Raw genomic sequence first — 254,246 nt, 5'->3', positions numbered from 1 at the left:
TCCAGTGCATGTCTTCATGGTTTTTATGTCTTTATTACGTGCTAGAAGAGACCCATACTTTTCAGCTTCCATGTCAGGGTGGGACAGTGAATGATACTTAGTTTTGTCATCACCACAAATTGCTTCCACATGTATATACATGACTGTTGTACAAACATTTAAACTTGCATCAAAGAGTGTGTTCAGAGTATTAGTTTTCTTCCTCCAGAGTTGGTGGTTGTACTGAATAGGGCTATAATAGCAGGAGATAGGCTATCACATTGCAATAATAGGGAATCCTGCAATTATGGTCAATATAATGGAGAGAGCCTGTGGCTCTTTTTAACTGCCTTTTTCAGTTTGTGCTATTAGCAATTACTGTTCAGGAGACTGAAAGTATTGAGACAAGTACATTTAGATAGCATTTAGTAGTATATGTAACAAAAAAATCTGTGGTTTTCAGAATGAAAGATTATTTTTTTTACTTGCGAAGAATTGAAAAATAGTGGATAAGCAGAACAACATTCAAATTCTGTATCTATACTTGTTGGTGTGCTTTCAATCCAGTATCAAACATACGCTCCTGAGATGATTTTGGTCACATAAAGGTCATGCAGCATTGCCTCTATCCTCAGATGGCTTAACTACACTGCTTGCTAAGCAATCAAGTCTCTGTAGCTAGTATTCATGGGAGGATAAATTAAAAATAATTTTCTGTGCACACTGAGCTCTGTAAGCTTAGTGTTTTCTTTCCTGTTTTTCATATAGACCTCTGAAGAATTTATGCAAATATACATGGTCATCCTTAAATTAAAAATATTGTGTCTTGGTTTTTTGTTCCCCCTAAGCATATAGGAAAAGCTGTTAATCAGATATATCTTGGACAAAAAATAAAAAAGTAAAAATCTTTTATTTTAATCTCTTAATAAAATGGCTGTCAGATTCTTTCTTTTTATTTCTCTGTCATTTTGTGCCCACTGAAGAATACAAACATCTAAGCGAACCAATAGAGTGAACTTCAGTAGCTCACTGGTAGTCAAGAAAGTTAATGGTAGTACTGGTTTTGTTCATCATAAATGTATTTGCCACAGGCCAAGCCATTGTAAGTTCTGTAAAGCACTGTTGCAGTGGCATTGGGGTATTTGCCCCAGTACTCCAAGGGAACAGCAGCACTTGCCGTCTTACTGCAGAGAAAATCTACAGATTGTTGTTTACCATGTAACAAGTATCCTGTGCTAAAAAAGTGAAACTTTATGAGTTAATGTCAATGGGCAGAGTTTCTATCAGTAAATGTGTATTTACACACCCTGTGTACCCCTATGTCAGGTGTATCTCAGGTGAATACACATTTCACCAATGCGAAAGCCTATATTTGGAAAAAAACCTTTCTGTCAAAAGAAGAGTGGGTGGCATTTTTTCAGGCATATTCTTTCATTTTGTTGGTTGAAGATATCTGAGTCCTCACTATATGTAAAAATTTTCCAGGAGAGTGTATATAAATTTTTTGTTTATTTTTATACTAGAGTAATGTGGATTCACTGTAACATGTTAACTCTCTTAATTCCTTTCTCAGTTGTTTATTGGGGCCTTTTAAGAAGTGAAAAGCTTGCAACCTTGGCGTGTTCCCTTTTCCTCACTGTACTTGGTGATCTGATGTGTCAGTACTATTGCTAGGAATGCAGAACATTATGACATTAGCTGTAAAACTAGCTAGAGCTCTGTTCCCTTTGAATAACTCTTTACACATAAAGAGTAAGATCATCCAGTGCATGCAGAAATGTACAGTGAACAAAAAGGAAGTAAGAGAAAATGAACAAGGAATACAGAAGAAAACAGCAAACATTGATGGCATTTGATGTATAGAAGAGAACAAACGAGTATTTTTGCATTTATGTATGCATTGCCCTGGGCAGGTGCTTCTCCTGGTAAGCATCTCCTCCTGGAAGTTAGTTAAATGTAGATAATTCCAAAATAAAATGGTTTATTTTGGAAATATTTATATTTAATGTTTCAAAATTTTTAGTCCCCAACATCTTTTTCATTTAAAATTATTTCCCAAATCCATCCTAATTTCTGGATCTTTCAAAAAAAAATATGTTTGGCAATCTTGATAACTTTACTTGTTTTTTTCCACCTCTTCTTTGGAGGAGTTCTTGGAGATTGCCTAAAACCAAACCTGTTATTTAGTGCAAATTACCATTTCCACAGAGCAGATTACTATATAAACTTGACTAATGCGCTGCAAAGCCAAAGGTCTAGGAAGAGGGAAGGGCAGATATTCTCTGAACTATAGCTAGAGAAAACAGGAGTAGTCAGCAGGTATCAATTATCATTCTGGGACATGCTTGGAAAGAAAGTAATCATTAGATACATGCTCCTTCTGAATTACTGAGAGAATTAGTAGTGGACGAGTGCAATTATTTTCTTCCTTCTTCAGAGCAGTCAGCACTGTGGAAAGAATAGAAAGAGAAATAAAATAAAAATATGTAACTGTAAAGTTCATAATGATTTTCAAGAGATTTCTTTTCTGGCAGGCAGTACAGTACAAAAATCAGATAGTAGAAGTACAGTTTGAGTGCCATTGAGTGTAAGAGCTCCCAAGGAGGAGTGGAGGAAACTGGAAATTACTCACAGTTGCCACTGATCATTGTTGCTTTTTTTGTTCTGTTCAATAATGGCATCTGTGGCTGTTAAGATAATTTGTTCAATTATATTTTTTTCACTGTCACCTTAGCTGATTTTTTTCAGCAGCAGGAACGACAATGTATGGTTTATCTTCATGGAGGGGAAGGAACTATTTCAATCAGCTGCATTTCTTGGCATTTACACAGTATGATTGCTATTCTGTAAGCTATCTGCCTGGGGCTGCTCTGCGGGGCAGGAAAGGGGAAACCCTTTCTTGCAGCTCCTATGAATTATTAAGGACTCATTTACATGCCTTACTTGATGGATATTATTCTTCCTTGACTTCTACTTTTCCCCAGAACAAAAATTACCTCCAGTGCACATAACCGTGTCAGAGGGGATGGACTAGTATTAGTGCACTGGGACTGTATCATACATACCTATATTTATAGTTATATGAGTGATATATTATTTCTATAAAATATATTCATGTTCTGTATTTATATAAACACGATATATATAAAACAAACATTATTCAGCCTGTGCTTGTCTTATCTTGTTCTGACATGCTAGTGCTGTGTCTGCCCCTCTCAATTTGCTTATACTAGTATGTTCAAAGCTGAATGATCTGAAATGCAACAATTCTTTTAGTTATGGGAGAAAAACCTTGCAACACAAGTTTTTAAACTCTTTCAATTTGTCAGAGTCACAGATATAAAACAGGTTGGGTTGGAAGCAACCTTTAAAGGCCATCCAGTCCATTTCCCCTGCAATGAGCAGGGGCATGTTCAACTGGATCAGGTTGCTCAGAGCGCAATCCAACCTGACCTTGAATGTTTCTAGGGATGGGGCATCTACCACCTCTCTGGACAACCTGTGCTTCACCACCCTCATCATAAAACATTTCTTCCTAATATCTAGTCTAAATCTACTCTCTTTTAGTTCAACGTTACCCCTTGTCCTATCACAACAGGCCCTGCTAAAATGTTTGTCCCCACCATTCTTGTAGGCCCCCTTTACGTATTGAAAGGCTGCAACAGGTCTTCTGGAGCCTTCTTTTCTTCATGCTGAACAATCCTAACTCTCTCAGCCTTTCCTCACAAGGAGAGGTGTTCCAGCCCGCTGATAATTTTTGTGGCCCTCCTCTGGGCCCACTCCAAAAGGTCCATGTCTTTCCTGTGCTGAGGGCTCCAGAGGTGGGTGCTGGACTCCAGGTGGAATCTCACCAGAGTGGAGCACAGGGAAAGAATCACCTCTGTTGACCTGCTGGCCATGCTTCTTTTGATGCAGCCCAGAAAATGGTTGGCATTCTGGGCTGTAAGTGCATATTATTGGCTTATATCCAGCTTTTCCTCAATCAGCACCCCACATCCTTCTCTCCAGGGCTGTTCTCAATCCCTTCATCTCCTAGCCTGTACTGATACCAGGGGTTGTCCTGACCCAGGTGTAGGACCTTGCACTTGGCCTCGTTGAACTTCATGAGGTTCACACAGGCCAACTTCTCCAGCTTGTCCAGGTCCCACTGGATGGCATCCCATCCCTCAGGTGTGTCAACTGCACTGCTCAACTTGGTGTTGTCTGCAAATTTGCTGAGACTGCCCTCAATCCCACTGTCTATGTCACTGGTGAAGATGTTAAACAGTATTTGTCCCAACACAGACCCAAGAGGGACACCGCTTGTCACTGATCTCCATTGGGATATTGAACCATTGACCACCACCCTCTGGATAAGACTTTCCAAACAGTTTCTGATCCACTGAGCAGTGCTCCTATCCAATCCATATCTCTCCAATTAAGAGGGAAGGAAGTTGTGGGGTCTTTTTTTTTCATTTCGTTTTTTTTTTTTTAAGTGAAGTCCTTCATTACTCCAGGAGTTGCAATCAGAACAGCATTCCTTATTATAGAAAAAGACTCTGCTGTAGCCGTGCATGCAGAATGTACATATTCTAGGCATTTTTCTGTCCACAGGAATACTTCCTTAAGGCAGGAAGAATGGTTTCTTCTCCCTCCTTGTTGGAGGCTGAGAAGGTATCCTGTTAAATCATTGTGCAGTATTTCTCTGCTTTTTAATAACCACTGCTTCTGGCCAAGCAGGCAGGATGCCGTAGCACACATAACCTGGTCTAACTCCGAATGGTTATTTTTATGTCCCTGTAACCTCAGCTAGCTCTGATCCTGCTAACAGTGCCAGTGTGGCAGCCCCTCAGGAATGGGCTGACCAAGCTTTTGCAGAGTGTGCTGATCTCTGCAATCTGTTCCTGGCTCCCTTGCAAGAGGACACTAAGTGAGCTTGGGTTTGATGACACATGCAAGCTGATTGCTCCCTCTGAAATACCAACAAAACTGGGAACGTTCTGAAATGCAAGAGCTGGCATCATCAAGGCCCTGCTGAGTTGTCCTGGTCCCTGGGAGGAGTGCGTCTGGTCTGTGGCTGTACTTGAGGGAAGTTGTCGGTGTTGAGACACCCATAGAGCTTGTTCCCTTCCTCCAAGGGCAGCTTCTGGGCTGTCATGTCTTGTGCAGGCATGAGGTCTACAAGGGACCTCATGTCTGTCCCTGTCAGACAGGGAAACAGAACTTCGCTATTTACTGCTTTAAGAGAGCTCTGGTTGTATGCAGTCATATCACTTTAGCAGAGTTTATTTGTAATAGTCTTGCCAGGTATGCTTTATGGTTCATGCCTTTGAATTAATTGATTGTTTTGCAATTTTACCTACTTCCATTTATGCATACTTTCAGACAACCACCCCACTAGTAGGAATTTCTGATAAGCAGTTGTAATTAGCTTCCTTTTTTTTTTTATTCTTAGATCCGTTGATACTGTTACTGCTCTCAAAATAACTTCACAGAAATTCTGAAATGAGTTCTAAGTGTGAAACAAACATTCATTTCCTATTTGGTTTAAGCTAATGCAATATGATTATCATACTGCTGTTGCAGTTTGATGGACTCCAGAGCCCTGTTGAGAAGGGCAGACCTTTCCTAGTGTCTACTTTTTCTTAGGCTCAGCCTGGAAGTGAGTTGAATTTGAAGCAGTTATTGTTATCTTAAATAATTCTAAGGACAAGTTAGAGACAGGGTTTAAGACTGGACTAATGCCAGTGCATATGGATTATTTAAAAGCAGTGGATTTTTACTGGTGTTTGCAGTTTATAATCCCAGTAGGTAATGCCTTCAAATGTAAACATTAAAAGGATGTTCTCTTTTCAGTAGTGTTCTATATCTCAGAAAATTTAGACATCCACAGGTGCAATTAAACTTTCCAAAACCAAACAGATTTCTTGACCCTAAACTATTGTTTCTGTTCCAGCTTTGTTCTTTTTCTTCCTTTATTTTGCACCCTGGAGCAACATATTTACTGGAGTTTTTCCTGGATGGGCAGTATCATTCTGTTATACTACATGGAGGACAAAAAGGAGCAGGACAGGTTTTTCAAAGTTCACAGTTATTTGGAAATAGTCAAATTTGGGTTTTTTTATTTCTTTGTTTATTTGTTTTTTTCCAGAAATGATGATCCATTCTTGTATTTTAGAAATTCCTCCCTCACTGGATGATGTCATTACCTGGTTAATCACAAGGTACTTTGCAACAAATATTTCTACAGCTCTAATATTCAGCTCTTAATAAGAAGTTTATAAAAAACTGAGTTCTGTTCTTCCCAAGGGAGTCTGTGTCTGTCAGGATGTACATAGCTGAAGCCAGTTGTAACTGTGCAATTATATTTGCAAGCGCTTGTAAATAATTTGCCAAAATTGCCTAATTGTTGGCACTCTGCAACTATGTGTTGCTGGTATCTTCTGGAGTTTTTCAGTGTCCATATTCTCATAATTCTAAATGCTTCTGAACAGCTAATTCATATGTACATCTTATATATATTTTTTTGCGAATCTCAGCGACGAAGTTAAGCTAATTTCTGAGCAGTGTGTCTCAAGGAAGTGTCACACTGGAGCACATTCATTATCATGCTGCTCGCCTGGCCTCTTGTCTAAAATGGCTGCAGCCACATGCTTCCGACAGAAGCGCAAAGAATCTGCTCTTCCTTAATAATTAGAAATTATTTTAAGTACTAGAAGAAGAGAAATACAATTCTTATGTATTTTTTCCATTTTTGACTGTTTTCCGTATGCCATGTTCTTGATCTCAACAACTGCCAATTGCATGAATGCCACAGTTTAATTTGCAGGGGAAAATATGGGTTATGGCTTGCTGTTAGCTGAAGTATCATCTGGTTCGACACCTTCAATGTGTTTTAACACATTTCTCCGAGTCTCTAAGCAGACTGCAGTGTGTTTTTTCAGATGGTGACATCAGTACTACACGCAGTATCTCAAATAAGGCAACACCTTTGATTTGCCATAATCTGTAGTGGTGTGTTCTCCCTGCTGCCCCCCACATGTTGTAACATTATTTGCTTTTTCCTGTAGCTGTGTATTGAGATCATGGTCTTGCTAAGTTGTCACAACAGTGTCAACTTGCCTTTCTTTACTGCTAATTTTAAACCTTACAAGCCCTTCTTTCCTAAAGATAGTATTTTTCGTATCTGGACCCTGAACTTCCCTAGTCAGCCTGTCCCGTTTGTTTAGTTACCTACTTTCTCCTGAAATTTTGCACTTCCATTTTCAATTACCATTTCAGATATTCAACCAACTATAAATGCGGATGTTACTGGTCTGAAACTGCTGATTATCCCATGAACTTTTTATAAAAATAGAGAAGATATTTGTTACTTCCAGTTCTTTAGCACATAAATGGCTTTTAATGAAAGACTTTGTATTCTTAGCAGATCAGCCTGTTTATTCTGAAGTGCTTTCAGCATTCTTGGATAATCACCGTCTGGGCAGGTTGACAACTTGCTAACATACTGCTGTCGCTATCCAGGCCTTCAAACAGGAAGTGAGAACAGGTCGGAAAGTCCTTTTTCAATTGAAATGATTCAGTAGGAAGCATAAAGTAAGGCTGAGTTGAGAACAACTTTTGAGAATTCAGAAATTGATTTGATGAATGGAAGATTTGGAACAGTAACATAATTACAGTAACATAACATAACAGTAACATAGGCTCCCACAGCCTAGAATCCTTCCCTAGGCTGCACCATCCTCAGAAAAAGATAAAAACATCCTCCATTGAGAAGAAGAGGAGGGTGATTGTTGTAGGGGACTAAAGGAATGGAGGGACCCATTTGCAGACCGTACCCGCTCCACAGAGAGGTCTGCTGCTTACTGGGGGCATCAGTGAAGGAGGTAGCTAGAAAACTTCCTTCCCTGGTCCTCGAGACAGACTACTATCCTCTGATAGTAGTCCAAACTGGTAATGATGATCTAGTAAACAAAAAGACCAAAACCATCAAGAATGACTTCAGGGCCATTGGGAAAACGATGGAGGGCTCTGGGGCACAAATAGTATTCTGCTCCATCCCATGGCTAAATAGAGAGGAGCAGGAAGTCAGGAAGAAGAATTCAATTAATGCCTGGTTCGGAGCCTGGTGTGAGGAGAGGGGCTTTGGCTTCTTTGATCATGGGGTGGCTCACGCACCCCCAGGCTTTCTTGCTAAGGATGGGACACGTGTGTCTCCTAGGGGGACTAAAGCCCTTGCTAAAAACCTAGCTAAGCCCATAAATCGAGCTTTAAACTAGATGTGAAGGGGGAGGGGGTTGAGCCCAGGCTAGACAGGAACAAGCCTGGATGTGGGGCAATGGTTATTCGGAGAGGGTGTGCTGGTGTGGACCACCAGTACCTCACCACACAGAAAGTGGGGGAGAACACACCTGAGGGTGCTAAGGGAGATACGGGCACTCTGGAGCTAGCTACTCCAGTTACCAGGCAATTGGGAATGAACTCTATTCCCTCTAAGAGGACTGAAGGCTCGGCAGCTCAGCTGAAGTGCATTTACACCAATGCATGCAGCATGGGGAATAAGAAGGAAGAGCTGGAAGCTGTCGTAGGGCAAGGAGCCTATGATGCTGTTGCCATCACGGAAACGTGGTGGGACGACTCATATAACTGGAGTACAGCTATGGTGGGGTACAAACTCTTCAGGCGGGATAGGAAGGGTAGGAGAGGAGGCGGGGTAGCCCTCTTTGTAAGGGAGAACTTGGACACCGTTGAGATGGATTGTGGCGATGAGGAGATTGAGTGCCTGTGGGTTAAAATCAGAGGAGCCCACCAGAAGGTAGATTTTGTGATGGGAGTCTGTTACAGACCACCCAGCCAAGGAGAAGCAGCTGATGAGCTCTTCTATAAACAGCTGGGGTTAATCTCTAGATAAATGCCTCTCATTCTTGTGGGAGACTTCAAACTTCCTGATATCTGCTGGAAGTACAATAGAGCAGAAAGGAAGCAGTCTAGGAGGCTCCTGGAGTGCGTGGAAGACAGCTTCCTTGCACAGCTGGTGAATGAACATTGAGTGATCTTGAGTGCTATCATGAAGCACATGCAAGAGAACCGGGTGATCAGGCCCAGTCAACATGGGTTCACAAAAGGCACGTCTTGCCAAACTAACCTGATCGCCTTCTATGACAAAGTGACTCGGCTGCTGGATGAGGGAAAGGCTGTGGATGTGGTCTTCCTGGACTTCAGTAAAGCCTTTGACACAGTTTCTCACAGCATTCTGCTTGAGAAACTGTCAGCCTCTGGCCTGGACAAGCGCACACTCTCCTGGGTGGAAAACTGGTTGGATGGCCGGGCCCAGAGAGTGGTGGGAAATGGTGTGAAATCCAGCTGGAGGCCAGTGACAAGTGGGGTTCCCCAGGGCTCAGTGCTGGGTCCAGCCCCGTTCAATGTCTTTATCAATGACCTGGATGAAGGCATTGAGAGCACCCTTAGCAAGTTTCCGGACGACACTAAGCTGGGTGGAAGTGTTGATCTGCTGGAGCGTAGGGAGGCTCTGCAAAGGGATCTGAACAGGCTGGACCACTGGGCAGAGTCCAATGGCATGAGGTTTAACAAGGCCAAATGCCGGGTCCTGCACTTGGGGCACAACAACCCTATGCAGTGCTACAGACTAGGAGAAGTCTGTCTAGAAAGCTGCCTGGAGGAGAGGGACCTGGGGGTGTTGGTTGACAGCCGACTGAACAGGAGCCAGCAGTGTGCCCAGGTGGCCAAGAAGGCCAATGGCATCTTGGCTTGCATCAGAAACGGCGTGACCAGCAGGTCCAGGGAGGTTATTCTCCCTCTGTACTCGGCACTGGTGAGACCGCTCCTCGAATCCTGTGTTCAGTTCTGGGCCCCTCACCACAAGAAGGATGTTGAGGCTCTAGAACGAGTCCAGAGAAGAGCAACAAAGCTGGTGAAGGGGCTGGAGAACAAGTCTTATGAGGAGCGGCTGAGAGAGCTGGGGTTGTTTAGCCTGGAGAAGAGGAGGCTGAGGGGAGACCTCATTGCTCTCTACAACTACCTGAAAGGAGGTTGTAGAGAGGAGGGTGATGGCCTCTTCTCCCAAGTGACAGGGGACAGGACAAGAGGGAATGGTCTTAAGCTCCACCAGGGGAGATTTAGGCTGGACATTAGGAAAAAATTCTTCACAGAAAGGGTCATTGGGCACTGGAACAGGCTGCCCAGGGAGGTGGTTGAGTCACCTTCCCTGGAGGTGTTTAAGGCACGGGTGGATGAGGTGCTAAGGGGCATGGTTTAGTGTTTGATAGAAATGGTTGGACTCGATGATCCAGTGGGTCTCTTCCAACCTGGTTATTCTATGATTCTATAATTATTGCCATCATCCACTTCAGTTTACTGGAGAATAAATAAACAATTATATGAATAGAAATATGCATATTTGGGGGTAGATTGCTTTTTATTGTAACAAATTTGAAGACAGAAGTATTACAGTAGCATAACTAATCGAGGAAATTCAAAGTCTCAAAGCACAAATACAACACCACTTATGTGTAGCACACTGGAGGTCTTTGTAGCTATAGTTCACTTCAGAAAAATTCCTGAATAGGAATAGGGTTAGCTTGGCCTCTGAGCACTTTGTTTAAGTGAACTATAAACAGAGACGTGGCTGTTACGCCAGCCATTAGAATTCAGTCATCGATAATGAAGAAAAGTTGCCATTTGCAGTAATTCAGGCGATGCACTGCAGCATGGTCTTGAGGAACCAGACTCTGCAAGACCTCAGCAGTTATTGGTCAGTCCCCAACCACAAAACCAGGTTTAGCCATTCTCAAAAACGGGAGTCTAAATAACATCTTTATTACTGTGCTCAGGGCTCCAGATGAGCAAGCGTGAGAGCAGAAAACTTGCAGGCATATGAAGGGTGGCTGGGAATGTTTGCAATGCATATGAATACATCGGAGAGGAAGACTGCTAGGCAGCGGGAGAGGCATTAATGGCTGAGGGCACTGAGTGTTTGCCTTTGGATTTTCCAGCTGCTGAACCTGGCTTAACTTCTGCCCTGCTTTGGCAGGACTCTGGCCTTTTTCCTGGACAGCGGCCTGCTTGCCGCTCCATTCACGTCACCACTGCTGAGACTCATGTTAAAAGCAAAAATTTCCACAAACTGGGATTATGGATGTAGTGCCTCTATAGGTTTGTAAGCCTCTTGCTATATTTTGCAAGAACTGAGTAATCATCTGGATTTTCAGGGGTCCCCATTGAGGAGGAACAAATTATTTCTTTCATGGTAAGGAAAACATTTCCATGAAAGAGAATAATCCTGGAATCTTGAGGCTTACTGTGGGTTTACATTCTGTCCCAACTTGTAACAGTTTGGGCATGCTGACTTCTCTGCTTTCTCTTGGTGTTGTTATCAGTAGTGTTCAACAGCAGTCTAAGGACTGTTTGTTACTTCTATGGTTTAAATAATCTTTATTTTCCATTCCATGCTAACGCAATCTATTGTAATGCTCCTATACATAAAAACAGCTGTTAGACATTTAGCTTCCTACTAGAACACATCAAAGCATATCGCACATATTATTAACTATGCTAATAATTGTTCCATATCCTCAAGAGTACTTTGAATGGCTGTTATTGCCCCTTTAAATAAAGTTTAAAAAAGGGAGGGTATTAAGAGAAGTCGTAATTAAAATGCAACACCAAACCAGTAATGCTATTTGTCCCTATTTCTTCTGTTACCTTACAGAAGGTTTTTCCTTACTGAATTTTCTTCTTAGTAGGCAGAATGCATTTCGGAATATTTTTTTCAGTGGAAAATAAGCAGAAAAAAATCCCTGCACGTCTAGACATTACAACAGACAAAGAGAAAAAAAGCTACACATGGTATAGTATCAGATATTCTGAATGTATTTTATATATCCCTTCCTGTGTAGAGAAGTGTATGCTTTTTATATTTGTGCTCCATTAAAAACATAATATAGTGGTTGTAGGAATACAATACAATTCCATTAACAGGTTTTTCTGACTAAGCAGCATCAAGTATCAGCATTATCCATTAAAAACCTTCAATAGTGTCTTCTATAATACCTTTAGTACTTTACATACTCTGTCAGTCATAAACAAAATGATTAGGGAGTTTAGCAAATCCATTACAACCGCAGGAGACAACCAGTCAGCTGCAAGTAAGTAGATCTTGTTGAAGAAACCTTTAAAAAAGTATCAATGTATCTATGATAAAAGGTTCTATTTTAGTCTTTGTTTGGGACTTACACAGGAGGAATTCTGAGCAGAGAACCAGGATGGAATATGGCCTTTTGCTCAGAGGAGCTGTTAAAATACCCAGTCTCTGAAATTAGGAAGAAACAGCATAGGGAGCCACCTAATGAGCCTTTACACTCTTCTACATTAAGGATTATGAGTTCTGTTCTAAAAATATCCCAGTTCCTTATGCGGCGCAATACTTGCACAACAAAAAACCAACTGTAGTCCCTGTGAATCTTCACCTGATATAAACTGACTAGAGAAGGGGATTTTCAAAAGAGAACAGGTTTAGATTCAGAATTTTGTAGTCATTAGTTGACCTTCCAAAAGTGACACAGGCATTAAGTACTTCCTAAATCGTTAGTGCTTGACTACCAATAAAATCTCCTGAGTAAAACCAAATAGCAGATTAATGCAGCAGATTAATCCCTTATCATCCTCCACTGTACAATGGCTAGTTTTACAGGTACTGAGAATGTAAACTTTTAGTGACTAAGTAAGTGCAGGTTTTAAACTCTTCCTTTAAAGCCACAGTTTAGAGTGAATTCCCATAAGTCCATCATATTGTTCAGAATAAATTAATTCAGGAAAACAATCACAGCACTACTATAGCATGGGGCCTGTAGCAGTCTGTAATGGAATTCCACGAAACACCTTCTCAAGGTACAATTGCGAAGCAATATATTAGGGTACAGTGTTTGTAAATACACGTTGGTAGCTGATTAGCCAGGTTATCTAACTCCACTTAAACACAGCCAGATGTCCATAAAATGTTCATAATGAGAAGGATACATAGCCATTATCTAGATAATTTGATAGAGAATGCATGTAAGCAAGTATAATGTAAGAAATCAGATCAAAATCAGTGTACGTAATTTAATAGGATTGTAAGTAAAAGACTCAAACAAAAGACAAGGTAAAGTAGAGAACACTTCATATTGTGCTGGTAGTTTGGAGATTGGTTCATGACTTTCCATTTCATTCTTCTGCAGAAGTGATGGACAAACTGAGTTACGAATCACAGTTCTGCAGCCAACATTGAGAAATAATAAAAAAGATTATTTGGGTTCATCTGAGGTTTGAAATCATGCTCATATAAAACTAAAGATTTATAAAGGAAATCTCTCAAATGAGTGATGATTTATCAAGATGGTTTTTGAAATGTATTTGTTAAGAAAAAATTGGAGGCTTCAACTGTGAAGCATAGTTTAAAATCTTTCTAATCGTCTTGTAAATATTTATGGAATAGATAAGCCAAATGCTCACCAGAGCACAGGCAGCTATGGATAAAAATGCATCAGAAAAATGAAGTTCTTAGAGTAACATTGTTCACATGGGATTTTTTTCCTTTTCAAATAACATTTACTATAAAAAACTTTATTACAGAAGCATGCTGTTTAGGATTGCCTTCTTAAATATATATGGCTTTTTTCTTAATGATTACTTTTTTGCTTTACTAACAGATGCTCTCAGCAGCACCATAAACAAAGGAAAAGTGACTGAGGCTGAAACTGCCCTGCCTTTTTGGGGTCTGTGTGAGTACAGGGAGCAGCCAGCTTGCAGAATCAGCTTGTGTGATTATATGACGTGCATAGTATGATGAGTCTCATTTGCCAGCCAGTGCCCATGAATATTAGAAATGTTAGAAATGTGTATAAACATGTACAGTATTGATGTGCATATTTTAAAGATGGCAATGAAGCACAAGGCTTGGTGACAAAGGTGTCTAAAATCACCTTATGCTCTCTTCCTTGTGTGCAGAAATGATCTTCAGCAGCAGTACTGGTTTCTCACAAGTGATCCACTACACGTATGGAAACAAAAGATTATTTAACTTTTGAGTTTGTAACAGATTTTCATGTCAAATTCAGTCTTGGCATAATTTGATAGATCTAGATAGCTTCCCTGGAGTTGCATATGCTACACCAATGGAATTTGTCCTGATACATTCAAAGTTCCCTGAATTTCAGAAGTATCTGTTACTAAACTTAATTACAGGATAGTGGAAAAAAAACGACTTCACATTCACTAGCTTCATTCAGAATAATGACAAAACTAATTGAAGATTAAATAACTGCAGTTACAGTGGAAAGACTTGACAGGACACAGAGCATTCATGCAAGTGATGTGTGACAATTCAGATATAGAAATAATGCTAGCTGAAAAATAAGCTGTGCTTCTAATTTTCAGCATCGTAACAGCCCCAGTGTCATACCAGAGATTTGTTTTGTGCTGCTTCAGCATGAGGTGGAGAAAGACTGACCTTTACCTGGTCTTTTATTCTGTTGATTTCTTGTAAATATCTAGAAAATCAGATGCTTGCAGCACAGTACAAAGCCCTATCCTACAACCGGATCTGTGTGAGAATGCTCTTTTCTGGGTGAAGCCCTATTTAAATCATTGAAGCTTTACATAAATGCAAGGATATGTCCAAGTGATAATTTATAGGACTGGGGTTCAATGCTGTATTTTTATCAAGAACTTCTTGTTTTATGTAAAACTCACCTGATCTTCAATATTGTGCATCTTCCATGCAGTACAACACTGCATTGGGCAATATGCCTTCTTGGGTTAATTTAATACGTGTATAGTATGTACACAAATAAAAAGTATCACCTGCAAATAATATTTGGAATGTGAAAGACACAAAATGTAAACATTTTATTTGGCAGTTGTTTCAAACAGGTGAATAAATAAATGGAAAAGTACATCTTAATATTCTTTATAGCAACAGATGCAGTTGCACACATATTTACATACTGTGGATGCAAAGAACAGTTAATTTAATTTCTTTTTGTTAAAAAATGCAACTTCCAACACCACTAGACTTGACAATTAATGATGAAGATACTAGTAATAATTTGTTCTAGCAATCTCAACTTTTAAAGGCATTCATTTGGAAGTAAGATAAGAGAGTCATCATGCATTTAGTTCATTTTGTCCACTTATGGTAGAAAGTCTGATGTAATCTCAGAGTTATGAGTGTCATGCGCTTAAGTCAACTATGACATGTTTATAAATCAATGTAGTTCCCTTAAAACTTGAAGCAAAGAGAAAATCTCGTTTATCGATGGAGACATGTATGAACGATCTTGGAGCCTGTACATTTAATTCTTGAAACTTCACAAATTTTGCCTCTTCAGCATCCCAATAATAAACTTGAGTGAAAGAATAATCACTTCCAAGAATGGCATATTGATAATTTTTTATCTGAAGTGGTTGGAATACCATTGACCCTCGAGATGGCATCCTTTGTAAATCCAGAAATGCTGAACCACCCCACCTCATTACTTTAGAGTCCCCAATAAATCTTGTTAAGCAAATGTATACATCCTCTTTCACTTTGAAATGTTTCACTGCATACGCGTCTTCCATATCTTGGATATCAAAACGCTTAACAAATTCATTTGTTCCTTTGTTCCATTGATATATTACTGGTCTTTGGGAACTACTTGACAAAATTAAATGTGGTTTGCCGGATATTTCAAGATACTCTACATCAGTATCTCTGTACCAGGCATGCAGAGACTGATGGGAATAAAATCCATTCCCATTCCATTTGTAAACAGTGGTGAAACCAGCCTTTGAACTGTCTGCCACAACAAAATACCAGTCTTCAGCAATCCTGAAAGTTTCAATGTCATTGGGTTTTCGGATTTTAAGGATTTCAATATCTTGAATTTTTATAAACTTATTAGCAAAAATATCTCTTTTATATATGTGGGAGCCTCCAAACAGCTGTGCGACAATGACATACAGCTGACTCTCAATAACCATAGGTTTACACACAACAGTTGAAGTACCTATAAAAAGAAAAGTAAAAGACAGGGTTAGCACCACTTTTGGGATTGGCTTTTGTAATGCTATTTGCTGAGCAGTGTTGATACCTGTAATGTTGTCGTAATTCCTGAACATTACTTCTACATGGTCCCATTCAAGAAAGATGCATTTTCCGGTAAAGGGCTGAGCAATAACCACATGTTCATCATTCATGTATGAGAAAGTATCTACTGACAGAGATTGGTACGGCAGGGTCTGATAAACTTCGAATTCTGTAAAAGTACACACAGCAGGTGATAATTACAGAGATATTTTCCATAATGTACTGAAAAATATCTGCTTAGCAGATCCCCTTTTATTGAAAATTACAGTATTTTATCACTAGTCTAATATTTCTCTTGATAAAGGAGCACTGCAACCTGTTGTTCAATCTTTCTTGATTAAAACACGTTTTATGTCCCAGTTCTCCAACTCCTTATATAACATAGAAAATCTGAGTAGAAGCTACAATATGAGACCCCACTCCCAAATGACTCCCATGTCAGACTTAAACCTGCAGAGAATACATATTCACTTTAGTGGAAGTTCCATCTGGAACTAGAATAAAAAAAATATACAACTTTGACTTTAATTTTACAAGATTAAATAAATTGAAGCACTCTACCTGTAATAACGCAATCAAAATCTTTCGTAGAGAGGCTATTGATTTTTTTATTATAATATTCTGGTGGGCTTTCACAGACTATGTCTTCAACTGTTGCATTGGTGCTGCCCAGCCATTCCACTAGCCATTTCAGTTTGCAGTCACAATTAAATGCATTGCCTCTAAGATCTCTACAACAAATAAATCATGCATTGAAAATTAATAGTCAGTTGAGGTATTCCTCCTTGCAGTATAACAACAAACTGGGCTCTTGTTAAATACATGCCCCCTTGCTTACTCTCAGTTGATGCCTTCCTGGCTTAATTTGTCCTGACCCACAGTTAAATCTACATACCAGAATCCACACAGAATTAATTGTATAATATTAAGGAAATCAAGTAGACCTTAACTTGATAATCACTATGAAATTTTTATTGATTGCCCCAAGTTTAGAGGCACACAGAAGTCTACCTAACTATTGGCCCCATATTTGGAAGGTTGTTCTTTTTGGATTACCCTTTTTCAATAAGAGTATATTACATAACAAAAACAGAATTAATGTAACCTGGTGGGCAGCCAGTCATTTGCTGTCTTCTATAGATATACTCATTTAGAGCTTCAGAATGCACAAGCAAAAGAGTTCTGTTGAAGTCTTCTACAGCTGTCTTGGGTCAGATTTAAGGTCATATGTACAGGAACAGACAAGTGCCAGGACCAGACTGTGTAACCACCTGGCTGTGATCAGCCATGCCAAATAATGCTGCCAGATCCACTGACCATCTCTACATCTTACTACCACAGCTCTGCACTAGGAATTCAGCCTCTGTTGTTAATACAGGCTCATTATTCTGTGCTTGTTATCCCAGATCAGATAAGCCAGAATTTGTTGTGTTGTAAACAGGCCATATTTCAGTGAAGCAACTATAGGAGTAATCTGTTTATCTATATTTTGCATTTTTACTGGGTTTTAGTTATATATTCAAACAAGTTCATGGTTTGGTTTGATTGCAGTTAGATTTAGTGTGGGATATGGTACTTGCTGAGACAAATGCTTTTGTGATAAAAAACTAGCCTTCCCAGAAATTACTTGCCCATAGAAATGTCCCTCCATTAAGTATCTTTCACCCTTCCTTCATGCCAGGCTCTCTCATGCATCCCTAGGGATACTTCCTCCCCGTTCACTAAGTCTTAATGAATATGCAGCTCTCTTACATAACTACTAACAACATTACTTATCTTCATAACTGGTGGAATATTTAAAACTAAAGTAAATTATCAACAACAGTATACAAAAAACAAGCCTACCAAGTCTTTACCCAGGAATAAAATCTCATTCCTGGCTATTGGTTTGAAATGTTACTCAGAATGTCCTCTAAAATAATCTCTTTATATTTTTAGTATAATTAATAGATTGTTTTCTTACACATTCGTTAAAGAATCCAAGCCTTTGAATATGTCTTTCGGAAGCGATTGGAGATTGTTATTTGCAAGACTCCTGTAAAAGAAGACACTTCAGTATCAGTGCTAGTTCATGAAATTACACATTTTTGCAAGGTGTAATACTGTGGGTTTGTTGGTTTTTTTCCCTTAAGGTAAAGAACCCTGCTACTTTCCAGCACTGAATTCTAAGACTGCTTTTAAGAATACCTCACTTACTTTGTGACTCTCTCCCACTGAAATGCTATGTCTCCATCTGCTTTCTGACTCCTTAGCAGCCTTGCAGCATTTACAATACTTCACTCAGCAGGGTAAAAAAGTGCAATCACCTCTAGTGTTTTGCCAACACCATTATTTTAAAACAATTGGTTGTGACTGGATCTACTGATGTTTTCCTTGTAAAATACCAATACTATTGGTAATACTATTGGTTCATACTATTGCAATTTCCCCACTTTCTTGTTTCTCTTCTGGAAGGAAAATTTTAATACTAGGTTTCATTCTATTGGACTTAGACTCAGCTTATAGGTTTTGGAAATATACAGTGATAGACAAGAAACTGCTGATCAGCATAACTTTCTTCCCTGAAAGCTGTGCCTGTGTGTGTGAGTATGTGTGCGTGAGACCAGCAAAAACCTGCCAGCAATTCCCAATTCTTAATGTCGGGAAAATATGTTTAAATTCAGTGAGTGCTCTAGTACTGTACATGGTCCTACATGGTACTCTAGTAAAAGTGACGAGGAAATGTGAGCAGGCTTTGAACAAGCAATGTATTATATTTCATTCAGACATGCCTGTGAGTCCATCAAAGGTCTGGGTTCTCTGAGAGGTCACTGAGGCCGTGACAGGAAAAGAATAATGTCATAGGATAAAGCTTACACTTCTTTCGATTAATAAAATTATTTATTACTTATAAGAAGAAATGAAAATAGAAAGAAATCATTCTAGTTTAATATTCCAGTTATAATCTGTAGCTGATAAGTCTTGGAACCTGTGCTACTTTCGCTTGTAAATATAAAAGTTATTCATTAACTACAATTTCTCTAGTCAAGCAAAGCCACTTAGGCATATAGTTAAACTGAAGAACAGGCCCAGACATACTGCTGCCTCATTTAAAATTGAGTGTTTACCTTATCAGGAATAGTAAATATGGCATGTTATTAGCCCATTCTGACTTTACCACTTTCAAAGTACATCTGATTATAACACTGTTTGGTTTGTGTATCATGTGCTTCACTTCTGCTTAATTTTACACTGAACAGCAAGTCAGGTAACTAAGTCACATGGAGAAAGCTAAATAGACTTGCAAGCTGAGGCTGGTTTAATGCCCTGTATATTCTTACAACCTGGATTATAGCAAACTGAAAGGGATGACGTGCTCAGAAGTACCAGTAGATCATCACTGCCATGGGAACATGATTGACAGAAAAATTTACATAAAATTTATGCATTTGGATTTTTGGTATGTTTGGATGAAAATTATGAATTTTATATTCCACTGTTAAAAGAATACTTCTTTATTACAAAACATGGGCTTGCCTAGATGGTGCCATACATGGCATTTGGTTGATAATAAGAGAGTAAAGGTTAAATCAAACATGCAGTTAAAGTTATAGATGCAGTTCTGAAAGAAATGAAATCAAAATTATATATTGTAAACAAAATTATTTCCCAATCGTAACTGTAAGACTTTGACATTAAATTAGCAAAGTAGTAAAATGTTATTTTTCTTTAGTTTTCCTTTTCTTAAATGTGTTCTGAGCAGAATGTGAATTGTTTTGCGTAAGTACTAGAAGACTTGACTTCACAACAAGGACACACTGTAATTATCGAAGTTCATCACATTATAAAACTACAAATGTTTGGCTAGCTTCCTGCATTGCAAGAGTTATGTTGTGAAGCAAACAGAAAAAATAGAACAAAGTTCATCTTCTCCGTTAACTTCATGGAACTTATTTGTATGCATATTTATTATGGTTCTTTTTAATATATTTTATGTACACAAGTACTCTCTTGTTTCTTAAATGAGAAAAGCCTCAGGGTGCCAAATGATTATTATTAACGTGTATGTGCAATTTTTCCCAAAGGGTGGGGAGTGTTTCTGCAAGCAGATCAAACCAGTCACATTCTGTGGTTAATGGATCTGCCTTTACAGTTATTTTCTGCAAATTTCTCATTGTCTTCCTGAATAGCTCCCCATACACAACAGCAGCAAGATGCACAAATCTGTGTCCCAAAAATGTGTATGCAACCTGCATACACATGTAAACTGCAGTGGTTCCTAAATGTGTTTCTATCTTTTGCATATGTTTTCTCTTAGAGAACTGCTGAAGCATCCCCAGAAACCAATGTAACAGGCAAGGCAAGATGTTGCTCTTCGCCTGTATGCTCTGTGGAGAAGAAACCGTGCCTTCCTCTGTGTTAAAAAAGCTATTTGCTCACTAGCAGCAACAGCTACTAAATAAGTAAATGAATATGATAAATAATGTAGTAGAGCCATTTGTAAATGTAAAGCTATTCATGTGCATAAATATTTTGAAGACAGTGTCCCAATTACCAGCCTTATCCAATTATCTGCCTTTTTAAATGATACTAAAATTATGCCTATACCTCTAATATGTATTTTTACAGGTTATGCACAGCCTGTTGGAGGTTTTTATGCAAAGGCCAAAAAGTCAGAATCCAGTCTCCTGCCCAAGACACACTCCCCCAAGATGCATCCTTCAGAATGCAAATGCTCAGAGCCGGATATAAACCCATTTCAGCCACAGCCCAGATATTTTAGCCTCCTTCTCTTATAGTATTTCTGTATTTTTTATGTTCTTACAGTACATGTTGTATTTTCAATAAATTTATTGCTTGCTAAAATAAAATGATTGCTAAAGATAAACTTGATGTAGGATAAGAGACAAAAGCCTGTCTAAAAACTGTCTTGCTAGCTCAGAGCATGAGGACGCTACGCTTGTGTTTGCAATGAAATGTTCCTGGTATTTTTTGCCAGTGTGCATTTCACCTGCTGAGCACAGTGTGAGAAATGTCTGTGCTGGTGTGAGCACAGGAAGCATTACTCCTAACAGCCACATTAACATCCAGAGAGCCTTTGACTAATTTCCCCTCTCGGCTAAGACAGGGAGGGGGCTGCATTATGGCAGAGGGCAGGGGTCTGGCTGTGTTTCCCGGACAGCTGAAGGGCTGAGCAACAACACAAGGAATGTCAAGCAGACCCTGGTGTCAGTACATGACAGATCCCGACCGTGAGATGCTCTGGCTTGTGTGGAGGAGAGAACAGCATGCAGTGCAGGGGTTCAAAGTTGATCCTGCTGAAGTCTAAAGGTTGATATGCCCTACACGTAAATGGTAGAAGTGAATCAGTAAGTCATAATAAATGCATCTTATTGCAACCCTTCTATTTAAAATTGATCTAGGTGAGAATTTTCAAATTCAATTTGGTCAAATACTACTGAATACAGGTAGTGGCTGAAGTGGACATGGGTACAGACAGTGATGGCTGGTCGTAGGAATGGCTGTAATACTCTCCTGGATCCACACCAGACTGGGGTGCCTGGGAAGGGGCATGTGTCCACCCCTCAACCTCTCACCACCGTGGAACCGCAGTGCTGAGCACAGCTCCCACCTTCCTCTTCTCCAGGTCCCAAACTGGGACTCACCTTGTTAGTGCCAAGCTTCCCAACCCATCCTGCTTTCTCCCTGCTCCTACATGTTCAGCTGGAAATCCCTAGTACTCTGAGCAGAGAAAGCCAGGGAGCTACTGCCAAACATGCACCACGTGGAAGCTGTTTGGGTCCTCACCTTCTGCACATACCACAGTTTGGAAGTCTTTGGTGGAAACACAAAGATTAACATACTAATTAAATAACTATTAATAACACTTAAAAAAATATGAACAGCTATATATAAAAATGCAAAATTCAACAACACAGTGGTTCAGTTACTATATTAGATATGCCAAGTAATATATTCAAACACTTTACTTACAGGTGAATTAAAGATTTCAGTCCTCTGAAAGTATTTCTTGAAATTGACTTTATGTTGTTGTTCTCTATGAACCTGTAACGGGTTGTAAAGTCATTCTGGTCAAAGCAATGCCTGGAACTTGGAAGCCCACCCACTCTATTCAATAATGCCAGGAAATATACTTTTGCCCACTCACAAATATTCTAGATGAGGAAGGCCCATGAAAGCATCATCACTAATAACATCAAAAGTGTTGGATGTAAACAACCTGTGTAAAGAGATGTAAAACAGAAGACCATTAAGTTATTAGCATCTTTAGAAAGCAGTTCAGCAAGCCATGATAGGCCAAATTTCCACTGCCTGGTTTCATGGTTTTCTCTATGCAAGCACGACAGGATTGCAAGGCTGATAGATCACACCATAGTCTTGTGCAAATGGAAGGACCCAGCAAGTCAGTGCTTTGCGTACTGGAGCCATCTGATAAAATTCCATTGACTTCTGCGGGAGGTAAACGTGGGTTTATCATGCCAGTAAAACAATGGGATCTTTACAGGCGCCACTGGAGAAATACTTGGACAACAATGAAATGGTCAAGTACTACAGAGGTCTAAATTGTGTTAAAGAACACTTACTTTTGACAACATGAGCTGGTTAGCCAAATATAGCCCAAATTTGCACTGAAAGAAAGGAAAATCCCTTTACTTATGAGTTAAACTTGTGAGAATATTTGACCTGAGGGTATTGAGAAATTACTGAGAAAAAATTGGGAAATCTCTTAATTTAGTCAGTATTGAAATCTGAACTATTTTTGAGACCACATTATACCTGTTGGTGAGAGCTCTTAGAGTGTGCATGTATTTTTCATGAATCTAGCGGTAAAAATACCAGCAGTACATTTAATTGCATGTAATTTTGTAAGCATTAAAAGTGGACTAGCATTCATTTTTCCAGCTTTGTTTATGCTTATCAGCATGTTTGCATTTGTCCATTTCAATTCAGCTCTGGAGTGCCACACCCTTAATATGGTGAGGAATTGTCGAGCACAATGAACTTTACCCCTGTGAAGTAATAGATGCAAAATTATATTTTATTGAGTTGGACCTGATGGATAAACAGATTTACATCTTTAGGCATTCAGGAATTCAGGATTTCCAAGTAGGAATTAATACAGTTCACGAGTTAATCTCATGTTTTGAAGTCTGTACTAAGAATAAATTGCAGCTGATTTATTTTCTCACTTGGCTTTTGCAGACTGTGCTTCTTCCACTTCCAATATCTCACTATATATGTATAAAAAAGTAGGAAAAACTTCCTTTTTTGTTAGAAACAATGAATACTTCTCTTTTTTTTCGAGAAAAAATATTTTTGTAAAATCTCTGAACCACAAGATCAATCTAGTAAATCTGCTGCCTGCAACTGATTTTACTTTTCTGACATGATTTCACTGGATAATTTTTCCTTTTCTGCACTCTACCCTCCATGTGATTTAAAGAACAGGGTGGTATCTCTTTACATAGTATAGCTATGTTAGATACTGCAAGGGTTATAGCATAGGTCTTGCACTTGGTGAGCTCATTTGCCTCCCGATCTCATACGTCCCTCCAATGGCTGTATTGTGTGTATTTGATGCACAGTGGCTTTTCTCCCACTCCCTGACCTCAAACACTAGATTTGCTAGATCTGTGACCCACCAGCTAGCTGTTTTGATGGCGGCTGAAGATGCTGCATTGTGGCTGTGGCTAGGAGCTACATTGCTTAGCAGAACTGCGCTGCCAACAGGTATGGGTCCTGGTGCCACCATCACCCTCCTTCTTTCTATGAGCTTTTATGTCATTGGTGTGTACGGGCAGCACATTGCTGATACACAGAGTTATGATGCTGTAGGTGAGAGTAGGAAGACCTTCTCAACATTTAGGGAACACTCCTGCTGGCACTTCCCTGCAGCTGTGTAGCTCTGTCACACTTTGTTGTCACATGAAGAGCACAGAGCATGCCACCCATACTATTCAAGAAGAAAAGCTGTCCTAGCCTGGAACTTATGAGTAGTGTTTAGCACAATGAGACCATAATTTTTTTCCAGAGACCATTGCCGCTACTACAGTAAAAACAGTAGTAAATAATAATAACGGCAGATGTATTCCACACTCAGAAATGTGTGACTGGCATACTGGAAATACCAAGTTACATTTGGACTTTAAAAATGTAATGCTGTAGACTATTACATAAAAATACATATAGGCTGCTAAATTTTGCCATCGGCTAAATTAAACCTACCAGCTATAATCATGCAAAGCTAAAACTTACTGTAATTTTTAATTAACCTGAGGTTTCCGTATTCTTATTTCCCTTACTATCTTCTGCCAAAGATGAAAATTTTTCATTCCCATGTACAAACTGGAGTACTGGCCCCACAGATACAATCCTGCTTCTGTGGTCTGTGTTTAAGGAGTCATTTGCCTCAGATCAGCAGCCTGACTCTCCAAAGATGGCAAGTAGTTCAGCTCCATGTTAGAAATACATCTAGAAAACAAATTACTCGTCAAAGCCCACAACAGAACAAAACCTGCTTTTCTGGGGTCAGAGCTTTTGTTGCAGCATGTACGGCACATCATCCAAATTACTACCATTACCAAAACACCATCAGTCATTGCCAGACCCTGCGTGCCAGGTGCTAGAATCACTCAAAATAAGACGACTGTGTCTGTCCCACTCCACCCTACCTAATTCTGCCTTCCTGGCACTGGGACTGCTAAGTGTAGGTGGTGCATCGTAGCCAAGAGAGATTATGTCTTACTCACTCTCATCAGATACAAGCTCCACCAATGCTGCAATTTCCTTTTTTTTCCTTTGAAAGGCCTATTGCAGAAATTATATGCAATATGTCCCTTTTGTGATCTGTGACCACCTGGGAAAAGCTTCTCAGGAATAAAGCACCATGGAAAAGCATTTAGGTTTCCATAGTAACTGCATTTACCTATTTACCCTGTCTCCAAAATTGTACAGTATGTCTGCACCTCCTTATCAGCTCCACTTGAGGAAGCAGAGTACAACTAGGGTCAGGGCTTCAGCTATCGGTGCACCAGCAGCTTAATCTAACAGTTGTAGGGCTCCAATTCATCAACATTGCACCTCTGACCATGCTGACAGTGCAGGGGAAGTCCGTCTGGGACAGATGTCCAATTTGGATTTTAATCACATCGGGAAGTCTTTCTTGCCAGATTTTTGAGACAAATCTGGGTGTGTGTCAGGCTGGCAGCACATCCACTATAAACAGTTCAGGTTACACCCCCTCTACCTCCGTATAGCTCGCAATTATATAATCGCATGCCCACATTTCTAGGAAAACCTGTGAGCCTGTAAAATTCCTATACAGAAATTGATCTAATATTTAAACATCCCAAAACATTCTCTTTCTGCATTTACCTCATTGCAGTATTTGAATGTAAAAAAACTGATTGATTTTTTTTTTTAAATTGTAGGCAAATCTTCATTACTTTTTTTGGTTTGGTTTGGTTTTTTTTCAAAGAACATGAAATAACAAATAGGGTCAAATACAAGGGCTGTGAAGGCAAAACTCCCACTGAAGTGACAAAACTTCCATTGAAGTCAATGTCAATTTTATATCAAAAGGGACTTCAGGTCCTGTCCCACTGCAATGAAGTGCTGGATCTGAGAGGTTCTGAGGACTGTGAGTCCATGGGAGTTGCAAATGGGCAGCTTTACGTTGGCATCAGGCCCCAGGACTGCAGAAAAGAAACTAGAATAGTTGTTGCAATGCTCAAATCTCTACTGTCATGTTACTTAAAGTATAATAAAGATAACATACGTTCTGTCAACAAAAGCTTCAGCATGAAATCATTCAAAGTAGCACTGACGACAGCCTTGCAAATACTAACTAGATACACTTTGAAAAAAATTAAACATGCACTATCTTTCCAATTGCTAAAAACTCTTGTCTTTTGTCATCTAATGAATCTTCCCTTGCTGTTTCTTATAAAATAAATACTGAAACCCTTGCTATAATATTTACAGATACATATACATATCATAACAAAAATTGTATCATATAAATATTTCTCACAGAAGCTGCAGAGATGGTGTGAGCAAAAAACTCCCTTCTGGGATTTTAGTAAAAGCAGATCTCACAAAGGATCTGGAAAGAAGAAAAAAACAACCTTATATTAATGTAGTCTCATATATCCATGGTTATAATACTGATCTGGTTATCACAGAGAAATTTATTTAAAATAAGTAAAAAAACAGAAACAAAAAAATTAATGTTACAGGTTTCATGTAGTATAGAGGAAGGTATAAAATGGAATGTGTGCACATACACAGACAGACAGATGAAAGAGATGTAAAAATCAGGATTCAAGGATGCAGTACAATTTTAACACATTAGCTGATGATTCTGAATGCTGAAGGTACTCCCTGCAGCAAGCATCCTTCTGTATGCACTGAAAACACCACAGATTCTAGTTCATTTTAAATCATAAATTAAATAACCAAATGCTTACAGCCCTTACAGTGAGATAACATCAGGCGGAACGCTGCGAGGAATAGATCTGGCATTTTCACATAAAGCATTATCTTTGGTACAAGTACACCAGGCAGGACATTTTGGCTTCACTGGTTTCTTCCCTTCAGTCAGCAAAAGCACAGATAAAAGGCATAAGAAACAAGCAATTCTTCTAAAGGGTCTGCTGGCATTTCCCATTCTTTTGATCCGCTCTTGTTCCAGCCAGTTGAAAGAATATCCCAAAACATGAACTGGAGTTCTTTATTCAGCCATTGGATGTCTTTCAGTAAGTCCAGGTCAATATTTGTCTCTGCTTTCCCAACCCTTTTCTTTCTCTTTCACTCTGTTTTTGTAGACAGAAACCTGCAGCTGCTCTGTATGTTTCCACTCACTCAGGCAACGGTACTGCTCAGAGAAGAGACCTGCGAGGTGCTGTAAGATGGGGAAAATCCAACCGGCTGAGGGAGGGGAAAAAAAAAAAAAAGAAATAAAAAAGACTTGCATCACCACAAAAACACTGAGCACAACACAGCATTAGATTGCAAAGTGATGTAACTGCGAAATACGCTGCTTTCTGTTTTCACAGGGAGGCCCTTTCCCTGTTACCAAAAATAGTGCAGCATTATGTTTTGCTGGTGGGTGGGTGAGTGGGTGTGGGGTGGAGTGTATGCGTGTGGGGGAGAAATCAGTCATCTCTTACTGGATCCCTACAACCTCATGAACCTTAGAGAATTATGCTTCACATACTGCAAGCAGCAGAACTAACGATAGTATCCCCAGGAAAATTAAATCGAGTGAGACCATCAAAAGCATTGCTGCAAAAGCTGTTAGATTGATTTTTATCCTTAGCCCTTATTGCGCATATTTGCACCACTGAAAAACAAGCTGCCACACATGGAAAATATTACAATGTATGAGAGAACGTGTACAACTGTCATTCCTAAACAAAATATTTTCTTATGCAAAACAGACTCTAACTGCTTTTTTTTGTTTGCTTTAAGAAAAAAGAACCATTCTTATTTGTTACACGTTCCACGTTTTCTGAGCTAGTTAAACCAATGCACCATTCAAAAGGGACAACATTAATTAAAAGCTCAAATTAAAATATTTATTTGCTTGGAGACTGGTTTGATCCTTTTAGATGGAAAAAAAGATGTTATTTAAACACCAGCTATGTTAACACGTAGTTAAGAATGGACGTTCTTGAGATGTGACAGGTAGGGGCGGACCTTGATGGCAATAATGAATCTTTCCAATATCGCCTGGAGGCCGCAATTGAAATTAGTCCTAGGTGCAATACAAATATTCTGTAAGAAACAGTTCTTAGCCGGAGGACTTTACAGTAAACCGCATTAAATATTTTATGGGGAACTGAAGCAGCTAAGAGTTATTATATAAAGAATGTTAAGACAAAGCTAATGAATGCCAAATAGTTAGAAAGCCATATGGGATGATTTTTTTTTCAATATAGGATTGCTATTAGAAGAGTTTTTCAAACTGTAATAGGTCTTGACACTTCCCCATCAGACTGGCAGCCTTGTTTGCATTACACAGATCACAAAGTCTACTAGTGTTGACACAGTGGTACAGGAGTTTAACACAGTCATGCTCACTATTGGCTCCTTCATGCAAGTGCTGTCGCCTCACCGGGAGACGTCTGTAAGCCGGGAGGTCTCTCCTCACTGCTGGTTACTCCTCCTTTGATTCCATTTGGCCACTTGGCTGCAGCCCATTCCTCCTGCTCTACAGGCCATGAAATATCAAGACCAACTCCCTCAGGAAAGACACCAGCAAGGCCAAGCGCACACCCAGATACAGGTGCCGAGTGGGAATTTTAGATGCTACGTGTGGAAGACAGCAAAGTGGAACAACAGCCTGCAAAATGGCAAGAAACTCAAGTGTACAGAAACCAAGCAGGACCCCAGCATTGCTGAGTCATTGACTGGGCAGTGGCTGAGGTCTTGCCACCTGGGGCTGACAGAAGACCCAGGGAGCTTGCCTCAGTGGTAGGGCTGCATCATGTGAGGGACTGGGGACAGCCAGAAACGCCCAGAAAGCTTTCAGAAGCAGAGGGCTGCCACTGGAGGCCCTGCTGGGAGAAGAGTCTGGTGCCTGCCCATCACCACACTCCCCACCTGGCACCCGTGCCTGCAGAAAAGGGCAGCTCACGCTTTCTCAGCTTCCTTGCTCCCAGCAATGCATTTTTTTAAAAAGCTCTTTATTAATTTAGGTGTGGGACCATGTTTTTACTCATAAGGAAATTTTCCCTGTCAGCAGTCTCTCCTGAAGCAGGATTGACTTCATGTAGGAGTGACACAGAGCTGTGTTACTTCTGAGCCCTTCTGCCTTCTGTAAGAAAATGGTGCATACTTAAAGTTACCAAAGCACTGAAATCATTATAGAGCAAAAGCCGATACCTTTCCCTGGGTATCAAGGTTACTTCTTGCTCTCAAAATGATTTAATCGTATGACTTGAGAAGGGAGCTGGAATTGCGAGACTTGCATAAGTAGGGTACACTATCTTCTCTCCTCCAAGATGTCCAAAAGCACAGTGAGATGGGAACAGAAAATTCTCTTATTTTTTTTGCTAAAAGAGGCCTGTTGTTGTTTGTTTGTTTATTCCTGGCAAAGCTACCCATTGCCATGGCAATATTTTGCCATTGATGGTGTAACCCCATGTTTCATTTCCTTCGGCTCATTCACTGAAACCCACCATCAATTACTTAGGCATTTCTTTTTAGTTAATACTCCAGCCACATTGTGAATCCCCTGAAAACTTTGCAGTGTGGTGGTTTTTCAGTAACAAAAGCACATTCTGCAGCAGGGCAGTAACCTGGCTTCAGTTTTGTCTGCGCAGAGAACTGCCTGGAACTTAGTTTTCTATTCCAAACTGCATGCCAAAACAATGGGGTTTTTTCTAAAATTGCAAACATTATGAATATTTATAACAGTTCTGTCAAAAGAGAGGCATAAATCACATTTTCCGGGGTCCTTTTGTGCCAAGCTCAGTATCATGTTCCTTGCTGTGTGGTTTAAAAACAAATTGGTTTGTGGATTTTCAGTGGCATAGCTGCTCCCCAGCTTGGTTCACCCTCTCCCTGTGCCGTCCCTGTTTGTTTCCCAGCTGACAGAGGGGCGATTGCCCTCTCCCTGTGCCTTCCCTGTCTGTTCCCTAGTTAACAGAGTGGGTGATTGACTGCTGTGCCCACACCTGAGTGTCTGCCTCTGCATCCTTGATACCTTGTTTTCACAGGTGTTCCAGGTACCAATCAGGCACAACGTGATCCAGCATTCATTTATTTTTCTTTTGGCCAGGTTGCAGCTGGAGGGATGTGGGAGCCGCTTCCCATCACTTGACCACGCTCTGGCTGCGGATCCTCACCTTGTGGTGCCAGTGGACATCTTCCAGCGTGGGCAGGGAGGAGCCGCACCTCCACTGGGTGCTTGGTTTTGGTACCCACACCCAACAGGGACCTGAGAGGGACCAGTTGGGGTTGCAGCTGTGGGGGACCTAGCTCCCTGCACCCCCGCCCGTCCAACACCTGCTGGTCCCTGAGTGTTTCCCACATGTACACTCTATGTGGCAAGGATCAAATAGCCTATTTCTTCCAATGCATCCACGTTGTTCAGTAGCAAAAATAATCAACCGCCTAATAACAAGCGTGGTGTGGGTAGACGATGGTCAAAAATAAAGACACGTGTGCTTGTTGCCATCGGAGATACCCACCACCAGCATTGCTCAGGTCCTTTGGTCAGGCTTAGCACAACTCCTGTGCCGTGCTTTCTAATGCAAACATATGCATTTATTAATATGTACTAAAAATACATTTTTAGCAAGTATTCTTGAATATCTGGTTACAATGTGAATACTTCTATGAGTAAACCTGTTTGCTAAAAGATCTGAGGAAAGCAAACAAAAAATTATTTAAAAAAAAAATTAATAATTATTTTTAGGAATTAACTCTGCTCCGATGATTATATTTGCATATTTGCATTAGCCCAATATGTTTTCATTATCAACATATGACAAACTTTTAATAAGCTTCCCATGACTTCATGCTACCTACATTTTCCTTTGAAGATCCACGTACTGTCACCTATTGCATCCTGATTTTAGAAAATTATGTTGCCTTTTCTATGCTCAGGATGAGCTGCCTGCACACACGTGGCCTAATCTAAAATGGTGAGGGTGACACTCGAGTGAACTTTACTGCAGTTGGTGTAAAACCCATAATATTTCACCACGTATGTATGCAATGGTACAAACACCCCAATATTCATGAGTCTCCTAAAAACCAAAACATGCTATGTTACCACTGTGCTTGGAGCAGAAGGATTTTGAGATCAAAGACTCCTACAAATGTCTCATGAGTCTGAATTTTGCTCTCCCAGTGCCACGCTTTTAACATATTCTGCAGCAAATGGCAAATTTAAAGCAGCTGAGACCAAGGCTGTGCTTTCAACAAACAAAACTAAGTCTTGTGAATTCTAAACAGTTCTGAAAAGACTATGCTTCCTGGTGGATCTGGCACCAAGAGCCATTGCCAGCAAGAGGCCTTCTGCAGGTTAGGCATAATAAAACTTGAGATGCCTTTCCAAAAGCTCACAGCACAGACTAGCTTGGGAACGATCACAGGGCTGCCCAGAACTTCTTATTCGCAAAGTCCTTCTGACTTTGCCCTGTCCTGTCTATACAGGTCCATATTACGGATATCCTTCTTTATTACACCACAAGAGTTTTAATTAAAGTGTACCAACCAGGCCAGTCCCTGTGTCCAAAAGCTGAGGAAATGGCTACTTAATTGCTGCCATTGTTGCCAACTTCAGAGGAAAGAAAAACTTGGAGGGTGGCCTCCTTTCCCTTGCATAAAGTAGCCAGTTCACAGTCCACTGTGGAGTTAGAAGGGATCACCTCGGAAGAGAGTCAGGTCTTAGCTCTGATGGCCAAAACTGCATGGTGATGCAGAACACTTGCTCCACTGAGCACATCCTGGTGAGTGGGCAGGTGGCTCTAAGGCTGCTCGCTGGCTAAGGTACACCAGAATTTGACCAATGACAAAATGAGTATCAGGAGAGATGTGCTGTATCCTGAACTGTCATTCTGTAAGGAAAACACCCAAAGAGAAGCTAGACAAGATTCATCCATGTCTAGGTTTTATTTTGTTACAATCAAGGACTTCCAACATCTTTGTGATCCTTGATGCATTATTTCAATTGCAGGTTTTAAATAGCAGAAAATATTAAAAATTACCTCAGAAGACACTTTAAAGCTATAGGATTGAGATTTTTTTAAAGGCTCTCTCAGGCTAGGAGGGACCTAAGAAGGCCACGTCATCCAACCTCCTGGATAACCAAGAGAGATAAAAGCTCAGAAATAAGATATGAAGTATCAAAAATGTACTATGTTTTCATATCACATGACTTTTAAAACAGTATCACAAAATTTTAAAGGCCTAATCCATCATCTTTGAACAGTCGATACTGGCAATACTGCTAATGTTGTGTGTCCTATTGGATGCCCATTCATGCTGGTCTGACTCTCTTTCAAGGCAGGCAGGTAAGTGCCACAGCTTGGTAGCTCTACCTTATGTAAGTAAAGACAAAGAACGGAACACAGTATCAAACGGAAAAATCCATTAACTGTCCTTCAGTTCAGACATGGACATAACCTCAGCTACTGGATTGGCCCTTCAGTACAAGAAAGACCCCATGAATCCTACTGATCCTGTTATGAATTGATCCCCAGTTTCCTCTGGGCTTGTCTATTCCTGCTTCTCTGAATGGGATTGAACGCCTGTAGAAATCCCACAGCTGGGACTCTTCAGCTCTTCCCTTCTACCTCCTGCCTTCTGTTTTCCAGCAGAGTGGGACCAGTTGCTTTATCAGGTTTTTAGAAGGCTCACAAGCTCCCTGAGAAAGCAGTATGCTTTGCAGAACACAATCCAATAGCATGAAGTTAACTGCTCTTCTGAATACTAGATGGGTGAAGCTGTGCTACTTCATGGTTCATAGCGGGACCTGAGACCACACCTAATCCAAAGGCAGGCATTAGGAGAGGAAACAATGAGCAAGAACACCAGGTTTGCTTTCTCAGTCTTTCAAGAAACCTTTCAAGAAAAATTGCCAGTAGTTAATTTAGACTCTGGGAGGTTTAGCACCTCATCTGTGCAAGGTTGGAAATGGGGACACTTTTCAGCCAGACAAACATGCCTGTCCACTTCAGTGGAACAGAATCAGACTCATCATCCAAAGAAGACCCTAAACAAGCCCAAATTCATCCAAAACAAAACAAGAACTGATAGACCCAGAACAAGCAGCTGAGGACACAAGCAAGCAGGGAGCATTTGTTTTGCTATTAGAGAAAACATATAGCAAGCCACACATTTGAGGGGCAGTTTCATATTACAAATACTCAAAAACATTTAAATGAGCCATAGGATAGAACTGGTGACAAACTACCTCAGTCTGGACCAAAGAGGACAAAATATGAATCTCATAAAATGCCCTAGTATTTAGCTAGCATTGTTTAAAATTTACCATCTAACTGGAGGGCAGACCTTCTAGAGGTGTAGACAAACTGGCACTTCAGAATTATGGTCTCTTCTCTGCCAGCCCCTTGCACTATTAATTTAGCAGGTGTTCATAGGAGGTATCCTTCATGCCTACAGTAAAAAATACAGACGGATAGAAAATACAGCCCAGTAAGAATCCTGTATCTGAAACAAAATGTCCCAGCTATTCTAGCATGAGCAAGTGCTTTCTACAGACCCAAAACAACACACCACTCTCACTGTAGCTAAATGCCATTTAATTGGCAGCTAGAATAGACTGTAATACATTTCTTCATGGAAAAATGTTTGAGCTCTTCCAGTTTGCCAAGATGCTAATTAAAAACAGACAGCATGTTGTAAAATCCTTTCCTTGACCTGTACTATCTTACATTGCCCTTCTGTACTTTTTTCATGGCATTGGCTCACTGCAGAATTATTCTAATCTTTATAAACTTGCATTTAATTTCCTTTGTCATTTTGCAGGCAAGAAGCAGCTTAATGTCATTTATTTAAATGTACATAGGAAATTTATTTATTACATGGCAGAGGTAACAGGCTTTTGAGGAGAGAATCTTTACTCATTAAAAACAGAAGGTTTCTACATCCTGGATAATTGACAGCGAAAGAAATCTTAGCACCACAGAAGTCACTGAAATAGTTCCAGTAAAAGCCTCGCTGGAGTGCCCCTGACATAATGAATTGCACAGTGAGACAGATGTGCCTCATCAAACCCATATTACTGTTCCATCATAGCTAATCAGAATGCTTTACAAAGCTGGGATTTGGATCAGCGCGGAAAAATTTTTAGGGGTCGTTGGTGATAGCTCCACAAGTGTATTTTACTGATGTTTTTATTGTTCTTAACAACCCAAGAAATTTGGAAAAACGCCTTATTTCAGTTGAGAGTTAATCTCTTTTACCTCAAGCAAATACTAGATCTGTCTGACATCCCAGCCCACTTTATGGTTGACACACTGCCACTGCACAAGCCCAGCACTGATTCTCCATCTAATAGGAAAGTGCACCAAGCTGAATTCCCCAGTCTTTTTTCCTTATGAACCACATCTCCCTGCACAGGAGACTTCGGAGGGCTGAAGAAGTCCACTGCATTTGCTCATATGCCAACATGCTGTTTTACTCAGTACAGCTTTAAGAAAGGATTTGCTCTTTTGGCTGCTGGCTCTCTCCCTCTGCAGTGGGAGAGCAAAATGAACACATCATCTAAGAACTGGCTGTAGTTTCAAATGTAATTTTTGTGGCAACAGAGAGACCCATGCTTTAGTTATGACTGTTCAGAAGCTAAAGGATTTTCCCTACCTTGAGCAAACTAACATTCACATTTTGAGCTTACGATGCTTCCTATATACCACTTTACTAAGACAACAATCCAAATTCCACGCAGCTGACTTTTTTCTAGACGCCAATCACTTGTCTGATCTGCAAGTTTCCACTTTTGCTGCCCTTGTGATTTAGGCAGAGTCATTAAAACTGGAAAGCTTAATTCCCAGCCTCAATATAATACATCAGTAAGAAGTAATAAGCTCCTTCATAAAGCAATATAGCTCCCCAGCTAAACAAATGGCACACACTACTGATTAAACAAAGGCACACGTGGCTTTCTTTCCTAAGCATTTTTTTGAAGCAAAAGGATGAATATATAAGAGAAAAAGAGAAAGACAAGAAACCAGGAGTGGGAACTCAGGAAGTGGTACAGACATCACAAAACCCAAGGTGTTAGACCCCAGGCACTGGAAAGGGGGACCTGAGAAACGTCTCAAAACAACTTCTTGGAGGAAATATTGGCTGAAAAGAATTTGGAGCTGCCAATAGTTTCCTGCTGTTCCATTTGCTCTTCATTCAGGGAACACTATACTTTGCAAATAAAGACTGAATCAAAGATACCCAATTTCATTAACAATTTATTTTCCTAAACAGAACATCTGAAAAAAAAAACTTTTTAGGTAAGTGCTCAGGTCAGAAGTAGTAGTAATGCTCTACTCTATGTTTCTGACACCTCTGCCTCCCCTCAGGGAGAAGGCCAATCTCCCTTCATACACACATTATACATATACAAAGATCTCTTTCTTTCAAGAATTATATATAGCTCCTATTCACAGGCAAGCACCACAACCACTTATTCATTCCTTTCATGCTTTACCTGCTGTTTTCAAGGCTGCCCTGATGCTAAAAATAGCTTCACATATTACAGGAGGGTTGCTATAGGTTCAGAATGGGTGATGTTCGGAAGACAGCTAAATCCCTTTTGCTGAGGACATGGAGGATCCGTGTGGATGTGGCTGGCAGGCAGCTGTACTATTATCTGTGACCTGGCTGTGCTGCCCTTTTATAAAGACTCTCAGGTTCCAAGGTCAAGGTATTCGTATTTTTCTAAGACTGCACTGAATTGCTAATCAACAGAAATCATGGATGTCACCATAAGTTTAAGGCTTTGCTTTTCATACTGTAATGTTAGTTGACAGTACAACAGTACCTTCATACATTAATAGCATATTAGCTTCTTTTTAACTGAGAAAACAATTTAATATCCCCTTGTACTGGCATATTTTTCTGCAGGCACTGATGTCTCCAAGTAACACGGTATCAAAATGCTTCCCTAGTTGTTCTTACTATAGAGTTGAAAGGATGACAATTCATCATCTATGTGATTACTTTCAAGACAGCAATGAAGCTACATTAAAAAAAATTGTACTATATAGTGTGGTTTTGAATTTCTGGCAGTGTGTCTTCCAACAATGCTGACAAAACTAATGTGAATTTTGGAAGTTACCTCCCTGTTTACAATTTGATGGATAGCGCAAGTGAAAAACTGCTTATACATGGCTTTCCAACTCTCATACTCCATAAAACAGTGAAGTGTACTATAGGTAAGTGTCATTTGATTGTTAAGGTTATGAAACCTATATTTTCAAAATCTGTCTGACAAAAACTTTGGTATGATAGGAAAGATTTTATTCTGTCAGGTTTGAACATGTGGAAGTTTTGGGGGCTGTCTCTAGAACATAGTCATCTCTACAGTTTGCAATTAGAAGCATCTTAAAATATTTTCCAGCTTTAGGAAATCACTTTTCTACGTTAGGAGAATATCAGTGGTTGGATCCTTTCAGGATGAAAGATCAGATTAATGGAGATAAGCAAGTGTTTGAATAAGACTTACTTTTCCTTCTTAATCTAGTAAAAGCCTTCCAAGTGGTAACAATCTGATCTTGAATTTGAAGGCAAAATACATGAGTTTATCGGCCAGTTGCAAGAAAGAAAGGATAACGAAATACTGGTCATTAAAGTAACTCCTACCTAGAAACACAGGAGTTTTATTCCACAGTATACATTAACTCCAAGACACATCATAGAATGAGTTAATTTCTGTATACAGAAAACCTTAAACTTACCTTCTAAAAAATTAGGTGATTATAGAAAATTACAAGTAAAAGTTAAGCTCAACAGAAAAATTATATGAGAAAGATTATGCTTCAGGAGTCCTATAGTAGGAACTGAATTTAATGTTTCATCTCTAAATACCAGTTTTCCTATTCTTAAAATCTGTGGATGGATTATGAACATATCTGAGATAAATGAGGTTGTCAGAATATTTTCCTTTTGTTAACAGACTCAGATTATAGAAACCTGACAAATACTGACTCTGTTAAGGCTGAGGTTCAAATAAAAGTCAGTTGTACAGGGAAAGATGATTGACTAAAACAGGATTATTAAAATATATATAAAACCAGATCATAATATAACTTTAAATAATATAATCCGTCTTTTAAGAACTGTATATATGAGGACATCATAATGCAAACATGAGAGAAAATTCTGTGATATGCTAAAGGAAATGTTTTTCCGCTCAAATCTCACTTCACGTCCTGACCCTTATCTTTTATGTGGTTATGTTTTATTTCCATTTGAGAAAGACAGTCATCTAGATACATTAACTGTTAACATTTTAATGCATCACTTGCAAATTGAATGTGGTTTCAGCAAGTAGCAGGATCTCCTCCAGTGTACAAGCTGGAATATTTATTTTTATTTGCTGTAGATATTTTTCTCTGCAGTTTTTTGAGTCTGCTGTTTTTACTTCTAGAGTTGTGAATATTGCATGGCTCAGTGTTGCTGCCTATAAGTGATATAACTTGATGTCTGAAACTAAGTTAGAATAATTGTTCCTATTTAGGATAGTTATCCTTCCCATTCCACTTAGATGTCACTGAATGTATAGTATATCCTGGCAATACTTTCAATAGAAAGGTAGACAATGTTTCAGTAATTTATGTCTGAATGATTTTGGTGATTAAATAACACAAAATTGTATTTAATTTGAAACATAACTCCTATTATTCCCCAAATTTTGCAATCTGTTGTAGTCTTTTACTAATGGAAGGTCAGTTCTAGCAGAATGGGTAATGGCATAATTAATTAAAAGAGGTCTTACAGTAGGACTCTATAAACATGTTCATTAAAAAAAAGTGAAATAGGATTTTTTACTGATTCATCCTACTTCACTGTCCAGAGCAGTCTCTTTATATCCCTATACCCCTCAGTTCCCAGTGAATGATCAGCTACTGATCCTCTCAACTCCTGTCAGTCTCTACACGTAGTTACTGTACTACAGAAGCAATCCCACTGAAATCATAAGGTAGAATGAGGGCTGATTCTGTCATCATTATGCCCTACTGTGACCTTATACATTGTTTTTTAAAATCTATCTGTGAGATTCCAAACACTTGACTATACCACTGTGTATTACAAAGAACTCCTGCTATGAAATATTTTCTTAGCCTTAGGACAACCAGTGGAAAACGCTGTGATGAACACACCTGCCCAGCTGTATAGTATGGTTTGCAGGACTGACTTTCCTGATTCCTTTTTGTTAAGCAATGCATCTCTAAAACTGCAAGTGTTTCCTGGAATGTGCATGGAATAAGACCTTATTTTTCAATTGCATTATGTCTTAGACTCTGAGGCACCTTTTTTTTCCAGGTTTTCTATGCCAGGTATGACAGCAGTGCTTAACTGCTTCTATGAATCAAGATAGAGACCTGTCACTCACCTTTTTATAGAGAAGACTTTAGATTACATACATTAAACTGTCAATTTTTTGTGCCTTGCCTCGATTCTCATCACAAGTGAATTATTAAGAATATATATAGATGGCAAATGCCCACGAGGAAACAAGGAAATGCATACCTTTTTTACTATGATTTGAAAGTGCAATGGACTGCAATTTTGCTTGATATTCCTTTTATTTTCACAAAACAAATCCAGCATGGCACAACGATGGGGGATGACAAGATTGAGAGCTGCCCTGCAGAGAAGGGCTTGGGGGTGTTGGTCGATGAGAAGCTCGACATGAGCCGGATACGTGCACTCGCAACCCAGAAGGCCAACCATATCCTGGGCTGCATCCAAAGAAGCATGGCCAGCAGATCATGGGAGGTGATTCTGCCCCTCTATTTCTCTCTTGTGAGACCTCATCTGGATTATTGTGTCTGGTTCTGGAATCCTCAACATAAAAAGGATACAGATGGGGCCTTGGGCAGCCTGAGCTAGTGGAATGTCCCTGCCCATGCCAGGGGGTTGGAACTAGATGATCTTTAATGTCCCTTCCAACCCAAACTATTCTATGATTCTATTAATATAATTTAAAGAAGACAAGTACATTGCTTGTTTGCTGGTTGGTTGTTTATTTCCACTTTACTATATTTACCTTGTCTCTTGCTTATAATTTTCTTTCCTTTTTCCCTCATATAACTACACTCATAACAAACTGGAAAAAAATAGATTTCTGTTTCTTTGGAATTTATGTACTTGCATGCCATCAGTTACTTTCCACCATAACAGATCCAGAAATAAAAGTAGGATTATGCATTCTTTGCTGTCTTAGGAAAATGTTCATACTTGAGGGAATTTAAGAATAAAGCACTTCTAAAATCTCCTCAAATGAAAACTGGAACACACTGGAGGAGTTAGTTCCTGTATTCCATTTATTTCAAGGCAGGCTGATAAAACTGAGAAGTACTACTTTGCGTATACTGATAATTACTTTTTAATTAAATTCTTGGTGGGCTGAAGTCATTCCAATTGTTTATGCATGCTTACATGCATGTGTAATCTTTTAGTGAGCTTTGTTTTCAGCAGAGCTGCCAGACTATAAGCTCTGGAGACCAAAATTACCTGCCACACAACTGTGGCAGTAGTAGTGACAATTAAAGGACAATAGACAAGAGACTACATAATATATCTCTAGGGGATTTATTAAGTAAAATTCTTTAGGTTTTCTCACACACACACCCCAAGCTCAACTGTAGAGATATTATGGGAGGTTGCTCCCATGAATTATTTTTGGATGCCAGTCTGCTTTATTTCCATCACTGAGTCAATTAGTCTTTATAAGGTCATACTGACTTTATTTACAATACATATTTTAATGGGCCTAGTTTATTTTAATGCTATTTTTTGGAGTTTGCAGAAATTTTAGGACTTAGGTTGTTGCTATGAGTGCAACAGAATGAATGAATGAAAAAATCTGGTTTTCAAGGTATTATGATAAGATTCTTACATAACTGTACTTGTAGTCAAAAAAACTAAAATAGATGTTAGAAATTGAAACAGTTATAACTCTTCATTTATCTGTGATTCATTAGCATGTTAAGAGTGTAAGTGATGTTACCATCAAATAAAGTGTTGAGTGTGACTCAACTCAAATAGCTCAGTTCATGACAATTAAGCAATTTTGTCATATTTTTTTTCATGGAGATTTTGACATCAATGGAAATCCATTTTTAATAAAAACCTTTGATTATTTTTTTCTCCTACCAGCAGACAGGAAAACAAGCTTAACCAGGAATTTGAGATGTCTTCTTCTTGAGCTTTCAATCAGTGTTTATAAAACTAACTCCCAAAATTTGGTCTCAAAGTGCTCTGTAGACTGTCAACAGAACCACTGCCTTCAGATAAAAGTCTGATGCTGCATTAGGCAGTAGCTGTGGAGGTTTGGAATGATGTGCTCACCCTAGAAGTACAGGGGTCTGGAATAAGTAAGGTCCATGGGTCAAATACTATTTCATGCAGGCTTCTAAAATTCCATCATCTGTCAGCTCTGCCTCACCTCAGGGTGAGGTTTTCATAAGAACAAAGTTTTCCAAATTGTTTATCATGCAGAAAGCCTCACTGTTCTAGAAAATCTGCCTCTACGTGGTATCTTTGACATTTATCTCCAATGGTGTAAAACAGGAATAATTAAAAGGAAGATTTCCATTGATAATTGGAATATAGGAAATTCTATACTCTTGTAACAGGATTAGATATCATATTATTATCTCTATGTTATCATATTAACAAACACAATGCAATACAATGATTGCAGTTACTCAGACAAAGATCTGGGATTTTGGAACAAGGGAGGAAACGGATGAACAATCAGATGCTATTTTTTCAATGGCACTTTTGTGACAATGATTACACACTGAAATGGTAATTGCAACTCCAAAATAAAACAGCTGCTCTTGAAATAATGGACACAGCACAGGCTTGTCTATGATATTTTTTGTAACTGACCCTACACAGGGAAAAAAATAAAATCCAGAAGTGCTTTTATTTAATTTTATCAGCCAAATAAATTAAATTGCATTTGCCTTTTAACACAACAACATTGACATCTAGTGGCTAGTTAAACTCTACATCTGATATCCTTTGTATGGCAAATAAACATGGAGCACCTACTGAATTTGACAAAATAGATACGCATTTCAATAGCCTGCTCTCTTTATGTAACCTCTAGATGATTACAGAATGTTGGTAGACTTCAATGACTAGTCTGGAGTGACCCATCCCAGTAATGGGAACTGGTGAGCATGAGCCATTGCCCCCCAGCACAATCCCACTGGTTTTCCCTGACTGTCACGAAGTCTTAGGCTTGGAAGTCAGCTGCCTGACTGAAGTACATACCTTGCTTGGGGCTTGTTGGGAGACACAGTGCATCCCTAATGTTGTACACAGGTATGTTTAAAAGAAGAAATACACTTACTGAATGTAATGTTATATTACAATATATGTGTAATATATTACAATATGTGAATATTGTGAATATGTGAATACCCATTTTTAGTTCTACTTGCTTTTCTACAAATTACTAGGGGACTTCAGATAGAGGGAGATAAAAATCAGGAACATGACAGATGCCATAAGACTCTTCGTACTATGAAGACACAAAAATAAATGATTTGGCAACTTATTTCATAGACAAGTACAAGAAGCTGCCAATATCAAATAAAGTCTAGTTTCTGCATTTTTCAACAAAATAACTAACTTAATGGAGAACAAGGAAAGATTAAACATGATAAACCTCAATTTTAATAGCATTCTTCATGTTTCCATATTACTTTCTCATATGCAAACTCAAAGGCAGTGATACATGTCCTCTGCAAACAGCTTTTATAATGAATATGCTTGTCAGTGACCACCTTGCCCTTGCTCTCCATACCAGTGGTAGCTGCCTCTTCTGGCCTGCTGGCAAAGCTGCCTGACTTGCTTCATTAAAAATAGGGCCGATTTTTTAATCAACTAACCAAACTAATTTTGACCAAGCAAACCAGAGGCTGTTGAGTTTAAACAGCCTTACTAGATGTTAGTAGGCCTTGATCGCCTCCAGGAAGGTCCAGGTATTTCTTCCTAGCTAAATACTTACAAGGACTAAATGGCCGCTCTTAGTATTTCTGAAAAAAACACAGAAAGAAATCGATGACTGAAGAACAGGGATCTTCTCTGAATATTCTCTGCATAACAGCTCTCAAAAATGTAACTTATATGGAAAGGATTAAGTATTTTTATGTAATTACCTTCAAAAAGGGAAGAGTATGGACATGTGTCTTCCAGTATTTAAAGATTTGCTATTAAATAATGATCAATTCTTGTCTTCTGTATCAACTATCTCAAGTAGCAGCAAAGGAGATTTATCTTGGGTGTTAGGACACACTCCCCCTCCTTATATATCTAAGAGGTTAACAGATTAGGCTATTTATTCTGTGAAATGTCTTATACTGTAAGCTTTTAGGAACATCCTCATTCCTGGAGTTACTCAAGGTCAGGCTGGCTGGGGCTGCGAGCAACCTGATCTAGTGGAACAAGTCCCCGCTTATTGCAGCGGGGTTGGACTAGCTAACCTTTAAAGGACCCTTCTAACCCAAACTATTCTATGATTCTAAGCGTACTGAGTATGTTCCTTTGAATTCTGCATCTTCAGGATTTAATACCTTCTTTTGTTACTTACACATTGATAGAAGTATCTGAAGGTGGCATACAAGAAAGCTGGGGAGGGACTTTCTACAAAGACATGTAGTGATAGGACTAAGGGGAATGGCTATAAATCAGAGAGGGAAGGTTTAGACTAGACATAAGGAGGAATTTCTTCACAATGAGGGTGGTGAGGTACTGGAACAGGTTGCCCAGGGAAGTTGTGGATGCCCCATCCGTGGAGGTGTGCAAGGGCCTTGAGCAGCCTGATCTAGTAAGAGGTAGGTTGGAATTAGATTATCTTTAAGGTTCCTTCCAACCTAAGCCATTCTATGATTCTGTGAAAATTATGGGGGAATTAAATAACAAGTTATTTAAGTAAATACTACCCCCAAATCATACGAAAGGTCAGAGGTCTGTCCTGAACACACATCCCAGATGTTAAAATGCACATTTCCCTCTTCAGTACAAACTCCATGAGTCAATATGCATTCATAACAACATCAGCAAGTGTTACCACCCATTTAATGAATATGAATAGCTGAGAAGTACCAAATTCAACAGAAGTACCCTTTTTTGACTAGTTTTTTTTGTATACTGAGACTATCTTGGGGATCTACATAATATGATCTGTGATTACATAATGTAAGAAGATAGTATGAATGTATAAACAGAGAAGCTGATAAACTCTTGGGAGTATGTAAGAATCATGGACTTCATCAAGAAGATGCCTGGAAAGAATTTTGGGTGAAAGAAATTTTCATTTCTTCTCAAAACTTTCTATGGAAATGTTACACTGAATCATGAGAAAAACTGAGTGATTAAAGTTGAGTAAAGAGTATGTCAACAATTTGAAAACCTGAGAGAGAAAACATTTACTCTTCTTGAAGGCTAAAATGATCTAATAAGAGAGCTGCTGCTGAAAATGCCATCCTTATTTCTCACCTCCCTCTTCCTTTCTGTCCCATCCCTCCATCCTTAACCTTTTTTCACACCAGCACTGTTACTCATCAGACACCACAGCAAGGTAGTCAGAGGAGCTAGACTAGCAGAAAATTAAATACTGCAGTTCAGCAGAAGTGGTCAGACTAGTAGTGCTAGTTCAAGAAGAATGCTCACTTTAGCAGCAGCCACCCCATGGACCAATTTACCTCTAATGGAATACTGTGCTCCTAAGGTTTGATTACACAACCACTGAAATCTGACATAAACTGCAGCACCTCCTGCCCTGCAAAGAGTTACGCCCACCTCTTTTTTCCTTATCTTACAGTCTCGTGAGTTTCAGATGAGAGAAGTGTCCTTTCTGGTGTCAAAGCAGATTTAAATGACAGAGATACTCCCATAGGATCAAGTTATAATCCATATACCAGGGGCTAAGGACAGGTGCAGTTTCAACTTCCAATTTATTTGGGAGGCCATTTCTGATCCACTTCCCCAGCTGGAGCTTACAGTTGCTCATATATAAGAAACAGTCAGGTGATGTTTGAGAGCAATACAGTCAGACATCAGAAAAGTATAACATAGTAAAATGAAATTAACTAGCTGCTGAAAAGCTGTTTATAAAATAACTTCAGCATCTACAACAGTTGCTGTAGTTGGACTCACTGCCAAATTTTCCTCTGTCCCAGAAACTTTAATTTTTCTATACGCAGGATTTTGCAGCCACAGCACAGTGCCAAGACATTCGAGAACTGCAAATCTTCCCTTTACCTTTCCCACTCTTCTTCAAAGTGCATAATCAATGATACGTTGGCCCAGTTTCCAGAATCATGTCAGGATTCATTCACACTAAAGCAGTCTGCCATTTCCGAAAGAGAGGAACAACAAAAAGATGCCTGCTATTACAGCTTCATGGGTATACATTATTCATTTTGAGATGTTTAAATTATTAATTTGGATCGTTCCATTTTTGCAGCAGAGCCTCTGCCCTTTAGAGGAAATGGGCTGCATTCAGTAGGACTTCAGCAGAATACTGTGTATACTCATATACGCATAATGCCACTGAGTTCCTTTCCACAGGACATTTTAGCAACACCTTCACATCCCTTCAGAGTGACAGTAAAATAACGAGTGGCGCAAACGAGCCAGGAGAAAAAATACTTTCGCTTTTAGAACTGAGATTCGGTGGCCAAAGTAAGGAGGTTCACTGTCACCCGCAGCGTGCGACTGCTTCACTGCACAACAGCGACCAGCTACAAATTGTATTTTAAAACTTACATATTACAGCGACATCAGCAGTGTTTCAGTTTTGAAAATTTCCCCTGTATTAAGTGTATTTGCAGTTTAAAACTCCAGAAATCTGGCTGAGGGAACTGGGGTTGTTTAGCCTGGGGGAGAGGAGGCTGAGGGGAAACCTCGCTCTCTACAACTACCTCAAAGGAGGTTGCAGAGAGGAGGGAGCTGGGCTTTTCTCCCAAGTGACAGGACAAGGGGGGATGGCGTCAAGCTGCGCCACGAGAGGATCAGATTGGATATCAGGATAAAATTATTCACAGAAGGGGTCATCGGGGACTGGCAGAGGCTGCCCAGGGAGGTGTTTAAAAGACAGGTGGATGAGGTGCTCAAGGACATGGTTTAGTGGCAGGTGGGGATGGTCGGACTCGATGATCCCAGAGGTCTTTTCCAACCTAGTGATTCTATGAATCGATAACATGGCTGGAAACTGATACAGTCCAGAAGAAAATCCCTGTGACGGATTAAAGCGTTTCGGCAGCCGAAGCGCTGGGCGAGGCGCTGCGCGCCCTAACGCTCGCTGGAGAACACGCCCGGCTCCTTGACAGCTGCTCGCCGGTGACTGAGCGCCGCAGACCGGCATTTCCCAGCCGGCTTACGAGACGGAGCGTTCGCAGAGCTCCTCTCCCGGCTGCGGCTCAGCCCGCCTCGTTCTCTCGTCCAGCCGCGACCGGGAAGAGCCGAACCCGCTCGGACACGTGCGGGCGGGGGGTTCCGCGTTCCCTCGACCCCTCCTGCCAGCCCCGCTCCCCGCGGCCGGCCGAGGCCTCTCCGGGAGCCGCCGCGGCCGAGTCCTACCTTCCCGGCGCTCCCGGACAGGAAAGCTCCCCTCGCCCCTCACCATGCTGAGCGCTCTGCCCTCCCCTCCCTCCCCTCCCTTCGCCCGCCCGCCGGCCCCGCTCCGCCCCGCCTTCCGTCACGGCCCGCGCCGCGCCTGCTCCTGCCGCCGCCGCCATGGGGCCCGGGGAGCGCCGTGCCGCCGCCGTGAGTGAGGGGGAGTGGGGGGGCCCTGCGGGCCTCGCTGGGGTGGGGGAGCGCGCATTAAGTGCATTTGCGGTTTAAGACTCCAGAAATCTGGCTGAGAGAGCTGCGGCTGTTTAGCCTGGGGAAGAGGAGGCTGAGGGGAGACCTTGTTGCTCTCTGCAACTACCTGAAAGGAGGTTGTGGAGAGGGGGGAGCTGGCCTCTTCTCCCAAGTGACAAGGGACAGGACGAGAGGGAATGGCCTCACGCTGCGCGAGGGGAGGTTCAGGCTGGACATCAGGATAAAATTTTTGACAGGAAGGGTCATCAGGCACTGTCAGAGGCTGCCCAGGGAGGTGGAGGAGTCCCATCTTTAGAGGTGTTTAAAATACAGGCAGACGAGGTGCTCAGGGGCATAGTTTAGTGGCACACGGGAATGGTTTGATTCAATGATCTATGAGGTCTTTTCCAACCTGGTGATTCCATGATTCTGTGACCCTCTGCACCCGTAACGCGGCCGGGCGGCTCCTCAGCCCCCTGCTCCCTTCAGACCCTCCTAGAGGCGCTTGTTTGTACAGAATGAGCGCTTGGGGCTGTTCACGTTGTAGCAGCCGCGAGCGCAGCCCTGTGTGCGGGGCAGATAAAGGGGAGGGCGGGGCGGCCTGGGGAGGAGGGCAGGAGCCACAAGTTGGGGGTTTTTAGGTAGGAATGTTTTGCCTTTTTTTTTTTTTTAAAGTGTCTTTTTGTAGTCAGCTACACCTTACCATCGGGAGTCAACATGACCACACGAGGACAGGCTGATAGAGTTGGAGTTATTCAGCCTGGAGAAGAGAAAGCTCTGAGAAGACCTTATAGTGACCTTCCAGTATCTGAAGGGGCTGCAAGAAAGCTGAGGAGGGACTGTTCACAAAAGCTTGTAGTGATAGGACTAGGGGCAATGGGTATAAACTGGAAAGGGGCAGATTTAAGCTAGACATAAGGAAGAATTTTTTCGCCATGAGATTGGTGAGGCACTGGCACAGGTTGGTCAGGGAAGGAGTGGTTGCCCCATCCCTGGAGGTGTTCAGGGCCAGGTCTGATGGGGCCTTGGGCAGCCTGGTCTGGTGGGAGGTGTCCCTGCCCGTGGCATGGGGGTTGAAACTAGATGATCTTTAAGGTCTCTTCCAACCTAAACTTTCTATGATTTTGTGAGCTGTGATGTGTCCTCTTCTCTAGTGTGTGGTTATCCCCATGGAGAGGGTTAAAGGAGGTGCCTTTTCTGGTTGCAAACAGCTCCTATAACTGCTGGGGAGTCCACGGTGTCCTTTCTTGGCACTAACAGTGTCAGTTGCCTAAAGTGTTAGTGCAGTTACTGTATCACAGCTGCAGTTGTTTAGGAGCCTGAAGTTAGTGGGCTTGGTTCTGTCTTCAGTTGCTTCACTATTTTTATTTATGTTTGGGTTACTTAAATGCCAGTGATTTAAATGTATTACAAAGCATATTGTTATTGTTTTAATTTCATAGTTTCCGTTTGTTTCATTGTTTGGGGGGAAAGAATTCAAAGCTGGTGCAACAGAAAGGTTCACTGTGCTGTTTAAGTTACGTAAATTTCAGGTTCCTGTTTTGATGTTTGGTATTTACTTTACTAATTTAGTAAAAGCGTTTTGAGCTTCTGACAAGTTCCATCAAGGCAAAGGTTATATTAAAGGGTTTATCAAACAGTGAAAGTAGTTATTTTGGATTTTCTTGACAATTTTGCCTGTCCGTGTCTACGTATGCCTCTTTTAAAATCTCCTAGCTTGGACACAAAGCTTCGGTGTCTGTCCCTCTTTTACTCCCATTAAATATTAAATACATTTTCCTTATCTGGGATTGTTGTTTGGTTTTTTTTGGGGGGGAAGGGGAGAAATTAGCCTTGAAATTTCACAACATGGAGCAGGTGTTTGTTTACACTGCCCTTCCAAAACAGAAAGATTCATTTGTGGATGAGATTCTTTGGTGAAGTTCATTTTTATGTTTTACTTAAAAGTAAAGTCATCTTGGTATCATCGTAAGGCATCAGGTCAGCAGTTGTTCAGTCCTGGTCCCTGAGAGTGTAGTCCAGCACTGCTGCAGCTGCTGTTCGCTTCGAAGGAGGGGTGACCTACAGTGTCGGGACATCCTTTGCAGGTTATACTCTTTTTCGCTCTGAATTTGCATTTGAGTGATTGTAGTGATTCAGAGGGAGCACTGAAGCTGTGAAGAGTTTTCCTGTCAGAAGAGTAGCCTCTTGGTACCTAGTCCTTAGCTATGCCCGCCCTTATATTCGCAGTCACACCTTTCCAAAAGGCAGTCATCAACTTCTGGGAGCCCTACAATATGATTCTTTTAGAGCAGCTTTTCTTGCCTTTTTCTTTTTTTTTTCATTTGAGTCATTCCCAAAATCAATTTGGAGCTGTTTTACCAAGTATGTCTGCTTCCTTCCTGGGGCCAATCATCCTAGGGCAATTGTTTTGGGAGAATCCTTTGATTTAAGCTTTTCTTGCCTGTTTTTCTAATTAATCTCTCTCATGTTGACTATTGCGCATCATGTTGGCTTGGATTTTCTCCTCTTTTGAGTGTGAGGGAAACTCATTGTTCATCTGGGAAGCATTACTTTTGCCATTTAAAACATTCCTGGGTTGCCATGGTACTTTTAAAATTTTAGAGAACAAACATGAATGTATTTGCTGCACACTCATGACATGTTTGGCAGTTTTTAAAGACCACACAAGCTTCATTAATAGAAGTAGTGATAGGCTCACTAGTAGAACCCCCTCAGTTGGGAGACCTGCACCTGTAGTGTGATTATCATGGGATTGTGCTGGGAGAATTCACACCATTGCTGCTCTTTTGCTAGTGTGTGAGGCCCACTTACACCAGACACTGCAGGCATCTTTTTGTGTGTGTTTGTGGAACTGATAATATTTATGTCTCCTGGGAAATAGAAAACATAAAGACAAACCAGAAAGTTATGATTTGCTTTTGTTCAAATACATGTGTATATGAGAGCTATGTCTTCTTAAGAAGAGTTAAAGAGTGGAAGGAACATTGCAGTATTAAAGCAAGGAAAAAAGGTGCAGTTATATTATTAATAATATAAATAACTTAAAAAATCACAAAAAACACTCTTTCACCATTACTGTGAGAAAATAGTGTGTGACATATTCTGTACAATGCAGACCAGTTGTTGATGTAGAGATGCATCTGTTTTTCAGAATCCATTTTTCTCAAGTTTTTGTCTGAGGAGAAGTATGATTGTAAGTAATGTAGGAATCAGTAAAGCTGAATCCAGTACACTGGTTTCCTAACCCAATTTCTTCTCTCATCCACAGTCTGAATTACTGAGATACTTAGGAAGTATGTGTCAAACCTTTCCCTGTGCAGATAATAACCATACCCCTTGTTTTTAGCTCAGTTGAGTAAATGTTCCAGTTGTGTAAATGCTTTTTTGGTGTTGGTGCCAGTTTATGCAGTATCCATCTCTGGCCGTTCTCTTCCAATGCTACCTCTCCAGCTGGCTGGCATGGCTGGTTGGAGAACCCTGGATGAACTGTCAGGAAACTTACCTGGGCAGAATAGTCTTTTTTGGATAAAATCCTTTGTAACTTGAGTGAGTTGTTTAATCTTGTCTGTGCGTAGTTTCACAGCTGTAACTGATCAACTGGGAGGAAGGTACCAGAGCAAACATGAGGGAGAGGAGAAGGGGCCTGCGTAAGTGTTACTTCATTGACATCATTGCACGTGTAACTGTGCCTTGAAAAATGGAAGTGATAGGTCTGGCCATCAGTCAGTGCTTGAGTGTTTGGCGGCATTAAAGATATGGAATATTTTGATTTGCTTATATGCATTAGTTTGACATAGCCCCAAAATGTGTTTGAAAAAAACATTTCATTTCATGGTAGGAATGTTGTGCTGATTAGATCATAAGTTTTTGCAGGCATATTGTTGTTTGATATTTTAATTATAGTTTCAATGAACTTTCCAGCTACCAATGTAAGATCTTATGATGCAAATGCTATACCACAGCCCAAGAAAAGTTTGTTCTTGTCTGTCTTTGTTTATAATGTGGGCACATCTGTTGCTATCTTCTGGCCCTCTGAAAGAGTAACTCCTCAGGGAAATACTCACCTTTTTTTTGTATAAGGGAGATTGTTCTAAAGTAAAGACCAAAGATGTTTATCCTGCTTTTGGTTCTCTGGGACGTCTGCATATAAATTATTTATAAAGTGATCTTTTGACAGACTGACGATGGCTTACTTTGCTCTGTATTATTTGGAATGTACTCTGCCTTGAGTCTGGTTTGGCTAAGACATATGTGAGAATTTGCGCTTGCTCGCTTGCTCTGTCTTTCTTCTGATGGACAATACTGATTTCTAGTCATGCCGTGTGCATATTACGTTAGCAGATATATTGACCGTGTTGTCAATTATTTTCAGGCACGTGGCAATGAAGACTGTGATTCTGATTTTAGTGATGAGGAGAAAGGAGAGAAATCTTTGCAAAAGACTAAAAGGTAACATATTACAGAATTAACACTCTGCATTATGTTGTTTGTGCAATTGGCCAATTACTGTCTATAGGAGATTATGCCATGGTATCTAAAGTCCAATGTTGAAATGTTTCTTTGAAAAATCAATCTCTTCAGTTCCTGCATCTCCTCATGTTAAGCTTGCCAAAGCATGTCATCTCCCAGGGGCAGCTGATTAAGATCTGATCCGTCGTGTCCATCTGGTGTCTATATGTCCCTTGGTTCTCCAAGCAGAGTGTTTCATTTTTCCAAGCATTAGTATCAGCTGCTGGGGTTTGGCTGCACTGTTCACTTTGCTGTGATCTATCAGGATGCATGGAACTTCTAAGAAAGCAAGGCAGAAAAGGCCAAGTGGCAGCAGGCTTTGTAGATGTGAAACACCTGATTGGACAAAGTGAAGAACTGATGCTGCTTCGTCATTACTTAATTTGTGAAGAGAACTTGGAATTGATGAATTGTGGTGTGCTCAGTCCTTGATTTCATAGAATCACAGAATGTCCTGAGTCAGAAGGGACCCACAAGGATCATCAAGTCCGACTCCCATCCCTACATAGGAAAACCCCAGAATTCACACCATGCGTCTGAGGGCATTGTCTAAATGCTTCCTGAATATTGTCAGGCTTGCCTCCATTACTGCCTCTCAGGGGAGCCTGTTCAGTGCTCCCACCACCCTCTGGGGGAAGACATCTTTTATTTGAGATCACCTTTGCCATTTCTTTCAGTGGTTCGCACAATTAGTGACCTTGAATTTTGTAGTCTGATCTCATTATATTGTTAAGATTTTTATTTATGTATGTATTTATATTGCTTTGCTTTCCTAGGACTCATGCATGTTTTCCTTTGTAGTAGGACTGGAAGTAAAAACTGGAAGGTTTTGTAGTGTCTGGCTGTGTTCTGGGAAAAAAAAATAAAATCATGTTTTAATCACTGGAATAATAGCAGACATTGTACTGTTCCATTTATTTTATAAATATAGTAACCGTTTTAAAACAGTAACTGATTTTGTTTTCTTTCAAAGGCCATTGCATATTATACCATTCCACTTCCTAGGTGGAATATTAACTGCTGTCAGGAGCCTTTCAAAAATACCATCATTATCCTTGTTCTGGCGCACTACTGCTGATTCCTAGTAGGGCTTTTATGTGGGTTCACTGTATATGTATATGTATATATCCTTTTCTTGCTCTATGATGATATTTATTTTCACTTTAAGGAAAATAGTTGTCTTAGGTTTTCTCCATATTGCTGTTTTATGGAGTCTTCTTATGGGAATTTTGTGCCTACAGATCCTTTTGAGCAAACAATTCCCTTAGTTTCTGGAACCCTATATACCATACCTTGAAATATAAATTCCCTGGCTTGTTTTCTACAGGTTTCTGACTTCCATTCTTTCTGCCAGCTGGTAATCGTGGAAAAACCTTTTCTTCACATCTATTGAGGAATCAAACGAACTAAATAGTTTGATTTTACTAGCTGGAGTGCAACACAACTTTTTATTACTTTGTTGAATTCTCAAAGTATTTTTATCTGCCCACTGACAAATACAGTTCACAACATACTACTTAAATTCAAATGAGCTATCTTTGTGATTACACTAAGAGAGGCAGAGTTGTTTAATGAAGTGTTGCAACATTAGCATGAAAGGATGGGTAGAGTTACTGGCAGTCACTCTTATTCAATGAACATGCCGTCCTTCCTGTTCCTACTTGGCCACAGCTGAGATTTATAGAGAGCTTCAAATGTAGAGTAAAACTGAGGAATCTTAAGGAATTTTTCATTGTAGCTCTATAGTTATAATATTGATAAAAATAAACATTAAAAATTGCTGGTTTAAGAAATTTTCCTTAAATGCTAACTATAAGCAAATGAATTTGTTTTGCAAATGAAGTAGTCTAAAGTGATGTTGGTTCTGAAGTTTGGTTTTATTCTCGTAGAAATTAGCAGTATAACAGTTTTTCTTACTCAAGTTTGAGGAAAGTTTGATATATGGAAATTTTATTGCTTGTGAAAAGTTCTTGACTAACTTTTCTTCCTTTCTCCCCTTACCTTTAGTATAAAGGAAGATGACCTTCTGGTAAAGCCATTCCAAAAAGCAAAAGAAGTCCATGTGGCTCACAGACGGTTTGCAGCTGAAGAATGGGATAGGTATCTTTTATCTATTGCTTTTGTGGGATATTTTTCCCTTAATGCAAAGATAGCTTTCACTGAAATGTACTTGTTATTAACAGGGAAGAAGCAAGAAAAAGACGATTTCACTTGATATCGATGGATGCTGTATCCTTCTGTTGCATTTTATTGGGGTTTGAAGATGAGGCACAGGTTGTTATTCATTTTGGTGAAAACTGGGATTTCACAGTTACTATAGCAGTTGACAGTGCAGCACCAGATACTGAGTTATTCTTCAGACTGGCTTCTTTTTGTTCATGAGATGTCTCTGAGAATGCTTCTATGCAGTAGCACCATTCCTAGATTCTTCCTATATGCTCATTTGTCCTGTTTGGGACTGAATTATACAGTGAATTTTATTTAGACCGGTACAAATAGAGTTTGATCTTTCAGTTGAGTTTATACAGAACAGAATTCTGAGTAAGGCTGCTATTGTCTGTGGAGAAATAGATTTCCACTGGAAAATTAAGAATACATTAGTTAATTCAGAAGCCTATTCAAAATAGCCTTATCTTCAGTAGTATCTTCTACAGATGCTCTAATGTAAGCTTGTTTAATATCATGTGCAGTTTTATTTTATTTTTTAATCTGTTAATCATATTTCATGCATAATTTTAAGCTATTTTTTACTACCATATTTAGACTACTACAACCTTTCTCCTTTTATTTAATTTCCACCTGGGGTAGTCATTGCATGTTTTGACTGAGTGTATCTGAAATACCATTATTTCCTTATTTGTTTAAGTAGCTGTTCTTCAGCAGTAACAGTTAGTAAGTAGGAAAGTAAAGGCTAATTAAATATGGAAAGACTTACTTAAATCTAAAAATCCCAGTAAACAGAAAGTAACTTTTAACCTGCTTAGAATTTGGACAGGCACTGCATAAACCATTGTATGCCTGTAAAGGGGACATATCTTAATCAATGCCACTGATATGGCAGATATGATGCAGCCACAGAAATCCCATATATTCCGATACGACTGCAAAACTCATTATATAGAGACTATTGTGAGTTTCCACCATTGTTTTTGAGTAGTTCCTATTTGAAACCTTTACTGTTATTCAGTTTTAGCTTCAGTAACTCAAATGCCATTACAAAATAGTATGTTGTGTTAAATGTATTTAATAGTGCCAGTTAAACCTGGGCTTGCTTTTCTGTTTGTGGTGGGAAGAAAAAAACAAAAGGCACATACTGAGGTTAAATTAACTTTTGGGGAGCCTTTGGAAAATAAAATGTTTTCTCAATAAAATTTATGCATGTCAGGATAGTAGATTGATAGAAATTATTCACACTGATGCAGTAGTTGCCAGGACATGTACCAGGAGATAACTTCTTTCCTAATTTGCTGCTTCAGAAACACCATACTAGTTAAATGAAAATATTTTTAAGTAGCCATATATAATGTTTTGTCAAGATGCTTATTTTCTGATTAAGTACTTACATATTTTTGCTCAAATTATGGTAGAAAATGTGTTTCAAATCATCTCTCTGGGCTGAAGTGTTCTAAAAAAAACATTGCATATTTTCCCATGACTTTCATCTCCAAAGTAAACCAGATAACTTTTATTTGTATGTTGATGGTAAAATGTAATAAATCATTCCCTTTTAGTAGCCATAGTATTTTTATAATACAAAAATACAAACCTGATCCCAGTTTCTATGTATATGAGTACAGAATGTCCTTGATAAAGGAAGACGATTTTATAAAGGTCTTGCCAGACCTACTGAATGATGATTTAAAGATGAAATTGCTTTGAATTCCCCTGTTTGTAAAGTCGCTTTTATGAGAGGTTATTGAGTAAAAAATCCTAATTACTTCCTCTCTTTCTGTAAATTACTTAACTGTATTTGAGAAAATAACTTATTTCTGTTAAGTATATAGAAATTTGTATTAGTTTTAGGTTTGAACGTAGTTAAAATAAGTTCAGCAACAATCCTTAATTGCTTTATTCAGTATGCAAGACACAAAAAGTTTGTGAGTGACTACATTTTATACTATGGTGGCAAAATAGAGGATTTCCGACGTTCTCGGTAAGAGCTATTAGCAATCTTTCCCCTCATGCCTGCAAAGCTTCCCTATTATATAAAGCTGTTAAATGTATATTATAGCTCTGGGGGCAGAGGAGGATGTGGCTATGTATTAAATTACTAATTCTTTTGGCCACAAATAGTAACTACATTAATTGTAAATATCCAAAACACAGAATTGCCTTGTTTCACTTTGCACCATTGTTTTTATATAAGAACTTACCACGAGCTGAATTATTCTTGTTTTGTTATGTAAAAGGAAAGATGACAGGTGAGCATTAATTAAGGGTATGTTGGGAAATGTCTGGCAGTACCTTCAAAATAACAATCTGAAATAGTTTTGAAATGTGCAGAATTGCTATGCATTGTCCAGAATACTGATAATTTTCTTTAGAGCTATATGTAACTGCCTTCTAAAATTACTGTCTTGAACAAAAAGTATTTTCAGAAAGGCTCAACTTATCCACCATTTCAGTGGCTATTTTTCCATTGTAAATTTTTAATTTGTGAAAAGATATGCCACTTTTTCAGTTTTATTCCGTAGGAGTATGTTCCTTTATGTGGTGAGGTGGAGATCACAACTATGAAGTACTGTTGTTTACCAAAATGTTATTTGACTGCGTTTTAATTTAGTGTTGCATTGTACTAAAAAAATGTGTCCTTTTATAGAGCCAATGACAAGACCGATCTTGATGTTATTAGAGAAAACCATAGATTCCTGTGGAATGAAGATGATGAAGCAGACATGAATTGGTACCCAGGACTATTATAGAACCTAGTATTTTTAGATTCCTTGTGCTAAATTTGTGGGGTCCCCTACTAATTAAGAATTACTGTGCATACTTAGTGATCATTCTTTGATCTTTAATGCATTTAAAAATTGAAGATCTTTAGGAGGTCTTTCATATTGTAATATTGCTCAGTGTCAAAATTAATTGATGACAGAAAGAACTAAGAAATATTTGTGCCTTCTTGAGATCCACATGACTGTTCTTGAAACTCTAAAGGAAGTCTAGTTTGAAAAAATAGAGTTTAGTTTGTGTTATAGATGCATGTTAGATGTATTTTTCCAGTTTTACGGAAATGACCCCTTAGCTCAGTGCGTACATTGCTGTTGCATATCTAGCTCTGCAACTTGTGTTCTTCAGATAAAACAACATGTCTTTGACTTGCTAATGTCATTACAATGTAAAATTAATTGTGTCATGTTCTGTATTTAATAAAAAATAATACTTTTTGTAATAGGGAGAAGAGGCTTGCAAAGAAGTATTATGATAAATTGTTCAAAGAATACTGTATAGCAGATCTCAGTAGATACAAAGAGAATAAGGTATGTTCTATTATTGTCAATCGTCTTGATATTAAAGTATTTCCCTTTCTAAAACTTACTTATGATTGTGGTCAGGTTATGAAGACAGAATGTTAGAACCTCTTCCCTAGAAAGCGAGATGTGAGAACTTGTCACGTTATTTAATAAGCAGCAGTTTGAATCCAAGCATTGTCACTGCCCCAGAAATGTGCTTCTGTGGGAGCAGGAGTATTTCTGTCAGATGGTGTTTTATGAAGAGGTGCATTAGTTAGAAAACGTAGAGGGTTTACGGGGAGAAGTCTAGAGAGGTTTGTTTGGGGTGAAGCAATAGATGAATGGAAAAAAATGCCCTGGGAATGTTACTGTTTTCAAAAAAAGGGTCTAAAAAAAAGAGAGTTTTATACTTAAATGCTGGCGGAAACAATTTTGGAAATATCTGTTTTACAGCACTGTCTTTTGCTGTTTGTTCTTTTCTGTTTATGGAAACAAGGTTTATGTGTTCCTTGTAACTAAATAGAATTTCTTAAGAGAAACAGCCTGGTTCCAGCACCAGTTTTTCTTCTAAACTGAAACAGCCTTTGTCATTTACAAGTTTTTGACTGAGTGACCTCTTAGTCAAGAAGAATATGTGAATTTTTTGTTGTAATTTTGTATGTAGTGTTGTTGAACTTAGGATGTGCCTTAAGGTTGTTAGCACATAGAAACAACCCAGCTCTGCAATGTCTGTGTGAAGTTCTTTGAGACTATTTATAGTATTGAAAATTACACTCACTGGTAAATATTTCCAAAAACTGGGCTTAAACTCTAATATTAGGCAGAAAAAATATAACAGCCTTCTAATGAAAATTGGAGGAGAAAAATGAAAATTAACAAAAAATAAAATGTTGAAGTTGTCTTCCCTTTTCTTTTTGAGTAAATGTAATTTTATTTTCCTATAGCTGTTTCATATCCCTTAGTCTCCCAGCCACCACCCTAACTGATCTTCCCTTGAGCACACTTAGAGATTTTGTTTCTTTCACTACTGTGCCAAGTTTCCATATGTTTGTTATCTTTTGTGGGAAACTGCTCTGCTCCAGTTTCCTTATTTTGTGTGTGTTATGTAAACAGTCATAGAATCATAGAATAACCAGGTTGGAAGAGAGCCACGGGATCATCGAGTCCAACCATTCCTATCAAACACTAAACCATGCCCCTTAGCACCTCGTCCACCCATGCCTTAAACACCACCAGGGAAGGTGACTCAACCACCTCCCTGGGCAGCCTGTTCCAATGCCTAATGACCCTTTCTGTGAAGAATTTTTTCCTAATGTCCAGCCTAAACCTCCCCTGGCGGAGCTTGAGGCTATTCCCTCTTGTCCTGTCCCCTGTCACTTGGGAGAAGAGGCCATCACCCTCCTCTCTACAACCTCCTTTCAGGTAGTTGCAGAGAGCAATGAGGTCTCCCCTCAGCCTCCTCTTCTCCAGGCTAAACAACTCTCTCAGCCACTCCTTGTAAGACCTGCTCTCCAGCCCCCTCACCAGCTTTGTTGCTCTTCTCTGGACTCACTCCAGAGCCTCAACATCCTTCTTGTGGTGAGGGGCCCAGAACTGAACACAGGATTTGAGGAGCGGTCTCACTAGTGTTTCCCTGTCGGACTTCAAATGTAGCTGTCCTAACTTTGAGGTCACTTTGAATTCTTATTTGTGCTCATAAGTCATCACCTATATTTTTTTAATTACCATGTCAGCATAACTCTGCTATACCATGTAATTTGTTCTCTTATATTAGGTTATGCTTTCTGTTCTCAAATAAGTTCTAACTATGTGACAGTCCTTTCTTAGAAATTCTTAGGAAAAAAAGCCATTTTTATCTCAGTTATTGATTTACCCATGCCCAAGTTTGGTACAGACTTGCATTTTCAGAAACTGGAAGTTGAATATCTTTAGCCACTTGTGCCTTCTGTTTTGTGGTGGTGCTGCTACAAGATGTGCAGGGTGGGTAACAAGCTTCTCAGCTGGCCAGCCTGTTGTCTGATGGTTGTTGATGAGAACATTCATTTACTGGTACAACCTCCCCAGTGACATGGCAGAATTCTTATCTCTGGAGGTCTTCAAAATGTGTCTGCATAGGGTGCTAGATGATCTCATCTAGGCTCCCTTTCCCACAGAAGGTTGAACTAGGTGATCTTGTGAGGTCCCTTCCAACTTGGGCTGTTCTGTGATTCTATATCCTGCTAAATGGTGGCAAAGTAAAGTTGAAGATCGGTTTTCTGTGATGTTTTTAATATATGTGTGTTGCATTGACTGAGACTTGCACATACACAGTTGTCTTTTCACAACTATAATTGTTTCCTTGTTAGCTAAAATCTTCTAGGGAAGTAATTCTTCTAAAGATCTTTGCATAGAGATTGTAGCTCAGATCTCATTTAGAACTTCTCTGAGAAAAAGCGCTGTTTTCCTGAGTTCCTCGATAATTACAAGGATCAGTTTCATGAGAGAGGCTCTCCTGAGGTCTGAAAAATAAGTAGAACACCTTGACAAAGACCAGAGCTCAAAAGAAAACAGTAAGAAGCCCCAAGACATATGAACCCCCATGGCCACAACTGCAGTCCAGTTGCTGGTTCAGACTTTCACTCACATATGCACATGGATATACACATACGCGCAGTGAGAGATGGCTAGGACTCCCCTGATCCCCTAGCAGACCCTCCTGTTCTCTCATCCTTAGAGATACACAGGTGCTCTCAAGCCCAGAGCTGGCAGGTAGAGACCCACTCACACTCCTTGCTTCCAGGCCACTTCATCTAGCAGATGTCTAATCTGGCTTGGTCTTCACTGGTGTTCACACCTGCACTCTCCTTGGTTGTTGACACTGCAGGCAAATGGAATCCTGTGACCCACGATGCCACTCTTCTTTGTGTAGCTAGGATGCGTATTGCTCTGACAGCTCTTGCTTGTGATGGGTCTGTTAATCCTTACATTTTGCCTAGATCAGATTTTTTTTAGGTCAAGGTTCTCTTTGAACCTTCCGTGCCTCTTGTCTGCAAGCTTTGAGGCTGATAAATGTCTGTATTGTCAGATAATTTAGTTCTATTGTCAGTTCGGCAATGCAGTAAAGGAGAGTGCTCTGCATGTAAGTTTTACTTCTATACGCATTGGACTAGAAATGTTCCTGTCTTTGTTGTCTTATTTCCCTAGAAAGGTTCTTATTTACTGTCTCTGTGCTTTCTTTTGTAGCTTAACAGATTGGAAATGTCTGCTATTTGCTAAGAAATGAAATCTGTCTGACACCTGGTCATTAAAGAGAATACATTTTATTCTTTTGTCTTTATTTCCAGATTATTTTCAGATTTCTAGGCCAATTTGTCTTCCGCTTGGCAATTTTGTCATTGGTTTTTCAGTGTGGAGGCTTTCTTGTGAAAATAAAAATATTTAAAACATCTATGGTATTTTTCCAGAGTTGTCTAAATTCATATATTTATATTTTTCTGAAAAAGGTGACTGTAGACGTGTTAGTCGTTGCTGCAGCCAATATATATTAACAAGTGGTCCATATTTAATTTGGGATTTTTGCCGTTCATGGATATTAAACGGTTTTTCATATTTGTAAAACTACCATTTCTTATTAAGTTAGCTATTTGATACTGTTGTAAAGCATCTGGTTTGTAATTGTTCTGGCTGATCTTGGTCTGTCTTGTAGAAATAGCTCATTTAGGATCTTGCTGAACTCATTTAACAAAGAAGATGGAGTGGAATAAATGGGGTCTAATGATGATGTTTTTGCATACCTTAATATTGCAGATTGACTACTCAAGAGCCTACCCTAATGTTTGTTGTTGCTATACAGTTTGATCTGTTCCTGATGTTTTATCTTAGTTAGAAGAATTAAACTGTATTTACTTTTTATTTTATTGTTTCTTCTTAGTCTTGTTCACTCTGTCATTTTCCACTAGTTGGTGGAAGAATGATTGGCAAAAAATGAATACAGATGTACTACAGGTGGTTCTGGCTCCCTCCTTTCTTTTATTTTGCATATTTTTCTTGATAACATTACAGAAGTACTCTGTAAGAATATAATTTGGTTTATAACTTACTGAGTCAGGTTTGAACTTTGAGGGAAAAATTGTGTAAAAGATAGTTCAGTAGTAAAAGGGAGCATAGATAACTTGGTGATTGGTGAAGCACTAGGTGGACTATGAAAAAACAAATGTGCAGATAAGGTCGATTTGGTTTTTAATCTTTATTGCCAGCAGCACACACGTGGAAAATTTATGTCAAATTATTGCTTATGTTTGATCATAAATTTGAAGTATTCTCCAATTGCATGACAAGCTTTTCAGAATTAGAGTACCCTGTAAAACAGCAAATACCTTTTAAAAGGGCAAAACTAATAATCATCGCTCTTTGGATCAACTGGTTTCCATTATTAATGCTACATTTACAGATGCAGTTTACATTCTGTTTTCACTCAACTGTTCAACACAGTTCTTGGTTTCAAAAGTCAATTAATTTTTGTTTGCCTGAAGCATGAGTGGTGTAGTGGTACTTTAGGTGATACATTTATGGAGTAAGCCAAGCACAACCTGATCCAGCCTTAGCCAAACTGTCATCATGCCCAGCATGGTAGCAGAACCTGATCTTCTCCTATAATTTTTTTTACCACTGAAACCATTAAATGTGAAAATATTGTTTGTTATGATACCAATTTCAAAATCAGTGGACTAATCTAAAGAGTCAAATATTTTGTCAGTGTACAAATTTTTAGGTTTTTTAGATACCTTCTATGTAGTGTATTGACTTGGGGAAAATGGGTGCTGTTAAAACATCTGACTACTGATGTTTTTCTGCTCAGTTTTTTCCAGCTTTGTTACTAAGGAGCAAAGCATTTCTATGAGCGTATGGCATGTTCTTAAAAGCCAGAACTTCTGTTTCCCTGGTTTTTCTGATGTTCTTTGAACCGCATACCATTTCATGCATGAGAACTCTGTGCTGTTGCACTTCAGGTAAAGAATTATCATGGTTTATTAAAAAAATCAACATTAAAGACCACACAGATACCTGTACTTCTGTACAGTGTTTTAAATTAGATTAAAAACATTGAAAATCAATCCAGTATATTACAGAAATCATGCCACTGCATCTGCAAGATGCACACTTGTGTGGGTTCAATCTGAGAGTGCACCAAGAGAAGGTTCATATTCCAAATGCTTTGGAACATAGGTGCCAAAGATGGGCTTTGCAGCCGTTTTTGTACCTCTATGATTTTGTTACGCTTCTTCCCCCTCTCCCCTCCCCATCTTTTAACATGGAGTTCAGAATCTTCTGTGCTTTGCTTATGGAGCAGCAATTTTATTTTTTTGCCATCCTGTGTTGATGAATTTTAAATGAAAATACAAGATAGACCTTTTTGAAGAAGCTGTATGCCTCTGAGTTTTATCCACTCGTTCTACCTGTTAGTGAAAATAACATTGTTTTTTCCCCGGTCTATTCTCTCTCCCTTCTGTCTTCAATCTTTTTCTCTAGGCTACTTGCCTTTTTGAGAGCATGAAGCAGATTCTACTGGAAAACAAAACCAGTAGGGGTTTCTACATGTGAAGTTTCTAGGCAATGTAAAGAGAAGTGAAACTTAGTTGTTGGAGTAGGGTTTTTTGTCTTAGTATTTAGAGTGTAAGAGGTGGGCCATTGATAATATGCTGATATGATGGTTCAGTATTCTAGTGGTCTTCTCAGTTTTTAGTGTGGACAAAATTACAGTGCAGTATCTAGTAAAATCAGTCTAGCCTAATTTCCTATTTGTTCTTCTGCCTGTTATGAAGCCTTTTAGAAAGTTGCTGTTCAGTACTGGAATTTGAGTTGCTTGTGTATTTGGAATCCTCCTGTTGAGCAAAGGCGGAGAGATATTTTTAATTAAGAAAGAAAGAAAATAAATTTTGTTAATCAGAATTGAGTGGATGAACAATGTACAGGACATCAATCAACTGAAATTACATTGACTCTTCACAACTTAATTTTCATTCTTATCTTAACAGTTTGGATTTAGATGGCGACACGAGAAAGAAGTAATTTCAGGAGAAGGTAATGCTGCTTTTTTTGTATTGCATCTCTCTTTGATGCTTTTTTTTGCTGCCTTTTGACTAAATTTTATTAGCATTTGACAATACTGTTAAGTTTATGAGTTAACAATAGACAACAAATGGATCCAACTTTGGCGGTTTATGCTACGTAGCTCTAGGGTGCACACTTATCTGCATATATTAAAATTAAGAGAACATATGGTTTATTTTCACAAGGTCAGATTTGTAGTGAACACCAACATAATGCATTTGATAGTGCAGGATGGATATGTTTTTTTAACTGCTTTTCTTCCATAGTTCTGTGTTAGTTGCCTCATTAGTTTTTGGTACCTTTAATTGAAGTCTCTCAATACTTTTCCTCAGGAAATAATTTTTTTAGCAGATTTTCTAGCACTGTTTTGCAAAATTTTAACTTTTAATTTAAAATTTCCACTTGTAATAGCTCTTCTAGGGTAAATTGGTTTTGAAAGCTTTAGTGGGAATGCTGGTCATATCTCCCAATCCTGTTACTTAATCAGTTGCTTATTCTGGTTGCTCCTGCCCTGTGAGTTCTTACTGATGTGTGTGAGTTCCTACCGATGTATTTTGGGGACTTTGCACAGTGGTGCCTGTTCTGTGGCCCACGTGTGTGGATTTTTTCAAGCAGCTGAATGAGGAAGAAAATGATATGAATGTATTGCTGTTCCTGTGGGCAGATCTTCATGCACGTGTACAGTTTTCAGAAATACACAGGAGGGTGTGTGAACATTAATGGTGGAGTTTTCCTAAGCCATAGAGATAACAGTTCCTAAAGGTCATATGCTATGTCTACCTATAAAGGTAGTCTTAAGCTGCATTCCACACTACAGATTATATTAACAGGTAGTTATGTTTGATATAGCTATATGCTTTATTGAATGCATCAAAAAGATAATTAAAGTTAAATGAAGAGTAAGTAATTTATGGACAATTGTCCTCATGGGGAAAAAGTATTTAAAGCTGCATTGTACTTTTAGTATCCAGTACTTGATATTTAAAATATGGGAGAAAGTGCAGAATTACGTGTTTTAAGCTTCTTAATGAAATCCTAATGGAAACTATACAATCGGAATATAAGAATTGAGCAGTAATATCTTTCACCACTAAGGGGCACAAGAATTCAACCTTACCGAGTTTTAGATGCGCTTTTGAAGTGCAGTTTCAAATGATTATTTTAAAAAGACGTGGATCTTTAATGCCTTTCTTTTGCTGTTTTTAGCTATAGATCAGTCATTTAAATTGCTTTCATTAAATGTAATAAAGCTTTGATACCTACCTGTCTGATAATTCACATTAAAAAAGGGGGAGTGTATGCTTATTTTAGCATAAATAATAGTGATGGGAACGACTCTGACTTGCACTGTGGCTTGCGGTATGTTAAGAAAGGAATGTAGGAATGGGTTACTCACATTTGGTTGCTTTGTTTTCAGTGCTTGTCTTTCTAAAGTCATGGAGAAGAAGGATTAGGTATCGCTTATATTATTAATGGTAAACACCAGATTATTTCTTTCTCTTCTTTTCTTTCCCACTCCGGGCTTTTGCCGTGGATCTTTTGAAAAGAGGTCATACTAGAGATTGATCTCCTTAAATTAAAATGTAACCTTAATGGCACTTAATGATGTAATACATTGCCAGTTTCAATAAAAATAGTTCCACAAAATGAGCATTTTCTTAATTAAAATCTCAAGTTAAGGCAGAAACCCTACTTACAATTTTATAAATCAGTGAATAGTAGGCACACGAATTAGTTGGTCTCAGAATAAATCTTTGAAATTAAATGCTTTTCAGCTGTTTAAAAAATATACTTGACATGCCTTCTGAAGTACTTTTTCTCTACTTTGAAAGCATGAATAGAAGATATGGCATACAATTTTAAAATAAAAGGTATTTTAGGCAAAAGACATTAGTGGTAATTTTTTCTGTAGGAAAATAGGTAACGTTCATTGCATAGAGGTAACATAGGACTTTTTCAGCACGAAAGAGCAAAGCTGAACATGTGGGTATATTTGCTGGTTTCTACCTATTTATATTTCTAGGTTAAGTAGTAAAATACTCGAGCTAAACCTATTTGGCAAAACAGATTTAATACCTGCAAATTGATCTCTTTCACAGTTTCATTGAACTAATGTTTCACTTTTAGTGTGTCTTTTTTAGCCTATTTTTTTGTATGTATAAATGTAGACACGATATGCTTTGCCTTATTTAAACAAATGTTCTTCCAACCCTGTTTCTGTTTATTTTTTCCTCAGTAATTTCCTCTGTGGAAAATAGGCAGGGTGTCAATACTTGAATAGCACACCATGGTGTGTACATGGTAATGTACAGATCTGCTGCATCTGAGTTTTGATTAAAATGCATTAAAATCAGACTTTTGGCTCTATAAATTTCCTTCATATATCTAATTTTCAGGACTTCGTTTAGCTTGTAGTACTTACTTTCCACCTATTGTACTCTTCTGCAAGAAGCAGAACGTGCTAATAGTTTTTGAAGGCACACATTTAACAGCCAGACTGTAGGAGTTAATATTCTGAACATGAAGGCAGTAATTTCCTTGAACCTCATATGAAGGTGATGGAACTTAAGATTAAGTTTGCTGATTAAGTTTGGTAACTGTCCACTTGGCACACTGGCTTCTGTGTATTTCTTGGACAATTTACTGTGGGAAAAAGTCATGTCTCAAATGCTGAATAATCTGATCTGTAGTTTCCTGTGATTTGGGTTTCCATATACATGATGGGAATTATAATGGTCTCCTACTTTGCAAAAATGTACTTTTTAATGCTTTTGTGATTTTCAGTTGTGCTAGAGTGATTAGTACTACTGAAAAAAACTTCAAGGTGATTGGAATTATGTATTCAAGTCAAGGTTTGAGTATGTGTTGTAAGGATTGCAGTGTGGAAGGAGGGTAAGAGAAGCCTGGCTGTTTATGTATGTGTATGACACGGTGCAGGGATACACTAAAAAAAAACCAAACCACCATGATTTCAAATACTTAGATGATCATAAATGCAAGTAAATTTGTAAGAACACAGAATTATGGTGGTTTACACAGTCAAATTCTGGTTTACCTAAGAATTCTTTGCTTGCCTTAGCAGTCTGAAGAAATTGTTCCAACTATATTCTAGTGAACATAGCCAGTTTCACATCCAAAGACTAGACTATCCAAAATGGATTTTCCATACTGTATAGAGCTGCTAATCTTATATAAAACTGATGTATCTCTCTTCTCTCTGTCTGTTCTTCTGTGTTTGTTTTGGGATTTTTTTTCAGAAGATGTGAAATAGGAGTCTGGCTAAGTTCCAAAAAGTTTTATGTAGTAGAAGTTTTTCCTTGTAGATTTTTCTTGCTTATAATAGATATAAGTAATTACTGATGATGCAGAGTACTGATAGCCATGCTTTACATAGGGTTAAACATATTTAATGCATATTAATTTGAAATTTTTTTTAAATGGGAGTCCCGGGGACTTTTTTTTGTTCAAGTGTTAGCATTGCAGGTGGTTTTAAATTGCAGAACTGAAATATCTAAGGACACTGCCAATCCATCAGTTAGAAGCTTAAGCAGAATGTTCTGAGGTTAATCGTTCACTGACAGTCCTGCTTGTGAGCCTATTAATACATGTCCCTACCGCCAGCTCTGCATACAAATCAGTCTTTTGCAAAAGGAATATATGTATCTTTATTACTGCAATATTGGGAGCCCAGTGGTGTAAACAACATTGATCGTGTGCAAATTGCTTTACAATTACTGTTATATTTAACATAATAAACCCAAGGAAGCTTTTAAAGTTGCAGAACAGTTTCTCATAGAGTTGGATTTCCTTTTCTTAAAAGTAAAGTGATTATGAAAAGTCATTAGAATACAAATTATATGTCCAGTGTATCAAGTAAACCAGTAAGGTACTAAGAATACATGCGTCTTAATTTTGTACATACATGATACTTTGAAAAAATTGATGTTAAAGATGAATGTCTGATTCACATCTCCTGATCTTAGCCCCTGCTAAGTAAGGAATGTGTCCTAATGACATTAATTTCTTCAGAGTTCAGTGTGAGGCTTATTTCATAACATTTGCCTTCATTGTAAAACACAGTGCAAGTGATGTTCTTTTTTTGCAAATATGGAATATTAGACAAGTATGATTGATTCCTTTATCATTGTCTGTTGTTGTTTCCTTAATCTGGATGTTAATTTTATATCTGGGCTTTTTTATTTTAAAGAAGTGGAAATCAAAAAGCAAACACTGGACACAATGCTTGTTAATCACTGAACTATGTTTTGTTGGTTTTGATGTCTTTATAGGTCAGTTTTCCTGTGGAAATAAGCACTGTGATGAGAAAGAAGGGCTGAAGAGCTGGGAGGTGAATTTTGGTTATGTTGAACATGGTGAAAAGAAGAATGCACTTGTAAAATTGAGTAAGTCAGCCTTTCTTCAAGGGTATATACACTTAAAAGGCCAGTATCTTGTGCTTTAAAAGCAGTTGAGTGAAACTCAATGATAATGGTATTAGTTCAAGCAAAATGGAAAATGCTGAATAGAACATAATTCTGTTCATTAATTGCAGGCAGTATAGCGGTCTTGATTTAGAGAGAATGCTATTATCATTATATATGACAAGGTTGTGACAAGTTGAGCACTTCATAATGCATAATAGGTAGTGTCAAAAAATTAGAATAACTTACTAAAAGCTGTTTTGTATACAAACATGTCTGGTTTTAACAGATAATACTGTCTTGCAAGGAGGGTTTCATCATTGTACTTGCTTAATTAGTTATGTGGCTTAGGAGTCTTCAAGGCTTTGGACTAGACAACTTCTTGCACACCTCCAGAGGTACTAATTTACTGGTTTTTTAATACTTATGTTTTCTTCCAAAAAATTGTAATTTTAATTAATTCACTTCCTTTCCCATTCTTTTCTCTTGAGTGGGATTTCTCTTATTCAATATTGTGTACATTTTAATACATTCATCGGATAATTAAACTTACCATAGTTTATGCGGTTACTTTGCATAAAACAAGCCAATGGTGTTTTTTCTTTTGTGCACAAGACTCCTCATGTGGCAGCACTTAGTCGCTGGCAATGCTCTTAAGAGACCTTTGGGTCTTCAGTATAATTGCACAACAATTTGATCTGTCCCCAAAGATTGCTAAAATGGGATATCTGTACATGAGAAGTACTGATACTTTTTTTTATGAAGAGTTGCCAGTGCTAAACCTGTGACCTTTCTCCAGGTTTAGTAAAATCTTGGTCTGGAGTTTGATAGACTTTTATCAGGGTATTTTTCTCAATTACACTGTAACTTTAGTTTTGAAGAAAAAGCTGAAATTGGAAGACAGTGTTTTATTTAGTTTTATATAGGTATTAGTAAGTTTTGTTACTTGTGCTTACCAAATATATGAGTGTAATGTTCTCATTCTCTCTTTTTCAGGACTGTGTCCAGATTGTTCCTACAAACTAAACTTTCATCACCGGTAATGAAATATTTTGAAAATATGGGAGCTGAACTGTTGATAGATTACAGTTATGATGAATAACAAATAGGGGGAAAACTTCAGCTAGAGGATTAGGAACTTCACTTCTGCTGAAATAGATTCTGGTTTGGAATTCTTATGAAGTCACTGGCTGTGTAGAGTTGGATATTGTTGTGCCAATGAAAGTACAGAACCCCTCAAACTGGGAGAATCGCATCCCCACTGATGTGAAGGTTTCCTTTGCCTGATTTCAGCCTAGCAATTATTTTTCTTTTCCAACAGTCTATTCAAAACACTTTCTCTTGTATTTTCCCTCTTGCTGTGTTTTAAGAGCTGGAGCGCTTTTCTTCTTCTTAAAAATAGTGGGTTTATTGTGTCAAGTGACCGTGCTTTGTAATTTTGAATTTAAGTATTAGTTCTTTGAGAATCACTTATTTATAGCAGAGAAAAAAAACATGAGTTTTGAACCTGTAGAATGTGTCCATTAAGATTTGATTTGGGGTTTTTTTTTTGTCTATAATCTTAATGAATTCCACATCTATTGATACTCAGTTTCTGTGATTTTCAGAATCTTGATGTGGCATTAACTTAGTTACACAGCTCATTAATTAAGCCAGACAATTAACTAGAAAGCATATGAAGGGGAAACCTTTGGGATAGGAAATTTTTCCTTTTTAAGGTAACACAGATCAGAGGTGTGTCTAGGTGAATAATTAATCCATTGTAAAAGTTAATTCATATTCAGTTTCATTAAAGCACTGTGTAGGCACATGTTAAGAAGGAGAGTTAACTAACTGGGGTTAGTTTGATTGGTCTTGCTTGATTTTTAAACTAAAATTGTAAATCCACTTGAATTCAGAATAAGCATGGTCAAACGTTTTCTCTTTGTGAGCTGCAGAGTCATAGTTACTTTGAAACAATTTTAGTGATGACTTGGTGCAAAGAAGCTGGAAAAAAACAGCCTATGTTGATACAGTGAACCTATATAAGTAATGCTGAAAATAAAATATATGGATCTTTGGTCTGCAGCAGATTCCTAGGCCTGAGATTCTTCTGCCTTAAGTTTTGTCGCTGTCAAGTGGCAAAATATATTTCAAAACCTGTATTGACTCTGTTTTTCTCATTGCATGTATAATATATACAAAATTGTCTGCTAAAAGAAAAAAAATTAAGTATAAATAAGAATTCAGAATGTTATAAAATTTTCTGTATTTTGTCTTTTACTCCCACTTCACTGGGTTTGTTGCCTGCATCAGTGTCATTTTAGCAGCTTTAGCATTTAAACTTTTAATTTTAACTTTAACTATTTTATTTTTTTTCAGTTTAACTAGTGACAGGTTTCAGAAAAAATTACAATTATTTGACTGAATTGAATACTTAAGATTTCCTGTTGCTTGAGGACTGCCTGTAATAGGGAAGGTGTACATTATTGGGTTTTTTAGGAGGAAAGAAGTCAAAGCACATAAAAAGGGAGGCATGCATGTACAAAACTCTGAGGAGCCAAAAATTAAGAAGACAAAGTTATCTTCTTCAGAAAAAAAGAAGTCCAAAAAAAAGGCCTGTAAAGGTAAATTTAAACTTTGAACTTTCAGGTTTTAAAATATTCAGATATGTTAGTTGAATCTTGGTTTTGCTAACGCTACATGTGTATAGATATGTTATTATGTATAAATATAGATATGTAACTTAATTGACTCTGTAATACAGGGAGTCAAAAAGATACATGTCTTAGGTAAAATTCCTTAGGTGAACAAAAAAGATAAAATGTGGGACAAGATAAATTTCTTCCATTCTACAGAGGTGAAGAACTTTTTGAAAAATACGCATTGCAAGGTATATTTGTCCAAGAATTGGATATTGCATACCAGAAAGCATTGTGATGTATTTTATTCCTTGAGGCTTTGGGGTTGAAAGCCTTCTGAAAATGTTAGATAACCGTTTTACACCACAGTTCTCAGGATAATACATTTGAGCTTGAATTGATGTCCTTTGAACACATGCAAAAAATCTTTTTACTTCAGTGTTTGCTAGCTTGCTTTGAGTATGTGGTATGTGCATGCATGTGCATGTGTTTGTGTGTAATATATTGTAATAGGAATTTCCTTGTAAACATTTTAAGATACGGATAAACCAAGATAAGATTACTATTTTTTTAAATTGTGGGTTTTTTCCAGATCAGGTTTCTTCAGAAGATTCAGATAGTTCTGATAAAGGTAAGGTATTTGAATATGTTCTGCATTTTATGTTATTGTAATAAGTTATATTACTTCATGGTGATTTGCCATTGCTCTTAGCTTTATTTGCTGGCAGTTTTAATATTTTATGAGGTGATAGGAATGCTATGTGAAAACAAGCAGTGTTATGAAGATCTGAAATGCATATTTACAGATGTTTGGAGAAAAACTGTAAGGAATGTTATGAAAGAAGTCTTTTAAGTTTATTTGAGGAATAAAAATGTGGGCAGATAGCAGAATGGGAATAATCGGAAAAATGAGAGGTCATATTGGTCCAGACAAGAGTAGAGTGTGCAAAAATAGGTACATCATTAATAACTGCATGGATCCTGGTATGCAAATATGTGCTATGTAAAGAAAGTACTTTCCCACTATAACAACTACTACATTTCTTTTCAGTGAATTATACTGTAATAATATGTACTCTACTCAATTAATAGATTTTAAGTAAATCCCGGGCTTTAACTAAAGTCTTTCCTAGGTACCACCTGTAGTACCTGAGAGACCTACTTGTTGCGAGTGGATACATTCAGAGTCTCCATGACTACTTAGGCGCTGGTTGTATCTATCTCAGTAATTCCAGTTGCCAGTTTCTTTTTAAGATGAAACAAGCCCCCTCTTCTGGTCATACCGATTCTTGCTGCACACTTTCTGGAAGGGATTGTGTGCTTCTCCAATTGCTCTGCTGTGCTATACAGTTTTAGGAATGTCCTCAGCACTTACTTTTTCCCTAACTAGATACAGGAATACCTGAAGCTGTTTTCTTTTGCCTCAGACCATGCCTGAGGTCTCTTTTTTGTCAGGAAGGCTCTATTGGAAGATTGGGGTTTTTAGGTCAGGGCATATTTGTTAAAAGGAATAGGTTTTTTGGTTTACGCTCCTTCTGTACATGCACATGAAGCAGTTATGCTGTAATCTACTGATAAGTTGCTATCAAAAGTTGTCATCCAAATAGTAGTAAAGTAACTGATTAATATCATGTGTTGAAATGGTATTGTAGTTCTGTGTTTCTTATTATAAACCATTAATTTTAGGAACTAAGCAGTATGCTGCTGTTGTGTCAAGATCAGTGTTTTGATGTGATTGGCCAAATTACTAGTTCATGATATCTAAGAGTCTTTTTGATGCTGTATTGAATAACAGTGGAAAATTGTTTTGGCTTTGCTTTATACAAAGCAAAGTGTTCTCTTTATTCTCATGGTTACAATTAAACATTGCTCCTAGCATTATACCTTCAAAATAAACAAAAAACATTAATTCTTTTGCAATTAATTTCATAAGCACTTCAAATTTTTAACAGATTCAGATAACGGCGGTACACAAGAAGGTCCTTCAGATGCTGACTATTGGAAAGGTCCTCTACAAGAAGCAGATGAAAAATCACGGTTAGTTTGATCTAATGAACTTGTAGCTAATAAAACATACTGTGTCCATTCAGAACTGAAAGGGCAGAAATGTTTTCCTAAGTGCTTTTATGAATATTCTGACATTTAAAATTATGTCAGATCTCCTTCCATGTAGTGAACCTAAGTATGTTTTTTAAAGAGGAAACACGCATCCTGACAGTCAGCTCACCGGTGTTCTGGTGTTGCACAGATGGGGGAACGTGAAGGGGTATTAAAATGTATTGAATAAGTCAAAATAGTCTATACTGGCTAGAAATTCTAATCAAAGGTCTTCCTTTCTTTTTTTTTCGTTAATACAGAGAGGAGGAGTTTGATGAGTATTTTCAAGACTTGTTTCTGTGAAACTTTAATGTAGGCTGATTTTCTTTATGAAATGTCAAGGTGGAAGTCTGGAAATCCCACCATGACTGGGAACTGGAGACCTCTTTCTGCCAACACAGCTTTTCTACAGTCACTCAAATGGACCATCTGTGTAGATTATCATTGTAGAAGGCTTCATTTCTAAAAACTTTTTCTTGTGGTAGGTTGTATGCTCATGAATGGAGTGAAATAATTTTTTTAGTTCAGTGCAGAAGATATATGGCATCCAAACTTAAATGCAGGAAGGATATAAGCAAACAAGAATGTAGTTTATTGACATTACATTAAGGAAGCTTGACTGCTCTTTATTTTACCCCAAACTTCATTTACTGCCAGATTTTTGTAAATGGGCATTTTGGAAGATTCTGTTATTAGTTTAAAGCCATGCACTTTTAGTATATTCTTATTTCTAATTTATTAAACGAGATTTTATTAGTCATGTAGACTTCAATATTCAGGTACTAGTTTCTGTAAATATTTTCAAATGCTATTGGAGAAGCTCAGTTTTAACGAATATGTATTTTGCTTGCATTAGGTAAACCATATCTGAACTGTCTCCTACTCCTTAAAAAAGTTTAGTTCATTGTGACTTTTTATTTTTTGTCGATATAATATGATGTCACTGATAATTCCACTTACAAAGATCTGCTTCTTGGTGAAATTTTTCATATGAAAAATAAAGTGCATGGCTTTCTACTGGAGATGTGCATGTGACTTGTATGTGTTCTGTGGTTTCTGATCTCCTTAACATTGACTGAATGTTAATCCTTCTTTAAAGTGTAATCCTAAATATATAAGTAAAGAATGTATATTGCTTGAGGAACTGACTGGATTCATCTTCCTTTTCACATTGCAGCACAAAATTAAATATTCTTTATTTCATGTTTCCAAAGAAACAGTTTGCACATGCGTAGTTACAGTAGCTATTTTCTTTGTCAGATGAAAATTACTTTGGATGTAAAGGACGGACTTATTTTAACTAGATGCTCGTGTTAACCTGAGGACAGTTATTGTATAAAATATATTTTTTGTAAGTACTTTCCACTGTAGAGACATTTATAGAAAGTGTTTATATTAAGTATGTGGAAATGCAACAGCAGAGATGGTTGCAGTGTACTTATGAACATTCTACGTGCACGTGTATGTGTAGAACTCTGTTCACAAGCATTAGTAACTATTTGAAGTATTAGTTAAAATAATTACATTTTTAAAAGTTTGTGCTTGCATAATAGATGATATTACAAGGACATGTTTAGGGTGTCCTTGAGTAAGAAATAAATGCAGCCTTGCATGAAGGCTTCTTTAGGTAAGAAGGTGGATTTAAAGGTTAATTCTCTGTCATCTTGCAAGCTTGGTTGAGAGTTAAATCCAATCTGCAGCAATCTGCTTACGTGTATGCAACTTGCCCAAAGGGGCTTTTATTGCACATGTTGCTATATTTGTTTCTTCGAGTATTGTTTATTATGTGTTCTGGGTAACTAGCTCCTCTTTGGGTCTTCAGAATACAGTTATGAAGTGGTACAGCACACATATTAAATACATCATTTAATATCATTTGAATAAAATTACATGATCAAACAACCTTGAAATAGCTTTCTTTAGTCTCTGCATTTAATACAGAAAATAATACGTGATACCCAGTTTTATGTCATCAGTAAGTTTACATAAAATATTTGGCCCATTTATAAATACAGATGTAATAAGTGGGAATTATTTTTATAGATTCCTTTAGCTTGCGGTGATAGTTTTGCACAATATCTGTGTTTGTAGAGCATTCTTATAAAGATATATAATATGACAAATCATTCAGTCATTCTCCCTTCTCTGTGAATACTGAAGGTCCTTCAGAGGGGAAAACAAGATAGTATGGGTCTGCTTTTCTTTAACCAGGGAAGAAAAGTGGTAGGATTGAGTCTGTGTGTCAAACTTGTTTGTTGCAGAAAGTGTTTGGCATCCATCTCTTAGATTTGGAACTGGTTCTAGTGAATACTTGGATCCAGACTAGACTTCTTCCTTCCTTTATCTGCAGGAGGAGCCAGCCTTATGAGACCTGAGTAGAAGGTATGGAGTGGCCTCTGACATCCTTCAAGAACAGAAGGTTTTGGAAGGGATATTGTTGTTTAGGAAGAGCGAATTTGTGTGCAATCTGTATTCATGTAGAAAGGGAGTTAATTCTGATATGCTCTACTTCTGCTGACCTCTCCCTCCCAGGATTAAATTGGTGCCAGGTTTTCAGATACCTTAATTTGCTGCATTTTAGAAAAGGTGCACTGGGAGTACATGAACTATTTAAAAGGCTTTTGAACGTAGATCCTGCTGTAGATAAATATATATATATACTGGCCTATAGGTATCCTAGTAAAGTCTTGTATGCAAAGTATGATGTTTACAGTCTCCCTTTTTTGATACATGTGATAAAAGGTGGTGAGTTTAGTAACAGTGAGCAGAGCCGGTCGCATATGAGCAGGAAAGTGGTTTCTCTGAGCAGTGGCTACAATTTATAGATTTATTGTTGGTAGTTTTGAGAAAATACTGTATACCATGTATGTGCTTTTAATAGATATGAGGCAGGGAATTGTGATCATCATTCCTAAAGTGAAGAAGTTTGCTCTAGAACTTCATATAGCTTTGAGATTGAAGGAAAGGGACAATTCCAGAAGTACACATCATATAAAAATCTAAATATACAAGTTACAAAAAAGTTGCACATTTTTTGTTTGAATTGTACCTATTACATTTCTTTGAGTAGTTTTATATAAGTCCTGTCAAAATTACCTGTATTTTTTGTGGACAGTGTGCAGAAGTTGCATATTTCAAGAAAAATACTGTATGTATATAATATAGAGCACATAGTTAACTCATTTTGAATGGTTATTTTTTTTCTTTTAATTTTCCAGTTTTAAATTGTAACTGTTTACTCCATTAAAAATTATTTCCAACAAATGGCAAGTGTTTAAGAGGATGTTTAAGAGATCAGGCTATACTATTCTATGCAAAGCAGAAATCCACTGGGGCTTGAAGTTCTTTCTAGGTGTCTTTTCTGTAGCAGAAACAGTGTCTGAGACAAAGAATTACAAAATTATACATGTTTTGGATTTTCCATCCTCTGCACCTCCTCCACTGCCACCACCACCTCCAGCTGCACTTTCAGCTAAAAAACAGAGAAGAAAAGTAAAGTGAGTACTTTCTGTTAATTTTAGCTGCTCTAATTTCTTGTTAAAACAGCATTGCTGTTGTGATATGCATATTCTGTGTGTTTGACCTTCTGAAAATTGAATGTGATTTCACCACTTGTCTGGGAAAATGGAATAAGAAACAATAACACATGCTATGTGTACCTGTGTGTATATAGTGTAGCAGTTGATACCAACTTTTCTCAAAGGACCAAACACACACTGAACCACTCTAACTGGAAAGTTTCAGTAGTTAAATATGTATAACTCTGTCCCACACATACAAAACTGAGGTATGCAAGCCATGCAAAAGAAATAAACTCTTGTATCAATATAATCTCTGAATCTATTTTTGAAACAGATGATACAAAAGCTTTAATTTCACCTAATTGTCTAAGCCTTTATCCGACCTGCATGGATCCCTTTGTAATTACCAATTAAGAGAGACGCTTTCTATGCTTTTTATCTATAGCTACTGATTCTGTTACTGTCTCTCAAATGATTCCACAGATGTTCATTGGTCAGAGTTAAGATTCTTTCTATGTAATAAATTGCCTTTCCAGGTTCATTTAAGGTAAGATACCAATATTAGAATTAAAACTTACATTTGAAAGCTGTGGATCACCATGTTACTAGGTCATTTTCGACCCTTTCCACCTGCATTGAAACATGTCACATGATCAGTGTCCTACCCTCTGCAATTTGTGGATATAATCAACACTATGCTACCAACTATGTATTTTATTTTCTTAGCTTAATACTGTATTCTGTTTTAATTTTGGTTCTGAACTTTCCACTGTAGTGGTTCAGCAAATATGTTTATTTTGTTTTCTGTATTGAATGGCTAAGAATAGCCAGGTCAGTGTGATCTAGAGAAACTACTGTGGTTCAACACATATGGAATTATTGTTGTATGGACTGACTCAACAAACCCATATATTTACATGGCTTTGATTTGACAGTGTCAGACCTGTTCTTCACACCTGTGCATGGCCTCACTCCAGTGCACATTTAAAAGGATGCAAAACAATTCACTTACATTTTGTGATACCAGTTACAATGTATATATACACAAAGGTCAGGTCCTTAGTTCCTGCAAATCAGTGTGTCCGTGCTTGCCTGTGTGACGTTCCTTGTGGGAAGATACTTCTTTTCTTAAGTTGATGACAAAGTGATTCAGAAATATCAGTGATGTAAGGTGGTCCTAACTTCAAGTGGGAGAAGAAATATCTGAGTCTTCTTAAATATAGAATTTAATTTTTGTTCAAGAGCCTTATGCTTAAGGGCATAGGCTCCGACTAGAGTAACTTTTTCTAAGGAAGCAAATTGTGTAAGTTTTGGTTTGGTTTGCTGGTATTTCTGTGAACTTCAGATACTTACATCAGGTGTACTGTGTTCATACTCACAACCAGCTGGTTCTCAGCAGTAAATTAAGCTTAAATAAGTAAGATATTAAGTTTAGTTACAAAAAGGTGTCTTTTAAAAATAAATTTAAGAGACAGTGGGGTGGGCATAATTCCTGTGAAAGTGTGTAAGTGGTATCACAGTGTGAGAAGGCCAAAATATTTCTTGTAACTTTATTACAGTAATAATATTTGACTCATTTTATTAAAATTCTCTTTCAAAAATCTGCTTTGATTAAATCATGTATCTTACAGTACTTCTCGCCCATCTTGCAACATTTTAAAAAAAAAATTAGCCTAGTGTCATTATTTTCAGAGGCAAATAACTCTGTAGTTCCACTTCACACTCTGACAGTAACTTGATGAGTGGCCTTGAGTAGCCTCTCTTTTGTGCGAAATGTGAAGAATACTCACCTATTTCCAACAGACACTATAAATAAATTACTCAGTATTGTTTTATGTTTCAAAAATGTGAAAAACACACTTAGATTAAATTAACTTTTCTTCTCCAAAGTATCTGGCAATAAATCATTCCATAATAATCAATGCATTTTGATTTTAATCTCTGAACCTGTTCAGTCATCTCAGCTGACTGGCAGAGCTGTTGACCTGCTATTCCACATGCAATACAGAATAAAAATAACTGACTCATTTCACTCTTACACCTGAGTGGTAGGTTCTTGGTTTCTGTAAAATCAGATTTTCTTCTAGGTTATCATATGCAGAACCATACTTTCAATTTTAGGACTTGGGCTGTCTTAGAACGTATAGTGTTAGATCTGTAATATGAGAGAGTGTCTTTCAGCCAAGAAACCGCTGGTAGGGAACTAGAACTAAAAGCTTTATCTAATACTGGGAAGAGAAGTGGAGATTTGCAGTATCCATTCCTATATCTTTTCCTTATGCTTTTCATATTCAGCTTAAACAAAACATCTGAATACATTTGGGTCTGATGCCATGAAGAATTTTGATGCATCTCTAGTATTTCAGGGGATTGCAGCATTCACAGGTAAATTTTAAATTACATTCAGATTTAAGTCTTAAGACAAAGGAAATTTTGCATTCCCTTTTGTGATTGTCATATTTTCTATAATTCTGCAGTTCAGAAAATTGGGTCAGTGTACTGGATTTGTGTGAGCTTTAAAGGCTACTCCTCTTCCATGTAAAGATAAATCTAATTTGGTTAATTCAGAACTCATGTATTAGTATAATGTTTAATAGAATATTGTACAACTGCACCGCATGTGTGAATTTTAGAAAGAGAAAATACATTGACTGCCTTACAAATATATATAAATGAAAACCTTAGAAGTTACTTAACCTTTTTTGGCAGCTTCTTCTTCTTCCTTTTTCTTTTGTTCCTCAATAGCTTTCATCTTCTCTTCATATTCATCAGCTCGTGTTTTCCATTCAACCCTGTTGTTTTGAAGACCATCAAACATAGGTGTAATTTCCTTGTGAAACCTTGAGAATTCCTATAGAAACAATTTAAATTTGTAAATTAGATATTTGTGAACACTGATGATTTGTAAAGTCTAACTTTGTGGCAATACTGCTGCTTTGCAGAGAAAACATTAGCTTTTGTTTTTCTATTAAATGTAATTAAGTATGTATGCTAGATTGTAATTTTATTTGATTTCACATTGTTTTTAAGCACTTGTTCTATCTCAGGTAGTGGGTTTTCTGTAGAAGATGAAAAACTTTAAAAGAAATAGTCTTAACTGCCTATTGGTGAAGATTTGAAAGCATGTTATTAGAAATACCATGTTGGGATAATAATGCCCTCTTGTGCACATAGTCAGTTAGAGAAGATCTGAATTATATACTGCACATTTTGATTTCTTCCCTGATCCCATATTTGGTAGTCTGATTAATAAAAATACAACTATGATTCCTGATATTTTATCATATGATTATTAGTATTGGGATATAATAAAAAGTCTGCTGTCCTACAGTATATTCCAGGCAGATGAGGATGTTTCTGAAGATGTTAAAGTATTGTATGTCACTTTTCTGCATGATGTGTTGAGATAAACTTAAAAGCTAGGCAGAGACTGGCATTTCAGTGCCTTACAGAAGATACAGGACATCTGTATCATCCAGAATATTGCAAGTTTCCTGTTCCCTTTGTTGTGCCATGAATTGCTTTCTGTAACCATCCACATGTTGCATACATATATTAAACGAGACTGTGAAGAATCAGACTGGGCTTACTAACTCGGTCTTTCGAGGTAGTAATAAAGCCTCAGTGCCCTCAATTTTCACTGAGATTTCACTTTTTTATGAATTTGCTTCACATCTGCTGAATTTGCTTGTGGAAGCAATACTTCTATGTAGTAAAAGACTGAAAAATTGTGATAGCGGTTTGTCCTGTGACCAAGAGTCCTGCTGCTGTCTAAGATTTTTTAACTGCAAGTTTGTCACTAATTGTGGCATGAGAACTGCTGCAACTGGAAAAAAATTATTCTTACCTTGTACACAAACGTACACACAAAATCTATGAAACCAACTTGGAGCTTTGGTAGTTCATCTCCTTTGTTTCTGTCCATCATAGGCTAGAACAAAATAACAGTAATTAGGATTGTGTAGGTGTGCTTTATGGTCTAAAGATCTAGTAAGCATCATGGGCCATTATCTTTTTAATGTTTTAGTAGCAGTTAGTATATCTTAACTCAGTTAAATTATTTGCTACTTACAATTGGTTGTTGCTGTAGCACAGTTCGTTCCAGGTCACCTTGCTCCCAGAATTCATTTGCAACCATGAGGGCAACCTGAATAATCACAATACAGTGGAAGTGTCAGCAGAAAGCAGTAAATGTAAATAAGTAAGTGAAATAATCAGGGTGTGAAGAGGAATAAGGCCAAGAAAATGTGAAAATGTGGAATAAGCAACAACTGGCATATTATTACTTACTACTTAAGAATTGCTATCTTCCCTTCCACAAGGAGAGGACTGATTTCGTGCTAGCTGTGTTATCTCTGAACAGTTTAAAAAGTTCTCTAGAAATAGGGAGTTTTGGTCAAGCACCATAGAATTTCACTCTAATGCTTGTAGAGATAATCAAGTGCTTCTTTCAAAACTTACAGACACTCTGGTGTACTAAAGGCTTTTTCCAGGAAATTATCTTTGCTGATATTCTGGTGCGTGCTAAGTAAATGATAATTATTGTCAATAGGAACAAGATGTTATTGGCAACATAGCAGCATCACTTGGTATCTCTTATGTGTATTACTTAGAATGCTCCACAAGTGTCTTACAGCTTTATTTTGATAATGCATTGTTAAAACCTCTTCCTGTAAGACCGGGTGATGAGATTCAGTGTGATGGTCAATCATTACTGAAGTACTTGAAGTGCTTATGTACAAACAGTGTCACACTGTATTACAGAATTTAATTTTAGCGTGTTTAAGCTATTTTGGCACCAAGATCTATAGAATAGACACAATTAATTCAAATCCTAGTATTGTTAAATCTGTACCTTAAATACCTGAAAAACAGCAGAAGTTGGATAATGTAAAAGTAACTGAATTATACTTAAGGGGAGCCAGAACAGCTGACAGATCAGGGGTGCCAGTTTTAGCTGAATGACAAGTAGAGAAGGATGAAACAACTATAGAGAGTCTGGGGAGACACATCATGGAACCTTTCCACTTACAGTGACAGAAAAATAGAAGTAGTTTTCTGGAAACATAGTTGGGTGCAAATACTTGAATATCTATAATAGGATAATAAGTTCTTTTTTAAAAAAATTACCATGCACCAACTAGGCAGTAAAAGAGATGGCAAATGCAGTATTGTCTGTCTGAAAGGTACGTACCTTACTTTGCACTTCCCAAGGCTTAGTTATAGCAGACAGGTCACATCCAGTCATCATCATAGCCCTTGAAAAGACAAAATGAAGCAGGAGTATAGTTAGGATGATGATAGGGGAAGAAAAAATTTAGATTCCTGAGATGCAGATGGGTACACATTTTGCGCATTTTGAGAAGATTGTAGACATCTGTTTCTAACTTAAAATCATTGGACAATAACTCCAAACATTAATTTACATATTTAGGTGCCCAAATTTTTTAAAATCCTATCCTGGATAAATTGAATATAGAGTGAAATATTAACCACCTACATGATGACTTCTTTTTTGGTTGGGTCAATAGATATATATTTAATTGCCTCCTCTTCTGTTTCCATTTTTTCGATTGCATCCACAATCTTTTGAAACATAGTTCGTTTCCTGTTAAAACATACCAATAAACCATATGTAGTTCTTGCATTAAAACTGAAATAAACCCCCATATTTCTGATACTTATACTCTTCCACAGTTGTATGCTAATCATAGTAGTATCAAAGTAACACCTTTTTCCTGTTGAACTCAAACATTTCAGGTAACCTAGCACATTTGGATTTTGCTATTTACAATTGACATGTAAAATATTACATCAGAATTTCTGACAAAGAAACAAATAACCCACTTCCTAACTCTTCATATTAAACTGTTTGGGATGACAGTCTTAATTCTTTGGTATTGTATGTTTGTTACTTCCCATAATGTAATTAATTTAGAAAAGTGAAGCCAATACTAATAAACATTCTTCAGTCCCTCTACTCAAAACTCCAAAGAAGCACTAAGACCTGACTGAGAAGAACTTTGAAAAGCATAAACATGTCTTGCTATTGCTTAATAAATCCTTTAATATGTATTTATAGGGAATGAAATAAAGGAATTACTGTTCACTAAAATTTAGTAACTGCTGTTGAACGACTTACTGTGTAGCTACCTATCTCCTGGCTTTAAATTGTCCCAGTTATAAGATATATGGACCAAAACAAAAGGCTCCATATGTCTTTAAGGAGAATACACATTATAAAAGCACATTAAGTCAATAACTTAGGAATAGGATGGATGACTTGACAATGTTTGCTGTAACCAAAAGCATAACTGAATGATGAATTAAACTAAACGTGTGCTAAGTATTATATACATTTATGTGCTCTTTAAATTGAAAGCTTGTAATGAATCTATCTCTTTTTTTACAAGAATTAGACTTAATAACATTTTTAAATATAGCGCTGTACTCTGCATAACAAATAAAAATTACAGTTATAAATCGTATAGAACTGACATTTTTTTCAGTATGAAGTTATAGAGAATTTAGTACTTACTTGAAATACAAAGCCAAGTCAGTTGCTATTATTGCAACTTCAAATAAGTGTAGAACAGTTTCAAATTGGCGCTTATTTAGGTTCTGGAAGATGTTTAAACTCTGCAGGATGGAAAGTTTATGAATTCAATTCGTTTTATAACACTGTCTGGTTTGTACTATCTAGGTTGCCTCAGAATAGTATGACAAAATTGGCCAACTACAGTCCCTAAAGTAAGATAATGCTACAAATGAAAAGTTATTCAGTTTGTAAAGATGGCCCTTATTCACGGCTAATAAATAGCTAAATAACTGGGAATGTGGGTGGATCTAGGAGGCTGCACAAATAACTAAATCCACAGACTTGCAAGTCCTACTATTGCCATACATAAATCAAACCCCCCCCCACCTGTATTCCACATAATTATTAAAGAAAGGGCACTTTTCATAAGTTCTTTACAGTTTACATTCTATAAATCTGATTTTCCTAGACTTTTTAAAGCTTCACAGTAGACACCTTTTCCTCCTGCTAACGTGGGTCAGTGCCATTGCCTGCAGCGCTGTTAGGGACCTACTGTGCAAGATCATAAATCTTACAGGGTTTTTATGGTCTTTGTGCTACTGGTTAGTGTAAGGATTTATTCTGTGACCTCAGGAGGTCAGGAAACAGCAGCACCACAGGGATCAGAAAATGATAAATGTGGATAGCAGTGGCTGCCTGCCAGGCTGCTGTGGGTACGTGGGATGGAAAGGGCACGAGTGCTCAGGCCTGGCCTGCTAAATCTTGTGTTTCCCTGGAAAATATGGAGGAAAGAGTTGTAAATAGTCTCTTCCCAGGTAGCCAGGACAGAGCCAGGCCCTGCTGAGGGGAGGATGGCTGATGCCCACTGGAGAAGCAGAGGTCTGTGGGGCAGAGGCTTTGGTGAGGGGCACTGGCAGCATTTCGTTGAGCCTGAGGACCTGTGGCAGGGAGCCTTGCTGCCTCAGCTGCTGGGGAAGGGCAGCTGAGGGCATCTGCCTGATTCAGGGGAGATCAGTAGTGGGAGCTGCAGCAGAGCCTCAAGATACTGCTGTCTCTGTTTTAGCAAGGTGTGGGTGGGGGCGTGCCCTCCATAAAGAGCTCCATCCCTTTGCTCCTCAGCTACCAGAGCCAGCAGCTTCATTACAACATTTTCTATGTATGCATTGTATTTTCTGCTTTGGCTTCAATGTTTGTGTTTTATGCAAATGGAGGAAAGCTGCGGAATGTGAATGAGGCTCAGAGGAAAAGCTTTTCTGTCTTGAGTGAGCCTATTTCTGGTGGAATTACTGATATTTCTCTAGAAATGAACAATGCATAAAAGTTTTGCTTAAGCTTCTGAATTTTACCATTATTTCTTATTCTGGACCTAGAGGAATGGATGAGACACAATCAAATTTGGAACATCATAACTTAATTGGATCATTTGTGTTGATGCGTGTGAGCAGAAGGTTCATGCAGACGTACCTCATCTTGCAGTAGGGTTTTACTGTACTCTAGGTGATGCCTTTCTAAAATGGAAGAGCCATGAAGTTTTGCCAGTGGAGCTGCTGACCTGTTGAAAAAGAAGCATTTCTTTATAACATTCTTTATAATACTCCTTAAAATGCTTCTGATTTGTAGATTCAATAGTTAGCTATGTATCTTAACCACTGGTATGATACAGAGCAAAACAAAAATTATGCTTGTTTGCCTTTACTCTTGTGACTGCATAATGATGGAAATTGGAGAGCTCTGAGTGTTTGGTGCCAACTAGAGTCAAAGGCATGGTTAGATGTCTCCGTATTCAAACCCATTTTTTTTAAAACATGCCTATGTTTTGTGTTGCTCATTTAGCGTTACTGTTTCTTTAATCTACACCTTCTGTGTACCTTAAAAATAGCTTTTATGCATCTTTTAATATTTATTGTGTGGCACAGCTTTTGAACTCTTGTCTCTCTGTAAGGACTGTGCACCATGTCCCCTGTGATTCTCATGTACTGCAAGTAAGTTAAATCTAAAGTATCAGTATAACGTCATTTAATTCCGCTAATGCCCTTGGATTCCTGCCCTTCCCCAAAATCACTGTTTTATGGACTGCACAAGTCATGGCAGCTGAGGAATGTTCAGTGTTATCACAGAGCTCAAAGCATTCCTTTGGGTTAGGCTAAGCTTCAAGCAGAGGAAATTCTGCATCAGACTATGGTAGCCATGAAGTGTCCTGTTTATGTGTCTACAAAGACTCCAGGTAGATCTGTGTGTTTGGAAGTGTATTTTCATCCTTTCTTCCCTTGGCTAATAACTCTGCTTCTCAAATAACCCGAGGTGGATTGCTACATGCTGCCTCTGTTTTCTGGCTTGTGATTAGGACTGTCATGGTAAAGCCTAATAACTTTTATAAATAGCTTTACTGCGTGTGACCTAACACAGAGGGCTTTCAGCTAGGGAAGACCACAGCAGGGAGATTTAAAACCTCCCTTAAACTTATTTGGATGAGAGGCAGCCTGCTGAATAAGAATCAGTGTTTGTCATTCTCTCTCTCCTACGTCATCTGAAGAATCCCTGAGAATAATCAGAAAATCCCCTTGCGTCACTGCTCCACCATGCAGTGCGTCTCCTGGAAGGAGTGTATCCAGGGTCAGAGGAGGAAGATGAATCATTCTGGAGATACAGGTGGTAAGAAACTTTCCTCAGAAAATTGTGGTTATAATCTTCTGGAACACATGACATTCTGAGAAACCTGTGTTCTCTGGTTCTCACACTGGTTCTCTGGTTCTCTGTGTTCTCACACTGAAACAAGCCCTAGCAGATCAGGTAAAAGACTAAATGGGAAGATCGTTCATTCTTCAGGAGAAGAACAGGTCTCACCATGATTTGTAATGTTGTCATAAAAGGGTTAGTTTAAACCAAAATTAATTGACATTATTTTATAACAAGCATCTGCTAATTAATATTATTTTGTGACAGACAAGGGAAAAATCACAAAGAAATCTTTCAAAACATTTTCTTAGAACAAAAAGGAGCAAAAGCTTAACCTCATGATTTGTAACTTACTGGCATATGGACCCAGTGGCAGAACACAAGCTCTTTAGCTCAGAATCCTGTGTAACACGAGGAGATTACACCTCAGGAAAGGACCTACATCAGTCAGTAAAATGAGTTAGGGGAGGAACAACTGAGCTAGTCAAATTGGACAGTAGAAAACAGAGAAAAGGAATGCGTCTTAAATCCTGTCACCTTCTGAACTGTCCCTTGTTTATGCTACATCCTCAATCCCTCTTCAGAAAAGTGCTTATGCCCTGTTTTGAAAAAAAGTAATCCCGTTAGGGTTTTATTTACTTTTCTCATTGTTTTGTTGTGTGAGAGACTGCTACGATCCAAGCACTGCAAGGGCTTAGTCTGTCTTAAAAAATGAACTGGAGCTCCAGGAGATCCTTTTAAGATTCTGCTTTTGTATTTTGGTTTTGTGTTTCAACTGCAATGACAAATGCTCTGAGGCAGAAATCTTCTGCAGCATAAGTGTTATTCATGCTACATGAATATGGAATGTATACCTTACATTTTTGCAAGTTTTGACTTTTTTTTCATTTGTCACTAAAAATACTACATATAAATATATTTGAGCATTCTACTTACTTCATCTGATACAAGTTATTGGTCCCTCTGTGATCAATGTCATGGCAGAAAGCAGCAGCGACCATGGCAAAGGCTTCTAGATCAGTATAGTATTTCTTTATTTTGCCTGTCTGTGGAAAAAAACAGACATATCTGAGTGTGAAACTTCCAGAATTTTCCAGATGGCATTGTAGTGAAAACTAAATAATGAATATTAGATTAATATTAGCAGCATTACCATCAGCAAAGTAAACATTGTTTGTCCCACATTGAAGCCATGTCGCCAGTTATGGTAAGTGATATCTCGATAACCCTTTCTGACTGTGTACATCCATCTTGTAAGGACCTATTATGAACAAAAGTGTTTAAGACTGAAACAAAATTATGACATTCCTATGAAACTACTGGAATATACTATGAAATTACTGTAATATTGTGCAAGTTCTAAGAAAATAGTTGTTTTTCATTGAATTAAATATACAAACAGCAAATTGTCCTTATCTAACTGCATGTTATTTTCATTTCTTCCATAGCTCCCATAATTTGAGAATTAATTTTAAGTTTTTATGACAAATATACAAGTGTTGAAATAAGAATGAGAGATTGTTATCAATACCACTAATATTTTAGTATTGCCTACTTCTATATTCAAGTACCTACAATCAGCTGGTTTTCTTCTGTCTTAAAATAAACATAAACAGGACAAAATAAGTCAGACCTCAGCTGGGACTTTGAACTTTTCAACAACATTTATCTCAAAGAATAGTCGTATTCCACAAGTTATCAGGCCGTGCTCTGTAACAGGAAAGTCACTGAAGCGGAATTCATACAGTTCTAAATCTTTTGGATCAGGTAATTCTTCCTTCTGTCAGGAAAAGTAAAAAAAGACAAGTTTTTTTTCCGGCAAGAACAAAGTTGGAAAAACTTTTTTATATTCTTTTCTGACTCCTGCATAAACATTGCCTAAGGACAGTGTGCTTACTGTATCCTCAAAGGCCTCAGGTTTTGGTACAAACTAAAATGTATTAAGTTATGAAACACAGTCATGATACTGCTGGCTTTGTTATCAAAGAGGATAGGTAAACCTCTTGGCCTGACTGTTTCTTCCTACTCTGCATTCCAGCACAATTTGTTGTGACAATCTCAACTTTTCTTAGTTCAGAAATCTCAGGCTTTGGAATTTCTCCTTCCTGGTATAAAATCCTGTGATTCTCCCACTTTGAGCTTGTTCTCAATGTTGCAGTTCATCTTTTTGACAACAAAAATTGTTCTTATTAAGTATTGTTCTTCCTTTTTGAATCTTATGAGTAATGATGAATATAGTGACCAAAACCAACCTGTCTAGAACAAAACTTTTTTTACATTTACAGTAGAATAAAATATAGCAACTTTTTTTTCAATATCAGAAGGCCTGCTTGCATGCCTAACTACCCATAGCCTTGTCTTCTTACAGAGAGACTATAGGCAATTGAAGATTCCTATACATTTTTTAACCTCTGGAGTGCTGCTGGTTTATTTCTGCTCCACAACCAACTCTCAAAATTAGTCTGTCTTACCCTGTCTCCCCTGATGGTCTCTCTTTGTCTGCTACAGCCTATCTACACTCAACAGACAAACCTGTAAAGTTGATTTGGCACATTGAAGGTGGACTGGAAAATCCTACAGTATCAGATGTAAATATTCACAGATCTGGTTTGTGTTCTCATTTGTCTGCTTGTAGTAGATTCTTGACTGCTTGGCTCTTGCATGATCTCAGTATACACATAAAGTAAAAATTGTTACAGAGCTTAAAGCTACAAAGCATGTGGTATTTGTAGTTATTATGGCTTACTTCAAATCCCTTCAAATCATTTACTTTCCAGTGCTGTAGTTGGTGGTGGTTCTGTCCTAGTCATTGCCTTTCTGTAGTTCACAACAGCCTGTTCTGAACAATCCTGAATACTGATGAAAATGAGGGATCATTCCAGAAGGAGTAGACTGTACACATGCATCATCCTTTCCCCAAGTACTAAAATTCATTAGAAGCTGTCTGGATGCCCTTCAGGGATTTTTCTCTCTCTGAAGGGCAGATACAGGGCTTAGGCCAACTCTTCTTGTACTGAAGAACTTTTACAAAACACGTACTAAATTCTAAAATGCAGAGGATGCAGAAGTATTCTACATCAAATTAAATTAATTTTTTTTTAAAAGAAGCCTGTATTAAATTGCCTATTTTGTATACGTTATGTGGATTCACATTGAATAGCCTAATTGGTATTGGCAATATTAGTGAACTGTTCTATAACACTTTTCATCTGTACACTGCAAAGCCTAGGGAGTATTAAATTTTATAGGATGTGCCCCAATCCACATAAGAATTAAATCAGGGAAGTCTGGTGCAACACAAAAAATAGATTATATGATCACAATTACTCCCCTCCTCCATAGCAGTCCATGAATGATCTTCTTTTTACAGATAAGGAAAAAAAGATGATTGAATGCATGCATAGATTTCAACATATAAGGCTGTACATCCATGTAAAGGGTATTTCCTTTTGCTTGGGATTTTCCTTTATATCTACTCTGCTCTGAGGTCAAGGACGAGGAAACCTGGAGCACTGATGTTTTAAAACCCATTACTTTGTGAATCATCAGATCTAGAAACACCTGCTTTATCCCATTAGCTATCTGGGATTCCAGGTCTTGTGACAGGATAAAGCATCTGCATGTAGCCTTGGCAGTGCAGAAGATGTTAGACCTTTGAATCTGTGAATCCATAGTGTAGAGAGAACTCATTTTAATTTGTTCTTGGAGATTTAAAAATTCATATTATTATCATGTTTTTACATTTGGAACCTGTACCACAATATTTACTGCTTGCTCTACCAGATTTTATAATATTTATCTATTAATTTTTGCAAATCTTCATGCAACTAAATTAAATTTACTTTAAAATGTATGTGAAGCTATGTTGGTCTGTTGATTTTATTTGATTTTTTGTTGTTGTTTCAACACTTGTAAGCTGTGTGAGCATCTGTTTTGTGGAAGCCAGTAAAACCTTAACACCATTGCATTCTGGCATGGACGTGTACATAACTAAAAATAGCTTAATGAGATCTTTTCCTTATGGATATACCTACATTAGAAAATGTGGTATAATAGGAAGTAATGCATTAAGTGATTGGTATTGGAAGTCAACAGATTATTGTGTATTTGACATCTTTTCTTCAGCATAGCTCTGTTTGATCCATTAACAGTGGGAGTTCATTCAGTGTTTGCTTGCAGCACATCTTTGAGTTTTGTTTCAGCCAAAGTAAGCCAATGCATGAGCCCCAGGACTGCTCCACACGTAAAACCAAAATGCACTAAGTGAGCACGAACAGGAATTTTCCTCCAAAAAGACACTAGGCTGAAAAGAAGCCCAGAGGACTGCACAGTCTGGGGGGAAAAAAGTGACTATTTGTTTTACTAGTAGCAAAGTTTTAACTGATTAGTTCAAATCTGTTTCATCACTGTGAAGTCACTGATCCAAAGATAGTATCTTTGGACTTCTCTGCCTAAGGAAATGGAGGAAAATTAAGTTAGTTCCACTGGATGCTCCTGCATGTATTCTCTTACTTCAGAAAGTGACCTTACATCAGTGTCCCTTCTTTTATTTTTCAAAATAAAATAACTTCTGTTATAGGTATAGCACTGTCCCTGTGGATATTTAGAGAACTTAAACAACGTAAATGTTACTTTATACAAATGTTTCTGTATAATTCTGACTATCCAAGCCTGTTGACACATATGGGTGACTGAATGTTTCCTTGTAGGTAACAGTAGGGTCTGCGCATAGAAGAACCAAAGAGATTGAAGATGTTTTATTAAATCAGCTCCATCTAGCTTGTAGAACTGATAGCTAAAATCAACTCTATTAATCAGGATTTGGTTATATATACCTTTTCCTGTAATGAGGACATCTGTTATAAACACGCTACCAGAATTTTGAGTTTAATGACTTACCAAAATCCTGATAAGATCCTTTTGTTCACATTCTTCTAAGCTATTTACATTTAATTTCTCCTTGTATTTCTGAAAATGAAAATGAGTAAGAAATTCAGCTTTTGTGTATCATATTTCCTGCTTTAACTTTGTGACTGTTGACAGAAACTTACCAGTATAGATTCAACTTCGGCAGGAGTGGCCTTTGTTTGATACATGAGCATTTCCTGGGCAATGTCTTTCCTGTTTTCAAGCTTGTTCATTTTGTCATACGTGTCAGTGTTTAAAACAGACCACCCCAGGAACTGTGTAAGGGTCTGTAACAAAGCCAAGCAAAGAGGCCATGACATCAAGACTGTTAAATACAGCTGACAATTTGAAGTTCCTTTTTTTAAACTCCAGTTTCTTGTAGTGCCCTTTGAAAAGCAATATGTAACTCTACTTGATAGAGACTTTTACCTTCCTTCAACAGGTTCTGTTACCATCTCACGGATTTTAATGACGTTGTTTGTCCTAATCTAGTACTTAAGGTCTCGTTTTCCCATTTTGTGTACAGGACTTTGAAGCTTATGAAGCTTGAGTTGTCTGAGTGGACTTGGATAAACTGCATAACACCTTATAATGTCCAAGTTCATGTGATCATGAGTGGTCTGGGAACTCACATGATCACAGGCATGATATCCATTGGCAAACAGCACACTGTACCTGCTTACCTAGTGCTGCTTAAGAGATGCTGACCATCACTAAAAATAAAATTATATCTGACTGTTGTTCATTATTGGAATGTGAATGATCTCATGAATTTTCAGGTTTATAAAGGGAAATAAAATGTATGATTCTTAAGAAACTGCATAGTGAAGAAGATAGACTGTTGGTTAGATGTTAATATGGCCTATTCAAAAAATTTTAAGCATTTTAAAATTGCCTTTTGCAATAATATTTTTATTACTATCATATGGCACCTTAGAGCCTCTAATCCTATTAAGCTTACTTCAATTATCTGTTCATCATACTCGTCAAAAGGTTTTCCATCTTTCCTATTGTAAAATGTTGCAACTCCCACAATTTCTTCTTTTTTGTTGACAATAGGCAATGACAGGACATTTTTGATAACCCATCCAGTCTCATCCACTGGTCCTTTCTGTAGGAAAGCCAAAGAACACAGAATGTTGTACACTTCTTTGGAAGTAGTAATACAACTATTGATGCAAGCAATGTAACGTTAACACAAACAAAGGAGAAATTATTTATGTAATCAACTGTATAATTGATTGGCAGAAAGCATTAGCATATTTTTGTACGATATCTAAAATTATTAACATTACTGGAATTACCTGAAATGTGAAATACTCATCTGCTGGTGCATTCATCATGTTACAAATCTGCAGCATAAAGAAAAGGAGACATTGTCTAAATGGAATATAATGTGCACCAAGACTTGGTTTGATATTTTAGACAACAGGGAGCCTCTAGCTAGCTATGACAATTAAATCTGTTCCTATTGAATTAGATGTGTTTATTCCTACAGATGTCAGTCTGCAGCACTTGTAGCAAAGTCCCTCATGTAAGATGTCTCACAGGGCATAAGAAAAATGGTTAAGAAAATCAATTCTAGTTTAAAATTACATGGGGGTTTACAGAAAGATATAACTGAGTAGTAAGGGCTCTGTCCTTACTGCTACTAAAAATGCCATAGGGTTAATAATAACCGTCAGACATCACAACTTTGAGTTACATATATGGTCTATGCAAGAAGAGATAAGAAAAAAATTAAAATTTGAAACTGTGCTTGTGATGATTTTCTGATTGGACATTTCATTGTGAGACTTAGTGCATCTGGAAAATGACATTTGATGCCCACATCATTCCTTCAATGTCACCACAATCAGAGGGCAATTTTCATGATGTTTTGGCCATTTGTGCTGAGGATTTGTCTCGATCCAAACTACAGATTCACATGATTTTGCTGGGAATCAATGACACTGGAAGCAGCATGGTATTTTTGTAGAGTTTTTTGGTCATGGGAAGGTTTGGGGCTCTGTTTTGATCAATCAGAACTGCATAAGCTAAAACTCTTAGGTTGTACTTTTGCTATGAACTTACAAATCCGTTTTCTGCAACATAGGTTGGCAGTCCACTGACAAGACACCAGTGATCTGCTGGAGGTGACCTTTAGAGAGAGAAGGAAATTAAATGATTTCTGTGATACAGAGGTTATTATTCTATCCCAGCAATATACATAATTATCACACGTTTGCAGGCTGCTGATGAATACTCACGGAATGACTTTGATTTCTTCTTTTCCATGTAAAATATAGTCAATAATCTTATAAAAGTTGACTTCCTAAATAAAAAAAAGAAAAACATATAGGTGGCTTGTACCTCAATATAAAAATAAACATTTGTAAAAAGAAAAATTAATATCCTCACTCGTCCATCTGGTGTCTTGGGCCCTTTGTAAGGCTCTGCCTCCCCCAGCCGGATTGGCCACTCATCATAGAATTCCTGAGAAAAAAATACACAGGGTTCAGCAAGAGGAAAAAAAACCAGTTCTGTGTTGGTAGTTAACATTTCCTTCTCCATATCTATGGTCACATTTCAGAAAATATTAAAAAACATTGTTAAAGATATGTCAGGCAAGAAATGTTTGCCAGTCAAGAGCAGGCTAATCTGAAGTTTATCTCTGGATGGCTTTAAATTTTTATTTCAGAAGGCAGTTAATTATAAAACAATAATCAGACCTGCACTTCTCTCATATACCCTTACTCACATGGAATTACTAATATGAAAAGTTATTTCAGAATAAGCCTTATGTTTATTGTGGTTGTATCCTTTGCATGCTTATATTTTGCATGTACTTTTTGTAATGTGGTTAAATTTTAAATAAACTATCCCAAAGGGTTAGAAAGCATGGTAACTTTGTGCCTTGGGGAGACATGCACAGGAAATATGCGGAACAAATTAATTAGAAGGATGGATTTTATAACTTAAAGTTAAGAGTAGTGTATTTCTATCAAGTTGGCAAAATGATTGTTACCTTCTCTTTAGTCATGTCCAGCAGACCAACAGAGTATCTTTCACAGTTCAAATACATTCGAATAGTATACAGTGCTTTGTGAAACTGCCGCTCTATATCTGTTAACTCTTCAAATACTTTGTTGGCAGACCACAAGAGCATCTATTTATAACAAAAGAGAAAGAGAGTAAATGTTCACAACAGTAAGAAAACATAAACATATGGATCCTAGACATTCCAGAATAAAATAATAAGGTGCTTTACTGTTATCAAATTAAAAAATCTAGAGCGATGTTATTGTTGCTTCAATAAGCTTGCAAGAACATAAGATAGTAGGAATGATAATGGTTTCATACAAAAAAGAAGCATTATCGTTAACAAATTCTTCTGTACCTGACTTCTTCGGGATTCAATATTGTAGAGGTATGCTGTATGATGGTTTCTTAGGACCAAAGATATAAAATTGAGGTATTTTTTGAACACCTAAAAATGACAAAGAGCAAAAATAAGACAAAAGTATCAAATCAAGGGGTAGATTCACTCAAACTGCTTGTTTAACTAACAACTGCACTGTTGTGTGATATTTCAGATTATTACCTCTTCATCCTCTTTTGAGAACTCAGTGGCATTTACTTTGTTGAGTGCCATCACAACAGCAAGCACCTCTTTACCCTGTACAATTGGGGTTGCCAACATATTGATTGTTGTATAACCAGTTTTTTTGTCCATAAAGTCAGAAAAATGGTTGTTCTGGAAGAAAAAAAAAAAAGGCACGAATGAAATGCATAACAACTAGTTACCACACCAAGAGCAAATGATAATTTCAGTTTTTAATATGTTTCCAATGCTGTAAGTGCAGTTTCACAGTGCAGTAGGTTTATACTTGAAAAAAAAAATCATTTTTTAACTAAGTATTTCAGAGTTACATGTACAAGCTTAACTTACACATGGGCTATGAATATACCTTCTGAAACCAAGTTCTATGCAGGTTTTTATTAGAATGATGAGGAATTAAAAATATGGGAAAATCTAGAATACTCTACGAAGACTTTCTGGCTACCTGAGAATATAATACATATGGTTTGCATGTAAGAAAATGACTTCATAGCCATGTTAATATTTATTATTTTTTAATTATTTCTATAGATAAATTTCATTATGCTGTCCTATTACGGAGTGTTTAAAACTACTGTCTCTTGTGAATGTATATGGACACAAATGCTTCTGGCAGAGAGGCATCCCCAGCAACTATTCATCAGGCTGAGCCGTTTATTACTCCCTCCTGTCTGACATACTCCCATTCTGCTCCTCCCAGCCCAACATGTTCTTGTGGTTAATCGCAGAGTGTAGGACCAGGGGGATCAGGACACAGAGCTGCTTTTGTTTGGTGTGTGATCCTGTGGGAATGAGACCATGTGACAAATGGATGAGCCTCAACTAACTACTCTCCTGGTTACATCCTTGAAACCGAGTGCCCAGGAGGGGTTTGTAAAAGCTATTGTTTTCATTCTTTTGTGTAAAAAAAAATTGGAAGCCAGTTAATGTTTCAAGGAAATCTGTTACATTTCCTCATATAAAAAATAATGTCTTGGGTTTTTTTCATTGAAATGCTTAAGTGTTCTCTCTAACTTAAAAAAAGGGATTTGAAATTTGTCAGAGAAATCTGTTTGTTAAGAGTTGTTGTGTTTCGTGATGTTTTTTGCAACAGTACATCAAAATGACCCGAGTTATGAGCTGGGGGACTGAAAACTGTCAATATCCGCATACAGAGAAGTGACATGGTTCTACTGAGCTGCTGAAATAGCCAGAGTCTGTCTTCACTGAGCCTTTTCCATCCCCTCACATCTGCCACTTCAACAAGTCAGTACTCAGCTTCTTCAGAGACGTGAGCCTGATCGTCTCTCAATGGCAGATTATCCCTGAATTTTCTTTAATAGGAGTGCTTCTGACTTCTCAAGTTGGTGAGTGAGTGCTGCTAAATGAGAACGTCAAGAGGTGGCAGGCAGCCTGGAAAGTTCCTGTTTTCTGTTTTCCTCAGAGAAAGGAATAGGGGTATCACACTTAACAGACATCCAAGGAAAATGCCAGTCAATCTGTCTCTGCTGTGTAAGAATCAAATACCATCCTGCAGTCTGCTAAACAAGAGTGTTATCATATGGAAATATTTTATTTTATTTTTCCTGAGATTTATTTCCTACTGACACAATCATTCTGTTTTGGGGTGTGTTTCTGAACTTGAGGAACAGTTTCTTAATCTCTGACTGTTTTAGCCATGCTAAATTAAGTGAATCAGATAGAGAGTTTGACCCTTTGGTAGTCCCTCTGCCTCACCAAGAGCATCTAGCATAGTGACGAGGCCCAAGTTCCTGGTTTTAGAGTGCTGCATGCTGCTATGAGGGAATAAACACAAATTTCAGACACTTCTGGATTTCTGAATATTTAAAAGAGATTTGTATACATCAGGTGAGCTGAATCAGTGGGACACAGCTGCTGAATCTTAATTTGTTTAATAACTCCAGACTGAAGGCACAAGCAGTGGTGTTCAGAAATGTTCAGAAGAAGCATTTGGTTGTACAATTTTTGCAAAGGATAGGAAAATTTTAAAGAATGCAAATCTGTGTTAATACGCAAAAAGTTCAGTAACCACAAGCCATCCTGAGTTGTACCTAGATTGTGCAATGCAGAATGATGTACATGCCTCGTGACACATTGGCAGCATTCCCACAGCTTATACAAAGACTCCTATTGTACATGACATGCACATATAAGCAAAAATTTGTGCTTAGATTTAGGCTTTTCATTATTCAACATTTATGCACATAATTGAGAGGAGTTTCAAAGCCTTTATTTCCGAATGTCTGGAAAACCAAGTTCATGGATAAATAAGCCAGAAATATGTTTTATAGCACCGGATGAGCATCTTTTTGCTGCCATGAATATTTGAATGAGGACACTTTCTATTTGAGCCTGATCTTTTGACTCCAACTACCTTTCAGAGCAAGGTTTGAACTTCAACTGCCAGGTAAATAATAAAATAGGTTTTTTAAATAAATGAGAGAAAGATGATTTGTTGATAACGCAATTGCAATTGCATTTGCAAGCATTTTCTACTATCCCCATTTAAAGCAAAGATACATAGCTGCTTACTGCATCCTAAGATGTGCAACATGCATTAAGCTAGCACCAGGGTACAGGAGTGGAAAATCAGGATGCCTCTTTGTGTTCATCTTTCTTTTACAGGTGACAGAAGGTAACCAGAGAGGGGTTTTTCAGGCTACTATGGATCTAGCATATACAGTTGAAACTAGTAGCTAATTCATGTTTCTTGATTCTCTAAACCGTGACATCAGTTTTATCTCACTGCAACTTACCAACACTTCTTAATATTATTATTATTATGAACTACTTACCAATGAAATAGCAATATAATGCTCTATGCTTCGATCATTTGGCCTCAAGTTTTCAATTCAATTAAGTTTTCAATTCAATTAAGTTTTATAAGCCTAATTTTCATCTCATTGCTATCAATGGTATTTATGAAATCAAAAGTTGCTCACTGTTGAGAAAATGGTGTGATTACAGTTCTGGGAAAGGGAAAAATAAGGCCATTCTTTCTAAATAATTTTTACTTTCCTCATATGGCAGTTGGAATTCAACTTTCTTACTGAGCTTATTCCACATCTGATTCTGAATTGTAGCTACACAACTGTAAGTTCATGTCTGTAATAAGGCAAGATAAATACAACTGAGAAAAACTCAGTCCCCTGGGAACCACAGGCATTTTGAGAAGAAAATTAATTCTAAAAGAATGTTCAAGCAAATAATACTTTACAGTTATGTAGGGCTTTAAAAAAAAAGAACAAAAAACTAACAACCTGTTACTTTATTGTTTCTGAAAAGTTCTGATTGATGGACTGCCCAGAAAAAGGAACCAACTTGTGTGTCTCTTTCTTGGAACTGAAGGTCCTTTCTTGGAACTGAAATCTTCTTCTGTGTTTCCTTTCACTAGTTTTTGAAGACCTTATTTCTTTTGTGATGAATTCTTCTCCATTGGCTGGTTTTAGATATCCTACAATTCACTAAGCAAACTATGAAAAAATGCTCCGAATTTCTAACCTTTCACAGGCTTTATTTCATGCTGAGCTTACAAAACAATGAAGGCCATCATTCTAATATTCACCTGTCCTATGTTATTTAATAAAGGATGTATGTCTCCCGGTTCATAATGTTATGTTAGTATTTGCAACACTGTGCTCTAGAGCACCAAGCTAAGCCTTGAGCATTTCTGATTGAATTAACAACAAAATGCAGCCTAAGACAAGTGAGTTTGACACTATTGGAAACTCCAGGTCAAAGTCTGTCGTGTGAATTATCCATTGATTGTAAATTTGATCAGAAAATGCAAAAAAGATTCTAAGTAATGAGACAGTGTAACCATTGCTAATGTAGTTGCCATTGCATGTGCAGAAGTATGTAATTTATATAAATGCAGGAAAGACAGGGAGAAGGAGGAGAGTGAAAAGCAACTCAAACCAAAGTATAAGGGAACAAGGATGTGTCTTCCCTGATCAGCTAGTCAGGGTGAAGATTCACTGCTCTGGTTCATTTGAGGTAATAGGAACACCTGCTCAAAGTTGTTGGTTCTGAGGCTTCTCACATCTCCACTTATTCCCATTCAGATCTTGCTTATTCCCAATTGCTTTAGTTCAGCACACCATCAGCATCTTCACTACACATGTAGTTTGAAATGTTAGGAAACAGCACTTTACCATAAGACTTTTGCTTCCTTGACTGGGACCCTTTTTTGGAAGCAGCATGATGTCATTTTGTTCATGTCCCAGAGATGACGTTTACAGCTTGGTTTTCATAGAATCATAGAATGGTTTGTGTTGCAAGGGACCTTAAAGATCATCCAGTGCCACGGATGGGGACACCTTCCACTGGATTGGATTGCTCAAAGCCCCATCCAACCTAGCCTTAAACATCTCCAGGGATGGGACATTCACAACTTCTCTAGGCAACCTGTTCCAGTGCCTCATCAACTTCACAGTAAAAAAATTCTACCTAATATCTAGTCTAAATCTCCCCTATTCCAGTTTAAAACTGTTACCCCTCATCCTATCACTGCAATCCCTAATAAAGAGCCCCTCCTTCTCCTTTCTGTAGACTTCCTTTAAAGCACTGGAAGGCTACTATAAGGTCTCCGTGGAGCCTTCTCTTCTCTAGGGTAAACAACCCCAACTCTTTTAGCCTGTCCTCGTATGGAAGGTGTTCCATGTCCTTCCTGAGCTGAGGACTCCAGAACTGAATGCAGGACTCCAGATGAGGTCTCACCAGAGCTGAGTAGAGGGGGAGAATCACCTCCGTTGACCTGGTGGTCACGTTTCTTTTGATGCAGCCCAGGATATGATTGGCTTTCTGGGCTGTGAGTGCACATTGCTGGCCCAAGTCCAGCTTTTCCTCCACCAATACCCCCAAGACTCTCTCAGCAGGACTGCTCTTAATCATTTAATCTCCAGCCAATATTGATACCAGGGGTTACCCTGAGCCAGGTGCAGGACCTCGCCCTGGGCCTTGTTGAACCTCATGAACTTCACACGAGCCCACTTGTCAAGCTTGTCTAGGTCTCTGTGGATGGCATCCTGGCCCTCAGGTGTGTCAACTGCACTGCTCAGCTTGGTGTTGTCTGCAGACCTGCTGAGAGTGCCCTCAACCCCACTGTCTATGTCACCGATGAAGATATTAACAGTACTAGTCCCACTACGGACCCTGGAGGGGCACCACTCATGACAAATCTCCATCTGTAGCCCTATCATAGAAGGCCACCAAATCTGTCAGGCATGATTTTCCCTTAGTGAGGCCTTGTTGGCTGTCACCAATCACCTCCTTATTTTCTGTGTGCCTCACCAGTGTTTCCAGGAGTATCTACTCCATGATCTTGCTAGGCACAGAGGTAAGACTGACCAGTCTGTAGTTCCCTAGGTCTTTCTTTTTCTCTTTTAGAAAAATAGGGATTATGTTTCCCCTTTTACAGTCAGCAGGGACTTCACTAGACTGTCAGAACTTCTCAAATAGGATGGATAGTATCTTAGCAGCTAGGCATTCCAGAGAGGCACTACTTCTGTAATGTTGTATATCTTTGCTATCCTTTCGTCTCATCTTAACTCTGAGTCTATTTCTCAAGAATTTCTCTCTAAAATTATGTTAACAATCTTCCTCTGGCTTTTGAAGCTCTTAAAAATATACTCTGCCCTGCCAATACGTTGGATATTTGAGTTTCTTCTCCAAGACAGCATTACTAGGGGCCTAGCTGAACATGAGTTAAGAACTGAGACATCTTATTAGCAAGTGACTGCCCTGCTACCAGCTCCGCCACAAAGTGACTCCATTCTTTCCATTTTCAGTGCAACGAGTTATGTCACAGACCATCTTCCTCTTCCTGTGCTTTTCCACAGCTTCATATTTTTGACATGGCTGAGCCTGATTCCAGCAATGTCATCTTGCCCTAGGAGGGAGCCTAGGACTACCGCCTGGTCCCAGGACCACTGCTGTGTGTTACCAGAGCAACAGTTTACACACAGCAGCTGCAAAACAGTTCAGTATTCAGATCTGCTTACTGACACATGGGAGTTTGAACCACTGAGCTGCAAAACTGTGCTCCTCTTCACATGTTTCTCTCCCCTCTTCACATAAGTTTTAATTCATTTTACAATATGGTGTAGATTCAAGAAAGGAATGGAGTGTCTCTTCTTCCTCGTTCCAGGCTCGCACAGCCTGGAGTTTGGGCACAGGCACATTTCCATGAATCTGAAACTCCTCTCACTTCAGATGGGCCTGGAACTGAAGTCTCTCCCACTCTTGTATTAAAGAGAAGTAGAGCTCCCAGAAAAAAAAAGACTTATGCAAACTGAAGCTGGATCAGCTTACAAAGGGATGATACAAGTGCTTGCAACTTGAAGATGTATTTAAGTTGTTTTGTATCGCAGGACTCCAGTGGTTAAATTAGGTCCCACAATGGTCACTGCTCTGGCTGCTTAATGAGTTGGAAGAACGAGAATGTCTTCACACTCTTGTTTCTTCTCTTCACTGGGGGTTGTGCATTCCAATGTAAGATGTCTAAAACTGAGGGCTTGTTATTTTAGCATCAGAACATCTGAATCCCTTTCGGGATCTAATCCAAAAGCCTTCACTTCTTTTGAAACATTTTTTTCAATATTTAAATAATTTAATGCTCTGCTATAGGCAGGAATTGAGTTTCCAGTCCTCTGTTAAATCTTTGCTTTAAATATCTCCGAATTAAAAGGAATAATGCAAGAATTTAAATACATGATGGATTAAAGCAAATTATATATTTATAGGTTTTATTATTTGTTCTTACGGGCTGAGAATGTGAGATTTCAATTCCCCAAAAGAAATGTTCCTTATTTAATTATTTCTTAGTTCTTAGTTTTATGTGGAAATAATGCCTTAGCAAAAGATGTAAGGTAATTGCACTCTTCTTTATCACGTTGTCCATGTCATCAGTCAATATTTCACAGAATCATAGAGTCATAGAATAACCAGGTTGGAAGAGACCCACCGGATCATTGAGTCCAACCATTCCTATCAAACACTAAACCATGCCCCTTAGCACCTCATCCACCCGTGCCTTAAACACCTCCAGGGAAGGTGAATCAACCACCTCCCTGGGCAGCCTGTTCCAGTGCCCAATGACCCTTTCTGTGAAGAATTTTTTCCTAAGGTCCAGCCTAAATCTCCCCTGGCAGAGCTTGAGGCTATTCCCTCTTGTTCTGTTCCCTGTCACTTGGGAGAAGAGGCCAGCACCCTCTTCTCTACAACCTCCTTTCAGGTAGTTGTAGAGAGCAATGAGGTCTCCCCTCAGCCTCCTCTTCTCCAGGCTAAACAACCCCAGCTCTCTCAGCCATTCCTCATAAGGCCGGTTCTGCAGCCCCTTCACCAGCTTTGTTGCTCTTCTCTGGACTCGCTCCAGAGCCTCAACATCCTTCTTGTGGTGAGGGGCCCAGAACTGAACACAGGATTCGGTCTCACCAGTGCTGAGTCCAGAGGGAGAATAACCTCCCTCGACCTGCTGGTCACGCCGTTTCTGATACAAGCCAAGATGCCATTGGCCGCCTTGGCCACCTGGGCACACTGCTGGCTCCTGTTCAGTTGGCTGTCAACCAACACCCCCAGGTCCCTCTCCTCCAGGCAGCTTTCTAGACAGGCTTCTCCTAGTCTGTAGCACTGCATAGGGTTGTTGTGCCCCAAGTGCAGGACCCGGCACTTGGCTTTGTTAAACCTCATGCCATTGGACTCTGCCCAGTGGTCCAGCCTGTTCAGATCCCTTTGCAGAGCCTCCCTACCCTCCAGCAGATCAACACTTCCACCCAGCTTAGTGTCATCCGCAAACTTGCTAAGGGTGCACTCGATGCCTTCATCCAGGTCCTTGATAAAGACATTGAACAGGGCTGGACCCAGCACTGAGCCCTGGGGAACCCCACTTGTTACTGGCCTCCAGCTGGATTTCACACCATTTCCCACCACTCTCTGGGCCCGGCCATCCAACCAGTTTTCCACCCAGGAGAGTGTGCGCCTGTCCAGGCCAGAGGCTGACAGTTTCTCAAGCAGAATGCTGTGAGAAACTGTGTCAAAGGCTTTACTGAAGTCCAGGAAGACCACATCCACAGCCTTTCCCTCATCCAGCAGCCGAGTCACTTTGTCATAGAAGGCGATCAGGTTAGTTTGGCAAGACCTGCCTTTTGTGAACCCATGTTGACTGGGCCTGATATCTTGCATGTGCTTCATGATAGCACTCAAGATGACCTGTTCCATGACTTTTCCTGGCACTGAGGTCAGACTGACAGGCCTGTAGTTTCCTGGGTCCTCCCTGCGACCCTTCTTGTAGATGGGCACAACATCAGCCAGCCTCCAGTCCAGTGGAACTTCCCCAGTCTTCCAGGACTGTTGGAAGATGATGGAAAGGGGTTTGGCCAGCACATCCGCCAGCTCCTTCAATACCCTTGGATGAATCCCATCCAGCCCCATAGACTTGTGGGTGTCTAGTTGGGCTAGCAAGGCTCTGACCACCTCCTCTTGGATCACAGGAGCCTCATTTTGCTCCTCTGTCTCCTGGGTTTGTACACAGATGCTACAACTTTCTTTACAATTAAAGACTGAGGCAAAGAAGGCATTAAGTACCTCAGCCTTATCCTCATCCCCTGTCACTGTTGTTCCTTCTGCGTCCAATAGGGACTGTATGGTCTCCCTAGTCCTCCTTTTATACATTTGTAGAAAGATTTTTTGTTATCTTTCACAGACTTTGCCAATCTGATTTCTAGTTGAGCCTTAGCCCTTCTGATTTTTTCTCTACACAATCTCACTTCCCTCCTGTAGTCCACCCAAGAGGCTTGTCCCCTCTTCCAGAGCCCCTAAACATTTCTCTTCTTCTTGATATCACTCAAGATCTCTCTGTTCAACCAAGCTGGTTTTCTCCCCTGCCGGCTTTTTTTCCAGAACACGGGGATGGCTTTCTCCTGAGCTGCTAGGATTTCGTTTTTGAAGAGCTCCCAGCCCTCATGGGCTCCCTTGCCCTTAAGTACTGTCTCCCATGAGACTTTGCCAACCAGCCTTCTGAAGAGTTCAAAGTCTGCCCTCTGGAAATTTAATGCTACTGTCCTGCTAACCACCCTCTTCACCTCACCTAGAACAGAAAACCCTATCATCTCATGATCACTTTGTCCTAGGCATCCACCTACTGCCACATCCACCACAAGGCCTATTTAAAGAATATTAATGAACATATTAAATTTTATGCAGTCTATTATTTTACTCTGACTCACATACACTGCCAGACCCTGGGAATAGTGTGGAGGCAAATTATTAGGGTTGTGGTCCTGTCTGGCCCCCTGTTTCTCACTACTATTAAATCCTGGATTAAATGCTATTAGCTCGTGCAGTCAACTGGTCCATAATCTTATGCGGGGGGGAGACTGTTCTGTCTACTAAGTTAATTATGGAAGGTCTGTATCTTTTCCTCTGCTTTTCTTTTCTGAAGCATTAGTCAGGATGAGGAGCTTCCTCACGTTTATTGGTACCTTTCCAGGTTGAAAAAGGAGATAATCCCTCCCCAAAGAACTGGCTACCAGGCACTAAAAGTGGAATCTCTTATTTTTCAATGATTTATTGCTGTTGTGATCTTTCATTACATTCGCTCTTGTTATAGAGGGCTGGTGATTGAAGCACGAAAACGTCTCACCATGAGTTTGTCAATGTTGCCATGCACTTAAGGCTTAAAAAACCCTATGCTGTTTGGACATGGATTGTGTCAACAGTAGAAAGTGGTTAGACATGACATGCTTACAAGTACTATAACCATCTAGAATTATTCATTGCACATTTTGTATTCTGACAGACAAAATTCCTCTCTGGCTTAACTCGTCATTTTTTGCTCAGGATTTTGGTGGCAGACAATCTAGTTTGATTGAAGTGCACGCAAAGTGAACTGAAAAACAATTATCCTTTCAGAAACATGCTAAAGCCTTCAGTGACTCCCTATTTCTGCTGCCATAGAATTATATATATATATATAATTATAAACTCTTTAAACCCCATCCCTGGGTGTGTTGGGGGCCTGGTTGGATGAGGCTTTGGGAGGCCTGGTCTGGTGGGGGGTGTCCCTGCCCATGGCGGGGGGTGTCCTTGCCCATGGCGGGGGGGGTTGGAATTGGATGATCGTTGGGGTCCCTTCCAACCCAAACCATTCTATGACTTTATGATTCTATGAAATGTTACAGACTAAAACTGCGGTTCTGGATTACTTACAGAGGTAAAGATGCAGGTGACATTAGTGGGAGCTTTGCCTGTGTGAGGAGTATGGATTTGGACATGACTTTTTTTACAAACAGAATAGAAATGCTGGCAGTTTTGAGACCCACAGGGTTGTTTTCAAATAACAAATTTTGGTCCCAGAGAAGTCTCTGGGATTTTTGTTATTAACATGTAAGATGTCAATGTTTTGATGATGTTTAGTTACCAAATGTGGATTAATAGCCTCATAGCTTAACTGCACATTAATAATAGCTGGACAGATATTCAGGCAACATCAATTAATTTATGAGTGCAAAATACATACCTAGGATTAGATGGACAGAAAGGTTCTCTTATTTAAGCATATTCAAATTATATTTGTCACAACATTTTGAACAAATATTATTACTAACACAGAAATGTTTGGGCAGCCCTGCACTGGGCACGTCTCACATGATGATATTAAGGAGCAGTGCAGTGTCTGATAGAAAGCACATCTTTCCTGATCCTCCTGATCTTTTCTCATGTAATCAGTCTTATGAATTTAGAAGGATTATCCTCCAATCTCCCCATGTGCTGGTAAGAGGCAGTAAGTCAGATTCTTCTTGTCAGAACAGCAGCCATTGAAGAAAGTATCTTAGTGGTCAGTTAAAAATCAACTGATTTGTTTTCTCAAATCAGTCATTCTTCTGTTTGATCCCATGATTCCTACTTACATCTGAGGTAGTTTACTATATATTGGAATGTTCTTTTCACACACACACACATACACATATATTCATTTGTTTCTGAGCTTTAAAAGTAGTCCTATGTTTCTTTATGCCTGCCAACTTTTAAGACGATAAAATATATCACTTTTTGTTAACCTCCTTGAAAACATAGATCATTTCAGTGTAAAAAAGTTATTATTATTTGCATTATACTTAGGACACTGAGATGGTTTCCATCTCTAAAATGCCCCAGAATTTTAAATTGACTGCCTAGGAAATACTAAGAAGCCATACTGTCATCTTTTATAACTATCTTAGCACCATTTGATTATGCTGAGCTTTTCCACATAAAACCAAACAGAGATGAAGGTGTCATCAATTGATAATATAAGGTTTGCTATTTTAAGGAAATCTACAACAATTAAAGCACATTTATGTTTCCCTGTGTATTTCAGAGCAGATTCTAAAGCAGTTCTTATTCATGCGTGTTTAATTTCTGTTAGATCAATCATCATTTTAATTAACATTTGTAATAACCCTTACCAGCACCATAACTAATGAACATGATTCTGTGCAAATTCAACAGGACCTTTGAAAATGTCAGAGCAGCTCTGACTCATTAATTCTCTTCTATAGATGGTTCCAAACAAAAACCTTGGACCTGGTCATCCTGCAACTTTGGAGCCAATTTAAATTCAAAGTCAGACTTGAAGCTGAACATATACGTTGCCATCATCTTCATCTGGTTTCATTCGCCTACTTCTAAGGAAGCATGTTCATTACAAAAGCTGCAAATTAATTATATTCAGAAGTGCATGTAAGGCAGCAGGGAATGATAAGGAAGAACACCTGAAAGCCCATACCAGAAACAGAATAGGAGCCTGCCTTGGTTCAACTGAAACATAAGTACTTCCTGGTCTCTATTTATCTAATATTCTTATCCCTTAGTACAGTAAATTATATTACAACTGTTTTGCAAAGATACTGGAAATACCTCACTTGGCTACATGATGTAGTTCTACTGGATTTTAAGCAAACTCTGCTGCGGCACTTCTCATGCTTTTGGTCTGGATTCTTGTCTCTGGAATGTTTTTGAAGAACAACTCCATACTGCAAGCCCTATGCAGGAAACTAAATAAGCAAATACTCAGAATTGCATTTCCCAAGAGAAGTCACTTACCTTTTTTACATCAGGTATATTAAAAAACTTCTTGGTATGAGCAACCCATCCCGCTATCCCAATATCCAAAGGAAAAACAGTCTCGTTGTCTGGATTCACCAAATTCTGCTCATAGCTGGAAGTTGGAGTGATATCAAGAAGTCTGGTTGCTACCTCTGGAATACCATTTCGGGCACGACAAACAAACATACTACACCGATCAGCTGCCAGCAGCTGTGCCATCCTCTGCAGGGCCTTGTGCACAATCTTTTCCATAGTGCCTCCTTCATCTTGAATTTCTGTTATCAGCTCAAAAAGTACGTTACATTCCTCAAGACGGGACATGTCTTTGAAGCTGACTCCTTCCTTCACATCTCCAGGGCTCACTTTAAAGATACTTCCCAGCACTTCTGCCCTCATTTTTCGGTCAAAATACTCCTTGGCAAACTGGGGGTTGTTCTCCAAGTATTTTTCAACGTCATCTTTATTTACCTCACCCATTTTTGCTGGATTGTTCTTAGGATTTCTTTTAGAACCGCATCACCATCTAAGCAAGAGTGGTAACTTGAAGTCCTAGCTTTATATTAGTAAGAAAACAGTACTTTGTACATATTGTATAGCTCACAAGCATAGTACATTCACCTTCCTCTATGGCTACCAAGCCTTCTAAAACTCTTGAAACATGACAGAAGGCACTGGCTTAGCATCTTCTTAGTGGGAGATCTTGGAGACTACTAATTAAAGAGATGTCAGGACACTAAACCCCTGAGCATTCTTAGCTCATAAATCCTGAGGGAATCATTTTAGCATTTTAAACTAACCAATTAATTCTTAGACCTTACAAAATTGTTAGATGTGTAGGCATGAATATATGCATGTTATCTCCTTCATTCACAGTTTGTATGTTGTACTATACACACAAATTTCCCATTGAAACTTAATATGAGGAATTCCACTTAGATGCTTAGCCCACATTATACATGTGCTCAGATATACACATGTGTATTTGTGAGAGGTACTTAAGGGGAGAAAAACAGAATGTTACAAAGAAAGTTTTAAAATTGCAAAACATAGATTTCCTCAGACTAGTCAGAATATCATCAAATATGTTACTAATAAAAGTCAATAGTTATGAAGCTATATATAAAATGGGTGAAATCCTAAAGACCTTACAAAAGCCTGAGCTTCCTCAAGTGATTTACCCAGGTGAAGATGGAGCAAAATAATTAGAATTTGACTCAGCACAGCCAAATATGGAATATATAATTTTTTTAAAGGAAATTGTAAAATCAGAAAGTGGCTTGAATTCAAATTAAGTACGGGAGACAGCAAAATTTTTACTCAGTGAGCAGAAATTACTGGACAGGGTCCTGCAAGTAATGTTGTTTCTTCTGTGAGTTCTTCAAAAAAAGTGGGATATCTCTGCTTTTTTAAATAGCAGGAAAAACGTAGTAACTGCCAGATGGTGGGCAAAGAGGGAACCTTGAGTCTGGTCCTGTTGTAACATGTTTGAAGTTTATTACCATTGGAAGTTTAACATTACTCATGCAAATGGAAAAGTAGTGTTGAAAACTCTGTTGAATTTTAGGAGCAAACATCACAGGGCTACATGAGTGAGAAGGCTGAGTTGGAGTGCCAACTATGACAGCGAATTATCTGTGTTCATTGAAACAGATCTGAATTCCAGCACAGTAGGAGAGCTGTAATATGACTAATTTCTATTTGTGACATCTACAGTGGTCAGAGAGCAGAAACAGCTTCCTGGTAGAAGGAGAACAGACCATATACCATTTAGCAATTCTTAATTTGAAAAGAGTAATTGTCAAAGTACAACTTTGTCTATCTGCCAGAGGCCACAGTGTGTCAACATCCATTTTTATCAACAGATCTAGAAGAATCAACATGGGCAACTGACACTGATCCTCTTGTGCACAAAGAACAGGTCATTGATTGGTCTGTAATGGTAGCTAACTCAGTACATTAGTTTTCCCTCTGGCTGTGACATGAAACACTCCGTGAGACACTGATTTTTGCCAGATTGCAGTTGCCATAAAGATTTAAAAATGCTTATGAAAACCAGCAGAGTATGGACAAATTCTGGCCTGGTTCCTTTTTTCTGGCTGGGTTACTTACCCCTAGCAGCCTGGGGGCAACATGTTTTCTGATGCTTCTTTCCATGCAATTTCACAAGCACTTTACAGAACAAGAATGCAATTCTAAGACTGAACTTAAGAAAAAAGTTGTTGTATGTTGTTTGTTATTTGTTGCATAAAGAATCATGATAGGGCATCCCAGCTACATCTGAAATACTTTGTTACAAAGAAATATATATCACCTTAGAGTAGCGCATAACTAAAATATTAACTTTATTTGTAATCTCAAATACAAATAATGTAATTTATCATTTGTAAAAACAGCTGGGCATGAGAGAGATTTAGTGGAACCATAATAGGCATTTCAGGTGGTCTTTCTTCATGAATCTTGTATTTGGAAGTTGGCTATTTTCAACAATTCCTCTAGCAGTAATGTTATGCTTCATTGTGGACTCTGTACAGATATTGATTAATCATGAATAATCAAGGCAAACTAAGAAGCTGAAGTGATTTGGTGGAAATTGAAACATAGTTTGGTACAGAAATGCACCATTTATGGCAGTCCTCAGTTTAGAGCTAGGAAAATACAGTGTCTTTGGATTGATGTTTTTTGGTATTCTCATATTAGTATTTTAATGAATTCTGTAAATTAAACATTTAAATATTTCAGAGCATTAGCATTGTAATTAATTCTGAAGTTTCTGTGCTGGAATAAGACATTAATTTTCTGTTACATCTCCTTTACTCTCATTTTCCACACTAGTGAACATTTTATCTTTAGTGATGTTAATTCCCATTTGCATTTAGGCTTATTGTAAGAAACTATAACAAAAAAATTGTTTCATTTTTCTGGCACTTTCAAACATGACTTTGATCTTTTTTTTTCCTAGCATTTTTTTAAATAAGATTACCTATTAAGAAAATACATTTTAATGTAGGATCCATTATATGCCTGGAGGTTTAACACTGGGGACTAACCTCATACAGTCATTTTCACTGCACTTCTAAAGGCAAAAATAATATTCTTTTTGCTTTGATTTTTTTTCCGTGCTTCTGTGGTGTGATTTAAAATCATGATGAGCTGAGTGCTATATTTTTCAAATTGTTTTAGTTCCAGAGAACATCAGAAATACATGTGCCTTGTGATTTTAATAGTTATGGTGTCGTTTGCCTTTGACATTCATAGCTACTACAAAACCCAAACTATTTATGGATTTGTTCTTAATAGTAGACTGTTCTTGAGCCGTTGCAATACGTGGAAACTCCTAAGAAGGATAACTGACAGACGTGGTTATTTAAATAGATTCAAGCACCACATAAATGTCAAAGGTATTTATAAGGTTTCCCAGTTCAGCTCAGTGTTTGTATCAGTGTCTCTGTCCATCTTGACAGCACTTAATGTGGTTCACTCAGATAAGATTTTCTGAAGAAACAAAGATCAAATGTATTTATTTCAATTGCATGGCTTTTAATGTGGATGGTTTTGTGGCCACTGTCTGGACACTGGAGATTCTTTTACATCACCTAAGAAATCAACATTCAGAAATACTACTGACTTTTTTTTGAGTGTTAGGTTGTGAGAATGGATTCTGTAGGTATTCACAGCAGGTATGGTGTGCCTCTAACAGACAGTTTTTGGCACCAAAATGTTTTGGTGTCACTGATATGGGATGTTGTAGGGACATTTGTAAACAACCTCAACATTATGTTTCTTTGAAAATAATTCTCTGTCCATTTTCTTGCAAACTTAATCTTAAAAATGCAAAGACTGGAGATAGTAAATTAACTGCTTTTCCACACGGTTGCAAATTTTCAAGGACCTTTAAAACTACCAACGATTAGCTCTGATTTTATCTTCCAGGGGAGAGTTTAGCTTCCAGGGGAGAGTTGTTGAAGTAAATGGCCAGTCTAGCATGAATCCTAATCTGGTTTGCCAGCTGTAATGTAGCTCTGATCACGAGCATGAGTTTCTTTGTATGAGTTTCTTTGTTTCTTTGCATGTATTTTAGTATACAGACTGAGCAAAGGACAGCAGCCTTTTAATCTCATCCACTCTCACATTCACTCCCCCGTGATCTTAGGCTACCTGACTGTTTTTTATTACTGAGAATATTACTGAGCACTGCTGAGAAGGGTCTGACTGCCCTCTTCATACCCTCCTGGCAGACATTTATACCTTGATAAAGTGATGCTGATCCCTCTTCAGGATGAACAGTACCAGCTCTCTCAGACCCTTCTTTTGTCAGATTCTTTTATTGCTCAGCGATCTTCATAGCTTTTTGCTGAACTCACTCCATTCTGTCTGTGTCTTTCATCATTCATAGTTTAAATCACAGGGCTAGCCAGTCTGTTGGCAAACAACAGCTTTTTTTCAAGTTGCTTCCATTTTAGTAATACATCTATAAAAAACATTTGAATTCAGAATCACAACCCTCACAAAGGTTTGCTAAAGAGAATAAGGTTACCATCTTAAACTAGGTTTGTTTAAATACTGTTTATAAAGGGTTCAGTGTAAATTTACTCCTTAAGCAGACCGTCACACCATTAAGTTGCAAAAACAGGTAGCACACAGGCTGGCATGGTGCAAAAGCAAATCTTTTCAATTCCATTCTGTCCTTGACCTCTATACTCAGAGTGCCACCAAGGGGAACAGTTGTGATGGTGACAGCCCTTACAAAGTACACGGAGCTCCTTGGCCCAGTTCATGCCATTTGTTGTCACTTGTTAAAACGAGTCTGGTTCCACAGGGCAGTGGCTACACTTGGATCTACTCCTCTGTGCACACAGCAGTCATTCATTCCCCTGCAAAATCTGCCTCCAAGAATTTAATGGAAACCCATGTTTGTGAACAGCACTCTATAAATAAATAACCATAAGTAGACAGCAAAAAGTCTTTGGAAATGGGTGCTCTATTTCCTATTGCCAATTCTGTGAGTCAGCTTTCTCCTAAGAGCTAGACTTATTCTTGTGACCATAAGAAAAATTTTAGTTCTTTGAATATTTAAAACTTCAATGTTTCAGTGTTAAAAATATTTTAAATAGTAATTTGACTCTGATTTCTTCCTTTTTAATACAAAGTCATAAAAAAGCTAAAATAACTCCTACAATGGAAGTGTTTTCCTGCCATTCCTTATGAAACCCTGACCTGTTCTGTGTAGTTTCTGTTTCTCTCCCTAATGGAAAATATTGCAGAATTTTACTGGCTGTTAATGTAAAAAATACTTCACAGAATCACTGCCTGGTGTTAGCTCATTTTTTGGACTTAGACAAAATTCAAAGGCAGAAGACTTTTCCCCCCTTCGATTAAATACAGTTCCAAAAAATACATACTGACTTTTAAGAAACTTTCTATAATACTCAAAATAAGCTGCCACCTTCAAGCACTGGAATGAGGAGTCATACGTGAAATTTGTCAAGCCTGGTGTTGAGTTTAGCAAAAGTTTTGTCAGTGTATGCTTTACGTTAGAAGTTATTTGCATGTTTATACTATGAATATTTAAATAATTCTTTTAAATTTAATTGTCTGAACTTTTCCAGAACCCAGCAATCATTTGATGCCATTGACTCGATCTATGCACGTTGCTCTCGAAATCAATTGAAACCCTGGCCCAGATTCTGTTCCTCTCTGTTTGCATGAAAAGTACAAATCTGCAAGCGGTATATCTAGGTTCCAAAGATCTGGATGAGAATCTTTTGCTGACATCATTTCTCAACCAAACCCATGGCCCAAGTCAATCCAAATTATGATTAACTGAGGCAAAGTTTACACTGTTTATGAGTTTACATAGTTCTGCTGGCATAGCTACATCTGTTAAGACTGAGAAAATATTCACCCTTGAATTGCCGTAATGATGTTAGTCTGCCAGCAACCTTCCATTGCTCCTCCAATTACACTCCTGATCGAGACATAATTGAAGACAGAGAGCCTTTTTGCCGGAAAAGCTTGTTGCATTGACACAAAGAAGTTCTTTAACTGTACTTGTGATAGGACTTCATTAACATAAGCTGTGTCTTGGGTAGAAGAGCTGGAAGAAAAGCTAAATAATAAAAGGCATAAAGCCAAGATTTTACTATATAGCCTTCAAATGGTACTGACTTGCTCCAGATGCTCTTCTCAGTTGTTGAAATCTGACTGGGAAATTCTGGTGTGACTCTACCATAGCTGTACTTCCAAAAATCTACTATGATAACACTTCAAAGGAGTCTCCTCAGGTTTTGCCTAAAGCTTGTAGAGATCCCAAACTTGAGGAGCTGAATGAATTAAGTTATAATTACTAAGTTTTTGCCAGGCATATCCACCAGATATGAGTTGCCAGATGTTGCAGATAGCAGTGGAGGCACACAAATAAAGAAACAGTGTGCCAACACTAATACAAAAATACATGTTTCTGACTTGTTTTTGTTGATGACCTCATCTTAACTTAAGAGATTGTAATGGCTCTTGCACATATTTAGAACTGATCTTATTAAAAATCACAAATAGAAGTATTTTTTTTTGTTTTTCAGTAAAAGCTGGATTCATCTCCTGTCTGTAAAACTGCTGAGGACAATGTGCTGAGGTATATCATGACTACTAACCTAGATTTTCAAAGATAGTCAAACCTCACCAGGTTTTGATTCATTTGGGTGAGTGACTGTAGACTTCTTTGAAAATTTCTGAATATAAATATACAAAAATACATAAATATACAAAAGTACTCCAGCACAAAGCACAAAGTAAAGAATGACAGATAAAACAGACTGTGCCACTGTTTGCTATACATCTGAAAAAGACTGTAAAGGGTAGCAACAGTAAAAAGTTTCATATTTTAATGAATATATGAAAGGAATAGGAAGCTGAATTACCTTTCTGGGAAAGGCCATGGTGATTAAATTGTTTTAATTCTGTACATCAGATAATATTAAGGCTTTTTTAATACTACGTTGTAAATCCATATTTAAATTACAATTTTGCTTAATTCTTAAACCAATGAACCTTTCAACTAAAAGGCTTCTGTCTTTATTCTTTCAAAATCTGGAGCTGAAAAAAATAGATGAATTAGTTATCTTGGTAACAATCATCCCTATCCTGTTCTGACTACATGTTTAGAAAATAATTAACAGGTTTTTTTCTAATGCTTCCTAAAGATGTTGAAACTATAGAACAAATATTGACTGAGAGGCAGCAAAACTTGCCTTGACAGGAGAAAACAACAATGGTTTATATAACTGAAAGCAGTCTGCCAAAAATGAAATAGAAGTTCTGGAAGCTCTGACTTAAGGTTGATGTCAAAAGGGACAGATGTGGTACATACGTGCACTCAGGTATTTTTAGGCCATATGTATATTCTGCTCCCTTTGCAGTACTGCACAAAAGCACTCCTTTCCCTGCCTGAAGATTTGCAGACCCTCAGTTCCTGTCCCTGTGAGCTGATCATGAAATGGGTTAGCATCCGATCTAGCCTTTAGGAAGCAAGAGGAAGCTAGTCGCAAGAACCTGAAGGTTCTGTCATGACCCGGCTTTCAGAAACATTAGCAGAAACGTACAAGTATGATGTTTGCCACAGTTTATCAGGGGAAGACAGGAAAGGAATTTGGAGAGGAGGTGAAGGATACAAGTCTGCACCTTGTAACTGGGTTGAGCACATTGGGTAAGATGGACTTTGGACTGCAGTGTGTAAAATCACAGAGGAGGTGGAAGGCCACCTACTCTCCTCTATGCAAAGCTGAAGTGCCTCCCTTTTCCTTTGTTCTCCCCTGATATGTGCATGCCCCTTCCCCCAGATGTGAGCTCTGCTTTTGGATTAGGAACATGAAAGAAAGGCATTTGGTCCTAGTGCCCACTTGGCGCCTGCTTGGTCGAGGTCAAAGACCACCTGAGCCCCTGGGTGTTACGCAAGAGGCTGTTGTGAAGGGCCACCAGCCTGCAGCAGGCATCAACCCGCCTCCTGGCTCCCCCTCCAGTGCTGGCTTTGTACCTCAAGAGGTTGCGAAAGCCCCAGAACTACATAAAGCATTCCCTGTCTGGATGCCCTGCCGCTGCCATCAACACTTGGGCTCTCGAGAGGCTACACGGACAGGCATTGTCTGTAAGGGATCCTGCTGTGGTGGGCTGGGGCAAACGGGTTCTTGCCTGCATCCCTCAGGGAAAGCTGCACCATTCTCTGGGGACCTGTCAGGGCAGCCTTCCTCCCTGCTCTGCTCATGTGGCAGAGCCTATTTCTGATGCTATTCTGTTTGCTGTCGCTGCAGGGACGGGATGGCCCACACCAAGAAAGCTTTGCCCTGGCTGCTGCTGCTGGCACTGGCCATGCTGGGCAGCAGCATGTCAGAGCGGGACTGCCGAGTAAGCAGCTTCAAAGTCAAGGAGAACTTCAACAAGAACAGGGTAAATCTTCCTTCTCATTTGGATCTGTGATGTCTTGCCTAACTCCTCCCAGCTACAAGACCTGGCATTCAGTAGCACCAGCGTGTTCGCACTTTTTAAGTCACAGAATGCAATACTGAGACACAGCAGAAGTGTGCGATGTCGCCCACACCTCTGCAGCTGCTGGATTATGATGCTTCTGATAAAGGAATACTGCAGAGACTTACATTTAGCAGGGTGGTCTCAACAGAATGGTAAAAGTATGGTCTAAACAGAAAAGAAGTGTAGCGACTTGCTTGTGTCTATGAAAAATGAATACTCTAGTGGTTTTCTCAGACATCATTGCAAGGAAAAAAACATTTATACATAGAGCTGTCAAGATCTGCTGGTTGTTATCCTCCTCCCACCAAATTTTGTATTCTGAATATCAGAAAACTGCAGATACAAATGATACCAGAAAACGTCAATTCTTTCACAAACCCTGGCTGCACCAGGACAGATTGATGGGTTTGTGCTGTTGGAACAGATAGATTTGTTTCTGAGGCATGTCCTCCCCTCTGTCACCTGTAATGTGTTTGTAATGTTTTCCATACTTCTAGGTTTAACAGCAACCTTTATTTCTTTGCAGTACAGTGGCACCTGGTATGCCATGGCAAAAAAAGATCCTGAGGGGCTGTTTCTGCAGGACAACGTGGTAGCCCAGTTCACTGTAGATGAGAATGGACAAATGAGTGCTACGGCAAAGGGCAGAGTTAGACTCTTCAAGTAAGTTGTTTGTAATCTTGCTCTTGTTCAATTTCATTAAGCTTCTGCTTTGCCTATTGATGCTCTAAGCCTACCTGCTGTCCCATGCTAGTCACACTGAATCTATGCTGTTAGGTTTGAAAGTTAAGTGTTCTTCCTCTCTGACTACAGTAACTGGGATGTCTGTGCTGACATGATCGGCTCTTTCACTGACACAGAGGATCCTGCCAAGTTCAAGATGAAGTACTGGGGTGTTGCATCTTTTCTGCAGAAAGGAAGTGAGTACTTAGCTATGGAAGATGCAGAACTACGTGAGAGCGAGAGCCTAGTTATGTTGTATGCCCGTGCTGGGGAAGGAAAAAGTAGCGTTGGATTTCTGAAACACACTTAAAACACATAATAACTATCATACTGGAAAGTCTTAATGTGAACATGTTAATCAGTATTTCCTGTATGGAACAGCTTTCTTTAAACAAGTGCAGATCAGGCTTTTGTATACATTTATATTTCTTTTGCCTGTAAACCAGCAAGGTAATCAATGGTCACAGCTTCAGAAAGAAATGAAAGGCATATGAAGTATTTTAAGTCTTGTTCAGAACTCAGATACCAGATACTTCTGTTCTTTCTGAAAAGCCTAACATCAAACTTGGTTGATCAGGGAAGAGATGTTTATTTCATTTGGTCTTATCTCTGCAAATGTAGGGATTTATCTGTTTCAAGAACAAGATATGATCCAGTATATATAAGTTCGCGTTTTCCTGTAATCTGTTGCACTCTATGCAAAATTAGTTTATTGAGCCAAGTAGAGATTCAGATTTTTGTGTTTGTTGTCACATTTTATAACTATGTTCAAGTTATAAAGGCATTTATTAGCATTTACAAGGCATTTATTAGCATTTCTTCATGTTGCTCTAGTTTAGTGCCCATGTTAGAGGACAAGCAGTGGTGCTTCTTCTCTCCATCACTGTCCTTGATAAAGATGCTTATTTTGGAAAAAAATCCCACACCTTCCCCTCATACCATGTCATTAGGAATAAACTAAAAGCTAATCTGTTATCATTTATATCAACTTTCATCATATTATTTTCTATACAGAGTTATGGCAGCAATCTCTTTAGATTTACTAGATCTACTCGTGTCTCTGACATTTTTGCTTCTTTGCTGTGTTTTTTTCCAGACGATGATCACTGGGTAGTGGACACAGATTATGATACGTATGCTCTGCATTACTCCTGCCGCCAACTAAATGAAGATGGCACTTGTGCTGATAGCTATTCCTTTGTGTTCTCCCGGGACCCCAAAGGATTGCCTCCAGAGGCACAGAAAATTGTCAGACAAAGGCAGATAGACCTCTGTTTGGACAGAAAATACAGAGTTATTGCTCATAATGGTAAGAACATCTTTTTTCTAAATAATTTTATTTCAAGGTTTAATGGCTAAAGTATTGGGAGTCTCTTGCTCATTAAATGTCAAATACATGAAGTCTTCTTAGTGGCTGTAATATTGTCTTCTGAAAATTTCCAGTTTTAGTAAGTAATTTCCAGCTTACCTTTATTGCAAGGAGAGCTAAGGTGTATAACTTTTTATGTGGCATATCGCATCAGCTGAGACAATAATTAGAGGAAGTTGTAAAACAATTAAATCAATGTAGTATAAGTAAACAAAGTAAGGATAAACTTCATGGTTGCTGTAAAGAGGAAATGTGTCTCCTTAATCAGAACCCTTTGCTTTTCTAAATAAAATAGTTTATGAAGGGAATGGAATATATTTTCAAAAACTTCTTTGAAAAATTATTCGTAGAAGTCTTTTAATAAGGATCAGAAGTTTTGGAAAGGATACCTTTATAGCAGGTCCTTTCTCGCAAGCGCTCATGCCAACCATTTCACAAAGGGTTGTGGAAAAGGGACATATCCTTCCTACTGGAAGTATAACCATATCTTGAGTCATGTAGTCAGGCTGAGTTTGCAACCCAGGAAAGGATACAGATTAACTCACTTGTGCTGGAGTACCTTGGAAAAAGCCAAATGGTAATTTACACTACTTTAGTCAATGATCTAGAAGAAAACATAATATACTTACTGATAAAGATTACACTCGGAGTGGGGAATAGTAGAGAATGAAAAAGATAGATCAGAATATTTAGGACAAATAAAATAGTAGTGTAGCTGTCCCTACCCCTCATCCACCTTGCATTCTGGGAGACATGGTGTCTGCAGAAGGCTTGACTGCTGGATCAGCTGAATGTGAACTCCCAGTGTAATGCTGTGGCCAAAATCTTTAATGCGATTCTTGGATGTATAAACCAAGTATGCAAAAGATGAATTTACAGACTCATATGAGACTGTTGTGCTTGGCGTAAGTATGCTTGCTATGTCACATTTGATGGTAATCATAACTGGAAAGGGTACTGAGGATTTGAAGTTTCAAAAAAGAACAGAGAAAACAGTTGAAAGTTTGTACAATGTGTCCTCTGGGGAGTGCTTCAAAGACATTTATCTTTTCTCATCAAAACGAAGTTAAAGGCTGATGTGAGCAAAGTCCGTGCTTGCCCACACAAGCAATGGGAATCGTATAATAAAGGACTTGCAAACATAGGAATAATAAATTAAAATTGATGGAACTTTAAACTGGACGCATTCAGAGCAGAAATAAATAGTCATTTGTTTAACTCCAAAGGTCATTATCCTTTGGAACAGTTTACCAAGAGCTATTGTATGCTTTTCATCACTGAAATCTGTAAATCAAGATTAAAGGCTTTTCTAAATGACATGTTAGAATAAACTGGGATTGACTGAAGGAACTGCTGTGTATTATGAAGAAAGTCAGGACAGATGAGCACAGTCAGCTCTTGCAGCCCTATTACCTGTTCATCTGATCTTCAAACAGAGAGTAATATACTGCCATGTTGTAAAGTAGGCGTGCTGATAACAGAGTACCTGAAAGATCTGCTAAGGTGGGTGGTGTTTAGAGTATTGATTAGTGACTGGGAAAAGTGTCTGACAACAATGAAAATAAAAAATTTGTCTTGAACGAGAATTTGGAGTAAACATAAAGCACAGTTGAGATGTAAGGCAGTCAGGACAAAGGGACATCATAAATGCAAATTAAATTGGCTTTTGTGAATTATGTGTACAACTGCATACAGGATAGTACAGAAAAGAAACAACATCATTATATAAATCCATGATACTTTGTTTTGAGTGCTGCCTTTGCTGCTCTTCAAATAAAGTATAGCAAGGATAAAAACTTCCAAAGATGAGAAAAGAAAACAATGAGATGATATGGGATGCTTTTTACTAAATCTAAGCTAAAGTCTAGATATACAGTTGTTGCGCTGTAATTTTGAGAGATGTTTTTTACCGTTCCTTGCATATCTGTCAAACCCAGAGAAAGTAATATCCCACCCTAAAAGCAAGATATTGGGCTAGTCCAAATACTGGTCTAATTAAAAATGGTGGAATCTGTATGTCTATTATTTATACACTATATGAGGCTTCCAAAGCAATGAATGTATTGTCAATCTTTTCAAGAAAGTATAAACCAAAAAGAAAAACTGAATATATTCATTACTTCATAATTTGTAATATAACTTTTTCAAATATCTCATAATATATATAATAGAAAGCTAGTGGTTTTCATAGAATATAGAACAAATAGTGTAATTTAAAAATAAAAGCTAAGAATGCCTTTTGAAAGTTCACCTAGTAGTGTACAAAACTTACCTTGATGGAAACAAAAAAAAATATCTAGAATTTGTGTACGCTAGCTCCTTAAGGCAAAAGAGAAGGCTAGGAAATGACAAGTTTTTTTCATTGCAAATTACATTTCATTTCTAATGGTAGCTCCTTTCAAAATATGGATCAGGCCATGATACATTTAGTCTCTCAGAGTAATAGCTCTAAGTTATGCAATGTGAGTGTTGGACTACTTTTAAATACAGCATCGTGTCATGTTAGTAGAGTTTAAAGCCGAATCTGCTGTTAGCATTTGCAAGAAGAAAAAATTGTGAAATAAAGAGGGCTATCTGCCTTCAGCGAATTTGCTATTGCCATTAGAGGTTTTGGAGGTCAGGAGATTTTTAATTTATTGAAAGAGATTCTTAAATTAATAATTTTTAAAAGGCAAATAATTTGAAGCTTGTTAAAAGTAAATAAATAACTCCTTTACCACTGATCAGTCCAGTACCCTGTTTGGCAAAGTATTAAAATGCTTAGGACAGGTGTAACAAATCGGGTGAATTCCTGTTTTGTTACAAGTTGAAAAGTCTTGGAAATATAACCTGCAGAACAATATATTGGTGTTATCATTAGAAGGAACTGACTGATGGTCTCAACAGAGAATTTTAAAGAAATTAGATATGCATGCATTGTAAATTTGTTAAGTCTGTATATTTTAATTTTTTCCACTGTGGTTGAAAAATGAAATTTTGGTTCTTGTATGTTTCAGGATTTTGCTCTTAAGAAGATCCAAAACTATGGAGAGAAACCATATAACAGCACCATGGATGTAAAGTCAACACATTAATCAGGTGTTCTCTTGAAAACCATTTAAATGGCTTCATTTAGATTTTGAATATATTTATCTGAGCTGTGTAGCTCACCTTGTTAATAAACCAATGAAACATATTAATAAAATTGGATTACAGGGGATGCAAATTGTTTGTATGCATATCTGTACATATGTAGACATTGGTTTTATTACTAAACCATTAGTTTAATGCACTGTTTTGAACTGGTCACAGATGGCAATAATTAAGAATTTAATCTTTCTTTTTTTTCTGTGTTTTTAATTTCTGACTAACAGAGGTTTAATTAAAAAAAACCCTTAAATATATGTATTCACTTTCTAAAACTTTTACTTTCTTTTCGAATACAATACCATCTTTTTCCTAGCAAATATGGAAATAATTCCCAATAGCATTTTAGAAAGGAGGAAGGAATCTTAATGACTCTATGTATCACTGATTAACTTTATTATATGACTACTGAAAACATTAAAACACATCTTTTTTGAAGAACTGTTTTACACACAACAAGTAAACATTTCTTTATTTATTCATTCTTTATTTATAAATTAACAGGCATTATATGTGTACTTTTTATTTGAGATGGAGCCAAATTGGCCATTCACTTGGTAAAACTACATGTTTCTCATCTTGTTTCCTACACAAATTTGGTAAGTCTCCCCAAACCTGTGTTCAGGCAGTCAGTTATCTACGTGTACAATCAAGTTCCTTTTGAGAATGGTATATAAAAAAAGAGCAGATAATTTCTGAGGATGCGTATTTTCACTAGAAATTTGATCTCTCTTATGCAGTAAAAGTAAAAGTAAAAATGGATCAGGTGCCCTTTTGATATAGTATCTCTATAACTTCATTAAAGTTAGTGACCTTTATGCCAACTGAAAATGTACCCTCATAGAAATTAATTCATCTGCTAAGTACTGATTTCAACTATTTTACATTCATTAAGTTCACTGCCATATTCCTATTTATTTTGGTGTAAGTGGAGAACTAAATCCATGGGATTAAATTGTCCAGATCTTACTGAGGCAAAGCAGTGATGTCAAGAGAATTTTATTTGCAGGAATTAAAAATAAAGATTTAGCTTTCCCCCCGCTCCTTCTCTGGCATATAATACTATAACATAGTGACCTATTCAACCTGAGAGAGTGCAGACTGACACCCAAAGTGTGGCACAGCTCAAACTTTAAACAATTATCTGGTAATGAAAAACAGTTTTTGTTGTTCACGGTTAGTTCTTCTTGCAGTGGATTCTGTAGCAGTCTGATGCCTTACAGGGTTACCTGTACAACAGAGAATTTCCTGACATTTACGTCTGAAATGGGCAACATTATACAGAATTGGATTGATGGCAGAGTTGGTAAAAGTGAATAACACTATCCAGAAGAAAACTGATGGCAAAATATTTAAATCGTGTTTGTTGTTCTGCAATAAAATTAGAAGAATAATTATTACAATTGGGCTCCACATGATGAAGAAAGAGATCATCAACACAAAGAGGGCTCGGAATAGTTTGTAGTCTTGCTGGGAAACACGAATCTGATTGTTTTCTGAGTAGGCTAAACCAGCATTTAAACTCCTTCTTGATGCTTTTGTAATCTGTAGTAAAAGAGAACAAAATAGCTTTCACTGAAACCTAGAAGGATTATTAACACATTTTTACAAGTGTGAACGTAAATCTTGGCACACGATGTATCTGTTTTGAAAACTGACTATAAAGAAGGCTTTGCACAATTTCATTTTTACATTTGTCAATGGTTCCATTTCAAACATTCCCATTTTAATAGCTTTTTTTTCTCTCTTGGCTGTGAGCTCATCTCAATATTAGTCAAGCTGGTTGTTCTCCTCATGGCTCTCTACCAGCCATAAATACTTCTCAGCATAAAACAGAGCCTTAATTACTCATGAAATCCCATTAACTTCAACTTATGACCTCATTCGTTCTATCTACATAAACTCATTGATGTTTTTTCACAAATGCAAACTGGAACATAGTTAACAATCCTGCTATGCACATGAAAACAACCAATCCAATTCTCTTACAGTTACACTGATGTTATTAAGTAGGTATTGGAAGTAGCATAAATTTATTACATTAACTAAATTGTGATAAGTTTTAAATTTGAATGGGATTTTACATTGTTTTGTGCAAACTGGAAGTTTTTCAGTCACTCATCAGTATTGCTTTCTATGAACTCACTTGAAACCTTAAAGATCCTTTTGTCACTACGAAGATCTGTGTCTTGTGAAAATACTGTCTGATGTAAAAAAAAAGACTATGGGTAGTTTGGGAATCTGGGAATTCATGGGTGTGAATCATATGTAAAATATTGAAACCCAACAGCTTGCAGAAACTCATACTCTACAACCCTGTCTTCACTTAAGCTGGCACAGAACAATAACTCTGTTACATTCACACATCTGATGGAAATAAAAGAAAATTGAAATATTTAGCAAACACTCAGGCTAAATAATTGAGATGCCATTTTGGCTCCTGTGCAGGGAAAGAAGGGGTATGTTCAGGTAAGGGTGAAAGTGGTTATATATACAGAGAGTAATTTGTCGTTCTTTCTGCAATTTTCTGGATCTGTCACAGAGATAGATGGCCTAGAATAAATACTCATTAAGAACCTAGACATCTACCAAATATTTCAACAGAATGTAGGTATATAAATCAAAACCTGTGATCCAAAAATGAGCTTCTCAGAAGCTGCTAAGCCTGAGAAGCGGACAGTCTCCTGCTTACCTGGTCTAAAAAAGGCAGAGAATTCTTATGTTTTGAACACATAAAACTCTTCCAACCTGATGATCTTCTGCTGTACCCATTTGGAACCCAGAAACTAGGCTAACTTACTCCTCCAAACAATCAAATCCAAAAGCTTGTCTTAGAGACCACCTAACCTGCCTTTGTAAGAATGAAGGCTTCATAAAATACGAAGGACTAATAACCACTTCTAATATAAAAGTAGGAAAACCAAGTTCTGTACCCTCATCCACCTCCACTGCTCAAAATGGCTACAGACTCTCCTTATTGGATACTTTCGTATCTGTGCCATACAAGTACCTCCATCTTTCCTGCAGGAGCCACATAGCGGAGAACTAAGGATGAAAGAACCACCAAGACTGCAGAAAATAAAATGCAACTGCATATTGAGGAAATGATCAACTGAAATGGAGTGGCAGTGATATGTGTTGGATCTCTTCTTGGCCTGCCTAGTATGAGGACTCTAGATACCTATAGTGAGCATCTGGACCAACTCGGAGATCCAGGTCATGCACACACAAATTCCAGAACACAAATTTCTTGACTAGTTCTAGCCTCTTGTCTAAGACTCGCTTGAGAAGGGGTATAATGCAAAAACAAATAACTACAAATCATGGCTTCTAATCCGAAATTTTTGCTGGTGTTCTGGGAAGTGTTATGTAAAAGTAATAACTCAGTTTCAAATTAAATTGTAAGGTGCACATTATTGTAGAATGTTTGTTAACAAATTTAAGGTCTCATATCTGTAACGAATCATCATCATGAGAGATGCTGTGTTATTTGAATACATGAATACTTTGAATTGCTTCCAGTAATGCTGGGCATTGTACTCTGTGTGCACTGGCATCATGGAGCAATCTCACAAAATGAGAATGGGAATGACTCCGGGATTAAGATATTCCCCAGCTGAATTCTGGTTGCTTCCTGGAGAACATTGTAGGAGGGAAGATTCAGTTATAACAGATGAGATCCTACTACGGACCTCATTCCTTTTTCAGGTCAGGAGAAATGGTAATGCATCTTATCATCTGCGTTATCAAGTTGGAAAAGAAACATGAGCATGGCAGCATGGAGCAGATTTGTAATCCAGTAATCCAAACACTTTGGGGGGCTTCTACCTCCCTATGTGCCATTGTGTTCTCTAAATTTTCCTGTTGTAATCTAGATTATGCAAGAACAAAAGCAACACCATTCCTGTCCTGATCTCCGACCAAGGACTGTGGCATTCCTTGGCCTGCAGTTTTTTGCAGGTCTTTCAAAGGGCCCAGACCCCCCATTGAGTTATTCCATATTCTTGCCTACAGCAAAAATCAGTTTCCAGACTGCAAGTGCTTTCCTTCACTAGAAGAGGTTTACCTAATGCATTTACTTCAAGGTTATAATGAGTTTATAGGGTGTACAGAAACTAGGAACTGATGATTTGGACCATGAGTTTAAGCCTGCTTAATAGGCAAGTACATGTAGAGCCCAGTTTCTAGGTCCTTGATTCATGGAAACATCTGCATGCAGCTCTGGTAACACAGTGAGTAAGTAAACACAGCCCCTTGGTGCTGAGCATTTAATTGGTTAATTCCCTGCTCAATAACCTGTGTACTTTGAGTTTCCTTTCCAAAAACTGTAATTTTGCTTACACAAAGTATGAGAAGTTTAATTACCTTTTATGGGAACCAAGAATCTTTTGGAGGCAGTTGCTAAAAACTAGGCACTTTAGCACCTAGCTTGAAGACTTCTAGCTCTTTCTCACTCTAGTTTTGGAAGAGGAAAGAGTATGTAATCAGATTATTAAAAGGAATTTAGGCAATTAATATCATGTCTGCTAGATATAGATTAAAAATTTATGGTGCCTGGTGTTTTGGCCCACATTTCAGCAGTCAAACAATATCAACTCAGAAAGAAAGTGGAAGCTGAGTGTTTAATTTAGTTTTCATTTGCAAAGTTTGAAATTGTGCAGGAGTAAGTGTATACTAACGAGATCTGTGTACTAAAAATACATGCAGAAAATCAGTAGATCTAAAAGGGGACGAATTTTTTATAGTCCTGCCTCTTTTTGCTTTTTACAAGTCCCTTGTGACTCTGGAGTTTAGGCTCAAGAAACCAAAATCTAGCTTTTATTTATTTCAAATGGTTGACTTTTTTAGCATTTAGGAGATTTACAGTCTTTAAATATGAAGAGTACATCAATGGAGAAGTGTATTTAATACTGCATATAAATAAAGGCAAACTTCGTGCTGGGCTTCTGGCAATGTGCTGCTCAAGCATGTTCTTAGTTGAAACATACAGGCTGTTGCTTACAGGCTGCAGTGCCTCAATTTATCTCACATACTTACCATTTACTGAGCAAGTGGTGTCTGTTCCCTTCAGGTGCATTTATACTTAGTGACAATATGTTGGTGCCTAGTGAAGTACCGTTAACTTCCCTTTGTTTTACAACAAAATATAAAGGAAAAATATACCTGTAAGATTTTGGAATAGCTGATGACAATGATTAATCCTGGTATTAGAAAGAAAACGATGGCAAAGGTCACATCCCAAAATGTTTCTCCTGCAGTGCTGGGCCAAATCAAGGTGCAAATCTTAATCTCCTGTTTACAAAGAAGAAAATTAATATTGTACGCTTATTTTTACTACAAAGTCCTTATCTCCCTCTTTGCCTACAGAGAAAACAGCTGCAGACTAAACTGAGCCTGTGAACCATTTCTGTTGAAACAGAGCAGCAAATTAATGTATTACTTAATGGTTTTAAAAACCCAAACAATTAAAACTAGGTCATAGAATCACAGAATCACTAGGTTGGAAAAGGATTTTCAGATCATCAAGCCCAACCGTACCTGTTCACTACTAAATCACATCACAGAATCATAGAATCATAGAATCACTAGGTTGGAAAAGACGTATTAGCTCATTGAGTCCAACCATATCCCTAAGCACTTCATCTACATTGGATTATCCACAACCTAAATATTGCTGTTAATCTTATAGCATAGCAGTTTTAGAGCCAAAACTTACAGACCTACGACTCAGCTGAGCCCCACACCGGGTGTCCTGCACACATTTTGGAGCCCTGGGCGTGGGATTCGACACAGAGAACTCCGTTAGGGGGAAGAAAAGGGGATTTTTCCTACCCGCAGTGGGGAGTGCCACAACAGTCCCAGCATGTTTAGCAGGAGGGGGTCTCAGGGTTGCAGCATCTCACCTGGCCGTCGGCACTGTGCAGCCGCACCACGGTAAAGAAGCAGCAGAGCGGGAGGGTAGCGAGGGCGGCGAATCCCCAGAGGAGAAGGAGGACGGCGGTCAGCGCACTGCAGCGGCAGAGGGCGTCACGGCGCAGCCGGGTGATGCTCAGCACGCGCTCCAGGCTGATGGCCGACAGCGAGAGGATGATGACGGTGCCGCTCAGGCTCATGGCGTAGAAGAGCAGGTGGCACACGGCGTCGCCCAGCACCCAGGACTCAGTCCAGCGCACGACAGCAACAAAGGGGATGGTGGCAATGAAGAGCAGGTCGGCGCAGAAGAGGTTGAGGCCGAGGCAGTTGGCAGCACACAGCCTGTGCTGCCGCCGCGCCAGCAAGCGGACGCCCCAGATGTTTCCCGCCAAGGCCAGCATGAAGACGGTGGCCAAGGCAACGGACTCGACGACACGTGCCGCTGTCGCATTGCAGCCCCTGAAGTCCGAGAAGAAGGGGAAATACGTCCTGTTGACCCCTGCCGTGCCCCCGTGCCCTGCCATGAGGGTGGCCGGAGGGCACGAGAGAGCCGCCACGGCAGCCCTAGGGCCCCGCCGCCAGCCGCCACGGTGGCACCTGGACTGCCCTCCCGGCATGGAGCGAGGCGCTGGCTCCCATCCCCGTGTTGCCGAGGGCTCGGCTGCGCCAGCCGGGGGTTTATGGCCCTTGTGCTGAACTGGAACAAGGAAATGGGAAGGTAAACACGGCGCGGCTCACACAAAGGCGAGGCTGCAGCGGTGATGGGCCAGGGGTGAGCTGGGCTGTGCGACAACTCCTGCGAGGGTGTGGGCCAGCTGGCACCTCCAGGTTAAGGTTCCTAATCCTGGCCACCTCCTCCAGGGCCGGCCCACCCTGCTGTGCACAAAGGGCTCGGGGATGCCCAGGCTGCTCCTCTCGGCTGGCAGGACACATGTGGCTTAAAACAGAGGGGTGGCTCTCAGACCACTCCAAGAGCTCTTCTCGGTAGCCCAGGATAACTAGGAGTATGCTAAGGTAAAAGAAGAGGAATTTAACCTATCGCCTCATATATTGACAGCAGCATTTGGAAGCAGCAGTCCTGTGTATTGCTTGTACTAACTGTGGTCCGATATGGAGAAGTGTCACAGTCCTGGGTTTTGGGATCCATTTACTAAACTGATCCAGTGTCTTGCCCGCCTGTGGTATGAGTTCTTGCTGAAGAAGCCTGGTAAATTAGGACATACCTAGAAAATACCAGCTTTTGTCTGGACTTCAGTTCCTGAAAACAGCTGCTTAAATTGTAAATGACAGTAGGCCACCAAGTGCTTACGCTCTTCATTCCAGATGATTCAGAAATGGAGTGGGAGTGAAACACATAAATCATTACAGAGAATCACATAATGTCTCATAAAAGAAGATAAAATGTTTTCATAAAGTATGCAAACAGTCGTATAACTTTAGACGTCTCTGGATGAATTCATTTGACTCTGTGCCAGTGTAGGTGGTTAAGGATGCAGTTACAGGCTTGGCCATGTGGAGCTGCACCTTTTGATTAGGTGAGAGCACTGCTTTGGCGGTACCCTGGCTGTGACCCTGCCATCAACCACTTACGCAATGGCATTAGTGGGGATTCCAGAAACCTGGTCCTTTTAAGGGTCGATCTCCTAATAAGGACTGACAAGAGTGAGATCTTTCCTGGACCACTTCCCACATCTTTGCCAGTGCAGAATCTACATTGATTTTAATTAGCATGTTTTCTCTTGAGCTATAAGTGGTTCTAACTATTAAATGAGGTTTGCAGGGCAGCTTAAACAGGTGCATGAGACACTCTTACTAATTCCTGTTGATTTCTTTGAGTTTATGAAACATGGGCAGATTTGTTGTTAAGTGGGTGGCTGCTATGAACTATGAACTTAAATGAAGACAGCAAGATTACTTGCAAAGATTTTTTTTTTTGGCAGCCAGCAATGCAAGTGACTGGCAAGTAACCCAAAACACATATTTTATTCTACATCATTTGCTGGGAGAAAAAACTGTGGCCATATTGCAAAAGTTTCAGAATTTATTAGAACTACTAAAGATGATTATTCATATTTATGATCGAAATTTGATGTATCTACCCACAATTTATGTTGGCTGTCCTATGGACTGATTCTGTAAAATGCCAAGTGGATCTTGAAATGTAGCAAATACTTTCTAGTTGCCACAGACTCACAGGTTTGGGGCTTTATTCAAGCTGACAAACTAGCCCCAAAGTTCTTGGCAGCTGGCAGTAGCAGTGATGTTGTTAGCTCTGATCAGAGAGTGGGATGTGGGAAAGAGCCATCATTAGAAGCCTGGTTATACTGATGTGAAAACTTGGATGGCATTAACAGAATGGGTGGTAGGCAGCTGGAAATGGTAGCGAAGATAAATACAAATCATGTTATAAGTGAAAGTCATCAGCTCCTTTGGAATTAGTGCAGAATGAAATCAGAAGCCGCTCATATTGATTCAGGGTAAAGCAAATATATTTGAAACAGAAGAGAGGGAGAAAAATAGGGAGAGAACCATCCAAAGCAGCATTATTGAAGAAATTAAAATATTTTCAGTCAGAGAAGAAAGGAATGCCATAAAGGAACAGAAGGTTAGAAAATAAGATCATATGTGGAAGTATCTGGATAGACCCTGGATTTTCTTTAGAAAGGATCACTTTTGGCTTTGGTCCTTAGGTGTGAATGGGACCCTTACTTATTTGGCATAAACCTATTGCTTGCTCACGAGACTTAAAGCAAAATTCTGCTTTTAATACGCTGTTAGTGAGCTTTTCACTGACCTGTGTACAAAATACCATGCCTGGGGACATCAGAGGTGTGAAGAGTCATGCACCTTTGCATGGGGTTTAATCAAATGAATGGGATGTCCTTTCAGGAACAAAACCAGTCTGATTACTCATGGTCTAATGGTTCCATTATCAAAAAAATATATATAGTTTTCCCTCCCATGAAGTACAAAAGCTGTATTTGCTGTTGGGTTGCTACAGTCTTAGCAACGATCCCAACGTGAAATCTGAGGAAGGGAGTAATCATAATCTTGATAGAGCTAGTCTGGCATTACTGTAATAGGTGGATGCTGTGTACAGTACGTACTCCGCGCGTGCTTAGGACAAGGAAGTGATTAACAGAATGCTTGGAAACCTGTAATGATTGCTTAACCTATACCATTTCTTCACCTTATGTGCTCTTTTATGCTCAGAAGTGGTGAAACATGGAGTCAATTCAGATTCCACTGTTACAGGTTAACTGAAAGCTGCGGGGACCTCTGTGGAGCTGGTTAGCTAGCCTAGCAGGGGCAAATCTTGTCTTTTTTTGTGTCTTTTTTATTTTGTCCTGAATGAAAGTCTGAGTTTTTGCCTTTCCTGTGGCAGATAAGGGCTGTATTAATTGGTACCATAAGTCAAGCTCTGTTTTTCAGATTGTTCCCCTGACAACCACAAACTATCACAACAGATGGGGATAGTTCAGCTTATTTATTTCTTGGGCATAAAAAATATTCCCAGATGGAAGGACCTCTTGGGCTAGGTGATTCTGGGAGATGGAGGTTCTTTTTCCATGTGGATGTGACCCACTAAAAGTTTTTGCCATATTTATCCATCCTCGTGCATGCAGATTGGTGTTTAAGTCTTTTGGTCTATTTTCATGCACCTATATCACAGTGAGTAAATAGTATCGACTTCTATAATAGATCTATTGCATATTTGATGTTTGCTTAGTGATTTAAATTCATTGCTTTAGAAGTGTTGAGTCATTTTCTTCACAAAAGATGTTCCAAGATTGTAGGTGACTCAACCTGGGTCTATATAATACAGATTTTAGCATAAATTGCCACCAAGGTCAGCTTTCTATTTTTATTTTTCCTTTTACATACCATGCTACAACTGTTCTGCTTCTAGACATTATTAATTCTGTGCTTAGAAGTTATGCCATTTTAAGTTTTGTTTCTACACTCCGATTGTATATTGCTCCCCCACTGCATACTTCTGTTATCAGTGAGCTGAAGCATTTCCACCAATGTCCAAGGGACAATGTTAAACTTGTAGTGCAAATGCAAATGCATCTGTTTGCCCTCATACAGTAGCAAGCTTGCCCACTACAGTGTCCACTAAAAATACCAGGTGGTTCTATGGATCTGTGTGATCATGTCAAGAACTAGCCCCTGTGTAAACTTTGGGTGGTTGCACCCCCCGTGTCTTTGTTATGTGCCCCGGTATCTTGGTGTGTTTATGCTTGCCAGGGCCAGAAATAAATACTGCTTTTGATATTCACCCTAGAAGTGACCTTATCGGCCTCTGGATCGCCACACAGACAAACGAATCCACTTTCCCCCCTGTCAGGGCCGGACACAAGCGTGTGGCTTGTGGGTCCGGGTTGTGACACACTGTTTTTTCTGGGAAGTGAGCATATCACTGTTTCTTCTGGGGAGTCCTATTTTCCTGTGGTCAGTATCCATCAGAAACTGGTACGCTTGCTGGGATATGTGCCAGTGATGCAGAATTACTAAGCAGTGCCTTGGTCAAAAGAAGAGCTGCTGCTAATACTGTCAATAGATACACTTTCTGATAAGAGCTGATCAGATTTTGTCATCAAGACCACCAGAATTCTTGCTAACAACATTTAACAATTTCCTTGTGACTTGCAGTAAGGGAGGGATTTCTTTCTGAACCAAGTGCAAATGTAAGTACATAATCCATGTAACAGAGAATTCGCCTGGAGGGTCATGATCTCTGCACATTAACCAAGCTTCACCAGGGTGACTCAGCTTCAGCTAGACTGTTCTAATGAAATGAGGTTGTTTCTTGACAGTTTTAGGTACTGTATTACACCTCTAGCACATGAATTTAAGGATTTTTTTGGTGAAGATAGGGTATCAGAGTGGTTCAGATGGACATGGCAGGATCTGGTAGAACATTCTCACCAACGAACTGAGACTCTGAGTGAGATTTATGTGGTGAAATTGTAGTCTGATATTTAGGTGCCACTGGACCTTTGCTAACTTTCAGAGGTGCTTTAAGTTATTTACATTCCTACGGATGAGCTTTGGTGACAACACTGTTGTGTTCCTCTGAAGGATTTACAAAAAAAACTTGTCACCAACCTCTCTGGCTCATGAGATATACTCAAACATTTCTTAAACACATTGGTCTGCTGGGTTGCACTCATGCGGAGATCACATATGTCATTATTTTCCCTCATATTGAAGAACCCAGTGATTAGAGCATGGTCTTATTCACAAGGCTTAAGGAGAATCGGATTGCTGTCTTTCCCTTATGTCTTGTTGGGAGCAACAGGGATTCTTTACATCAGTATCAGGATAAAAACTTTATCAGGATAAAAAAGTCAGGGATTTCTGAAATTATGTTTACAGGTGTGTGTTTGCTGCAAAGAAATTCTGTCCGTGTTGAAGGCAAGGTTTGGGCTTAGATGCCATAAACCTAGGGCTGGAGAAACAGAAAAAAACATTCTTGCTACACTGATGAGAGAAAATACAGATGTTTTAAATTCTGTTGTAAACCCTTCTGACTTCCCAAGTGTAATTCTATATCATGTTATTTCCTGCGCTGTTCATGTTTTTCATTACCAGTGGCTGGTCTGGCTGCATTATAACTTAATATGAGAAGATTAAGGAGATGTGACTTAGAGCTTCTCATAAACTGTGTCCAGAAAGCATGGATGTCTAAATTAGGCTGTACAGTTTCCATCTGGTTGAATGAGATAATACTGATCAGATCACACTTGTTACACTGATGAAGCTTGCCCTTTTGCTGATGCAGCGTGCTCATTCACCAGATTTGAGTTGATCAGGGAAATTAAACCTTGTTGCATTTGCTGAGAAGCCAGATGGATGTCACTATGATAAGGTCCCAGACTTGGTTTTTATAGCATATTCTGAAGCACCTTATCTTGCTCTCTCTTTTTGAGACTATTCAGTATGAAATACTTAAACTTCTGTTTGGTCCAAGAGCCAGCAAAATGAGTGTATGTCCCTGATTACTGGTGGGGAGCTCTGTTCCAGGTCTGAGGGGGGACTGGGTGTCTCACTTCATGGTAGTGTGTCCTGTTGCAAGTCAGCTTTTTTTGCAAGAGGAGACTTGGTTCATCATAGGCAGCCAATCCTAGAAGAGAATTGACATCTCTGAATCCTGAGCAGCACTTGCTTTCTGCACACCTAGCCTTTCTTGAGGAATCAAGTTTCTCACTGGCTGGCTTGGGTAGCTCCCACTCAATTCATTGGCTCCCTGAATCCTGTCCCTGGGCTCCCTGGAGGGGAGCTCAAACTCCCCAGTTGCCAGAGAACCAGACTGCACAGCACTATTCATTAAAACAATGTGGGAATGAGACACTTCCCACCATTAGGACATCAAGTTGTTTATCTTGTTTTCCAGAGAGGCTGATATGCATGAGTGTAAATATTGACTCCAAATTACTTTGTCTGCTCAGATTAGAAGTTTGTCTAGACATAGGAATGCCAGTAATTTCCATCTGAGAAACAAAGTCAAGTTAAACTGTTATATTGACGTCTGGTGTGGTAGCCACCAATTTTGCATAGAGCGAAATAACAGGAAAATTGTGTGCAGAACAACCACTGTTTCCCGCTTTTTGTTTAATTTAATCTTGTGGCGTGTTGTTTGCAGGTCTATGTGTCATTAGAAACAGTGCTTCAAGGGACTATAAGAAATCATCTGGCTGATGGCCCTGACCCAAGGCAGACTCATCTGTCAGGGCTGGTTTAGACAGTTACATAAGTGTCCTTGTAGATCTCCAGTGGTGGAGATTTTGCAGCCTTCATAAGCAACGTGTTTCACTGCTCATCTATTCCAACCACCAGGAAGATTGTCTTTGTGTCAAGATATCTTCTGTTGCGATTTTGAGGTTGTTGTTCTTCTCACTGAGCACAGCAAGACTTTATTTCCTTCCTCTGTATGAAATGTCATTTTTCTTCATGGTCTTTTCTAGGTTGCATAATCCTCATTCGTTCATGAATTTGATCAGAAATGTGAAAGACTTTAACTACACTCGCATTAGTCTAAATTGTACTTGACATACAATACTCAAAATTGGATGCCGCATTGCAGCTAAAATCACATCTTGTACTGACTAGAAATGAAAGTGTGCTTGTAAAACATAGAATAACCAGGTTGGAAGAGACCCACCGGATCATCGAGTCCAACCATTCCTATCAAACACTAAACCATGCCCCTTAGCACCTCCTCCACCCGTGCCTTAAACACCTCCAGGGAAGGTGAATCAACCACCTCCCTGGGCAGCCTGTTCCAGTGCCCAATGACCCTTTCTGTGAAGAATTTTTTCCTAAGGTCCAGCCTAAACCTCCCCTGGTGGAGCTTGAGGCCATTCCCTCTTGTCCTGTCCCTTGTCACTTGGGAGAAGAGGCCAGCACCCTCTTCTCTACAACCTCCTTTCAGGTAGTTGCAGAGAGCAATGAGGTCTCCCCTCAGCCTCCTCTTCTCCAGGCTAAACAATCCCAGCTCTCTCAGCCGCTCCTTGTAAGACCTGCTCTCCAGCCCCCTCACCAGCTTTGTTGCTCTTCTCTGGACTCACTCCAGAGCCTCAACATCCTTCTTGTGGTGAGGGGCCCAGAACTGAACACAGGATTCGAGGAGCAGTCTCACCAGTGCCGAGTCCAGAGGGAGAATAACCTCCCTGGACCTGCTGGTCACGCCGTTTCTGATGCAAGCCAAGATGCCATTGGCCTTCTTGGCCAGCTGGGCACACTGCTGGCTCCTGTTCAGTCGGCTGTCAACCAACACCCCCAGGTCCCTCTCCTCCAGGCAGCTTTCTAGACAGACTTCTGCTAGTCTGTAGCACTACATAGGGTTGTTGTGCCCCAAGTGCAGGACCTGGCATTTGGCCTTGTTAAACCTCATGCCATTGGACTCTGCCCAGTGGTCCAGCCTGTTCAGATCCCTTTGCAGAGCCTCCCTACGCTCCAGCAGATCAACACTTCCACCCAGCTTAGTGTCATCCGCAAACTTGCTAAGGGTGCACTCAATGCCTTCATCCAGGTCCTTGATAAAGACATTGAACAGGGCTGGACCCAGCACTGAGCCCTGGGGAACCCCACTTGTAACTGGCCTCCAGCTGGATTTCACACCATTTCCCACCACTCTCTGGGCCCGGCCATCCAACCAGTTTTCCACCCAGGAGAGTGTGCGCCTGTCCAGGCCAGAGGCTGACAGTTTCTCAAGCAGAATGCTGTGAGAAACTGTGTCAAAGGCTTTACTGAAGTCCAGGAAGACCACATCCACAGCCTTTCCCTCATCCAGCAGCCGAGTCACTTTGTCATAGAAGGCGATCAGGTTAGTTTGGCAAGACCTGCCTTTTGTGAACCCATGTTGACTGGGCCTGATCACCCGGTTCTCTTGCATGTGCTTCATGATAGCACTCAAGATCACCTGCTCCATGACTTTCCCTGGCACTGAGGTCAGACTGACAGGCCTGTAGTTTCCTGGGTCCTCCCTGCGACCCTTCTTGTAGATGGGCACAACATCAGCCAGCCTCCAGTCCAGTGGAACTTCCCCAGTCTTCCAGGACTGTTGGAAGATGATGGAAAGGGGTTTGGCCAGCACATCCGCCAGCTCCTTCAATACCCTTGGATGAATCCCATCCAGCCCCATAGACTTGTGGGTGTCTAGTTGGGCTAGCAAGGCTCTGACCACCTCCTCTTGGATCACAGGAGCCTCATTTTGCTCCTCTGTCTCCTGGGTTTGTACACAGATGCTACAACTTTCTTTACAATTAAAGACTGAGGCAAAGAAGGCATTAAGTACCTCAGCCTTATCCTCATCCCCTGTCACTGTTGTTCCTTCTGCGTCCATAGGGACTGTATGGTCTCCCTAGTCCTCCTTTTATTATTTATTATTTATAACATCTAAGAGTCTGTTTATTCATCATGTTGTAAAACTGTTGCAAAATCATTCAGGTGGGATATTGAGTCATGTTCAAGTTTCTGTTTACTGTAATCCCAAGAAACTTTCTGGAGAAGCTGATATACTGCCATACTATTTATTTTGGGGTTTGATAGTTGATTATTCCTACATGTAATACTTTGCCCAGTTTATTTTAGATCATTGGTGTTGATAAATTGAAAATTCTTGCTGTCCTCTAAAGAGATCTCATTTCCTACCTTAGAGAATCTTAGATTTTGTGTCCTCTTGTACCATCTGCATTGCCTATGAAAATATAAATAGTTTTGGAATTGGATAGACTACCATGGAATTGTCTAATAGGTTATTCTTAGTTAATCATTTCATGTTTTAAAGTGGGTTTGGGGGAAGGCTAGAAGAAAAATCCATTGAGAGGTACTAACACATGGGAACCATATATGGCTTTTAAAGCTTGAGATTAGAAGGTCCCATATATGCATCCGCTATCCTTAGGCTTTTCTCTAAGCACTCATTTCAGGCTGATTGTCAGGGACACTATGTATTTTGTCTCTGTGGACCAGAACAAAGATCTGGGTTTCACTGCTGTTATGTTCTTAGAGCTATAAATTATTGATACTTAATTACGTAATGCAGCTTTTCAGCCAGTTGTGCCACTCATTGCATAGATTAGAGGAAATAATTTTATTTCCAAACCTTCTTAAGAAACTAGCATTTGAATCAAAAGGTTGCACATTAGCATATCCTCTTCTTTTTCCCTGTCCAGAACTTTTGCTCAGTTAAAAAAATTGTGGATGTATGACGTAATTCCCACTGCTGGTTCTATGCCAGTGGGTTCTTCTCCAGGAATTGTTAGGGTGATTTGATCTAAAATTCTTTGGCCTCTCTTCTTCCTTGTTAGGCACCACACTTCTAATTTCTTACCCACCTTTCAAAATCCCACCTACAATGCCAAATTCTCCAACACAGTTGCTCACTGCACAGGTGGCTTCAGAGAGGTCCTGCACGTCCCTTCCCTGAGAGATGTGCAGCTGCCTTGCTCTGGATATTTGTCTTGAAAATAACCCAGACAGACACCCATACTGACAATGCAGCCATATTGTAAACACCTAGAGACTTTCAGCAGGACCATCCCTTACTACAGGGAGTACCACTTGGCTGCCTTCTGTCACATTTTCCAAATTCGAAAAAGGAAAATACTTAGAAATGCTGGGTTACACAGTCCCACTGTACATAATGTAGCTTATATAACAATATATACACTTTATCTTTCTTGTATGACAGAGATAAAACCATAGCCACAACTGTTGCTGTAACCGTAACAGTACGATCAGATTACAAGATACAGAAACAAGACAGGCTGAGTTCCTGATTGAAATTGAAATGCCTAGAGCTCCCTACTGCTACACACTCATTGCTTGTGAAGTCCAACCTATCTCTCTGCTTCATTATGGAGCTATCACAAGAGCAATATTCTCCTTAGATTTCCTGAAGACACTGCACCATTTACGTTAGTGTTCTTTGCCAGGTGAACACTGATGTCTCGTTGTCTCTAAATATTTGTGCTGTTCAGCATGATTCGTTTACAGCATCACCGCTCTGCCACTTTTTATCTGCATAGCTAAACACAGGTGGTTTATTGCACAGTTTGCCTAAACGCCTGCAGCAGTTATTGGCACATGGCAAAAATACGTGTCAAAGGTGGTTATCAAAACGAAGAGTAAGACAGAAGCTGCATAAGCACATTAGTGATTAGAAATTGATCCATATGGTACAAGAAAAATAACAGAGCCATAGTTTGATTGTTATTGTTTCACTAGAACTTCTCCTTGTGTAAAAAAGTAAGTTGTTCGGCACAGTTTAGCACCAAAACCACTTCATTTAGTTTCTGTTTACAAAGAACGCTGTTTAGGAAGCCTAGGATTTATAAATATACTAGTTGGTATTGGTGAACCCTTGAGCTACTCCAAAAGCTTCCCTAGACCAACATCTTCAAATGATGCAGACTTCATAGAAGATAGCTAGACTTCATCGCTCAGAAAAAAGACTACTGAAATTCTAAATATAAAGTGCTTGAAATAACAGCTTTTTAAAAAATTACTTCCTGCCTTGCAAGAACTAAACTTACAGTTAAATCTTGGCATTAAATGAACTCATTAGCCACAAACCTCTTTCCTACATAACTAGAGACAGAAGCAGCAGACCTCTTTCTTGCTAATTTTCTTTTTGAGATAAAAAGTACTTTTCAGTCATAGACTCCTTAGCTTCTGAAGGGTGAAAGAAAGCAGCGCTATGACCTTCATGTTTTGTGGAGTTGGAGTTTTGTAGTTGGTGTTAGTCAGATATAAGCGGCGATAATTCTATTTGTGGTTCTGTCTTCAAAACAGATTTTTTTATGCACTGGGGTATCATTTTGGTATTTTTCAACGTATGCCACATGGACATTGTGTATAAATTTATCAGTAAGGGTTTTTTTTGTACTTAGGTCTAATATTAGCAAGCAGGACTAAATGCATTGTTAAAGTTAAGAAGAGGTGCTGAAAGGAACAAAACTTTTTAAAGGTTATCAGAGTATTAACTTTATCAGTCTCCCTCTACAGTACCAGCTTCTAATGAGAAAGTGTTTCATGCCAGTTTCAGAAAGCATCAGAACTACAGCAGACTGACTTGTTTCATCTATAATACATAGAAGACCAGAATTTCCTTTTGCAGAAACTATGCTGAGTATGCATCTGGGAATAGAACACCAGCTGATTAATGTGTTGTTAAAAGACAACTTCCCAAAGTAGTTTAAATAGAGATTATAATTACTAGGTGGCAATGAAAAGTATAGTTATTATCCTGAATTTAAAACATATTTAGAAAGATGCGAAATCAAGAGTTTCCCTCGTAGCAAAACCTTGAGATTCCAAAGCATAATATCTGTTTTACTTGTTATTTCATGGTGTCTTTGGTCAGAAAATCTGCTGCAAAAAACAGTTGAGCAAATTGTCAGACATGAAGATTAGCCTGAGACATTGTCAGTAAAATTGAAAAGTGGATAAATAGTGGCTAATAGATTTGGCAAAGATATATCCAATATAAAGATGATCGCTCTTAACATTTTCTTTGTCTCACAAACACTGGATTTAATCAATAATAACATCACTTGATATTATAATAGTCATTGAAAAGAACTTTGAAAACATCCTCACATTTAAGAATAAAATGTAACAATCAGTGATTAGGGTGAACATTTTGAGGTAAATGTATGCAGTTTAGGTGTTATGGAGCAAGGTGTAATGGAAAAAGCTGTTAGTAGCCAGCAGTCAGAATCAGTACAGCACAGAAAGATGGACCTTGGGCTTTTCACTGTCCTCAGCAAACCACAAACTTGTTATAGAAGCAAATTTATCTTAACTAATATATCTTTGTATAATTCTCTCACTTTAAGTTTTGTAGAAGGAACTGCTTGTTGGACTTCAACTACAGGTGCAAGTAGTGAAGTGCTAGCAACAGATCCAGGTTTACAGTAGGTGCTAGAGGAAAAGACCACTGGGATTGGAAATCCATAAGGGATTTTTTTGTTAGTTTCTAATGTGTTTCAAGAGCTGATTGCTAACTTGCATGCTGTATTAATACAAAAATACAGCGACGCTTCAAATCATTTATTAAAAATAACACTTTTAAATCAGGGCATTGAGTCGCAGATTGAATAACTGACATTTCCCATCTTTAACCACTAAAATACAGAACTGCAAACAAGTTTACTTTAGGAAAATTCTATATCCAAACTTTGAAAATGGTCTTTGGCATTGTCTGAAATGTAAACTTTTTTCTGTTCCAAGAGTTTGTATTTGCTAGGAAGTTTGTCTTCCCACTGATGTTTTTTTGAGAACAAATTAAGCCTTGGTCAGCATTTTTATATGAGCTCTAAGTCACCCTTGACTGTGGTTCATGAAAACAAACTACTTATGATTGATGTTTCCAATATGAATCTTCAGCAGCAAAGACCTCTTAACATAACCTTCCTGAGTTTTAATGTATCAAGGTGGTGATACATTATACGTGTATGTGACACATATATATATATAATATGTGTATATATACACTATACATACAAACACCCCATGTAGATATAAATATATATATGTAGTGCACCTACTAGGGCCAAAAATCTTATGCAGCTGTTACTGTCAGTTATGGTACAAGCACAATCATCGGGATTCACCAGCCAAGAACTGGACAGGTCAAGCATTAAAATGAAGTCTGATACAATAGGTGTGCTTTTACTCTTCTCCTTCTTAAGACTGGAAAAAAAAGTCAGTAGTTTACTATTTTAAGATAGTCTTAATCCATTTGCAAACAAAAATGCAGTTGCTGTTTTCGGCAAGAACATCAGGTAAAATACTTGAGGTCAAATAAATTGTTGTATGGTTTTGTGGAACTGAATCATAAAACTAGTAGTCCTTTATACGGCCTGAAGAAAAAAAAGGCTTTAAAAATATCTCTTGTCTTTGTAGAAAAGCATATTGGCAGTGTGTATATATCAAATATAGTCAGCCCATTTGGAGCTCAAGCTGTACAAAAATCAATATGTGCTAGCAATTCTCTGTGCTGACTTGTTGGATACTGCACTTTACATTTGGGACACTCGAGAAAACTTTCATCAAGAAGGCCTGAATGTTTCAGGGAAGGACTTCTGTCATGGGTGGTCCGCTTCTCTTCTTGTGGTTCCAAACATCCATATTCCTGGAGTTTCTGGAAAAGGAGAAGCTTTAGTGTAAGTCTGCAACTTGTTAGCAGCTTTTACATTTAACTTCTCTGTAAAAAGCACAATGGCATCAGACATGATCTAATCAAGGGCACAGGTATTTGATTTCCATTTTGAACTTCATTTAAATAACTCCAGAAATTCAGTTTTGAAAATCCTATTCAGCCATCACCTGATCTTACAAGATCCTTAGTGTAGAGTTCCAGAAGCACCAAGGGTCAAAATACATTTCTGCTGAAGACCTGGCCAATCCGGGACATGACACAGCAGAACAGATCAATGGCTCACTTAATACTTAATCCTTCTTTACAAATTTCTCCATTAAATCTCGGGATCAAATCTAGATGGCTTTCTTTGGGCTTACATAATAAGCAAGAAACAGACCATGGCCCTCACAATACAACAAATTCCTTTCTCTCTGTAGTCGGGAGCTTGTCATTTCGGAAATGAAAAGCCCAGGTTTTAATGATCTACCCATCCTGTATCAGATGGAGGCAGGGGAGGAATTCAACATCTGTATTTAAGGATTGTGTCCTGTTCACTAGCAGCAAGTCTGCATGGAAGCATACTGCAGCTTTGTCACTGCGCAACCCACAAAAACAGATACACATCATGATACAAGATACAGGTAAGTTCCCTGCCTAGGCACCTGCCTATCCTGGATCTCCTTTTGCAGTACTAGTTCTCCATGTATGCTGAGGAGAAAAATGATGCCCAGCTAGTTGACATGGGAATCTGCACCTTGGGATCACATACCTAAAGGATGTAAGTGCCTACAATAAATATTTTATGGCATTAACAGAAGACTCACTATGCTTGAAATAAGATCCCAAAGTGAAAAATATGTACATTTATACAAAATCCCTGACTAAATTCACTGCATGTTTTTCAGTACATACCAGAGGTTCCAGACGAGTTATTTGCTCCCTGGCCTTCTGCAGCTCCTTAAGGACTTTGTTTAACTGATACTGCAAGTTCTGGCGATCAAGCTTTTCATTCTCAAAGTCTGTGGTGCATATCTGGATCTGGCAACCCCCCAAAGTGAAAATGAAAGAATTAAAGTCAGAAGTATTAAGAACTGGGGTTAGAGAAGGCAGGAGGGGAGAGACAGAGAGAGAGAGGTGTTTCCCCTTAACATATGTAAAGTAAGTTTTACTCTGCTATCATATCATAAAATGGGATAAAAAACACCCAAACACCTGTGCTTTCACTACAGAGAAATACCTCCATTATTATAGGTGGAGTTTGAAGTTATTTAATTTGGTGAGTATTTCAAGTTATCTTGCAATCTTACATGGAACATTTTACAGAAAAGCACATAGCGCAAGTTCTCATTAGAAATGCCAGTTTCTGCTCCAGGTTCTTTCTTAAAGCAAGACAGTTTGGACAGAAACTGTGTGTAACACTGGACACCCATGCTTACGAAATAAATGGTAACTTTTTTTTCAAATAACATCAACTAGATCTGTTAGAACGTGCTTGGAAAAAATAAAAAGATGGAAAAGATGGTAATGCAATTATTTGTATAGCTTTATCAAATGTGTATTACAAAAATTCAATGAACTGACCGGTTTTAGGATGTTTTTCATACTTAATCTGAGCTTGTACATTTGAGCAAGTGATTGTAGAGAAAATAGCATCAGGGCTGATCACATCTTCCTGTTACAGATTTTCCTCTGACATATTTGTCAAAATTTTTAGAAGCATCGAGAGATTATTTGCAGTTGAATATTCATGTGTAATACTACTTTATTTAATATACTACTCATTCTTAATCTGAAAAGTTAGTCTAGAAAGCTTTTGTGCATAATACAGATCTAGTATCAGCATGTAAGCATATAATTCGGTACCTGCTGTTCCAGCAAAGCTATCCTAGTGTGTTGCTCCTGTTGTTTAAGCAATGTTTTATGAAGAAGTTGCACCTACAAGGCAGAAAAAACAGTTGCAATAAAGAACTTCCATATACAACAGTTAACAAGCTTAACAAATAATGACTCTAAGAAGTAAACTTCCAACACTGAGAGAAAAACATACCTGTCATGTAACAGCCAAACCCAATTCAAATATCACCACTTCCCAGGGAAAACCCCAGGGAAATACTATCGTTGCATTGAGCAGAAGGAATGCAGGTTGATGTCATAGGTCAAAAAAAATCAAACTGAACTTTCCCAGATGATTGTTAGTCTGCAGACAAACTTCAGTTCTACCTCACTTTGTTAATGACTATGAACTTCTCAAAGTAGCAAGTCTATCCTATTCAGATGCCCTGGGGACAGTCCTTCAAGGAGGACTTTCCAGTTTCTCTTCAGTAGAAATGTGGTCCTGATTTCATGTCCAGAAGAAGAAAAAACAGGGGTTTTTTTGTTGTTGATAGTGTCACCATGCTGATAGGAATATACCAAGACACCACTGTAATTCTCCATGTAGGGGAAGTGGCAAACTCCTCATGAGTATTACAAACAAAAGGAGGTAAGCACTAAATATTTTTAAATACAAACACATAGCACATACATGTCTTCCCCCACCTTTGATCAGGCAGAGTGGCTAAAGTAATTGGAAAAAAAGACAAAAGATTTTTAGCTCAAAAAAAGAAGGAAGGCGAAATGAAGAACTTCACATATGAACAGAATTATTTCAACAAAGTCATCATGGTACTCTTTGGGAGATGGGAAATCCCTGTGAACTATTAGAGTCTAATACAAAAGCAACAGAACAGATCTAGCAACAGACTGCCTGACAGGCAATTCTTAGTTCTGCAATTTCCTATAGGCCTCTTCTCAGTGGTTTCTACCATAGCTGTTTTCAAGACAGTGACAGCTTAAGTTCCATCTCTTCCCTTTCTAATTTGACCATCATTTTTTAGTACTCAGGTGTGCCAGCATAATTCTTTTCCATGACATCAGATAGGGAACAAAATGCAGGAACTCGTCTGAATGGAAAAACAAACAAAAACATCCATCTGCATCACCACAAGGGTTGGCTGGAGGCACTGTCCAGGGACACAGATGCTTGTCCAGTGAGTATCAAACTGCAAGCCCATGGCTGTATTTGTAGCAACAGGTGACAGCAAATATCACTGGTATTCCATGTCAGGGCCATATGATAAAAAAGCCTTCACAGAAGTTTGAACAACTCAGTTTAACCTCAAGGACATGAGTCTAGATATACATAAAGTACAGTTACCAGAGCAAGTAGTGACGGCCAATTTGGATTAAGCGTGGACTCACCAGCTCTCTTCTGCTAATGATCTTAAACCTCCAAATGCATCCGCTTACCTGACATAAAAGATCTTCAGACTTTTTCTTTTCTTCTCTGAGCTGTTCTTTAATACTTTCATTTTCTTGTTTTAGTCTCTGCACTTTCTCTTCTTTCATTTTATTTTCGCTTTCTAGAGTCTTCATTTCAGCAACCTGTTGTGGTTGCAATAAGGCATTTAAACTTGACATTTCTCGTTGTGCTTCTTCATACTTCTTTTGCAATTCCTTCAGTTCAGATCTTAGCTTGGTTACAGTGTGTCTTTCAGCCTCAAGATCATCCTTAGCAGTCAGTAACAGTGGGTCGTAATATTTTTGCTTTTCGTCTTGTAGACACCCTTAATGAGTCAGAAATAGTAGAGATAGTAATGTAGGGGGGAAAATCATTTAAAAATCAGAACACTAAATCCTTGACAGCATTTTAAGGCATAACAATAGAAATTGACATCCTAAGCTAGTACACAGCTCAAACTGGCACCAAGCTTTCAGTACTTCTAATGCAGTAAAGTCTCTTTCCCAATATAGTTACTGGAACACTGCAATTGGGTTGCGTATATTAATCCGTGCTACAGACACTTCCTTCACTAACCCTTATAGCAATATTACACCCTTTGACTACATAGTTCTTATGTGGCCTCATGCATTATACTGACACATGAGAATCAAGGCCCAAAGACAACACCACTTCCAGATTTAGCATTACTAGCATTACTTTCTCCCTAAAGATACCCTGGGGATCCGACAGGCTCTGCTTCCATTGTTGACCAAAGTCAATCTATCCACTGCCTTTTGCCAAGTATCTTCAAATTCTGTACCTTCTAAACTGCAAGTAAAAGGGGCTACAATATATTTCTTCCACGCAAAATTTCTGCTTCTTGGCTAGTGGCTGCTACTTAAACCAGAGTTTGAAAGATTTGTACTTGTTGATCCAAGAAAAATTTAGCAAGTACGAAGAAAATGGGAGGCAAGCTGTAGAAATTCAGTAGCAATACAGAATATACCTAAAAGCAGAACAAGGAATGCAGAATTTCACAGGCTTTGCTGATTTTTGGCACTGTAAATTTCTTGACTTTAATACTTTTCCTATTGAAGGCTTTCCCTCATTCTTCAAGGTGTAATTTATTAGGGAAACTTTCTTGATTGACTCTTCTCCCTCCCCTCAATGATAAACTAAGCTACTTCTTGTTAGCAACCCTCCCTTATAGGGTGGTGAAATCTGCAGACAGATAACATGCATCGCCTTGGGAAAAATACTTCCATCTTGTAATGAAAATACAGTTCAGTGAAAAAAAAAATACTCAGTTGTATGGAGATTCTTGGAAACCTGGATTTCTGCTACTGTCTAGCTGTTCAAAGAGGGGAACTTTCATGTACCCTTACTCCTAGTCTCCTGGCTGCTCTGACAAATCGTTGACTGCAGTAACCCTGAGTTATATTTCCTGGTGAGCTACTTCAGCTTGCCTCCCTCTAAAATACTGTTCATAGATTTCTAAACAGCACCAAAACAAGATGATGGTATTTTACTGTTTTCCATAAAGATTCAAGCATTAAACAAACCAAGCTGCTGTACATGAAGTACTATGTGGTAAGTATCTATAGGCATCCTCTTACTCCAGATGATGTTAGTTCTACTTAGTGAATTTACCTCGTGGGTCAGTTGCAGCATATATGAAATTAATAATTTTATAATAAGAAAAGCAATTCAATTCCTTCTGGTTCTTCTGCTCAGCGTGATTTTACTTTTATTCCACGTGCTGTTCAAGCACAACTCAAGTCAATCTGAATGCACGGTACTGAAGGGGTGCTCATTATTCAGGAACTACATAGCATGGAAATGAGCTAGGTGGCTAGATCCATATTGCGAAATTCTGCTTTGGATAGGGGCCAAAACCTACCACAGGTGTTAATGCCCTATAAGAACTGTCCAGGTGAGTAAAGAACAAGGCAGTCTTGAGTAATTTTTATAATATTTATTTTGAAAAACAAAACATCTAAAGAGACCTGATCCACACCTAGCTAGTAAATCCTTAGTGCTTCCATTATGTACATTGAAAGTGTACTTTGAAGGATGGGAGACATACATACATTTGCCTCAACACTTTCTGCAAACAGAGAGGTTGCTAATAGAGTGTCAAGGCTGTTAAAAACTACCTTTCAAGTAGATAAGAACATGAAATATTGTCTATCAAGTAACATAGCTAGATAACAGGAAGCAAAGAAATTTTATTTAACCAAGTTTTACTGTTAAGAAACCAAAATGCCAGGAAAAAAGGTCTTGATTTTGTTTAATTGTGCTATAATTTGTTTTCAGAAAACTTATTCTATAGATAATTGTTTGGGTCACTTGTGGGGGAAAATAAAGTCGATACCTTGTAAACCAAATTCCTTAGATTCTTGTTGGCTGACTATTTGTGACTTCTGTTCAAGTTCAAAGATCCTTCCAAGCAGTCCCCTGACATATGCTTCACGTTGCTGGTCATACAGTAGCCACTGCTGGTTTTTCTCAAGTGCCTTCACGAAAAGGAACAAAGCACAACAGACAAGCCTCTCATAACTTATCAGATTTTTGAAGTATTACTTGTCTTAAAAATGTTAAAAGTTATATATTATACAGTTTAAAAATAAGCCAGTTAATTCTGCTGCAAGTTGTAGTAGTTTTCTCTGTACAGTAAATAAAATTGTTGACCATAACTTAAAATTGCAGCAATATTAAACACCAATTGGCTTATTTCTCAGAATTGGAAAATGACTTGAAAACAAAAGCTTTCCATGAGTTATGCCCTGATTATGAAGAATTAACCTTTCAATCTCAAATATAAAATAACAGATCTTTAAAATAGAATAACCTAAACCTGTATCATTGCAACTTAAAGTCTGTAAGAACAAGGACACTGTTCTGGTTTTGGCTGGGATAGAGTGAATTTTCTTGCAAGTAGCTGGTGTAATGCTACTGTTTGGATTTAGTATAAGACTGTTAAGACCCTGATATTTTAGTTGTAGCTGAGTAGTGCTTACACAGAGTCAAAGACTTCTTGGCTTCTCATCCTCTGCAAACGAGAACGCTATAGACACCAAGAAACTTGGAGGGGACACAGCCAGGACAGCTGACCCAAACTGGCCAAAGGGACACTCCATGCCATATAACATCATGCTCAGTGTATAAACTGGGGGATTGGACAGGGAGGTCAATAGCCGCTCAGGGACAGGCTGGGTATCAGTCACGGGGTGGTGAGCAACCGTATTTTGCAATGCTAGTTTTGTATATTCTATTATTGTTGTTATTATTCTCTCCTCTTTTTCCTGCCCTATTAAACTGGCTTTATGTCAACCCACAAGTTTTGCTGGGTTTTTTTTTTATTCCTCTCATTCTCCTCCCCTCCCCACTGTGGGGGAGGTGAGCAAGGGGCTGTGTGGTGCTTAGTTGCTGGCTGGGGTTAAACCATGACAGGCACGGATTTTATATCTGATTGAATCATAGAATTATACAGGTGGGAACAAACCTCAGAAGGTTTCTAATCCAAACTCGTGCCATCCCAGGCAGTGTCAGCTCTGAGGCCTGATCAGGTTACCTGGGACTCCTGTTTTGCCAGCAACCACTTCGTTCCGGCACTCCAAGTGAGGTTTTTCAATGATGATGGAAATATTGTCTTTTTTTTTCAACTTTTTTTTTTTTAAATTTAAATTATTATCTTGACACAAAATAATTTTAGATATTATATTTTGTAGGGAAACATACTCTGAGGTCCCATACTACACAAAACCATATATGGTGATAGTTTACATTTGCATGCATATTGATACAGATGGTTTGTATTTGCAATATTGTACATGAAACTTACATCTTTCAGTTGTTTTTCAACTTCATAAAGATTAGTTGGTGATCCAGTGCTGCTTGTTACAGCTTCCTGCAAAGAATAACCTGTTAGCATTCTTTACAATAGAAAAGTGACAGAGCAAAGCTAGTGCTTTGTAACTGCTAATCTCAAATAATTGGCATAAGAATATTTTAAAAATGAATAACAGGTGTACACACATGCCTTTTTTGGTTAAAGATCTTTATAGTCTTTTTTTTTTTAAGAAAAAAAAGGATCTAAGTTATGTAGAAAACCATTTCATAGATTTAAAATAAAATCTCCTGGAAGATAAAGAACAGAAGTTTCACATTTAATTTACTCTATAACTCTACAACTCATAGTTACATTAAAATATTTCCTAAGAAGAATATCACGTGTCTTCTGCTGAACTGCTATCTTGGAAGTCCTAAAGCGTACAGGAGAGCATTTGAAAAATTTAGATAGTTACGGTATTATTTAAATACACAAAAAAAGCTACGTATTTGGGGATGTTTTCATATCGTCATATGTTTGACAATATGCTAGACCTGTGAGAGAAAGCTACAGATCTTGACTACTTCATTGGGATAACAGAAGGATTATAAACATCCGAGTTTGCTGGTTTTGGCTGGGCCAGAGTCAGTTTTCTTCATAGTAGCTAGTATGGGGATGTGTTGTAGATTTGTGCTGGAAACAGTGTTGATTACACAGGGATGTTTTAGTTTTTGCTGAGCAGTTCCTACAGAGTCAAGGCCCTTTCTACTTCTCACCCTGCCCCACCGGCAAATCAGCTGGGGGTGCACAGGAAGTTGGGATGAGGCATGGCCAGGACAGGTGACTCCAACTGACCACAGGGATATTCCACACCAGATGGTGTCATATATGCTCAGCATATAAGCTGGGGCAGGAAGAAGGGGAAGACATTCAGAATTACGGCATTTGTCTTTGTAAAAAACAGTAATCCATGAGGGAGACCTGCTTTTCTGGGGATGGGCTGAACACCTGCCTGCCCATTGGAAGGAGTGAATTAATTCCTTGTTTTGCTTTGCTTGCACGTGCAGCTTTTGCTTTACCTATTAAACCACCTTTTTCTCAAACCATTAGCTTTCTCACTTTTACTCTTCTGATACTCTCCCCAACCCCAACAGAGGGGAGTGAGCAAGCATCAGCATGGTGCTCAGCTGCTGGCTGGGATTAAACCATGATGCTAGAAAACCATGCAAACCTGTCTGGAACCATAAGGACATACTGACTGGTTTTCTGAGATGTGATCCACAGTAGAGTGCTTAAAGCATGAGTTATAGAGTTCTTTAGACCCATCTAAAATTAAACAGCAGTTAAAAAGTTCTCCTTCTTTCATAATCTGACATGCTTATTCAGTGCATGATAGAAAGCTTTTTTAAATTATGTAAATGTAAGTCAGAAGGAACTTTAAGGGAAATAAAAATGTAGATTACTACCCAAATCCAAGCTACATTTTTCCTAAGTTTCCCGTGTTTTCTGAACACAATTTAAAACAAGCCTTAAAGCTGAATAAATACAGGATTACTTCTGAATGCAATTATTAAACTTCAGCACTTCCTAATAAAAATACGATTTAGATACACTACAACTGCCTGGATTCCTTTTTCTATAAACATGAGAACTCTGTCTCAGCAAAAACTTTTATCAAAATTGTGTTACACGGCTGTCATTTCCATTTTAGAGTACACCTGCTGCTCCTATGCCACCTAGCGGTTTCAAGCAGCATTGCTTGAATTGTTTTCAAGTTTTCCATGATATCCAGTCAAAACATCAGTCAAATTTTGGTGTCCTCTGTTGACAAATCAGCAAAAAAAGAAAAGAAAATTCTGGTTTTAAGCTAAAAGACATTTTGGTAGCTTACTGGCAAAAATATAATAGAAATCTGTTCCATTAACATACATTTTCAATTCTCTAACGGAGTTCAAAGTCTCTTGATATTGCATACAATATCAAACATACATTGCATTTAAAGTGGTATTTCCCAGGATACTGCATTGTTAGAAGTGGTACATTTATCTATTCTAACTGAACGTTAGTAGAGTAAGATATTTTGCTATGTGTTTGGCTAAAGTATTTCTAGATATTACGCAACTTCCCTGCAGAACATGGGGAACTAGCACCATCTTCAGGTTAAAAGCAGGAAAAGGCTCGCATGCACCTCCTTTTAGGCATGACTTCCCTATGTTTCTTACTGAGATACTGCTGCTGCATTTTCCATGGAACATTAGAACAGGCTGGGGTGGAAAAGAAATTCTTGAAAACTAAATTCACTTGTAAAAGCTGCCAAGTACCCAACACCATCTATTACAATTTTAACTGAGAGAAGCCAGTCATCATTTCTGTCCTATCTTCTGTCACACTGAAGTATTTACCATGTGTGATGTCATTTGAACTACAGGCAACAAGTTTTAACAACCAAGGAACAAATGAGGATTCATAACAACAGCAAGAAGAAAGATATTGTCATCAAATCATAAAACAGTTTAGGCTGAAGGGACTTTTAAAGGTCATCTACAGCCTCTCTGGGCAACCTGTGCCAGTGTTTCACCACCCTCATCATAAAAAATTTCTTCCTTATATCCAGTCTGAATCCACCTTCTTGTAGTTTAAAAGCATTACTCCTCGTCCTGTCACAACAGGCCTTGTAAACATGTCTGTCACCATCTTTCTTACAAGTCCCCTTTAAATAAATAAATAAAGGCCATAATAAAGTCACCCTGGAGTCTTCTCTTCTCTACCAGCACCCGGAGTCCTTCTCTGCAGGGCTGATCTCAATCCCTTCATCCCCCAGCCTCTATTAATACTGGGGGTTACCCCAGCCCATGTACAGGACCTTGCATATGGCCTTGCTGAACCTCTTGAGGTTCATGTGGACCCACTTCTCAAGCTTGTCCAGGTCCCTCTGGATGGCATCCTGTCCCTCAGGTATGTCAACCGCATCATTGAGCTTGATGTGGTCTGCAAACTTTCTGAGGGTGCACTCAATCTTGCTATGTCACTGATGAAGATGCTAAACAGTACTAGTTCAAAACAGACACTGGAGGGACACCACTCATCACCAGTCTCCTTCGGGACATTGAGCCATTGACCACTACCCTAGGGATGGAACCACCCAACCTGTTTCTGATCCATCGAATAGTTCACACATCAAATCCATTTCTTTCCAATTTAGAGAAAGGGATGTTGTAGGGAATCGTGTCAAAGGCCTTACAGAGTCCATATAGATGGCATCAGCAGCTCATTCCTTGTTCACCAATGTAGTCACTCCATCATAGAAGGCCATGAGGTTGGTCAGGCAGGATTTGCCCTTGGTGAAGCCATGCTGGCTGTCTTGAATCACCTCCCTGTCCTCCATGTGCCTTAGCATAGCTTCTAGCAGGATCTGTTCCATGATCTTCCTAGGCACAGAGGTGAGGCTGGTAGGCTGATAGTTCCCAGAGTCCTCCTTTCTACCCTTTTTAAAAATGGGTGCGATGCTTCCCTTTCTCCAGTCATCAGGGACTTCACTGACTGCTGTGACTTCTCAAATATGGTGGAGACTGGTATCTACATCAGCCAGTTCCCTCAGGACTCTGGGATGTATCTTGCCACGTCACATAGACTTAGGTATGTTCAGGTTCCACAGGTGGTCGCCAATCTGATCTTCTCTTCCAGTGAGAGAGGCTTTGCTCCCCCAGTCCATGCCTTGCAGTCCATCCACTCAAGAGGTGTGGGAAGAGAGTTTGTCAGTGAAGACTGAGGCAAAAAAAATTGAGTACCTTGACCTTCTCCTTGTCTGTTGCTACCAGTTTGGCAGTCTTGTTCATCAGGGTGGAATTTGCTTTCTTTGGCCTTCTTTTTCTGGCTGACATACCTGTAGAAGCCCTTACTATTCTTTGCATCCCTTGCCAAGTTCAGCACCAGCTATGAGTTGGCCTTCCCAAATCTCATTCCTGCACAACCAGGCAGCGTCTCTCTTCCTATCTTCTGAGGATACCTGACCCTGCTTTAATTGCCTGTGCATTGTCTTCTTGCCCTTCAGTTCGATCAGTAGGTCTCAACTCAGCCATGCTGGTCTCCTTGCCCCATTTCTTATATCTGGAGATTGAGAGCTCTTGCATCCTGAAAGATCTGCCAGCTCTGTTCTTCTCCCTTGTCCTTGAGGGCATTTTTCCTTTTGACTAACTCCTTAATGAGCTGGAAGTTTGCTTTCCTAAAATTCAGGGTCCTGACTGTACTCTGCACCGACCCATATCCCTCTGGACTGCAAACTCCACCCATGCGTGATCACTGCAGCCCAGGTTGCCTCCAGTCTTGACATGACCAGATCATGTCTGAAACTGAATAAGGGAGGAGCTTGCCTGGTTATTCTTAATGCCCCATGTCTCTTCCTGATACCTTCTCAGTCAGTTTAATCACTAGGCATGCAAACCCAAGAAGGGCATATTTGCTTGAGCAACAGTGGCTCATGACATGAGGAGGTACCAGCATTTCCCACCTGCATGGGAAAAAACTGTACAGCATTAGAGAATTCCCTCCCCAGCTGCACTGCCTGAAGTTTTGCTCCCCAACTGTTCTTCATTTACCATTCAATGTGGATAGCATCTCCCTTCATACAAGAATATTTCCGCATACAACGCAACTTGTAAGTTGATTTAAAACCTATCCTATTTTATAATATTTAGTGGTGCTTAATGGGCACAAATTCCAAATCTAGACTTGGAATTTGCAAACACAACGTTTGTTTGGTGCTTACCTGGAATGCTTGGGAAGCACCGGCTCTGCTTTCCAGCTCAGAACATTTTTCAGTAACAGTGGACAAACTACATTTTAACCTGTTAATTTCTTCTGATAAAGAACGAAGTAACTGTTCTCTCTTTTCTGCTTCCTTCGTTTTTTCTTCTAGCTGACTTTGTAATGAGGAGACTTCATTATTCTTCATTTTAGATCTAAGCTTGTCTTTCAGGTTTTGGATTTCCTTGTCCTTCTCTCCAAGATGATGGTTGTGTTTTTCTTTTTCAAGGGAAAGTATTTTCTAAATGAGACAGAATAAAAAAAGTGACACAAATCATTAAGTGACAGTCTATGCAACAAATGCATTAGCAAGTTTACAACAGTTTTTGAAGATACTTACTTGAAGACACTTACTTTAAAAGGCTTTTTCTTAGCCTTTAATTGACTGAGAATATTACTTCTTACTCAAAACAGACAATATTACAGCGATCATCTGAAATATTTCAAGTGATAGTAAAAACAGTCTGAAGGAGATGAAACGAGGCAGAAATGCAAAGAAGTGAATTTCACAGACTTGGTAGTTAACCAGTTTTGCATGTGAATACAGATCCCAGTCCTTCTTGGAAGCCTAACAATATCTGACTTGGTCACAAACTAAGTCCTGAACTTCCTTCTCTGCAACTGCAGGTTTCCCTTGAATGAACTATAAGGCACAGAAATTGCAGCATTTTAGTTTCTGGTTTTTGGTTGTAACAGAAGAATAATCTGGTGAACAGATTACAGTTTAATTTACCTGTTGCCCACTGAGAGCTTAAGAATACAGTTCAAGCTAATACTCAGCAATGCTTGGCATGTTCTGAGGGAACTGTTCACAAAGACAACGTTCTCTGCAGGAAATGCTCAAAATAATTCTCTGGGATCAACTGTTCCAAACAGTTGGCCATGTGAGGACAGGTCTTAATGGACTAATTGCCACCTGTGGCCTCAAGACTTTGTATTAAGCAACCACATCCAATGCTTGTGTTTTTATTAGTTCACACATCTTTGAAAAATATTTAAGAACAAAGTCAAACTAGAATAGCAGCTACATTGCGGTGAGTTAAGTTTTAAGAGAAAAGCCTGGGATGCTGCTTACAGCGTCGGGCACCCCCGCCTGGCCCTAACCGGGCACTACTTGGCCACTCCAGAGGTCGGTTCCAGCACCGCCCCCCTCACCTCTCGGAGCCCGCTCCGCTCCGCATCAGCCGTTCTGCTTTTCCCCTTCACGGCTTCCTCCGTGGGCTTTCCCAGCGCTGCGTCCTCCTGCTTTTGCTTCTCGAGACCACCCTCACCTCTGGCGCTACCCGACTTTAAGCCCCACTTCCCAATGATTATCCCTTTGGCGGTCTTGGCGTTCATCTTCAAGCACCTCTCAAACGCCAGCAGTACGAGCAGCGACCGCTTTCACCAGGCAGGACGTGGCTGCCAACGCCGTTTGAGCGAGACTCAGGGAGCAGAGGAGCCGAGTCTCAGCAGGGGAAGGGGAGACCCTGCCCGGCAGCGGCGGCTCCGGCCCCAGCTGCGCTTCCGGGAGTTTGAATCCCGCGGCTCTAGATCGTCACTTCCGCCCGAGCAGCCAAGCCGCTACGGCGTCTCTGAGGGGTCATAAAAGGCCGGGGAGGACGCTGGCTCGAGGGGGGCGGGGCGAGCCATGTGGGCGGGGCTGGGGCGCTGAGGGGCTCTTCTGAGAGAAGGCTCCTTATTGGCTGGCGGGAGACCACGTGACAATAACACGGGGCCTCCTTTCCCCCCCACCCCGGCCGTTTTCTTACCGTGCTGCACGTGCTCGAGGCTGGCGGGTCTTGCCGAGGGGCCCGTGCTTGACTCCCTTTTGCGAGGCCATAATTACTTTTCCCTCTGGGGGACTTTACGTTTCGTTGTTAAAGGGTGGCTGTAGGAGAAGGGGCAGTGGCAGATGACCTCTCTCATGACTCTCCTGCCCCATATAGGGCTTCAGTTCCCTCGCTACTTGTGCGGGATGGACTTTGCAGCTACCTGGGGCTGAGAGTCTGACCTGGGACACTGGCCCTGCACCTGCTGAGCCCTCTCTGAGACTGGAATGGACAAGGGTGATGCTTCAGGCAAGTTTTCTGGGTCTGCGCAGTGCTGTGTCTTGCATGTTCTTTCCTGAGCATGTTGGTTTTAGATTACTTTTTTTTCCCCAGAAATACTCGTCCTCAGCTAACCAAAATCTAATAATTTCAGAGAAGAAGCAAGGTCCATCTTGGCTTCAAAAGTGGTAACCTAGGATAGATCTTGTGTGGCCACGTAAAAACTGTGCTGGACCCCATCGATGTATGACTCCTGTTCTCCATTTTGCTGGTTTCCCTTCTCATCTGTACAGACTTGGCAGTGGTGCTGCATGACACTTGTTTTTTTTTACAGCTGGTCTGCAGCTAAGGAAAAGCTGCTGTAAAGCTGAACAGGGGGTACCTTAGAGCAAGGAATTCCTTTTACTTACCATGTTTTACCTAATTTTATTTTAGTGGTTTACTGCATGTGTTTATGTTAAAATATTTATATAACGTTTTACATAACACATAATTACTTCTCACATTTTTGCATGTATTTACTTAATCTTTATTTTTATTTATGCATGTATGTTTTAGTAATTTCTTAAGAGATGTACTAAGTTCGGTTAAATGTAAATATTTATTCTGTGTAAAATGTTGTTCCAGAGCATAACTGGAGGGGGAGCACTTAAACTTTTTTTGAAGACTGTAGGTATTTGGTGATTACAAACCGACGTGGCTGGTAAGCTAAAACTATTGACAAACAATGGAGTTAAAAAAATCAAGAGAAAAACAAATACGCTGTGTGAAATTTAGTACCTTGGTATAGCAAGAGGCAGATGTGATGTATCTTGAGTGCTGGAGTTGTGCTTAGTGTTCATGTAGCTTGTGCTTATTCTTGCCTTGGTTACTTAAATGAGATGTTTCATGCTGCTTCAGAATGCAAACTACAAAAAAATTCTGTGATTGTTCTCACACTGCGCCCTTTCTGTAACTGGATTTCACTAGCAAGAGCTCTTCGTGTGCAGCACAGAACTTGGTGTCAATTTACAGGTCCTTTTTTTTTTTTTTCCATAGTCAGCAGTAGTGAGTCCGTCATAGGTCCTCCTCCCATAGACCATCTTTACTTTAAAACAGCTATTCCCTGCCTCCTCTTCCTGCTAGCATTTCAGTCCAGAAGTCAAGGAGTTTGAAACTTAAGACTTCCTATAATTTCTTTGGTAACAGCAAACGTTCAGTCAAGACTGGAAGCAATGCTTCGTGTGATTGTAGAGTCTGCTACCAACATCCCAAAAACCAAATTTGGAAAACCAGATCCTATTGTTTCTGTTATTTTTAAAGGTAAGGAAAACTGTCATAAATGTACTTGGGGAGGAGGTTTTCTGAATGACCGTGCCCTATGAAAAATATTTTATAATCTCTGAAAACATGTTTTCCTGAAGTTACATGTGATGTAACTTTAGGGAAGACTTTGTAATTAGAGAAAAAAGAGTTACCTGAATGAAGTTTGAACTGGGTGGAGTGCATGTCCAGCAGTGCTTCTGTTTCAGGATCCACAGTTTACAAGCTTTTCTAAAGCTTTTCTTAGTCCTTTTCTTTAAAAACCTAAATCTAACTGTATGGATAATTCCACTTTTAATTCAGGTATTGAAGATTGCCTTGTTGGTTTCCATCTGGAAAAAATATTCCTCTGTTTTGATTACTTTGCACAGCCGCTGCTCAGTGTACATCAGGGTTTTTTTTTTGTGAATGGTTTATTGTTGTTATTACCAACATGCTGAAAAACAGTACTACCATTACTGAAGGTGTTTTGGATTGGTTTTTTTTTTACAAACTGAATTGTACTTTAAAAATTTGCCTGTTGAGATTATTCAATTTAAAATAAAGATTTAAGAAGGAAAACATTGTGCACTTTCATTGCTCATCCAATACATATGGGAGAAGGAGAAAATATTGTGTAAAATTAGCATTTATATGTAGAGTTAATTATATTTTCCAGTATATTTTACCTGTTACCATAACTTTCTTGTTTTGCTACACTGAAGGAACTTGATTTCAACTATTGGTTTATCTCTGAAGTGCAGAAACCTCCAAGCAAGTTTGGATCGTGTAATACATTACACTTAACTGTGACAAACATTAATCTTAATTCCTGATCACTTGGTTTCCTAGCTGTGCTCTGAAATGGAACTGATATTTCCTAAAGTATGAAATATCATTGCAGGGGTTTGTTTCCTTCAGAAATCATAACTTTGCAGGAATCTGGAAATGGACAAGGCAGTGCACCTCCAGCATCTTAACTTCCAAAATAAAAAGTTTTCAGACACTTTATTGCAGCATCAGAAAGATGTAATATCAGTTTCTTTTCTTTTCCTCCTTTTTTTTTTTTTTTAACCCCTTGTGTATTGGGACAAGTGGCTTAGCTTGTCTCAGTAGCTTTTGGAACTTCCTAATTCTTAAATATTATTTTATTTGCCCTAGAAAGTGCTGTTACTGGAATACAGTAATTTCTCTGGTTTGTTCCATTTGTTCCTGCTGCTTCTCATATGCTTTTTTCAATTTCCTTGTATTTCTCTTTGCTTTCCTGTTACAGTTTTGCCTTCCTGTGCTAATTCTGTTCCTACAGTTTAATATTCCAGAGTTGGTTTATATCATTGCTTCTTTGTGCCTTAAGTATCTGTTTAATTTCTCCTTGTAATCTTTTGTTCCTGTTGTGTGCTCTAATGCAATTCAGTTTTACCTTGTAAATATAAATTAAATATTTTTTTTCCTTTTGTGTTGCTGGATTTGCTTCTCCGTCCTTCAGTTATCCAAACAGGAATTGAACAACAGATGTGAAAGGAATGAGGTTTTATTTATTCTTTGTGCTATAGCTGGGATTTTTAATGTTCACAGACATGCTTGACCATTGTCTTAAACACTCTTTCATAAATATGACAGGTTTTTAGTAGGATATTTAATTTCTCATCATACTACCTCATCTTTTTATGTGGTTTTACAACATACCAACAGTCTGATATTTTTTGCTTTCTGTCCAGAGTGATTCAAGGGGGCCAAAAAATATCAGGCTTTCGCCAGCTACTGAGCGTCTGTGCTTTAATTTGTATGTGGATTATGTGGTTGCCAGGTTCAAGGGTGAAAGGATCATATGAGAAATAGGTTGAACTTCTGTCTGTTTATGTTTATAAATGGGTTTTATATAAAGTCCATTCCCCTCTCATTCTATTAGTGTGTAGAGATGTGAAACTGGGCTTAATTTTGGGAAGGCGTTATGTCAGAGGGCAGCAATCTTGGAACAGCAGTCCATGTCCACTCTGTCTCCTGGGGCACATGAGAAACCTAATTGGGAGTTCATTTAGCCAGACTTGGGAAAACTCAAGCATTTGCAGGACTTTCCCTGGAGCTGTGCAATACATGTTTGTGTTCTTTTTTGGCTCTGGATTGTTCTTGGAGAACTCCTAGAGAATAGCACTCATTTGAAAGAAAACTGCTGTGGAAGTTGACATTTCATTAAACAGTGTTTTGTTTGTTAGCTTTTCAATCTTTAACTTATGTAGCCTTTGCAGATGTCAGGTTCAGTCATTTTAAAGACTTCAATGAAAACACACAGTATCTCTCAGAATTAGACCTTTGTGGCTGTGCTGTGAAGTGAAAAGGCCACGATTCTGCAACTATTAATATGTAAGTGACTCTGCAAACACTTCATAGGTTAACACACATACGGTAGTATAATTTCACCTGTGTATAGAATAGATATTGTCAAATTGTTTAACTAAGCTAGTTATAGACCACATAGTCTTATGCCACATGGCATGTAAGAGTACGTATATAGCACATATTAAGAGGAAATAGGCAGCTGTTTCTGTTATGATATCTTCTTTATAATGGAGAGGATTTGTGCAAGCATCTGGCTTTTTAATACACGTTTATGTTCAGTACCCTGGCATGGAACTTAATGTTTGCTGTAAAAACAACTCACTCTTCAAAGAGAACTATGCCCTGAGAGTAAACAAGTACTGCTGTCTGGAACTGGCTGCTGATACTCCATAATTCCAAGTTGTTCTATGTGAAACAAATTCTTAGTCAAATTAATATGAAAAACTGTTGCCATTTGCTGAAGCGGCACAAAGTGGTAATGATAAACCAGTAAAATTCTTCTTGATTGTCAAATATACCAAGCTGGAAAAAAATGTGTTAGTTTTACACTCTTTGAGTGTAAAAATTGTAGAAAACAATTGCTTATATGTGTAGTCAATACTATGACTTTTAGTGCTTTGATCGTTCCTTTTGACTGCCTCTTTCAGCTTGGCGCATTGAAAACTGTTGTGAAATGGCACTCAGTTTGATAGGGCCAACTTGAGTAAGATTTCTTTTTCCATTTGTGCTTAATCTAAGAGATTTCCAGCAGGCCTGTATTAGTTCATAGCTATGTTAATTTACAATTTCAGTGTGTGAAAAATAATAATACTGGAGTGTAATTATTCACTAAATTTATACTCTCTGTTTTGCAGAGAACTGAATTACCCTAACTTTAATTTCCTGGTTTTTGAGGTCTGCCTGTTTGATCCTGCAGTTGTTGCCACCATGCAGTCCTCATTCTTCGTGAACTGAAATGTGATTCTCTCTTGAATCTTAGATTTAAGGCTGTTCTAAAAGACAATGTTAGCTTCTGCTATTCCCCACCTGATAATATTGATAAAAATGCTAGTTATGATAGAAGAAAAAAATGTAAGAAGTAAGCATTGGTTGTTTTTCAGTGTTGTAATTGTTTTTCTAATGGTGGAACAGTTCCTATTTAAACAGCTCATCTGGAATTAATTTTTTTAACACTTTCATCTCATTGACTAAGTTCTTGTTACATTCATTTCCAGTTGATAATATTAAATGTGTTTGCATAATGCCTCTATCTAATGATTTCTTCTACAGTACCGAGGATATTGTAGTTATTTCTTTAAAGAAACAAGTATATAGTGTTGTATCTATATCCATTATAATTTCTTACTCTTATTTCCTGGTAGGGCAAAACTAAAAATGATGACTGGCCCTATTTTGCCATTTATCCTAATATGGTTGACAGTCTAGGCTACTATAGATGGATTCATTACCTGTAAAGGAAGGCAGCCTGAGCTTTTATACAAATTCCTGGAATATATGGACAGTCTCTCTTACCCTGTTTGGCAAAGGTTTTCTTTTTTGGTGGGAAGAAGAAAGCTCTTTACTGACTTTTACACTTTTACTCATTCTTTTAATGCACACATGGTTTATTTGTTTGTTTTTTAAACTGTTGGCAAAGTGAAGAAAATAGATGTTTAGTGAAGGTGTATGTTACACTCAAAACTGACTAAATTACAACTAAAACCCAATGTAGGCTGTGTTTCCTGGTGGTTTTTATCCAACTTTCACAAAAATGTGAAACACACAAAAAGCTTTTTTCTTAGTATAATCTCAAATATGCATATTGTTAGTGGAATCATAAATTTTACTCTTTGTTTTTATGAAAATGAATAGTCCAGAATGGAAGATTTTAGTCCTTATCAAGAATTGTCCTGACTCAGGCCAGGGCTTTGCTTAATTTACAGGGTTACATTTGAGCTTAGATGGGGATCATAGGACTTTTATGCATTAATTCCATCAGGATCGGGCCTGTGATTCACTATCTCTGTTACAAAGTGCTGAAGCAGTTCCTTTTTTCACCAGCCCTGAGAACATATTTTCCCTGACTCTCAGCTCCTGCTTGTACGGGGACTTGGAGTACCTGTGCCAGACCCTAGGTATTCTGGGATATTTAGTCTTGAAAAGGCTTTGTCTCCTATTAGATAACATGAAGTTGAATTTCTCTTACTAGCATGTTAATTAGTTCTTTGTTCCGCAAAATGCAAGTTCACAGCATGGTATGTTATGAATGTTCTTTCCTTTGTGGTACAATGTGAGTCAATATCCTGTATAAATTGTAGAAAATTCCTGTTACATAAATGTGAGTCATTTCTCATAATCTCATCCAATAAAAAGAACTACCAGAGTCAGCTGCTTGAATAGTGGATATTGGAGCTTGTCCATGTGGCATATCTTTACTTTTGCTTTCCAGGTCTTTGCAGCATTTTCCTGGCAAAGTATAGCCATAAATTACAAATAATGAAAATGCTGTTACCTTTACTTAAATACAAGGAGCGTGTCTGAAGTAGCTGCCTTGTGATCACTGAGCATTTTATAGATATAATGCAGTTAGTTTACTAACTGTACTTAAATCCACTCATTTGTTATCATCAATATATGCAATTTCTGTTTAGAGCGCTGAGTGTCTGCCAATGTCACGTCAAGACTTGTTCTCTGTTGGAACTGTATACATATAATGCAACTAAAAAGTAAAAATAAAGCCAAGGCATGTTACTTGCTTTGAACCTGTGGTAAGAACAGAATTTTGTTTCCCTGTTCAATAGGTGAGGGGGATCTGCAGAGGGCCTTTGCAACACTGGAGTTGTATTATTACTCAGGAGAAGGAATTTGAATTCAAGTGCCCCACTATATATCATTTACCCCACAACTCATGATCTGTAGGTTGACCAAATGCAAATTTTACTATGACATATGGAAATCCTGTAATTTTCAGGCTACAGTGAACATCAGTAAAGCAACCCGCATAACATCAGGAAACATTTTTTTCAGGCAGGACGGCATTTCCTTTTCTATGCCTGTGTATTTCTGCTAATATTTGCTCATTTAAAGCAGAAAGCGCTAACACTGGAAGCATATCTTAAGATTATTTTTTTGCCAAGTGATTTTATTTCAGAGCTAAACACTTATAAGTATTTTGTAACTCTGTTACAGTAAACGTGTAACACATTTTCTTTACAAGTGAAGTATATCACTTTGAGGTTACTGTTTGGTTTGATGCCTCAAGTCGGTCTTCTTTCATCATTACTGAAGTTGCAATGAAGGGTCATAAAAGGTTGCGAAACCCAAACATTATTTTTGATTTTTGGGAATACATCTAGCTATGCTTAAACAAAACAGAATAAAAAGCCTCAACTACTAAAATTGCCCAAGGGACTTTTTGATTGTAAAAAAATTGCAGCTGCTGGAAGAGGCAAAAAGAATTGGAACATTTGGTTTTAAAGGTCAAACTTACTTTTGAAAAGTGAAAGGAAAAATTGTGGTATTTGTGTAGTGCCATAGCAAAAACAGATCATCACACTTCGTTTCCATTTGCAGATGAAAAAAAGAAAACAAAGAAAATTGACAGTGAACTTAATCCTGTTTGGAGTGAGGTAATTTTTTGTTTGTAATCAATTCTTGTTCTTCCTAAAGACAAAATTCTTGTAAAATTGGTAAGTCAATTGCTACAATTGTGAATATGAGAAACAGGAACTAGTGTTCTTTCAGGGTGTTAAATTCAGGTGAATGAGTTCTTCCTGCACCATGTACTACAATTCATTAAGTACTGATTTTATGTAAAAGTAGATGGAATGAGTTGATCGCTTGCTTTTGTTCCCTCTTACTTTGGACCAAATGATATTCAACCATTGCTTGGCTACACATATGGGAACATAGTTGGATCCTTTATTATATATTAGGAAAAAAGCCCTACAGAATTAGGATAAATCATGTATTGAAGTTCTTCATGATTTATTTGTAGGACTGGTCCTATTTTGCATTTTCAGTAATGTCTTTTGTGTGGAAAATGTTTTCTTATTATTGTGTTTTCACAACCAGACGTGAAAGCTAATTTTGTAATTAGAAATACAAAGAAAAGGAACATGCAAATATTTGTCTAAATTCAACAGCAACTAACTTCAACCAGTATTGCCAGGGAATAGTATCATATCTTACAAATTCTAAGAAAATACATACATTAGTATGAGGAAGCAGAACTGCTAAACAGGTTATGGCACAGTATCAAACAATTTAGTTCTTCTTCCATTGCTGTTACTTCTAACTAGCAAATAAAAAACGTGCTATGAGCATATATCAGATTACTAACTTTGGGTTTGCAAATGTAAGCTGGTCTGGTCTGTGTTTCACTAAATGCAAACTTTCTTTCTGAATAATTTTGTTGTATACACTACTCTGCTGTTAATTAATTTACACATAAATTATAATTTTGTTTTGCTCCGTTTTTTTTTTTGTTCAGATTCTTGAATTCGACTTGAAAGGAATTGCTCTGGATAATTCATCTTCCCTGACAATTATTGTGAAGGATTTTGAAACAATTGGACAAAACAAGTACGTTCCATTATTTTTTTTCCAGTATTAGACACAACTTTCAATACAGAAGCCTAGGGGAAAAGTGGAACTCAGTTGCTGGGTAGAAATGATCGATGCGATTAGATGGTTTCTGATGTAGTACCTACATATAGCCTATAAGCCACTGGGCTTTCCATCCCTCACCAGCAGGATTATTACTCTGAAGCAAAGTGTCAGCCTTTTCTCCCTAATTTTAGACCTGGTGAAGCTAAATTCAAGGAACGTTTTAGGCATTTAGGGCAGAATTTGGGTAGAATTTAGATCTTTTCACCTATTATTGTCATTTGAAAACCACAGCTACCTTATTTTGGTTGGTGCTTAGTTGTAATAAAGGTCCTTGTGTAGCTAGGTTTATGCCACTAGAAATACCTGGTGCAGGTTGTTGTCTTACAGAATGGTGCAAGGCAGTACCAAAGACTATTATACATAATAAGTGTCCAGAATGTAGTTTTGAAGAACTCTTAATGGACATTCTTAGACCACAGCTAACACAAACTACCAGAAGTTACAAAATGCAGTTAAGGCTCTTAACCATCTTTAAAAATCTCCCTGAGAGATTATATTTTACATCACTTATTTGAGTCTTGCCTAGGAAGAGCTGAAGCCTAAATTCAATTTCCTATCTTGTCTGAAGGCATTGAAGTGCTAGATGCATCTCCTGGGAGACTGACTTAGTCATCAGGATAAATATGTTGGATAAAATATAAATTGTCTTGGGAATGGAATCTATGGGGGTTTTGTTTTGGTTGGGTTTTTTTTTTGGGGGGGGGGGTTGGAGAGGATGTTCCTAGCTCGTGGGGTCTATGAAATGTCACGTTCCTACTGTACTCTTCCTGGCCCAATGTATCATGAGTTCTCAGTCATTACAAAGCTGAAACTTGAAAACAAAAGTAACTTCCCTAAGATCATCTTGCAGAACTCTTGTTCAGTGTCAGATGTGAGAGTAAATCCTTTCACACTGAGTAGGGAAAAAAGTCTGTCTCCAATTACTGGCCAAGTGTTACAAACCTCAGGCTCCTTGCATAGATGAAAGATGGGCAGTGCTGCTGTTATGCCCTCTTCTGGTTACATTTTTAAACCATTGTTCACGAACGGATTGAGGATTTTTTCTTTGACTGTTCTGTTTTTTAGTATTGTTTTGTTGAGGGTTTTTTTAAAGCAAATTTGTAGTTTGATATTAAGAGAGCCTTCTGTGAAAAGTAAATTGGATAACCTCAGCAGCACAAGAAAATGAATATCTAGCTTCCCAATTCTTGGGGGAGGACTACAGACTGTTACAAAAATGGAGTGGGGAATCCACTAAGAATTGTCTTTTCTGTTATTCATTTATTGGAAAAGAATGTCAGAGACTTTTACTATCAGCAAAGGATTTAGAGTTTAGGTCTACAGCAGATAGAAATATCCAATTTCATCATGCTGCTAACATGCAGGAATTTAAGGCTCTTCCCCTCCTGCACCGTTTCTGGGTTGCTTAGTGCTGTTAGTACATGTCAGTAGGCTTGAATCCTACTCTTAAAAGTCTAAACTCTTACCAGTGCAGTATGTACGGCACCTATATACCTAATATCGGGTTCTGCATTTTTCAAACATCTAAAAATCAAGTATCATGGGATCTAAGGCTGCAGATATTTGTGTGGTCCTTTTTTTTCATTTGTGAGAGGTTGAAGGAAAGTTTCATTTGAGCAGTTGTTTGTTGAGTCCTCAGTGTTGAGTTAAAAGCTAATTCATGTAGTAGTAAGATGCTTAAATTTTGACAAAATCAAATTTTAATATTAGTTTTAGAGAACTGAAGATAAACAAACAATAGCTGTATCATCCAGGAAGGTTATCACACAAAACACAAATAGTGTTCAACTAAAAAGTGAAAAACGTATCTACTTTTTTCTACACATTAAGTAATTACTGCAGGAAATATGCACAGTTCATGATTTTCTGGAAATTTTTTTCTTTAGTTTAATCATGCTGTTGAAGAAACTGAGAAAGCCACCTTGAATTGAGGCTTCTATCTTTATATCAAAGAAGATAACATGATAAAAAATTTTAGGGTACTGAAATGCTGTCAGGTGTCCATGTTGGCATTTAAACACTTTTTTTTGAGGTTCATACTTTTACAGAATGAGAATATGTATTAAGTAAACTTATAAATAATTTAAGTGTCTTGTTCACCTTCAACTAACTTCTAAGAATACTCTTTCTATTTTTCAGACTTTTTTTTTTACTAAGAATAGATTTGTTCCTGTTAATTGAGTTGATAGGACATTGTGACTGTGGCCAATGGAAAAAAATGATTGCCCTGAAAAATTAAACCGGAACATATGGGAACACTACAATTCAATTAATTTGTGTTCTGTTTAAAAGCATAATATGTATATACTTCATTAAAGCTCGAGGGTAGTTTTGGTCATTTTGACCTGGACTTCAAAGTTCCTGCTGCATTTGTGTTGAAACAAATACATAATGCAGACTAAAAAGTTTTATGTGTACAATGGTAGAGATTTTTTTTTAAAAAAAAAGCAACTGAGTTTTGTAGGATTTAAGCTGTAATTTAATATCAGAATTGGAGGTGTACAGCATACCTTAAAGCAGGGCATGCTGATAATTTTAATGAAACAAATTACTAGTTGAAATTCTTAGCTACCTCTTATGTTCTGCGTGCCATTTTTTAATGACTTTTGATAGAGAAAGAAACCTGGTCTCTAAAATCAATTGCAGGAAAAGGGTAAGGTCTTGGGTGGTGACAAGCTAATCAGAAATCTTTTAGCTAATCTACAGCAGGGATAGAGTGTCTTATTTTTTGTTGAAATATGCTTGTACTGAAATCTCTGGCAAAGTCTAAGAGTTCTTTCTTAACATGCATAACAAGATAAAGCTTCATCACTCTGTTTAATCTTTAGCTATCCCATAGTGGTCAAGATCTTCTGCCTATCTGTGCTTAAATCATAGGATTTTTGTCTAAAAGAGTAAATATATACATTTAGACAAGCGTGACTAAGACATGTTTTTTAAAATCTGTGCAGAAAAAAAGAACAGCTTATCAAAAATGAGACGCTAGTTCTCTGCTTCTTTGTGTAAAGTCCTAGATTTTAAACAAGGATCTGTTTGTCTGTTTTCTGTGCTCTCGCACTGTCTTGTCTATCAATGCCAAGTACTGTTGGCTGTTGTCATTTTCAAAGGGAACATGGCCGTCAGTTGTTTTTTTTTTTGGTGGAAAATTTGGGTATTTTATGGCACTGAGCTAGGCATACGTTCGTATTTATTGATATTAGTCCACTTCCACTATAAGCTTTTCTTTCCTACTTTCTGCCTCCTCCCAATATGTGAATTCAGGCTTTTACAATACTCCAGCAACTCTGTCATAAAATGTTATATATCATGTTATATATCTTGCTTTAAAGCAAATTGAATTGGGGTTTAGTTTTTTGAGCGTTAAGGGTACATCTAGGGGACTGTTGCCTGAGGAAGCACACTGAGAAGAAACTACATCATGTCTTTGGTTTTATTTTCTCTATTACGGGGGGGAAAAAGCAGTGGGGATTGCTATTGTTATTTTCAAGTCAGAGACTTTTGCTAAAAAGTTCTGGCACCATTCTTAGCTGCAATGTAAGCTCAAAGCAGAACAGTGTGTTTCTCAACCCAACTCCCTCTGTCTGGCTGCTCATTCACAAAGCTTCTAGCCAATACACAATTTGCTATTCCATGCCGTGTTACTCCTCTGGTTCTGGGTGCATGGTCCATTGCTGTACCTAAGAAGTGACTACAGAACCCATACTCCCCTCTACAAGGACACAGAAGAAGTTTGCAGTATATTGCAAGATTTGTTACAGCTCCTAGAAACTTACATAGCGATTCATCCAGCCCTTTTTTGTACTGACACAGGAGGGAGGAGCACGGTGGATGTTATTCTGTTTTTAGACTGGTCCAGAATACTTTACTCATTGCTTTGGCATGTTTCTTAAATCAAGCCTGAAAGAACATTTGAATATTTTTCCACTTCTTTTTTCCTGGAGATAGAATTTACTGCTTTGTGCTCTTCATGGTAAAAAGACCCCGTCAGTGGAAAAGATAAATAAAGCAAACCACACTGACATGTATGCAGACCATCACAGGAATAAACTAGAGAGTGCTCATATTGTCCATGCTTAGCGAGATGTTCCAGGATAAAGATATTTGAAAAGAGAACACATCTGTTTTCTATTGTGTCTAATACTGCTTGTAGAAAGATTTTAAACTCTCAGAACACAAATATTTATGCAGTTAAACAGAGAAAATCCAGTAGCTTCAGCTGTCTCCCTAAAGTTAAAGGGAAAAAAATGTTAACAGGAAGTTACAGTCGTGTCTGAATGAAGTGATTTTCATTCTGTTTGAGAGTTGGGATTATGTGTTACCCTGTGTTCTTTGCGTAGTTAGTAACCTAGCAACACAGAAGAAAAACAGATATGGCACACCCTTTTCTCAAGCAGAAAAATGCAGCCACAAATGAACATTGCAGCAAATTAATTGTGTTCAAGTTTTTTTCCAGAGTTAAATAAATTCCATAATTTGATTCCTCCTACAATTGTACCCTTTTGCATGGATTCTTTTCCATGTCAGTGTGGCTGTACATAGTTGCAGGTTTTCCTTGAATTCATTGTATGCAAGATCCAGTGTGGTTAAGATTAAGTTTTGGGGGCTTCTGCCTTGTACAAAATAGTATTGATGCTTTCGTGTTTGGGTTTTTTTTTTTAAAATATTGTTCTTGCAAAGAGTATCATCAAATAACTAAAGTATATAAAAATATTTGGTTTGATCTTAATAAAAATATTAAAACACAGTATGCATAACAGATGGTAGGTGTTGGGTCTTGTAGCATAGCATCTATAATGGAACATAGACACTGAGAAAGAGAGGTTGAGTTGCAATTACAACTGCAGCAAGGGATCAGGTTTGCTGATGAAAATAATCAGTATAAACCTCTGCCAAAATAAACCCCTAAAAATATGTGAAAAGCATTTAAATGCTTGACTCTCAGGGGCTTAAAATCACTGTGTTTCCAGTAGAAGTACCATGTAAGCAGCTGGAGGAGGCGATAGGCTTCAAACAGAATAGGAGTAATAAAATGGTTGGTACTGTGAGTCAGCATTTCTTAATCAAGGCATGGGTGTGGAGTTTCACTTCTCTTGGTTATTTGGGCAGCTAACAGGAAGTGCTAACCACAGTCCTAACGGATTATTTAGCTTTGTCGTAAGTGCAACACCCTGTTTGATAGTTGGTCATCAGTAGTTCCTTGATTTCATGCTGATAGAGTATTTCCCTTTGATTACCAGGGGGCTGGTATCATAGTCCCAGTACTAATAAGATATATTTCAAGTGTTTTAAAATCTGCTTCTAAATATGGACTTTGCATTTATCTTTGTCTTATTCAGTGGTAAACCAGAATGTTTAAACTGCTTGTGGTGGGACAGGTTTTTTGCTTTACCTTTGCAAAGCTGGAGAAGTTTGAGACCTGGCTGACTGGGCACTATATATATAAATGCCTTAGGGATGGCCAAAAAGGTGCTTAAGTGGAGTTAAGAAGCAATACTCATACGACTGCCAAAACAGCTGATGAACAAAAGGTCTGAGGATGTACTGAGGTATTCTGAAAGCAGAAACTATCCCACATGATGGTATCAAGAGAGCAATGAGATCTGGAATTAAGCGGCCAAATGTTGTATACCTAGACAAGAAGAAGAAAGCTGAAATAGCTCGAGTAAAGAGCAGTATCCTTTGAGCTTGAAAAGGTGACAGAAACTCTTCTCAGCTGTGCTGGAAGGAAACAACTCCTTGTCACCCTGAAAGTCATGATTTCAGAGGGAGATTGCTTGCAATCCTTCTTGAAGGTAGAAGGTCTTCAGAGGAGCACAGCAACTTTGCAGTAGTCATGCAGAGAACTGGTGATCTAGTTAAATATCAGAAGCAAGTACAGTAGCGGACCTTGCAGCAAAGCATTAAACAGCAATGAACTCTTAATAGATGTGGTGGCACAACAACAGCTTCTGCCTTCTGGTTTGGTTTTAACCAAATTAGCCCAAAGATGTGAGAACTGAGAGAAGCGCCTTAGGAAAAAGGCCTTCTCCAAGACCTGTACAAACATGAGACCTAGGAATGACCTTGAGGCATTCCTTGTTAGTTTTGAAAACATTACTTCAGCTGTTAAGTAGCTGTGTGATCAAAACCAGACTAGACATGGTCCTGGGCAGTCTATTCTAGTTGACTATGCTTGAGCAAAAAGGTTGGATTAGGTGATCTAGAGTGGTCTCTTCCAACCACATCTGGTCTGTGGTTCTGCTAAACATCCCAAGCCCAGTGAACGGGACCACTTCGGGGAAGGTGAAAGACCAACTGCCTAAAGCATAAGATTTGGCTAAACCTTAGAAATAGGCTGATGGTGTATATTGAATATATGAGCTTTGCATTTATCTTTGGTGTCTTATTCAATGGTAAACCAGAATGCTGAATATCAGATTTCTCACTCTTGCTAGAGTGGAAGAAGACTGGAGACTATTGTTGCTCGGCCTGTTAAAGAAGGGGGAAATAAAGCACTTCAGAGGCAATTATTAGCAAACAAGTAATCTATGCAACTGAATCTCTCTTCAGTCCTATGATGGTGATCAGAATTTTTAAAACAATTACTATGTATTCAATTGTGTGCGCAGTTACAATTTACACAAGACAGATGAGGATGTAGAAATGGAAATTTACACTGGAAAATTTCAAACGCAGTATAGTTGAACAACTATTCTTGAGTTAATGTCACCAGATAAGAGGGTGTGGTTGCTGAAACAGTCATCCAGATTATTTGAGACTGGGTGACTTCTGAACAAGTTCTTTTTGGAGTTAATGTAAGTCGCTACGTCTCATATCAAATCAAAATAACAAGTGTACAAAATTTTTCTGTGAATATACATGGGAAAAATTTTTCTCTGCCTTTCTTTAGAACCAGATTTGGCCTAGATTATTTTGTGTGATCTTCTTGGGGTTTTCCTTTCTGCGATACCTCAAACTGTGTTTCTGTTTTTCTCAAGTAGGAAGGCGTAGTCACAGTTGAGGGATTTGGGGAGAATAAGAATATTTGGAATTGAAAGGTTTTGTTGATTAATTTTTTACTGAAGGAAAAAGAGTGATGAGAAGTTGGTTTCTTTAGTTATCCAGCTGTGTAAATGAAATTCAAGCATTTTTTTCCTTCTGGCTGAAGGAACAGTTTCCCATTTGCTTATGTTTGCTTTCAAAGCTGTTAGCATGTCCGAAGGCCGTGTAATAAAGAGAAAAATGCATTAAGCTACCCAATATTTTTCTCTCTTAACTGCTTTGGGATTTGCAGCTATTATGGAACAAACCTTTCTGCTTTTCTTTGACTGTTGAATATTATCAGTGTATGTCTGCATGACGCCTGCCCTTTCTACAGAAAAGTTTGGTCAAATATAGAGGGAGAGATTCTTTTTGGTGTATAACGTCAGACTTATTTGACTTCTATTTACCACCAGTTTTTGGATTGTTTAAGCCACAGGTGAAAAAAATAAAGGCTGTTTCTGTTTGAGAAAGACTTGTTTCCTGAGCTAGGTAGACATTACTGTTTAGTGACGCAACAGTTAGAGAGATAAAGAAGACCACTGTATGCGTATCAGATGTTCCAAATCTAGGTTTATCTTGTGGGTTGAAAGCAATTCTCATTGCATAACAGGATAAATTGCTTCTTAAGATCCCTGAAGTTGAGAAATGCACAAACTCAGTGTTTCAGCTAACGTCCAGCTCTGTGCAACCGTTTCTAAGAAGTGAAAATGTACATAGGGTTAATCTAATGCTCACTGAAATAACTAGGTGTATTTCCATAGCTTTTTAAAGGACAGTGGAGCAAGAGTACAATACAGAATCCAGATGTCTGTTCCACAAAGAGAGGAGAGTCAGGTGTTGGAAATGGCATCAAAATTTCAATTATGGTCATGTTAAAGGCTAGAATATTATCATGCATTTTCCCTGCAGCATGGCTTGATCTTAAATTGCTTTTCTAGCTCATCCCCTGTATTTGATGAATATATGAAGCATAGCTGGAGTACTACTGTGCTCTGGCAATTTCGAGGGAAGAAAGGTTTGAATATCAAGTCAGATCTATCAAGATTGGAGGAGTGAAGTGAACTGAGAAAGCAGAGTTGACTGAGGAGGTGACAGCACCAAAGTAATTCTAATAGGTCATTAAAACGGAAAATGTAGTTATTTTTCATGTACAACTAAACAAAAGTTGGAGTGTATAATGTTTGGAATGTATATTTGCAGGAAATTAATGTTTTATGCTTACCTATCCTAATGTACTTTGCAAAAAGTAAGTTATATTCTCATGACACAGCACCGAAGAGTAGCTATAATAATGCTTTTTATCCATCTCAAAAAATGCCCTTGCGTCCCTAGCTTCTCAATGAGAAAACATTGAAATCAATTCAATGGGACCTCAGTTAAGTTCTCCACCTATAGAGGTTTTTTCTTCCACTTTGGCAGCAAAGCTGGTATTTTCTTTGTGAACCATGTTCTTTGTAATATTTACACTGTGACATTATCTTGAGGTTTTTTATTTGGAAAAAAATCTCAGTTATTCCAATAATCCACTTCAGTGTAAGAGTAAGCTGTATTACATACTATGGGGAATGAAATACAGTGCCAGATATCATGAGACCAGTACCAAACTATTAGAAACTCTGCTTAAAAGAAGTGTCTCGGGTTAAAAGTAAATGCAGGTTTCACTTCTTGTAAGGGGGTGGGTGTGGGTGACAGATGCAGTCCCAAAGTAGGCAGAAGTAGCTCAGACGAGTCTACCACATAATGTCAGATCTCGTGGGCAGCTCCCTTGGGAGGCTTCGCTGGAGTCATGGCGAAACATCCTGAGAATGCAGAGGCAAGGAGATGAACCTGTTCCAAAATGTAGAGTGTTGACAAGAAGGTTAATTTTGTGAAGCCTCTAGTAAGCACATTGATTGCATTTCTTCTATTTAATTGTTTTCATTACAGAGATATGTATATGTCTCCTTGTGTATCTGTGTGGTACAACAGCTGTCACATCTGGCCTTTAGACATTACTTCTCGCCTGACAATTTGGAAAACTATATAGAGAATGAAGTGTTACATCCTTTAGTTTACCAGTGAGAATTCTGTGGCTGAAATAAGTGATATGGCTGTTTAAAGTTATGCAGAGGATTATTTTCAAAATATACGTAATATTTATTTAAATTTAGTTTTTAACCTCTTTTAGGTTAAAGCTGTGTCTTCTATAAGGAACTTCAGCACATTTAAGTGCAGTACACAATCACTAGATAACATTTGCAAAGATCTGTTGTTGTTTATTGGGTTTTCGAGTCTTGGCTGGAGTTATTTGGTCAACTAACAGATGCTTGCAAAAGACAAAAGGGAACTTCTGTTTAATATATACTTTCATTCTAATAATGAATTTTACTTCATTTCAGATTAATTGGCAGTGCATCCATAGCACTTAAGGATCTTGTAGGTAACCAAAGCAGATCTTTTCCCTTCAAACTCATACCTCTACTAAATGAAAGGGGACAAGAAACTGGAGTGAGTGCCTTACATTTCTTTATTTTACTGTATTCTTGACCAAAATGCTCCAGCAACAGGGCTAATAGTAAAATAAAAATATTTTCAAGTTATTTTTACTTTATAAATTAAATGCTTGGAATTTTATAGCAAAAGCTCCAGACAGAGGAAATTTGTAGCAAGATAGAATTATGTCTATACAATCTGAGTATCCTTTCATTTAGATAAACTGTGTTCTGTGTAAGTATTATGTATTTGTATATGTGTGTTACAAATATTATGGGCCACAGAGTATGCCTGGAGATCAGCCTGATGTTGAAGAAGACCACTTTCCTTAGTGCCAGATGGAGTTCCCATATGTACTTTTTTGCAGTATTCTTTGTAAGTTCTACCTGTGTAATAGCACTGGTTCTAGAAGGCACATAATTATGTATGCACATGTTCACTGCCAGCTCACTTAAGAAAGTGACACAAGAACTTGCTTAACTTGGTTTAGCACAAGTTTAAATTTAACAGAATTATTAAATTAATTATTAATAAAGTAGTTTCTACAACTGTGATCTTACTGTGTTTGTACAGTCCAGCTGTTAAAGCACTTCATATTGCATTCCAGTACACTTAATAGTAGGAGGTTTTAAGGGTAATTCCAGTATCTCATTTTATGTAGTTTAGTATCATGGTTAGTTGATCACAAGGTTGGGCTTTTTTTGCTGACTTCTATGGTTACTGTGGCAACTAGGAATAATAATGATTTGTTCAATAATCCTAAACTGCACTGGAGCACAAAAAAAGACAATTCTATAATTAGAATGGAGAATGACGTAGTGTTTTTCTTCCAGGATGGAGGTATGAAGAAGCAATTAGAAGAGCCAGACAGGATGGTTTACTTATGGTTCAAGCTTGTTATGTTATTGATCAGAGAGTTTTATTTCTTTCTTTTGTTTTTCCATCTGCAAATTTAGGATGTCACCTAGTCCGCCATGAATATTGTGGAACTAAATAAATTAACATTTGTCTAATATCTTACGTTGTGACAGATTTTTCTAAATAAAACCACAGTGATTCCATTTGTTAGATATTAGCTGCAAATCACATAATTTTTATTGTTTGTGTGTGTTGTTTAAGAACAGTTTAGTACTTTACTGATAGCTGAAATTTTATTATGAACTGTGTTGTGACTATGAATAGTTAACTGTTCATGTATGGTGTTAGAAAAACTTACTGCTTTAAATCAGTTGTTGTGAATTCTGTGTTACATAAAAAAACAGTGTATTTCTCTGTAGGCAACAATTGATTTGGTAGTAGGATATGAGCCTCCAGCTGGACCTGCAAATCCAAATGATCCAGGAGGGACCAATACACAAAAAGGTATTTCAATCTTTTCTCAGAACATTATTGTTAGTAGATCATGGAGGTATTTAAGATAACGCAAGAAAGTGATTCAACAGCATTGGTTATTAGAAACAAAAGTAACTAGAAACAAGCTTGTCAAGACTGCCAGAGAGTGATTTTAGGTAAATTAAGGATGATTCAGAACTACAGCTAGGAAGAAAATTGGCTTTTCCTGACATAAAATGTTTTTTAGCATAATTTTCTCCAGTGGAATCAGATTACAAGAGAATTATGTTGCTTAAAAGTCTTTTCAGAATGGCGTTTCATTAGGAAACAAAGGGTTTTGAATGCTCAAAGAAACAGCAGTTATCTGCTGTAATGCTAGGGTGAACAGAAAAAAGCAGAGAAGTCACTTTTTTTGAAAAATATATTGTTGCTTTCAATGGCAGAGAGCTTTGTGAAAAGATTGTCTTAAATAATTACACTTTTTCTTTTCCTGTAGATAGGTAAGTTTTGAAAGAGACTGTTGTATCTTACATTAGGCTCGATATTTGACTAGCCTATGAAGTATTGTGATCAGTAGGGAATGTTCTTTGGTCTCTGTATCATTTGAACAAGGCTTTTGCTGAGAGTATCTTTGAGGTCTTATGTTTTTCAGAGTCTTAAAATATCTGTGAAGTAACAAGTGATTTTTGCAGTTGACAAGCAAATAATGACCCTGATATCCAAGCTATGTTTGTGCAGAAAGAAGTAAATGTATTGTATGTTTGAGGAGAAGTAAATCAGTCTGACCATTATCTGCTGCTAGATAATAATATAAGAACCAAAAAAGTGAAATAAGTCTTCTGGGGGGAAGTGTTGATTCCGCTGACTTCACTGAGAGGTGTTCCTGGGTTGCAGAAGGATAGGTAATGGAAGTACAAAAGCTGTGTGTTAAATCACTGCACTTCAAAATAATTTTATAGAAATGTGGACTTGAAGGCTAGACATGTGAAGTAACTTACATAAGATGATTTTGATAGCTTTTTAAAAATATACCTGAACTATAAGGTAGTACAGGTAAAATAAAACATGGCAGGTTTTTAGCTAGTGAGTGCATGAAAATTGTTCCAGTGCAAATTATCAAACACGCCTTAGTTAATTATTGTAAGTATCTGTTTCCCATGAAATAAAATCACCTCCCCAGCTGAGATTGCTGCAGCTCAGTTTCAGAAATTAAAAAGTAAGTGCTAAGTAAGGGTGTGTAATAAAGAAGTCTCGTGGATCCACCCAAGCAGATGGATTTTGAGAGATGTTAGGGAGGTGGGGTCTTCCGGTTATAAAATACATGGTATGTCAATCTCTGTGGTTTTATATCTCGTTTACAAGGATCACTGAGGACTTGATTATACAGTGATCATCACCCTGTGTTGGAAATCTAATTCATAAAGATAACAAACATTCTGTTAATGCTAACCATCAGAGATAGAGCATGACTTTCCTGTAGACTTTACCATAGTTAGTGTCCTCCAGTTAAGAAAAGAAGCTGGAAACACAAGGGACTGACACGCTTTTGTGGTCTAGATATTTAGAGATCCTGTTTTGCAATACTGGAATTTCACTGTATGATCCAGTAGTGTAGTGTCATGTGGTTGTAGAACAGTCAGTCTTCCACTGAGGTATTTTGATTTCAGAACTGTCAAAGAGGCTTACAAAGAAAATTATTCCACATTTAAATGCTATGGTAAATGATTCAGAGTTTTATTTTCGGTCACAGACCCTGAATGTTTTCATGTTAATATGATTCTGAAGTGCAAACCAGTGCTGTGCTACAGCCTAGTCTTGCTGCTTGGAAACAGCTTCAACTAGAATAAAATTTATCACTTCTGGTGTATTGTGAACTACTCTGGTGACAAGTACAGCTGAACTATACTTTGCTAAAACTTCAGTTGATTGTTTCAAAAGCCTGTGTGGGAATTGTATTAGATACTCTGCATCCTGAAGAGGGACAGATCTACAGGTAGTCTGGATAGGATATAAATTTGTTCTCAAGCAGGCTAAAATGATGAGATTTCAAAAGGAGTTGGAAGCATGTGGTTACAAAAAAAATTATTGAAATGAAATAATAAAATTTTAGTGGAAATTTTGGGTATCAGACTCTTACTCCTGTAACTTTAACATCAGACTGTACTATTTGTTTATTAACTGCACTTTTTTTTACTGTATGAGATGGAGAAGATGATGGAGGTTATGAGGATGGTGTGGATGGTGCAGTTGGTGTTTTCACACCAGCAGTTCCAAGTGGCACAAAGGAAGCCCAGCTAGCTAAACGCATCACCAAAGGAAAGAAAACACGCAGAATCCTTTCTAACAAACATCAAGATTTCCAGGTAATAGATATATTAAATGCTACATTTTCCCTTTTTCTGCCTGACATCACATGTCTCCTTTCACATAGTGTGAGCATAAATCTAATGCACCATAGAGACAACTAACCTCTTCATTTGAAAGCCTGTATTTCAACAGTATTCTTCGAATATGCCTGTTACAGAGATGTTGAATTTTAACAGTTCTGTCTGAATTCTAGATGAACCTTATTTACTGTATAGTTATATAGATATCAAACTGCAATCGCAACTTCAAAAATAAGTAATAAAAGCAAGTAAAATTTTTTTTACTGAAATAATTATCCCAAACTTCTCTTGTAAAATCAATGTAAAATTATACTTGCTCTCATAATTTAGTTTGAAAAGCCTTTCCAGTCCCTATCTGCCACCTACTTCAGGTGTTGGCTGACTTTTTTGGTGGTATAGTAAGAAATGGTTGCCACCAGGATAACAGGCAATATACGGAATGAATTAATACAAATACCTGAATTTTTTTTTTCCAGATTCGTGTTAGAGTCATTGAAGGCCGTCAGTTGCCTGGAAATAACATAAAACCGGTAGTCAAAGTTCATGTTTGTGGCCAGACACACCGAACAAGAATCAAAAGAGGAAACAACCCATATTTTGATGAAGTAAGTGGCATTAAGAACACTGTAGCTGAAATGTTGATGCTATCAAATGTGGACAGATAGTTATTACAGCTTTCATTATGATCAATGAATAAGAATTTGCTAATATTTAAGGGTTATTATGGCTAATATGTATTTTGCAGTTCCCAGTCCCTTTCTTTATGTATTCACATCACTAAACACATCTTTGTTGCTGGCAGTCTTAGCAGATAAAGCTATCTGATGGAAGCCAAATTTCAACTGAGATGTGTGGAACATGTTCTTTGATACTGTTGGCCATGTAACTTAATAATGTATTTGAATTGTTGTGTGCAGGATATAAAATCACAGGAAAGATAACTAGGAATCATTGTGCATATATACGGTGTGTAGATTTCTTTGTCCAGATAGGGATCTGTACTACAAACACACTGAAATACAGGAGAAAATTCAATGCTACATAACACACACACAAAGAACGATCCCATGCCTGAAAGACTAGTGTTGCAAAGCTGAAGCTCGATAGAGAGAATGTTGAGGAATAACTCTTTACTTGGATAAAGTATTGACTGGAGTATAGCTGGGTTCAAAGACCAAACTTGGTGAGACATATACCATTAATAAAACAAAAAAGCTAATAAATAGTGTATTTGCCTTCATATTGTCCAACTATCACATTTATTACTGTGGTCTTGAATTTCAAAACTGCAAATCATTACAATCACTACACAACCTCCCTAAACAAGACCTTTTTGACAGCTGCAACAGAGGTGCCTGACCAAGACTGAATGTCCCAGAGAATGAACAACCTTTATAATTCCTGAAGTTGATCTCCTAAGAAGAATGTGAACTGCAGAGCAAGGAGTAAGGGCAGTGCTGAAAGTTAAAGTTTACAGCGCTACTATGCCTACTGCTTTCATTCAAATGGAAGTTGCAACTATCTTTTGTCTATTTTGTACTAAGTTTATTTTTCTAAATCTAGTTTTTTATTCTGCGTTGAATTATCATATAATATGTCCAGCAAGAAGGCAGGGCAAAATACTGTAGGAGGCATGCTTCACAAGTCTCTTAAAATGAGGGGTTTGCATTTTCTGTTCAGAGAACTAATGTTTGTCATTTTGAGACAGTTTTTTGTTTGTTTTTACTTTAACAGATATTTTTCTACAATGTCCACATGACTCCTTTAGAGTTGCTTGATGAAACAGTTAGCATTCGGGTAAGAAAAAATGATGTGTGCTCAAAAGCCTGCTAGGTACATATAGCATTGTCCAGCCTTTTCACTGTGATGTTTGGGAACATTCCTGTTTCATTATTGCCTGTCCTTTTAGGTGTATGATTCTTATTCTCTACGAGCAGACTGTCTAATGGGAGAATTTAAGGTGAGCATGAAAAAACCTTCCACATCTTGACTGAATTACATAAAAAGTAAGAAGATTCTTAAGTACATGTTTTAAATGTTTAAATTCCTACTGCTTTACCAGGGAGCCAAAGGATTTCCTCATGATGTCTTCCTTCTTATGCTAGAGACCCTTTGCTCAATGGACTAGTAAACAGTTTTCATATTTAAATAGAATATTATTGTTAAAGAAAATTGTATGGTCTATACACCAAATTCTCTAATTTGCGTCCAAGAGAAAAACTTTTTTACCAAAAAGTAATTTTTTTTTTCTCAAAAGGTATTGGAGATTATTTGGTATGAGTTGGGGTTTGACAAGATAATTTTATTAGGTAGCTAATAGGCAGAACAGTGATGTGCATAGTGGCATAAAGATACATAGTCATTCTCATGTGATGAGGAAAAGTGTTCTTTTGGTCAGAATTTTGTTAAGTAAGAGATGGTGGAAGAGTCATTTCAAGTCATTTCAAGTCATTTCTGTGGTTCTGATGATATTGGTGAGATTGTCTTTATTTGTATTTGTTACAGTCAATATTGGGAGGTAGACATCTGCCTGTTGAAGGTATTCCTAAACCAATATAGACAAAGCATTAACATAACAATAGTAGTGACTACTGGGATCCCCTATTATAACATTTACAGTATCAATGTTGGCTGCTATTTTCTGTTTGCTTATTTTTAACTACATAAATTCAGTAGGTCTCTAGGCCATATCTTCAGAAAAATACACAAGTGTGGAAGAGTACTCTTTTTTAGATGAAGCTGTTTCTGCCACAAAGCTGGGTGCTTTTGTCACTCATTTATCTGTGTAATTTTTAGTGATTCAGGAAGTCCTCTGTGGAGGACTGATCTTTCACCAAGCATGTATCAGCATGTCATTCAGCTGCTTTCTGTTCCTGCAGATATATATTCCAGAAGAAAACCCCAAGAGCTTTCTCTCTGGAAAATCACCCTTTAGGCCAGGAATACTAGCCTCAATTGCCATGAGCAAACAAACTTGCCTTCCTAAACATGTTTGAAATACTGTCACGGTATATGTGCAATCTTGTCCAGATTTGTCACAGTGAGCAGGAAAATTGCCTATAATCTTCATAAAAGAAAAAAAGAAATTATTCCTTTAAGAAACAAGCGTCATTTCTGGAACTGAAGCATGAGATGTTGTGCAGAAAATAGGAACAAAAGAATTCTGAAAAGCGTATCAGAACCTAAAATAATGGGGAAACACGGGGAATTCAGGAAGCAGTAAGCTAGCTGGGGATCTGAGGAAAGAAGAAAGTAACTAGAACTGTTAGTTCTGATACATCTTTTCTTCTATTTTCATCTGAGCTGCTGTATCTGTTCAATATCCCACCTTTTTCAATGTAAGGCATTTTCTCTTTCTCCTCCCAAGAATATGCTATGTAAACTTTATTTTGTTTATGACAAGTAACCAGTGTAGTAGTACTCATTAAACCTTGATGGGAGTTGCCCTAGCATTTTTCTCATTTGGTATTTCTTCAGAGGTAATGCCTTTGATCTTTATTTCAGATTGACATTGGCTATGTTTATGATGAGCCTGGTAAGTAACAGTTACTTCAGAGCTTCTTTCCTAGCCTGAAACTGAAGTTGGAACATTTCATTAAAATCCGAAAGTGAAAGAAGAGAGATAATGGAAAGTTGTTTGAGATTGCAGCTTTAAGTATTAACTTAAAAAGATCCAACAATATATAATTCCCTTCAGTGGTGTCAAGACAAAGTACACATCCAAATTTGGATATTAGTTTTGATATCAAAAAAATAATGCAAAAATGTTTGATAATTATATCCGTGAATTAGCATGCCAAAACATTTTAACACCACTAGAGTTCTTGTTTTGAATGGCACTGTTGAGACCCATCTAGGATGGAATAAATTTCAACAGTATTAATGATTGAATAATTAGGTTTAGGATAAAGCATGCTTTTGGAACAGTTGACTTTGATTTTCATAGAAATCATAGAATCATAGAATAACCCGGTTGGAAGAGACCCACCGGATCATCAAGTCCAACCATTCCTATCAAACACTAAACCATGTCCCTTAGCACCTCGTCGACCCATGCCTTAAACACCTCCAGGGAAGGTGACTCAACCACCTCCCTGGGCAGCCTGTTCCAGTGCCCAATGACCCTTTCTGTGAAGAATTTTTTCCTAATGTCCAGTCCATTTTATGACTTCTGCGATTTTTTAAAGGATATTGGTGGTGGTGGTTGTTTTATTTTAGGCCATGCAGTCATGAGAAAATGGCTTTTGCTAAATGATCCTGAAGATATGAATTCAGGAGCTAAAGGCTATATGAAAGTCAGCATGTTTGTTCTAGGAACTGGAGATGAGTCACCAGTAAGTTTCATTTCAAAGTTTTTCTTCCCCCCTCTACCCTACAGATATTTCTTCATGTCTCCTCATCAGTTATGATATAATTCACTGTATAATTCACTCTGTGAATTTAAAAGTATTTATAAGTATTTAAAAGTATTTAAAAGTAAGATAGGATTTAGAAGTTGTTCCAAGGGCATCTAATACTAAGTGGCTGACTCAAAGCTTATTTTGTTATCTTGTCCAATTAAGCAACCTGTGGACCAGTTCTGGGTGTGTTGATCTGCCATTTGTAGATACTTATTCACATCCTGGAAGCAGAGATGACTTAGCCTGGTGTTTTATGCAAGCTAATATGTAATTCCCCTTAGCATAGCTAATGAGGCTGAGCAACATATTAATGAAGTTTGCATTGTACAATTGCCAAAATCACCATCATCATCTGATGATGCTGATGATGATTTTTAAAGTGTGATTATAATGAACTCCTGCAATTCAGTACTTTATAGATAAAAGTGTAAGTAAAAATAGTTTAGGTAGAATTAATTTTTGTAGCTTGATAATCTGATAAAATCTCATTCTTTATAATGAAACTGACAACAGTCCTCTGTAGAGTACTTTGGGCACCGGTTTAACTAATCATCTTGATTCTGTACATTCACTGTATTTCTTACGTAGCAGATACTGTGTACCACTGTATCTCCCAACAGGTTGAAAAAAGGGAAAGAGATAATGAAAGTGATGATGTGGAGAGCAATCTGTTATTACCTGCTGGAATTGCTCTTCGATGGGTCACTTTCCTTCTCAAAATCTACAGAGCAGAGGACATTCCACAAAGTATGTAGCTTCCTACTGCTTGTCCATGGGTGTGTTTGATGACCATTAGAAATATTTATGTTAGCTCTTCAGAAACACTGCTTGAACACAAAACATCTTGTGTTTTACGTTGTTACTTGAGCCAATAGTTCTGTGATGACTTAAGTAGCCCATTTCATGTTCTTTGGTAATGCTCAGCAAGCCTACTTAATTCTTGAAATGGATAATTTAATGTATTAGACATTAGATTAGTAATGTTTCTCTGTTGCTGAGCGGGCCACGCAGCTTCTGGTAGTGGGAAAAGGGTCATCTTCATTAGCCTTTCTCCAGCTGCAGAAGTACTTCCAAGTAACAGTCAAGTGCATTTGATCTGCAGACAAGCGGGATGTTCTGTGCATGTCTAGCTGAAGTATATGGTGTGTGTGTCAGCTTCCTGTGGGATCAAAAACTGCCCACCTTTGAGGAGTTATCAGACAGCTGGTTCTCTGCAAGCCATTTGGATCCTCGTAGATAAGTCATACTGCTGATGGAGCCCTGCACCTTCCTCTTCCCAGCAATCCAGCCCTGCACCTTCCTCTTCCCAGCAATCCATTACTTCTTCATAGGTGCTCAAAGCTGCAGCTATTTTGCAGTGGAGGAGAGGCCACAGAAATGCTGAAATCAGTCAGCCGCTGCTGCGACAGCCAAGTCAGTCTGTTGCTAGCAACCTGCTCCTGAGCAGTCCCAGGAAACAAGGGACTGGCACCAGCCATTTCCCAGAAAGCTGCATGCTAGAAGTTGAACACCATAAGCTTAAATAAACAGCGTTGGGGGGCAGGGGAGCTTTTAAGCAGTTTGACTTTTATTTGTTCAGTGAGATTTTACTTGTGTCAACTCCATATTGCTGAGACAAAGACTATTTCTCTCATTATATGCCATGTGTTTTCTGATAGAATATAGGTGACTTCTTATATCTTCTTAGCAAAATTTCTCACCTATAGCTGTGACAACAAATGGCAGTGTCTACAGGTACATGTATAATGTTTTTCAAATACACCTATGCCTCTAAATTCAGGAATGCGTCAGCAATCCTTATGATGTTTTGAAAATGTATATTCTTGAAATTGCTCCTCAGCCTAAATTCTCCATTTTTGCCAGTGAAACTGTTCAGTGTTTTGTCTGTCAGATTAGATATTACCCTACCTAGATTTGTAAGGTGGTTGATTTTGGTGGGATTGCTATAAGTGATTTCTTATTTAGGCTGAATAAATAAAATAATTTTAAAAAGCATGAACCTTAGTTTCTCTTCTGACACCTCTCCAGTGGATGATGCTTTTGCACAGACTGTCAAGGAAATATTTGGAGGAGAAGCAGACAAGAAAAACCTGGTAGATCCATTTGTAGAAGTTTCTTTTGCTGGGAAAAAGGTAATTTAGTAAATAACTGAATCTTGCATTCTGATTGTAATTCAGAGAGATTTCATATGCCAATATAAATTTTTAAGTTTAGTGTAATTATAGAAATGAAAAAGCATTAGCCCTAAAGCTCACTTCATAAAATGAGAACAAGCTACAAGGTACTGTAGAATGGGTGTAAAACTGATGACTAATAAAAGGAATGTATGACTAAATGGTAGGAACTGATGCATGCCAGATTGCTTGCCTACCAATTGTTCCTGATTGCTTTTAGTAACTGATGATATAGATCTTTCTGGACAGGTTAATATCATTTGTACATTTTATTATGAATGCATTCCTTCAAATACCAGATTGGATCTGAAGCACAATTGCACAATCTATATTCATTGCTAGCCAATCTTTTTTCTTTTTTGTAAGAAGAAAAATGTCAGTCCTTTATTATGTTATATAGTCAAGTTGCCACGCCCTGCTATGTCTAGGATGGTTGGTAGACCTGTCTATCAAATAACATAAGCTCTTCCATAGAATATATTCTTCATCTCCTCTGAAATATGCATAAAGCAAGCTGGAATCAAGTTGTTCCTTCATCTTGTTTCTCTGCTGTAATAAAAGAGATCAGTACTTGTGTGAAAGCACATTAAATTGTAGTTCCTGTAAACAAGCTTTCTTCATGTAGGGTAATTAGAGTCTCAGGTTTAAACACTGTTTCAAAATTTTCTCTTCCCTCCAGTGGTAAATTATGTTGCATATGCAGATCAGTTGAAAACTGATGGCTCAATGCAGCATAAACTACCCAGGATTTATCATTAACTACTCCTTGACTTCTTACTGAACAGAATATGATTTGTCCTAAATCATACCTAGTATATACTTTTCAATCTGTTATATCTTTGATGTACTGTATAGTTGTTTTCATTTTTTGCAGATTTGCACAAATATAATTGAGAAAAATGCTAATCCAGAGTGGAATAAAATTATTTATCTTCAAGTCAAGGTCAGTTTATTTTTTTTTGTTTCTGTAGAAAACAGCCATCCTTTCAAAACTCAGGGCATCAACATTGAAATAAGCAATGGGTTATTATATTTTAATTGCTTTTTTTCAGTTTCCCTCAATGTGTGAGAAGATAAAACTTGCAGTTGTTGACTGGTGAGTTATGACTTTTAATCAAAGTACTAGAAAAAGTCTGGTTCTATACATGTATTTAAGCAAGTGTTTAAGTATCTTCTTTTATGGTTTCTTTACAAGAGACCCAATTAGTGTAACATGGCAGTTTTGTTAATTTTGTGTACAGTGAGCATTGAGCACTCGCTATTTAGGTGATAGTGTAAAAGTCAGGTGAGTTCTTCATCATACAGCCCATTTCTCTAACTAGCTATTACCATCTGTGTTCATAATATTAAAGCATTCCTGGTGATATAAAATGTTTGTACGCTATCTTGGCGTGCATGTAGTCACCGGTAGCTTGCTTGTGTGTAGAATGACCAGCATTACATTTAAATAAAATCTTTCTGTTTCTCGTTTTGTAGGGATCGTCTTACAAAAAATGATGTAGTAGGAACAACATATTTAAGTCTCTCAAAAATTGCTTCTTCTGGTGGAGAAGTAGAAGGTAATTGATTGAGCAGATGTAACTTACTGTCTTCTCTTGTGTTATGAGGAACAGCAAAGATCAGTGTTAAAGGGTATTTTCCTGTTATTCCTCAATTCTGTGGCAACAAGGTTCTCTTCAATCACTATAGATAACATATAGGATATGTAATTTCATAAAAAGTAGAAAATAAAACCGGTTAACTGCAAGAAAAAAATTAGTTAGGCAGGATATGAAGTTCCTAACATTATCCCCATTGAACAATACCTCTTGCCAAGATTTTGGGAAACATTTTTTAAAATCCTGTCACATTTATGTGCTATTATAGTGTTGTGATTATTGATTATTCTTTGTGATCTATAATCTCCTCGTCTTTTTATTGCAAGATCTTTCATACAATTGAGCTAGCTCCATGACAGTGATTCTGTGTCAATTTGTCAAAAAAACTTTTTTATCTTTTTAATAACGATAGTATGGTTTATCAGATGTCCATACAGAATTGTAAAGTTCATGGCTGAACAGGCTTAACATTTATTTATCTGACTGTGTACAGTAGGTTGAAGGACACTGGCTCAAACCCATTTCCACCGTTGCCACAATAAGAAGCTAAATTACTGTTTTTTCTGTCGTGTTTATGAAATCTATGTGATATGTACTTGTCTGAAACAGACCAGTTTGACCTTAAGTTGGTTGCTCTGTCAGGAGTTTAAAAAAAAATTAGTGGCTCCAGTCCTGTAGTGACTTGAGCCAAGTATTCATCGTAACAGCTGGAACTGTATTTTCAGTCACATTAACTTCAAGCTTATAACCGGGTCCTCTTAGAAGTACTGCTGTTGAAGTAAAACTTTGTGCAAGCATTCTTTCCATATATTCCACACACAACCAGAAGCAAAAGAGAAAAAAATGAATGGAAAATCAATGGATCTGAGCTCTTGAGAGATCACTTCTACTACCCGCAGAAATTTGTAACTTGAACGCTGCTGAGTCACAGCTCATCTATACTTCAAACGAAGGCACTTAAGTAACTGAGAAAATCTTATTTGGATTCTCTCTCTGCTGAGATAGACATTGGAATGGCTATTTCCATGTAAAGTCACAGATTATCTTCCCTTGGGGTCAGTGCCATGCCTGAAGCCTGGTCTGACTTCTGAAGGATTGAGAAAATAAAGCAGTCTGTGGTCTCCAGTACATGAAGATATCCTAGTGGGCTCTGAAGTGTAATGGTTTTCCTAAATGTTCTTAAGATTTTAAAATTATTTTAAAAACTCCTATTTTGTTGGGAGGAACTATACAAAGCTGAAACAGAAGCATCAAAACGACTAATTTTGTCAGCTACATGCTTTTTTTCCCTTTGGAATTTGTACCGGAAGAATAAAACCATTGTATTTTAATCAGAAAGACACATTCTGGCCCATATGATCTTTACTTTTCCTCAGGCCTTCAACTTTATTTTAAAACCAATTGCTTTGTGAAGTATTTGTTTTTAAAATGCTCTTGTCAGTTGTCATGTAACTTCTTCTCTTTTTGTAATATAGAATTTTCATTTTCGGGAGCAGGGTCTTCATCATATGAAGGTTTATATCTTCATCTGTTACTGATTTTTCTTTCCATTGCCCAAACTGAGAAATATTGACTAAGAAAACCCATCATCTTAAAAAATATTTCTAAGTAGTTACTTACCTAAAAGACTTCACTGTTATGATTAAAGAGCATCAAACATAAGTAATTGTATAAAACAGTTTTGGCACTGGAACTGGTTTGAAAACATTTCTGTTTGCTAGTGCTTCAAGCTGCATTTTACAGTTGAGCATGCAGTGGCTTCAATTATAAAGTGCTTACTCTAACAATGTCTTGCTGTTTTTAATTTAGCTATGTGATTGCAGCTATATTTGCAGCTGCAAAGCCTTGCGGTAGTAAATAACTGCCTAAAATAATTAGTGGCTGGGGGTTTTTTTATGCTTAGCTAGCTATGCAAATAAAGTCTGAGAAACGAAATCTGATTCTATTAAAACCTGGAGAGACAGCTTTTTATGTAACTGTCTGGACTGACATCCAGTTTTTAAACACTTTGTGGTAAATATTTATATAGCGGGAAATAAATACAAATGGTGTGCCGTTGAAGGGTAACAAACATTCATCCGCCCAAATACTTCATGCACTATCTTTCTTACTTAAAATAATATGTTAAAGGCTGAAATAATTTTTTTAATCACCTTCTGTAATATGTGATCACCAGCCTTCTAAATGTAACCAACTGAATTTTAAATGTGAAAAATACAAAAAAAATATTCCTTTTATTCCAGATTTGAGAGGGTTTTTTTGTTTGTTTTTAAATTTATATTCCATTTAATTTATTAGCATCGATAAGTAGTGAATGTACTAATTCAACATAGATCTGTGGCTTACATCTAGTCATATTGAGAACTGATGTGACCAGTTCAGTGGAAGAGTTTTTTAAAAAAATGGACAGTGTTCCAACAAGAATCTGAATTCTTTTTCATTCAGGTTTTGATCTGTTTCCAGTTCAGATGTAAGGATATGAAAGTACCCAAGCGCAAAACAAAAAACTACAGATCTTTATTTTATATTTTGCAGATTTTATGTGGCGTTGTCTTGACAGGAAATTACATCAAGACATGATATTGATTTTTACTATGCATCACTCAGTAGTCACAATGGCAAAGTCATACAAGTTGTAACCTTTTAATTTCACTTTCTTACCTCAGCCATCCTTTCTTGTTATAGACCCATCTTTCCTTCTGCTGCAGATCACTCTTAAGTGGTATCTGTTGCAACATTTAGAACCCAATTCTTATCTTTTTTATACCACAATCATTTCTTCCAAGACAAAGGCTAGGATACAAGAAGGAGAGGAATACATAATCTTTCCTGTTCACTGAAAACTATGCAGTGTTTTTCTGCGTGTTGCTTACCTTGTTCAATCCTCCTGCACTATTTATAAAATTTCTCAATCAATGGCCTTCAGCTATGTTTGATTGTTACTGAAATAATAATTAACTCCCTTAAGTATAAATTTTAATGAGTTCTAAAAGAAGCTTTTTAGAATCTCATTCATCTAATAGACTGGCAAGGCACAAATGGAAACCCTAGAGCCACAGTAATAATATTACTGAAGCTTCCCTATATATATTTTTCTGCTAAAAAGCAGAACATTAGTCAAAAAAAAAAAAGTTATAACAGTAAGCATTAACAATGGAAATACCTTTTCAAGTTCTTACGTATCTTAATATGTGAAAAGAAATAGTAGTTTTAGTGTGCAGTTTCATAGTTTAGCTTTGAAAACTGGCAAAAATATCTAAATCCATATTAATTCTTTTTTTGAGATAGATCAAGGTATTAGGAAATTTCAGCATCTTAGTTACGGAATAATATACAAATTAGAGTTTATTGTCATCAAGATTAACTGAATTTGCAGACTTTCAATCTTGTATGATTTTTAGCTTACTGAAACAACTCACTGTAGCAGTTCTGATTAGAGTTTGCAGTAGTCTGTTTTACCCTGAAATATAATCACAGAAAAATTTTGCTTAACGTTATAATAGTAGTACTTACAGCTGTGTAGTAGGAGTTTTTCCCACTATGGTATGCATGTGTGCATCCTTTCTGTACCTGTTCAGCTAGAACAATGGTGTGTGCATTGAAATGATTGCAATTTAAATATTGCTTTATAGTGTTTCACTTATTTCTAGAAAACATGTTTTCTGTGAATATGAGTGTATTACTGTTTCATATAAATGAAAACCTGATATTTGGAGTGGGGCAGAAGTTCTGTTTATTCAGTGGGGTGCATGAAGTTATATCTAGTAAATACTGTACAATGAAGGAGGAGGTTAGGAGCAACTACAGTCACTGGTATAATTACTTCAAGTTCGTATAGTAAACCCAGAGAATGAAGTGTTCTTACTTTACTAATAACTAATACCTAACTAATATCTAACACTTGTTCTGTTTGGTTTGATATTAATGCTAACTGTTTTTCTGGCTCTGAATGATAATTAACAGAGATATACTGGTAATGATTTTCTGTCAGCAGGCGCTGGAGAAACTGAAATTGGCTTTTTACCAACATTTGGGCCTTGTTACCTAAACTTTTACGGAAGTCCAAGAGAATACACTGGATTCCCAGATCCATATGATGAATTAAACTTCGGAAAGGTCAGTTTGTTTATTCATTGTTTTCATTAAAAGGATTAATGCCAATTGCTTTTAATCAATTAATTAATTTATTTTAATCTATTTTTTTCACATTACGCTCCCTTTTCTGTTTCTTTTTGAATAATATTTTATATTCATGATTAATAAGAAATATAGTATTTTCTATTCTTAGCTGGTTTTGTTTTGAAGCTGTGTATGAAGGAGCAGCTGTGTTTTTGACGGTTTTCGCTGTCTGCATCTCTGCAAGCATTTGTATTTATTTTGTTGTTTTCATGAATGCATATTTTTCACTCCTAGCATTAGGTAAAGGCAACTGCTTTATTTCATTTATGTACATTCACGCCTCTGCAGAAGTTCTGAGAACACTTCAGTGAAGCCAGAATCACAGACAGCTAAAGGAAGAGTATGCTACTTTAGGAGAAAAAAAAATTGTTTCAATACGTGATTATGTTGCAGGGAGAAGGAGTTGCTTATAGAGGGAGAATTCTGGTTGAACTGTCTACTATGCTGGAAAGCAAACCTGTTAATAACAAGTTAGATGTGATTCCTGATGATGACTTACTGGTTGTTGAGGTAAATCCTTGTTTTATTTTCAGTGCTGGTAAGGGTGATGTGCCTTGGCTGGTTATTTTTAAAGAATGATTCTATCTTACTAAATTGAAACAATTGAAACAATATCATTTCAGTTGAATCTCAGAATTAAGGGAGTTGTTTACTGATGGTGTGACTACAAAAATGTCATACTCTTGTAAAATAAAATATTAATTTAAAACATTTTAATAATCTCAAATATAGTAATTTATTATGCACACATCTTTTTAGTTGCTTCTCAGAAACTAATAAAAATATTACAGTTACTATTTCCATCTAAAAATTGCCATTATTTTCTATAATTTTGGGTCCTGTTTTACAAATATTGAAATACAACTAAAAATGTTCTTCTAGAAATACCAGCGTAGACGGAAGTTCTCCTTGGCTGCTGTGTTTCATTCTGCTACCATGCTACAAGACACTGGTGAGCCTATCCAGTTTGAAGTTAGCATTGGCAACTATGGCAACAAGTTTGATACCACCTGTAAACCTTTGGCATCAACAACTCAATACAGCCGCGCTGTTTTTGATGGTAATGTTATTCCTGGTATGGGGATAAAGTCATGTAAAATTCTCTTTTTGAGGTGCTATTTTAGAGCTTTGGAATGACAGCCCTAACTGCACTAAAAGCTTACTGAAAAAGTGACAGAAAAGAACTTGTCGCTCTTGCAGCTTTTAAGATGAAGTTACATTTATGGAATACATGCTGCAAAGCCTACTGTGTTTATTAAAGAAATGTTCACAGAATTCAGTGAAATCTTTTGACCATGTACTAGATGTGCATAAGAAAATCAGCAAGAGAAAAATCTCATTATTTTGCAGGGATCTAAAAACAAGGGATTAAGTAGGAAAAATACCCTTTGAACATTCTGATTTAGAATAAAACAAAACCTTGTTTTTAAACCAAGTGTCTGTCAGCCTAGAAGAAAACAACCTAGCTAGATTGCAGGAAAATGTATTTTGGCTATAACTTTTTATTAACTGCAAAGAGTAGGAGTACTTTTTTTCTGTGTATTGAATTAAGTAATCAGATTTATTCTGGAAAATAATTATTAGAATATTTTATTTCAGAGATGCGCTTATATTAATGTGATATCTACATCAGTAAGGTATGAGAAAGAATAATGAACATGTTAACAGATAATATATTGAAACATATCGAAGAAAAAATCCATTGTATTTTGAAACAGTTTGAAGTAAAAGTTTAACATCCAACAGATGCTACAGTGGCTGAAAAATACAAATCCTTTGACAATTTGGACTAGTTTGTATGCTTTTAATGAACTGTAGTGCATAAATGAAATAAGTATTGCAACTTGTGCAGTGCATAGTATGTATTCCTGCCATGAATTTTAATTCTAACATCCAAATGTCTCACACCAGGTAATTACTATTACTACTTGCCATGGGCAAACACAAAGCCAGTTGTAACACTGACTTCCTTTTGGGAGGACATAAGTCATAGATTAGACCCGGTGAATGTAATCCTAAACATGGCTGAAAGACTGGTAAGACGCTTAAGATCTTTCTTTTGCTGGTATGCTTTTAATTTTCACTGGTTTTAATTTAGAGGTGTAATTAAAAAGTGACATTTTGAGCAAAATATGAAACAATTTTCCAACACTTCTCCCTCCTTTTTGCCTGCAAAATTAAACATAGCTGAGGGAACAAATGGCGCTGCTAATCATAGGTCTGTATTGTAGCAAGGCTCAACACACTCCTGCTTGAATCTGCAGGGAATTCCCACAGGAAGGAAATGTCCTTGGTGTTTGTTAGGGGCATTTTAGGTCTCTGGAACTGTGACTTGCTTTGGAATGTAGGTGTAGTAGCATGTATTTTAAAATACAGTGAGAAAGAACATGGGAATAGTCCTGTTAAATATGAATCAAGTTTGAACATCTGAGTCTTTTTTGATTTAGGGTTTGGTCTTGAAACTCATATTGATCATAAACCACAATGGAAGTTTCTAAGTGTGAATCCTCTTCTTTTAAATTCCCCAGCAATCCAACTTAGCCACCTTAAAATCAGGAATGCAGGCTAAAATTTCTGAAAACCGATTAGCTGAGATATGGTTGAAGCTGATTGATGAACTTACAGAAGATTTAAGGTAAAAGTATCTTTTTTATCTCGTACGTTATCATTCTAGACCTGATCAGAATCTTTGTTCTTGCCTTTACTAAGTCAGAAAACAAATTCTAAGAACTATAAAACTGATTATCCCTATGAGCTGTCCTGAGAACTGGAATTCCAGAAGGCTCTGAAAGTAATAAAACAGTATGGATATTGCTAATGAAGTCACCCATCTGGTTTTGTAATTCTCCTTTATCTTAGTCACTGACAATAATAAAACAGCATCTCTTCAAAAAGTCTAAGTCAGAAATGTTCTGAAGATGTGAAATTGTGGATCTCTGCTGCCTTTCTACCATCTTGCCTTTTTTGGAATTCGTCATGTACCTTTTGTTTACTCATGTTTCAATGTTATTTCTCAGACTGAAGGAAGAAATTCTGTGATTTACTGATAAGCCCAGAATAAAAAGAAATGTGTAAAATCTATTTAGGGCGTAAAGGCCATAAAGATTAGGTTTTTGTACAAGCCTTTATTCAACATGTCTTTGTGTGTGTGCATGTTCAGAGAGGGGAGTAAGAGTCAACACTGAGAGTTTCAAAGGAGAAACTATTCTAGATAGAGAAGAAGGAATTGTATGAGAAAGAGACAGTAGTAGGAGACATTGAGGTGGGGAGAGATGCTTGAAAAACATTAAACAAGTGGGTGATGAAACAGCACTGGAAGAGGAAAGGGAAAATGACAGAACAGTTATTATCCATTAGAAGAAATAACAGGATACAAAATGAGAGAATAAATTCATTAAGCTGTAGAACCAATTTGAAAGTGACTGAGGAAAAAGCAAATGGTGAATATATACTAGCAAGGAATTATATCACAGAAAGCTTTTGTCAAAATATAAGCTAGTAACTTCATAGAATACTTGCTGTGATCTGAAAGAAAGCAGAGAGAATTGACGTACATTAGGAAAGCAAAGTATGAGGGGCAAACTATTGTGAGATGGAGCCATCTAGCGAGTGTAGGAGCTTCAGGTTTTATATCAGTTATGTCAGCCCGTCCTTCTGATGCACATCGGCACTGTTATTAATTCAGTCCATTATTTTATAAAATACCCTTTCACTTTATGAAGCGGTAGCACCTATATACATCAATCAAATGAGCTTCCTGTTCTTCAAAGGATACAATGCTCTTTATAGATTCTTTCAGCAAACTCATGAAACCTGTGTCAAAGAGAGAATTCCCTGTGTGGAATTCATACAATAATTTTCCTTGCTATGCTGAAGTTTAAATGAGTTAGGAGTTTGAGGGAGTTTTCAGTGCACTATTTAAATTTAAAATGAGGTGACTTTCTCGAAGTTCTGATACGTTTGTTTCATGTATAAGTATTTGCACCCAGGGCAGGCAGCCCTTGCATTCAGACTAGTGAGACTAACTATAGTGAAGTCTTTTCAAACTTGGCAGTGTTTTTAGAAATTTGTTTTCTTGAGTACCACATTAAGGACCTCTTAGTGAACTCTGTTAAAGGGATATAGTTACTGTCTTTGAAAAGCTGCCTTTTCCTTGAACCTGCACCAACTCAAAAAAGCTGATTTTTCTTGTGATGTTCTAGGATTTCTTGGTTCTACTGAACCATTACTCTCCTCTCTGGTGACTCAGAAGTTTTGTGTCACAGATTCCTTTCTGAATTCTTGCCAGAGGTTTAAATAACTCCAGTTATAGACACAAGCCATATTTGTATATTGAGTTTCTGTGAATTCACATTTTCCAGTGAAAGAAAGGGACCTAATCTGAGGGCACTGATTTAATCTTTGAGATTTGCATTCTGAGACAATAATTTTCTAATTTGGAGATACAGGGAAATGGATTTTGCATGGTTTGGTTAACAGCAATTACATTACACCATATACCTCGAGCTGTTCTATGTTGGTGGCTGTTATGTAAGCACAGTATTTCCCTTGCTTACTGTAAACACTTTGTCAGATGAAAATCTCTGCAGAAATAGATGCTATATCACTATTCCAGTGGTTTGCAATCACTGGAAATAATAGCACTCAAACTGTTGCTACTGTATCAATGTCCACATTTAGTGTGTGACTAAATAAAACCCACTTACATTATTAACTATAATATATCTTCTCTTTTCAGTAAACCATTTCCGCACATAGAAGGCAAATCTAATATTACACTCCTTGACACTCAGATAGAAAAACTGCGCCTCAAATCTCTCAAACAGATCAGAGAAGCATCAGCAAGGATGAGAAATGAAGCTACTGATGCGAAAGCCACTCTGACAGAAATTGAGGATTGGTTGGACAAATTACTGCAACTAAGTGAAGAGGTTAGTACTACATAATACCAGTGAATCAGTTAGTTTAGAAATAGCTATTAACACAAACTGGTGTGATGTTCACTAGCCAATAACCCCTCTCCTTAGAATAATAATTTTAGATGCTGTGAAAATAAACATATCCCCCCCTCTGTAACTAGGATTTAATTAAATATATTGTTCTAACGTGTTAGCCGTCTTCGCTGAGAACGTGTTTTGGGAAATAATCACTCTATGATTTGTAGAATGGCCTCTATTCTGTTTAAAGTTGACAGTATTTTGTACTTTCCTTTCTTCCACAATTGCAAGTCACATTGCTGGTTTGGGGACTGGAGGCTATATGTTGTATTCCTGCAGTCTGTTAGCCTTAGTAGTCAGCTTCTAACAGAGTTAAACCTGACCTGTGGTTTTTAAGTTTTCTGCAATGTCTTGAGTTTTGATCTTGGTTATCTTGTAATTGGTCTTCACAACACTGTAGAAAAGTTTTATTTTTTTCTTTATCACTTTGGTTTTGGAAAGTTATTAATTTAAAAAAAAAGCAGTTTGGCAGACTTGCAGGTAGCATACTAAGGTGTGCACAAAGCTGCAAGAAGATGGTAAGTGCCTTCTGCCTTCTAAAAGGTTTACGATTCCCTGATCTTAATGGGGAAGCATTACAAGCACTTAAAAATACAGCAGGTCAGTCTAAAGTATTAGCATTTGGGATCAGTCACTAGAGTTACCATAACAGAACCGAGATACAAAAGTCTCTAGAAAAAATTGCAAAAGCAAGGAACTGGTGTTTTATAATAACACTTACTTGCTTTCCAACAATCTCAATGGTATTTTTAATGATAGTTTCAGAACTATGTATTGCAAAGTAAAAAAATTCTTCTACTTATCATAAATTTCTGTTAATTATTCATTCTAAGTCATAAATTATTTAAATAAATCCTAATTTATATTTCTGTTGTCTAAACATTAGATTGGTTTAACATTCTATTAATTACTGGTTTTAATTTTCTTTTTGTCACAAATTATGCACAGCCACAAAACAGTATGCCTGATGTAATCATATGGATGATCCAAGGAGAGAAAAGACTGGCTTATGCTCGTGTTCCTGCACACCAAGTGCTGTATTCCACAACAAGCCCCGAATCATCTGGTAAATATTGTGGAAAGACCCAAACAATCTTCTTAAAGGTACTTTACTCCCGCTCCCCACCCCCTTAAAAAATAATTAACTGCCTAAGACGTGATACCCTCAGACATGAGCATGAAATATGCCAAGAAGCTGTGAACAGTGAGGTATCAAAACTCAGGACAGATTAAAAGCCAGCTGTATATAGCTTCTTCAAAATACCACAGAAATCTTAATGTGAAATTCATCATAAGCCAGTTGGAACCAAACACCAGCCCCGAACTCTGAGGCCTTTCTGAAAGACCTCAAAATTGAGATAAGACTTTCGAAGCATTACAGGGGTTGGTGGTTTGGGGTGAGTGGAGACTTTTAGAGGGAATAATTAGTGTAAGTCAGAGTGGTTCCAATAACCTGTTCAAAGTTTTGCATGGCTTTCTGCAAGTAATACAGAGCATGTCTACACCCGGAAGTTCCTTGGTATGTGTCTCTGCATTGAGTCTTACTGTTGAATAGGAATGCTCTTCTCCATTTAAAAGTTAATGTTGGCTTTAATTGCAATCAATGTAACCAGAAAAAAGGCAATCCAACTGTAGAACAATAGCATGTATAGTTTGTCAGTGTGTTAGTAGGTATATTCCTAATTTAATGCAGACGAGCCTATGGCTTCATGGTTTTGTGCAAGCGTCCTTAGCGTGCATGTTACGATGTGTTGCATCTACATTTAGTGGACCATTCTGACTCTATTTCTAGAGTCTCCTGTTTAGAAACGCTAACCTCAATGCTGAAGTTTCAAGTTATTGTGATAATTAAAAAATAATTGCTGTATGAATCTTGGAAGAGAATGTGGAGGAACAGGGATGATAGTACTGTTACTGTGTTTGGTTTTTACGTGCCCTGGGCAGGTATCATTTAAAGAATGTTTCCTTCCTGAACTATTTGTTACTGCCTTGAGGAAATGCAGTACAGGAAGAGATAAATAAATCGTGTATTATTACTCGTATCTCTATGTTATTGTATGTATTTTACTGAAAGATACAGTACCTGCATAGCATAACAAAGAATAACTTCTTCTGTTCTTGCGCCAGTACCCACAGGACAAAACGAAAGATGTCAAAATGCCTGTGGAGTTGCGAATTAACATTTGGCTCGGACTCAGTGCCGTTGAAAAGAAGTTTAATAGCTTTGCAGAGGGAACATTCAGTGTTTTTGCAGAAATGGTATGTCCAGCATTGCATTCTTACTTTATACTTGGATATGAATGTTAGGAATTCAATTAAACTGGAGCTCTTTTGAATGTATTTATTGCGTGCCAGACAGAAAGGGAGTGTAGTATTTATTATACTGAAACAAATAGACCCTATTCAAGGCAATTGATGATGTAGTCCATTGTGCCTACCATAGCTGGTTAATCAGGTGAAAATCTGGTTAACTCTAGTGCTTTCAAATAAATTTATTTTGGATTTTTATCAATGTCATTAAGATTGGGATCTAGACCATTATATTTTTGGCATGTGAATGAATACCCCTTTCATTTTAATTGCTTCTTCACTTCTACAAATGGTACTTGGATAAAAGTGCTTTTGCTTGTTGTAGCAGTAGATTTGCTGACACAAGGCTGTAATATGGTAACATTTCAGTGGTAAGAGTTAAAAGATTTGGAATAAAAATGCTTGAAATAGTCTGCAGCATAGATAGACATTTTGAATGATAATAGTAAGCAGCAGGTGTCTTTTAGATGCCCCATCGCCTAATGATGCATATAATCCAGTATCAATATAATAGCTAATTAAAGAAGGTGTTTTTACAGAGGCTTGCATCACTATTGCACCTATGCATAGATATTTAGTAGGGCTGTAGTAGGTCACTTTAAATAGTCAATGGATGTTCAAAGCCATTATTTAAATATAGAGTTTAAAGGGCTACTGAATTGCCCCTTTTTTAAATAGAACAATATAAAATTTTACAGGAATAACAGCAGAAAAATCAAGACTATCATAATCTACAAATAATCCTATCAGCTTAAAGGGAAATATACTATATAAGCTGAGTTGTCATCAGAATCAAGACTGGTAGCTTCCATAAGACTGTAATTCAGTTTTACATGTTATGAAAGCAGAGATTCTAAACAGGAGGAGATGTGATATGGAAAAGAATGAGAGGATCATGCTTTTAGGGAACAGAAGAAATTTGTTTGAGTAATGTAACGGAATTTTATTTAACACAGCTTTAATTTGGAGGAAGCTTGAATATAGTTGTAGAGGAGCATTACACTGAGAAGATGGTTTAGTTTAGCAGTGGAATCATTGTTTACCAGGCTGCACAGGAGAAAATGATGGGCATAAATTAGTAATGACATTGCAGAGCAATATTGGAAGGGAGAACTTAATCTCAGATGATGGAAACATACATCAGAATGTTTCAGTTATAGCAGTTTTTAGTTTTCTATCCTAAACACCTTTATTATTCCTAAAGTACTGATTTTTTTTTTCTTTCTTCTTAAACAGTATGAAAATCAGGCTCTTCTTTTTGGAAAGTGGGGTACCTCAGGACTTGTTGGTCGCCACAAGTTTTCTGATGTCACAGGGAAAATCAAACTGAAAAGAGAGTACTTTCTACCCCCAAAGGGCTGGGAGTGGGAAGGAGAATGGATGGTTGATCCTGAAAGAAGGTCAGATTTTTTAGTTTTATGCAGGCAGGAATAAAGGAGTTTACTCTCAGGCTATAGAGTAAAAGATCCTCTCTGTTTTCTTGGCTGAAAGGGGGATTTTAACTGGACTTTCTAGCACAGCAAAAGTTTTTTTTCAATGAATAATTTGACATGAAGAAAAACAGTAGTAGACATGGAGATATTTTATCAGATAATGGAAAAAACCCTATTGTTAAAATGCATAAGCATGTTTATGCCTTGCATCTGGTTTTATTGGAAAATAAACTGCATTGGTTTATTTGACCAGCAGAAGGCATTTTAGAACATACTTTCATTCTTTCTGAATCGTACTTAATCACAAGTGGAAATCAAGGCTATTTTGTCTCCTTTAATGTTCTGATTTTCTTTTACTTGCAAGTTAGACAAATATTAGCCAACTGATTACTTGCCTTGTCAACAGCATAAATGGGGAAAAAATTAAATACATTGCCAAATTTTAGTCAATAGCTAGGTATATGAAAATTTAAAGTGCCTGTAACTGTCATGCATTCTGGGTTTTTCATATGCTTAAATATATGATATTTTTTCTTTTTCCAAGAAGTGTTGAAAGCAGATCCTGAATAATACAGTGGTTAAAACATTCCTCCTAGGCACTCATTCTTACGGGTAATATTCTTCCTGTTGCTTACTGCTGCTGAAGTTGCTTTAGTTTTAGGAAGACATTCCAAGGAAATAAGTAGCCCTTATACATATGAGCTCTACATTGTGCTCTACTAGGCATCTTCACAAGGATGGACAGTCCAGATTTCCAGCACATGTGCACATTCTGTGCATTATTTCTCTATGTTCTCTGTAGCTAACTAAAATACATTAGAATTAGTATTATATTTACTTTGGACTTGCAGTTTGTTGACTGAAGCTGATGCTGGTCACACTGAGTTTACTGATGAAGTATATGAAAATGAGAGTCGCTATCCTGGAGGGGAGTGGAAGGCATCTGAAGAGAGTTACACAGATGTGGTAAGACTATTTTTCACTGGAAAGTGAAGCTTTAAATGAAGAAGCTCTAGAATTTGCTACACAGTGTATCTCATCTATTAAAGCACAGAACTATTATGTTTTCCCTACATAAAAGAATGGAGAAAAAGCACCACAACCTCGTGAGTTCACATATCCTCTTGGATGGATGTGGGAAGATGATGCTTGGAAATCTGATTTAAATCGAGCAGTGGATGAGCATGGTAAGATTATTGTTTATCTGCTGATTATTAGGATACTCTGTTATAGTCTATAGTGAAGGAGGACACGCATCAAGACTGTAGCAATGTCCTGAGCATGATAGTGGTTGCCCTATGGAAAAATGTCAAGGAAATTTTTGGATAACAATTGCTTAAGGAATCAGAAAAAAAAAATTGACATTGAGAAAGTGTTCACTGTCTGCATCTGCTTCTGTTTCAGTTTTAATCATTGCTCCATCAAACTCACTATTCTCATCAAGCCTTTCTTAGATCAAAAAGGACCAGTATATCTAAGAAACATTGATCTGTACATTGATCTTGACTGCCGCAGATGACAATATTGAGCCAAAAGCTTTGAAAAGTTAAAAAAAAAAAAAGAAGGCTAATGCAAGCAACAGTTTACTAGCATGACAGGTTCCAGTTGGGAGATCTGTGTGCATAAATGATGTGCATGGAAATAGAACCCATCCTTGTCTGGAGTAAATTTCCAAAATATTTTTCCCCAAGCCTAGTGTTAATGCAGTCCAATGATTAGTATCAGGCCTGTAAAATTTAGACTAGTAGCCATGGTTTGGGTATTTTTAGAGAAACAAGAAGCTTAAGTTGAAACGTGAAGCCTCTGTTACTGTACCAAGAGTATGTGGCAAAGCTAGCTTCGGATCTGTCATTTGGTAATGTAACTGGGAGCCTTTAGCCAAGCGGCAAGTCACCAAGCGATGCTAAGAGGTGAACCAGGAGGTCTGGGGACCAGAGGAAGTCAGAAACCTGTTAGTATGGGTCACACACTGCACAAGTGTGTGAAGGATTCCTGTATCATCAAGAGCGTAATAACTGCATTGGATTTGTGTGGGAAAGGAGCCATGCAAGACCAATCAGGATATCTTAACAGTATGCAATTGGTTATTAGGCAAATCTGAAATGAAAAAGTCTTCCTGTTAAGAATCTGAAATCCTGGAAGAATTTTGCAGACCTGTCATGAATTCTTATATGTTTTATAAGACTGAAAACTCTCACATACTTATTGCTTTTAAATATAAATTAAATAAATAGATAATAAAATATTTTATTTATCTTGAAGAGTACTGATATCTGTCTTAACTGGAAGCTCTTGTAGGAGTCTGCAGTAACTTTTCAATAAGAGATCAGTCTAAATATAAGTCTGAATCCTAGATACCTGACGAGTGCATTATAATATGTAGAGCCAAAATACAGTAACAGGTTTACCGGTTCTTCAAGTTTTATGATCAGGGTTCAAATAGTTGGTGTTCCTTTCAAAGCCAAGCCGCTGGACTTGCAAGGGTACATAGGACATTCCACTGTTATCAAAAGTTAAGGGTGAGTTTTCCCTGTGGTGAAGTACAAAAATGTGATATCAAACCACCTAACATTTGGAAAAACAAGAATGCAAAGCAAAGAACTTAAAATGTATTGTATATGCTTTAATGTTGAGATTCTTATTGTCACATATAGCATAGCATCATCGTAAATTGTCATCACTTGCCCCATAGCTGTTAGGCATTTAGGGTCTGCAATATCCAGTAGTCTTGTGTGACAAGCTTCGTCCTCTCTATAGAAAGAATAACTTTGCTTTTCTTCTTTGTAACTTGCTTGTGCTTCTGGAAAAATACCAGCTAATGAAATCTGTTATAGGATGGGAGTATGGAATTACTATTCCTCCAGACACTAAACCAAAGTCGTGGGTCGCTGCAGAGAAAATGTACCACACGCATCGACGACGAAGACTGGTGCGGAAACGTAGAAGGGATCCAGCTCAAGCAGTAACAGCAGGAAGGGTAAGCAGAAGAGAGATGCAGTCAGAGACTTGCACGTTCTAACAGTCTGAGTTTCTTTTCTAAAAAAATGTTTACACACATAAGATTACTCATGTCCCGAATAAAGAAAAAAATATCTAACAAAAAAATCCAGAACAACCTTGTATGTTTTCATTATATTCATTTTCTTTGTCTTTTTGTAAATTATTGTTTCCTGCTTTGGTTTATGAGGGGATTATTACGTCTGCCACAGCAGGTGCTGATTTTTTTCATTACATTTATAAAACACTGTGGATAACAAGGATTTATGTCTTCCAGGGAATGTCATCATATGAAGATCAAGAGGGATGGGAATACGCTTCCTTGATTGGCTGGAAATTTCACTGGAAACAACGGAGTTCTGATACTTTCCGTCGAAGAAGATGGAGACGACAAATGGGTCCCTCGGAGACACATGGTGCAGCTGCTATCTTTAAACTTGAAGGTGCTTTGGTAAGGGAAATAGTATGAAAAAACACTTTAAAAGCTCCATCTGTTAATTTATAGTAAATAAACAATTGAGTATATTAGCTATTTTAGTCCTTGAATTGTTAGACTGATGTATAACTGAGGATCTAATACAGTTTATATTGTTTAAATTGTTTAAAATCTGAAAGGGACCATTGAAATTGGACTAGAGACTCTTGCATAGCATGTTTATTACTTTATTTTTCAAATTATTTTTATTATTAAATTACATGAGACTTAGAGAAAAAGGCCAAATTACACATGAGCATTCTGTAAGTAAAGTGAAAAGATATCTCAAGCTTTTCATATGCATAATTTAGGTGTATTAACATCAGCACAAAAAAGAACAGGCACTGAAATAGCTGCCCCTGATTGATATTTGCTTGTGTAAACAGCCAGATCCAAGAAGAGATAGCAAAGTATTGGAGAGGATTAAATTTCTCCTTGTCCTGGAGGAGAGACTGGTCTACCTGTGTTTACACACACAGTCCACTTTTATCAGTCTCCCACTATGTTTGTAAATACGCAGTACCTTTTTTTTATATGTAACTTCAGGGAGCAGACACCAGTGTGGATGATGGAGAAGGCAAAAGTTCAGACAAAACCAAGGAGTCAGCTACAAAGGTGTTTGGTGCCAACACACCAATCGTTTCCTGCTACTTTGACCGTATGTTCTTTAACAATTTCTTTCTTACAAATCATGTCTGTTCCTCCCTGGTTTCAAACAGAATTGTAATTCTTTGTGGTTTACATCTAGGTTTATATACACCTCCAGTTATAATTACTCTCTGATCCTTGATTGGGCCCTATTTAGGCCACTAAAAGAAAAATCAGTCATTTGAATATTTTAGTCGACTGTCATGCAGACTTTTCTAAGACCTGTATGGACAGTAATTTTAGAATTAACTATTGCAGCACCTGAATTTTAGGCTGCTTTAAATAATGCATTTGTGCATTAGGGTCCCTCCATAACAGTGCAGAGAGCTAAGCCAGCAGAGATGATGTATATACAGTTAATTTTTTACTTGTTTAGCTCACATCATAACCAGCTCAGTGCAGGGTCAGACACATGCCTGGACCAGAAGAAGCAGTAAGACCATGTACCTGAGTTGGCAAATTGAACAAAACTGTCTTTGCCAACCTTTAAAGGCTTTAAATGCCTTGGAAGCACTACAATTGGATTCACAAAAGCAGGGGCATTAAGATGGGAACCACCAGTGTCAGTTAATAAGGCAATCCCATCCACTCACAAGACTCAAAATTCTTCTTGAGGATTTGTGATGGGAATACTTGTCCCTTTTTGGGGTCTACAGAACTTGATCTGGCTGCTGGGAATGGCTTCCTTAATCTTCAGAAGCTGTGGAAGATTATTGCCTTTTCTTTTAAATAATGACCACAATATGAGAAAAATGGCACTTTTTCCTGCCAGTGTTCACGGATTTTAGCTCATTGAGGCTATAAGTGACTCAGTTTTTTCCAAGGCTGATAGGGTTAGAGCTGACATATTTTAAAGAAAAGCTGTAGTAACTTAGCCACGTGCTGACCTGGGTTTGGACTGCTCTCACATCTCCCTTTTAAGCTATTCCACCTTGCCTGCAGCGATTTTTTTTTTGTTTGCTTGTTTTAAGCTTTTAGCCAAAGAGGAAGAGTTTCAATTGGAATAAATCTGTAGAGCTAATAGCTAAAAATGTGAAACTCCCAGGTCTCTGCAAGTCCAGTAGTAAATACTTAAATTAGGCACAGGAATGCCCAGTTATTGATTCTCTTAAGAGAAGCTATATTTTCACACCGCTTCAAACAGGATTTTTTTTTCAATAGAACCATTTTAGATGATCCTGCTGTGGGGGACAAAAAAAAAAAAAAGCCCAAGTAGTATTAGTGGGTTTTTTCATTTCTGCTCTAAGTTTTGCTGGAACAAATGTTCTCAGGTGCTGGCTTATTAGTATTAGTATACTTGTCACTAGAAAAGCAAAATGTTATTACAGTGCTTGTGCTTGAGTTAAAATGTGTAAGGTATTTTTATAAACTCAAAATATCTTCTTTACAGAAAAGAAGCTTGTACAGAAAAGAAGTTGAACTTTGTTTGTCTATTTTATACAGGAGTTTACACTTACCATCTTCGCTGTTATATTTACCAAGCAAGAAATCTCATGGCTTTAGATAAAGACAGTTTTTCAGGTATGGAAAATACTGCTATTGGTGCAGAAAACTCACTTTCACAATGAACTAGTGCTTAATTTAGTATTTTAAATGCTTAAAATGTGTGCATAGGTCCCAGCTACTGAAACTACACCATAAAGGAAGTCTCAGCTTCATTACGTATAATCCAGATTTGGTTAGTACTGCCTCAGAAGGTGCCAAAAATGATGTGCTCTCAATGTGCAGTACCTTCTTCTGCCAGTGAATTCTCAGTGAGGGAATAGGTATTCAAGTAAGATCTGAAATTCCTGTGACCAACCCTTTCCTTACGTCTTAACTTTTCCTTCTAAACAAGGCTACAAACAGTTCCTAAGTTGTCCTGCAGGAAGCTTGCACAAAAACAAGAAGGCTGGGTGGCTGTTGCATCACCAACTACCTCTGTGTTCAGTATTTTAGATTAGTTCAGTACAGAGAGGAACTTGTAAAAAACTTCACTGTGCCTTACCAATAAGCATGGGTTTTGTTTGTTGGTACAAGTGTACCTGTTGCCTTTTTACTTCCAGCTCTTAGTTATTTGAACAGTGTTGTATCCATTTGGCATCTTTGTAGTCATGCTAATTCAATACTCTGGTTTTCAAGTGTTTAGTTTAGCTAATCAGAATTAAAATTCTACTGGGAAGTCAGAAGGAAGTTGAAATTAGATTCTGTAGGACTATGACTTTACACTTCCTTTAAATAAGTTCAGACAAAACTAAAGATTAAATGGGCAGCTTAGAACTTCCATTTTCAGCTGTTTTCTCCCTGTTTTAATTAATAATTGAGTAAGTGTAATGTTAATTTCTTACAGAAGATATAGAGCTATAGATATTTTAGTGCTGTTTTCTGTAATGAGGGTTTTATTGGTACAGCTGCCTGTACATTTGGTTTTAGTTCAATGTGCAGCACTTCAAAGCAATACAGAGAAACAGTAATAAATGCCTCTAATTTGCATATGTAGAATTCAAGATAGGTACCTCAGAAGAGGTCATACATAAACTAGCACATGTCATTCTGTTTTCCTTTAAATCTAGTTTGAAGCCAGCCAAATTTTGTAAAACTCCGACCTATCCAGGTGTTTACCTATGTTTAAACTGACCTAAAGATAACCTTTAAAACAGCCTCTAGTCCTTAGTAGTTGCAGTTTGTACAGGAAATGTTAATGACCATCATCTACCTTCTACAGAGTTCTTGATGATTTAATGACCTGCCAAACACTGAGCCTAGATCACTTTAATCATTCAGCTGTTTCTCAAGAGAAGGTTGCTATAAATAAGCATGTTTGAAACCAAAGCTTGATCTGAGCAATGTAGACTGGGAGAATTTGTTGTTTGGCAATTGGTCAGAATTAGAATTATTTCTTTATATTATTTATGAGGCTGTACAGTGGTATATCAATGGAGACATAACCAGTGTTTCATTTTAGCTTTCACGTTTTCCTTCTGATTTGCAAGATGTTTTACCATTTTCATTTATTACTCTCTTAATCATTAGACTGTATAAAGGAAGCTATTTAGTAATCAAAGTGGAATTTGCTCCATTAAATGTAAATTATGTGTATGTGGGGGTTTTTGTTTTATATACAATGGCATGGAGAACTAATAATGACAGAAGAAAATAACTGATAAAAATAGTGCTTGTGTGCCTTATGGCTTAATGAGGTTTTGTTTGTCTATAACTTTGCTTTTAATCTTTGTATGGTATTTCAGATCCGTATGCTCATGTTTCTTTCCTCCATCAAAGCAAAACAACTGAGATAATTCATTCAACTCTAAATCCTACATGGGACCAAACTCTCATATTTAATGAAATTGAGATCTATGGGAACCCACAGACAGTAGCCCAAAACCCACCTAAGGTTGTTATTGAACTTTTTGACAGTGACCAAGTGGTAGGTGGATGCTTTTTACCCTGATCACTTTTTTATTTATATTAATTGAGAATAACATTAATGGCTAGGAGTGCTATTTTTTGTTGCAGGGTAAAGATGAATTCCTTGGAAGAAGTGTTTGTTCCCCCATAGTCAAGTTAATCCCCAAAGAGGACATCACACCAAAACTGCTCTGGTATCCTGTAATAAATAATGGCAAAGCTAGTGGAGACGTTCTTTTTGCTGCAGAACTTATTTTGAGGGATAAGGTATGTCCCTCATATATTTTTGTATGTATATATATAATATGATATATCATATATCCATTCACAGTGAGTCAGAATGTGAAGCCTTAATATTTGCACGGTTTTTCATTTAAGGAAGAAGAGAGAAACTAATACTCACATTTGTGTCTCATAGGGTGGTGCTAACCTTCCAATTCTTCCATCACAAAGAGCACCAAAGCTTTATATGGTACCTCAAGGAATCAGACCAGTAGTTCAACTCACTGCTGTTGAGGTATGATTTAGTCTTGAAATAACTGAACACAATTACACTCATCTCATCCTCTAGACAGTAAGTTTGTATATTTGCTTCAAGAAAAAAAAAATATTCCTTAGTAGGAGATATTTTTCTTAAAGTGTTTCTGAGTTTCGTTTTTTTTCCTTTAACTTTCCTGTAACAACCACCTTGAAATGTTTTGTCAGTTGCATTTTATTATTGAAAATACTTTGAGTATCATGTTAAGCATGTTCATCTCTCCTGCTTTTGCTTATGTTGGATTTTATTTTACAGATTCTGGTTTGGGGGTTGCGGAACATGAAAAACTACCAACTGGCACCTGTTATGTCTCCAAGCCTCATTGTGGAATGTGGGGGTCAAATGGTGGAATCTGTGGTGATCAAAAACCTCAAAAAGACACCAAATTTTCCATCTTCTGTTCTCTTCATGGAAGTTGTACGTTGCAAAACACTATATACCAACTATCTGTAGCAAAATCAATTATCCCATACTTTTAAAGGTCAAGGATTTGTTATGCAAGAATGAACAGAAGAACTTGCATATCCCTTTTTAAATTAAACAATTTACTGAGCCTGAAAATTCCAATAAAGGTCATGTAAACACATCTCTACAGTCATTGATAAATTATATGATTTTATATGCACAATTCAGTGCAGTGTATATATTTTTATTTGAAAAGACATAAAATTAACAGTAGATGTGTGGCTACTTTCCTACTGCTAAGATGGGAACTCCGCAAGAGCTGAGAAAATTCAAGATTTGGGGCAATTAAAATTATTCTTACTGATTTCTATTGAATCATAGTATAAGGTTATAAATTTTCATTCACCATGCAGACATAGAACATAGTAGTGCAATAATAAATAAATAAACAGCTTTAATTTAGCAGGGGAGGGGGAAAATCTTTATTCTTTAAATTTTCCTTCTGTTTGTATTATAAACAATCTTTAACCTTTCATTTTTAGCTTTTGCCAAAAGAGGAGTTATACACTCCATCTCTTGTCATTAAAGTAGTAGACCACAGACCTTTTGGACGGAAGCCCATTGTGGGACAGTGTACTATTGATTTACTGGAAAGCTTTCGCTGTGACCCCTACACTACTAAAGAAGACATTGCGCCACAACTGAAAGGTAAACAGCTGGAAAATGAAAAATTCGTCTCTCTTATGAGGTGCTAGAATAATTTCTTCAGTGTTTACTGCATACTGTAGAGACGAATAACCATCTTGGTTTTTGTACTTATTTGGACATAATGTGATCTGAAAGAAAAAAATGTCTAAATCAATATTAGTTAGTGCAATATTCTTTGGAGCATAAGGGGACACAGTGCAAAGGCAAATTCACTCTCCGACTTAGTGTGATGACTCCCTAAAGTTTCTCTTTAATTAATCAGCTTGGAATTTAACCACATGCGGATTACGCCTGCACAAAGTACCAAAGTAATGATCCAGTGTTCCAGCAAGAATGCTCTGAACAGAATGCTGACGTTTTCCTCTACATTTTTTCCAAGTTTTACTCTTTTTTTTTTTAATTCTATGTATATGAGAAAAGTTTGTATCCTACACAAAAATATATTATGTATTTTTAGCAAAAAAAGGGCAAGTCATTGCTTTTAGAGGTTCAAACGTTCAGCCAATTAATTATCTTACATCTTCTCTAACTGTTTGGGTCTCAAATCTGATTAATAAGTTTAGTAAGATATTTTTTCCTATACCATGTTGCCTTAATAAAATCTTCGGCTTACAGTTAGTCTACTCTCTGCTGCACCTTGCCGGGATACAGTAATAGAAATGGAAGACATGCAGCCACTGCTAGCAGCTCAGGTAATCTTTGAAATTTGATGCTTGACTTTCTTCTTCAGATCTGTGATTTCTGAGAAACTATCTAGAGAACAAAATGGCCAGAAACATATGCAACCTTCTGGAAAGCCAGATGGAATGAAGTTACTTTGTGACAGGAGAGCAAAGGAAATACGTTAATCATTTTAACTTCTGTTTTCATAAAGTAAACATCAAATTATAGCTTTTTTTGGTAATGTTCACCCAGAAGCTTAATAACGAATGGACTTGTTCAATAGCTACTAAAAGACAGATATGATAGGACATTATCCAGTTGTTATGGGTGATGCTTTAGAGCAGCCTGATCTTGCACAGGTGGTTGTAAATAGAGGAGCTACAAGTAGGTGTATGCTGTGATGGGTACAGAATCAAAGCTGTAGTAACACAGACCTTCAGCTGTTCTTTTTGCCATAGTTGTGGCTTTGCCTCTCTTACCATGAGACTGAAAACCACTGAAACAATTTTTTTCTGCACTAATGCTTCTTTGCTTTCCATTTCTGTTGTGCCTTGTGAATCTCTTTACTGCTCTGATTCTTTCAGGATCACTACAATACAATTTTACTTTCCAGGTAACAAATAATTCAGCTTGCAGAATTTTACTCTTGAGTTGAAACAGGAGTGAAGAAAATTTCCAGACAGTACATTTCCAAGGAAAAATTTTCAGTTATTTTAGGACTGCAAGATGTTCCCCTTACCTAGAAGGTGTTTTCATAAATTTCTGATGGCCCGTTATTTTAAAAGAAGCACAAAAGTTATGCTTTTGTAGAGTAATTTTGCAGGCTCTTAATCCACAACTTTGATTTTTAAAAAAATGCAGACTTTTTTATTTTGTTACCGAGGTCCCGAAAAAAATGCTAACTAAATTTAAACTTTTGAACTCTCACTACTATTTCAGTATGTTATTGGTTGTGTTGTCCTTCATTTCCTCTTCTGTTTTTCAATGTCATGATATTCAGACTCTTAATTTGTAGACTGTATTCTTGTATTTACTTTCATTATACATGTAGATTGTCCTTAATATGTCATTTAGAACAGTCTCTAACTCTTATGTGAATTAGGCCTTCCATTGTAATGTAAATGCTTTATAGCTGGTAGAGAAAAATTTTATTTTCTTTAAAAAAACTTAGAAAAGATATTTAAAAAATAAAGAAAACTTAGCACGCTGAAATCACTGGCAAAATTGGTTGAACTTGTGTAGATGATTTCAACTATAAGAGGGAGAATTTTAAATGCTGCATAAGGTGAAACCCAATTTCTTTTAAAGTTTGAAATCACCCAAGCCATATATAGTAACACTAGATACAGTGATAGCATCTCTATGAGAGAGGAAAGAATATTAAAAACAATTCAAATTGAAATGAGTACAACTGTGGAAAGTGTAAGTGATGTACAAACACCCTGAGGACACACAATGCCAAAATTTCATCAATTACATTCCAATTTCCAGTATTTAAGCAGTATGTCAACAGCACTCAGCAAAATGGCTTCTCCAACAACAGTGCATGTATGTATGTACCAAGTTAATGGGATCGGATGGGGGAAGAATGTTAATGTGATGCGGTCATGAGGCTTCTCTTGGCAATTATTCCACAGAGAGATTTTGGAGGAGATGATGCTCATAAGTCTAGTATGATTACTTAAAAATATTAAGGTATCCTCCTTTCGAGAGTCTTGTGTGTACAATATGAATGAACTATTAAGAACCCTTTTTATGTGTGTCAGCTTATTTGGCATCTATGTACTAAAAGCATAAAAATCAACGGGAATTATTTAACAACAGTATAAGCATATAAACTTTGTTTAAAAGTCTATGTTCTGGAAAATAAAATAAATCTACAATACATAAAATTATAACTCTGACCTTTCTAGAGAGGTCACTGTATCTCTTAATTTTTTTCCATAATTTCAAGATGTTCAAAAAGCTAATAATTCAGCGTTAGTGTCTTTAAAACTTCATGTATAGCAATCTACAGTGAAGTCACAAGGTATGTTAAAAAAAAAAAAAGGACAGTGACCAATAAATTGACCAGTAAATAATCTTTACCATGTGAATATTTCACTCCAAAATCTCGAATTTGTCATATGGTATTTTATTCTGTGTTTTGGCATTCTATGAACACATCCTGCTTACCAGTTTTAGAAACAATAACATCCTAATATTGAAGACTCATTATTTGCTTTGGGAATTTTTATAGCAGATCTTGAGGTTTTGCTTATTTTTTTTCTTAACCTCCTGTTCCCAAAGCTACCAACTGCATTATTTGAAGGGGCATTTGAAGGTATGTCAAAAAAAACCAACAAACCAAAAGCCCCTAATTTAAACTCTTCCAATGGTGTGCTTTGATGAAAGATTCAGAGTTCTACACAATAGATTGTGTGACAAGGCTTTAAATTGAGAGTTTAATTTATTATTGCATGATTTTGCAAGCTACTCTTCATGTTGTCGACATTACAAACCAGAGTTTTAATAAAGTCAAATTTAAATATGGCAAAATATTCAAAATTACCCCATGAATTCTGCCAGTAAGTTTTGCAAATCACTAATTATATGGTTTCTGAGAATAAATCACTCCAATTGCCTTCAGAAAACCTAACAGTTCTGTACAAATCTGAAAAATTATGCTGTATTTCTAATTTAAAGTTAGGCAAGAACAAAATACAGTAGACCTGAACATGCCAGCAAGATAATTACTTAGAAAGGGGAGTAAATGAGTATGATGTACCAGAGTGATGTCCTGACCTATTGATGCAATTGGCTTGTATTCATAAAATGTTTTGCATGTATCTCCTCTTTGCACAAAAATGTAGGGATGATGTCTTTAAATTAAAACATGAGGTGTAATACATAAACAAAATGGCAAATTACACTTGCTAATCTTGGTTTCCAAATGGGATGCATGATGCTTGCTTTTAATGGACTATTGGGTCATAATTACAGTATCTGTGATTTAACAGGTGAAGCATTTTGGATTGTGCAGACCATTATTCCACTTACACAGATGAATCTGTAGACACATATGCTTGTTGTTACTGTATTTCATAATTCTTTTTCAGACTCATGAAAATGCACAGCCTGTAAACAAACAAACAAAAAAAAAAACAGTAGCAGAAGGAAAAAGGAAAAGGTTGTTGAGCATCAGCAGATTGCTTTATAAAGCAACATTAAAATATTTTAAAAGGGGGGAAAATCACTTGAATTTTATGTATGTGAAGAGAAAAGAATTTGTTTAGAAAAAGAAATCTCTGGAACAGATGCAGTTTTTAAGTGCTCTTAAAAACATTTTTCACCTGAAGTAAATCAAATCCAATACTGCCTGCAACCACAGCTGAAAGCAGGGAATGATGCTGCTGTGGCAGTCAATAAATAGCAGAGCAGAGTGTAACACTGTCACGATACAATAAGAAAATAGTTTCTAATAGTTTTGCATTGTATCACAAGCATAGGGTGATAATTTCTTACAGTCCTGAAAACTTCCTTTTTAAGATTTTAGATATATACTCCAGTTTAATATCTAGAATACAGAGACAGCAGCAAAAAAAGATAAGCATATAATGTCTAAATGTTCTTCAAAACTATTTATAAATTATTGATCTTAGGAACTTACATACATGCTATACACAAAACCTTAAACATTTAAAACCTGTTTTAACTGTATAAAATGCTACAAATCATATCCTTACCATTGTTTTTGTTTTGCTCTTTTTTTTTAATGAATTGATCCTCATGAGCAGCTTACGGAAAAGGTAAAGTACACCACTTTCAAAAATCTACACATTGCTTTCTTGTAAATGTAATCTCCAATTGAAAATCAATACTGCCTCCTAAGTTAGCATTTTAAGCATGTGGATGAGAACAGCAATCTCTGAAAGTGTTTGACATAAACCTACGATCAATTGTAAAATGTTAAATTTTGGAAACATATGCAAGACTGAAATAATAATCCCTAGATATTAAAAAAAAACAGACAACCTCGCATTTATTGATCTGTATAATACCTTAAGACTGTCTTTACATCCAAAGAATCTTAAAGATTTTTTTTCTAATTTACACAATGAATAAACACTATTTGTTCTGTTAATTTGCAGCAAATAAATACTATCCTCTACCAACTGAAATATGGGGCAAATTATTTTATTATGCAATCCCTATGGATAAATATAGAAAATAGCACTCTGTTGAGCAAAGCAATTGTCAGGCTTAAATAAATACAAATATTAATAAACCCCACAGTAATACTGTCTCACTTCTCCTCCTTTTCAACTGCATTTGTTAAACATTGGGGTAGATCTCCAGCTGCGAAGTTCTGTCACTATACAGACAATCTCCATTGGTTTTAATGGAAAGATGTGTTCATAGAGCAGTTACAGGTCAGTCCTAGTGTTATTATATGGCAACAATTTTGAAATAAATGGGAATTCTGAAAGCAGACTAACGCATTTATCACTCAGGAAAACGTTTTCAACATGTTTGCTGTAGTTTTTACAGCCATGAAATTCCTGTATTAAATACCAGGTGTGATGGTGTTTTTCCTTAACAGCTGAAACAGTGACTGTGCCAGCTAAGTGTACATTCGCTTCCTCTGACTTAAATAATCTAGAACTCAGGTGGCTGTACTGTGCCGCACTGTGCTGCACTGCCTGAAGGTGGAGGAGAGAAATACACACACCTTCAGAAGTCAGTCCTTTGACATACATAGCTAGATACCACTAACTCATTACTTGCTTGGACATGGCTGATTGTTGACTAGCAACATAGCTAGATTATACACTAGATAACTAAGCCTGAGTTAAGAGAAATTCCGTCTTTTACGTCTTAATATTTACATTGTAATTCTCTTTCAGATGAACCTTTAATATTACTTAGTTAATAACTTTCAAGGTATTCTGTCTTCTAGTATGCTTGATTCTTCGTTGGTTTTGCTGTGCAGCATGATATAAAAGAGGCTTTATCTCCCAATAAAAGATTTTTTTTATTTGCTTTTCTTCAAGGAGGAAGAAATCGTTGACTGGTGGAGCAAATTTTATGCTTCAATAGGGGAACATGAAAAATGTGGACAGTATATTAAAAAAGGATATGACACTTTAAAGGTATTGTTCAGGATAAAGTAAAATTAATGTGTCTCAATGTTTATAGGCCCAAAACCTGATGAGAGTTGTGCCCTTTGTTTTTTTAACTGCTCTTCAAAATTCAGCTGTACAGGATCCCCTGTACAGGTCCACTACTAATTGATGTGGTGAAATGAAGATTTTAAGAAGATATCTTTGCTTCTTTTCTACTCAACTACATGTACAAAAAGATGTATTAAGAATTCAATCAAACCTTCAGTCAAATGGAATTTTATTCTTGACTTCCTTGGCTGCCAGGCGTACCCTAAGTAAACATACACACTGAGGAAGTTTTGAACACAGAGGGTCAGTACTTTTACTGTCTGTTGGTTAAAAGTTGAAGCCAGGCCACATTCATTTCTCGTTTAATACACCTGATGAAGAAAGTAAAGATAAGCCTGTGAAATGCTATTTACTCTGTTTTAAACAAGGTCTAAATGAAGCTTGATGGCACATTCTCCAAACTTTGCACTTGCTTCCACTTCAGTGTAAAATTAAAATAGTTTCAAATGCTTTGGTTCTTAAGATATTATCTCAAGCACAGAATACGCTCTGCAATGCTACGATGGTGGAGCTGGTATGTATGATAATTTCTAAACAGCACTTTTTTAATTTTCATTTTTATTTTCTTTTTTTAAGGTGTACGACTGTGAATTGGAAAAAATACCTGAATTTAACAGCTTAACAGACTTCTGTGATACATTTAAACTATACAGAGGCAGATCTGAGGAAAGTGATGATCCATCAGTAGTTGGGGAATTCAAGGTAAATTGCAAGTAATGGGCAACAACCAAATGCTAGATGCAATATTTTCTGTGTAAGTAGATACCATTTAATTAAGTCCATACGCAAGCATTTCACCTTAAATATGTAACTAGTTAGGTACAAGCCCTTCTTTTTCAAGGAAGGTACAGCTACACATTGCTCACACTAAATGTGATACATGCTAATTTAAAAGAAATGCAATTCCTGATAATGTGACTTTCCATGGTATCTGTGGAATAAAACTTTCCCATATAACCTCTAAACAGGGCTGAAGTTTCTCCTGCAGATGTTCTGAGCAAAGTACGTTTTTAGAATGAATTCAGAAAAGGTATTTTGTATTGTTTCTATGAGTCTGTCTATGATTTATAAAGATTAAAATAATGTTAATATTGTATGTAAAAATACACAACTAAAACCCCAAACCAAAACCTCAAAAATCCAGATGTTAAATGAAGCTTTTGGAGAGGGAAACAAATATGAGTTTATGTGCTCAGCTGGAGCAAATTGAGTAATTTTGTTGAAATCTTGCCTTTGTAGTAAGTCTTATCCAAAATCCACTAAAGTAAAACAAAAGGCTTCTAAGTGACAGCGGATCAGGCTATATATTTGCTGTTCCTATAGACTGTGTATGTTTAGGATAAGTAACAAAAAAACCCAAACATAGCGGAGAGACTTTTCTACATTTATCTTTACTGAATCTTTATATTATTTTTTAGGGATCCTTTAAAATCTATGCATTACCAGACGATCCCTCTATTCCACCTCCTCCTCGCCAGTTCCTTGAGCTACCAGACAGTGGGCCTCAGGAGTGTATTGTACGAATTTATATTGTTCGAGCTTTGCAGCTTCAACCCCAGGATAACAATGGGCTGGTAAGACTTTTTGCTTTTGGAACGTCTGTGAGCTAAAGCAGCTGTAGAATATGTTAGTCTTGCTAACTATTTCTTAACATTTTTTTCTTATTTTAAATAGTGCGATCCTTATATAAAAATATCCTTAAGTAAAAAAGTAATTGAAGACAGAGATAATTATGTTCCTAATACGCTCAACCCAATTTTTGGCAGGTAACAAACTTTTTTGTATTTTCATTTTATTTTATTTTAGAATGTTTTCCTATTGTTTATTGTTTCCATTTTATTTAAATATCCAGTGCTTAGTTCTATGCTGACAGTTACTTGTGAATAAAGTTGCATATGGCAGTCACTGGACACACAGGTGTTTGGCTAGTCTATAGATTTTCTGTATCATGTGCACAAAGTCAAACAATATATAAATCTTAAAACTGCCCTGTGTCATGCATGCAAGAATAAGAAAATATGCTTATAGAATATGGAAAAAGTTTTAAATCTGAAAACTACTTGGATGTCACGATGAGTAATCACCTTCACTTGTGTTCCCAGTACACTGGTATTTCCTTCAAAGAGTAATGATAGCTTTGAAATAAATTAATAGGAAAATACTAATCAAGAATGGAGAGATTACATAATATTTATAATTACTAATGAAATTCTGGTTTGGTGTCCAGAGTTAAAGGAGGATTTTGATAAATTAGGAAGCTAGGGGAGGAGGACTAGAATGATTACAAATAGTTTGGAAGGCATGTTTTGCAATGATGTGCTACAGGATTTCAATTGTTCATTTTATTCAAAGAAATAGCAAAAAGACTTGATTACAGGTACAAAGTACCTTCCAAATTCCAGGTTTTTCCAGAGTGATTCTGGAAGTCAAAGTTTAAAAGTAGAAATAAAACAAACAAAAAGATGTACAGAATAATTAATCATGGAATATTTTACCTTAAAGGTAATGGATTTGGCAGCAGTGGAAAACACGAGGCTGCATATCTTGAAGTAAATTCAGCAAATTAGAGAAAACTCTACAGTCTATTTTACGTAGGACACAGAGATGACAGAATAATCCCTTCTAGTCATAGAAGCAACATAGAGATGACAAAATAATCCCTTCTAGTCATAGAAGCTAAACCTTTGGACCATTTATTTTAAGGCTTCAACTGTGTTTGTATGTGGTAAAAAAAAATAAATATTTCTAATCATAAACAATGGATCAAATAAGCATCCTTTTTACAGTGTCTGGCACAGCCACACTAGTTTCCTTATCAATCCCAACTCAAGCTGCTGCATAGGAAACATCTAAGTAATACATGATGCAGAAAGGAAGGTTGTAATATCCATACGAGTACAAATGGGATTATTGAGAGTGCAAATAGAAATTGGAGCAAGAGCAATAACCACTGTTGGATACCTCAGCAATGGAAACATCCCTTCAATATCTTGTAAAGACTTTTCCTTAAAAAATAAGCTAAAGAGTGAAGGGATTCAGTTTTAAAAAATGGAAAGTATTGCTCAAAAGAGCAATGGCATTAACCAGATATTTTTATGTTTAGAATGTATGAACTCAGCTGTTTCTTGCCTCAAGAAAAGGATCTGAAAATTTCAGTCTATGACTATGACACATTGACCCGTGATGAAAAAGTGGGTGAAACTATAATTGATCTTGAGAACAGATTCCTCTCTCGTTACGGATCTCACTGTGGCATCCCACAGCAGTACTGCATGTAAGTCATTTTGTCTATTGAAAATTTTTATCTGTACAATTTAGTACTCGGTCTCTAAAAGAAACTTGGGCTTCCTTTATCTTAATTATATGGTTAAAAAAACAATGGTATGGCTTCTCATGGGTCTTTATTGTGCTGAGTCTTATCATCTGAATTCCACGTTATGCTGCAAAGTTTTCAGAAGAGCCTTGACTGAAAGCCATGATGTCAAACTTTATAGGGTGATGTGTGTTATTTTTGTCCAGAGAACACACACTTTATGGAATTTTCTGTCTTATTTATGGAAATAAACATGAAAGTATCTGTTAGCATAAATTTTTTTGATATATAAACAAAAAAAACCACTTGGTCTTGGAAGGTAATTGCGCTGGTACAAAATTATGCCACTGTATCAAACTCAAGTGGCCTCAAACCAGGCAGTTGCAGTGCTGCCCTTCCTGAATTAATTTAATAAATACTCTTTACATGATATGTAATTGCTCTGAATGGTGAATAATTTTAGGATGTGTTTCTGTTGCTTTCCGAAAAGCTCAGGGGTGAATACCTGGCGTGATCAACTGAAACCAACCCAGTTACTGCAAAATGTAGCCAGGTTTAAAGGCTATGCTCCTCCTATTCTCTCTGAGGATGGTAGAAAGATCAACTACGGGGGACGAGACTATACTTTGGAGGAAGCTGGTGAGCATTTTCACTTATTTTATATTTCTGTCTTCAATTCATATTGATACAAGTATAAAACTTTTCAGCTATGTATGGAATAGTAGAAAAAATCTTTGATTTTTTTAACATTGAGCATGGCTTTCTGCTCAATTTTAAATATCTGATTTAAAAATTTTAGAAAAGTTCAAATGCAAATTCTGGTTCATGAGCCCCTCTTCTTTTCCCATTTACTTTATTTCAGAAGCTAACAAAATTTTGCATCAGCATCTTGGTCCAGGTGAAGAGCGGCTAGCTCTTCATATCCTCAGAACCCAGGGTTTGGTACCTGAACATGTGGAGACAAGGACCTTATATAGCACCTTTCAGCCCAACATCTCCCAGGTATTATGAACGGGTTTACTTCTGGATTCTTGAATGGAGAAATGGGAGTGTTCCTGCGTTTATATCATATTGTCAATAGAGCGGAATCACCCAGGGGGAAGAGGGCTACCGCAGATGAATATTACTTGGCTGGTAAAGCAGGTTTTCTAGAAACAACAAAATGCAGTTGTATTATGCCATTAAGAACCCCAAATAACATAAGAGCTGACAAAGGAGAAATTGGGAAAAATTTATTATTTTCTAACTGAAATAACCAGGAAACAGCCTGGCACGAGAGTTTCCTGTAATAACTACATTCAACAAATGAGACCAAATTTGTCATTTCTCTACGAGGTCCAGAGATGCTAGTTTAAACACAAAAGTCTTATATTGTATTTTTCTGTTAGAGAGGAAGAAAAGCTAACATTTGTTTTCTAGCCTTTACTAGCTCACCAGTGGTTGTTTTTCTAAGAAAGTTTCTCCAGCAACTGGTAAACTTATCTGCAAAAATAAAGGGGCTTGCATTTGAAATGAAGCATAAAATCTGCAGTGGTTGCCTTACTTCAAACTCTAGTTAAAGGGACTGAACATCTACATTGGGTAAGCTACCAGCTGCAAACTATCAGCCATGTGTATGACTTAATATCACCTCAGAGAGAACAGAAACTGGGACCTACAGAATGAGAACTACGTAGGCACCTAACATGCACTGAATTCACCAGGAATTAGCATTCCTACCATTGGCATCGTTCAATTGAAGAAGCTTAAATAACGTGAGGGATTTGGCTTCCTCCTACCTGAAGTCCGTAGAAGTTCTGAGATGGGTAACCTGTGTGAGCACTGTTCTATAACTAAAATTAGTACTAGGCATGTCAATAGGCAGTTCCATGGAATTAGCATGACAAACCCCTATGCAACAAACAATCCCTCATCTATCTTCTCCACTGCTACAGGGAAAACTCCAGATGTGGGTCGATGTTTTCCCCAAAAGCTTAGGACCTCCAGGCCCTCCCTTCAACATCACTCCCCGAAAAGCCAAGAAGTGAGTATCTGCCTATACTGCACACCATCTGGCAGCCCTGACAAAGGCAATTCAACTCTCTTTCCCCAAACATCTTCTCTCTTAGGTATATCTTGCGGGTGATTGTCTGGAACACCAAAGATGTCCTTCTGGATGAAAAGAGCATCACAGGGGAAGAAATGAGTGACATTTACGTGAAAGGGTAGGAGCACCCTGTCATGTAACACTTAGAAATGAATGACATTCAGAATGTTCTGCGAATGCCCAGACCATTGTTTCCAAAGATGATTTGGTTCAGCCAAGTCAAGGCATACTACAGCCTCTGAAATAGTGCTAACATCAGAAAATACAGACATATTATTAGATAAAGCATGACCAGTTAACATGCACTGAAAGATCCCAGAAGTTCATCTGTTGAGTTGAGAAGCAACTGAAAAGATAGTGAGTTAGCTTTGATGCTGCATAACCTGGATCCTTACTTTTGTACGTTTCCTAGTCTTAATATAAAAAAATCAATAGAAATCATAGAAATACGCGACTAGGCTATTGGTCTGATTTCTCCTAAAAATAAAGAAAATTGCCAGCAACTCACCACTGATACAGTACTTATCTTAGCAGACCAGAAATTCAGTTCAGGTGTTTCTATCTACAGTGCCAACTTGGAACTAAACAGAGTGTGAAAGATTCTGTAGTCCTCGGTGAGCAACTCTTACAGCTTGTTTGTAGTCACTTAATGACACAGTTATAGTACAAACAAGGACCACTGTAGTCCCACTGCAAAAACCAGACACATTTCTCTGTATTTTCAGATGGATGCCTGGTAATGAAGAAAATAAGCAGAAAACTGATGTTCACTACCGATCATTGGATGGTGAAGGGAACTTTAACTGGAGATTTGTTTTTCCTTTTGACTATCTCCCAGCAGAGCAACTCTGTGTAGTTTCTAAAAAGGTAAGTATTTCTAAAGATTTCAATAGTTAGAATACAGATTGTAATTAGTCTGGTAATTTTGTAGCTACATGTTGAAGGAGACAGTTTGGCTCAGTTCTGCATACTTTTCTCGGACTGCTGTTGTGAAGATTGGATTTTGCACACACTGGCATCAACAGCAGGTGTCCTCTTAGCACGGTCAAGATTAGATCCTTAATACTTCCACCAACCTAAGAATCCACAAGTACCAACAGACCACAGCTTTGAATTTTCATAAGTGATTTAAAAAGGTGCTTGGCTTTTGTTTTTTAAAATTTTAGGAACATTTTTGGAGTCTTGACAAGACAGAATTCAGAATCCCACCCAAACTGATCGTTCAAGTATGGGATAATGACAAGTTCTCTTTGGATGACTATCTGGGTAAGACTTCTAAGAAAAGAATTATTGTTGTCTTAAAGTAAGAGAGAAAACCAAACAATTTTAAATTACTGCATAAGGATTGTGTTTACAAAGTGAGCCACTAAGTATGCAAATAAACACTGCTTTCCCACGTAGTACAGTGTCACTGTACTATGATTATTCACTCACTAAAGGCTTACTTGCAAGTAAATCAAGATGCTTTTCATTCAGGTAAGCCCTGTCACAAAGTGAAAATCATAATGTACATGAAAACTTACTTTACTTCTTTCTTTAAGTAAAAATACGTAAAACAAAAGTACTTCAGTTTTCAATAGGAGTATTGACATAAGGCTGTAATTTAGGTTAAGCAATCCACATCACTATTAATTCTTCTTCACACCATTGTTAATCTCATATAGAGATACTACTCTGCAGAAGATTCTCTGCCCTGTATTGGCAATTCCGAAGTCTTCAGCTTACATATAAACCATACAGGCCTCAAAACCTGAAAACAAATAAGTTATTTATAACCATTAGTAAAGTTACCTAAGTCGTACATTTAGTTATCAGAAATTACATTAGAATTACACTGCTGTATTTGGTTATTTTCTGTTTAGGTGTGCATGAAAAAAAAAACCAAACCCTTTTAAAAATCAAGTGATCTTGCATTACAAAAGGGTGAAGAGAGCATGCTAAGTCTCATTTATCAATGCCTGCACTTTCTACACCAGCAAGATGGGCTTAAACACAGCCTGATGCATCTCGCTTCCTTGTCTCACGACATTCTTAGACAAACAAGAATGTACTGTCTATGTTGATTGTTTTTCCTGTAGAACATGTTTACAGATAAGAAAGGTTGATGTTAACCACTGTGCTCTATTGTTGGTTGTATCATGCAGTGTTTATTTTTTTTTATCCATCTGCTAGGCTTTGTGGAACTTGATTTACATAAAACAATCATTCCCGCAAAAGTTCCAGAGAAGTGCAATTTAGACATGATTCCAGAATACAAGGCAGACAGTTCCCAGAAGGCGCCTAGGACCACCTCTCTCTTTGAACAGAAATCCATGAAAGGATGGTGGCCGTGTTACGTCAAAAAGGATGGCTCCCTTATTTTAGCGGTATGATTATTACTTCTTTAAAAAGTACTTAAACCATGCTCACCTTGCTTTACAAGTTATAAAGAAATACTGCAAAGAGTTGCACACTTAGCTGTTAGCTTTCAGTGGATAGACAGAGGAGGAATAAATGGAACATTCCATGCACAAGTTCAGGAATTCTTCTCAATCAACAATTTTTTGTTTCAAAGTGAGTTTAATACTTGAATTTATTTCTGAACCCTCTAATACTTGCGGCAGATTGAGTCATGTTGTCTTGCCGAAGTAGACAATAGAGTTATTCTGTGAATGAATTTATGTTATTGCTTAAGAGAGACACAAGATGTCCTAAATGCATTAGACACTAAGGGAAAAGGTTTAAATCTGAAGTATTTTTGTACACAGCAAATACGATACATGTATCAAGAACGCAGACTAGCTTCATGATTCTGAGGGCAATCAGAATACCTGAAGCATTTCAACCTGTTCTGTGTTTTTACCTCTAAACTTCATTACTGGAATTTAATGAAGGGGGGAAAATATTCTGAAATATTTGTCAGCCTGAGCAATATAAAAAATGAGATGCTTATTCATTTGGGAAAGATGTAGTCTTTGGGTTGTTCTTGAAAGAAGAGATGAATTGCGTTTGTTTTGCACTTGAAAGAAAAGAACAGGTTTTGTTTTGCTAATTTGGAAAGAAACTGTATAACTTAGAACTACAAATGAACTAGCAGAACCATTTTATGTACTGTATTTTTTTTTCTGTTTTTCATTTTCTGATGCTGTTTTGCGACATTTTCATAATGCAGAAATAAGTATATATTGAGAAGGAAAACACAGACGTACACACTGAGCTGATCCCAAACTCTGCTTTGTATGTACCAAACAAGTACTACTAGTGCTGTTTTAATAAGAGGCCTGTCTCTTGCCACATGTTTTCTGAAGGGTAAAGTTGAAATGACGTTGGAAGTTGTCAATGAAAAAGAAGCTGAAGAAAGGCCAGCTGGCAAAGGGAGAGATGAACCCAACATGAACCCCAAACTAGATCTACCAAAGTAAGATAATTTTCTCTCACTAACTTGAGAAGCATATAATATCTAGCTATGATGATGTTCTTGACAAAATCTGCATGCAGTAAAGGATCTATTAGGCATCGATTATCCTTTGCAAAGTTTTATTTATAAAAGTCAGTCTTGTTTCCTTCTGCACGCATAAGGGTAGAATGCAAGGTGGTTTCATATTAATGGCACATATTTACTAAAACTGCTATCTTACATTACAAAACTATCTGTGTTTTCTTCAGCCTCCGAACCAGAGTGTCTTAGTGCCTTATACTCTCACTCTTAAGTATTGCTTGTTTTTATAGTATGAGTAATATTTGTTTCTTTCAAAATGCAGCCGACCAGATACTTCCTTCCTTTGGTTTACAAATCCCTGCAAGACAATGAAATTTATTGTGTGGCGCAGGTTTAAATGGCTCTTTATAGGCCTTATCATCTTGCTGATTTTATTCTTGTTTGTGGCAGTACTCCTCTATTCATTGCCGGTAAGAATTTTTAAATGTTACTGTTCTTCGGCTGTGGTATGAAGGTAGCTTGTATATGATTAATCAACAGGATACTCTCCTTACTCAGACAAGAGATCCTACCAACCCAGATTTAGCAGGGAGATAGGTATTATATCCTTATAGCTAAACAATTTCAACTGGATTTTATTGAGAAACAATTAAAATATATGTTAAAACTAACCAATTAACTAAAGATGAAACAAACGAGTGCTTTAGAAGTGTTAATAACCTACACAATTAAAAATAGTTAATATATAGTCCAGAGTCTGATTTTCAGTCTACGTTAATCTGAAATATTTTGCTTGTTTTACTGTATTTTAACTGAAATTACCATACCCTGGCTACATTCTGATCCATTTTAATCTCTCAAATGTCTTTTACAAAACTACACTAAAGTATTTCGTGTACAACTTCTTACCTGAAATGTTTCTTTCCTTAACAGAACTATTTGTCAATGAAGATTGTGAAACCAATTTAAAGAAGATTTTTTTTTTTTACCTCAACTTTTTAAATAGTATAGAAGTTTTGCCTCAAGCTGTGGACCAAATTCAGCAAGGCTCTCCATCCTTTTTATCTGCTAGTATTTGGAACTGTAAAATAGATAAGTAAGAATTTAACTAAGGTTAGCCAAGGTTCAAGGGGTCATGACAGGGTTTTTTAAAAAACAAAGAATAAACCCCCTCGTGTTCCATGCACATTTTTTTACTTCAGTAGTAAATACACATAGTAAAGTTCTGACTTCTTTGCTTTTAAACTAGACTTTTCATAAAAATCACTCAGGAGGCTGCCTGCTATTGCTGTCTCTGTTTTTTTAATGGATATTTCCTTTTGAGAATTCCTTTCTATTGGGCACAATTTTAAAATCTGCTTTTTAACTTAACGAAAAACAAGCACTACTTATAATTAAGTATACCAAAGAAACCTCACAGTGCAATCAAAGAAGGGTCAGACATTGTTTCTAGAAAATTCTTCTGCATCACGCTGCTTAAAATTCTTAATTACTATACTGTAGACTTGACAGTGCTATGTATGTATATTAACAACAAATGCATGTGCATAGAAATAAATAATATACTGTTTACTAATTTTACAAATGTTTAAATAAACATATCCACAAGTAAAATGCAAGTTTCCAGTTTTCTTTATCTGTTGCAAAACAACTGTGCATTAGGTATTGTGTAGCGTCTGTCAGAGGGTGTAATGTCACAAATACGGAGTTTAAGGTATTTTATTGTTATCTTTACAGTGAAGAACAAGGACGTACTTCTGCACAAAGTTGTAATGAATTCCTTCATTAATTACGAAATTAATAAAGAAATGAAATATGTTGAATAGTTTCACTATACTTCTTATATTTACAGATGATCTTGAATCAGAACAGAAAACGATACACAACACAGATTCAACCCTTGTTTGAAATCTGATCTGCGTATGGGAAGTATTTAATTTAGCCTCAGTCTCCTCTCCCCAGGCACAATAAAATATAATCTGTACTGAAAATCAGGTTATAGACTGGGATTCCACCTCACTCTGACAGAGCGCCAAAGCGGACACATCTCTCTCAACATTCTCTGGTGCCTGAAATTTAGGAAGTCTGCAGCAGAAGCTGAAATCAGCGTTTCGTATGACTGTCACACTCTTGACTGGATTAAGACTTCAGCTGTCTTTAAAACATGACAAAAATAACTGCAAGAATGAATTAGTCTTGAGAAATATTTGTCACTGTGTTTTGTATTACACTTAATGCTTTCTTATAACACCATACTGCAAAATTCTGGACTTCAGTAAAGCCTTTGACATCTGGACTTCAGTAAAGCCTTTGACACAGTTTCTCACAGCATTCTGCTTGAGAAACTGTCAGCCTCTGGCCTGGACAGGCGCACACTCTCCTGGGTGGAAAACTGGTTGGATGGCCGGGCCCAGAGAGTGGTGGTAAATGGTGTGAAATCCAGCTGGAGGCCAGTGACAAGTGGGGTTCCCCAGGGCTCAGTGCTGGGTCCAGCCCTGTTCAATGTCTTCATCAATGACCTGGATGAAGGCATCGAGTGCACCCTTAGCAAGTTTGCGGATGACACTAAGCTGGGTGGAAGCGTCGATCTGCTGGAGGGTAGAGAAGCTCTGCAAAGGGATCTGGACAGGCTGGACCGCTGGGCAGAGTCCAATGGCATGAGGTTTAACAAGGCCAAGTGCCGGGTACTGCACTTGGGGCACAACAACCCTATGCAGTGCTACAGACTAGAAGAAGTCTGTCTAGAAAGCTGCCTGGAGGAGAGGGACCTGGGTGTGTTGGTTGACAACCGACTGAGCCAGCAGTGTGCCCAGGTGGCCAAGAAGGCCAATGGCATCTTGGCTTGTATCAGAAATGGTGTGACCAGCAGGTCCAGGGAGGTTATTCTCCCTCTGTACTTGGCACTGGTGAGACCGCTCCTTGAATCCTGTGTTAATTCTGGGCCCCTCACCACAAGAAGGATGTTGAGGCTCTGGAATGAGTCCAGAGAAGAGCAACAAAGCTGGTGAAGGGGCTGGAGAACAGGCCTTATGAGGAGCGGCTGAGAGAGCTGGGGTTGTTTAGCCTGGAGAAGAGGAGGCTGAGGGGTGACCTCATTGCTCTCTACAGCTACCTGAAAGGAGGTTGTAGAGAAGAGGGTGCTGGCCTCTTCTCCCAAGTGACAGGGGACAGGACAAGAGGGAATGGCCTCAAGCTCTGCCAGGGGAGGTTTAGTCTAGACGTTAGGAAAAAATTCTTTACAGAAAGGGTCATTGGGCACTGGAACAGGCTGCCCAGGGAGGTGGTTGATTCACCTTCCCTGGAGGTGTTTAAGGCATGGGTGGATGAGGTGCTGAGGGATATGGTTTAGTGTTTGATAGGAACGGTTGGACTCGATGATCTGGTGGGTCTCTTCCAACCTGGTTATTCTGTGATTCTGTGATTCTGTGAAAATAAATGTGCACTTCTCAGGTGAAGTAAATTATACTGACTTAATTCTGTTGAATAAGGTAAAGGTATCACATAAAATAAGTTCCAGAATGTGAATTCCCATTGGCTAGAGTGGCGCAAGCAACCATCACCCTGTCAAAAAGATAACAACGCCCTTATTTTTTGGACTCTCCAGCATCTTGACCTATGAACGAGAGCTCAGAGCTGGAACTAATCAGATGGATTTGTCCCTTCACTAATGATGAAACAGCACTCCAGAAATAACTGACAATTTGCATGAGCTCATGTTTGATCACCCACTATTGAAGTTTGCCTCAATCAATGCCATAAATCTGACAGTAAAAATCACAGCAGCCTTATTTTCCCTGTAAAACAAGAAAGTGTGTTGCTTGTAGTGTTGTAATTAGAAAGCTTTTTACTTGAAAGAGCATTCCCAAGAAAACAATTATGAAATGGAGTAGAGATCTGAGCAGGCCTGTTCACCCCGCATTTGACAAGTGGCAGGTACTGCCCTTCTGAGTTGAGTTTACCCGCTTCCAGATGCCTTTTTGTCCAAGCATGCATAGGCTTGATAGTTCACTACATTTGGCAATGCTATTAAAAACATATCTGAAAAGTCTGAGAAGTCATTCCATCTCTCACCTTGCACCAGTAACAAACAAAAGAAAACACACATTGGAGTTGGAGTTGGAGTTAGGGTTGGGGTTAAGGTTAGGGTTAGAATTTGAGTTAGGGTTAGGGTTGGAGTTTGAGTTGGAGTTAGGGTTGGGGTTAAGGTTTGGAGTTGGAGTTTGAGATGGAGTTGCATTTGCAGATAGTGTTAGTGTTAGGGTTACTGTTAGGGTTAGGTTGGAGTTTGAGTTGTAGTTGGAGTTACTGTTGGGGTTAGGGTTGGGGTAAGGTTTATGCGTAGGAATAGATTTAGAGATAAAGTTAGGGTTACGGTTAGAGTTAGAGATAGATTTAGAGTTAGATTAAGCGTTAGAGTTAGCGTTAGGGTTGGAGTTAGCCATTCTGATGTTACAGTACACAAGCTTAGACTGAAAGTTCTACAAGTCGTGCTTTGCAGTGAAAGCGCTCTAAGACAAGACATTCAGAAGAAGCAACATTCCATGGTAGCATCTACCCTGCAGGAGTTACTCTTTTTTCCTGAAGCACCTTCATAGGTGCAGTTAAGTCACAATTCAGGAGCCTATACTAAAATGTTCTGTTAGTCGTGCTTTTGAAGCTTGCAGTGAAAGCGCTTCCAGAGTAGACTATAACGAGAGTCAGGATCTTATGGTAGCAGCTTCCCTGCGGTACATGTGCTGAAAGCTCTGAAATTTTTAAGGGACACTTTAATAGCCATTCTGATGTTACAGTACACAAGCCTAGATTGAAACTTCTACAAGTTTTGTTTTGAAGTGAAAGTGCATTGAGAGAAGACATTCAGAAGCAGCAGCATTCCACGGTAGCATCTTCCCAGCAGAAGTTACTCAACTTTTCCTAAAGCGCCTTCATATACACTGTTAAGTCACAATTCAGTACCCTACACTACCCTACCTGCTTCCCTGCAGTACTTGTGCTGAACAGTATGAAATTTTGAAGTGACGCATTAATAGCCATTCTGATGTTACAGTACACACACAAGTCGAGACTGAAAGTTCTACAAGTCTTGCTTTGCAGTAAAAGCGCTCTAAGAGAAGATATTCAGAAGCAGCAGCATTCCATGCTAGCATCCTCCCTGCGGGAAATATTATATTTTCCAATATTGAATTATTGGGCGCAGTCAAGTCACAATTCAGTACCCTAGACAAAAACATTCTGTTAGTCGTGCTTTTGCAGCTTGAAGTGAAAGCGCTTCCTGAGAAGACTCTAACGAGAGCCAGCACTTGATGGTAGCAGCTTCCCTGCGGTACTTGTGCTGAACGCTATGAGATTTTGAAGGGTCGCCTTACAGCCATTCCGAAGTTACAGTACGCAAGACGAGACTGAAAGTTCTACAAGTCTTGCTTTGCAGTGAAAGCTCTCTAAGAGAAGACGTTCAGAAGCAGCAGCATTCCATGCTAGCATCTTCCCTGCGGGAGATACTCTCTTTTCCAATATCGAGTTATTGGGCGATGTCAAGCCGCAATTCAGTACTCTAGACTAAAAAGTTCTCTTAGTCGTGCTTATGCAGCTTGTAGTTACAGCGCTCCCCAAGTAGACTCTAACGAGAGCTAGCTTTTGATGGTAGCAGCTTCCCTGCGGTAACTGTGCTGAACGCTATGAAATTTTGAAGGGTCGCCTTACAGGCATTCCGATGTTACAGTACACAAGACGAGACTGAAAGTTCTACAAGTCTTGCTTTGCAGTGAAAGCGCTCTAAGAGAAGACGTTCAGAAGCAGCAGCATTCCATGCTAGCATCTTCCCTGCGGGAGATACTCTCTTTTCCAATATCGAGTTATTGGGTAAGGTCAAGCCGCAATTCAGTATTCTAGACTAAAACACACTGTTAGTCATGCTTTTGCAGCTTGCACTGAAAGCGTTTCCAGAGAAGACTCTAACGAGAGTAAGCATTTGATGGTAGCAGCTTCCCTGCGGGCGATACTCTCTTTTCTATAATCGCGTTTTATGCGGCAGTTAAGTCACAATTCAGTACCCTAGACTAAAGCATTCTCTTAGGAGGGAATCTGCAGCTTGCAGTGAAAGAGATTCCAGAGAAGACTCTAACGAGAGCAAGCATTTGATGGTAGCAGCTTCCCTGCGGTACTTGTGCTGAACGCTATGAGATTTTGAAGGGTTGCCTTACAGCCATTCCGAAGTTACAGTACGCAAGACGAGACTGAAAGTTCTACAAGTCTTGCTTTGCAGTGAAAGCTCTCTAAGAGAAGACATTCAGAAGCAGCAGCATTCCATACTAGCATCTTCCCTGCGGGCGATACTCTCTTTTCCAATATCGAGTTATCGGGCGATGTCAAGCCGCAATTCAGGACTCGAGACTAAAAAGTTCTCTTAGTCATGCTTATGCAGTTTCAGCGCTCCCCAAGTAGACTCTAACGAGAGCTAGCTTTTGATGGTAGCAGCTTCCCTGCGGTATCTGTGCTGAAAGCTATGAAATTTTGAAGTGACGCTTTAACAGGCATTCCGATGTTACAGTACACAAGACGAGTCTGAAAGTTCTACAAGTCTTGCTTTGCAGTGAAAGTGCTCTAAGAGAAGACGTTCAGAAGCAGCAGCATTCCATGCTAGCATCTTCCCTGCGAGAGATACTCTCTTTTCCAAAAACGCGTTATTACCCGCAGTTAAGTAAAAATTCAGAACCCAAGACTAAAGCATTCTCTTAGGAGGGAATCTGCAGCTTGCAGTGAAAGAGATTTCAGAGAAGACTCTAACGAGAGCAAGCATTTGATGGTAGCAGCTTCCCTGCGGGCGATACTCTCTTTTCTATAATCGCGTTATTAGCCGCAGTTAAGTAAAAATTCAGAACCCTAGACTAAAGCTTTCTCTTAGGAGGGAATCTGCAGCTTGCAGTGAAAGCGCTTCCTGAGTAGAGTCTAACGAGACCCAGCTTTTGATGGCAGCAGCTTCCCTGCGGTATCTGTGCTGAACGCTATGAAATTTTGAAGAGACACTTTAACAGGCATTCCGAAGTTACAGTACACAAGACGAGAGTGAAAGTTCTACAAGTCTTGCTTTGCAGTGAAAGCGCTCTAAGAGAAGACGTTCAGAAGCAGCAGCATTCCATGCTAGCATCTTCCCTGCGGGAGATACTCTCTTTTCCAATATCGATTTATTGGGTAAGGTCAAGCCGCAATTCAGTATTCTAGACTAAAACATACTGTTAGTCGTGCTTTTGCAGCTTGCACTGAAAGCGATTCCAGGGAAGACTCTAACGAGAGTAAGCATTTGATGGTAGCAGCTTCCCTGCGGGAGATACTCTCTTTTCCAAAATCGCGTTCTAAGCGGCAGTTAAGTCACAATTCAGAACCCTACACTAAAGCATTCTCTTAGGAGGGAATCTGCAGCTTGCAGTGAAAGCGATTCCAGGGAAGACTCTAACGAGAGTCATCATTTGATGGTAGCAGCTTCCCTGCGGGAGATACTCTCTTTTCTATAATCGCGTTATTACCCGCAGTTAAGTCACAATTCAGTACCCTAGACTAAAGCTTTCTCTTAGGAGGGAATCTGCAGCTTGCAGTGAAAGCGCTTTCTGAGTAGAGTCTAACGAGACCCAGCTTTTGATGGTAGTAGCTTCCCTGCGGTACTTGTGCTGAACGCTATGAGATTTTGAAGGGTCGCCTTACAGCCATTCCGAAGTTACAGTACGCAAGACGAGACTGAAAGTTCTACAAGTCTTGCTTTGCAGTGAAAGCGCTCTAAGAGAAGACGTTCAGAAGCAGCAGCATTCCATGCTAGCATCTTCCCTGCGAGAGATACTCTCTTTTCCAATATCGAGTTATTGGGCGATGTCAAGCCGCAATTCAGTACTCTAGACTAAAAAGTTCTCTTAGTCGTGCTTATGCACCTTGTAGTTCCAGCGCTCCCCAAGTAGACTCTAACGAGAGCTAGCTTTTGATGGTAGCAGCTTCCCTGTGGTAACTGTGCTGAACGCTATGAAATTTTGAAGAGACGCTTTAACAGGCATTCCGATGTTACAGTACAAAAGACGAGTCTGAAAGTTCTACAAGTCTTGCTTTGCAGTGAAAGCGCTCTAAGAGAAGACGTTCAGAAGCAGCAGCATTCCATGCTAGCATCTTCCCTGCGGGAGATACTCTCTTTTCCAATATCGATTTATTGGGTAAGGTCAAGCCGCAATTCAGTATTCTAGACTAAAACATACTGTTAGTCGTGCTTTTGCAGCTTGCACTGAAAGCGCTTCCAGAGAAGACTCTAACGAGAGTAAGCATTTGATGGTAGCAGCTTCCCTGCAGGAGATACTCTCTTTTCCAAAATCGCGTTCTACGCGGCAGTTAAGTCACAATTCAGAACCCTACACTAAAGCATTCTCTTAGGAGGGAATCTGCAGCTTGCAGTGAAAGCGATTCCAGGGAAGACTCTAACGAGAGCAAGCATTTGATGGTAGCAGATTCCCTGCGGGAGATACTCTCTTTTCTATAATCGCGTTATTACCCGCAGTTAAGTCACAATTCAGAACCCTAGACTAAAGCATTCTCTTAGGAGGGAATCTGCAGCTTACAGTGAAAGAGATTCCAGAGAAGACTCTAACGAGAGCAAGCATTTGATGGTAGCAGCTTCCCTGCGGTACTTGTGCTGAACGCTATGAAATTTTGAAGAGACACTTTAACAGGCATTCCGAAGTTACAGTACACAAGACGAGAGTGAAAGTTCTACAAGTCTTGCTTTGCAGTGAAAGCGCTCTAAGAGAAGACATTCAGAAGCAGCAGCAATCCATACTAGCATCTTCCCTGCGGGAGATACTCTCTTTTCCAATATCGAGTTATTGGGTATGGTCAAGCCGCAATTCAGTATTCTAGACTAAAACATACTGTTAGTCGTGCTTTTGCAGCTTGCACTGAAAGCGCTTCCAGAGAAGACTCTAACGAGAGTAAGCATTGGATGGTAGCAGCTTCCCTGCATGAGATACTCTCTTTTATATAAACGCGTTTTATGCGGCAGTTAAGTCACAATTCAGAACCCTACACTAAAGCATTCTCTTAGGAGGGAATCTGCAGCTTGCAGTGAAAGCGATTCCACGGAAGACTCTAACGAGAGTCATCATTTCATGGTAGCAGCTTCCCTGCGGGAGATACTCTCTTTTCCAAAATCGCGTTCTAAGCGGCAGTTAAGTCACAATTCAGAACCCTACACTAAAGCATTCTCTTAGGAGGGAATCTGCAGCTTGCAGTGAAAACGATTCCAGGGAAGACTCTAACGAGAGTCATCATTTCATGGTAGCAGCTTCCCTGCGGGAGATACTCTCTTTTCCAAAATCGCGTTATTACCCGCAGTTAAGTCACAATTCAGAACCGTAGACTAAAGCATTCTCTTAGGAGGGAATCTGCAGCTTGCAGTGAAAGAGATTTCAGAGAAGACTCTAACGAGAGCAAGCATTTGATGGTAGCAGCTTCCCCGCGGGCGATACTCTCTTTTCTATAATCGCGTTATTAGCCGCAGTTAAGTAAAAATTCAGAACCTTAGACTAAAGCTTTCTCTTAGGAGGGAATCTGCAGCTTGCAGTGAAAGCGCTTCCTGAGTAGAGTCTAACGAGACCCAGCTTTTGATGGCAGCAGCTTCCCTGCGGTATCTGTGCTGAACGCTATGAAATTTTGAAGAGACACTTTAACAGGCATTCCGAAGTTACAGTACACAAGACGAGACTGAAAGTTCTACAAGTCTTGCTTTGCAGTGAAAGCGCTCTAAGAGAAGACGTTCAGAAGCAGCAGCATTCCATGCTAGCATCTTCCCTGCGGGAGATACTCTCTTTTCCAATATCGATTTATTGGGTAAGGTCAAGCCGCAATTCAGTATTCTAGACTAAAACATACTGTTAGTCGTGCTTTTGCAGCTTGCAGTGAAAGCGATTCCAGGGAAGACTCTAACGAGAGTAAGCATTTGATGGTAGCAGCTTCCCTGCGGGAGATACTCTCTTTTCCAAATTCGCGTTCTAAGCGGCAGTTAAGTCACAATTCAGAACCCTACACTAAAGCATTCTCTTAGGAGGGAATCTGCAGCTTGCAGTGAAAGCGATTCCAGGGAAGACTATAACGAGAGCAAGCATTTGATGGTAGCAGCTTCCCTGCGGGAGATACTCTCTTTTCTATAATCGCGTTATTACCCGCAGTTAAGTCACTATTCAGTACCCTAGACTAAAGCTTTCTCTTAGGAGGGAATCTGCAGCTTGCAGTGAAAGCGCTTTCTGAGTAGAGTCTAACGAGACCCAGCTTTTGATGGTAGTAGCTTCCCTGCGGTACTTGTGCTGAACGCTATGAGATTTTGAAGGGTCGCCTTACAGCCATTCCGAAGTTACAGTACGCAAGACAAGACTGAAAGTTCTACAAGTCTTGCTTTGCAGTGAAAGCGCTCTAAGAGAAGACATTCAGAAGCAGCAGCAATCCATACTAGCATTTTCCCTGCGGGAGATACTCTCTTTTCCAATATCGAGTTATTGGGTATGGTCAAGCCGCAATTCAGTATTCTAGACTAAAACATACTGTTAGTCGTGCTTTTGGAGCTTGCACTGAAAGCGCTTCCAGAGAAGACTCTAACGAGAGTAAGCATTGGATGGTAGCAGCTTCCCTGCATGAGATACTCTCTTTTATATAAACGCGTTTTATGCGGCAGTTAAGTCACAATTCAGAACCCTACACTAAAGCATTCTCTTAGGAGGGAATCTGCAGCTTGCAGTGAAAGCGATTCCAGGGAAGACTCTAACGAGAGTCATCATTTGATGGTAGCAGCTTCCCTGCGGGAGATACTCTCTTTTCCAAAATCGCGTTCTAAGCGGCAGTTAAGTCACAATTCAGAACCCTACACTAAAGCATTCTCTTAGGAGGGAATCTGCAGCTTGCAGTGAAAACGATTCCAGGGAAGACTCTAACGAGAGTCATCATTTCATGGTAGCAGCTTCCCTGCGGGAGATACTCTCTTTTCCAAAATCGCGTTATTACCCGCAGTTAAGTAAAAATTCAGAACCGTAGACTAAAGCATTCTCTTAGGAGGGAATCTGCAGCTTGCAGTGAAAGAGATTCCAGAGAAGACTCTAACGAGAGCAAGCATTTGATGGTAGCAGCTTCCCTGCGGGCGATACTCTCTTTTCTATAATCGCGTTATTAGCCGCAGTTAAGTAAAAATTCAGAACCCTAGACTAAAGCTTTCTCTTAGGAGGGAATCTGCAGCTTGCAGTGAAAGCGATTCCAGGGAAGACTCTAACGAGAGTCATCATTTGATGGTAGCAGCTTCCCTGCGGGAGATACTCTCTTTTCTATAATCGCGTTATTACCCGCAGTTAAGTCACTATTCAGTACCCTAGACTAAAGCTTTCTCTTAGGAGGGAATCTGCAGCTTGCAGTGAAAGCGCTTTCTGAGTAGAGTCTAACGAGACCCAGCTTTTGATGGTAGTAGCTTCCCTGCGGTACTTGTGCTGAACGCTATGAGATTTTGAAGAGACGCTTTAACAGCCATTCCGAAGTTACAGTACGCAAGACGAGACTGAAAGTTCTACAAGTCTTGCTTTGCAGTGAAAGCGCTCTAAGAGAAGACGTTCAGAAGCAGCAGCATTCCATGCTAGCATCTTCCCTGCGGGAGATACTCTCTTTTCCAATATCGAGTTATTGGGTAAGCTCAAGCCGCAATTCAGTATTCTAGACTAAAACATACTGTTAGTCGTGCTTTTGCAGCTTGCACTGAAAGCGCTTCCAGAGAAGACTCTAACGAGAGTAAGCATTTGATGGTAGCAGCTTCCCTGCGGGAGATACTCTCTTTTCCAAAATCGTGTTATTACCCGCAGTTAAGTCACAATTCAGAACCCTACACTAAAGCATTCTCTTAGGAGGGAATCTGCAGCTTGCAGTGAAAGCGATTCCAGGGAAGACTCTAACGAGAGTCATCATTTGATGGTAGAAGCTTCCCTGTGGGAGATATTTTCTTTTCCAATATCGAGCTATTAGCCGCAGTTAAGTCACAATTCAGTACCCTAGACTAAAGCTTTCTCTTAGGAGGGAATCTGCAGCTTGCAGTGAAAGCGCTTCCTGAGTAGAGTCTAACGAGACCCAGCTTTTGATGGTAGCAGCTTCCCTGCGGTACTTGTGCTGAACGCTATGAGATTTTGAAGGGTCGCCTTACAGCCATTCCGAAGTTACAGTACGCAAGACGAGACTGAAAGCTCCACAAGTCTTGATTTGCAGTGAAAGCGCTCTAAGAGAAGACGTTCAGAAGCAGCAGCATTCCATGCTAGCATCTTCCCTGCGAGAGATACTGTCTTTTCCAATATCGAGTTATTGGGCGATGTCAAGCCGCAATTCAGTACTTTAGACTAAAAAGTTCTCTTAGTCGTGCTTATGCAGCTTGTAGTTACAGCGCTCCCCAAGTAGACTCTAACGTGAGCTAGCTTTTGATGGTAGCAGCTTCCCTGAGGTAACTGTGCTGAACGCTATGAAATTTTGAAGGGTCGCCTTACAGGCATTCCGATGTTACAGTACACAAGACGAGTCTGAAAGTTGCACAAGTCTTGCTTTGCAGTGAAAGCGCTCTAAGAGAAGACGTTCAGAAGCAGCAGCATTCCATGCTAGCATCTTCCCTGCGGGAGATACTCTCTTTTCCAATATCGATTTATTGGGTAAGGTCAAGCCGCAATTCAGTATTCTAGACTAAAACATACTGTTAGTCGTGCTTTTGCAGCTTGCACTGAAAGCGCTTCCAGAGAAGACTCTAACGAGAGTAAGCATTTGATGGTAGCAGCTTCCCTGCGGGAGATACTCTCTTTTCCAAAATCGCGTTTTATGCGGCAGTTAAGTCACAATTCAGAACCCTACACTATAGCATTCTCTTAGGAGGGAATCTGCAGCTTGCAGTGAAAGCGATTCCAGGGAAGACTCTAACGAGAGTCATCATTTGATGGTAGCAGCTTCCCTGTGGGAGATATTTTCTTTTCCAATATCGAGCTATTAGCCGCAGTTAAGTCACAATTCAGAACCCTAGGCTAAAGCTTTCTCTTAGGAGGGAATCTGCAGCTTGCAGTGAAAGCGCTTCCTGAGTAGATTCTAACGAGACCCAGCTTTTGATGGTAGCAGCTTCCCTGCGGTACTTGTGCTGAACGCTATGAGATTTGAAGGGTCGCCTTACAGCCATTCCGAAGTTACAGTACGCAAGACGAGACTGAAAGTTCCACAAGTCTTGATTTGCAGTGAAAGCGCTCTAAGAGAAGACGTTCAGAAGCAGCAGCATTCCATGCTAGCATCTTCCCTGCGAGAGATACTCTCTTTTCCAATATCGAGTTATTGGGCGATGTCAAGCCGCAATTCAGTGCTCTAGACTAAAAAGTTCTCTTAGTCGTGCTTATGCAGCTTGTAGTTACAGCGCTCCCCAAGTAGACTCTAACGTGAGCTAGCTTTTGATGGTAGCAGCTTCCCTGAGGTAACTGTGCTGAACGCTATGAAATTTTGAAGGGTCGCCTTACAGGCATTCCGATGTTACAGTACACAAGACGAGTCTGAAAGTTGCACAAGTCTTGCTTTGCAGTGAAAGCGCTCTAAGAGAAGACGTTCAGAAGCAGCAGCATTCCATGCTAGCATCTTCCCTGCGGGAGATACTCTCTTTTCCAATATCGAGTTATTGGGTAAGGTCAAGCCGCAATTCAGTATTCTAGACTAAAACATACTGTTAGTCGTGCTTTTGCAGCTTGCACTGAAAGCGCTTCCAGAGAAGACTCTAACGAGAGTAAGCATTTGATGGTAGCAGCTTCCCTGCGGGAGATACTCTCTTTTCCAAAATCGCGTTTTATGCGGCAGTTAAGTCACAATTCAGAACCCTACACTAAAGCATTCTCTTAGGAGGGAATCTGCAGCTTGCAGTGAAAACGATTCCAGGGAAGACTCTAACGAGAGTCATCATTTCATGGTAGCAGCTTCCCTGCGGGAGATACTCTCTTTTCCAAAATCGCGTTATTACCCGCAGTTAAGTAAAAATTCAGAACCGTAGACTAAAGCATTCTCTTAGGAGGGAATCTGCAGCTTGCAGTGAAAGAGATTTCAGAGAAGACTCTAACGAGAGCAAGCATTTGATGGTAGCAGCTTCCCTGCGGGAGATACTCTTATTTCTATAATCGCGTTATTAGCCGCAGTTAAGTCACAATTCAGTACCCTAGACTAAAGCTTTCTCTTAGGAGGGAATCTGCAGGTTGCAGTGAAAGCGCTTTCTGAGTAGAGTCTAACGAGACCCAGCTTTTGACGATAGTAGCTTCCCTGCGGTACTTGTGCTGAACGCTATGAGATTTTGAAGGGTCGCCTTACAGCCATTCCGAAGTTACAGTACGCAAGACGAGACTGAAAGTTCTACAAGTCTTGCTTTGCAGTGAAAGCGCTCTAAGAGAAGACGTTCAGAAGCAGCAGCATTCCATGCTAGCATCTTCCCTGCGAGAGATACTCTCTTTTCCAATATCGAGTTATTGGGCGATGTCAAGCCGCAATTCAGTACTCTAGACTAAAAAGTTCTCTTAGTCGTGCTTATGCACCTTGTAGTTTCAGCGCTCCCCAAGTAGACTCTAACGTGAGCTAGCTTTTGATGGTAGCAGCTTCCCTGCGGTAACTGTGCTGAACGCTATGAAATTTTGAAGAGACGCTTTAACAGGCATTCCGATGTTACAGTACACAAGATGAGTCTGAAAGTTCTACAAGTCTTGCTTTGCAGTGAAAGCGCTCTAAGAGAAGACGTTCAGAAGCAGCAGCATTCCATGCTAGCATCTTCCCTGCGGGAGATACTCTCTTTTCCAAAATCGCGTTATTACCCGCAGTTAAGTAAAAATTCAGAACCCTAGACTAAAGCATTCTCTTAGGAGGGAATCTGCAGCTTGCACTGAAAGCGATTTCAGAGAAGACTCTAACGAGAGCAAGCATTTGATGGTAGCAGCTTCCCTGCGGAAGATACTCTCTTTTCCAAAATCGCGTTATTACCCGCAGTTAAGTCACAGTTCAGAACCCTAGACTAAAGCATTCTCTTAGGAGGGAATCTGCAGCTTGCAGTGAAAGAGATTTCAGAGAAGACTCTAACGAGAGCAAGCATTTGATGGTAGCAGCTTCCCTGCGGGAGATACTCTCTTTTCCAAAATCGCGTTATTACCCGCAGTTAAGTAAAAATTCAGAACCCTAGACTAAAGCTTTCTCTTAGGAGGGAATCTGCAGCTTGCAGTGAAAGCGATTCTAGGGAAGACTCTAAGGAGAGCAAGCATTTGATGGTAGCAGCTTCCCTGCGGTAACTTTGCTGAACGCTATGAAATTTTGAAGAGACGCTTTAACAGGCATTCTGATGTTACAGTACACAAGACAAGACTGAAAGTTCTACAAGTCTTGCTTTGCAGTGAAAGCGCTCTAAGAGAAGACGTTCAGAAGCAGCAGCATTCCATGCTAGCATCTTCCCTGCGGGAGATACTCTCTTTTCCAATATCGAGTTATTGGGTAAGGTCAAGCCGCAATTCAGTATTCTAGACTAAAACATACTGTTAGTCGTGCTTTTGCAGCTTGCACTGAAAGTGATTCCAGGGAAGATTCTGACGAGAGTAAGCATTTGATGGTAGCAGCTTCCCTGCGGGAGATACTCTCTTTTCTATAATCGCGTTATTACCCTCAGTTAAGTCACAATTCAGAACCCTACACTAAAGCATTCTCTTAGGAGGGAATCTGCAGCTTGCAGTGAAAGCGATTCCAGGGAAGACTCTAACGAGAGCAAGCATTTGATGGTAGCAGCTTCCCTGCGGGAGATACTCTCTTTTCTATAATCGCGTTATTAGCCGCAGTTAAGTCACAATTCAGTACCCTAGACTAAAGCTTTCTCTTAGGAGGGAATCTACAGGTTGCAGTGAAAGCGCTTTCTGAGTAGAGTCTAACGAGACCCAGCTTTTGACGATAGTAGCTTCCCTGCGGTACTTGTGCTGAACGCTATGAGATTTTGAAGGGTCGCCTTACAGCCATTCCGAAGTTACAGTACGCAAGACGAGACTGAAAGTTCTACAAGTCTTGCTTTGCAGTGAAAGCGCTCTAAGAGAAGACGTTCAGAAGCAGCAGCATTCCATGCTAGCATCTTCCCTGCGGGAGATACTCTCTTTTCCAATATCGAGTTATTGGGCGATGTCAAGCCGCAATTCAGTGCTCTAGACTAAAATCTTCTCTTAGTCGTGCTTATGGAGCTTGTAGTTACAGCGCTCCCCAAGTAGACTCTAACGAGAGCTAGCTTTTGATGGTAGCAGCTTCCCTGCGGTAACTGTGCTGAACGCTATGAAATTTTGAATGACGCTTTAACAGGCATTCCGATGTTACAGTACACAAGACGAGTCTGAAAGTTGCACAAGTCTTGCTTTGCAGTGAAAGCGCTCTAAGAGAAGACGCTCAGAAGCAGCAGCATTCCATGCTAGCATCTTCCCTGCGGGAGATACTCTCTTTTCCAAAATCGCGTTATTACCCGCAGTTAAGTAAAAATTCAGAACCCTAGACTAATGCATTCTCTTAGGAGGGAATCTGCAGCTTGCACTGAAAGCGATTCCAGGGAAGACTCTAACGAGAGTCATCATTTGATGGTAGCAGCTTCCCTGCGGGAGATACTCTCTTTTCCAAAATCGCGTTATTACCCGCAGTTAAGTCACAGTTCAGAACCCTAGACTAAAGCATTCTCTTAGGAGGGAATCTGCAGCTTGCAGTGAAAGCGATTCTAGGGAAGACTCTAAGGAGAGCAAGCATTTGATGGTAGCAGCTTCCCTGCGGTAACTTTGCTGAACGCTATGAAATTTTGAAGAGACGCTTTAACAGGCATTCCGATGTTACAGTACACAAGACGAGACTGAAAGTTCTACAAGTCTTGCTTTGCAGTGAAAGCGCTCTAAGAGAAGACGTTCAGAAGCAGCAGCATTCCATGCTAGCATCTTCCCTGCGGGAGATACTCTCTTTTCCAATATCGAGTTATTGGGTAAGGTCAAGCCGCAATTCAGTATTCTGGACTAAAACATAATGTTAGTCATGCTTTTGCAGCTTGCACTGGAAGTGATTCCAGGGAAGATTCTAACGAGAGTAAGCATTTGATGGTAGCAGCTTCCCTGCGGGAGATACTCTCTTTTCCAAAATCGCGTTATTACCCGCAGTTAAGTCACAATTCAGAACCCTACACTAAAGCATTCTCTTAGGAGGGAATCTGCAGCTTGCAGTGAAAGCGATTCCAGGGAAGACTCTAACGAGAGCAAGCATTTGATGGTAGCAGCTTCCCTGTGGGAGATATTTTCTTTTCCAATATCGAGCTATTAGCCGCAGTTAAGTCACAATTCAGTACCCTAGACTAAAGCTTTCTCTTAGGAGGGAATCTGCAGGTTGCAGTGAAAGCGGTTTCTGAGTAGAGTCTAACGAGACCCAGCTTTTGACGATAGTAGCTTCCCTGCGGTACTTGTGCTGAACGCTATGAGATTTTGAAGGGTCGCCTTACAGCCATTCCGAAGTTACAGTACGCAAGACGAGACTGAAAGTTCTACAAGTCTTGCTTTGCAGTGAAAGCGCTCTAAGAGAAGACGTTCAGAAGCAGCAGCATTCCATGCTAGCATCTTCCCTGCGGGAGATACTCTCTTTTCCAAAATCGCGTTATTACCCGCAGTTAAGTAAAAATTCAGAACCCTAGACTAAAGCATTCTCTTAGGAGGGAATCTGCAGCTTGCACTGAAAGCGATTCCAGGGAAGACTCTAACGAGAGTCATCATTTGATGGTAGCAGCTTCCCTGCGGGAGATACTCTCTTTTCCAAAATCGCTTTATTACCCGCAGTTAAGTCACAGTTCAGAACCCTAGACTAAAGCATTCTCTTAGGAGGGAATCTGCAGCTTGCAGTGAAAGCGATTCTAGGGAAGACTCTAAGGAGAGCAAGCATTTGATGGTAGCAGCTTCCCTGCGGTACTTGTGCTGAACGCTATGAAATTTTGAAGAGACGCTTTAACAGGCATTCCGATGTTACAGTACACAAGACGAGACTGAAAGTTCTACAAGTCTTGCTTTGCAGTGAAAGCGCTCTAAGAGAAGACGTTCAGAAGCAGCAGCATTCCATGCTAGCATCTTCCCTGCGGGAGAATCTCTCTTTTCCAATATCGAGTTATTGGGTAAGGTCAAGCCGCAATTCAGTATTCTAGACTAAAACATACTGTTAGTCATGCTTTTGCAGCTTGCACTGAAAGTGATTCCAGGGAAGATTCTAACGAGAGTAAGCATTTGATGGTAGCAGCTTCCCTGCGGGAGATACTCTCTTTTCCAAAATCGCGTTATTACCCGCAGTTAAGTCACAATTCAGAACCCTACACTAAAGCATTCTCTTAGGAGGGAATCTGCAGCTTGCAGTGAAAGCGATTCCAGGGAAGACTCTAACGAGAGCAGGCATTTGATGGTAGCAGCTTCCCTGCGGGAGATACTCTCTTTTCTATAATCGCGTTATTAGCCGCAGTTAAGCAAAAATTCAGAACCCTAGACTAAAGCATTCTCTTAGGAGGGAATCTGCAGCTTACAGTGAAAGAGAATCCAGAGAAGACTCTAACGAGAGCAAGCATTTGATGGTAGCAGCTTCCCTGCGATACTTGTGCTGAATGCTATGAGATTTTGAAGGGTCGCCTTACAGCCATTCCGAAGTTACAGTACGCAAGACGAGACTGAAAGTTCTACAAGTCTTGCTTTGCAGTGAAAGCGCTCTAAGAGAAGACATTCAGAAGCAGCAGCATTCCATGCTAGCATCTTCCCTGCGGGAGATACTCTCTTTTCCATTATCGAGTTATTGCGTAAGGTCAAGCCACAATTCAGTACTCTAGACTAAAAAGTTCTCTTAGTCGTGCTTATGCAGCTTGTAGTTTCAGTGCTCCCCAAGTAGACTCTAACGAGAGCTAGCTTTTGATGGTAGCAGCTTCCCTGCGGTAACTGTGCTGAACGCTATGAAATTTTGAAGTGACGCTTTAACAGGCATTCCGATGTTACAGTACACAAGACGAGACTGAAAGTTCTACAAGTCTTGCTTTGCAGTGAAAGCGCTCTAAGAGAAGACGTTCAGAAGCAGCAGCATTCCATGCTAGCATCTTCCCTGCGGGAGATACTCTCTTTTCCAAAATCTCGTTATTACCCGCAGTTAAGTCACAATTCAGAACCCTAGACTAAAGCATTCTCTTAGGAGGGAATCTGCAGCTTGCACTGAAAGCGATTCCAGGGAAGACTCTAACGAGAGTCATCATTTGATGGTAGCAGCTTCCCTGCGGGAGATACTCTCTTTTCCAAAATCGCGTTATTACCCGCAGTTAAGTCACAGTTCAGAACCCTAGACTAAAGCATTCTCTTAGGAGGGAATCTGCAGCTTGCAGTGAAAGCGATTCTAGGGAAGACTCTAAGGAGAGCAAGCATTTGATGGTAGCAGCTTCCCTGCGGTAACTTTGCTGAACGCTATGAAATTTTGAAGAGACGCTTTAACAGGCATTCTGATGTTACAGTACACAAGACAAGACTGAAAGTTCTACAAGTCTTGCTTTGCAGTGAAAGCGCTCTAAGAGAAGACGTTCAGAAGCAGCAGCATTCCATGCTAGCATCTTCCCTGCGGGAGATACTCTCTTTTCCAATATCGAGTTATTGGGTAAGGTCAAGCCGCAATTCAGTATTCTAGACTAAAACATACTGTTAGTCGTGCTTTTGCAGCTTGCACTGAAAGTGATTCCAGGGAAGATTCTAACGAGAGTAAGCATTGGATGGTAGCAGCTTCCCTGCGGGAGATACTCTCTTTCCCAAAATCGCGTTCTAAGCGGCAGTTAAGTCACAATTCAGAACCCTAGACTAAAGCTTTCTCTTAGGAGGGAATCTGCAGCTTGCAGTGAAAGCGATTCCAGGGAAGACTCTAACGAGAGCAAGCATTTGATGGTAGCAGCTTCCCTGCGGGAGATACTCTCTTTTCTATAATCGCGTTATTACCCGCAGTTAAGTCACAATTCAGAACCCTAAACTAAAGCTTTCTCTTAGGAGGGAATCTGCAGGTTGCAGTGAAAGCGCTTTCTGAGTAGAGTCTAACGAGACCCAGCTTTTGACGATAGTAGCTTCCCTGCGGTACTTGTGCTGAACGCTATGAGATTTTGAAGGGTCGCCTTACAGCCATTCCGAAGTTACAGTACGCAAGACGAGACTGAAAGTTCTACAAGTCTTGCTTTGCAGTGAAAGCGCTCTAAGAGAAGACGTTCAGAAGCAGCAGCATTCCATGCTAGCATCTTCCCTGCGAGAGATACTCTCTTTTCCAATATCGAGTTATTGGGCGATGTCAAGCCGCAATTCAGTACTCTAGACTAAAAAGTTCTCTTAGTCGTGCTTATGCAGCTTGTAGTTACAGCGCTCCCCAAGTAGACTCTAACGAGAGCTAGCTTTTGATGGTAGCAGCTTCCCTGTGGTAACTGTGCTGAACGCTATGAAATTTTGAAGGGTCGCCTTACAGGCATTCCGATGTTACAGTACACAAGACGAGTCTGAAAGTTCTACAAGTCTTGCTTTGCAGTGAAAGCGCTCTAAGAGAAGACGTTCAGAAGCAGCAGCAATCCATACTAGCATCTTCCCTGCGGGAGATACTGTCTTTTCCAATATCGAGTTATTGGGTAAGGTCAAGCCGCAATTCAGTATTCTAGACTAAAACACACTGTTAGTCGTGCTTTTGCAGCTTGCACTGAAAGCGATTCCTGGGAAGACTCTAACGAGAGCAAGCATTTGATGGTAGCAGCTTCCCTGCGGGAGATACTCTCTTTTCCAAAATCGCGTTCTACGCGGCAGTTAAGTCACAATTCAGAACCCTACACTAAAGCATTCTCTTAGGAGGGAATCTGCAGCTTGCAGTGAAAACGATTCCAGGGAAGACTCTAACGAGAGTCATCATTTCATGGTAGCAGCTTCCCTGCGGGAGATACTCTCTTTTCTATAATCGCGTTATTAGCCGCAGTTAAGCAAAAATTCAGAACCCTAGACTAAAGCATTCTCTTAGGAGGGAATCTGCAGCTTACAGTGAAAGAGATTCCAGAGAAGACTCTAACGAGAGCAAGCATTTGATGGTAGCAGCTTCCCTGCGATACTTGTGCTGAACGCTATGAGATTTTGAAGGGTCGCCTTACAGCCATTCCGAAGTTACAGTACGCAAGACGAGACTGAAAGTTCTACAAGTCTTGCTTTGCAGTGAAAGCTCTCTAAGAGAAGACATTCAGAAGCAGCAGCATTCCATGCTAGCATCTTCCCTGCGGGAGATACTCTGTTTTCCATTATCGAGTTATTGCGTAAGGTCAAGCCACAATTCAGTACTCTAGACTAAAAAGTTCTCTTAGTCGTGCTTATGCAGCTTGTAGTTACAGCGCTCCCCAAGTAGACTCTAACGAGAGCTAGCTTTTGATGGTAGCAGCTTCCCTGCGGTAACTGTGCTGAACGCTATGAAATTTTGAAGTGACGCTTTAACAGGCATTCCGATGTTACAGTACACAAGACGAGTCTGAAAGTTCTACAAGTCTTGCTCTGCAGTGAAAGCGCTCTAAGAGAAGACGTTCAGAAGCAGCAGCATTCCATGCTAGCTTCTTCCCTGCGGGAGATACTCTCTTTTCCAAAATCGCGTTATTACCCGCAGTTAAGTAAAAATTCAGAACCCTAGACTAAAGCATTCTCTTAGGAGGGAATCTGCAGCTTGCAGTGAAAGAGATTCCAGAGAAGACTCTAACGAGAGCAAGCATTTGATAGTAGCAGCTTCCCTGCGGTACTTGTGCTGAACGCTATGAGATTTTGAAGGGTCGCCTTACAGCCATTCCGAAGTTACAGTACGCAAGACGAGACTGAAAGTTCTACAAGTCTTGCTTTGCAGTGAAAGCGCTCTAAGAGAAGACATTCAGAAGCAGCAGCATTCCATGCTAGCATCTTCCCTGCGTGAGATACTCTCTTTTCCATTATCGAGTTATTGCGTAAGGTCAAGCCGCAATTCAGTACTCTAGACTAAAAAGTTCTCTTAGTCGTGCTTATGCAGTTTGTAGTTTCAGCGCTCCCCAAGTAGACTATAACGAGAGCTAGCTTTTGATGGTAGCAGCTTCCCTGCGGTATCTGTGCTGAACGATATGAAATTTTGAAGTGACGCATTAACAGGCATTCCGATGTTACAGTACACAAGACGAGTCTGAAAGTTCTACAAGTCTTGCTCTGCAGTGAAAGCGCTCTAAGAGAAGACGTTCAGAAGCAGCAGCATTCCATGCTAGCATCTTCCCTGCGGGAGATACTCTCTTTTCCAAAATCGCGTTATTACCCGCAGTTAAGTAAAAATTCACTACCCTAGACTAAAGCATTCTCTTAGGAGGGAATCTGCAGCTTGCAGTGAAAACGATTCCAGGGAAGACTCTAACGAGAGTCATCATTTGATGGTAGCAGCTTCCCTGCGGTACTTGTGCTGAACGCTATGAAATTTTGAAGAGACGCTTTAACAGGCATTCCGATGTTACAGTACACAAGACGAGACTGAAAGTTCTACAAGTCTTGCTTTGCAGTGAAAGCGCTCTAAGAGAAGACGTTCAGAAGCAGCAGCATTCCATGCTAGCATCTTCCCTGTGGGAGATACTCTCTTTTCCAATATCGAGTTATTGGGTAAGGTCAAGCCGCAATTCAGTATTCTAGACTAAAACATACTGTTAGTCATGCTTTTGCAGCTTGCACTGAAAGTGATTCCAGGGAAGATTCTAACGAGAGTAAGCATTGGATGGTAGCAGCTTCCCTGCGGGAGATACTCTCTTTTCCAAAATCGCGTTATTACCCGCAGTTAAGTCACAATTCAGAACCCTACACTAAAGCATTCCCTTAGGAGGGAATCTGCAGCTTGCAGTGAAAGCGATTCCAGGGAAGACTCTAACGAGAGCAAGCATTTGATGGTAGCAGCTTCCCTGCGGGAGATACTCTCTTTTCTATAATTCGTTATTACCCGCAGTTAAGTCACAATTCAGAACCCTAGACTAAAGCTTTCTCTTAGGAGGGAATCTGCAGGTTGCAGTGAAAGCGCTTTCTGAGTAGAGTCTAACGAGACCCAGCTTTTGACGATAGTAGCTTCCCTGCGGTACTTGTGCTGAACGCTATGAGATTTTGAAGGGTCGCCTTACAGCCATTCCGAAGTTACAGTACGCAAGACGAGACTGAAAGTTCTACAAGTCTTGCTTTGCAGTGAAAGCGCTCTAAGAGAAGATGTTCAGAAGCAGCAGCATTCCATGCTAGCATCTTCCCTGCGAGAGATACTCTCTTTTCCAATATCGAGTTATTGGGCGATGTCAAGCCGCAATTCAGTACTCTAGACTAAAAAGTTCTCTTAGTCGTGCTTATGCAGCTTGTAGTTACAGCGCTCCCCAAGTAGACTCTAACGAGAGCTAGCTTTTGATGGTAGCAGCTTCCCTGCGGTAACTGTGCTGAACGCTATGAAATTTTGAAGGGTCGCCTTACAGGCATTCCGATGTTACAGTACACAAGACGAGTCTGAAAGTTCTACAAGTCTTGCTTTGCAGTGAAAGCGCTCTAAGAGAAGACGTTCAGAAGCAGCAGCAATCCATACTAGCATCTTCCCTGCGGGAGATACTCTCTTTTCCAATATCGAGTTATTGGGTAAGGTCAAGCCGCAATTCAGTATTCTAGACTAAAACACACTGTTAGTCGTGCTTTTGCAGCTTGCACTGAAAGCGATTCCTGGGAAGACTCTAACGAGAGCAAGCATTTGATGGTAGCAGCTTCCCTGCGGGAGATACTCACTTTTCCAAAATCGCGTTCTACGCGGCAGTTAAGTCACAACTCAGAACCCTACACTAAAGCATTCTCTTAGGAGGGAATCTGCAGCTTGCAGTGAAAACGATTCCAGGGAAGACTCTAACGAGAGTCATCATTTGATGGTAGCAGCTTCCCTGCGGGAGATACTCACTTTTCCAAAATCGCGTTCTACGCGGCAGTTAAGTAAAAATTCAGAACCCTAGACTAAAGCATTCTCTTAGGAGGGAATCTGCAGCTTACAGTGAAAGAGATTCCAGAGAAGACTCTAACGAGAGCAAGCATTTGATGGTAGCAGCTTCCCTGCGATACTTGTGCTGAACGCTATGAGATTTTGAAGGGTCGCCTTACAGCCATTCCGAAGTTACAGTACGCAAGACGAGACTGAAAGTTCTACAAGTCTTGCTTTGCAGTGAAAGCGCTCTAAGAGAAGACATTCAGAAGCAGCAGCATTCCATGCTAGCATCTTCCCTGCGTGAGATACTCTCTTTTCCATTATCGAGTTATTGCGTAAGGTCAAGCCACAATTCAGTACTCTAGACTAAAAAGTTCTCTTAGTCGTGCTTATGCAGCTTGTAGTTTCAGCGCTCCCCAAGTAGACTCTAACGAGAGCTAGCTTTTGATGGTAGCAGCTTCCCTGCGGTAACTGTGCTGAACGCTATGAAATTTTGAAGTGACGCTTTAACAGGCATTCCGATGTTACAGTACACAAGACGAGTCTGAAAGTTCTACAAGTCTTGCTTTGCAGTGAAAGCGCTCTAAGAGAAGACGTTCAGAAGCAGCAGCATTCCATGCTAGCATCTTCCCTGCGGGAGATACTCTCTTTTCCAAAATCGCGTTATTACCCGCAGTTAAGTCACAGTTCATAACCCTAGACTAAAGCATTCTCTTAGGAGGGAATCTGCAGCTTGCAGTGAAAGAGACTTCAGAGAAGACTCTAACGAGAGCAAGCATTTGATGGTAGCAGCTTCCCTGCGGTAACTGTGCTGAACGCTATGAAATTTTGAAGGGTCGCCTTACAGGCATTCCGATGTTACAGTACACAAGACGAGACTGAAAGTTCTACAAGTCTTGCTTTGCAGTGAAAGCGCTCTAAGAGAAGACGTTCAGAAGCAGCAGCATTCCATGCTAGCATCTTCCCTGCGGGAGATACTCTCTTTTCCATTATCGAGTTATTGGGTAAGGTCAAGCCGCAATTCAGTATTCTAGACTAAAACATACTGTTAGTCGTGCTTTTGCAGCTTGCACTGAAAGCGCTTCCAGAGAAGACTCTAACGAGAGTAAACATTTGATGGTAGCAGCTTCCCTCCATGAGATACTCTCTTTTATATAAACGCGTTTTATGCGGCAGTTAAGTCACAATTCAGAACCCTACAATAAAGCATTCTCTTAGGAGGGAATCTGGAGCTTGCAGTGAAAGCGATTCCAGGGAAGACTCTAACGAGAGTCATCATTTGATGGTAGCAGCTTCCCTGCGGGAGATACTCTCTTTTCTATAATCGCGTTATTAGCCGCAGTTAAGTCACAATTCAGAACCCTAGACTAAAGCATTCTCTTTGGAGGGAATCTGCAGCTTACAGTGAAAGAGATTCCAGAGAAGACTCTAACGAGAGCAAGCATTTGATGGTAGCAGCTTCCCTGTGGTACTTGTGCTGAACGCTTTGAGATTTTGAAGGGTGGCCTTACAGCCATTCCGAAGTTACAGTACGCAAGACGAGACTGAAAGTTCTACAAGTCTTGCTTTGCAGTGAAAGCGCTCTAAGAGAAGATATTCAGAAGCAGCAGCATTCCATGCTAGCATCTTCCCTGCGGGAGATACTCTCTTTTCCATTATCGAGTTATTGCGTAAGGTCAAGCCGCAATTCAGTACTCTAGACTAAAAAGTTCTCTTAGTCGTGCTTATGCAGCTTGTAGTTTCAGCGCTCCCCAAGTAGACTATAACGAGAGCTAGCTTTTGATGGTAGCAGCTTCCCTGCGGTATCTGTGCTGAACGCTATGAAATTTTGAAGTGACGCTTTAACAGGCATTCCGATGTTACAGTACACAAGACGAGTCTGAAAGTTCTACAAGTCTTGCTTTGCAGTGAAAGCGCTCTAAGAGAAGACGTTCAGAAGCAGCAGCATTCCATGCTAGCATCTTCCCTGCGGGAGATACTCTCTTTTCCAATATCGATTTATTGGGTAAGGTCAAGCCGCAATTCAGTATTCCTGACTAAAACATACTGTTAGTCGTGCTTTTGCAGCTTGAACTGAAAGTGATTCCAGGAAAGATTCTAACGAGAGTAAGCATTTGATGGTAGCAGCTTCCCTGCGGGAGATACTCTCTTTTCCAAAATCGCGTTATTACCCTCAGTTAAGTCACAATTCAGAACCCTACACTAAAGCATTCTCTTAGGAGGGAATCTGCAGCTTGCACTGAAAGCGATTCCAGGGAAGACTCTAAGGAGAGCAAGCATTTGATGGTAGCAGCTTCCCTGCGGGAGATACTCTCTTTTCCAAAATCGCGTTATTAGCCGCAGTTAAGTCACAATTCAGAACCCTAGACTAAAGCATTCTCTTAGGAGGGAATCTGCAGCTTGCAGTGAAAGAGATTCCAGAGAAGACTCTAACGAGAGCAAGCATTTGATGGTAGCAGCTTCCCTGCGGGATATACTCTCTTTTCTATAATCGCCTTATTAGCCGCAGTTAAATCACAATTCAGTACCCTAGACTAAATCTTTCTCTTAGGAGGGAATCTGCAGCTTGCAGTGAAAGCGCTTCCTGAGTAGAGTCTAACAAGGCCCAGCTTTTGATTGTAGCAGCTTCCCTGCGGTACTTGTGCTGAACGCTATGAGATTTTGAAGGGTCGCCTTACAGCCATTCCGAAGTTACAGTACGCAAGACGAGACTGAAAGTTCTACAAGTCTTGCTTTGCAGTGAAAGCGCTCTAAGAGAAGACGTTCAGAAGCAGCAGCATTCCATGCTAGCATCTTCCCTGCGGGAGATACTCTCTTTTCCAATATCGAGTTATTGGGTAAGGTCAAGCCGCAATTCAGTATTCTAGACTAAAACACACTGTTAGTCGTGCTTTTGCAGCTTGCACTGAAAGCCCTTCCAGAGAAGACTCTAATGAGTGTCATTATTTGATGGTAGCAGCTTCCCTGCGGGAGATACTCTCTTTTCCAAAATCGCGTTCTACGCGGCAGTAAAGTCACAATTCAGAACCCTACACTAAAGCATTCTCTTAGGAGGGAATCTGCAGCTTGCAGTGAAAACGATTCCAGGGAAGACTCTAACGAGAGTCATCATTTCATGGTAGCAGCTTCCCTGCGGGAGATACTCTCTTTTCCAAAATCGCGTTATTACCCGCAGTTAAGTCACAGTTCAGAACACTAGACTAAAGCATTCTCTTAGGAGGGAATCTGCAGCTTGCACTGAAAGCGATTCTAGGGAAGACTCTAATGAAGGCAAGCATTTGATGGTAGCGGCTTCCCGGCGGGCGATACTCTCTTTTCTATAATCGCGTCATTAGCCGCAGTTAAGTAAAAATTCAGTACCCTAGACTAAAGCTTTCTCTTAGGAGGGAATCTGCAGATTGCAGTGAAAGCGCTTCCTGAGTAGAGTCTAATGAGACCCAGCTTTTGATGGTAGCAGCTTCCCTGCGGTAACTTTGCTGAACGATATGAAATTTTGAAGAGACGCTTTAACAGGCATTCCGATGTTACAGTACACAAGACGAGACTGAAAGTTCTACAAGTCTTGCTTTGCAGTGAAAGCGCTCTAAGAGAAGACGTTCAGAAGCAGCAGCATTCCATGCTAGCATCTTCCCTGCGAGAGATACTCTCTTTTCCAATATCGATTAATTGGGTAAGGTCAAGCCGCAATTCAGTATTCTAGACTAAATCATACTGTTAGTCGTGCTTTTGCAGCTTGCACTGAAAGCGATTCCAGGGAAGACTCTAACGAGAGTAAGCATTTGATGGTAGCAGCTTCCCTGCGAGAGATACTCTCTTTTCCAAAATCGCGTTCTAAGCGGCAGTTAAGTCACAATTCAGAACCCTACACTAAAGCATTCTCTTAGGAGGGAATCTGCAGCTTGCAGTGAAAGCGCTTACTGAGTAGAGTCTAACGAGACCCAGCTTTTGACGATAGTAGCTTCCCTGCGGTACTTGTGGTGAACGCTATGAGATTTTGAAGGGTCGCCTTACAGCCATTCCGATGTTACAGTACGCAAGACGAGACTGAAAGTTCTACAAGTCTTGCTTTGTAGGGAAAGCGCTCTAAGAGAAGACGTTCAGAAGCAGCAGCATTCCATGCTAGCATCTTCCCTGCGCGAGATACACTCTTTTCCAATATCGAGTTATTGGGCGATGTCAAGCCGCAATTCAGTACTCTAGACTAAAAAGTTCTCTTAGTCGTGCTTATGCAGCTTGTAGTTACAGCGCTCCCCAAGTAGACTCTAACGAGAGCTAGCTTTTGATGGTAGCAGCTTCCCTGCGGTAACTGTGCTGAACGCTATGAAATTTTGAAGTGACGCTTTAACAGGCATTCCGATGTTACAGTACACAAGACGAGTCTGAAAGTTCTGCAAATCTTGCTTTGCAGTGAAAGCGCTCTAAGAGAAGACGTTCAGAAGCAGCAGCATTCCATGCTAGCATCTTCCCTGCGGGAGATACTCTCTTTTCCAATATCGAGTTATTGGGTAAGGTCAAGCCGCAATTCAGTATTCTAGACCTAAACATACAGTTAGTCGTGCTTTTGCAGCTTGCACTGAAAGCTATTCCAGGAAAGACTCTAACGAGAGTAAGCATTTTATGGTAGCAGCTTCCCTGCATGAGATACTCTCTTTTACATAAACGCGTTTTAAGCGGCAGTTAAGTCACAATTCAGAACCCTACACTAAAGCATTCTCTTAGGAGGGAATCTGCAGCTTGCAGTGAAAGCGATTCCAGGGAAGACTCTAACGAGAGTCATCATTTGATGGTAGCAGCTTCCCTGCGGGAGATACTCTCTTTTCTATAATCGCGTTATTACCTGCAGTTAAGTAAAAATTCAGTACCCTAGACTAAAGCTTTCTCTTAGGAGGGAATCTGCAGCTTGCAGTGAAAGAGATTTCAGAGAAGACTCTAACGAGAGCAAGCATTTGATGGTAGCAGCTTCCCTGCGGGAGATACTCTCTTTTCCAATATCGCGTTATTAGCAGCAGTTAAGTAAAAATTCAGAACCCTAGACTAAAGCATTCTCTTAGGAGGGAATCTGCAGCTTGCAGTGAAAGCGATTCTAGGGAAGACTCTAACGAAAGCAAGCATTTGATGGTAGCAGCTTCACTGCGGGCGATACTCTCTTTTCTATAATCGCGTCATTAGCCGCAGTTAAGAAAAATTCAGTACCCTAGACTAAAGCTTTCTCTTAGGAGGGAATCTGCAGCTTGCAGTGAAAGCGCTTCCTGAGTAGAGTCTAACGAGACCCAGCTTTTGATGGTAGCTGCTTCCCTGCGGTAACTTTGCTGAACGCTATGAAATTTTGAAGAGACGCTTTAACAGGCATTCCGATGTTACAGTACACAAGACGAGACTGAAAGTTCTACAAGTCTTGCTTTGCAGTGAAAGCGCTCTAAGAGAAGACGTTCAGAAGCAGCAGCATTCCATGCTAGCATCTTCCCTGCGAGAGATACTATCTTTTCCAATATCGAGTTATTGGGCGATGTCAAGCCGCAATTCAGTATTCTAGACTAAAACATACTGTTAGTCGTGCTTTTGCAGCTTGCACTGAAAGCGATTCCAGGGAAGACTCTAACGAGAGTAAGCATTTGATGGTAGCAGCTTCCCTGCGGGAGATACTCTCTTTTCCAAAATCGCGTTCTAAGCGGCAGTTAAGTCACAATTCAGAACCCTACACTAAAGCATTCTCTTAGGAGGGAATCTGCAGCTTGCAGTGAAAGCGATTCCAGGGAAGACTCTAACGAGAGTCATCATTTGATGGTAGCAGCTTCCCTGCGGGAGATACTCTCTTTTCTATAATCGCGTTATTACCTGCAGTTAAGTCACAATTCAGAACCCTAGACTAAAGCATTCTCTTAGGAGGGAATCTGCAGCTTGCACTGAAAGCGATTCCAGGGAAGACTCTAACGAGAGTAAGCATTTGATGGTAGCAGCATCCCTGCGGGAGATACTCTCTTTTCCAAAATCGCGTTCTAAGCAGCAGTTAAGTCACAATTCAGTACCCTAGACTAAAGCATTCTCTTAGGAGGGAATCTGCAGCTTGCAGTGAAAGAGATTCCAGAGAAGACTCTAACGAGAGTAAGCATTTGATGGTAGCAGCTTCCCTGCATGAGATACTCTCTTTTATATAAACGCGTTTTATGCGTCAGTTAAGTCACAATTCAGAACCCTACACTAAAGCATTCTCTTAGGAGGGAATCTGCAGCTTGCAGTGGAAGAGATTTCAGAGAAGACTCTAAGGAGAGCAAGCATTTGATGGTAGCAGCTTCCCTGCGGTACTTGTCCTAAACGCTATGAGATTTTGAAGGGTCGCCTTACAGCCATTCCGAAGTTACAGTACGCAAGACGAGACTGAAAGTTCTACAAGTCTTGCTTTGCAGTGAAAGCGCTCTAAGAGAAGACATTCAGAAGCAGCAGCAATCCATACTAACATCTTCCCTGTGGGAGATACTCTCTTTTCCAATATCGAGTTATCGGGCGATGTCAAGACGCAATTCAATACCCTAGACTAAAAAGTTCTCTTAGTCGTGCTTATGCAGCTTGTAGTTTCAGCGCTCCCCAAGTAGACTTTAACGAGAGCTAGCTTTTGATGGTAGCAGCTTCCCTGCGGTATCTGTGCTGAACGCTATGAAATTTGGAAGTGACGCTTTAACAGGCATTCCGATGTTACAGTACACAAGACGAGTCTGAAAGTCCTACAAGTCTTGCTTTGCAGTGAAAGCGCTCTAAGAGAAGACGTTCAGAAGCAGCAGCATTCCATGCTAGCATCTTCCCTGCGGGCGATACTCTCTTTTCTAAAATCGCGTTATTACCCGCAGTTAAGTAAAGATTCAGAACCCTAGACTAAAGCATTCTCTTAGGAGGGAATCTGCAGCTTGCAGTGAAAGTGATTCTAGGGAAGACTCTAAGGAGAGCAAGCATTTGATGGTAGCAGCTTCCCTGCGGGCGATACTCTCTTTTCTATAATCGCGTTATTAGCCGCAGTTAAGTAAAAATTCAGTACCCTAGACTAAAGCTTTCTCTTAGGAGGGAATCTGCAGCTTGCAGTGAAAGTGCTTCCTGAATAGAGTCTAACGAAACCCGGCTTTTGATGGTAGCAGCTTCCCTGCGGTAACTTTGCTGAACGCTATGAAATTTTGAAGAGACGCTTTAACAGGCATTCAGATATTACAGTACGCAAGGCGAGACTGAAAGTGCTACAAGTCTTGCTTTGCAGTGAAAGCGCTCTAAGAGAAGACATTCAGAAGCAGCAGCAATCCATACTAGCATCTTCCCTGCGGGAGATACTCTCTTTTCCAATATCGAGTTATTGGGAAAGGCCAAGCGGCAATTCAGTATTCTAGACTAAAACATACTGTTATTCTTGCTGTTGCAGCTTGCACTGAAAGCGCTTCCAGAGAAGACTCTAATGAGAGTAAGCATTGGATGCTAGCAGCTTCCCTCCATTAGATACTCTATTTTATATAAACGCGTTTTATGCTGCAGTTAATTCACCATTCAGAACCCTACACTAAAGCATTCTCTTAGGAGGGAATCTGCAGCTTGCAGTGAAAGCGATTCCAGGGAAGACTCTAACGAGAGTAAGCATTTGATGGTAGCAGCTTCCCTGCGGGAGATACTCTCTTTTCCAAAATCATGTTATTACCCGCAGTTAAGTCACAATTCAGAACCCTAGACTAAAGCATTCTCTTAGGAGCGAATCTGCAGCTTGCAGTGATAGAGATTTCAGAGAAGACTCTAACGAGAGCAAGCATTTGATGGTAGCAGCTTCCCTGCGGTAGATACTCTCTTTTCCAAAATCGCGTTTTTACCCGCAGTTAAGTAAAAATTCAGAACCCTACACTAAAGCATTCTCTTAGGAGGGAATCTGCAGCTTGCAGTGAAAGCGATTCCAGGGAAGACTCTAACGAGAGCAAGCATTTGATGGTAGCAGCTTCCCTGCGGTACTTGTGCTGAACGCTATGAGATTTTGAAGTGTCGCCTTACAGCCATTCCGAAGTTACAGTACGCAAGACGAGACTGAAAGTTCTACAAGTCTTGCTTCGCAGTGAAAGCGCTCTAAGAGAAGACATTCAGAAGCAGCAGCAATCCATACTAACATCTTCCCTGCGGGAGATACTCTCTTTTCCAATATCGAGTTATCGGGCGATGTCAAGCCTCAATTCAGTACTCTAGACTAAAAAGTTCTCTTAGTCGTGCTTATGCAGCTTGTAGTTTCAGCGCTCCCCAAGTAGACTATAACGAGAGCTAGCTTTTGATGGTAGCAGCTTCCCTGCGGTATCTGTGCTGAACGCTATGAAATTTTGAAGTGACGCATTAACAGGCATTCCGATGTTACAGTACACAAGACGAGTCTGAAAGTCCTACAAGTCTTGCTTTGCAGTGAAAGCGCTCTAAGAGAAGACGTTTAGAAGCAGCAGTATTCCATGCTAGCATCTTCCCTGCGGGAGATACTCTCTTTTCCAAAATCGCGTTATTACCCGCAGTTAAGTAAAAATTCAGAACCCTAGAGTAAAGCATTCTCTTAGGAGGGAATCTGCAGCTTGCAATGAAAGCGATTCCAGGGAAGACTCTAACGAGAGTAAGCATTTGATGGTAGCAGCTTCCCTGCGGGAGATACTCTCTTTTCCAAAATCGCGTTATTACCTGCAGTTAAGTCACAGTTCAGAACCCTAGACTAAAGCATTCTCTTAGGAGGGAATCTGCAGCTTGCAGTGAAAGCGATTCTAGGGAAGACTCTAAGGAGAGCAAGCATTTGATGGTAGCAGCTTCCCTGCGGGCGATACTCTTCTATAATCGCGTTATTAGCCGCAGTTAAGTAAAAATTCAGTACCCTAGACTAAATCTTTCTCTTAGGAGGGAATCTGGAGCTTGCAGTGAAAGAGATTCCAGAGAAGACTCTAACGAGAGCAAGCATTTGATGGTAGCAGCTTCCCTGCGGGCGATACTCTCTTTTCTATAATCGCGTTATTAGCCGCAGTTAAGTCACAATTCAGTACCCTAGACTAAAGCATTCTCTTAGGAGGGAATCTGCAGCTTGTAGTGAAAGAGATTCCAGAGAAGACTCTAACGAGAGCAAGCATTTGATGGTAGCAGATTCCCTGCGGTACTTGTGCTGAACGCTATGAGATTTTGAAGGGTCGCCTTGCAGCCATTCTGAAGTTACAGTACGCAAGACGAGACTGAAAGTTCTACAAGTCTTGCTTTGCAGTGAAAGCGCTCTAAGAGAAGACGTTCAGAAGCAGCAGCATTCCATGCTAGCATCTTCTCTGCGGGAGATACTCTCTTTTCCAATATCGAGTTATTGGGTAAGGTCAAGCCGCAATTCAGTATTCTAGACTAAAACATACTGTTAGTCGTGCTTTTGCAGCTTGCACTGAAAGCGATTCCAGGGAAGACTCTAACGAGAGTAAGCATTTGATGGTAGCAGCTTCCCTGCATTAAATACTCTCTTTTATATAAACGCGTTTTATGCGGCAGTTAAGTCACAATTCAGAACCCTAGACTAAAGCATTCTCTTAGGAGGGAATCTGCAGCTTGCAGTGAAAGAGATTCCAGAGAAGACTCTAACGAGAGCAAGAATTTGATGGTAGAAGCTTCCCTGCGGGAGATACTCTCTTTTCCAAAATCAAGTTATTAGCCGCAGTTAAGTCACAATTCAGTACCCTACACTAAAGCTTTCTTTTCGGAGGGAATCTGCAGCTTGCAGTGAAAGCGCTTCCTGAGTAGAGTCTAACGAGACCCAGCTTTTGATGGTAGCAGCTTCCCTGCGGTAAGTTTGCTGAACGCTATGAAATTTTGAAGAGACGCTTTAACAGGCATTCCGATGTTACAGTACACAAGACGAAACTGAAAGTTCTACAAGTCTTGATTTGCAGTGAAAGCGCTCTAAGAGAAGACGTTCAGAAGCAGCAGCATTCCATGCTAGCATCTTCCCTGCGGGAGATACTCTCTTTTCCAATATCGAGTTATTAGGCGATGTCAAGCCGCAATTCAGTATTCTAGAGTAAAACATACTGTTAGGCGTGCTTTTGCAGCTTGCACTGAAAGCGATTCCAGGGAAGACTCTAACGAGAGTAAGCATTTGATGGTAGCATCTTCCCTGCGGGAGATACTCTCTTTTCCAAAATCGCATTCTAAGCAGCAGTTAAGTCACAATTCAAAACCCTAGACTAAAGCATTCTCTTAGGAGGGAATCTGCAGCTTGCAGTGATAGAGATTTCAGAGAAGACTCTAACGAGAGCAAGCATTTGATGGTAGCAGCTTCCCTGCGGTAGATACTCTCTTTTCCAAAATCGCGTTTTTACCCGCAGTTAAGTAAAAATTCAGAACCCTACACTAAAGCATTCTCTTAGGAGGGAATCTGCAGCTTGCAGTGAAAGCGATTCCAGGGAAGACTCTAACGAGAGCAAGCATTTGATGGTAGCAGCTTCCCTGCGGTACTTGTGCTGAACGCTATGAGATTTTGAAGTGTCGCCTTACAGCCATTCCGAAGTTACAGTACGCAAGACGAGACTGAAAGTTCTACAAGTCTTGCTTCGCAGTGAAAGCGCTCTAAGAGAAGACATTCAGAAGCAGCAGCAATCCATACTAACATCTTCCCTGCGGGAGATACTCTCTTTTCCAATATCGAGTTATCGGGCGATGTCAAGCCTCAATTCAGTACTCTAGACTAAAAAGTTCTCTTAGTCGTGCTTATGCAGCTTGTAGTTTCAGCGCTCCCCAAGTAGACTATAACGAGAGCTAGCTTTTGATGGTAGCAGCTTCCCTGCGGTATCTGTGCTGAACGCTATGAAATTTTGAAGTGACGCATTAACAGGCATTCCGATGTTACAGTACACAAGACGAGTCTGAAAGTCCTACAAGTCTTGCTTTGCAGTGAAAGCGCTCTAAGAGAAGACGTTTAGAAGCAGCAGTATTCCATGCTAGCATCTTCCCTGCGGGAGATACTCTCTTTTCCAAAATCGCGTTATTACCCGCAGTTAAGTAAAAATTCAGAACCCTAGAGTAAAGCATTCTCTTAGGAGGGAATCTGCAGCTTGCAATGAAAGCGATTCCAGGGAAGACTCTAACGAGAGTAAGCATTTGATGGTAGCAGCTTCCCTGCGGGAGATACTCTCTTTTCCAAAATCGCGTTATTACCTGCAGTTAAATCACAGTTCAGAACCCTAGACTAAAGCATTCTCTTAGGAGGGAATCTGCAGCTTGCAGTGAAAGCGATTCTAGGGAAGACTCTAAGGAGAGCAAGCATTTGATGGTAGCAGCTTCCCTGCGGGCGATACTCTCTTTTCTATAATCGCGTTATTAGCCGCAGTTAAGTCACAATTCAGTACCCTAGACTAAAGCATTCTCTTAGGAGGGAATCTGCAGCTTGTAGTGAAAGAGATTCCAGAGAAGACTCTAACGAGAGCAAGCATTTGATGGTAGCAGATTCCCTGCGGTACTTGTGCTGAACGCTATGAGATTTTGAAGGGTCGCCTTGCAGCCATTCTGAAGTTACAGAACGCAAGACGAGACTGAAAGTTCTACAAGTCTTGCTTTGCAGTGAAAGCGCTCTAAGAGAAGACGTTCAGAAGCAGCAGCATTCCATGCTAGCATCTTCCCTGCGGGAGATACTCTCTTTTCCAATATCGAGTTATTGGGTAAGGTCAAGCCGCAATTCAGTATTCTAGACTAAAACATACTGTTAGTCGTGCTTTTGCAGCTTGCACTGAAAGCGATTCCAGGGAAGACTCTAACGAGAGTAAGCATTTGATGGTAGCAGCTTCCCTGCATTAAATACTCTCTTTTATATAAACGCGTTTTATGCGGCAGTTAAGTCACAATTCAGAACACTACACTAAAGCATTCTCTTAGGAGGGAATCTGCAGCTTGCAGTGAAAACGATTCCAGGGAAGACTCTGACAAGAGACATCATTTGATGGTAGCGGCTTCCCTGCGGGAGATACTCTTTTTTCTATAATCGCGTTATTACCTGCAGTTAAGTCACAATTCAGTACCCTAGACTAAAGCATTCTCTCAGGAGGGAATCTGCAGCTTGCAGTGAAAGAGATTCCAGAGAAGACTCTAACGAGAGCAAGCATTTGATGGTAGCAGCTTCCCTGCGGGCGATACTCTCTTTTCTATAATCGCGTTATTAGCCGCAGTTAAGTCACAATTCAGTACCCTAGACTAAAGCATTCTCTTAGGAGGGAATCTGCAGCTTGCAGTGAATGAGATTTCCGAAGACTCTAACGAGAGCAAGCATTTGATGGTAGCAGCTTCCCTGCATGAGATACTCTCTTTTATATAAACGGGTTTTATTCGGCAGATAAGTCACAATTCAGAACCCTAGACTAAAGCTTTCTCTTAGGGGGGAATCTGTAGCTTGCAGTGAGAGCGCTTCCTGAGTAGAGTCTAACGAGACCCAG

The 254,246-nt window shown here is 38.8% G+C and overlaps 7 protein-coding genes across 17 annotated transcripts; 3 read left to right on the top strand and 4 right to left on the bottom strand.

Moving 5' to 3' along the window:
- Positions 1-14,838: 14,838 nt before the first annotated feature.
- On the bottom strand, positions 14,839-45,451 carry LGI1 (leucine rich glioma inactivated 1). 3 transcript variants are annotated; one of them, XM_069864043.1, is made up of 9 exons: positions 45,383-45,451; positions 26,563-27,013; positions 26,118-26,189; positions 22,233-22,304; positions 22,058-22,129; positions 18,048-18,119; positions 16,646-16,815; positions 16,089-16,253; positions 14,839-16,004 (listed from the first exon to the last, which is right to left on the bottom strand). In XM_069864043.1, exons 2-9 carry the CDS (start codon positions 26,751-26,753, stop codon positions 15,187-15,189), a joined length of 1,632 nt encoding a protein of 543 aa, XP_069720144.1. In that variant the 5' UTR covers positions 26,754-27,013; positions 45,383-45,451; the 3' UTR covers positions 14,839-15,186. The 3 variants fall into 3 exon arrangements, with proteins under 3 accessions (XP_069720144.1, XP_069720143.1, XP_069720145.1); XM_069864042.1 differs by lacking the exon at positions 45,383-45,451 and having other exon boundaries at positions 26,563-27,192; XM_069864044.1 differs by lacking the exon at positions 45,383-45,451 and having other exon boundaries at positions 26,554-26,615.
- A 74-nt stretch (positions 45,452-45,525) lies between these two features.
- LOC138724199 (protein FRA10AC1) lies at positions 45,526-72,711 on the top strand. Its single transcript, XM_069864046.1, has 14 exons — positions 45,526-45,568; positions 49,983-50,059; positions 52,127-52,219; positions 52,303-52,348; positions 54,196-54,272; positions 54,939-55,022; positions 55,515-55,599; positions 61,587-61,632; positions 65,952-66,065; positions 67,080-67,122; positions 68,565-68,689; positions 69,297-69,335; positions 70,657-70,741; positions 71,062-72,711. Exons 1-14 carry the CDS (start codon positions 45,539-45,541, stop codon positions 71,102-71,104), a joined length of 987 nt encoding a protein of 328 aa, XP_069720147.1. The 5' UTR covers positions 45,526-45,538; the 3' UTR covers positions 71,105-72,711.
- Positions 72,712-74,002: 1,291 nt separating this feature from the next.
- Positions 74,003-104,818, bottom strand: PDE6C (phosphodiesterase 6C). 4 transcript variants are annotated; one of them, XM_069864038.1, is made up of 23 exons: positions 104,127-104,818; positions 92,028-92,180; positions 91,824-91,913; positions 91,452-91,592; positions 90,845-90,919; positions 90,694-90,758; positions 90,518-90,584; positions 89,749-89,796; positions 89,406-89,555; positions 88,588-88,731; positions 88,436-88,504; positions 85,170-85,316; positions 84,690-84,797; positions 84,473-84,582; positions 82,325-82,412; positions 80,861-80,961; positions 79,823-79,930; positions 79,517-79,580; positions 78,395-78,469; positions 78,170-78,253; positions 77,020-77,173; positions 74,901-74,952; positions 74,004-74,261 (listed from the first exon to the last, which is right to left on the bottom strand). In XM_069864038.1, exons 1-22 carry the CDS (start codon positions 104,604-104,606, stop codon positions 74,933-74,935), a joined length of 2,541 nt encoding a protein of 846 aa, XP_069720139.1. In that variant the 5' UTR covers positions 104,607-104,818; the 3' UTR covers positions 74,004-74,261; positions 74,901-74,932. The 4 variants fall into 4 exon arrangements, with proteins under 4 accessions (XP_069720137.1, XP_069720139.1, XP_069720138.1 ...); XM_069864039.1 differs by having other exon boundaries at positions 74,257-74,273; XM_069864036.1 differs by lacking the exon at positions 74,901-74,952 and having other exon boundaries at positions 74,003-74,273.
- A 7,326-nt stretch (positions 104,819-112,144) lies between these two features.
- RBP4 (retinol binding protein 4) lies at positions 112,145-118,059 on the top strand. The gene is made up of 6 exons (XM_069864095.1): positions 112,145-112,266; positions 112,430-112,565; positions 113,173-113,309; positions 113,460-113,566; positions 114,466-114,678; positions 117,735-118,059. Exons 2-6 carry the CDS (start codon positions 112,437-112,439, stop codon positions 117,746-117,748), a joined length of 600 nt encoding a protein of 199 aa, XP_069720196.1. The 5' UTR covers positions 112,145-112,266; positions 112,430-112,436; the 3' UTR covers positions 117,749-118,059.
- Positions 118,060-118,904: 845 nt separating this feature from the next.
- Positions 118,905-124,301, bottom strand: FFAR4 (free fatty acid receptor 4). The gene is made up of 3 exons (XM_069864094.1): positions 123,768-124,301; positions 123,028-123,156; positions 118,905-119,409 (listed from the first exon to the last, which is right to left on the bottom strand). The coding sequence occupies exons 1-3, from the start codon at positions 124,299-124,301 to the stop codon at positions 119,005-119,007; spliced, it is 1,068 nt and encodes a 355-aa protein (XP_069720195.1). The 3' UTR covers positions 118,905-119,004.
- Positions 124,302-137,033: 12,732 nt separating this feature from the next.
- CEP55 (centrosomal protein 55) lies at positions 137,034-150,708 on the bottom strand. Its single transcript, XM_069864045.1, has 8 exons — positions 150,487-150,708; positions 149,294-149,572; positions 144,541-144,606; positions 143,071-143,212; positions 140,723-141,039; positions 139,298-139,369; positions 138,347-138,472; positions 137,034-137,434 (listed from the first exon to the last, which is right to left on the bottom strand). Exons 1-8 carry the CDS (start codon positions 150,667-150,669, stop codon positions 137,249-137,251), a joined length of 1,371 nt encoding a protein of 456 aa, XP_069720146.1. The 5' UTR covers positions 150,670-150,708; the 3' UTR covers positions 137,034-137,248.
- A 1,718-nt stretch (positions 150,709-152,426) lies between these two features.
- MYOF (myoferlin) lies at positions 152,427-219,858 on the top strand. 6 transcript variants are annotated; one of them, XM_069864171.1, is made up of 54 exons: positions 152,438-152,663; positions 158,532-158,587; positions 159,451-159,542; positions 169,031-169,139; positions 170,402-170,486; positions 172,659-172,819; positions 173,320-173,448; positions 174,578-174,640; positions 174,753-174,803; positions 176,348-176,378; positions 177,062-177,177; positions 177,864-177,990; positions 179,272-179,375; positions 180,292-180,360; positions 180,470-180,513; positions 180,894-180,976; positions 182,491-182,529; positions 185,007-185,131; positions 185,588-185,704; positions 186,077-186,254; positions 187,106-187,230; positions 187,723-187,829; positions 189,933-190,125; positions 191,140-191,295; positions 192,319-192,450; positions 193,738-193,901; positions 194,786-194,900; positions 195,016-195,121; positions 196,769-196,911; positions 197,209-197,382; positions 197,953-198,064; positions 199,498-199,575; positions 201,282-201,463; positions 201,553-201,711; positions 201,863-201,961; positions 202,238-202,399; positions 202,930-203,095; positions 203,711-203,787; positions 205,250-205,321; positions 208,795-208,890; positions 209,548-209,673; positions 210,390-210,545; positions 210,646-210,737; positions 212,075-212,245; positions 212,775-212,923; positions 213,147-213,286; positions 214,219-214,307; positions 214,393-214,488; positions 215,096-215,237; positions 215,537-215,636; positions 216,543-216,736; positions 217,658-217,767; positions 218,111-218,258; positions 218,722-219,858. In XM_069864171.1, the coding sequence occupies exons 1-54, from the start codon at positions 152,576-152,578 to the stop codon at positions 218,755-218,757; spliced, it is 6,234 nt and encodes a 2,077-aa protein (XP_069720272.1). In that variant the 5' UTR covers positions 152,438-152,575; the 3' UTR covers positions 218,758-219,858. The 6 variants fall into 6 exon arrangements, 5 of the variants coding, with proteins under 5 accessions (XP_069720272.1, XP_069720274.1, XP_069720276.1 ...); XM_069864173.1 differs by lacking the exon at positions 205,250-205,321 and adding an exon at positions 207,535-207,546 and having other exon boundaries at positions 208,792-208,890; positions 218,722-219,857; XM_069864175.1 differs by lacking the exons at positions 182,491-182,529; positions 205,250-205,321 and adding an exon at positions 207,535-207,546 and having other exon boundaries at positions 208,792-208,890; positions 218,722-219,857.
- The last annotated feature ends 34,388 nt before the right edge of the window (positions 219,859-254,246 follow it).

This window comes from Phaenicophaeus curvirostris, chromosome 9 (genome assembly GCF_032191515.1).
Source record: "Phaenicophaeus curvirostris isolate KB17595 chromosome 9, BPBGC_Pcur_1.0, whole genome shotgun sequence".
NCBI lineage: Eukaryota > Metazoa > Chordata > Aves > Cuculiformes > Cuculidae > Phaenicophaeus > Phaenicophaeus curvirostris.
Note: the sequence above shows the minus strand (reverse complement) of the source record. Positions and strands in the feature narration are given on the sequence as shown.

What these genes read in the sequence shown, in the direction of transcription:
- LGI1 (XM_069864043.1), bottom strand. Translation starts at nt 26,753, where the DNA reads ATGGGAAATGCCAGCAGACCCTTTAGAAGAATTGCTTGTTTCTTATGC. An exon ending in ACACCATCTCTGCAGCTTCT is followed by an intron (nt 22,305 to 26,117) that starts GTGAGAAATATT and finishes CTCTTTACACAG; the next exon opens with GTTGTTTACATCCAACACTT. An exon ending in CTGAAATCTTTAATTCACCT is followed by an intron (nt 18,120 to 22,057) that starts GTAAGTAAAGTG and finishes CTTCTTTTACAG; the next exon opens with GAGTCTTGCAAATAACAATC.
- LOC138724199 (XM_069864046.1), top strand. Translation starts at nt 45,539, where the DNA reads ATGGGGCCCGGGGAGCGCCGTGCCGCCGCC. An exon ending in GGGAGCGCCGTGCCGCCGCC is followed by an intron (nt 45,569 to 49,982) that starts GTGAGTGAGGGG and finishes AATTATTTTCAG; the next exon opens with GCACGTGGCAATGAAGACTG. An exon ending in GAGGATTTCCGACGTTCTCG is followed by an intron (nt 54,273 to 54,938) that starts GTAAGAGCTATT and finishes GTCCTTTTATAG; the next exon opens with AGCCAATGACAAGACCGATC.
- PDE6C (XM_069864036.1), bottom strand. Translation starts at nt 104,606, where the DNA reads ATGGGTGAGGTAAATAAAGATGACGTTGAAAAATACTTGGAGAACAAC. An exon ending in ATATACCTGATGTAAAAAAG is followed by an intron (nt 92,181 to 104,126) that starts GTAAGTGACTTC and finishes TTTTTCTTCCAG; the next exon opens with AACAACCATTTTTCTGACTT. An exon ending in ATGTTGCAGAAAACGGATTT is followed by an intron (nt 89,797 to 90,517) that starts GTAAGTTCATAG and finishes TTTATGCTGCAG; the next exon opens with ATTTGTAACATGATGAATGC.
- RBP4 (XM_069864095.1), top strand. Translation starts at nt 112,437, where the DNA reads ATGGCCCACACCAAGAAAGCTTTGCCCTGGCTGCTGCTGCTGGCACTG. An exon ending in AGAACTTCAACAAGAACAGG is followed by an intron (nt 112,566 to 113,172) that starts GTAAATCTTCCT and finishes ATTTCTTTGCAG; the next exon opens with TACAGTGGCACCTGGTATGC. An exon ending in GGCAGAGTTAGACTCTTCAA is followed by an intron (nt 113,310 to 113,459) that starts GTAAGTTGTTTG and finishes CTCTGACTACAG; the next exon opens with TAACTGGGATGTCTGTGCTG.
- FFAR4 (XM_069864094.1), bottom strand. Translation starts at nt 124,301, where the DNA reads ATGGCAGGGCACGGGGGCACGGCAGGGGTCAACAGGACGTATTTCCCC. An exon ending in TGCACAGTGCCGACGGCCAG is followed by an intron (nt 123,157 to 123,767) that starts GTGAGATGCTGC and finishes CTTTGTAAACAG; the next exon opens with GAGATTAAGATTTGCACCTT. An exon ending in GCTATTCCAAAATCTTACAG is followed by an intron (nt 119,410 to 123,027) that starts GTATATTTTTCC and finishes CTTTTACTACAG; the next exon opens with ATTACAAAAGCATCAAGAAG.
- CEP55 (XM_069864045.1), bottom strand. Translation starts at nt 150,669, where the DNA reads ATGAACGCCAAGACCGCCAAAGGGATAATCATTGGGAAGTGGGGCTTA. An exon ending in AGCGGAGCGGGCTCCGAGAG is followed by an intron (nt 149,573 to 150,486) that starts GTGAGGGGGGCG and finishes TGTCTCATTTAG; the next exon opens with AAAATACTTTCCCTTGAAAA. An exon ending in TAGCTTTGCTGGAACAGCAG is followed by an intron (nt 138,473 to 139,297) that starts GTACCGAATTAT and finishes GGGGGTTGCCAG; the next exon opens with ATCCAGATATGCACCACAGA.
- MYOF (XM_069864171.1), top strand. Translation starts at nt 152,576, where the DNA reads ATGCTTCGTGTGATTGTAGAGTCTGCTACCAACATCCCAAAAACCAAA. An exon ending in TTTCTTTTGCTGGGAAAAAG is followed by an intron (nt 179,376 to 180,291) that starts GTAATTTAGTAA and finishes CATTTTTTGCAG; the next exon opens with ATTTGCACAAATATAATTGA. An exon ending in CAGCCGCGCTGTTTTTGATG is followed by an intron (nt 186,255 to 187,105) that starts GTAATGTTATTC and finishes GTCTCACACCAG; the next exon opens with GTAATTACTATTACTACTTG.